This window comes from Neofelis nebulosa, chromosome 11 (assembly GCF_028018385.1).
Source record: "Neofelis nebulosa isolate mNeoNeb1 chromosome 11, mNeoNeb1.pri, whole genome shotgun sequence".
NCBI classification, from domain to species: Eukaryota; Metazoa; Chordata; class Mammalia; order Carnivora; family Felidae; genus Neofelis; species Neofelis nebulosa.
In genome coordinates, this window is record NC_080792.1 from 72,127,686 (window position 1) to 72,410,301 (window position 282,616).

Sequence of the window (282,616 nt, forward strand, 5' to 3'; positions counted from 1 at the left end):
TCTATCTCTACCTTCTGCAGCACCCATCATGAGTCCATTTAGGATTACTTTGCTCCCTCCCTTATTCTGGGCCATCTCCAGACACGCTACACCCCCTATCTGAAGGTCCTCTCTAACTTTCAGGAAAAATTTGTGCCCCCCCATTCAGGGGTCCCCTCATCCTACTGACTACAGAGTCATCCATCACTCCATCCCAAAGGCGACCTGCCCCTATTCCCACCAGGACTCCTTGTCATCTCCCCATTTCGGACCCCTTTTCTGTTTCCGAACACAGTAGCAGGGTCTTCGGACTCGCACCCAGGGGTCCCCGCCATTCCACTCCAGGAGTCCTCTACCCCCTAACTCGATCTCAGGGTGGTCCTCTGACGTCGCGTTGATTCCCCTTCAATCCAGAGTCCCCCTGCCCCGCCCCTCTCACTGCGGCGGAGCTGCCGGACCCGGGCCGCGGGGGAGGAGGGAGAGAGGGCGGGGCCCTTCTCCCCCGCCCCCCCCAACTGCCTAGGGGCTGGACCCGACCGGGCTGCTATAAAAAGGCCGGCATCCCAGTGCTGCCGCAGTGCCGCCCGCCCCGTCTCGGCCTCGGGCTTCCCCCTCCACCGGCGGCCGCACCTGCTCCGGCCATGATGAGCTTCAGCGGCGCGGACGCGCTGCTGGGCGCCCCGTTCGCGCCGCTACATGGAGGCGGCAGCCTGCACTACGCGCTGGCCCGCAAGGGCGGAGCGCGTTCTGCTGCCGGCTCATCCAGCGGCTTCCACTCCTGGGCGCGGACATCCGTGAGCTCCGTATCGGCCTCGCCGGGCCGCTTCCGCGGTGCAGGAGCCACCTCGAGCACCGACTCGCTAGATACGTTGAGCAACGGACCGGAGGGCTGCGTGGTGGCAGCAGCGGCAGCCCGCAGCGAGAAGGAGCAGCTGCAGGCGCTGAACGACCGCTTCGCAGGCTACATCGACAAGGTGCGGCAGCTCGAAGCACATAACCGCAGCCTGGAAGGCGAGGCGGCGGCGCTGCGGCAGCAGCAGGCGGGCCGCTCCGCCATGGGCGAGCTGTATGAGCGAGAGGTACGCGAGATGCGCGGTGCAGTGCTGCGCCTAGGCGCGGCGCGCGGCCAGCTGCGCCTGGAGCAGGAGCACCTGCTGGAAGACATCGCGCACGTGCGCCAGCGCCTAGACGACGAGGCCCGGCAGCGGGAGGAAGCTGAGGCGGCAGCGCGCGCACTCGCGCGCTTTGCGCAGGAGGCTGAGGCGGCACGCGTCGAGCTGCAGAAGAAAGCGCAAGCACTGCAGGAAGAGTGCGGCTACCTGCGGCGTCACCACCAGGAGGAGGTGGGCGAGCTGCTCGGCCAGATCCAGGGCTGCGGCGCCGCGCAGGCGCAGGCGCAGGCCGAGGCGCGCGACGCCCTTAAGTGCGACGTGACGTCGGCGCTGCGCGAAATCCGCGCGCAACTCGAAGGCCACGCGGTGCAGAGCACGCTTCAGTCGGAGGAGTGGTTCCGAGGTTTGTAGGGGCGCGGTGGTGTGGGGGGGGGCGCCCCCTGGTGGCCTGGCAGGGTGGACTCCCAGGGTGAAGGCGGTAGGGCTGGAGGGTGTACTGCTCAGCTTCCCCTGCAAAGTGCATTCCCCTTAGTTAAACGACAGTTTCACTCTGGGTCTCTGGAGATAACCCCCTTCCCTTCCCTGCAGCTCTGGGTTCTCTTTTGGCTGCCCTCCTCCAGGGGCCTTATAGCTGTCCTGAAGCTCTGGATCCCCTCTGTCCCCCCGCCTAAGATTGGATAACCCCACTCTGAGGCCCCTTTCCATCAGGTTCCTAACACATTTCCAAAGCAGTGACGGCTTCCAGTCACAGGCACTGAGGACTCTTTGCCCTTCAAAGTAACATGCCTTCCCTGCCCAACACTGCCCATCCCCCTTGCCTGCACCCTGCAGGGGACCCCATTCTCCAGACTCCTATTAGGCTGCTCCCCAGTGAGGGATCATCACCTCAGCGAATGGGTGTGTGAGGCTGAGGTGGCCCCTTAATGTCCTCTCTCCACTTGAGAAGCTGGGAGCCTCTTAAGTTCCCCCCTCCTCCCAACTCCATGATGCTCTGAGTCAGCTAGATTGCAGCAGCAGCAGCTCTGAAGCTGTGCCCAGCACCTGCAGGGTGACCTTGACTAACACTTGCCTTCTCTGGTTTTCATTTCTTTGGGGGTTAAAAGGGGAGGTGGTTGACCAGCTGAGCCTCTTACTCAGGGGAGCTATATGATCCTTCCTGAAACTCTGTATACAACTTTTGCATTTTTCTTGGGAGAGGGTGCAGAGGCTCCAGCGATTTTCAAACGGGTCTGTGATCCACAATGGGTAAGGGTCCTCACCCACTTTGATGGTTTCTAAGTCTTTGCCCAACACTAGCAGGGAAAGCCAGGAAAGCTAGAACTTAGATGCATGGTTTTTCCCATTACTTTTCCTCTCCTTTGTAGTGGCAGAACCTTCCCCTCCCCCATCTCTGCAGCAAGACACCTCCCAGAGCAAACCTCTCTGCTCTCTTGGGCTTTGCCCTTCACATAGACAAACCATCCCAGGACTTCTGGCCCATCCAACTGGCTTCCCTTCTCCCTGGTCCACCCTCCCGACTCAGGCCCTGGGTGTTACTATTTTGGGATGCAGGATATTCACTTTCAGGAGATGTAGATTAGTCTCCAGACCTCCACTGATCCTGAGAGATCTTCTGGGAACCAGCAGCCCATTGCTCACAGGGGCCAGGGTGTGGCTGTCCTTAGCACAGGGACTCCTGTGCTAGAGAATGCACAGCCAGGTGGGGGAAGGGACAGAGGAGATGGCGCATGGGCCCCAGGCTCTGCGGTGACCTTGGGTTCTACAGAGACAAAAACCTGCAAGAAAGGGGCTATGGCTATATAGTAGCTCATAGCACCTTTATACCTCCAAAGGTCACAGGCTTATTAACTTGTTCAGCCACATGCTCAGAGTTAAGCCCTGTATGCCAAGTTTCACATTTAAACACTAGCACCGCCAGCCCTTGCTGGGGAGCTGAACTGGGTATTAGGACCAGAACTGGGGGCTTCTTCTGCCTTATGAGTTTTCAGATCCTGAATTGGGGGAGACAATCTAATCTTTGGAACCAGATAAACACTAGATTTGAATCTTAGCTCTACTGCTTACTAGCTAGGTGGCCTTGGATAGTAGCAATTTGCCTATCACAAAGGATAGGGTGGATTAAGAACCCAAGATGGCACCAGGCACCCAGTAGGTCCTCAACCCACGTGTGTCACCTTTTGGATCAGTAGAATCCAAATCCAAGTGTGTCTAACTCTGTTCCTTGTCTCCTTCTTCCCCAGTGAGGCTGGACAGACTCTCAGAGGCAGCCAAGGTGAACACAGATGCCATGCGCTCAGCACAGGAGGAGATAACTGAGTATCGGCGCCAGCTACAGGCCAGGACCACAGAGCTGGAGGCGCTCAAAGGCACCAAGGACTCATTAGAGAGGCAACGCTCTGAGCTGGAGGACCGTCATCAGGCCGATATCGCATCCTACCAGGTGGGCAGGGGTGGAGCAGAGACCAGACTACCTTACCTGGTTGGGTTATCCTGAACAAGTCACTGCCCTTCTCTCGGCAGGGTTGTGGTGGTGAAGACCATGGGCCTTGGAGTCAGTCAGACATATGAGGGGTACCACTGTGTCTTTCTAGCTGAGTGGCTCCAGGAAAGTTACCTGCTTTATCTGAATCCGAATTCCTTTAATGCAATGAAGAAAAAAAAAAAAAAAGAATGCCCACTTTGCTCTGCAAAGGTTAAAGAGATGGGCAAACTTTTCATGAGCTGTGTGTGAGCCTGCTCAGCAGGGTCTTAGTCACAGTGCACATCTGGTAAATAATAACCAGTGTCTGGGAGTGAGCGTAGCCTGGGGAAGGCCTTGGCAGATTCCTTGCATTAAAGACAACTGGCAAAAGAAAATAACACTTTGAAAGAACGTATTATGCAAGTATGGTGATTGTGGTGATTGTGGATAAATTAGAGAACGGAGAAAGCAGAAAGGAGGCAATAAAAATCAGCCATAATGTTTCACTTTAAGCAGGGCTAAGTGAGCCTGGGGACGGGAGAAGCTTCCACTGGTATTTAACCTGCTTCTGTGTGTTGCTTCAGTCATCAGCTGCGGGTGCTTCCTCAGCCCTATCTGGCAGGCACTTGGGAGCATTGGGAGCCAAAGCAGACAAGGCTGTGTTCCTGCTGAGCATTTTCTAAGCTTAAAAGATCTGTAAAATGTCACCCATCATTCCTGGTGTGTTTCATTCGAGACCACTCCCCAGGTTGAGGTCATATACATACATGGCAGGATTTTTGCTTCAGCTGGTTTCCCTGTCCATGAATGAGGCTGCCACAGCTTTGACAGCATGGCCCCAGTGAGACTGGCTAGATTGAACTGCTTTGGGTTTGCACAGTCTGCCCCAGCTTCTCTGGTGCTGAAGGCCAGGCACTGGCTGGTGCATGACGTGTGTGTGACCTCTCCTCCCCAGGAAGCCATCCAGCAGCTGGACACCGAGCTGAGGAACACCAAGTGGGAAATGGCAGCCCAGCTCCGAGAGTACCAGGACCTGCTCAATGTCAAGATGGCTCTGGATATTGAGATCGCTGCTTACAGGTGAGGTGGGCCAGGGGCCTTTGAGATGGTGGGGAGCCCTTGCGTTCTTATGAGAAGCGAAGCACTGAGTCTCAAGTTCCCAGCAAGGTGGCCTGCCTGTCTTAGCAAAAAGAATTTTTTTTATTGTGGTAAAATGTGTATAACACAAAATTTGCTATTTAACCATTTTTAAGTGTACAGTTCAGTGGCATTAAGTACACTTACATTGTTGTGCAGCAGTCACCGCCATCTATCTCTAGAACTTTTTTCATCTTCCCAAACTGAAACCCTGTGCTTGATAATGAATAACTCCCCACTGCCCTTTCCTCCCTTCCTCTGGCCCTGGCAACCATCATCCTGATTTCTGAGAGAAATAAGTCTTGAGAGTGGCTTATTTTCATTCTGACAGTGATTTAGAGGATTAATGTTCCTCATCCCTCCCCAAATCCAACCGACTAGAGGTCTGCTTTGGAGGGAAGGGAGATACTTCAGTTGTCAGGGGCCTTTACAATTCTCTTAGTGTTTTTTAGCTCCCTGAGCTTTGGTTTTCCGGGGAAATAAAATGGGGATGATAATAACAGTACTCTTGTTGGGTTGTCAGGAGGAGGTGCTAATCCAGTTCCTGAGCGGATCTCAGTACCGCTGGGTTGTCACAGAGCAAGCTCTCAGGAAATGGTAGCCAGGAGAAGGTCATGAGACCTCCCAATTTAGCAATCTCTTGCTAAAGAGCAGGCTGACCCCCTGAAGACCTGTCCCAGTTGCTGGCTGGTGACCCTTTACTTCTCACCTCTTGGGTCTAGTTTGTAATCTTGGTGCTCAGAGTGTGGTCCATGAACCAGCACAATTGGCATCTTCCACAAGCATGTTAGAAAGTCAGACTCTCAGGTCCCACCCCAGATTTACTGAATCAGAATCTGCATTTTAACTAGATCGCTGGGGGATGTGTATGCTGTTAAATTTGCAAAGCACTGGTCTCTAGGGGTAACCCCTATACCTACTGTGAGGCAGGTACTGCCAGGTTCTTTTTATTCATTATCTCACTGAAACAATCCTCTGAGGTAGGGACTCTTAGTGACCCTCTTTTTGCCAATGAAAAAACTTGAGGCTTAAAGTGTTTGAGTGGCTTGGCTGAGGTCACATATCTACTGAGTAGGAAAGGGTAGAAACTGCTGCCCCCTCCCTATTCCTAAAACTCAAAGAATGAGAATATAAGGTGAAAAGAGACCCTTGACATTCCAATGGGTATATTCTGAGACCTGTTAATCACAAATTTATAAATGTGGAATTGTTTGCTCAGGCTCCCATCTTCCTCTTAAATGTTTTAGTTGAGGGACAATTAATGTAATTTTTGTTAATGCAGGTGCTCTCTCTTGAGGACCATGTTTTTGTGCATGTTAGGGGAGGTTGTTTTATAAGTTTCATACTTAGCTGCAATAAAACCCCAGTGCCATTGGGGTGCAGATTCTGGGTAGTTCCTGGGATGATTTGCCAAGTGACTTTTTCCAGGCTCAAAGTGCCCACTATTCACATTCCTTCCTCCACCAAAGTCCATACCGTTGGATTCTATGGGCCTTCAGAGTAACTCAAGAAGACCCCCAATCCATTGATCTGTTCTGAGTTAATAATAATAATGTGTTCCATTATCCATTCTGCAGAAAACTCCTGGAGGGCGAAGAGTGTCGGATTGGCTTTGGCCCCAGTCCTTTCTCCCTTCCAGAAGCACTCCCCAAAATTCCCTCTGCAGCCACTCACATAAAGGTCAAAAGTGAAGAGAAGATCAAGGTGGTAGAAAAGTCAGAGAAGGAAACGGTGATTTTGGAGGAACAGACAGAGGAGATCCAAGTGACTGAAGAAGTGACTGAAGAAGAAGAGAAAGAGGCCAAAGAGGAGAAAGGTGAGGAGGAGGAAGCAGAAGGAGGAGAAGAAGAAACAAAATCTCCCTCAGCAGAAGAGGCTGCATCTCCAGAGAAGGAGGAGGCCAAGTCACCAGTTGGAGCCAAGTCCCCGGTGAAGGAAGAAGCTAAGTCCCCAGCCGAGGCCAAGTCCCCAGTGAAGGAAGAGGCTAAGTCACCAGAAAAGGCTAAGTCACCCATGAAAGAAGAAGCAAAATCACCAGCTGAGGCCAAGTCCCCTGTGAAGGAAGAGGCCAAGTCTCCAGCTGAGGTGAAGTCCCCTGAGAAAGCTAAATCCCCTGTGAAAGAAGAAGCAAAATCACCAACTGAAGTGAAGTCTCCAGAGAAGACCAAGTCCCCTGCGAAGGAAGAAGCAAAGTCCCCAGTGGAGGCCAAGTCCCCAGAGAAGGCCAAGTCCCCTGTGAAGGAAGAGGCCAAGTCCCCAGAGAAGACCAAGTCTCCTGTGAAGGAAGAGGCCAAGTCCCCAGAGAAGGCCAAGTCCCCTGTGAAGGAAGAAGCCAAGTCCCCAGAGAAGGCCAAGTCTCCAGTGAAGGAAGAGGCCAAATCCCCTGAGAAGGCCAAGTCCCCTGTGAAGGAAGAAGCCAAGTCCCCAGAGAAGGCCAAGTCCCCTGTGAAGGAAGAGGCCAAATCCCCTGAGAAGGCCAAGTCCCCCGAGAAGGCCAAGTCCCCTGTGAAGGAAGAGGCCAAATCCCCTGAGAAGGCCAAGTCCCCAGAGAAGGCCAAGTCCCCTGTGAAGGAAGAGGCCAAATCCCCTGAGAAGGCCAAGTCCCCAGAGAAGGCCAAGTCCCCTGTGAAGGAAGAGGCCAAATCCCCTGAGAAGGCCAAGTCCCCTGTGAAGGAAGAGGCCAAGTCCCCTGAGAAGGCCAAGTCCCCAGAGAAGGCCAAGTCCCCTGTGAAGGAAGAGGCCAAATCCCCTGAGAAGGCCAAGTCCCCTGTGAAGGAAGAGGCCAAATCCCCAGAGAAGTCCAAGTCCCCTGTGAAGGAAGAGGCCAAGTCCCCTGAGAAGGCCAAGTCCCCTGTGAAGGAAGAGGCCAAATCCCCTGAGAAGGCCAAGTCCCCAGAAGCCAAGACCCCAGCAAAGGAGGAAGAAAGGTCCCCTGCAGACATCAAATCTTCTGAAAAGGCAAAAAGCCCTGTCAAGGAGGAGGTCAAGTCCCCAGAGAAGGTGAAATCTCCTGTGAAGGAGGAGACCAAGGCTTCTGAGAAAGAGGTCACAAAGAAGGAAGAGGCAAAGTCCCCCGTGAAGGAGGAAGAGAAACCCCAGGAAGTGAAAGTCAAAGAGCCCCCAAAGAAGGTCGAGGAAGAGAAAGCTCCAGCCACACCAAAACCTGAGGAGAAGAAGGACAGCAAGAAAGATGAGGTGCCCAAGAAGGAGACTCCAAAGTCTGAGGTCCAGGAAAAGAAGGAACCTGCTGTGGAGAAGCCCAAAGAATCCAAGGTTGAAGCCAAGAAAGAGGCTGAAGATAAGAAAAAAGCAGTGACCCCAGAGAAGGAGGCTCCTGCCAAGGTGAAGGAGGAGGCCAAGCCCAAAGAGAAGGCTGAGGTGGCCAAGAAGGAGCCAGATGATGCCAAGGCCAAAGAACCCAGCAAAGCAGCAGAGAAGGAGCCAGAAAAGCCAAAGAAGGAAGTGACACCAGCAGCACCTGAGAAAAAAGATGCCAAGGAGGAGAAGACCACAGAGGCCAAGAAGCCTGAAGAGAAACCCAAAGAGGAGCCTGGCAAGGAGGCCCCCACACCTGGCAAAGCCAAGACGGAAAAGGCTGAGAAATCCTCTAGCACAGACCAGAAAGACAGCAGGCCTCCAGAGAAGGCCACAGAAGACAAGGCCTCCAAGGGGGAGAAGTAAGGCAGGGAGAAAGGACTATCCAGAACAGCCAAAGAAACTCAGGAGGGTCTGGGAGCTCAAGAGTTGACATAACAAATTTTCATGTTTTTCTCCCTTTTCTTTATATAAGAAACTCTGCTTAGACGATGGGGCCCTCCTTCACCAAACAGAAATTTATATTAGCAATATGTTAGCAAGAGAGGGCATTCCCGACCCCCCAACTCCACACCCCAAACCCTCCCCAGGCGATGGACAATTATGTTATGATAGCTTATGTAGCCGAATGTGATATACGCCGAATGCCACATGTAAACACTTGAGTATACAAACTGACCCCCTCCTTTCCAAATAAGTGCATTTATTTCCTGTATGTGCAACTGACAGATGACCGCAATAATGAATGAGCAGTTAGAAACACATAATGCTTGAGATGTCTTAACTTATTCCTGAATGCCTTCTGTTTTCCAAAGGAGTGGCCGAGCCCTTGCCCAGAGCTCTCTATCCTGGAAGAGCTGGAGCAGGTGGGGCTGTGCACTGGCCACTGAATCATGCCAGGGCGCACTTTTCCACTGGAGTTCACTTTCAATTGCTTCTGTGCAATAAAACCAAGTGCTTATAAAATGAAAATGTTTCTGTTGTTATTTATTCTCTTTCCCCAGGCAGGTTGGGGGACAGGGCCAGGGGAAGTCTAGATGTCACACTCAAGACAGCAGAGGACTGAGTAAGCATCAGAGGTCTCATGCAGGTATGGGACCAGTTAATGTGGCCTTTCTTGGGCTATTTCCTGGCATAAATCATGTGCCAGGCAATGTGCTTTATTTTTAGGATCTTGTAGATAAGTGGTCTGGTGTATGGTTTCACAGGGTGGTTCATGGATCACCTATATCAGCATCATCTGGGAGCCATATAAAAATGAAGATTCTGGATGTCTTGGTTGAGCATCCGCCTTTTGATTTTGGCTCAGGTAATGATCCAGGGTCATGGGATGAAGCCCCATGTCAGGCTCTCCCTCTGAAGGAGAGAAGATTCTCTCTCCCTCTGACACTCTCACCCTACTCACAGGCACACTGTCTCTAAAATTAAAAAAAGAAAAAGTAGATTCCTTGTTTCCATTGTAGACCATTGAATCAAAATTTGAGGGGTAAGCCTGGGAAAGTACATGCTTTACCAACTCCCACTTGATTCTGATGCACCCTGACACCTGAGAATAGGTGAGGTCCTTTGAATATTAAAGTCCATTTATAGAGCTCTATGTCCTCTTTTGTAAGGAGGGATGAGTCTTCTGAATGAGGGGCCATATGTTGCCAATTCACCTGTAGTGAAGACTACAGTCACCACCATTGGGAACAATCTGTCAGTAGTCCCTTAATTGAACTCCAGCATACTTCTCCAGACACGATTTTGAAAGTTGTGTTGTTCTGGTGGACTGATGTGAGGTCTTTACTGTAAAATCCCTGTGTGGTTTCCAACTTTAGCACTGTCATGACTCCTTGTGTTTGTTTTTAGCACTTCTCCTGGGAATTGCTTCTTTCTCTGCCCCAACCAGGTGGTTCTCAGAGCCACCATGTTTTCTAATTGCTCTATGCCACTGGTCACTGGTGATTGGCCCAAGAATGACCACGTGACTCCAGGTGAGCCAATGAGATCCCTTTCCCGGGATTTCAAACTTGAGACCAGATTGGCTGGCAGTTTTCTCATTGTGGAAGGTGGGAAGATATGGGAATCAGTAGCTATGGGCTACCATTTTTCCAGCCTTGAGGAAAAGGTAGTCTGTGAGAAAGGGAGATAGATGGACAGGGATAGATGGATAGAGACAAAATACCTAGAGAGTCATTATAGATTTCAAGTTCTTGATTCTGATGTTCCTTTCCAAGGCTTGTTGGCCATTCTTTGAGCCAATAAAGTTTTGCCAAAATTCATTTAGGATACTTTAGGATTCTGTCCTATGCAACCAGAAGAGTTCTGAATAATGTAGTGACTGAAGGGGGCTGGTCACTGTGCTAGAACACAAATGATGATCTCTCAGGGAATGAGCAAGTAACTCCTCAAAGTTGTGCCCAAAGTCCACTCCTCAGCCCAAGGCCCACATCTCACTTTTGGCAACCACTTTCATCTGTTACAGGTCTCAATTTTTATTTTTATAATTTATGTATTTTTAAAAGATTTTATTTTTTATTATTAAAAATGTTTTTATACATTTATTTATTTTTGAGAAACAGAGTGAGACAAAGTGTGAGCGGGGGAGGGGCAGAGAGAGAAGGAGACACAGAATCTGAAGCAGGCTCCAGGCTCTGAGCAAGCGGTCAGCACAGAGCCTGATGCAGGGCTCGAACCCACAAACTGAGATCATGACCTGAGCCGAAGTCAAACGTTCAACTGACTGAGCCACCCAGGTGCCCCAAAGATTTTATTTTTAAGTGATCTCCACACCCAACATGGGGCTCGAACTCACAACCCTGAGATCAAAAGTTGCACCAACTGAGCAGCCAGGAGCCCCATAGGTCTGAAGTTTTAAAACAAAGAGTATCAAGACAGTATACGATGGTCACATTTAAACAAAGGGTCTTTAAATGTCATTTTAGAAACAGTTTTGATTGGCCCTTCAAGTTATCAAACACAACCAAGGACTCTGTGAAACCTGAGTATTAATTTTCTGAACAGTTCTTTCCTAGGGAAATCAGACCTCCACAGGCCCTGGCATATAGCTACACTACCTAAATATCAAGGGGGATCTAGGACCTAGGAAATCCCCATGTGTCTTTTCTGAAAAAAGTCACAATTAGTTGCGTTCCCCAAATTGCTTATAATGATAACTACCATTTGTTGAAGTAATCATATTTTGCATTTTCCCATCCACATGAGAGTTTTTCAAGGTAGCTGTTCTGTTGCCTATTGTATAATGCTGAGAAAACTGGTGAGGTGAGTTGCCCAGTCATACGTCTAGTAAGTGGTAAAGCCAGGATTCAAACCTAGAACTCCAGAGTCTGTATGTTTTCTGTAGTAACCTGCCACAGAATCCTGAACAAGTTTCTGTGGTGTATCATTGGCTTAATTTTGGTTATCAGAGGACTGCTATGTAGGGTGACAACTGTCCTAATTTGTCTGGCATGGAGAAGTTTCCCAGGATATAGGGCTTTCAGTGTTTCAAACTAGGAAAGTCCTGGACAAATGAGGATGAACTGAAGGACAATGGCTGTGCAGCCCGTATCCAGATTGGAATGAGTCGGGGGGGGGGGGGAGGGGGATTTCCAAGAAAAAAATTAAACTGATAAATTGCTTGACACGATCCATCATGTATAAAATTGGAAGTCTATTACTGAACTATTGGAGAGTGTGGGAAGATTTAGTCAATTCAAGGAAAATAAAACAAATAATAAAATAACTATAAGGCAAAAAATTATGTATAAGAGGAAGTGTAATATGCATAGTGAATCCAACAGGTAACAATATTCACATAAAGATAACAAAAGCAATGAATGTGGATTACACCCAAAGGTAAGATAAACATAAGGGAAAGATGGGGAAAGGGAAACTGGAGTGTGTAATTGATCAAAAACACTTATCTCTCATGCCAGTCTGGAGAAACTGCTTAAAACTGATAAATCAAAGGCCTGAGACGTCATCAGACTAGAGGAGACTGAGGAGACATGATGACTTAATGCTGTGTGGCAGCCTGCATTGGATCCTGGAACATTAGAGGAAAAAGCAGTGAATTCAAATGCAGTCTGTCATTTAGTTAAGAGTAACATACCAATATTAATCTCTTCATTTTGACAAACATAACATGATCACACAGAGGTGACTATTAAAAGACACCAATTCCTGAGGGTATTCAGGAACTCACTATGCTGTCTTTGCAACTTTTCAGTACATTTTAAATTACTTCAAAATAAAGCTTAAAAAAATGATATACCAAGAAGTTGCACAGGGCTAAAAACACAAGGTAAAATATCAGACATCAGAACCTAAGCCATGGAGTTGAAGATAAAGCAGATGAGGGTCAGGAGAGGAGGCAAAGACCCCTATGCATCACTATAAGCAGATCACAACCAGTCAATGCCAACAGGGTCCAAAACAGCTTCTAGCCTCATCTCCTTATTCTAAGAGGAGGCCAGAGGGGCAGGAGCCTGCCTGAGGCCAAGTTGGTAGCAGAGATTCGCTTTCCTATTTGTTCTAGAGAGAAAATATGAATTACCTGGCTGTCAATTTTTTACAGTTCTATTTTTAAAAAATTGCCCTCAGTGACCCTCATTTAGGAAATGTATACTTACTCAGTTTTGAAATTGCAGGGAAGACATGATTGGTGTTAGAGATACAAGGCCTCTTACAAATCACTGACTCAGCCGACGTCCACAGGAGACAACAGGCGGCTTGTCTAGATTAGAATCCAGGTCATCAGCTTTGATGCACCATCATGGTCACCACTTACTGAGCATTTTCCAAGGACTGGGGACTGGGCTACACATTTTATATTCACAGTCTAACAACAGCCTGATGAAATGAGCACTCTTGGGCCTGCGTTTTCTCAGTCAAGAAAACTGAGGCTCAGAGAAGTGACTTTGCCCCAAATCCCAGAGGCAGGAAGAGGTGAAGGCTGGATTTAAATTTGAGCCTGTCTGACCACACAGCCCAAGCTCTTCCTTTCTTTGCCATTCTGTCTTCTGACATATTACATGACCACCCCAAGCCAGATGCTGTAGGTATCTGGAATGCCAAAAGCTGTAGCCTTCTTTGGTGATATCATTTTCATGGTGGCCCCAAGTGGCACAGGCAGGGCAGAAGGATCTGACCCAGCTATTCCTCTTCTTTTGCCCTAAGTGGATATGCTCCCAATGCTGTAGGTAGGATTAGCAGGCCAGATACCAACTAGGACTAACTTTAACCATCTGCCAAACAAAATAATTCTCCTTCTGAGAGGATAACAAAGCTTGGGAAAAACCAAGGGAGTCAATTTGCTAAGAAATTGCTTGTCAGATGTCAAAGGCCTGGGGGACACAAATGATACATGGAAAGAAGCTGATTGCTTTAGGATGTGCCCTTCCTGCTGGCTAGCTGTCGGTTCAGCAAACATAGATGGGTTGATGAAAAACATCCTTCATTTTTTCTCAGGGGAATTGTTTCAGAAGGACTAGGTTAGGTTCTGTCTGTGATAATAAACAACTACATCTCGATGTAGCATCTTTCTCACTCATGCTACACATCCAGTGTGGGTCAGCAGGGGTCTGTGTTCATAGTGGTCACTCGAGAACCAAGTTCATAGGTGACCCATGTAGACCCGGGCTTTCCAAGTTCACTGAGGCAAGAGAAAGAGAATACAGCAAACTATGCACAGGCTCTTAAAAGTTCCACTTGAAAGTGATACAGGTCTCTTCTGGCAACATTTCACTGGCCAAAGTAATTCACACAGTTATATCTAATATCAGAGGAGATAGGCAGAGCAGTCCTACTCAGTGCTAGAGGGAGAAGAGAGGAAACTTTTTTAGGGGGCAGCACTGATAATTCCACAGCAATGTTCCAGAGAATTCTGACCAGCAGCTCCTGAGAGGATGCACTGGAGGTTTCCATATTCATCAGCATTATTTCTGTTGCAAGTGGTCAAAACAGAATCAAACTAGTTTAAGCAAAATACCATTGCTACCAATAAATTAATAAATATATTACCGTACAGAACCAAGGAGTTTAAGAAGGCTGACTTGCCTCAGATAAAGCTAGATCGGGGGAATTCTCAAAGGATGTTCCCCAAGATGCTGTCATTTCTTTCCCCATCTCTCAGTTGTTTTCTTTTGTGTAGGCTTCATTCTCAGGCAGGACCTCTCCATGTAGTCTCTTCCAGCTTCCAGCTTCCATGCCACCAGATGAGTAAACTCTTCAATATTTCAGGAAAAGTCCACGGGTTGGTTCTCATTGGGCTGGTAAGGTCACATGCTCCTCTCTGGTACACTGTAGGCTGTAGTCACTTGCTCATGCTTAGAGCTGGGGAAATATGTTAGGCCCTCAAATTGAAATTGAGAGTTTAGAAGGTGTGGTTCCTAAACGAAATTGGAGATACTGCTATTAAAAAGGAGTAGATGCTTGGTGGTAACAATGATAAATGTCCACAGTGCATGTAGTAGAAGATCCAAAGGAGCAATAATACTCAGTGTCAGTGGGCATGCTGGGAAACCTGAATTTTTTGGAACTAATGGTTGGAATGGAAACTGACAAAACCTTCTTGGAAGGCAATCTAATGAGATATATCAGAAGCGTAAAAGCTGAGATACTCTAACCAGAGTATGCCACTTTGGGGAATGTATCCTAAATCAATAATCAGGTCTGTACAGAAATATTCAAATCCAAAATATGTTCACTTCAGCTTTGTTTATATTTTGGAAAAATGGAAAATACCCTGAATATACAATAATAGGAGAATGACTAAATAAATTAAATTACATTTTTAAAAAAAAAATTTTTTTTTCAACGTTTTTTATTTATTTTTGGGACAGAGAGAGACAGAGCATGAATGGGGGAGGGGCAGAGAGAGAGGGAGACACAGAATCGGAAACAGGCTCCAGGCTCCAAGCCATCAGCCCAGAGCCTGACGCGGGGCTCGAACTCACGGACCGCGAGATCGTGACCTGGCTGAAGTCGGACGCTTAACCGACTGCGCCACCCAGGCGCCCCATAAATTACATTTATATTAGTAAACATTCTGAAGCAAAAAAGAAAACTATTTAAAAAAATTTTTTAATGTTTATTTTTGAGAGAGAGAGAGACAGAGTGAAAGTGGGGGAGGGGCAGAGAGAGGGGAAGACAAAGAATCCGAAGCAGGCTCCAGGCTCTGAGCTGTCAGCACACAAGCTGACATGGGGCTTGAACCTATGAACCATGAGATCATGACCTGAGCTGAAGTCAGACATTTAACCAACTGAGCCACCCGGGCACCCCAAAAGAAAACTAATTTTTATTATTATTTTTTTAATTTTTTTTTTTTTAACGTTTATTTATTTTTGAGACAGAGACAGAGCATGAACAGGGGAGGAGCAGAGAGAGAGGGAGACACAGAATCTGAAACAGGCTCCAGGCTCTGAGCTGTCAGCACAGAGCCCGACGCGGGGCTCGAACTCACAGATCGTGAGATCATGACCTGAGCCGAAGTCAGACGCTTAACCGACCAAGCCACCCAGGCGCCCCAAGAAAACTAATTTTTAATGTTACAAGTAATTTATATCAGTTTATAGCAAACATCTTTATTATTATTTTTTTAAATTTTTTTTTTCAAGGTTTTTTATTTATTTTTGGGACAGAGAGAGTCAGAGCATGAACGGGGAAGGGGCAGAGAGAGAGGGAGACACACAGAATTGGAAACAGGCTCCAGGCTCCGAGCCATCAGCCCAGAGCCTGACGCGGGGCTCGAACTCACAGACCGCGAGATCGTGACCTGGCTGAAGTCGGACGCTTAACCGACTGCGCCACCCAGGCGCCCCATAGCAAACATCTTTAAAACACTCCATGCAAGCATACAGAATGTTCTCCAGGACAGATCATATGTTAGATCATAAAACAAGCTTCAACAAATCTAAAAAGGATTGAAATAGGACAAAGTCTGTTCTCTGATCATAATAGAGTGAAATTAGAAATAACAAAGAAATTTGTAAAACTCACAAATATATGGAAATTAAACAACACACTTCTAAATAACAAAAAAAAAATCAAAGAAAAAACCATGGGGGATGCACCTGGGTGGCTCAGTCAGTTGTGTCCGACTCTTGATTTTGGCTCAGGTCATGATCTCACTGTTTATGGAATTGAGCCCCCGGTCAGGCTCTGTGCTGACAGCATGGAGCCTGCTTGGGATTCTCTCTCTCCCTCTCTCTGCCCCCCTCCATGTGTGTGTGTGCTCTCTCTCTCAAAATAAGTTAACTTTTTTTTTTAAAGAGAAAGAAACTATGGGGGAAATTAGAAAATACTTTGAGGTGAATGCAAATAAAGACATATGGAAACTTATGGGATGCAGCTAATGCAATGCTTAGAGGAAAATTTATAGTTGCAATTATCCACATTTAAAAGGAAGAAAGTTTTCAAATTGATAACCTAATTTTCTACCTTAAGATTAATGATAGAAAAAGAAAACTAAACTCAAAGCAGAATTAGAGTAGAAATTAATGGTATAGGAATAAAAACTAAGACAAAAGTCAGTGAAACTAACAATTGGTTCTTGGAAAGATCAACCAAACCGACAAACCTTTAGCTAGACTGAGAAGGAAAAGAAAGAGCACTCAATTGCTAAAGTCAGGAATGGAAGAGGGGACATTAATACCAAACTTACAGAAATAAAAAGGATTATAAGGGAATACTGTGAACAACTACATCCCTGAAAATTTAGGTTAAATGGAAAAATTCCTTAAAAGACACAAACTACTGAAACTTACTCAAGAAAAAATAGAAAATCGGAATATATCTACCACAAATAGAGATTAAATAGAGATTCCTGGGTGGTTCAGTTGGTTGAGCATATGACTCTTGATTTTGGATCATGATCCCAGGGTTGTGAGATCAAACCCTGTTGGGTAGAGTTTATTTAATAAAAAATATACATTTGTATATTTTAAAAGTTTCTAGATACAGGGGCACCTGAGTGATTCAGTTGATTAGACATCCAACTTTGGCTGAGGTCATGATCTCCTGGTTCCTGAGTTTGAGCCCCATATCGGGCTCTCGAGCAGAGCCCTCTTCATACCCTCTGACTCCCTCTCTCTCTGTCCTTCCCCTGCTCACAACCTCTCTCTCTCAAAAATAAACGTTAAAAAAATTAAAAACTAAAGTTTATTTATGTATTTTGGGAGAGAGAGAAAGGGAATCCCAAGCAGGCCCTGTGCTATCAGTATGGAGCCCCACATGGGGCTCGAACCCACAAACTGTGAGATCGTGACCTGAGCCCAAACCAAGAGTCAGATGCTCAACGGACTGAGACACCCAAGTGGCACAGCCAACTATCCATTAAAACTAATTAAATTATGGAACATCCATTGAATGGAATACTATGCAGCTGTAAAGAAGGATGAGGAAGCTCTTTATATCCCTGCACTGATATGGAAAGATGTCTAAAAAAAAAAAAAAGAAAAGAAAAGAAAAAAGCCAAGATGCAAAAACTGTATGCAGTATGGTATTTTGTGCAAAGATGGAAAAATAGTGATGCCTGGCTGGCTCGGTCGTTAGAGCATGCGACTCGTGATCTTGGAGTCATGAGTTTCAAGCTCTGCATTGGGTGTGGAGCCTACTTAAAAATAAAATTTCTTAAAAAATAGAAAAACAATTTGTGTTTGTTTAAAGAATTTGAAAGGATATAAGAGAAAGTAAGCAACTTGGTTGCTTATTTGTGGGAGAGGTGGGAACTTGGCAGGTGGGGGATAAGATTGATGGTAAAACTTTTCACTGTACTTTCACTTCTTATGCTTTCTGGTTTCTCCCTCTTGTGAATGAATTACTTATTCTAAAAATCAAATTAAGAATTTTGTATACTATGGCTTCATTTTAGTAAGAAAACAAATAAATGTGAAATTGGAAAATATGAAACACCCAGCCAGTAAGTGATTAGTCTACATACAGTGGGAAATAAATATGGTAACTGGTCCTGTGGAATTTGACCCAATGGAATAAGAAAAGGAATAGTGCAATTTCAGCGTTTCTGCCAGTTCCCTGCATTGCCAGGGCAGATACCCCACTGGGCACAGTTGCTCACCAAAACCACCACATATGTTCACTCAAGCTGTTGTATCCCAGCACATGGGTGAGCGATTGATTGGTTTTTATGCCCTTCATGTAGGATTTTACATTTCAACTTGTTAGACTGGGTCCACCTTTGAAATATTTTGGGATGCCATCGATTCACTCATTGCACAAATGTACTCTGAGGGTCCCCCGCCAGCCCCACTGGGTAGTGCTGGAGTTTCCTTTCCCAGTTTAGGTCATCTGTGGAAGTAGTGAGAAAGCCAAGTGAGAAGAGGGTGTGGCAAGAGCTCAGGCAGTTGAGATGACCCTCTGGTGGGAATCAGGACACAGGCCCACAGACAGCAGGGAGCAGATGTGAGGCTAATGGGCTGCGGTTGGCCTAGTGACAGGTAATGAGAGCTTGGCTCCTCCACCTGAGGGCAGAGCCCAGTTTAGCTGCGACAGGTGGAAGTGCCGGGGGCCAGGAGTGACAGGACCAGAGAGAGCTGGGCTTCCAGAACCTGGGAACCGTCTGCAGGGGAATGGCATATCAGGCAGGAGAGGCCTTCCTTACTCAAGAGGCCCCTTCTCGGGGCGCCTGGGTGGCTCAGTCTGTTAAGTATCTGACTTAACCTCCGGTTAAGCTCCAGTCATGATCTCACAGTTTGAGAGTTGGGGCCCCGCATCAGGCTCTCTGCTGTCAGAGCAGAGCCTGCTTCAGATCCTCTGTCTCCCTCTCTTTCTGCCCCTCCCCTGCTGTCTCCATCTCTCTCTCAAAAATAAATAAAAACATTTAAAAAAAAAAGAAAGAGGCCCCTTCTCTGGGGCTGAAATCGGGAAGGCAAGGACAGGAATCTCTCCCCTTTGCTGAGCAATGCTAGGTGTTGGGCACGGTGCTGAGAAAGTTGATACTTAATCCCTACAACCACTCCCAGTTACAGATGGGGACCCCAAAACTTAGAGTCAAGCAACCTGCCCAAGGTCAAACAGTTGCTCAAGGGTGGAACAAGGAGCTGATGGGTCAGCCGGACACTAAGCTGTAACTCTTGACCACCATAGTGCTCTTGGTGTACTTGTGTTGCTGAAATGAACAAATGGCCCAGCAAAAAGTGCCAGCATGAAACTATGCTGAGCCTGTAGGTATTCTGGGGCGCCTGGGTAGCTCAGTTGGCTAAGCGTCTGACTCTTAATTTCGGCTCAGGTCACAATCTCACGGTTTGTGAGTTTGAGCCCCGTGTGGGGGTCTATGCTGGCAGTGCAGAGCCTACTTGGGATTCTCTCTCTCCCCCCTTCTCCTGCTTGTGTGCTTTCACTCTCATGCTCTCTCCCTAAGTAAATAAATAAATACTTTAAAAAGACAAAAAAGAAAAGGAAAGCCTTCACGGTAGTTAGACCTGCTGAGATCTCACCCTGGGTGCAGCTCAAGAAGGCCTCCGGGTTGAACACCTCATTTTACGCTCTGAGCCTCACTTTCCTCAACTGTAAAAATGAAGAGAATGTGTATTCTTGGTGTCCTGTTGTAATTAAATGGGACAGTGAATGTAAAATTGTGACTAGCACAACTGTCTCAACAGACAGACTGCTGCACGCCAGGGAAAGAACAGAGTTGGGGCTAGAGACAGGGAGAAGTTCCTTTGGCAGTCTGGCAGCTATTGATAGGGTTTTTCGCCATTTCCCCACAGTGATCAGCAAGAACACCCTTAAAATAAAAAGGGTCTTTTGGATTTTATTTGTAGGGAAAACAGGAGAGATCAAGCTGAGAAGAAAATAATGGCGAGATTAAGATATACAAAGAAATCAAGAACGTGGATGGTAGCTTTAAAAGAGGCAAGAGGGGCGCCTGGGTGGCGCAGTCGGTTAAGCGTCCGACTTCAGCCAGGTCACAATCTCGCGGTCCGTGAGTTCGAGCCCCGCGTCGGGCTCTGGGCTGATGGCTCGGAGCCTGGAGCCAGTTTCCGATTCTGTGTCTCCCTCTCTCTCTGCCCCTCCCCCGTTCATGCTCTGTCTCTCTCTGTCCCAAAAATAAATAAAAAACGTTGAAAAAAAAAAAAAAAAGAGGCAAGGAGATGGGGCACCTAGGGGCTCAGTCTATTGAGCGTCCAACTTCAGCTCAGGTCATGATCTCATGGTTTGTGAGCTTGAGCCCCGCATTGGGCTTGCTGCTATCAGCACAGAGCCGGCTTTGGATCCTCTGTCTCCCTCTCTCAAAGATAAACCAACCTTTAAAAATAATTAAAAAATAAAAATAAAAAGACAAGGAGGGGCACCTGGCTGGCTGTCGGTAGAGCATGCAACTCTTGATCCCGGGGTCGTGAATTTGAGCCCCAGGTTGGGCACAGAGATTACTTTTTAAAAAACTAAAAATAAATAAAAAGGTAAGGAACCTAGGCTGAGTGCCAGGTATGGGAGGATGACAGAGAGGGACTGCTGTCTGGGAGGTGCTCCAGGAAAGGCCAAGGACAATTCTGGTTGAGGGGGAAGCTTTGAGGTCCTTCCAAGCCAGGCCCTTCCCCTAACTGCTGACTGGAAGCACATATGGCTGTCAAGTAGCTCAAAGGGGCTGGACTGTCCTGAGCTTGTCACTAGCTTTAAAATACTTCTCCTTACAGCCAAAGGATTCTTTTGTTCAGCCAGCTCCTTTAAAGAGGGAAAATCTCTTCTGGAGGGCGACAGGTTCTGACATCCACCACGGGGAAGTAGAGCCTTTCCCCTGTGCTCACATTCTTTGCAACCTTGTCCCAGCTACTGGAGACCAGCTTTTGTGCTGAGTCAGTTTGGCTGCCTTCCAGCCAAGAACAGTGGAGGCTGCAATGCAGGGGCCATTAAAGGAACTATTTTTAGGCCCCATTTCAATCTTATTCAGCACAGGCGGTGAGATGCAGGGCCTGAAGGTGTCCAGACCAAGGGGATGCCGGCAGGGACAGGGTCCAGGCAAGTAGGTCAGGGAAATGACAAGGAGATCTCACTATGTGGAGAGAAAGCAGCACACGGAGGGAGGTTCACTCTGCTGCCCACGGTACGGAAGACAGAAGAGGGGGAGCTGATTGCAGAAAATCGGGCCTTCCTACGTTATATGAGGAGTCACCAAGAAAAATGAGGGACGGGAAGGAAGTACAGCTACTTCCAAAAAGAGACTAGGGCAACGTGCACCTGGGGAGTTTGTTAAAAATACACTTCCTGGGCCCATCTTAGGTCAACAGAGTCCGAATATCAGCGGGAGACATGGGAATCTGTTTTTCTAACGCCCTCTTGGGATGGGGGACTCACACACACTTACATTTGAGGGCCTCTGGGCAGAAGAGTATCTACCTTTGAATTCAAAAGAATGATGCAGGCTGAGGGAAAGGAGAGGCACAGGTGGTGGTGGTCATTTAGCCACCAGAGAGGACATTCTCCTTTCTTCAAGGGCTCAGGCCTCCATCTGTAAAATGAAGGGCCCTGGGAAGGCCAGGAGTCTCCTGGTTCTTTCTCAGGAAATCCTTATTACTGGGATGCTCTGTTATCAGCCAAGACAGGAGGAAACAGCTTTTATACCAGAGACCCATGTTATCCAAGGATATTTAGTCCACCGAGTGAATAGATGCATGATAGGGAACGAAGTTCAAAATATGTTCTGGGAGAAAAAAGCCACTTTTTAAAAAATTTATTTTTTTAGAGAGAGAGAGAGAGACAGAGAGAGAGAAGGCACAAGCAGAGAAAGGAGCAGAGAGGGCGAGAGAGAGAGAGAAGCCCAATCAGGCCCCAAGCTCAGTGTGGAGCCCGACATAGGGCTTGATCCCACGACCCTGGGATCACGACCCAAGCAGAGATCAGGTTGGACCCTCAACCGACTGAGCCACCCAGGAGACCCAAGAAAAAAGCCACATGACTGGGACTGTCACAAAAATAAAATTGATGTATATTAAAAGTTGCTACAAGAGTAGATATTCATCTTGCAGTTGAAAAGCTTTATAGATTATACTTGCAAGTATGTTATATATGTATATATATATATATATATATATATATATATTTTTTTTTTTTTTTTAGTTTATTTCTTTAGTAATCTCTATGCCCAACGTGGGGCTTGAACTCATGACGAGATCAAGAGCTGTATGCTCTTCCGAAATGAGCCAGCCAGGTGCCCCAAGTATGTGATAATTCTTAGCTCCATCTTTCTATCTTATTTCTTAAATAATGAATTGAATATGGATTTTTGTGAGGGAATGGGGAATAATTTTCCTGACAAAACTATCCAAGAACACTTCATGCCATCCTTCACTTTGATTTTTACAGAATTATAAAAGAGATCGCTTTGCAAACATTTAAGAGGGTTTTACCTATTTCCCTAGGACTTCTCTTAATTCTTTGAGAGTCAAGCTGTTATTTCTTGAGGCACCTATCATGTCAGCATCATGAATATTCTCTTCAGATGTCGCCTGGTCTCACTCTGCCAGAGCCTCACTAGATGATAGCTCTGCATGCGGCTCTCCAACACCACCTTCATCAACTTCAGGAAATCTGGCAATAGGTACAATTATTCCTTGTATTGGTCTTCTATGTGTGCCATACTTTCACATGTTTATAACATCCAACAGAGAGAATGGCCACAGGAGGCACTGACAAAGTTAGTGGAGGGAGAAAAGAGCTTTTGCTTTTTGTGTTATGCTGACTTGGCCTTCCCCAGCCACCTCCTAAGAGCAGGGACCTGGGGTAACAAACAAGGTAATTGTCCAAAGCAGGAACAAGAAAGGTGAGTGGGGACAAGAGGGCAGCATGCTTTGATAGAACCAGAATCTTCTGCACTCTGCTTTTCTTGGCCACCTAGGGAAAGCATAGCTGTGAAAGCTCTTTCACACCATGCCATGGCCCCCAACTGCCCTTCCAGACTGCAAACCTGCCTCCCTCCATCCCAGGGAACCACAAGACAAAATCTACTTGGTCAAGTGACACTTTAATAGGCTAGAAATAAAAAAATCTGTCTTTGGAGAATATCAAGAGCCACCTGTGGGCCAGAACAGAAAGCAGAGGCACAGCACTTAGGGCCTAGGGAGAAACAGCAGGCTGAGTGGGAGGTCAGCGATGGCTGAAGAATCCTTGGGGGTGGTTATATTTAAATGGCTTCATCCTGCTGGGACCCCTAGAGAAACAGGAGATGGGAGATCAGTTAACACCATACCCCTGGGTTGAAAAAATAAATTACAATTCATCCACGCAAGGGAAAACTATGCAGCTGCTGGGGGGAAAAGGAACATTGTGAGAAAAGCAGACTGTAAAACATAAATGCCTGCAAATGCATGAACACAAACCTGGAAGGACCCACACTGACAACAGGCACAGGGCTTGGGTACCCTCGCTTTTTAGTATTTTTACAGAACTACTTGTTATTGTCTGCATGTTTAACAAGAAACGTATTTTATTTCTATAATAAGAAAAATAAAGGAGAAAACCTTAAAATCCTCCTTTGCAAGGAGAGTCCCATGTAGGCAGGAGTCTGGGAGTGAAAAGAATCTGCACTAAGTGCCTGCAAAGAGCTATGTGCTTTATACTCACTACTCTCCGGTGCTGTTGCCACCATTTTATAGGTTTTACAGATGAAGAAACAGGCTCGGGAAGGTAAAATGCCTGAGATTTTATGGTCAGAAAGTACACAGCCCAAATTCAAAACCAGGTCTGACACCAAAGCCTACTGGCCAGAGGCCGACTGACAACCACGGCCAAAGCCCCCAGTGCTACAAAGCTAAGGTGCTTTGGCTATAATCCTGGGCCCCCAGGCCAAACACACAGGGCCCCCAAGCTGCACAACTCCAGTGAGTGATGTCCAGCTACAGGGCCTCTTTTGTTTGTCTGCCTATGACTGACATTCACTGGTAACTAGAAAGGATCGCGGATCCTGCTCTGAAGGAGGGGTGTGTGTCTATGTGACCGTAGAGATGAGGAGAAAGAAGATTTTTATTCCAACACTAATGCAACCACTTATTTATGTGAGGGCTTACTCTGCATACATCATATTCGGCACTTTACAAGCTACATCTGGTTTAATTTCATCCTCCCAACAATACCTGAGGTTGGTATCTCAATCATCAATCAGGTATCGTCAATACCTGAGATGCTGTTTTACCAATGAGGAACCTGAAGCTCACGGGGCTACATGTAGACCTCCCCACACAGGAAGGAGCTGCTACTTGAACCTACATTTTTCTGGCCCTGAAGCCCTTGCTCATAACCACAATGACAGATACCTCCCAACACCAGAGGGGCACAGAGTCACCTGGATGAGTCTAGGCATGTGGCTAATGGAGAACCCACAGGCTGAAAGTAGCCAGCCACAGGCAGGACCAGACCTCGGGCCCCTGCTGCCAGGCCAGCGCTTTGCAGCCCAGCCCCTCAGCCTGATCCCAGTGGTCAGCTGGACTCCAGGCCAAGAAACTCACATCTCACCAATCATGGAGTTAACTGGATCTGAGTAGCCAAAGGAGTACCTTCCCAGCATGCCCTGACAGAGGAGCTCAGCCTGGGTGACACACAAAGCACTTCAGGAAACAGATCCTTTGGGAACCATTAGATAATAGAAAATAAACACCGACCGTGTGAGAGCTTCCACCCTGAAAATGTGTTACAGCAGACTGAGAAGGTGGGAAGAACTGAGTTCTCACACAGACCCACCAGGGAGAGCAAGTCCTAGAAGCCACCAACACCTAGTCACTGCTCCGCCTCCCAGCAGCCACTTGGGGGCTGGAACTGGTTATTACCAGGTAACATGAAGAACCAGGCCAGGTGGAAGTGCCAGATGGAGGCGGGAGGATGCTGGCACAGCTTCCAGGGGCTGGCACTGGCTATCTGAGAGAAGGTGACGGGCAGTTAAGGCACCTTTAGACCGACAGGGAATAGGGGGGATGTGCCCTTACCCTCTCCCAGACACCATTTCTCCCCAGCTGCTTGCTCAAAAGGGAAGGGATACCTGAATAGTATGGACTCTGGAGTTTTGAAACTGACTCTTTTAAGAACAAGAACATGAGTTAGGGGGATGGAAGGGAGAGAAAGGACCTGACAAAAGTAAAATGGAACATCGGCTAGAAGTGCCATGAGCACAGACAGGCTAAACACCAAGCTGTCAGGACCTAACAGCATTTTGTGAGCCCCTGTCTGTGCCAGGAATCATTCTCATAGCTGACATAATTTATCTCTAATTCCTCATGAGCCAGACTGTATACTTCTACTTCAGCCTTTAGGAAATAGGCCCAGAGCTAAAGTGACTCTGCCAAGGTCACATAGCTGGTGAGGAACAAAGCAGAGATTTGCACTTATGTTTATGGTATTTCAGAGCTGGTTCCTTCCACGATGCCCGACTGCCTAAAGCTGTGGTTGTGGCAGACTTGTGAGCACCCCAGGAAGAGTAGGGCATACCCTGGGACTGCTGGGGCTATATGTAGTGTAAAAAGCTTATTTGGACAGAGAAAAGCAAACCCTGTTGTTTTCCAGAAAAAGCATAGGAAGTTCAGCTACATCTTCTTGGTCTGTGGTCTGGTGCTGCTCACTTAGTGGGTGGCCCACCTTCAGGGGGTGCTCGTGAAGAACAACTGGGCCAGGATGGTAGAAGTGGGCGGCAGGGAAAGTTTCAGGAAGGAGGGAGCAAGCTCTCTCCAGAAAATCCAGCTATGGAATTTTAATTTCCACTGTGAACACAGACAAGCACACCTGGGAACACACATGCCCTCCATGCCAGGCTTTGATCTCTGCCCCAAATCCCTGAGAGAGGCAGGGCTGAAGGCACCCAGAGCCCCAGCGCTCCCACCCCTCCCCTCACCTGAAAAGCCGCAGACACATCTTCTCCTGGGGAAATTCCTTGGGCCCCTCCACGCTGTCGTCGTGGCTCTCCGTCTCCAGGTAGACGTCCAGCAGCACACACAGGCGCTGCAGCTGGTTGGTCAAGAGCTGATGGCTGGGTCGGGGGCCACAGAGCTCCTTGTAGCATACGTTGACCTCGCTCTCCATGGCCTAAGGAGTGGGAAAGCCAGGAACCTAGCACTACCTTCAGACTGAGTGGGTCTGGCAGCTCCACAAGAACCACAGCCGGGCCTCTGCAGGAGCTGGGTCACACCATCTCAGGCAAGACGGGCTTGTCCTCAGGACAACAGGGTCTTCCTGATTCTGACCCATAACTTTTCCTGCCCAATATTTGCACAGCCAAAAAGATGGAGGCATGTAAAGAAGAAATCTCAAGATAAGATCTAAGTCAGAAAGTATTAGGGTTAAAAGCATGATCCACAGCCAGAAGACCACTACAGCATCAAATCAACAGAATGATAAATTAATAATTAATAGCTGCAATGATCTTATACACCATCTCATCCCACCACGTCTGTGCTCCCGAGTTTATTCACAATTCTACAGAAGCCCAAGACAACAACTTTTCAAAGCAAGTATTTATATTATCTCCATTTTAAAATGGGGTGACCCCAAACTAGGTAAGTTGTTAAGATGGGTCTAGGCTTTTTCTTCTACTATACCACACAGACTCCAGCAAATTCTACAAATCCTGGCAGGTCCCTCTGTCCCTAGGATCATGCCAGTGGGCAAGCTTTCAGCTGCAGTAGGTTCTGCCACCTCCCATCTCACCAAGGAGGCTCTCCCCACTCCTCCCATTACCCTCATCAGAGCCTTACCCGAATGTTGTCATCGTTGCTATTGGTTTTCTCTCCTTTCCAGTTCAGACACAGCTGGAAAATGGGTGGGATGGAGGAGTAGCCAGGGTTCAGCACCACAGCAGCTTGGAGTTTGGCTGGGAAGGGAGGGGGAAGGAAGAAAAATCAGTTCTGAGACCCAGCTTGCCAGCCACGGACCCTCCCCATTGGATCTTTGTCTTACATTAATCCGAGTACTGCACAGAACATTCTGGTCTTTTGTTTTTGTTCTACAATCTCTGAAGTAGAATTGCCAGGCTGCAGAATGTGAAGTCCTGTGACTCTGGTCCCTCTAAGGATGCAGAGGTGTGTGGACTCTCCAGGGTCTGGTCCACACTGGGTCTGCCCAAGTGTTATATTTGCTCCTTTGACAGAAGTTTAACTGGCATTTCTTTCTTTGCCCACAAGTTAAGGATTTTCCCATGTGAAGGCTTACTGTTTTTTTCTAACAATATTGTGTATTAGCTGTTACATCCAACATATTTTCTCTATTGTTTCTTTTCTTTTTATGTATTTTGTTATGTGAAACTTTTTTTTTTTTTTTTAATTTTTTTTTTCAACGTTTTTTTTTTATTTATTTTTGGGACAGAGAGAGACAGAGCATGAACGGGGGAGGGGCAGAGAGAGAGGGAGACACAGAATCGGAAACAGGCTCCAGGCTCCGAGCCATCAGCCCAGAGCCTGACGCGGGGCTCGAACTCACGGACCGCGAGATCGTGACCTGGCTGAAGTCGGACGCTCAACCGACTGCGCCACCCAGGCGCCCCTATGTGAAACTTTTTAATACCCAACATTTACGGAGTACTTACTGTATTCCAAGTACTGTGCTAAGCCCTTTATATACATTTTACTTCAGGTTTATTTCAACCTACCAATGACTGCATGAGATGGGTACCGTTATTATCATCTCCATTTTACCTATAAAGAAACTGAGGCTCTCATAGATACTTCCTTAAGATCAAACAGTTGCAAAGCAGCAGTGCTGAGTTTACCTAGAACTGTCTGATATCAAAGCTGTGTTCATAGTCCTTACAGGAAACAGTTGTATTTTTTAACATATTCATTTTTTTTCTGGCGGCAGCCTTTGCTTTTCTCCATAGGATGACGTTCACTTTTACCACGAATGCGCTAGATATGCCATTCCTTTCTCATTATTTATGGGGGGAAAAAGAACTATGACACACCAGTAATTCAAATAACAGAGGACAAGAGAGTGGAGGTTAAGACAATTCTTCCCTGACAGCTGCGACCACATTTATTAAAAAGTGAGTCCTTTCTCTGCTGTATTGCTTCTGCCCTAACAGTTGGCATATATTTCTGGATTTATCTCTATTCAGTTAAGTTTTGTTTTTAATCCATGCTATGTAAAATTTTCAAACTGATCTGTTGTAAAATAAAGGATTATTCATGTGTCTCTGTGTGTATATGTGTATATGCATATATGTGAGTGTGTATATGTATATGTATACGTATACACACACACACACACACACACACACACACACATACACGGCGCATTGGTGGTAAAAGTGAACGTTATCCTATGGAGAAAATATTTTTCTGTAATTGCTGTGCACTTATTTAAATTTCACTCTTAAATTTTCAAATTCTGCAATGCATCTTATGAAAATTTTAATTATCACATTCACTGTTATGGACCTAGAACACTTACTACCTACATAAGCTTTCATCTGGTCAACCAGGAAGCAGAGTGATGTCTTCTAGTGACTTCCCCCTCTTGGGGCTTTATAAATTTCTTGGACTACATATTTGTGCCTTTTCAAAACAGTATTCTGTGTTATTTAGGGATGAGACAAAAGTGATTTTTGAAAGTGAAAAGGATGGGAAGCAAATGTACAAATTCCAAATAGGAGTCACCGATTGTTGAGGGAGAGAATGAAAGCATGAAGTGCCCTGGGGGCCTCAATAGTATCTAAAATATTTAATTTACTCAGGATATTTTTAAAACATACAAAAGGCAAGAAACCAAGGTAGAGAAACTCTAATATCACAGAGTGCAACCTTTCCTTGTATTTCTCGCACTTAGACCCGCAGACAACCAACCCCCTGAGCTCTGTAGCTACAGCACCGAGCCCCAGGGGTCAGATTCCATGGGCAGTGGTAGGTCTGCCGAGGCAGGAGCTAGAAAACAGCTCCACAGGCAGCACCCAGGTGGCTCCACAGAAAGCCGTGGCAAATTAGACTCCAGGACAGCCGTGAGGAACCACAGCTTTTGATGCCTCCAAAGTGAGTGCAGAACAGCAGACAGGGAGGAAGGTCCTACTACCCTGCACTTCACAAACTGAGAGTGGTTTGTTGGCCCTTCTGTGAAGAGGAGGAAGAACAGGTATCTGCTTTTAGAGAACAGTAAAGCAAAGGGCTAAGTGCTCAGGCTCAGATCGCATTTGTGACAAAGCCTCAATTTCCTCACCTATAAAATGGGAATACGGGTTTCCCCTGCTATCCAAAAGTACAGTGTTCCTATGAAACCTTCCATAAGTCAAAATGGCATAAGGAGAGGAGCATCGCCCACTTAACTTTTCGAGCATTAATGCCACTTTACTTTTACACAAGACCTACATTAGTACAGTAATGGTTTTTCTTGCAAAGGTGAACATCCTCCTTTCTTTCAGTTAGCGAAAACAGCACTAATGTAGGTTTTGTGCAAAAGCAAAGTGGTGGAATGCAAATTTTAGGAAAGCAGGGGGTACTTGCACTACCACTCCCAGTCATGAGGATTAAATGAGATAAAACATGTATGTGGCTGTGTTATAGAACAAGTCCTCACTGAATGGTGGCTCTTACAATCATTACTACTATTTGCTAAGTCACCCCAGCAAGATTCTAGGATCTTTTGCTTTCTTTGGGCAACCTTCAGGAATGTTTTATTCTTATTAGCTCCCCTGGCCTACCACTGTGATCAGAAGAGCAATTACCTGTGCCCCTTTCCACGAGTGCCATGTAGTAAAGATTGGTGTCCTCAGCCAGTCCTGCCTCCACAATGTCCTTGGTGAAATGCAGCTCCTAGAAGTCACCACAGAGGAGGGAATTCCTGGATCCTCCAGTCAAATCCCTTGCCCTTCTAGGGGAAGGGCAGGAGCTGAAAGATGATATGGATCTTTGGGACAGCAAGGGTGACGTGTCACTCCTCCACTTACCATGTAATCCTCATGGGCAATTGTCACCCACTTTACCAGGCGGGAGACAACCTTTGCAGGAAAGAGGTACTGGCAATCACTGGTAACTGGTACAATGCCATGTTCTAAAAGAGAGCAAGTCGGGTGGTATTACAGATAGAAATCAGATGCCACAGCTGGGTAACTAGGATCATCTGGAGGGCTCAGGTGGCCCTGCCAGCTCTCCAGATACATGAAGCATTCAGTAGGTGCCCTGGTCAACAACATGTGCTAGAAATCCAGGCACACCAACCTGACCTTCACCCCTGCTATGTGCTTGTGGCTGGACCTAGCACCAACATTCATGGTGCTTTATCTTTAATGCAAATGATGGCCAGCAAAACAAAAACCCCCTGGCAGCCAGAACCAGTGATGGTGCCTCTGCAGCAGTGACTGTTAATTAGATCAAATAGCCAAGAGGGCTGTTTTCTCACAGCTGACCTTGATGGAGGAAACGACTGAAGTGTTCTGTGTCAGTTTCTCTAAGGGAGAAGAGTTAGAGAACTGCTCCAGGGCAAATTCCTGCTGGTGTTTCAATCCACAAATATGCCAACACAGTAAATGCTGTCTAGGATGACAATCATCCAACCTTGGGACAAAACAACTTTAGCAATGGTGATGGGGAAGAAACCCACAAACAATGCTGCCCTGCAGGGATCGGGATCCATGTGGAATACAAGAACTGCCCCAGATGGGTAAGGACTCCAGATGGGTCCTGGAAACCTAATGCCTTTCCTGACAGTGATTCTTTTCAGTCAGAAAGATCTCAACCCTCACTTCCCCTCAAGTACCTTATACATGGTAAGTCCTCAACAAGTATTTACCGAATGAGTAAACGAAAAGGAACACCGATATGGCCACCACCTTGGTCAATGGCTCGTTAGCTCAATGGCTCAGAATCACCTGGGAGCTTATGAATAACACTGGGGTTCATCCTCACCCTGGAGGATGTTAGCTCAGTGGGTCTCAAGGGAGGTATGAGGGGGTGGATCCCTGGATAGCTGTATCAAATAAGCTAAATGTAAGCTCTACAAAGCATGAAGTGGATTTCTACTAAATATCTGTTAGAATGTACACCCAAATCCGACATGCTCTAACCTACAGTAAGTTGTTCCTGACCAGTCCACTAACCTGGACCACCCAGGAGGCTTTGGGTCTCTTTTGTGAGCTGGGACAGCCCTGATAGTCCTGAGGGGAGCTAAGATCCCTGCCTGGATGGACCTGTAGCTCTCCCCAGAGGTCCTGCCAACACCTCTGCTCAGCAAGAGCCAGGCAGTGTCATCAGGATTTAAGAAACCTGAGTGAAGGACTAAGTCATCTTTGTCCCTGTGTTGTCCAAATAGGCCTTAAGCCACAGCCACACATCAGCTTACCCAGGGATGCAAACTGTTTGTGGAGGGCCAGGCGGGATTGAACCCTGGTCTTCAGCAGTTTCATGGTGGTCTCCATGTGGCTGGCGCTCAGCGAATGGTCAGCAATCACCGTGTGCTGTAGACGACAGCAAGAAGCACCCTGAGTGCCCCCTGTCCTTGTCTCCAGGCATTGCCTCTCCTAGGCCCTCCTTGCCAATGGCAGCCAGGACCACACACATCCTGAGGTGGGCACCTTATGGGAATGGCAGGGTTCACCTGCTGTGACAGGCCAGATGCTGAGTTCCAGTAGGAATACAGGATGCTGGAATCTCAAGAGGCCTGGCCAGCTCCTGAGAAAGGAAGGCTTCTGCTGAGGTGCCAGATGCCAGATCCCTTGGGGTTCTGGTGATGCCTCATTTTTGGCACCTTTGTACACCATACTGAGGGGCGGTGGAGCCTGGAGTCATGTAGCACCCAGAGCAAGGACTCTAGTTACTTTCATCTCGAGGGCTACCAGGCTCAGGGAGAACCAAAGGTACCTACACATTTGTGGGCCTCAGACATTTTTAGTATCCTGAGTGGAGGGAGGACAGACCATAGCCCCAAGGAAAAGCATTCTGATACTTCAAAGCCCTCAAAGGCCATCCAAAGCCTTTCTGGAGGCTGTCTGGGGGGTGAGGAAGTAGAGATCCTTAGCCAAGGAGACTGGATCCACAGTGTACACACCTGGGGCTGCTCTTTGGGGAAGTGGAGGCCACCTAGCTTCTGTACCCACAAATAGGGGTGACCTAGGTCAAGTACGTAGTCTCTCAAAGTCAGGATGCTGCAGAAAAGAACACAGCATAAAATGATTTTATAAGTCCTTTCTGCAGTGGTCCCAGGATACAGCCTTCCTCCCATGCCCCTGAAATGGATGGTCTCACAGGCTAGGCCACACTCACAGCCGGGCTGCCAGCAAAGTCTCTAAACTTCATCACCTTCCTACTGTGAATTTCACCTCTCCCATGTTCCCTTTTCTCTTCCCCCCAACTCATAAGCAAGTCTCAAGTCTCAATATAAAGTCAATGCCTTTGATTTCTTCACCAGTCCACCAATTTATAAAATATTTTTCAGGTTTTTAATCCTCAGAGAATTGAATGTTAAACCATGTTATCCTCTCATGTGTTCTTATCATGTCCTCCAAGTTTGATCCTTCCACCCTTCCTCACTATTCCATGACCTTCATTTGCACCTTGTGTTCCCTTCTTTGACATAGCACTCCCTCAAGCTCCAGGGTCTCCCTTGCCCCCTGATAGGCCTCTGACCCTAACAGGTCTTTAATGCTGGGCTTGAGCTGCCAGAGAAACTCCAAAGCAAAGAGACTGGGAAAGGAGGAAACACTGCTGACTCACCCAACTTTATCAAACTGATATTGATTGGCTGGATTCGGAGTCTTCTTTCCATGATCCCCTGGATACAAACAGCTCAGGACTGAGTCAGGAGACAGCAAGTCACTGGAAAAGCGATAAGACCGCAGTGAAAACACTGGCCAATGCCTTGCCCTGAGGCAGACTTGGGCATCTGGGGATAGTAATGCCACCTATCACTAATGATCATGCTACCATTTACTGAATGCTTCCTGTGGGCCAGGACAGTGGAGGGAGGACAGACCATAACTCTTTATACTTGAGGTCACCAGATCTCACACTCTATGAGGTATGACCATTTCCATTTTACAGAGAAGAAATTCAGGCTTTGAAAGATATGGCTTGTCTAAGATCACACTACTAACAAGTGCTAGAGTAGGGATTTGCACTGTCTGATCAAAGACAGTAGTACTCCTACACACTAAATTTTTTGAAAACCCTATCCCTTTAAGAGAGGTATATGGTGACCAAGGCCTTACCTTCAGGGGAGCAAAGCTCTGTGACACTGGAGATAAAATAATCACAATTTTCATAACAGCAGAAGAGATTCCTTTCTACCCCCAAAGAGCAAGTAAACAGCTTTAATGATGTGCCTATCTCACTTTGACCAAATCTCATGCCACTCACAGAAAAAGGTCCCCTTTATGTTCCCAGAAAAAGACATTATCACATGCGCTGGACACAAGGTGACCCAGGGCTATAAGCAGAGAGACAGCATCACCGCCACCCATCTGGAATGGTTAGGGCACAGCCTGTAATTAAATGCTGACAAGTGGAAAAGGGATGGAGAGGGGAGAGGAAGAGGATAATGGAGTAATCTGATCACAAAGGACAAGGCTCAGTCTTTCTCTCAACCAGCAGGGGTTCTCCTTCATCTTTCCAGGTCTGGCATCAGGAGCAACTCAGGCAGAATGGGCTAATCTTACTGCTCAGAGCCCAGGCATGACTTTAAGAATTTAGCAGTGGGGCGGTGGCAGCTTTGACTCTTCCTGGTTTCCTGTCTCTCCCAGAGTCTCTCTGCTCCACCTCACTGCCTTTCATGGAGAACTGGCTAGAAATAAGAATTGTCAGTTGTTTGGCCAATATTATTTAGTGACTATTACTAATAAATAGAATGAATCAGGAGTCAACAAAAATAAACAGAACAGCTAAAACTCCACAATAACGGTTTCTAATTAACAAAACCTAATGAAAGAATCAAATCTCCTTGAAAAATTTGCATTGGTAATATGTGGTTCAGGACAACTGAATTTGGTGAAGATAATGGACATAAAAGGAGAGATTATATACAGTCATAAAAACACAACACCAAAGCAAAAAACTACTCAGTCAAATCTTTGTTGTAAAATAATAATAGGTAAAAAGGGATTAAGAATTTGGTAAGTAAAAGTGGAAAATCATTAAAAATAGTTTAATGACTTAATGAAAAACTGATTAGTAGTGAGTCAAAATGTCCTAACGGAGATCATTCTGTAAAATAATTTCTTGAAGAAAATTCAGCACGGCTGGTTAAATGTTAAAATGTTTGTATGAAGAACATCAATTTCCTAATGAATTAATAGATCCTGGCAACAGTCATCAGTGCTGCTAACGCCACAAAAATAGAGACAGCCTGTGCCTCCTGATGGAAGCACTCAACATTTATACCATCCTGCTCCCTCATCCCTCCTGCAAAAAAATCAAAGTGGAATCTCACCAAGCCTCTAAACCTAACTATAATTAACGTGAAATACCCAGGAAGGTAGTAACTCACTAAATTCTAATGCAAGGATGCAATCATCAAAATCCAGACTGGGGAAACCTACAAACAACCCATTCTCTTTGACAAACAGATGGCAGGGACATTCAGATGAAAAGATGCTTGAGAGAAGCTTCACCCAATTGCAACATGTGGACCTTATAAAGATCCAGATTCAAAACCCAAACTATAAAAACAACTAACAAAAAACACTAAGAGAAAATCAGTGAAATTTGAACTCTGAATGGATACTGAATGATATTAAGGAATTAGTGTGAGACTGTGATTATATCAGGGAGAAAAAAAAGTATCCTTGTGTTATAGTAGATGAATAAATAGAACCATACACCAGGGCTGGTATCTCCAGGGGCCAAAGCAGCCTGTACTTAAGCAAAGGCCTCTGAGCTGGCAGTTTGGAACTCTAGGCCCAGAGCTCCCACAACTGGTCAGATGCCTCCTGGACCTCAGTTTCTCCATCTGAAAAATAGGGGTATGAGCTAGACAACACCTGAAGGCCCATAAAGATACAATCCTGGTTTCAGGGTGGTGCTTCCTTTTGCATCCCCTCCCTCCCCTCCCGGGCCATCTATCGATGATAGTTGTAGTTTCCTCCCCTTGTAAAGTTATTGTGAAGAGTTAAGCAAATTCATGATGATAAACACATTACCAAGTGTGACATTACCAGCTGTCATTACCAAGTGCTTTACTTATGCTAAGCACTAGACCTGATCCTTCATAAACACCCTGGAAGTGTATATTACAATTCATGACCAGAGTGAGGAACCAGCCTCAGAAGCCAGGAAACTTGGCTAAAGGTGCACACACAGGTATAAGTGGCAGACCCGGGAAACACTGGAGCTCTGAGCCCAGCTGGTATCCACTCAGCAGTACTGTCGCCAGTACTTGCATGTGCAAAGCTTAGGGAGAAGCTGGAGTTAAGTATGCACTGAGGCCAGCTGGCAGCCCTCTTCTTAGTAGGTTTGGCATCTGAGAGGTGAGCAGGCAGAATGCTGGTGACAAGGAACTCCACCATGGCCAGGGCCCGCAAGCTGCTAGACTGAGAGCTCTGGCCAGGCAGTGTAACCGGGCACTCTGAAGAAGCAAGCCCTGGGCTCCCTCTGCTGGGGTCAGGTGAGAATAGGGTCAATTTCATCCGGAGTGCCCTAGCGTGATCAAATAACTCTTGAGTCCAGGGACCAAGGCTGCAGCCTGAAGGGGGCATGGACTGTAAGTGTAGGGTAGAGAACACAGGGACACCAGGCAGCCATGGGAAGAGCCCCACCCCACCAGGCACCAGACTTGTGTGTCTCCCTCAGTGGTCTCTGTATAGCCAACCCAAAGACTCAAGTGTGCAGGAGTACCAGGCCAAGGTAGTGCTCCTGTGAGGCTATTTCAGGACCTCTTGGCCCTTTTCTTTTCTTCCCACTCCTAGTGTGGAACAAGACTGCCACAGCCAGGCACTCCCTGGGGATGCCAAACCTGTGGCCATCATTACTGTGCCTCCACTCACCCTCCTCAAAACCTCTTCCTGCTGCCAGGTAAGGACAACCTGGGATTGAGCTGGGCTATGAAGCAAAAGTCCCAGCACCTTGGGAAAGAGTAAATGAAGGCCTAAATTTGTCAACCTCATCATGTCTGCCAAATTCCATTTCTACATTCACACCTTTCCACTTGTCAGAACAAGCTGCTGCTCTGCCCTGCCTACTCAATTTTCCATACATTGTAGTCATTTTATCATCTGCTGTGTAGTAAGAGGACCAACTTAAGTCAGCAAGTGCTTTCTAAATACCAGTGAGGTGCCAGGACTTCCAGACGTGGACATGACAACAGAAGTCAATGGAGCAGTGCACCTCCTCAGAGCCAGTGTACGCAAGGAACCAAAAGCAGCCCGCAGAGAGGCTCTCCTCACACCCACCCCCATGCCCCACTCTCCACAGCGCCTGCCCAGTACCCTGCACTGATGGGGGTGATCAGCTCCGTGGCGGTTGTCACTTTGGCCTTTACCGTCATGATGTTGAGGTTCATGAGGTAGTAGAAGGTCAGGTGAAGCACACTGTCATCTGGAGGGGGAGGATGAAAAGAAGACCATGTACAAGTTGAACATGAGAGCAGAGTCTACAGTATTATGGAACTGTAAAAGCGAGGCTTTTAAGAGCTTTTACTGTAAAAACAGAAACTCAATGGCAATTTTATATTGAATAAAAAATGTCTACAAATTCTTTGTAACTCCTCTCTCCAAGAGGGGGAGATTCATTTCCCTCCCCTTGAGTGTGGGCTGGACTTAACTGTTTCTAAAAAGTAAAATATCGAGGGGCGCCTGGGTGGCGCAGTCGGTTAAGCGTCCGACTTCAGCCAGGTCACGATCTCGCGGTCCGTGAGTTCGAGCCCCGCGTCGGGCTCTGGGCTGATGGCTCGGAGCCTGGAGCCTGTTTCCGATTCTGTGTCTCCCTCTCTCTCTGTCCCTCCCCTGGTCATGCTCTGTCTCTCTCTGTCCCAAAAATAAATAAAAAACGTTGAAAAAAAAATTTTTTAAAAGTAAAATATCGAAAGGGAGCAATCAAGTGATCATCAAGTGGATCCAGGTTAGTACCAGTGACACCATGTACCCCTGATATGATGGGATGATGAACCCATGTCTATGGTATTCCTCCCCCAAACCCATAAACTCAGTCTGATAAGGAGAAAACACAGACAAAGCCAAATTGAGTTTTTCTACATAGTAAATAAACCTGGTCTTCAAAGATGTCAAGGTCATGAAAGATAAGCGAAGACTGAGGAGGAGAAGACTGTCCTGCCTGCAGGAGACTAAGAGGCATGGTAACTAAATGTCATGTGAGATCCTAGACTGGATCCTAAAATGGACAAAGGACATTAGTGGAAAAAACAAGGAAATCTGCATAAATTCTGTGGTTTAGTTAATTGTACCAATAAAATTAACATTGGTTTTGATCACTGTACTATGCTTAAGTAAGACGCTGACATTATGGGAAGCTGAGCGAAGAGCATGAGAAGTCTATTATTATGGCAACTCTTCTGAGTCTAAAATTACCTCAAAATAACAAGTTTTAAAAAAAAGGTGAAGTGTGTAGAGTATGTTTCCATTTGTGTAAAAACTAAAAGGAGAAAGGGATAAATATACACTTGTATAAAAGCTTCTAAATATATAGAATAATTCTAGAAAATACGTAAGAAATCTGTCACCAAGAGGTAAGACCTTGGAGGTAAGACCGAGGACTGGAGTCTCAGGTGAGAGGGAAACTTACATGTGACAGTTAGCTCTTATACTGTGTCTATTGCTTTATCCATACAAAACCAGTTTCAAATCATTCTCTGCAGAACACAAACTTCTACTTATGTGTATGAGATTAAGCACACTGGTCATAGTACTCGAATCCTGCACACTCTTGTGACTTGTTCTGTGTATCTGACTTAGTCAATTCAGAAATTGGTATAATTTTATCAAGCATCCCTTATGTGTCTAGTTTCGTCTGTTGTTATGCTTAGGACTTAGAGAAAAAAAATCAAACTCCATGCAAAACAATGATGAAAAACAAAGAAATATGAAACCAGATCTTTTTCTTGGTCAAAAAGGACTTTGGCTTGCTGAACCTTGTGCACCTGCAGCTAGCAAAAGCCTCAAATGCTATGGATCCTCCAGAACAAAGGGAGCCAGACCTTTGCACTTCAGGTCCAGCATGACAGATAGCGGGTGCCTCTTCAGCATCTCCTTGCGCTTGTCATCCAACTGAACTCCCAGTGTGGGTCGCCGACGTTTCTGGACAAAGGAAAGATCAAATCAGATGAGCACTGGTCATACGAATTTGCCCCTTCCTTCTCCCTACTGGCCAGGGCCTCAGCCCCGCTGGCTGGAACCTGCTGCTTCAGCTATCCAGCTGCCAGACCCCAGCAGCTCTTTCTTTCCCACCTCTTTCTTCTGCTTCTAGGGAAGATGGCACCTGCCAACTAGCAGGCCCCAGTGCAGCTGCTTGACACACTCAGGAGGGCAAACGGCTCTCACCGTGGTCTGCTCCTCTTCAGCATCGGAGTCGCTCTCATCATCTGCAATCACAGAGAGAAAGCATCTGGAGGTAAGGAGGTTCCCAATGCTCCTAAAGTGCCTCAACCCATGGGGCTTAAAGGGGCTGAGACTCTGTCATTTGTAAATGGGTTTCTTTAGAATACATGATAAACTAATTTGCTGCTGCTGATTCAGTATAGAAAACATGGTGATGCGAGAAAAAAAGGAGGAATGCCTCATAATCCAACTGCCTCTATTTTTGAAGGTGCTTTTTAATGCAATCCTATGGACCACAAGCCCCACCCCCTTTGTTGGTAGTGGTGGTAGTAACAGAAATATAAATAGCAACAGCAGTAGCAGTTCATACAACTTGAGGGGTTGCTATGTGCCAAGAATGATGCTAAGAACTTTGCGTGTATGACCTCATTTAATCGACACAATAATTTTACATGAAGTATTACTATCCTGTTTTGACAAAGTAAGTAAACTGAGGCTCAGAAAGGCTAAAGAGGGGGCTCCTGGGTGGCTCAGTTGGTGAAGTGTCTGACTTTGGCTCAGGTCATGATCTCACAGTTCATGGGTTTGGGCCCCATGTCGGGCTCTGTGCTGATAGCTCAGAGCCTGGAGCCTGCTTCAGATTGTGTGTCTCCCTCTCTCCGCCCCTCCCCTGCCGTGCTCTGTCTCTGTCTCTCTCTCAAAAATAAATAAACATTAAAAAAAAAAAAAGAAAAATGTTAAAGAACTTTCCCAGGATCAGGATCAGTGAGCTAGTGAGTGGCAGGACCAAAATCCACAACCAATGCTTTACCCCGTCTGCCCTTGAGCATTAAGACATTAAAGTCAAGCTCCCTGCTACTCAGAACGAGTACAGATTATTTCCAAAGGACCAGCACTGTCCTGAGGTGTTGACATGGTGCCCCTGGACCCAGCTATGGAAGACGTGGGGAAGGATCCCGACCACATTACCTTGGGAGTCTTCAGGAGGCTTAAATAGAGCCTTGGCTTCGTCCACACTGCCTTCGATCGCCACAGACAACGTCTTATCTGTGAGCAAGAAAAAACTTTGTAGGACAGCTGCTGAGGGAAGGAGCTAAACTACACAACAGGCTAACTCTGGGGCTGCATTTCTTCTGCCTTTGTCACAACTCCTAACTGACTGGGGGTGGAAAGGCAAAAGCCCTTTCTCCACATGAGGAGGAACAAGGTGGGAAACTTAAAGCTTTTTTCCATCATTTACTGAAAACAAAGAATCCAAAGTGCAAATTTTAGACAAGCACCACCTGACACTATGGTGAACGTTTCCCTTTTCAGGCTTACACCAACATGTAATCCCACCCTAGCGCCTAAAGCCACGGGATACTCCTCTGCCAATTGTCTTAAAGGTTCTCATCCAGACGCCCTAACTGTTCACATCTCAGAAACAACGTTTCTCATCTCAGTGCTTGCTTACTCTCTATTCTGTACTACACCAAGCAGCTGGCTGGTACTGTCACATTTAACTGGGAGGTAGGACAGTGCACAGGAGCTTGGACCCTGCAGTTTAGTCCCAGATCTGAGTCCCTGCCCCACCAATTCCTAAACACCTAGAAAGTTATTTCACTGCTCTGAGCCCCACTTTCTGCATCTAAGAAAGAAATCCTGTCTTGACAAATGGTAACTGCCTGGTTGGGTGGCAAAGACCAAATGAGCTGATGCTTGTAATTGTACTTATAACATTATGTTTTTCAAATTAATGTTTAACCTTCACAACAACTCTATGAGAACCATACTATTACTATAGCCACGAGATGAGAAAATCAAGGCTCGGAGAAGTTAGACACATTAGCCAGGAAGTAGCTAAGCTAGGATTCAAGACTAGGTCTATTCAACTTGAGCTTGGTGTCTTAAACAGGAAGATAAGAGGGCTGTTCCATGCACTAGGACTGACACTTTCCCCAGGTGACACCTGGCCTGCCTTTGTGGAACTCTGTAGGTCTACTGGGAGGTCAGACAAGCCACCACCTCTCTTGCTCCATTCAAAACGGTATAAGGGGGACACCTGGGTGGCTCAGTTGGTTGAGTGTCCAACTTTGGCTCAGGTCATGATCTCACTGTCCATGAGTTCGAGCCCCGCATTGGACTCTGTGCTGACAGCTCAGAGCCTGGAGCCTGTTTCAGATTCTGTGTCTCCCTCTCTCTCTGTCCCTCCCCAACTCATGCGCATGGGCGCTCTGTCAAAAATAAACGTTAAAAAAAAAAAACCAAAATGGTATACGGGTCACAGACAGTCATAGGAGACTGAAATGGCTTGCCCAACTGCACTAAAGAGGAATGACAAACTTCCTCTACCTGGCAAGGCCGCTGAGATAATACTTCCAGGTGATCGGCCACTGCTCTCTGACAGCCCTGCATGAACCAACATACCTCACCCAAACAAGTTAGATGCCCCCACCAACCACTGGCAAATGCCAAACTGTTCTTTTGGGTAGCTTAATTCTGAAATTCTATAGTAAAATGGGAAAGGAAACAGGTTGGGTTTAAACACAAAAGAAAAAAAAATTACTCACCCTGTCTAGGGGGCTGGGAGGATTTCATATGAGCTGATGATGGAAACAAGAAGGAGAACAAAAGGGAAGGAGAGGACCAGGAGGACCAGGAAGACACAAGAAGAGAGACAGTAATGTGTCGGTGCCCATGGCTGGGAGGACAGGCATGCACTGATGCTGTACAGGTCTGTTTGATGCGGTGGGGTGAAGAAGAAAAGTTTAGGTGCTGGGTGAAAGCTGCAGTAGGGCAAAAGGTAAGGTCTCCAAAACCTTTTCAAAACTCTATGGAGTAAAGGGTCGCCCATAAGCTTAAAGCAGACACGTCTTCCCACTTGGTAATTCACTTTAATAACATGCAGCCTGTTTGGGCATCATGAAAGTCTGGGAAAGCTGCCTGGGACCTGTGTTCACCAAGTCCTCTCTCTGAAGCGGAAGAAGAAGTGCTGATCCACTTGCCAAGCATGCCTTGATGGGGTGAGTGTCTGGGAGCCCAGGCAGGCAGGCTGCCAGGGCACTACACCCACTAGCCGACCAGCCAGGCTCATTGAAGATTCAAAGCCATCCATTCTGAAATGCCCACCAGGTTAGTCTAGCCTCAGGCCAGCTGGTCAGAGCAGCCATGCTGGGCGGTGCAGAGGGGAGGCAGCGTCTGTCACCTGGGAACTTCTGAGCAGGACCAGGGAGCTTTCCTCAGCAGGCAGGGCTTCCAAATGACTCAATCGGCCACGGCAGTTGCTCCCACAGCCCCTCTTCCTCACCCAGCCCCCATACTCACCACAGGCCTGCCCATACGCAGTGGCCTGGACAAAGAGGACATAGAGAGGCGGTGGCAGATGTCTAGCTGTCTCATACTGCTTGTGAGCCTGGTCGAACGGCATGAATAGGTACTCTTGCACTGGGAGGGAAGCCTGCATGCAACAAAAGAAGGATTTTTATTTTCCCTTTGTAGGCAGTCCACATGTGAAGAGGTGGCTGCTGCATTACTATAATAGTTTTTTTTATCTATTAAAAATACATGATAAGTTAACAGAATAGGTAGATAAGAGATCAATACAAAAAAATCAATTTACACAAGCAACTAACAGTATGGAAATGAAAAAAAAAAAACAAAAAAAACCAAAAACATTTCCAAGAGCATCAAGAAGACTTAAACTACCTAAGAATAAGTAAGTGAAAGGTGTGTAAGCCTCTACACAAAGGCTTGAGAAATGAAAGGCCACGTTAACGGCCTGGAAGACTCAACACTGCCCTGAAATCAGTTCACTCCAAACTGATCTACAGATTCAATGCAACCCCAGTCTATATCCCAGCAGGTGAAAATAGACTAGCTGATTCTAAAATTTATATGTTAAATGCAAAGGGCCAAGAACAACCAAGTCAATCCTGAAAAATTAAGCTAGAGCACACACTACTGGGCATCAGACTTCTCTTAAACTATTTTTTTTCTTTTTTTTTTTTTTTTTAACGTTTATTTATTTTTGAGACAGAGAGAGACAGAGCATGAACAGGGGAGGGGCAGAGAGAGAGGGAGACACAGAATCGGAAGCAGGCTCCAGGCTCTGAGCCATCAGCCCAGAGCCCGACACGGGGCTCGAACTCATGGTCCGTGAGATCGTGACCTGAGCTGAAGTCGGACGCTCAACCGACTGAGCCACCCAGGCGCCCTCTATTTTTTTTCTTAATAAGTTCTTTTAATATTTATTTTTGAAGGACAGAGACAGAGCATGAGTGGGGGAGGGGCACAGAAAGAGAGGGAGACACAGAATGCAAAGCAGGCTCCAGGCTCTGAGCTGTCAGCACAAAGCCTGATGAGGGGCTTGAACCCACAAATTGTGAGATCATGACCTGAGCCAAAGTCGGTTGCTTAACTGACTGAGCCACCCAGGCGCCCCTGGGCATCAAGGCTTCTGACAAAGCTACCGTAAATAAGGCAGTGTGATACTGGTGCATGGAAAGACAAATAGAGGACACACAAACCTACATGGACATTTGATTTATGACAAAAGTGGCACTGGAGAACAGTGGGGAAAGCATGGCCTTTTCAATAAATGACCCAGCTGAATACCTACATGAAAAAAAAATGAAACTGACCCTATATCACACTATGTACAATGTTCCCTTCCAGGTATCCTAGATTCTAAGTGTGAAAGATAAACAATAGAGCTTCTATAAGAAAATGCGAGAATATCTCCATGACCCTGGGACAGAGAGAGAGATTTTTATTTTTTTAAATTTTTTTTTTCAACGTTTTTTATTTATTTTTGGGACAGAGAGAGACAGAGCATGAACGGGGGAGGGGCAGAGAGAGAGGGAGACACAGAATCGGAAACAGGCTCCAGGCTCCGAGCCATCGGCCCAGAGCCCGACGCGGGGCTCGAACTCACGGACTGCGAGATCGTGACCTGGCTGAAGTTGGACGCTTAACCGACTGCGCCACCCAGGCGCCCCTAGAGAGAGAGATTTTTAAACAGGACATCCTAACCACAGAGGAAAACACTGATTAGATCATATAAAATTTAAGAACATCTGCTCATTAAAAGATACCATTATGAGAGTGAAAAAGAAAGTCCTAAAATGGGAAAAATATCTGCAAAAGACTCATCTCCAGAATATATAAAGAAGTCCAAGCAATCCAATAGAAAAATGAACAGGAGACTAGAATAAGCCTTTTGCAAATGAGGTAATCCAAAAGCAAAGAAGTATAAAAAGGGGTTGTGCTCAACATCACTGGTCCCCAGAGAAAGGCAATACCCTTCAGAATGGCTAAAATCAAGGAGGCTGACAATACCAAGCACTTGTGAGGATGTGGAGCAGTTAGAACTTTCATATGGTGCTGGGGGGAATTTTGTACATCAGTGCAATCACATTAGAAAACTGTTTCAGTGTCTGTCAAGCTAAATATATGCCTAGCATACTCTACGACCCAGCAATGTCATTCCTGGGTATATATTCAACAGAAATATGTACATACGACACCAAATGACAAAGAATGCTTATAACATTATTATTCATAATAGCCCCAAACTGGAAGTACCCACAATCAAATACTAAGTATTAATGAAAATAAATGAACTCCTGGTGCTCACAACAGTACAGATGAATCTCACAAACATAATGTTAAGCAAAAGAAGTCAGACACAAGAGTATATATACAATTCTGTTTGTATAAACTCAAAAACAGGCCAAACTAACCTATGACATTAGGTATCAAGATAATAGTTACTGAAGGGTGAGAGGAGATAGTAACTGAGAGGGGGAATAAAATATCTTTTGGAAAATTGGTAATGTTCTTTTTCTTTTTAAAATTTTTTTTTTTTTAACGTTTATTTATTTTTGAGACAGAGAGAGACAGAGCATGAACGGGGGAGGGTCAGAGAGAGAGGGAGACTCAGAATCTGAAACAGGCTCAAGGCTCTGAGTGGTCAGCACAGAGCCCAATGCGGGGCTCGAATTCACAGACCGCGAGATCATGACCTGAGCCGAAGTCGGACGCTTAACCGACTAAGCCACCCAGGCGCCCCGGTAATGTTCTTTTTCTTGATTTGCGTGCAGGTTACATAGATGTGTTCACTAGAGAATATTCACTGAGCTATACACTTAGGAACTGTATGCTTTTCTTTTGTAAAAATTGTGTTAAAAAAAAATTTTTTTTTTTTTACATATATTTATTTTTGAGAGACAGAGACAGAGCATGAGCAGGGGAGGGGCAGAAAGAGAGGGAGACACAGAATCAGAAGCAGGCTCCGGGCTCTGAGCTCTCAGCACAGAGTCCGACGCGGGACTCAAACTCACAAACCGTGAGATCATGACCTGAGCCGAAGTCGGACGCTTAACCAACTGAGTCACCCAGGCGCCCCATAAAAATTATGTTTTTAAATGTAGTATATGTACGCTATTTTAAACAGTTGTGTTTTAGGGGCGCTGGGGTGGCTCAGTTGGTTAAGCATCTGACTTCAGCTGAGGTCACGATCTCACGGTTAGTGGGTCTGAGCCCAACACTGGACTCTGTGCTGACAGCTCAGAGCCTGGAGCCTGCTTTGGATTCTGTGTCTCCCTCTCTTTCTGCTCCTTCCCTACTTGTGCTCTCTCAAAAAATAAACATTAAAAAAAAAATTTTTTTTAAACAGTCGTGTTTTGGGGTGTCTGGGTGGCTCAGTCGGTTAAGCGTCTGACTTCGGCTCAGGTCATGATCTCGCGGTCCGTGAGTTCAAGCCCCACGTCGGGCTCTGTGCTGACAGCTCAAAGCTTGGAGCCTGTTTCGGATTCTGTGTCTCCTTCTCTCTCTGACCTTCCCCTGTTCATGCTCTATCCCTGTCTCAAAAATAAATTAAAAAAAAAAATAATAAAAAATAAACAGTCGTGTTTTAGTTTATAAAGCAAAAACTCCCAGGGGTACCTGACTGACTCAGTTGTAGAGCATGCAACTCTTAATCTTGGGGTTGTGAATTCAAGCCCCACGTTGGGCAGAGTTTACTTAAAAAAGAGTTAAGAAAAAAAAAGTTAAAAAAAACTATAAGGATTTAGAGCAATCTGCTTCACAGAGCAAACAATAATCAGGTCACCTATATAGAAAGACATTACAGGGGTGTCTGGGCAGCTCAGTCAGTTAAGCATCCAACTTCGGCTCAGGTCATGATCTCATGGCTCATGAGTTCGAGCCCCGCGTTGGGCTCTGTGCTGACAGCTCAGAGCCTGGAGCCTGCTTTTGATACTGTGTCTCCCTCTCTCTCTGCTCCTCTCCCACTGTGCTCTCTCTCAAAAATAAATAACATTTAAAAAAAAAAAAAGACATTACATTTTACATTACAATCTAAAGTGGGGACTTATCCTCCTAAGGTACCTGATGGCTTTCAAATAGGAGTAAAGTTCTTTTCAGAGAGAGTACCTCTGCTAAACATCTACCCCCAAGGTGCAGTCAGGGAGTCTAACAGACACCCACATCTAAGCATGCCTGGAAACTGTGAGGCTGATGGAAACTATTCTGGGGTAAATTAAACCTAGAGTTTGCAAAAGTATTTTACCTGGAAGAAGCTCTGGGTGAAAAGAAAACATCTCACATAAATGTGTGTACATGTTCCTGAGCTCACCTGGCAGCATCTCTTCCACCCAGGACACAACCTTACTGCACTGGCTGGGTAGAAACTAGAGACAAGACCATCCTTGCAATGGGCTCTGACATCCGTTAGGGTAACAGACCTGGCAAAACCCAAAGGAAGATGTGGCTGCTGGAGGCCTCAGGTCAGCAAGGTCTTGCTGGGTGCTGAAGGCAAAGCAAAAGGCCAAGGTAGGGGAGTATGTGGGGGAAAGCCTCACCTGCATAATGCTATTGAGACGAGGCTGGAGGCTGCTCAGGTATTCCTTCTTCACCTCAATCTCCTTGAGGATCTTCTCCTTGTTGGACAGGCACTCTCGGTACTTCTCTGCCAGCCTATGGGGAGAGGACAGACCACTGTCACTTGAAGCTGCTCAGAGATCTCCCGATACATCTACTCACTGTCACAAGCCACCTAATGACAGCAGTCGTGATTAACTAATGTTTACCTAGTACTTACTATGTGCCAGGCACTTGGAGAACTATAAGCATTACTGCATTTAATCTTATAAAAATCCTGGAAGATAGGGACTCTTCTTTTCCCCAAAGAAGGAAACAAAGGCTCAAGGAGGTAGGTAATTTACCCAAGGTCACTCAGCTAAGAGTAAGTACAAAGCTGGGCTTTGAATCCATGCCTGTCTGGCTCCAGAGGCTCTGCCCATTAACCACTAGGGGATATCCCTGTGTCATTTCCTGCTCCATTTCTTGCCTCTAGGGTCTAGACCCCAAACTTTCACAAACATGTGGATCTAGCAACTATAGGACCCAAATGAGGTCCACAGACTGGACTGAATGGGGCAGGGTAGGGATGCATATGGACCACAGCAATACAACACTCATGGTTTAACCTATGCCCAAGGCAAGCAGTGTACTGGAGAGAGGAGTGATGGGCCAGTCCGATCTGCTAAAATCTGGCACCAATTCCATAAGAGTCAAACTTAGTGCTTACTAAATTCATTAAAATAGACTGAATAGAATACATTCTATAACAGAAAAGAAAAAAAAAAAAGGAAATAAAACACCTACTTCTCCAATGGAAAACAGAGCTGTGTCAACCAAATGCCCTAGAATTCTTGTACAAATACAGAGGAAGAAAGTCACCATAATGAAAAGGATGCAGCCACGAAAAATCCAGTATGAAAAAAAAAAATGCTATATTCTTAAAAATACCTAGATTAAGTTACACAGTAGAAATGTTCTTTTTAATAAGTAAAAGACCTTTTTTTTTTTTTGAAAAGACCTTTATTAGTATGGGAAATTTTTATGTGTAAAGGGGTTCCTGAAAGCATAATTTATGATAGCAAAAAATGATAAAAGTCTAACCCAATAAAGAAAAAACTATATAAATTATAATTTGTCTACATACAAGATATTGTATAACCTTCTAAAATAATGTTTGCACAATTTTAAAGTACCATAGGGGTAGTCTTAGAGGCAGAAGGAACAAGCAAAAAACAAAATTGGACTTAACAGTACAAAAGATATTTAGGTCTCAGGTATTAAAATTTTAAAGAAAATGTTACTCCAATTTTCTATTAACAGCCTTAATTAATTCCAACCCCACCTATGATGCAGTTGGTCAAGTCTGAATTATCAGATGTGAATGAATCACAAAATGAGATTTGGTCTTAAGAAATCATTCTGCTGGTTCCACAGAACTGCACTGTCTGACTGTGGGTCATGACAAAGCGTTGTCCCCATGGGTAAAGGTCTGTGTTGCACAGGTTAACAAGGTCAGGAAGGGAGAAACACAACCTTTTTCGCTGCTCCAGCTCCCAGTCCAGACGTGCCAGGGTTTGCTGGTGAGGGTCTCCCATGGTGACTTCAGCCTTGCTAATATCTGGAGGAGCCTCCTTATAAAACTCCTCTAAACTGACCAGATCAATTTCTTCATGCTTCGACCTGCAGGCAAATACTAGATGTTAAGTTGCTGTTCTCAAGACTCCAAACCATGGAATAAGCAAGCCCACAGTTCCCTCCATAGATGCCCATTTAGCCCTGGTCTACAACTACCCAGGAACCTGGAATCCATCAAGTCTTCTCAGCAAATGCTCGTTAGTAAATATCTCACTTGGAAGAGAAGTAGATGATTACATACCACAGGATCCTTATCCATGGTGCTCAACCTTTTTATCCATGAATTAAAGACTTGGAAGGGATGCTTATCAAATTTACAGATTATCTCCAAGCTTAGCAAGAGAGCTAAGAGCTGAAAAAGTCAATAAAAACACTACAGTCTAGGCCTACATTGACAGGTTGAAACCAATAAATTACGTTTAACAGAAAAAAACCTAAGGGTCTGCACTTAAGTTTAAAACATTAATCACATAAACAAGGGATGGGGAAGATTCAGGATGGCATAACCAGGTGTGAAAACGATCTAGAGGCTTCAATTGTTATGTTTAGTGATTCCCATATACTAAAGAAATCCCATACTCTTTCCTGCATTAACATAGTGCACAGGTCATGGACAGATGATGGTAATAATGGCAGCTACCAGGTATTAAACACCCACTGTATGACAGCCTCACCTAATTCTCAGGACATCTCTATCAAATGGGGATTTCTATCTCCATGTTTCTTTTTTTTTTTTTTAACGTTTTATTTATTTTTGAGACAGAGAGAGACAGAGCATGAACGGGGGAGGGGCAGAGAGAGAGGGAGACACAGAATCGGAAGCAGGCTCCAGGTTCTGAGCCATCAGCCCAGAGCCTGACATGGGGCTCGAACTCACGGACGGTGAGATCGTGACCTGAGCTGAAGTCAGACGCTTAACCGACTGAGCCACCCAGGCGCCCCGACTATCTCCATGTTTCAAATGAGATGGAGACTCCTACAGATGAGCAGCTTGCCTAAAGTCACATAGCTAGTGAGTGGCAGAGCTGGTATTTGAACCCAGGCTTATCTGACCAGGGCCAATGGTGGTCACCTGCCTCTCCAGAGACTAGAGTTCTATTGTATTCTGAATTTGTCAGCTTTCATCTGAGTGACAGTTACAGCTTGGGGCATCCCATTCTTCTGTTTTTAGTATCTTTTATTTGTAAGCAGTTTAAGATACATAAGAAGTTTCAAAAACAGTACTGAGACTTTACCTTCCCCTGGTTCCCCCAATAATATCTGATCTATGCATAGTACATAGTCAAACTGACAATGACTCAATACTATTAACTCAGAAAAAAACCTGATGTGAATTTTGCCTCTATTAGTATTTAACTATCATTACATGATGAATGTATAAAGCAAATAAATATGTCTCTCAAAAATCAGCGTAATTATTGGGGTGCCTGGGTGGCTTAGCAGGTTAAGTGTCCAACTCTTGGTCTCAGCTCAGGTCATGATCTCATGGTTTGTGAGTTCGAGCTCCATGTTGGGCTCTGCACTGACAGCACAGAGCCTGCTTGGGATTCTGTCTCTCTCTCTCTCTGCCTCTCCCCTGCTCGCTTGTGAGCTCTCTCTCCTTAAAAATAACTTTAAAAAATTAGCATAACTATCAGAAATACACCAGACCCAATGACTGATGTGCCCCTCTATCACAAGTTTATTACAATAAAACCTGCCTCTTTCCAGTTTGCACAAATAGTTCTGACCAAATAAGAATACATTCTCTTCTCTTCCTCTGTCTACTCTTTCCTCCTTCTCATCTCTCAACTTGGATTTGCCAAGAGGCATTACATTTTAAAATGGACACTGACAAACTATAGTTTGTTTACCTGAGAGCAACTTAGTGGCAAGAAGTTCAGGTTCCAAAGAATAAAATCCAGTTGCAAAAATGAATGGCTGGAACTTTAAAGAGGAAAAGCGGGCCAAAAGGTTAAAAGGATTTGACTGGAAGGGAGTTGCTCCCATGCAAGGTGCCCAAGAATCAAACTGGTAACATAAAGGCCGCTGCTGGAGATAGACAACTGGTTTTGGCCAGGTACAGAGCTCAAAACTTGAAAAAGTCAGACAAGCTTCTAAGGTTCTTTGTGCAGCCTGAAAACACTGCTTTCCAATTCTCCCAAAGTGATCTATTCACTTTTGTCCCAGATCCTGCAGTCTCTAAGTTCATCTGATTTCTTTTTAAGGAGACTAGCTAACCCTGAGTTATGCAGGAGAAAGTAGTTACCAGTAGGCAATTTTGACAAAGTTTGTTCTCCAAAACTCACTTAAACTCCAGACATTTGGTGATCTCTTTCTGCAGGTGCATCACCTCATACAACAGGTTCTGGAGCTGCAGGTGATAGGCATCTACTTTCTGCTTGGCCTGAAAGGAGGACAAGGTCAGAGGTGAGTGGGGCAAGTCAGGTCAAACAGAGCAGCAGCAAACTCAGGGAAGAGGTAAAGGGGATTAAGAAGTGGGTGGGGAAGAGGGAGGAGGATTAAACCTCTCAATTCCTACCTCATGGGTCTGATCTCTTCCTTTCTTCAACCTGATATGGGCTAATCGATTAAGCTTCTTTAGAGTCATGAAATGCACACAGCTCTGGATCCTCCGATCTTCTATCTCAACTGCCTGCAGGCAAAGAAAACTGGTGAAGACCTTGACAACAGGTGATGGCTCAGCTTCCTTCAGCCCCTCACTGCTGACCCATCCCCACCCAGGGCCAAAAACAGACACTGGAAGGAGCTCAGAACGATGAGAACTGTCGATGGAAAATGGAGCAAGTATAGCCAATGCACAATTAATATCTGTCCCAGGGCACCTGGGTGGCTTAGTCGGTTAAGTGTCTGACTCTTGATCTTGGCTCAGATCATGATCTCACGCCCCATGTTGGGCTCTTTGCTGACAGAGTACAGCCTGCTTGGGATTCTCTCTCTCCCTGTCACTCTTTGCCCTCCCCCACTCTCTCTCTCAAAATAAACTTTAATAAACATTAAAAAATAAAACCAATTAATATCTGTTCCTACATATTGTCTACAGAGATCCTAACAATAGCAACATCCCACCATACAATTTGAGCTCTATGAATAACCTTACAGAATAACTTAAATGAACATACCAGAATTATAGCTATAAAGCTTGGCAACAGTAAAATATGATGTAATAATCATAACAATATTGGGCCAGGATAAGCACAAATAAGTGAGATTCTTGGCAATACATGGGTTTTGTTTTTAGTTACACTGTTTAGTTTCTTTGCCTCAAAGTCTGGTTCATTCATTTAATACTAACAATTTCATTTTTGGTCTCTATAACATACCTGTACCTATCCATCCTTACAACAGCAAAGGAATTTACACATATCATCATTTCCCAACACCTACAAAATGCCTGACATGTAATAAGTATTAATTGGATGAACTGTCAAATTACACTTAGGAGAAAAATTAATTATCCTGTACTTTTGTTACTCTAATTGATGATTGGGGAGCGATGAAATGTTTCAATAAATTAATAAGCACCATCTCTGGAGCCCGCAGACTCCAACTGCCTGATCATGGTTAGGCCAGAAGACCAAGATCAGGAAGGGCTCTGGTGGGTGCAAAACAAGTCCATCCATGCAAACCCACCAGTTTCATGTCTGCCCCAAACCACTGCTACTCCTTACCACATCCTTGCCTCCTCGGCTCTTCAGGTCCTGGATCTCAGCCATGAGCCTCTGCAACTCCTGGCACGTGTACTTGTACAGCTCATAGTCTCTGCCAGGGTCCCGCAGGTCCACCTCAGCCTCCTCGCTGTAGTATTTACCTTCCTGTGGAAGCACGGATACATGCCTTGGGTGGGGAATAAAAGTCTCCCTGTTGGGACCAGGGACACTTGGCTGAAATCAGTAACAATGAAACCCCAAATCATGTCTCTAAAAAAAATCTGGTCCTCAAGGTGCGCCTGGCTGGCTCAGTTGGTAGAGCATGCGACTCTTGATATCAGAGTTGTGAGTTCGAGCCCCCATGTTGGGTGTGGAGATTACTTAAAAATAAAATCTTAAGAAAAAAAATTTGGTCCTCAAGTCAAATGTTTTCCTTCTTCTCAAAATGGAAAAGAATCCCTCTTTTTTTCTTTCTAATTACAAAGTAACGCATGCTTGATGTCAGAGACTCAGAATATAGTGAGCAGTATCAAAAACAAAATGAAAAGTTGCCTGTAATCTCACCTCCAAACTGAAACAACTATTTTTAATACTGTGGATAAACACAAATTTTATTTTTAAACAAAATGGAATCACACTGTCCATGCTATTTAGTGCAGTTTCTCATCCCAATAAATTAAATATCCATCAAAATGGCTGTGTGAGAATCCACTGTATAGATGAACCAGAATGCATTTAACCAAATTCCTACTGATGGGTGTTTAGATGGTCAAATCAAGCTTTAGCAGAGACTAAAATATCGTAATTGGTCACCCAGCCTTTGGAGTAAATGGAACACATCTCTTGATGAGAGTTAGCTAATGATACTATATTGCATATTTGAAAGTTGCTAAGACAGTAGGTCTTAAAAGTTACCACAAGAAAAAAAAAACTGTAACTACATACAGTTAGACTTTTGTAGTGATCATTTTACAACATACACAGATTTCAAATCATTATACACTTTAAATTAATATGTTATATGTCAATTACATCTCAATAAAAAAGAATTAATGCCTACACAACGGATAAGGTTTTTTCTTACTCTAGATTTCCTAAATCTGAGAAAAAGATCATTTTCTACTTAAATTCAAGCTCCTATGGTTCTCTAATCCAGTTAAAAAAAAAAAAAAGTAACCAACGAATCAAAACAATTAGGTCACAAATTAGCTTGATAGGAGCACCCAGGTGGCTCAGTCAGTTAAGCGTCCGACTCTTGATTTCGGCTCAGGTCGTGATATCTTGGTTCATGGGATTGAACTGAGCTAACAGTGCAAAGCCTGCTTGGGATTTTCTCTCCTACCCCTCTCTCTCTGCCTCTCCCCCACTCGCACACGTGGGCATGTGCTCTCCCTCTCTCAAGATAAATAAATAATCTTTAAGAAAAATTAGCTTGAGAGACTTAAAGACAGGGAAATAATAAAAGGAAGAACCTGCTGACAGCATGAGCTCTTAGGCCACAGAAGAGATTCTGCGGAGATGTTGTTCTGGTACTTTCTCAGTAGCTGACCAGAAATGCCACGTCTCCAGTTTCTGGTGGTATGCTGCAGATACTGGCTTCTTCTGACTCTGGAAACTTGGGAGACACACACCAGACTAGAATGCATTGTCTGTTCAGGCACTATTCATGTCTGATATAGGCTGGTTGGTTCTTGGAATGCTGCCACTAAACCAAACGTGAATACTCAGGTTTTGTAGAACCAGGGGAATTCCAGGCACCTGGTCAAGCAGAGGCCCACCTGGGAGGCTATCACTGTGACCCTCAGCTGCTGCAAACCCACAGCCAAGTGATTCACCACAAGCTGTAATTTCTCAGCAGCATGGCAGCACTGGCTGATCTCACCTGTTCTGTGTCAGAACGGTTACGCTTGCCTTCAGATGGAGCTCCATCACTTCGGATCACTTTGGGCTTCCGTTTCTTGCTTGATTCTGATGACATGGTTGTTTGGTAATGTCAAGAGGAGATAGAGACCTGTTAAAAGGAGAAAACTTTTGCAATTTTCCAGAGTTGGAATTGGAGATTTTCCTGGAGTCAGAATACTTAAGTCTAACTAGTAGTGCTGGCCACTAACAACTTTGGTAACTCAAAAAAAGGGTCACTCAACCCTCCAAAGCTTCAGTTTAATCCTGTGTAAAAAGGGGAATTGGTCCTCAGCCTATCCAAAATGAATTCATCTTCACCTCCTTTAAAGGCGCCATAACTGGGGCGCCTGGGTGGCTCAGTCGGTTGAACGTCCGACTTCGGCTCAGGTCACGATCTCGCGGTCCGTGAGTTCGAGCCCCGAGTCAGGTTCTGTGCTGACTGCCCAGAGCCTGGAGCCTGTTTCACATTCTGTGTCTCCCTCTCTCTCTGACCCTCCCCCATTCATGCTCGGTCTCTCTCTGTCTCAAAAATAAATAAACGTTAAAAAAAAAAAAATTTAAAGGCACCATAACCACATCACTGACTAAACTCTGAAGCTTAGCATATATACCCGTTCCCAATACTATCGATTGATCACCGTGTGCTGGACCCGATCTAAGCACTTTACGGATATATACTCATTTGATCCTTATAGCAAACTTTTCAGGTAAGAACAAGTACCATTTTATAGATGAGAACACCGAGTCTCGGAAAGCCGAACGAGCTGCCCAAGGTTACACGGCTAGTTTGCTAAAGTTGGTTCCATATGACGCCACATCAGTGCTCTTAACTACATTCTTGTAACACCAATGTGTCTCGCTACCATCTCAGCTGGCAATGCCGTGAACTCTTTGGTTGACCCTAAAATTTAAAAGAATAGAACCTACATTTCGTGGGGCTCTAGGGTCACAAAGCATCCTCCCCCTCTGCTACCTTTCCTGGTTGTCACCACAGCCCCTTGAGGTGGGCAGCACCATCTCCCTTAGCCCAAAAAATCTGCCACCAGCATTTACTGAAGGAGCCAATGGCTGATGGTAGAGAGTCAGAGAAGCCCTGAGTTGGAGTCTCCACTCTATTTATTTATTTATTTTAATTTTTTTTTTTTAACGTTTATTTATTTTTGAGACAGAGAGAGACAGAGCATGAACGGGGGAGGGTCAGAGAGAGAAGGAGACACAGAATCCGAAACAGGCTCCAGGCTCTGAGCAGTCAGCACAGAGCCCGACGCGGGGCTTGAACTCACAGACCGCAAGATCATGACCTGAGCCGAAGTTGGACGCTTAACCGACTGGGCCACCCAGGCGCCCCTCTCCACTCTATTTAACGGCTATGAATCCTGAGACAAGTCACTTCACTGTTCTCTGGGCCTGTTTCCTCAGAGGAAATGAGAATAACAGTCCCTACCTCAGGGGTTGTCGTGGACATTGACACAGGAGGCATTCCTCTGGGGAAGGTGATGAAGATGACCTAGCAGTGGGACTGTAAATGGCACATGGATGATCTGAAATAATGCTGAACATCTAAGGAGGTCAATCCCTTTTCAATTCTTTTTAGAAACTTCCAATTGCTTCGAGGAGAACATCTCATTTTCCTAATTTGTCTTTAGCATCTGTGAACATCAATGTTCCTTTCTTAGCAAAAGGATTCTGTCTCAGAGCTTTGGACAATGCAATCTAGCCAGAGTTAATCTGTTTTCATGTTAATTATATTAACTTTTATCATTACTTTCTGCATACTGCCAAGTCTCCGTTTATGGGAGACCATCGAAATTTTCTCCTAAAACCAATTTACGTTTGCGAAGTAAAAAGTGACTCGATTAAAAACCTTAGCAAACAGTCTTAAAGGTAAATTGAGCAAAACCCAAAAAGGTGGGACGCGAAAGGCTGAAATGTGAGAAATCCTGACTTGGCTACACAGCAAAGAGACCCAGGCACACGTAAGCACACAATAAATGTGAGTTGTTATCACCACCACCATAGACATCGACAACGTCGTCGTCACCTAGAGCTGCATAGCGGGGCCCGAAGCTGCTGCTGCCAACATTTTCACCTGAAGAGACTGAGCGCGCGGCGCCGAGCGGCGGGGGACCCCGAAGAGTGAGCACGGAGAACTCGGGTCGGACTCCAGCCTGGGGACGCCCTCCGGGAAGTCCGCACCTCGGTCCCGGAGCGCCCTGCCCCGCCCCTCCGACCGGCCCCGCTGTCCCGCTCCAGTTCTCACCGCGTGCAGCCCCGAACCTGTCGCGGCCAGCGAACCACTTCCGGCGGCGGAGAGAGGGCTTCCCAGGCACCATAGAGAAACGGAAGGAAAGAGCGGTCTGCCGGAAGCGAGGCGCGGAGGCCGGAAGCGAAGCGCTGAGGCCCCGGCCGGCCGCCGGCTCCCGGCGAAAGTAGCTCCTGGGCGGCGCGGAAGCAAGCGGCTTTGAGAGCGGTGTTTGTCAGGAAGGGTCACCAACACCCTCACGCTGTCTTCCAAAACCGGGAAACTGATGCTGCAAGGGCAGATTCTTAGGTGCCCTGTTTACTCTTTGCCCAGAGCCTAAAGCAACGGCCTCCAACTAGTGCGCGCTCTGCTTCCGACTAGTTGAGTGAATGAGTTCGTCGTAGGTCCAAGATAACGCGAAAGCGTGGTAGTGGCAAGATTTGAAACTGCGGATATGCCTCCATGACCTGGATTCTTAACCACTGTCACATACACCCAAACATCCCACACTAGTGAGGGCTGCAAGCCAGGGAAGGCGTTCATTCTCTGACACTTTTTTCCCCAAGGGTGCATCAGTAGTTTCCTCATTTTAGGCCTGGTTTGTCTAGGGCAGTCACAACTCTCATGCAGCATTTGACAGTATCAAGTGTTTTCTGCCCCTGGTATGAATTCTAAGGACAGGGTTAAGGGCTTTTGGTGTAAATCCTACTCATCCAGAGGTAGAAACACTAATGTCCTGAGTGCCTGGTTATGAAGGGCTGTCCCTTCTGCCATGGGGGTTTGGGAGGGTGCAGAGGCCCTTCCTGAGTATAGCTCAGGTAACAGAGTTGGCGGGGGGGGGGGGGGGGGGGGGGGCGTAAATCAGCCAGATGGAACTAGGAAACTGGCCCTGCCCTTAGCACCTGCCAAAGTTCCTTGCAGATGAAACACACACACACACACACACACACACACACACACACACACACACACACACACCACGGTTTATAGTAAATTTTTAATTGGTTCCATCAGTGACTCCAGCATAAGTTTTCCTGAAAGGGAGACAGAATCAAGCTACCTAGAGGTTGATGAGGTGTGGGGATCACTGAAGTCCCTGACCCCACTCCACATACCCAGTGGCCCAGTAGAATGAGGGTTGGGCTAATAGAATATGAAGAGAGAAAAGGAATTGCAGGGTGAGGGAAATACAGGCCCTGGCCCTCTCCTTAGCCTGCAGGAGTGAAAAAGGGGAGGAGACTCTCCCTACACAGCAGTGCTGGAGCTACACAGTCAAGTTCTCCATCTCATTATGTAGGGAGAAAGAGATGAGCCTCTTTCTGTCTTGTACTGGGAACCCCTTCCCAGGTGTTCTGTAACCTCTGTTCTATCTTCCCGATTCTGTATTCCAAATTCTGCAGTTCAAATCCAAGGTCTGAATTCTATGTTCTACCTTCTAAGTTCATGTTCCATTCTGTGACCCAGATCTTTCCCAGCTCCACCCCTTTTCCCAGCCTTTCTCAATGGAATATGTAGGATCTCACGCTGATTTTGCTAACTTCAGGGTTTTCTTCCCCTTTACTTCTTGAGGCAGTTTTAGGCTTTTCCCTGACAAGAGGGACGTGGCTCAGACTATCCAGCAAGTGGGTGGCCCAGTGGAGACCAGGGAATTCCAGACAACCAGGCCTGGTCTGACTTCCTTCCTCCCCACCCCACCTCTAACCACTGGACACACTACCTTTTGTGTAAGTAAAGCTAAACTGAGGGCTTCCATGGTGATAACTAGGGACTGGTGGCCTTGAGATGAGGAATCTTAGGGGGCAATGTGAGAATACATAAAAGGTTGCTGTTTTTCATCAGAGAAACTAAAAACTGCTTCCAGCACAGGGGAAGGGGTGGGCAGGGAAGGTGGGAAGGGCCTGGGCAGAGCTGCAAGTCCTCAGAACCCTGTCATCCTTCAGCTTCCCCTTTGTCTGAGCTGAGCACGAACCCCCAGAGTCATCCCACATCCGAAAGAAAACCAAGACAGCAGGACTGTGATCTCCTCTGTCCATTGGCTGCCCTGAGGGAGAAGGGGAAGGAGGCAGAGGCAGCGGCAGCATCACTGGAGAGGCGAGATCTTCAAAGGGATCATGATCCGAGACTCCATGTGTCGCACCAGTGGGACTGCGGAGAGAGAAACAGAGGTCACAGAGGGGGCAGAGGCAAACCAACCCCCAAAATTGGACTTTGAAGGAGGAGGAGGGGGCGCCTGGGTGGTTCAGTCGGTTAGGCGTCCGACTTCAGCTCAGGTCACGATCTCACAGTCCGTGGGTTTGAGCCCCTTGTCGAGCTCTGTGCTGACAGCTCAGAGCCTGGAGCCTGCTTCGGATTCTGTGTCTCCCTCTCTCTCTGCCCCTCCCCTGCTCATGCTCTGTCTCTCTCTGTCTCAAAAATAAATAAAAACATAAAAAAATTAAAAAATAAATTAAATTAAAAAAAAAAAAAGAGGAGGCGGCCTAGGATGCTGAGACAGGGAAAGCCCCACTGCCTTCCTAGAACAGAGAGCGCCCAATGTGGGATAAGAGGGGACTTGGGTGGTGCTGAGATGCAACATTCTTAAAGTTTCATAATTATATTTTTATGTTCCTGTATAGGTGAGAGAATAAGCAAAAAGTGATTTCGCAGATATTGCTTAGAACAAAAGCTAGGTGTAGAAGTAGGGGGATTTAAAGAAAAATATCAGGGGCACCTGGGTGGCTCAGTCAGTTAAGTGTCTGACTTCGGCTCAGGTCTTGATCTCATGGTTTGTGGGTTCGAGTCCCACGTCAGGCTCTGTGCTGTGCTGACAGCTCAGACCTGGAGCCTGTATCTCCCTCTCTCTCTCTGCCCCTTCCCTGCTCATGCTCTGTGTTTCTCTCTCTCTCAGAAATAAATAAACATTAAAAAAATTTTGTTTTCATTATCAAGAAAATAATTATTGCCATAGTATACAAGGAGGATAAAAGCTATGAGGGTGTCCTCAAGTGGCTAATGTTTGCAAAACACTGATTTGGTTCAACAGATTCATTTTATAGATGGGGAGGCTGCAGTCCATAGGTCAGCACAAGGTCACCCAGGAGGTCAGACTCCTCTTGCTCAGAATTGTTCAAACTTTACCAATTACCTCCAGTTCTTGTTAAAGTGCAGATTCTGATTCAGCAGCTGGGGGTGGGGGTTGAGATTTGGCATTTTTAACAAGCTTCCAGGAGATACTGATACTGCCATTCAGCACCACACTTTCAAGACTGAGGCTCCTGCTAATTACTTCAGGAGATGCATTTTCCCCCACACCAGCTGGTAAGTGTGGATCCTTAAGTGTAAGCTCAAGGGGAGGGACAGGCTTCTTCTGTTCATTCTGTGTCCCCCAGCCAGCCACCCACTGCAGTTCCTGGCACACAATCAACACTTGCTGACTTCACGTGGTTCTCTGGGGTCCCCGCAAGGTAGCAAACATGGAGAATAAAAAATTTGCTCAAAAAATTTGCACTTCCTCTGTGCCAGTCTGGAAGCACTTTCCAGAAATTAGCTCCTAGAATCTTCCATCCAGCCCTCCAAGAGAGGCACCATCACCATCTTACAGATGAGCCCTCAGTGTGAAGAACCATGCCTGAGGCCACAGTGCATTGGGACCACCTGTGTTTTCATCCCCTGAGGCACTCACCTAGACCCACTGCCTAAATCACATGGAGTGTGCCACCAAGATCGAAACCTACTCACTGTCTTAAAAGCTTCCTAGCACTAGAGGTAATCAAGTGAGGCTTGATTTCCTTGCAGAGGGGATTCTATCCTCAGATTGGGCTCTTGGCAGATGACCTCCAAGGGCTAGGCTGATGCCCCAGCAGAAGCACTCACCTGTGTAGTAGACATTTTGGTCCCAGCCCCTCTTCCTCCAGGCAGCGTTTCGAGTCTCCTCCCGAGACTGTAGGTCTTTATAGGCTGTAGGAAAGGCATTGGCTCATTCCGTGGGCATAGAGGATCTGGTTCTATACCTAGCACGGAGCCCTCTTCCCATTGCCCCAAACCCTGTCCTGCTGTCTCTCCCCAGTGCCTCAGACTGTTACCACACACTGTCTGCTCTGACGATCTCATCCAATTGTACATTTGTTGACAACATCCACCTTTCTATTTCCAGCCCAGAACTCTCCCTCGGGCTCCAGAGCCATATATCTGGTGCCCACTTGTGTCTCCACTTGGATGTGATAGCACCTTAAAGGCAACATTTCCAAGGGCCAAGATTACACTCTTGACTCCCTTAACCTGCCCTTCCTAGGGTCTCAGTAAGAGACACACAGTTAGCTGCTGAAGCAGGAATCTGGAGTTCTCTCCCTGCCTCACCCCACACAGACAATTCATCCACAAAGCCCACTGGCCTCACCTCCAGACTAATGAATCTGTGGCCTTTTCAGCATCCTCGCTGCCACCACATTAGGCCAGGCCACCATCCTCCTGAGCCCATCTGCCTGAACTAGTATAACCATCTCCTGATGCCCCACTGCCTCTCTTGTTCCCCTACAAACTCTCTCCAGCAAAGCACATGGCAACCAGAGCAATCATAGTGGAATACAAATCAGGTCATGTGCTTAAAATGCTGCAGCAGCCTCCCACTGCATTTAGAATAAATCCCACTTGTCTCCACAACCTGCAAGGCCCAGCCTGATCTGGTCTGTCCCTATCTCCTCACACCCATCCCTATCTCCACACTGGCCTCCTCTGCACTCTTCAAAACCCTGAAGGGGTTTTCTCCACCACAGGGCCTTTGCACATGTTGTTCCCTCTACTTAGAATGCTTTTCCCTGGCAATTCACAAGCTGGCTCCTTCTCATCCTTTAGCAGAGCTAACATTTTACCTCCTCAGAGAGGCCTTCTTTGTCTATCCAAGTCATTCCCGTTTGTTTCATCATTTTTCCCTGCGTCTTCATTATTTGTAATAACCCAAAATGATGTTTTTGTGTTAGTTTATGTCTGAGGTGGTGTCCCCCTCTGTTGGAACATAAGCTCAAAAGGGCACTAATATATTTGCGTTGTCTATATAGAGTGACAATGGAGAAACGGGACAAGCAGAGGGCCCCTGGAGGGTTCCCAGCCTACCCCAGAGATGGTGCACAACGTAGAGCTCGCCTATCTGTGAGAAGAAGCCGCCCACTGCCTCCTGGTTCTCTTGCCGGTACTTGATGGCCCGCGCCCTAGGGACAGCAGAAGAGTGTGGAGCAGGGACCAGGGCGAGTGCAAAGGGCCCTATGAGGTGTCACCAGGCTGATTTCTTAGCCACACCTCAAGGGAGGAGCCTGAGGGTAGGACCCCCCAGTTCTCAGAGATGATCAGGGAAGGGGGTGACAGAGGTACAGCCGTGGGCTGGGTATTCTGCTAGAAGAGGGTTCACATCCTGGTTGGATCCTTCTCCTGGATCCACAAGGAGCAGAGGATGCCGGGTTCCCTGACATATGGCCCTGGGAAAGGTGGGATGCCAGGGAACTAAGCAGGATAGGTAGGCAAGGTCCCCCCAACCCGAGGCACTGCCACTCACCAGTTGTTCCCCCACTCAATCATGGTTCCTGGCTGAAAGAGAACCAGGGGAAAGAGTGGAAATGAGCCCCATCTCAGATTCCAAATGTCACGGCTGGGTAGAGGGGGGAAACTGTTATGTCTCCCCAACCCCAGGGGCCACTTGGCCTCATTCAAGGGTCCTGACTTGTACCTGGGTGTGCATGTGTGCACACGTGTGTACATACCTCTATTCTGAACCCATAGGGAGGGAGAGGCCAGAAGCCCCAGTCTGGGTGCTGGGGCACAGGACCCACCCACGTTGGTGTATCTGTAAAGCACCACCACAGCAGGGAAGGTGGGAGGCAGGCAGGGATCTGGTTGGGAGGAGGCACCTTGAGTTTGTATGTCCTCAGCTCATAGATGTTGGGGCCTGCTCTGGGCTGTGGCTCATTCCAGAAGCTGAATTCAAGGAGCATCTGGTTTCTCCTGGACAGCAGCATCTGGCTCCGCTCCTTTCGGAACTCCAGGTACTCCTGTGGGTGTGGCAGTCTGGGCATGGCAGCCACGAAGAGCCCCCCACCCTGGCGGTGTATCTCATGGGGTAGTGGCAGCAGCCCCCAGCACAGGGCTGAGCCAGAGCCAATATTCCAGAGAGGTTTGTGGAACAGATGCTGACATACCTTGTTGTTTTTGAGTTTGTTCATGCAGTCCATGAGGGCTGGGTAGCCACCTGAGAATCGCCACAGGTGTACTGTTGGGGGGTGAGGAAAATAGGAGGTACAGGTCAGGGGGCTGCTGGGACCCTGCCCTGCTTACCCTAAGGCTGGCTAAGTGTGTATGAGATGGGGCAGTCTCCAGCTGAGTTCCCTTTGCCCTGGTAAGGGACAGTGCTAGACAGGGGATTTCCCCAGACACAAGCCCAGTAGGCCTAGGTTTGAACTCCAGGTCTGCCAGGTGGCCTTTGACACCCTCCCCCACCCCCCAGCCCTTGACGTCCTCATCTTGAAAATGGGAATAATGTTTCCACCCAATCTTCCTTAAATAGCACAAAAGGATCAGGTGTGTCCTTATACCCAAGGTGCAACAGCACACCAGGCCTGTGAGGGACAGGATGGACAAACAGAGAGAGTAGGCCTGATGGGCTGAGATGGAAAATTCTTAGTGAATTAAAAAAAAAGAAAGAAAGAAACCAAGGAACAGAACAGCATGCACAGTATGCTAGCACATGTGTTTAGGGGTGGGGAGACATATCCAGAGATGCTGGTCTTTATACCATCTCTCACTGGAGACCCAAGAGATTGTGACAGAAGATGCCCCTGGGGCAGAGAATTGAGGCCCAGGTATTGTGGGCGGGAGGGAGGCTTGCTTTTTATTGAAAACTCTTGTGTACTGTTTGAATTTTCTATCATAGCCCCTCTGCTGGGTCAAATAGTATTCCCCTGCCCCTTATGTTCATGCCTACCCAGAACCTCAGAATAGGACCTTATTTGGAAATAGGGTCTTTGTAGATATAATCAAGCTAAGATGCTGTCATATTGGTGGGACCTAAATTCAAAGACTGGTGTCCTCATATGAAGAGGGAGACTTGGACACAGACACAAAAAGGACACCATGTGAAGACGGAGGTACACAGGGAGAATGCTATGTGGTAACGGAGGCAGAGACTGGGGTGATGCATCTACAAGCCAAGGAAAGCCAAGGATTTCCAGCAAAAACCAGAAGGTGGAAAAGGCAAGAAAAGCCTTTAGAGAGAGCGCAGCCCTGCCAACACCTAGATTTCAGACCTCTGAGCTCCAGAACTTGAGAGAATAAATTTGTTGTCTTAAGCCACCTAGTAGTTGGCACTTTGTTATGGCAGCCGTAGGAAACTACTACACCTTCCAATAATAAAGGTGGAAGAGAAAAAAGGAAACAGTCTTGTCACCCTTGGGAGCATGGCTGAGGTCGAGAGAGGAAGGTCTCCAAAGGGAGACTAGAGCTGAGGGCAGTTGGCTGACCAGTGGTTTGGAAACACAGACTTTTGTTCCTTCCCATCCCCAGCCTATCCCTTACCAGCCTTCTGACCCCATCTGTATACCTTGATTCTCCTATCTGCAAAATGGTCTGACCTGAGAGTTTAAAGACCTCTTTCCCAAGGGAAACAGCAAAAATACTATATGGATGGAAGTCTACCAAGCTCAGGAATGCTGACCAGTAGAAGAGGGATAAACATCATACTGGGGACCAATAGGGAAAAGTTACAGGAAAGGAATCTAGGTCCACGAAAAGACAGTTTTCTAACAATTGCAGTGCTTCCTCTGGGAGATAGATCAATGGTTCTTCTATGTTCATTAAAATGTAGATTCTTGGGGCGCCTGGGTAGCTCAGTCGGTTGAGCGGCCGGCTTCGGCTCAGGTCATGATCTCACAGTCCGTGAGTTCGAGCTCTGCGTCGGGCTCTGTGCTGACAGCTTAGAGCCTGGAGCCTGTTTCAGATTCTGTGTCTCCCTCTCTCTGACCCTCCCCCGTTCATGCTCTGTCTCTCTCTGTCTCAAAAATAAATAAACGTTAAAAAAAAATTAAAAAAAAAAATGTAGATTCTTGAGCCCTACTTCTAGGGGATGGCTTGGGGTGGGGTGGGGGTCTCTGCTCCCTAGCTGATTCTACACAAGGGACGACACCTCAAGATACACAAAATTTAGGACATGCTTTAAAAGTTCAGGATCCCATCCCTCAAAGTTCATTTCCCAACTAGCAAATAATTAAGAGAATCCAAGGACTATAGCTAGAGCTGATTAAGTTGTTCCTAATACGGGAAAATGGTAGGGGCTAAAGCTCAAGACAGTTTGCTCTTCTCTTACCCACCTAACAATGTGTCAATGTCTGTTACAGAAACAGAATACATGATCAGGGGAATCTGTCTGTAAGACACTGATTTTTTTTTTTTTTTTTTTTTTTTTTTTAAGACACATACAATTATCAGGGCTGTGGAAGGATGAGATAGGTTTGCTTATTATGGAGTGAGTTCCCCATTACTAGGAGTGTTCAAGGGACACTTAGAAGACCCTTTATCAGGACTGTTGCAGAAGAGCTCCCTGTGCTATACAGAGTCTAAATCAGCATGTCCAAAGGACTTTTTGCTACAATAGAAATGTCTTATGGGTGTGCTGTCTAACACAGTAGCCACGAGCCACACGGGTCTATCAGCGGACACTTGAAAGGTGGCTAGTGTGACTGAGGAACTGAATTTTTCCTTTTCTTTAATTTTAACTAATTAAAAAAAATTTAATGTTTATTCATTTTTGAGAGACAAAGAGACACAAAAAGGGCACCATGTGAAGATGGAGGTACACAGGGAGAATGCTATGTGGCAACGGAGGCAGAGACTGGGGTGATGCATCTCCAAGCCAAGGAAGGGGCACATGTGGGGGAGGGGCAGAGAGAGACAGAGACACAGACACAGAATCTGAAGCAGGCTCCAGGCTCTGAGCTGTCAGCACAGAGTCTGACATGGGGCTTGAACCCACGAACTGCGAGATCATGAGCCGAGCTGAAGTCAGATACTTAACCAACTGAGCTGCCCAGGTGCCCCTAATTTTAACTAATTTAAATTTAAATAGCTACATGTGGTTAGTGGCTACTGTCCTGACAGTGCAGTCTAAATACCAGGGACCCTTTGAGTGAATGAGATGCTGTGAGTCAAATTTATGTGTGCCAGCCTAGCAGCTGGTGCCAAGGGCAGAGTGGGTCTCTGGGGGAGGGATAGTGCATGCTATGGGGACCTCCGGGAGGCTATAAGGAACCAGCTCAGACAAGAGCCTCTGTGAATTCCATAAGTATGTGCTACATATAGGGGATTCGGTAGTAAAGACAGACAAGGGCCCCTCCATCCCAGAACTCACCACCTATATGGGGAAACAAGCAAGCACAATATGGGGTGCACGATTGGGGCTGTGAAGAGGGAAGTCAGGGGAGGTGCCTGACCCCGCTTAGGTGGAGAGGATCAGGGAAGGCTTCTAGGAGGAGGTGAGGTCTACACCAAAACAAAGGTTGAGCAGAGGGGTGAGCCAGGTAAAGCGGGCAAGGGAAAAAGGATGTTTCCAGCAGAAGAAACAGCAGGAACAAGAGTCTGGAAGTGGAGGGTGAAATGGTCAATCTGGAGAACTGCAAGAAGTCCTGAGTGGGAGAGCACAGGAAGCAAAGCAAAGAGGATGTGGCACAGAAGGGCTCACAGAGCCTTGTGGGCCACCCTGAGGGCAGACAGGAGCCACAACAGGTGTCTAAGCAGTAGAGTGAGCTGAGGAGGACTGCATTATGAAAGATCCCTCTGGGTGCCACTGTGGAGGGTGTGGAAGGTGGCTAGGCATGACAGGTGTCAGAGATCCGGGCTGGGCGGCAGTAGCACTGGGGAGGTGGGCACCTCACCTGCCTGGTCCTGCTCCCCGTACCATGTGTTCCAGTTGCCCACGAGTGAGCAGGGGTAGTCCTCATCCAGGTGCAGCTTGGGCAGCACAGCTTCCCTGGGGTGGAGGGGAGGGGGACAGAGAGAGGGAGGAGGGCTCACATCAGCCACCAGGGTCCCTGAGATAAGGGTTCCAACTCAGGCCCTCAGGGCTGAGCCTGAGTGTCCCCATCTCTAAGATGCAGAGTCTGGACAATACATCTTTAGGACTTCTGGCTCTGACATCTACATCTCCTAGATCTCTGCAGGGAGAATGGGGCTGGGATGGAGTCTCCAACCCAAGCAGGGAGGGATGAGCAGATGGAGGAGGATGCTCACGTCAGGCTGTTGTAGGCATCCAGACACTCAGGCTTCACATTGTGAACTGCAACAGAGGACAGAAAATGGAAGGTGAAGCAGGGTGTGTGTGTGTCTGTGGGGAACTGGGGTGGGGGACGTCCCACAGGGCCAGGGCTCCCAGGATAGCTCAGGATGTCCCAGCCCCTCTCCTGTCCCAGTTGAAGCCTTGCGGGCCCCCAGAGGCCCCAGGAGGGCTGGCAGGCTGGCTCAGCAGCCACTCACACTGGATCTTGTAGAGGTTGCTTGTTTCCTTCTTGGACAGCAGGGTGGAGTGGGCATCCTTCCGGGGATCCACCTTGTGCACAAAGAGGGAGCGGAACCAGCTACCTTCATTGTCCTTGGAATAGAAGCTGCAGGACAGAGGAGTTCAGGGGGGCAAGGGGGGGGGGGAGCCCTAGCTTTTCCATCGGCTCCAATATCCTGTTCCCCCATCCCTCAGATGTCCTGAGGAACCCATATTTCTAGGAATGGAGCCAAAGAATCCAGTGGCAGACCCAGAGTTTAAAATGTCACTGGAGTCAGCTGAGCAGACCTGGTCCCTTTTACAGAGGTCATGGCTACCCACTTTGCTTCTTAAAGTTTTGCAAGGCCTCAGGAGGCCAGGGGAAGAGCCCCACCTCCCACCTCTCTCCTCCCTCCCTCCACTTTTCCCTTTCCAAGAGGTTCCTTGGGGCACACATCTGCAGCCTCTTGCCAAGAAAATCAACCCTAAAACCACCTTGCCTGATGTCCAAAACCTGACAGTGCAATGTATCTTACCAGCCTTCCTTGCTGTCCCCTCCCTCCAACCTGTGTACTCCACTCTCCAGATGTGCTCCTCCCTGAACATACCAGGCTCTTTTACTCAGTGCTTTCTTTGCAATTTCTGTCCCCTCTGACAGAAGGTTACACTCATTGTGCTCCCCAGTGCCCACACTACACTTGGCCTGTGCCTCTTCCCAGTCCCCATAAATGGAGAGCCAAAGAAAATTAAGCTTTGTCCTTGAAGAAGTCACAGTCCCCTGGAAAAAACAGGCTTTGGAACATAATTATAGCCAGAGGTATCTGGGAGAGCCTAGGTGAGCAAGCCTCTGGCAGTCTGGGCAAACCCTCCAGAGGAGGTGATCTGACCAATCTCTGAATCTCCAGGGCTGATTTGGCAGATAACAGCAGATAGGGTAAAAAGGCATTGCAAGGCAAGACTCATTCATTCATCCAGGCAACATTTAATTGACATTATCCACCCTGTGTGCTTGGCTAAGGTGCCTTGAAAAATGAACAAAGGAACGAAGTACTCTGTTCAGAGCAGGGGACCTGCCACCTGGTCCTGCCATACCCTAACTATACTTCCCACACAAGGTCCCAGCAGGGGCGGGCTTTTTTTTTTTTTTTTAGGTGGCCAGAGGCTATAAATCTTTTTGCTTAATAGCAGTGGTACAACTTGTAGTCAGGCCTGAAAAGCAATTCTCATGTTGGATGATTTCTAGCCAGAGAGCCTGGCCCTTAAGTGCCAGCAAGTGTACTTTTTCGATCTTTTTCTGTGGCTAGAATAAATGTCTTGGCAAATCAAAGTATTATTTTTTTCCAAAATATGGAGCAGCCACTGAGACTGATGAAATTAAAAAAGCATCTTAAAGTAGTAAACCATTTATATGAACACAGAGAAAGATGAATGAGGATTTGTCCCAAACCAAATACTGCTTACCTGGGAGAGGGGAGAAGATGGTTAAATTTTTCTTTACTCACTAAAGCTTTTTGGAAAGCTAAAAAAATAAAATTGTTTAAAGTGTTTCTGAATTCACAGGCTTTCTGTCATTGTGCATGTATTTGTTTCATTAACAAAGAACAAAAAAGATGATTATCATCGGGGCGCCTGGGTAGCTCAGTCAGTTGAGTGCCCAACTCTTGATTTCAGCTCAGGTCATGATCTGATCTCATGGTTGTGAGATGGAGCCCCATGTTCAGTTCTGCGCTGAGAGTGGAGCCTGATTCAGATCTCTCTCCCTCTCTCTGCGCCCCACCCCCCCCGCTTGTGCGTGCACTCTCAAAATAAATAAACATTAAAAAAAAAAAGACAATTATCATCAGATGGGCAGTGTGGTTCTATGAAATTTGGGGACCAGAATATAGCTTCGCTATAGATACTTTAGCTGAGGACATCGTCTGTGTCAGGGATCTGTGATCAACTTGTCAGAAGCATGATCCTGCTGCATCTACGTAATGTTGACATAGGGTTGATACTATTAGGGTCCCCATTTTTGAGATGTGAAAATAGTCAGGGGGTTTAAGGAACTTGCCCAAGGTCATATGGTAAATCAGGGGCAGAGCTGAGACAAGAAGAAACCCAGAACTCTTTCCTCCAAAGTTGGCTCCCACCTCCAGTTTGAGCACTGACTTGGGGAGCATCAGGCAGATACTGTGAAGAACCAGGACTTTCAACAAAGCCACTGGCAGAGAGATCCGAACTTTGATTTGAATATAGAGGGGATGCTTCCCTTGGAAGGGGTGGTGGCAGGGAAAACAATGGCTCCTACTCACTGTCAACCAAGACCTTTGCTCCAGGACTGGGCTTTGAGTAATTTATTAACATCAGTACTGACCAAGATAAACAGCCAGGTCAGCCCTTGGAGACAGAGCCTGGGGGCTAGAATGCTCTTCACTCCAGGGGAATGGCAGGGGAATCCAGGAGCTCTGATGGGCTTCCATCTCTTCCCACAACTCTCTCATCTTTTATGCCTATGGGCCTCAGTTTCCCCGTGTGTCAAATGAGCAGGCTAAAGCAACCTATCTCTAAAGATCTTTTCTCAGGCAAAACCCAAGATGGGACCTGTCCAAGATCCCAGGACAGGGTCTGAACTCCAAGCCAGTGTCCATAGGTTCACATTTTCAAGAATTCAAATTTCATTTTCTCAGTGAAATCATAACATTCTCCTGCCCCTGAACGCCCCGACCCCTCTCACCCTGCTCTCTGTTTCTGTAGCTCCTTCTATCACATTATACTTTTTTTCCCCTTATTATATGCCTTGTTTGTTGTCTGCTCCAGTAGAAGCAGCCCCAGATGGACAGGAATCTTATCTGTCCCTTGTATCGCCACTGCCTGGAATGGTGCTGGGCACCTGGCACATGCTCAGTCTGTGTCTGGGAAACAAATGAAGGAGTGAGGGGACACTAAGACAGAGCTGCTTGAAGATGATGAAAGTTGGAAGGAAATAAATTAAAGGAAGGGTGGTTCAGAGTGTGGACGCAGGACTCAGGGTCCCTTTCCCTCCCCACCACCACCAGCAGAATTAGTGCTTAAGAGCACAGGTTCTGGATGAATCCAGGTTCTAATCTCAGCTCAGCTTCATCTCTTTGAGCTTTATATTCCTCATCTGTAAAATAGGGGCGTTAGGATGGATCTTTTAGAGAAAGGTCCTGACAAGGTAGTGCAACTAACATCACTGTTCCTACCAAACTTCCTAACTCATCTCCCAGCTCCCACTCTTTCCCCACTTTTCCTAATCTGCCCATCCATCTTTGTAAAGCACCATTTGGATGATGCTATTGTTCTGCTCTAAAGTCTTCTGTGGCTCCCCACTGTGTACAAAACAAAGGCTGGATGTCTCCACTTGGAATTCTAGCTCTCATGTACTTTGCCAAGCTTCCCACAGATCCAAGATTCCCTATCCCAGTGGTTCTGAAACCCACCACTAATAATGTCATCTGAGAAATTCTCAGGGCCCATCCTAGACATACAGCAGCAAAAACTCTGGGGGTGGGCCTAGCAATCTGGGTTTTAACAAGCCCACCAGGGGACTGCTCAACTTTAAGGATCAGTGCTCTAGAGCAGTCCTAATTTCTTTCCCTCCCCACAACCCCCCCTCCCCCCCCCCCATGTAATCTCAGAAATGCCAAAGATTTTGGTATCTAAACTATATTAAGAATGCCTCTTAGGCCTAGAAAAACACAACGCAGCTTTGTATACTCTGCAGGAAAGATCTGCCCGGATGGACCAGTTTTAGCCCCTTCCATAAAAACACCTCTCTTGGGGCGCCTGGGTGGTGCAGTCGGTTAAGCGTCCGACTTCAGCCAGGTCACGATCTCGCGGTCCGTGAGTTCAAGCCCCGCGTCGGGCTCTGGGCTGATGGCTCGGAGCCTGGAGCCCGTTTCCGATTCTGTGTCTCCCTCTCTCTCTGCCCCTCCCCCATTCATGCTCTGTCTCTCTCTCTGTCCCAAAAATAAATAAAAAACGTTGAAAAAAAAAAACAGGGGCTGTCCTAATGGATTCAAGCTATAAAAACAATTAAAAAAAAAAAAAAACACCTCTCTTATTTCTCCATGGGCCCTTTCATCCTTTTCATAGAAGTATGTCTTATCTCCCCAGCCACACTGGAAGCCACTAATGTCCTCCCATCCCCCCCCAGGGTACAAAGCACAGTGCTTTTGGCTTGGGAGTTGCTCAACAAATATTTGTCTCAGATGAGAACTTTTCGGTAGATGTCACATTTGCACTCTCAATAGTGATCAACAATCCGACACCCTGCAAAATGAAATTGCTCCAGAATGTTCTCAGCTCTATGCACACTCTGAAACACTCTTGTGTTTTGAGTTGGCTGATTTTATATATTTATTTATTTATTTAATTTATTAATGTTTATTTATTTTTGAGAGAGAGAGAGAGAGTGAGAGAGAGCGCACATGCAAGCAGGGGAGGGACAGAAAGACACACACAGAATCCGAGGCAGGCTCTAAGCTCTGAGCTGTCAGCACGAAGCCTGACGCATGGCTCGAACTCCAGAACCGCAAGATCATGACCTGAGCCGAAGTTGGACACTCAACCGCCTGAGCCACCCAGGCACCCCTGAGTTGGCTGACTTTAGAAAGGACCATGTATCTGCTTGATTATTCCAGAAGTGTATGTTTAGAAAACATACATAAGAGCTAAAAGAACTGAAGTTCTGGGGGTGCCTGGGTGACTCAGTCGGTTAAGCGGCCAACTTTAGCTTAGGTCATGATCTCACGGTCTGTGAGACCGAGCCTCATGTAAGGCTCTCTGCTGTCAGCGCAGAGCCTGATTCAGATCCTCTGTCTCCCACTCTCTCTGCCTCTCCCCCACTTGCGTGCACATGCTCTCTCTCTCAAAAATAAATAAACATTAGATAAATAAATAAATAAATAAATAAATAAAAGAACTGAAGTTCTGGAGCACCTGGCTGGCTCAGTCAGTAGAGCATGTGACTCTTGATCTTGGGATAGTGAGTTCAAGTGCCCCATATTGAGTGTAGAGCTTACTTAAATAAAGCATAATAATAACAGTAATAAAAATAAGAGAACTAAAGTTCTGTTAACAGGATTACTGGTACAGCAGTAGTAACAACCGCTGTTTATTAAGCAATTACTATGTGCTAATCTGCATGACACGTATTTGAGAAAAATGAAGCTCAAGGATGGTTAACGGCCGAGAGGATTCCAACCCACATCCATCTGACTTTAAAGCCCACACTCTTATCTCCATCCCAGCAGTCCCCAAACCTCGGAGGTCAGAAAGGCTGCTACCTGTCCCTCTAGTGACTCCAGAGAGATATGGGGTGGCCTAAAGGTCAACAGGAGGGGATGTTCCCAGGTATCTAAAAGGCATAAGTAACTGTAAAGCAGTCCCTGAGCGACGTGGGAAGCATTAGTCCAAGAGCCTTCACAGCAAGCCTGCAAAAACGCCCAGCAGATCATCATCACCACTTTACAGAGAAGGAAACCGAGGTTCACAGAGGTTCTAGTGCCCAAGTCAAGTGAGTAAGTGAGGAGCAGCAGGCTGCCTTATGTTCCACGCTCCTTTTGTGGTCTCTGGATATTTGCCACACAAATGGCTCTACCACCTACCGATTCTGGTACCCTGGGGAAGTGAGGTCCCAATCCCAGCCTCGATTTCCTCATCTGGAAAACAAGGAGCTCACAGAAGATGATCTCCCCAAGGCCATTTCAGCCCTGATATTATGAGGAGTTCGTGCAGAAACTGTTAGAACAAGGGCAATATCTGTCGCATATTTACCAGGGGCTAGAAGCCTCACATACATGGCCTTTTTCATCCTCAACAGCTCTATGAGATACAGACTATTTTATCACCCCTTTTGCAGATGAGGAATCTGAGACTTCAAGAGGCCAAACGACTCACCCCACTAAGAAAGGCTGAGTTAGATATGCTGGCGCTAAACTCCAGGCTCTTTCCATGATACCAGATTTCTCCCCAATTATTGGGCGGACAGGGTGGGGGGAACACACTCAGCTCCTCTTTCCCAACGACCCATGAGCCACAGTGCACAGTGCTCTAAGATCTCATGGCAAGGTCTCACAGAACTCTGAAGCTTCAAGCCTAGGCTGCTGGAGAGGAGGGCCCCCTGCTTCTTTTCCGCACACAGGTGGGGAGACAGGTGTCTTCACTTCTTGAGCACACACTGTCCTGAACCCTGTGCTAGGGGCTGGATTAACAGAAAAATGACATGACAGGCTAGTCGGGCAGACAAGCAAGTGTGTATAGAGGGTGATGAGGGGATGGGGAAAGTACAGGCCGCTGGAGACGCAGGAGGGAGGGGCCGCCCAGGGCTGTTCAAGGAGGCCAAGCCCTGCCTCAGTCCAGAGCAGGGCCCAAAGAAAAGCCCAGGCTGAGAGAACTGCCTCTCCCAGGAGGCCACCAGTTGTGGTGCAAAGAGCACTGTCAGGAGACCTGGGTCCGGACCCAATGCCACCTCCGGACACCAGCGGGAGTGACCTTGGGCAACTCCCATCCCTTCCCAGGCCTCCTTTGCCCCACCTGTACTGTTCAGGATTGGGGAGCAAAGGGTCTGTGTAGCCATGGCCCTTGGGGGTCCCCTATTGCTATCCGTATCTCTTCCCCCCAGAACTTCCGAGGGAGGAGCTGCCTCTCCTAGAAGGCCCCAGTAGGTGTTATTTCACAATCATCTCAAAGGCCTAGAAAAGAAGCCACTCCTGCCCTCTGCCCGGCTCCCACTCTCCAGGGCCCAAGGCATGTCCCTCTCATTCACCCCATCTTTCATCCTGTGCCCAGAGCCAGGTATCCATTAGGACAAAGACCCTGCGCCTACCTTTACCATTTCCCCCATTCTTTGCTGAGAGCTCTTCCCTAGGCCTAGATCTTGCTCCCGCCTCTAACCCATATAGATTCCAAGCCGGAGTCTGTCCATTCCTCTGACCAAGACCCTGGTCCCCTCCCCAGCACTCCCCGCGCGCGCGAAGCGCTCCCCCATCCCTGCCCCGGCTCTCACCGCGCGGCAGCCGCAAGGTCCCCTGCTCGGGGCTTCGGGCGCCCCATCAACCGTCGCGTCGCCGCAGAGATGCTGCACAGCCGCGGAGCCATGTTGGAGCGGCGCAGGTTGAAGGAAGCCCCCGCCCCGAAACCGGCGACGGGGCGGGGCATGAGTAAGCCCCGCCCCACCGCGTAGACCGCTTCCTTCTGCAAGCAGCCAGGTGGGCGTTTCCGCCGGGCGTCCCCCAACTCCACAGAGTTAGAGCTGAAGTCAGACTTTTGTTTTCAGAACTCCTGCAGCTCTGGTATTGACTTGCTCTGTGACCTTGACCAAGGCCTTTGCCCACTCTGGGCCTCAGTGTCCATCTCGGTAAAATGGGAGCATGGAACAATGGCACTAGGGATTCTTGTTTTTGTTTTTTTTTTAAATTTATATTCAAGTTATCACATAGTGCAACAATGATTTCAGTAGATTCCTTAATGCCCCTTACCCATTTAGCCCATCCCCCCATCTCACAACCCCTTTGGCAACCCTCTGTTTGTTCCCCATATTTAACAGTCTCTTGGGGTGCCTGGGTGGCTCAGTCGGTTGGGCGGCCGACTCCGGCTCAGGTTCTGATCTTGTAGTCTGTGAGTTCGAGCCCCGCATCGGGCTCTGTGCTGACAGCTTGGAGCCTGGAGCCTGCTTCGAATTCTGTGTCTCTCTCTCTCTTTCAAAAATGAATAAACGTTAAAAAAAAAAAAAAGTCTCTTATGTTTTGTCCCCCTCCCTGTTTTTATATTATTTTTGCTTCCCTTCCCTTATGTTCGTCTGTTTTGTATCTTAAAGTCCTCATATGAATGAAGTCATATGGTATTTTTCTTTCTCCTACTAATTTCGCTTAGCATAATACCCTCTAGTTCCATCCACATAGTAGCAAATGGCAAATTTCATTCTTTTTGATTGCTGAGTAATATTCCATTGTATATGTATACCACATCTTCTTTATCCACTCGTCTGTTGATGGACATTTGGGCTCTTTCCATACTTTGGCTATTGTTGATAGTGCTGCTATAAACATTGGGGTGCATGTGTCCCTTCAAAACAGCATACCTGTATCCCTTGGATAAATACCTAGTATGCAATTGCTGCATTGTAGGATAGTTCTATTTTTTTTTTTTTTTTTTTGAGGAACTTCCATACTGTTTTCCAGAGTGGCTGCACCAGCTTGCATTCCCACCAACAGTGCAAAAGAGATCCCCTTTCTCCACATCCTCGCCAACATCTGTTGTTGCCTGAGTTGTTAAGGTTAGCCATTCTGACAGGTGTGAGGTGGTATCTCATTGTGGTTTTGATTTGTATTTCCCTGATGCTGAGTGATGTTGAGCATTTTTTCATGTGTCAGTAGGCCATCTGGATGTCTTCTTTGGAGAAGTGTCTATTCATGTCTTTTGCCCATTTCTTCACTAGATTATTTGTTTTTTGGGTGTGGAGTTTGATAAGTTCTTTATAGATTTTGGATACTAACCCTTTATCTGATACGTTGTTTGCAAATATCTTCTCCCATTCTGTAGGTTGCCTTTTAGTTTTGCTGATTGTTTCCTTCACTGTGCAGAAGCTTTTTATTTTGACGAGGTCCCAATAGTTCATTTTTGCTTTTGTTTCCCTTGCTTCTGGAGACATATTGAGTAAGAAGAGGTTGAGTGAGACGATCAAAGAGGTTTTTGCTTGTTTTTCTCCTCGAGGATTTTGATGGTTTCCTGTCTTACGTTTAGGTCTTTCATCCATTTTGAGTTTATTTTTGTGTATGCTGTAAGAAAGTGGTCCAGGTTCATTTTTCTGCACGCTGCTGTCCAGTTTTCCTAGCACCACTTGCTGAAGAGACTGTCTTTATTCCATTGGATATTCTTTCCTGCTTTGTCAAGGATTAGTTAGTCATCCATTTGTGGGTCCATTTCTGGGTTTTCTATTCTGTTCCATTGATCTGAATGTCTGTTTTTGTGCCAGTTCTGCACTGTCTTGATGATTACAACTTTGTAATACAGCTTGAAGTCCTGGATTGTGATGCCTCCTGCTTTGATTTTCTTTTTCAAGATTGCTTTGGCTATTTGGGGTCTTTTCTGGTTCCATACAAATTTTAGGATTGTTTGTTCTAGCTCTGTGAAGAATGGTGGTGTTATTTTGATAGGTGTTGCATTGAATATGTAGATTGCTTTGGGTAGTATTGACATTTTAACAATATTTGTTCTTCCTATCCAGGAGCATGGAATCCTTTTCTGATACTAGGGATTCTTAATTGGGCACTCAAGGACTAGTGGCAGAGGGTCAGTAGGCCCCCTGAAATTGTGCGTCTTTTTTTTTTTTTTTTCTGAGGAGGAGGGATCCACAGGCTGTATTTAGCACATTTATCAAAGGAGCAAACCCCAACAACTGCAGACAGTTGGAAAAGGCTCTAGGCCATAGGTACATTTTCTCTCCATCTCCTTTTCTATTTTCATCCCATTTTACCATCTCTGCCTGGACATTCTGGGGCCCCATGCCCTCTTCTGGCCCTGCCCAGCTCTTTTGCCTGCTTTCCAAACTAATCCCTTCTCGGTCCACAATCCCCCAGGTCACAGACCTCAGCAGGAGGGGAGAGCCTGCAGACCCCACGAGGGGCCCAGGGGCCGAAAGGGACATGGATGTTTGCATGTACACCTCCTCAAAGAATATCCACCCACTGGCTGCAGACCAGTGTCTCCCTCCTGGTGTTCTTGGCAAGGGGGAGTGGAGGGCAGGCATTAATTTTGTTAATCATTCAGCAAATACTACGTCTACCTGGCTACTGGCTGTGCTAAGCTCTGAAACACTAAAGGTGGACAGGACAACAAGCCTCCAGCCCTTTTGGGACTTGAGGTCTGGTAGGAGAGACAAAATCAAATCAGCACTGACTTTGAGCCCCTTTATGGCAGATGCCTTAAGCTGCTCTCCTCTCATTTCTCTTGCATGATACATTAAATATTTACTGAATAAGTGAAAAATACACACAAAAGTATTTTTGTCAATTGCAATACAGACTATGAAGAAGTACAAGGAGCTGTAAGGACTTACAATGTGTGGGGAAGAGAAAAAGGGAGGTCCCATATAGACTTGAGGGTCAGTAATGACTTCTATAAGAAAATGAGTCTTGCACTATGATTTTTTTTTCCCTGTGTTTTCTAACAACATGTATTATATGTGTAGCTTATTTTAAAAAAGAAACGATAGGGGCACCTGGGTGGCTCAGTTGGTTGAACATCTGACTCTTGATTTTGGCTCAGGTCATGATCCCAGTATGATTGAGCCCTTCGGCAGGCTCTGCGCTGAGTGTGGAGCCTGCCTAAGATTCTCTCTCTCTCTTCCTCTGCTCCTCTCCCCCACTTGTACGTGCTCTCTCTCTCTAAAATATAGATAGATGATAGATAGATAGATAGATAGATAGATAGATAGATAGATAGATAAAAAGGAAGCCATATCCTCATGATAAATGGAAAACCTGGATCAATTGTTCATAAACAGGCAGAATCATCCAAATAAATACAGTGGAAATAACACTGCAGCCACTGCCTTGTAGCTAAGGCAGAACACTGTGAGCCTGAGGCCAGATCTTAGTGTTAACAAAGACGAACAGAGAGAGGTGTTGGAGACACATCCGGGCCCAGTGGCTCCTTGGGGTTATCAGAGGGACTAACAGGGAATAAGCTCCCCCTTCTGGAAGTTGGTGTGATCAGAGGCTCCCCAGTCACAGCCACTCAGGACAAGCCCAGATGGGTAGATGGAGATGTCACTGGTGTCATGCCATAGAGCTGCCCTTCCCTTAGACTCTGAGTGTGGCAGACCTGGAGAGGCGGAAGCAACTGGCTCCATCAGACCTCCCAGGAGTCCTGACTTTGGACCTAAGCTTGAAACAATACGCAGAGAGGGTTTGCCAGGAGAAGGGAGCAGGGCAAAGGGAACCTGAGGCAGAGAAAGCAATGTTGCACAGTATGTGAAAAGACTGCCATGAAGAAACAGGTTAGAAATTTTAGCACATGGGGTGCCTGGGTGGCTCACTCAGTTGAGCAATTGACTCTTGATTTCGGCTCAGGTCGTGATCTTGTGATCATGAAATCGAGCCTTGCATCAGGCTCCTCGCTAAGCATGGATCCTGCTTGAGATTCTCTCCCTCTCCCTCTGCCCCTCTCCCCTCTCTAAAATTAAAAATAAATAAATAAATAAATAAATAAATAAAAATAAAGCAAGCAGAATCAAATACAATCAAAGGGTGGAGGTTATTTGGTAGCAGCTCCTCAGTCAGTACAAGGAAATACCTCTCTAACAATGGAGCAGGCAGCCTTGGTGACCGGTCACTGATTTTTTTTTGGCTGTGTGGTAGAAGGCGTTTGGTAATGAAACCACAGGAAGCCAGGACCCATGGACAGAAAGGGGCTGGCCTTCCTGGTCTAGGGTGAGAATCTTCACCAAATTCTAGATGTTTCTGGCCCCCTCTGCTGAGGAGAAGAAGGGAGGGCTGACCTGCAGCCTCCTTACACTGGTCTGACACTTGTAAGAGGGTTTTCCCATCTCCCTCCACTTAAGTGGGGCAAGAGGATGAAACCAGGCAGCTCCAGGAGCAAGCTCCCACCCCTGACCATCTCTCCTGGTCAGACAGATCTCCCTTCCCATGTCATATGAACCACAGTGTGGCAGCTTACTGGAAGTGCAGCTTTGAAACCCTAACCCCATCCCAACTCCATCCCAACCCCAGCTAGGGTGACCAACTCATTTCAGCTTCCCCTAGACTTTCCCAGTTTTAGCACCGAAAGTCCTCCATTCAGAAAACCCCTCTGTCCCAGGGAAACCAGGAGATTTGATCATCCTAATTGTGGCCCTATCCCTCTCCTCATAATACATACCTACTCCATCCCAGAACCTTCTCCTTGCTTAACTAACTCCATTTACCCTGCTTGAATAAGTAAGGCACAGGGGTTCTCTTTGTGACACTCAGTAACATGCATTGCTGGTTAACTGAGCACCTGTCATGAATGGGTCCCTGTCCCATGACTGTGCATTCTGAGCGGCAAACCAGAGAGATGCCGAATGACAGTTCTACAAATAAGGAATTAGACCGTTTCCAATTACTGTGGAATAAATTACCCTCAAAATCTAGCAACTTGGAACAATAAACAATTATCATCTCACATGTCCAAACAGGTCAGAAATTCAGGAGTGAGTGGTCAGCTGGACTGGTTCTGGCTCAGGGTCTCCCACAATGCTGCAGTCAAAATGTCCGCTTTGGGGGGCTCCTGGCTGACTCAGTCACTAGAGCATGCAACTCTTGATCATGAGGTTATGAGTTCGAGCCCCATGTTGGCTGTAGAGATTAAATAAATAAACAAACAAATTAAAAATAAAAAAGATGTCAGCTTGGGCTGTGGTCATCTGAAGGCTTGACTGGGGCTGTTGGATCTACTTCCAAGGTAGATTGCTCACACGCCTGACAAGTGATTGCTCTGTGTTGGCTTGGGACCTCAGTTCCTCGCCCCATGGACTTTTCCAGGCACTTCTTGGGTGTCTTTACCACATAGCAGTGGGATTACCCCAGAGCAAGTGATCCAAGAGAGAGTAAAGTGGAATCTCCAAGGACTTTCATGACCTGGCCTTGGAAATCACACTTCATCATTTCTGCACGTCCCATTGGTTATACACATTGGTCCTGATCAGTGTGGGAGGGGGCTTCACAAGGGTGTGAATACCAACATGAGTCATGGGGGCCACCTGGGAGGATGGCTACAACAATTAGGTTTTACACTAGGCCCAACTTAATTATTGGGGTTGGACCCAGCATTCCAAGCCATCTTCTGTGAGCAGGCCTCCCCAGCATCATTGTCTTCTGCCCCAGGATCTTTCCCTCCCCTTCCTCTCTCAGGTCCCTTCCCACTCACTACTGAGTCTGTGACATCTCTTTCTCCTGAACCTGTCCATCCATCCCTTCTCTCCAGGGAGCTGACCCATCTCTTCTCCCTCCCTCCCTTCCCAAAGCTGCCCTCACAGAATCCACCTTCATAACTCATGGTCAAGGCCTGCTGCCCGATCTGTGAAATGAAATGAGAGGAGCCAGGGACAAAGACAGATGGGCAGAGCCAGGAGGAGAGGAAGAGGCAGGTTCATAAGTGTAAAATATGAACAAACCTGCCATCATCTATTCTCTGGGACAAATACATCATCACCAAATAGGCTGCAGAAGAGCAAAGAGACAAATTACCCAGCTGTGGCAGCGTCACCTGCTCCTTATTGATGGGCTTTTATGCTCAGGCCCAGCTGCTCTCTGAGAATTGCATCCCCTGGCTCCTACAGGACCCCAAACAGGAGTGACAGGGACAAGAAAGCTTTTATGTTTTGGCTAGGGCATGAGCCACACTGCCAAGTTCCAGTCTTTCTGCAGTATGCATTATATGCAGATATGACTTATGCGACTTTGATGTAGTGCCACAAAAATGTTAACAAAGTGACACTCTGTGTGTACACTGGAAATCACACAAACACCAGGAAAAGAAAACAATTCTACTCCTTAGGTATTGAACAACTTCAAAGCCACGGAGATGGAATGGATTAAAAAGTGTTTATGCTACTGCCACAAGGCGGCGCCACTGTAGCGGGGAAAACAAAAGACCACCGGTGTCATTGTTGAGCAAATCACACTGTCGTTTTTTTGTTTTTTGTTTTTAATTTTTTTAATGTTTATTTGTTTTTGAGAGAAGACAGAGTGTGAGTGGGGTAGGAGCAGAGGGAGAGGGAGACACACAATCAGAAACAGGCTCCAGGCTCTGAGCTGTCAGCACAGGGCCCGACGTGAGGCTCGAACTCAAGAACCATGATATCATGACCTGAGCCAAAGTTGGATGCTTACCGACTGAGCCACCCAGGCACCCCAACAAATCACACTGTTGTTAACGTCCTTTGGACTCTAGCAACAGCTTTCTGTGCCCATTAAGCTGTTATTTTGTCGTTCACTGACATTACAAACCACTTAAAAAAGCTGTAACAACATCATTCAAACATTTACAAAGTAGAGACGCTAGGGCTGAAAAACACACCCCCAAATCAATACCTTTGGAGTAAATACTGGATGTGATAAAACACCACGAAGAGGACTGAATCACCTCCTCAACAGGTAGTGCTGTCAATTTAGGAGAGTACCCGTGGGTAGAGATAATGCTGCAAAGATACAAAGCAGCACCAAAAGCAAAAATGGGGTAAGACAGTCATAGATTTATGAGCTGTGCGAGTGCATTTCATCACCTACTTTACATTCATTCCTAGGGGGGAAAAAACGAATCTTGGAATACAAAGTTTTGAATCATTCAAAGTTTACAGAAGGCATCCTTCCTGGAAAATGTGACTTTCCTGGACCTCCCCAGCTATACTGGCATAAATACAGCACCTGGAGTCTGCTCTTGGAAAGAGAATGTTATCAGCTGAATTGTGTCCTGTGAATTAATAGAAAATATATATTTCATCTATGCCCTCAGTTTCTGGCACAGCTCCTAGAACCCTTGTCATTTTTTAAGTGATAAGAGAGTGCTACCAGCACCTTTTGTTCAAATATTTGATCTTTGACCCTGGTTGCTGACACAGAGCTCCAAAAATCCCTTGGTATTTCCTGGGTGAAAGGAACATCTTTTGTTCTGAGGAGGTAATGCCTGGTGAGATCCTGGAAGGGAGTGGGTGGGGTCATCAGAAAGATGAAACCATCATTAGAAGCTTGGAACTTTGAGCCCAAACCCCCTTCTTCCTGGAAGGGGAGAGGGACTGGAGGTTGAGTTAATGACCGATCACGTCTACCAACAAGGTGAAGCCACCATAAAAGTCCCAAAAGTAGGGGGTTAGGAGAGGCTGTACGTTGGTGAACACATACATATGTTCGGAAAGTGGTGTATCCCCGACTCTATGAAGACAAAAACTCTTGCTCCCTGGACCCTTCCTGACCTCGCCCTATATACCTCTTCATTTTGCTATTTATTATAAAATCCAGTAAACCCAAGTGTTTCCCTGAATTCTGCAAGAGTTCTAGCAAATTATTAAGTCCAAGGAGGAGGTCACAGGAACCCCAATTTGTAGCCAGTAGGTCAGAAGTACAGAAGACAACCAGTACTTATAATTGGCATCTGAAGGAGAAGCAGTCTCATGGGACTGTGTCCTTAACCTGCAGGGTCTACACTAACTCTAGTTGGTGTCAGAATTGAATTGAATTGTAGGACATCCAGCTGGTGTCTCAGAGAATTGCTTGGTGTAAAAAAAAGCCACAGGCTTTGTGTCAGAAGTACAGGGAGTGTGACAGGAGAGGCTCATTCAGTCCCCTAAACAAGAGATATTGAAGTCCCAATCCCAGTCCCTCAGAATGTGACCTACTTGGAAACAGGGTCTTCTTTACAGAGGTAATCAGGTTAAAATGAGGTCATTGGGGTGGGTTCCAATCCAGCATGACTGGCGTCCTCGTGGAAAAAGGAAATCTAGAAACGGGACAGGCACGCACAGAGGGAAGACCGTGTGAAGACACAGGGAGACACAATGTGGAGGCTGCAATGATGCCACAAGCCAGCGAACATCTGGGGACACTGGGAGCTGGGAGAGGCAAAGAAGGAGCCTTCCCTCCAGGTTTCCGAGGGAGCACGGCACTGCTGACTTCTGGATCTTGGACTTTCAGCCTCCAAAGCTGTGAGACAATACATTTCTATTGTTCCCAGTCACCCAGTTTGTGTCACTTTGTTACGACAGCCTAAGGAAGCTAATACAGAATGTTGCTTGAGATTCGAAAGTACACACCACAGTAAAGGACACAGAAACAGTATCAAATTGCAAATTAGGCCAGAGTATACATTTTAGCCCAGAAAAGTTATTTTTCAGTTCCTGCTGTAGACAAAGGCGTGCCTGCTACTGTAGGCATGCTGTCTTTGGAAAACCATGGGCCCAGAGCTAGAAATGTGGGTTGAGGATCCAGCCTCGATCTCTGTTAGGCTTTGTGGTCTTTGGCCAGTAAGTTCACTTTGGGCGCTTTAGTTTTAACTGCCTAATGGGCATAATCTACTTAATCATGAGAATTCAATGAGAATGCATGTGTATGAAAATCATCGCTCAGTACAAGTGAAATAAATGTGTACTTTTAGGTGCTATTTGCAATTCCATTTCCTATCCCCCACCCCCAATTTAAGCGATGATAAGATGGGAGACCCAGAGGTAACAAAAACCTTTGTGAGGTCACACAGCACCTTAGACATAGAGGGTGTTCAATAAATATCAATTCTTATTTTAATAAGGGCTCCTAAACATGTCACGTAATTTATTATTAATGCCCATTTTTACAGATGAAGTAACTGAAGCTCAGAGAAGCTAAGCTGAGCAAGGTTACAGAAAAGTAGAAATTCCAACTCAGGTCTGCCTGCCTCTAACACCGTGAGGGACATCCTGGCCCAACGGGAACGGGGTGAGTACTAGTGATTTCCTAAGGTGTTCTAGGTTCCTTTACTACTGTTATTTCAGGTAATTTATTTCAGATAGCTGTTACCTGCAGGCTGCCTTCCTTCAGGGTCAGTGCCTCAGGAACTGCTTCCTTGGATCCTTGGAACACTGGTTCCTGGCCACGGCCTCAGAAGTCTTAGGTCCCAGGGGCACCTGGGTGGCTCAGTCAGTTGGGCGTCTGCTTCAGCTCGGGTCATGATCTCATGGTCTGTGGGTTCGAGCCCCGCGTCAGGCTCTGTGCTGACAGCTCAGAGCCTGGAGCCTGCTTCAGATTCTGTGTCTCCCTCTCTCTCTGCCACTCCCCTGCTCATGATCTGTCTCTCTCTGTCTCAAAAATAAATAAAAACATTAAAAAAAATTAAAAAAAAAAAAAGAAGTCTTAGGTCCCAGATCACCTGGGCCAGGTGATATTAATGAATCAAATCACCTCCCTAAGCCTCAGGCTGCAGACAGGCCAGAACCTCTTTGTTTGGCTTTTAATCCCCACCCTGCTCCCAAAATAATGTGGTGTAGCTTACAAAAATACATCCGGAACATCAGTCCGATCGTGAGAAAACTTGAGACAAACCCGAATTGGAAGACATTCAACAGATACTTGGCCAATACTCTTTAAAAGGTCAAGGTTCCTGGGTGGCTCAGTCAGTTAAGCGTTGGACTTCAGCTCAGGTCATGATCTCGTGGTTTGTGAGCTCAAGCCCCGTGGCAGGCTCTGTGCTGACAGCTCAGAGCCTGGATCCTGCTTTGGATTCTGTGTCTCCCACTCTCTCTCTCTTTCTCTCAAAAATAAATAAATGTTAAAAAAAAAAAAAAAAGGGGGTCAATGTAGTGAAGGACAAAGAAAAGCCGTTGAACTTAGTCCCGGCTGCAGGAAAATCAGAGAAATAACCAAATGTTATCTGGAATCCTGGATTTCTGAACAGAAAAGGGCAATAGTAGAAAAATTGTAACATTCGAATATGGTCTGTAGTTAATAGTAGTACATCAGTGTTAATTTCTTGATTCTGATCAATATACTATGACTAAATGATATGTTGACATTAGGAAAAGCTGAGTGAAGGATATGGAGAAACTATCTTTGCAAACTTTAAGTCTGATGCTAGTTTTTAAAAAGTTAAGGGGCACCTGGCAGAGCTTGCAACCCTTGATCTCAGGGTTGTAAATTCAAGCCCCACATTGGTTGTAGAGATTACTTAAAAACAAAATCTTTAAAAAATTGTTTAAAATAATAAACACTAAGGGGCCCCTGTGTGGTTCAGTCAGTTAAGCGTCCTAGTCTTGATTTCAGCTCAGGTCACGATCTCACTGGTTTGTGAGTTAGAACCCTGCATTGGGCTGGCTGCTGTCAGTGCAGAGCCTGCTTCAGATCTTCTGTCCCCCTCTCTCTCTGTCCCTCCCCAATGTCTCTCAAAAATAAGTAAGCATTTAAAAATAATAATAAAAGTTAAAAAATTAGATGCATGTTGGGGCACCTGGCCAACTTGGTGGGTGGAGCATGCAACTTAATCTCGAGGTCTTGAGTTCCAACCCCACGTTGGGCATGGAGCCTACTGTAAAAAATTAGATTCATGTGGAACGCCTGGGTGGCTCAGTTGGTTGGGCATCAGACTTCGGCTCAGGTCATGATCTCTAAGTTTGTGAGACCCGCATCGGGCTTTCTGCTGGCAATGCAGAGCCCCTTTCATATCCTCTGTCTCCCTCTCTCTGCCCCTCCCCCACTCATGCTCTCTTCCTCTCTCTCAAAAATAAATGAATATCAAAAAGAATTAGATACATGTAAACAATACTTTGGTCATATATATACTGACCTAAGAAGAATAACCAAAAGAGCCTTTAGGTAAAGGATCCATAACTGAATAAAAATACAATAAAGAGTGAGAAAAAAAAAAAGCTAGTGGGTGGGAAAAAAGTTACTGCGGAGTAAGGAATAAGAGCAGGAAAAATAAGATGAAGCCACAGACAAGCAAGCCCTGGTATAGTTGCCAGAAACAGACTGCAAATTTGGCTCTGGGCTTCCTAACAGCAAACTCCAAGAAGAAAACATGATTGGTTACATGATTCACAATGTGTGTAATAGAGAAAGGCAAAATTATATCAATACACAGGATCCTATGCAGCCCCTAGAAGATTTTATTATAGAATATGTGATGATATGGAAAAATATTCATATTAACAACAATCAGCAAATCACAAAACAATACAGGCTATATGAAAACAGTAAGTCAGTGGATTATTCAAGTTAAAATTTGTTTCTGCATCTGCCTGCTCTCAGCACCAGCCCAGGACCCCTGAGGGTGTCCTGTCAACCATGCAGGCAGGACTACAGTGACTACAGTGTCTCCCACCTGGTGGAGACTTAGCTGTGGTTTTCTTTCGAGTTTTTTTTTTTTTTTTTAGTTTAATTTTTTTTTTTTTTTGAGAGAGAGAGAGGTTAAGCAAGTCAGATGCTTAACCATGGAGCCACCCAGGCGCCCAACTTGGCTGTGTTTTCATAGCAGCCATGCAGTTTACCAAAACAGCAGCTTCCTGAGGTATTGACATGCACATTTTCTGAAATTTAGTTTTTTTAATCTTTATTTTTGAGAGAGAGGGAGAGAGAGCACGCAACACAGGGCTCAAACTCATGAACCACAATATCAGGACCTGAGCCGAAGTCGGATGCTTAACTGAGCTGCCCAGGAGCCCCTGAGATTATTTCAGTTTTAATCAAATACTGCAAACAAAATGAAAGGGGAAATTGTTCCATTCATGCAGTAGCAAAGGAGTAACTATCATTCACTTGTTAGTTTAGCCAAACATTTTTGGGGCAGTGAGAGGGAGTTTGGGGTAAATTTGCCTTTATAAGATTTAGCAGTTTGTACTAGCACATTTTATATCATTAACTGTAACTTAATTCTGCTGGGTGTTGCTATGGGTTTCTGAACATTGAAAAAGCCAATTTTTTTTTAAATTTTTTTTAACGTTTATTTATTTTTGAGACAGAGAGAGACAGAGCATGAACAGGGGAGGGGCAGAGAGAGAGGGAGACACAGAATCTGAAACAGGCTGCAGGCTCTGAGCGGTCAGCACAGAGCCCGACGCGGGGCTCGAACTCATGGGCCGTGAGATCATGACCTGAGCCAAAGTTGGATGCTTAACCAACCAAGCCACCCAGGCACCCCCCGTTTTTTTTTTTTTTTAAGTTTCTTTATTTATTTTGGGAGAGATCAAGAAAGTTCGAGTGGGGGAGGGGGAGAGAGAGAGGAAGAGAATCCTAAGCAGGCTCTGATTCAGGCTCAAGCCCTGAGCCCCAAGCCAAAATCAAGAGACTTGACTGACTGAACCACCAAGATGCCTCAAAAAAACCCTTTGATCCTGGTTGCAGCCTTGGCTCTATTTCTAATGTCCTTGGTTGCAGTGCCATCGAGGAAACTGGGTAGAAGGTGTGCGTGGGGGAGGGGGCTGATTATTTCAAAATAAAACATTTTATTAAAAAATTTTTTTGTCAGAGGCACCTGGGTGGCTCAGTCGGTTAAGCATCCAACTTCAGCTCAGGTCATGATCTCACAGTTCGTTGAGTTCGAGCCCTGCGTCGGGCTCTGTGCTGACAGCTCAGAGCCTGGAGCCTGCTTTGGATCTGTGTCTCCCTCTCTCTCTGCCCCTCCCCTGTTCACACTTAGTCTCTCTGTCTCAAAAATAAATAAAACATTAAAAAAAAAAGATAATATTTTTTTTGTTTCTCTCTGTTGGTATCAGTTTTCTATTGCTGTGTTTGCAAATTACCACAAATTTAGTGGCAATTACATTTATTATCTGACAGTGTTCATGGGTCTGGAATCCAGGCATGGCTTAGTATGATCTTCTGCTTAGGGTTTCACAAGCCTGCAATCAAATTGTCAGCCATTTGCATGGTTCTCCCCTGGAGGTCAGTATACTCATCTTAGCTCACTCAGGTTGTCGGCAGAACTTAGCTCCCTGTGGTCGTGGGACTGAAATCCCTGATTTCTTGCTAGCTTTCAGATGGGGACCACTCTCCACTCCAGAGGCCACTGAGAGTTCCTTGCTCTGAGGCTGTATAGGCAGCTCACCACATGGATGTTTGCTTTCTTCCAAGTCAGAAGGAGTTCATTTCCTGGACTTCCTTTATCTCTGAACCCTAAATCTCCTTTTAAGAGTTCACCTGGGGGGTGCCTCGGGGGCTCAGTCGGTTAAGCATCCAACTTTTGATCTTGGCTCATGTCATGATCTCACAGACTATGAGACTGAGCCACACCTTAGGTTCTGCGCTGACAGTGCCGATCCCTGTGTGGGATTCTCTCTCTCTTTCTCTCTAACCCTCCCCTGCTAGTGCTTTCTCTCTCTTTCTCTCTCTCTCAAAATAAATACATAAAAATAAAAACATTTTAAAAGCATTCATGTGGGTACACCTGGGTGGCTAAGTTGCTTCAGCTTCAATCTCTTGATTTTGGCTTGGGTCATGATCTCATGGGTTGAACCCCACATTGGAGTCTGCTTGGGATTCTCTCCCTCCCTCTTTGCTCCATCACTCGCTCTGTCTCAAAATAAATAAATAAAACTTAAAAAGAGTTCACCCGACACTACATTGTACATCTGAAATTAATATAACACTGTATGTTAACTATACTGGAATTAAAAAAAAAAGAGTACACCTCATTGGGTCAGTGTCTACCTGGCATAATCTCCATTTTGATGAACACAACTGATTAGGGCATTATATCTGCAAACAATCCCTTTTGCCATATAAAGCAACATAATCACAGGAATAATATCCCATCATATCTATTGATCTTGCCAATGCCCAAGAGGGAGGATTATACAAGGCTGTAGATGAATGAGGGGTATTTTAGAATTATGCCTACATACTGCTTATGCAGTTTCCATTTCTTTTCTTTTTTTAAAGTTTATTCTATGAGAGAGAGAGAGAGAGAGAGAGAGAGAGAGAGAGAAAGGGAGAGAGAGAATCACAAGCAGGCTCTGCCTTCTCAGAGCAAGGCCTGACACAGGGCTTGATCCCATAAGCTGTGAGATCATGACCTGAGCCGAAAGCAAGAGTCAGAAGCTTAACTGACTGAGCCACCTAGGTGTCCCTCCATTTTTTTTTTTAATTTTTTTTTTAACATTTATTTATTTTTGAGACAGAGAGAGACAGAGCATGAACGGGGGAGGGGCAGAGAGAGAAGGAGACACAGAATCGGAAGCAGGCTCCAGGCTCCGAGCCATCAGCCCAGAGCCTGACGCGGGGCTCGAACTCACGGACCGCGAGATCGTGACCTGAGCCGAAGTCAGACGCCTAACCGACTGAGCCACCCAGGCGCCCCCCTCCATTTCTTTTTTATAATGCATATGGATTACTTATAAGATAAGGAAAACACAATAAAACTTATTAAAAAAGAGAAAGCAAACCAGTCTCCCATGAGAAGTATAGGTGCTAGAGTTTAAGGGATATTTCTTTTGTGGGTCTTCATAGAAAGAGAGCTGTGTATCCCTTAGTCAGCTAAATCTCTACTGTAAAGACAGAGTTCCACATGGTTGTTTCTTATCACATTCATGGTGTGGGATATTGGCTTCATGCCAACGTATAGTAAAAGTAATTCCAAACCCAACAAAGTCCAGTTTTTGGCAGACAGGTTCCAATCTAGAATTCACATGCAGCATCTGGTACAGGTCGATTCAAATCTTGGCAATGACTTCATTTAATCTGGGGCCCATAGATATGCTTTGGAGGACTCTTTCCATGAACCTTCTAAAACCACGTGCAAAATTTTGTGCATGCGTGTGTGTGTTCCTTTTTTTTTTTAATCTTTATTTTTGAATGAGAGAGAAAGAGATAGTGTGAGTGGGGGAGGAGCAGAGAGAGAGGGAGACACAGAATCCGAAGCAGGCTCCAGGCTCTGAGCTGTCAGTACAGAGCCCGACACGGGGCTCGAACTCATGAACTGTGAGATCATGAACTGAGCCGAAGTCGGACACCCAACCGAGTCGGACACCCAACCGAGCCACCCAGGTGCCTGGGGTTGTGTGTATTCCTCTGTGGAGAAAATCCACTGGTTTCATCAGATTCTTGAAAGAGTATGAACAAAATGAAACAAAACAAAAACAATTAAAAGGATCATTATTCTAGAGCAGGATTTCTTTAGCGTGGCACTATTGATACTTTGGGCTGCATGTTTCTTTGTTGTGGGAGGTTGTCCTGTGCACTGTGAGATGTTTAACAGAATCCTTAGCCTCTGCTATAGTGTACAGGAACATCCCCTAGTTGCAATAACCAAAAATACAGGAACAACAACAAAAAATCTTTAGACCTTGCTAAATGTCTCCTGAAGGGAATGGACTTCACTTTGAGAGGAGCCACTGATCTTCTGGAAGAATGGAGGAACGAAATATAACTAAGGTGACATCTAGTTTAAAACAGTCCTAAATGCAAATTGAACCACTGCTGTTAGGATCTTGGGTAAATTAGCTCATTTCAGCCTTAGCCGGTTTCCTCATGTGTAAACTGGGGATATAGTACCTACCAAATAGGGTTTCAATAAAGATCAAAGGAAATAAAGCATGCAAAGCCCTTTGTGGGGCATCTTATATGGTAAGCACTTAATATGTTGTAGTAATTAATATTGTTCCCATAGTTGAGACCATTCAGTATTTCCCTGTGTCCCTATTACCCTGTCATTCAACAGGTATTTATAAACCAGTGTCAATGTGCCAGATCTTTCTTTCTTTCTTTTTTTTAATGTAATCTCTACCCCCAACATAGGGCTCAAAGTCACAACCCTGAGATCAAGAGTCACATGTTATACTGATTGAGCCATCCAGGCGCCCCTTATTTAAAAAAAAAAAACTATATATATATATATATATATATATATATATATATATATATATAGTTTATATATATATATAGTTTATATATATATATGTAGTTGTTATATATATATATGTAGTTGTTATATATATATATGTAGTTGTTGATGTTGTTAGTACAATCTACCTCCCAATGTGGGGCTTGAACTCATTACCCCAAGATCAAGAGTTGCATGCTGGGGTGCCTGGGTGGCTCAGCTGGTTAAATGTCTGACTTTGGCTCAGGTCATGATCTCACAGTTCATGAATTCAAGCCCTATTATCAGGTTCTCTGCTATCAGCACAGAGCCCACTTCGGATCCTCTGCCTCCCTCTCTCTCTACCCCTCCCCCATTCGTTTTCTCTCTCTTTCAAAATAATAAAGAAACTTAAAAAAAAAAAGTTGTGGGGCACCTAGGTGGCTCAGTCAGTTGAGCGTCCGACTTTGGCTCAGGTCATGATCTCACAGCGCTTGTGAGTTCGAGCCCCACATCGGGCTCTGTGCTGACAGCTCGAAGCCTAGAGCCTGCTTCAGATTCTGTGTCTCCCTCTCTCTCTGCCCCTCCTCCGCTCATGCTCTGTCTCTCTCTCTCAAAAATAAACAAACATTAAAAAAATTAAAAAAAAAAAGAGTTGCATGCTATACCAACTGAGTCAGCCAGGCACCCCCACATCTTTCTTTTTTTTTTTTTTAATTTTTTTTTTTAACGTTTATTCATTTTTGAGACAGAGAGAGACAGAGCATGAACAGGGGAGGGTCAGAGAGAGAGGGAGACACAGAATCTGAAGCAGGCTCCAGGCTCTGAGCTGTCAGCACAGAGCCCGACGCGGGGCTCGAACTCACGGACCACGAGATCATGACCTGAGCCGAAGTCGGACGCCCAACCGACTGAGCCACCCAGGCGCCCCCCCCACATTTTTCTTAATGAGCTCTGCTTGAATTATTCCTTCTCATACTCTTATCAGGTAGGTACTGTTATCATCTGTGTTTATTCTTTGTGAATGGCACTTTTAATGCCAGAATAATATTTCATTACATCTATTTTTATTCCAGGTCCTGGCCTCCCTTCTGAGATCCAGACCCATGTGTCTACCTGGGTGTCTCCCCAAGAATGTTTAAATTTGGCATCTTTGGCCAATTAGCCCAGTGCCTAGCACCTAGTAAGCCTTCCATAAAAACGAGCTATTACTGGCCATCAATGTCATTTTGACCCCTGCTGTCTGATCTACATCCTCTTTCTACTCCTCAGTAGGATCCCAGAATCACCTATTTTCTGCCAGCAGTCTTGGCTCTGGGTTAAAGCCCTGATTTGTTGCCCCTGTGGGGAGCTCTTAGGAGAATCCACCCTAGTTCTCCCACCTGCAGAGAACTGAAGCAATAAAAATGAAGACACTCTCACTCCAAGCCCACACTGCCCTGAACAATCATTTTGGTGGGGAGAATTTGCTTGCAGTAGACAGGACATAAAGTTCCCCCACAGCAGCTTTCCTGGGTGTGCTAGCAAATGCTGGTGATTCATGGCACCACAGGGGCCTGTGGGGAAGCTGGAGATTTATGCTATTGTATAGTTACAGCAACAGTGTCTGCTGAGTGCTAGGGAACTGTGGTTCATGGTACTTGGGGCTACAACAGGCAGCAACTTGGCAGCCACAATCAGGGAAGCAGGGCAGCACAATGGTAATGCCATCAGGCTCTGGGTGGGAGAAATCTGGATTTGATTCCCATCTTTGCTTCTTCTATCTAGGTAATAGCAGGTGTCTCTGTCATGCGGCACCTCTTTCCCATCTGTAGGGGAGGTGATGCTAATGATGGTTAATATTTGTGGACTGCTTCCTGTTCAGTCAAAAGAGAAAACTGTCTCTACTCAATTATTATTTAAAAGCATGGTTTATTTTTTAAATACAGAAAGCTATATTCCCCCGCCTCACAGTACACCCATTATAACTTGATGACATCTAAAAAATAAAAACATGTATGTGGCTCGAAAATGTAAATCAGAGTACAAAGTGAGAAATGCTTTCATGTTTCGACCATTTTGTATCTACAAAAATAGCAATTCCATAAGATTCAACCTAGTATGCGCCCTGTCTACTATGTCCTAGTATTTACCCTAGTTTATATGTATTAACTTCCTTAAATTCCTCAACAACCCCACGAGGCAGATACACTTATTACCCTTCCTTGGTAATAACGCTATTTCTCCTAAAGAGAAGCACAAGGGTCTGGGGGAATGCCGGCGATCTAAGCGGCCTCCACGTGATTTAAAAGTTTGAGAAACACAGAGGTCAGTATATGCAATTAAGTGCCAAGCTGGATTATCCGTCGGGTGTCCGAGAAACACAATTCCCTGGGGCGCCACACTGGGAGCGCATTTGGTTCAAAGTGCAGTCCCTTACCGACCAACCGCACCCTGCGACCAGCCTCTACGTGGTTCCCGGGGAAAGGCGCGCCGGACTCCGGTTCCTCAACCAGTCTTGCTAGAGTAGGCGTACTCCTTTCGAACAAAAGCGCTCGGAGTGACTGCCGCTATGGCCACTCAACGCCGAGCCCAAGCCCGCGCCTCCAATCACAGCGAAACTTCCAATTGGTGGAGTCGTTCTGAAGCCGGGCGAACGGAGGAGAAGTCCCGCCTCCCTAGGAGTGCTCAGCCAACTGCGGAGTCCGGGCGGTAGCCGCGGGGTTCGGTTGCGCTGTGTGTAATGATCTGGGGGCCTGAGGGCGGGGCGGGGAGCAGGCGGGGGTCTGCGGGGAGGGGACGCTTCCCGCAGGCGCGCGGAGCGAGGACGGTGACAGCCACGCGCGCACGTGCGCGCCCGGCCGCAGCGCGGCCCCGAGGCCTCTGTTGGCCGCTGAGAGGCGCGCGGAGGCTGGCCGGCTGCCGTCTAGGGGCCCCGTGCCGGGGCGTCCCCAGCGTCCCCGGCCCGAGTCCCTGAGCGCCGGGCCGTGTCCACCCCGTCGGTCCTGGCTAGTGTTTCGTCCCCGTGGCCGTAAGGGCCCGCCCCCCGACTCCCCTTTACGCTCCCGGGGCAGGGTCCTCACGGCCCATGCTGGCCGCTGGGGGCCCGCGCCGCCCAGACAGTTCCTCGGCCGGCCAGCCGGCCACCATGGTGGCCCTGAGGCCTGTGCGGCTCCTCCAGGGGGGCTAACCGGTCCAGAGCGCAGGTCTCGGGGCGCGAGGGTCCCAGGCCTGAGCCCCGCGCCATGGCTGGGGCCATCGCTTCCCGTATGAGCTTCAGCTCGCTCAAGAGGAAGCAGCCCAAGACGTTCACCGTGCGGATCGTCACCATGGACGCCGAGATGGAGTTCAATTGCGAGGTAACCGGCTGGCAGCCCCGACGGGCTGCGGTAAGGGGGAGCCGGGCGGAATCCGGTGGAATCCCCGCTCGCCGGGCCCTGCCACGGGTCTGGCACCGATCGGGGCGCCCCTGCGGCGGTGACAGTCCAGGTGGAAGCTTGAGGGATTCAGCTTGTATCATCTCTGAGCGTAGACAGTGTCGACCAGAACCGGAAGGAGCCATCTAGGCCCAAATCTTCATGTTAAGGATGATTGCTGCTTCCCCCCCCTCCGCCCCCCCCCCCCCCCCCCAGGGTTTTTGGGTTTGGAAGCACTTCCTGACGGTTCTCATTCATTGTTACTGCAAGAGGCTGGAACCATCCGTAGTGGAGAATTCTGGTTTTCATTGTCAGGCTTAAGCTCCAGCTTTATGGTCTTTTTTACTTCATTAGATATTATTATGTGCCCCAGGTATTAAAAGTTGCGTTTTGTAGAGTGGAAACTCTGTACCTATTTCTCTTTTCCAAAGCTACCATTTTCTGGGAAACAAACTCTTTAAGGAAAGAGTTGATGTCTAATACTTATTTTTCGTGCAGTTTATTTTACATCATGATGATAACAGTTAACCATTTGTTGAATACATTCTAAATGTCAGACGTTCATACATTTAATTCTCACAACAACCCAATGAGGTAGGTACTCCAAGCCATGTATCTAGTAAGTGGCAGAGTGGGATTTTAGGTCAAACTTTTAGCCAAAACAATACTGCCTTTCAAGAAATGCAAGTCCTTGCTAGTCCAAAGTGTGTTCTATGAACCAACAGCATTGGCAACAGCGACCTAAGTCAGGAGTTGGGAACTTTTTCTGTAAAGGGCCACATAGTAAATATTTTCAGCATTGCAAGCCATGGGATCTCTGTTACAACTACTAAGCCCTTCAGCTCTACTAGTGTAGTACAAAAGCAGCCTTAGGATCGACTTCCAGCCTGACAGCGTGAGGAGCTCCATTGAACTCCCCGATAAGACTGGTGAAAATCACTTAAAAAAACTCAACTATTTAAACCCTCTGGAAATGGTTTTAAGTGCAAACATTCATCAAATGAAGAAAAATCTATTCAAGGAAATCTATGAAAATTTGCTAAGAAAGGTGAGAGTCTATGGTGTTTGAACCAAGGCTACTACCTCCCTCCCACTTCCAACATACCAAGGGGAAGATCCACTCCAGACTGCTGCAACACAGAACACAGGGCTCCCTCTTCCCCTGGGTCCCTGTCAAACCACTTTCTTCCCAGGAGGAGCAGGACTGAAGTGCTTCTTATCCTGTGCAAGGCTTCTTGCTGCTGAGACTAAGTCCCAGGTGTGAATAGTTGAAAGATGGGGCTTCTGTCTTTTATCCAGCTCCTACTTACAGAATGGGAGCTGTGCCTTGGGCATGGCATACTGAGACTACTGGGACCCAGTTGCTCTTTTCCCAGCCCCAGCTTGTGCAGTGGTGGTTCTGTGCCAGGAGAGGCAAACTGAGAAAACCTCTGGCTGGTATCCCTGCCCCGCCGCCCCCCCTCCCCACCCCCTCCTTTAGAGATTTTACCTGTTGGGAGAAGTCTTTAAAACCTGTAGCTCCTGCTCTCTTCCCAAAGGTAGTTAGTTCATTTGCAACAAAAGTGGAGAAGTTTATGCCTAAGGGAACCCTTACAAGCAGTAGAGGTTTTGGTGAAGGGCAATTGGGAGGAGATTGTAGATTTAATGAAGATGCTACCTAAACTGTAGGCCAGCTAGTTTGCAGGAGAAAATCAGAATAAGACAGCTGGAAAGAACCCGCATGGGATTGAATAAACTGTTCCCTCAGAAGAGCAGCCTTTGATTGAATTACTTTGTAGAGCAAATTATGCCCCAGGGCATAATGAAATAATAGAATAGTAAAACACTATTAATGGAGTTTAACAGCTGGGTGCAATCAGGGGAAGGAGAAGGAGTCCTACTATACACTGTCACTGCAGGATGACTGTGGCCATAACCAAATTTGTGCCTTCCTGAGGAACAACATCATAGGTCTTAATACTATGTGAAGGAAATAGATTTCACTAAAATATTCCAGCCCATCACTAAAGAAACAAACAAATAACAATAATAAGCCTTAGGGCTGGGTTAGGGAGAAACAGTCCAGTATCTATGTTATTTAGATAATATATTATCTAAGATGTCTGATTTCTAACAAAAAATTATGAGGCATACAAAGAAACAGGGAAATATGACCCATACAGTGGAAGATTAGCAACAGAAATTGCCTGTAAGAGTGACCAGATGTCAGATTTAGCTGAAAAGATTTCAAATAGCCGTTACAAGTATGTTCACAGAACTAAAGGAAAACATGATTAAAGAAGGAAGATCTAATGACATTTTTTGCATCAAGTAGAGAATATCAGTAAAGTGACAGGAATTATAGAAAAGAAGCAAATGAAAATCATGGAGTTGAAAAGTACCATAACTGAACTAAAAAATTCATTAGAGGGGCTCAAAGTAGAGAAATTACCCTGTTTGAAGAGAAAATTGTAAAGATTATGCAAGCTGAAGAACAGAGAGAAAAAAATGAAGAAAATGTACAGAGCCTCAGAGAAATCATTAAGAGCATATGTGGAAGAGGAATACCACAAGAGGAAAGAGAAAAAAAAAATTTTTTAAAAATAATGGCAGAAACTTTCTGAATTTATGGAAAAACAATAGTCTTGACATCCAGGAAGCTCAATAAACTCCAAAGAGGATAAATGCAAAGAGATCCACAAACAGAAACATCATAGGAAAAATGCTGAAAGTCAAAGACAAAAAATCTTGAAAGCAGTAAGAGAAAAATGACTTGTCACGTACAAGGAAACCCCAATAAGATTAACAACTATCTTATCTGCAGAAACTGTGGAGTCCAGAATATTCAAAGTGCTCAAAGATAACATATTCAAAGTGCTCAAAGAAAAAAACCTGTCAACTTAGAATCCTATATCCAGCACAGCTGGATATTTCAAAATGGCTATTTCAAATATGAAGGTGAAATACTTTCTCAGATAAAGACAAACTGGAGATGTCGCTCAAAGACCTGTCTTACAAGAAATATGAAAGGAAGTTCTTCAGGCTGAAAACAAGTGCCTTTAGATAATAACTCAAGTTTACATGAAAAAAAAAAAAAAAAGAGCACCAGGAAAGGTAATTATATAATTACAAAAGACAGTAGAAATGCATATTTTTCTCTTCTGATTTATTTATTTTAATTTTAGAATGAGTGCATGTGCAAGTGGGGGAGAGGAGCAGAGGGAGAGAGAATCCCAAGCAGCGTCCACACTCAGGATGGAGCCCAATGCAAGGCTTGATCCTACGACCCTATGGTCATAACCTGACTCAAAATCAAGAGTTGGATGCTCAACCAACTGAGCCACCCAGGCACCCCTTCTTCTAACTGACTTAAAGAGCAATTGTATGAAATAATACCTATATAATGTGCTGTTGGGCCTATTACTACAAACGTAATTTATGGGTGGTATACTTGCCAATAACAGCACAAAGGAGGTGGATCGGAGCAAAGCTGTAATGGGCTAAGGAAATGGCCACAAATGGTAAAGTAATAACTATAGCAATGTATTGTTGGGTTTATAATTTTAATAGATGTCACGTGTGTGTGTGTGTGTGTGTGTGTGTGTGTGTGAACAATATGTATATTTATATATATGCAACAATGTGTATATATTTTATATATGTAACTATATATATAATTTTAGTAGATGTCATACACCCCCCCCACATATATATATATATATATATATATATATATATATGAACAATAGTTTACAAAAAAGAGGGAAAGGACCTATATAGGAATAATATTTCTATATATCACTGGAATTAAGATAGAATAGTCTGGGGGCTCCTGGTGGCTCAGTCAGTTGAGCGTCTGATTTCGGCTCAGGTCATGATCTCACGGTTTGTGAGTTTGAGCCCCGCGTCGGGCTCTGTGCTGACAGCTTGGAGCCTGGAACCTGCTTTGGATTCTGTGTCTCCCTCTCTTTCTGCCCCTCCCCCACTCACACTCTGTCTCTCTCTCCTTCAAAAATAAATAAACATTAAAAAAATTTTTAAAAAAGATAGTATAATCTGAAGCTGATTTTGGTTAAGTCAAGATTATCTGGTAAACCCTAGAACAACCACTAAAAACAAAGCAAACCCCAAACACTTAAAAAGTATAGTGAAGGAAACATTAAATAAATTTAAATGCTTCATTAAAAAATATTCACTTAATGAAAAAGCAAGTAGTAAAGGAGGAATAGAGAAACAAAAAAGACATGAAACACATAGAAAACTAAACTAAAATGGCAATTGTACACCAAATAATTAGATAACTTAATGAAATGGACAATTTCCTTAAAAGATGCTATCTACCAAAATTGACTCAAGAAGAAACAGACAATCTGAATAGACCTATAACAAGTGAAGAAATTAAATCAGTAATAAAAATACCCACAAAGGTCCAGGCTCTAGGTAGTAGAGGCGCAAATGGCTTCACTACTGAATTCCACCAAACATTTCAAGAACAATTAATACCAATAATTAACATACTCTTCCAAAAAAAAAAAAAAAAGAAGAGGAGGGAATACTTCCCAACTCATTTTATGAGGCTGGCATTACCCTAATACCAGAACCCAACAAAGCTATCACAGGAGAACTAGAGACAAGATCTCTTATGAATATGGAAGCAAAATGGGGCACCTGGCTAGCTCAGAAATTACTTTAAAAAATACATGGAATGGGGCACCTGGGTGACTCAGTTGTTTAAGTGTCCAACTCTTGATCTCGGCTCAGGTCATGATCTCACATTTCATGGGGGGCTCTGCACTGGAATTGTGGAGCCTGCTTGGGACTCCCTCTGTCTGTCTGTCTCTCTCTGTCTTTCTCTGTCTCTCTCTCCCCTTCCCCTTGCTGGCTCTCTCTCTGTCTTTCTCAAAAAAAAAAAAAAAAAATATATATATATATATATGGAAGCAAAAATTCTTAACAAAACTATTAACAAACTGAATCCAACAACAAATAAAAAGAATCCTACATCATAACAAGGGAGATTTACTCCAGGAATTCAAGGTTGGTTTAACATCTGAAAATGAATTAATGTGATACATCATATCAATAGAATAAAAAACAAAAATCATATGATCATCTCAATGGATGCAGAAAGAGCATTGACAAAATTCAGCAGCATTTCATGATAAAAAACACTCAACAAAATAGGATTAGAAGGGAGCTTCCTTAACCTGATAAAGAGTATCTGTAAAGAACCCACAGCTAACTTAGTGAAAGAAGGATGCTTACTTGCTAAGATCAGGAACAAGACAAGGATATCTTGCCACTTCAATATTGTTTTGGAGGTTCTAGCCAGGACTATTCGGCAAGAAAATGAAATAAAAGGTGTCCATATTGGAAAGGAAGAAATAAAAATATATTCACAGATAACATGAGCATGTATATAAACTCTAAGGAATCCCCTAAAAAAACTGTTTGACCTAATAAACAAGTTCAGCAAGATTGCAGGATATAAGAGCAATGTACAAAAATCACTTGTAATTCTATATACTTGCAATGAACAATATGAAAATTAAGAAAATTCTATTTATAATAGCACCAGAAAGTATAAAATACTTAGGAGCAAATTTAACAAAAGAAGTATAAAACTTATACTCTGAAAGTTGTAAAACATTGTTGATGGAAATTTAAGATGATCTAAATAAATGGAAAGACATCCTTTGTTCATAGATCACAAGATTTAACATTGTTAAAATGGCAGTATTCTCCAAACTAATCTACTCATTCAACACCATCCTCATCAGAATTTCCATTTACTACTTTGTAGAAATTGATAAATATTCTAAAGTTTATATGAAATTGCAAGGGATCCAGAATAGCTAAAAAAATCTTGAAACAGAATAGCAAAGTAGGAGGACTTATACTTCCTTATTTCAAAACTTACTACAAAACAACCATAACATAATAGTACATAACAGTGTAGTACTCACATAAAGATAGAGAGATATTGATCAATGGGGTAGAACTGCGGGTCCAGAAATAGACCCATACTCTATGGTTACCTGAGTTTTGACAAGGGTGCTAAGACTATTCAGTGGAGGAATGAATAGACTTACCAACAAACAGTGCTGAAAACTGGACAGCCACATGCAAAAGATTGAAGTTGAACCCTTATTCTGCACCACATACAAAAATTAACTCCAAAGACCTAAACGTAAGAACTAAAACTGTAATACTCGTAGAAGAAAATGGGGATAAATCTTCATGACTTTGGATTTGGCATATGATTCTTAGATATGACAACAAAAGCATGGGCAACAAAAGAAAAAGTAGATAAACTTCATTGAGATTAAAAACATTTGTGCTTTGAAAGACACCATCAAGAACATGAAAAGAAAAAATATTAGCAAATCATAGATCTCATAAGGGTCTTACATCTAACACATATAAAGAACTCTTATTGCTCAGTAATGAGAAGCAAATAATTCAAAAGTGGGCAAAGGAGGAGTGTCTGGTTGACTCATTCGGTAGAGCATGTGACTCTTGATCTTGGGATTGTGAGTTCAAGCCCCACGTTGGGCATAGAGTTTACTTAAAAAGATGGGCAAAGGATCTGAATAGACATTTCTCCAAGGAAGATACACAAATGGCTAATAAGCACATGAAAAAATACCCTCATTAGTCATCAGGGAAATGAAAATAAAAAACACAATGAGATACCATTTTACCACAATGAGAGCCAACCACTAGGATGACTAGAATCAAAAAAAGGCATATAATAACAAATGTTGGCGAGAATATGGAGAAATTGGAACCCTCATACACTGCTGGTGGGAATGTAAAATGGTGCAGCCACTTTGGGAAACAGTCTGGCAGTTCCTCAAACTGTTGAATATAGAGTACCATATGACTCAGCAATTCACTACTAGGTATCTACTCACGAGAAATGAAAACATATGCCTACAGAAAAACTTGGACACAAATGTCCGTAGTGACATTATTCATAATTGCTAAAAGGTGGAAACAACCCAAATGTCCCTCAACTGATGAAAAGGTAAACAAAAGGTGGTATATCAATATAATGGAATGTTATTTGGCACTAAGAAGGGATGAAATACCAATACATGCTACAATATGGATGAACCTTGAAAACATGCTAAGTAAAAGAAGCGGTCACAAAAGAACACATATTGTTTCATATATTTCACATAATTATTCCCTTGGAAGGATATCTAGGGAAATAGAAAGTAGTTTTGTGGTTGCCTAGGGCTGGGAAAAGTGCAGGAATACAGAAATGATAGCCAAGGGGTACAAGGTTTCTTTTTGAGGTGATGAAAATATTCTAAAATTTACAGTGGTGATGGTTGCCCAACTCTATGAATATGCTAGAAACCATTGACTTGTGCACTTTAAATAGGTGAATGTTAAGGTACATGAATTATATCTCAGGCTATGTTAAAGAAAATGCAGCCTTTGGCAAAATGGAAACAAAAGACATGACTTTATTCCAATAAAACTATTTGTGAACATTGAAATTTGAATTTCATATAACTTTCACAAGTGATGAAATGTTATTTAAAAACTTACATTTTGTTAAAAATGTAAAAATTACTCTTAGCTCTCAGATTGCACAATAATAGGTGGTGAATTAGGTTTGTGTTGTGGACCGCAGTTTGCTGATCCCTAATCTAAGTTTCTTTTTTTTTTTTCTTTAATTTTTTTTTAATTTAAAAACTTTTAAAGTAATTTCTACACCCAGTGTGGGGCTCAAACACACAACCCTGAGATCAAGTGTCACATGTTCTACTGACAGGGCCAGCCAGGCAACCCCTGATCTAAGTTGCTAGTTGACAAACGTTGTGAGAGGGGTGCCTGGGTGGCTTAGTTGGTTAAGCATCTGATTCTTGATTTTGGCTCAGGTCATGATCTCGCGGTTCGTGGGTTTGAGCCCCGCATCTGGCTCTGTGCTGTCAGTACAAAGATTCTCTCTTGGGGTTCTCTCTCTCCCTCTCTGCCCTTCCCTCACTCTAGTGTGAGTTATCTGTCTCAAAAATAAATAAACTTAAAAAAAAAGAGATAAATGTTGTAAGAGATTGTGAGAGACTGACCAGTAAGGAAAGGGATTTTGTATGAGATTTCTTCAGCCATAGTTTTACCATGAAAATCTCTTCTTTTTTTTTTAAACAGACCCAGACCCAAAGAGGATGTACAATATTATCAACTATAGCAGTGTTCTAAACACTGGCACTGTTGACATTTTGGCTGGATAATTCTTTATTGTGGTGGGGGCTGTCCTGTGCATTGTAAGATGTTTAGAAGCATCTCTGGACTCTATCCACTAGATGCCAGTAGCACCTCCCCGTGCTCCCCGTCATGTCAACCAAAAATGTCTTCAGACATTGTCAAGTGTCCCGGCGGGGGGGCGGAGGGGGAGGAGGACACCCTTCTTTTCTCCCTGCCACCATATTGAGAACCACTGGTCTATAGAAGAAGATAAGAGTAGTGATATTCAGAGAGGCATAATGGTATAGTATAGTCTGTCAAACTTATATATGCCAGCAAACGGCCTAGCATCTTGATGAAATGAGAATTCTCATTCTGTACTTATGCAGTAGGACTGAGAATTCTGCATTTCTAACACATTCTCAACTCCCAAACAGTGATGGTGCTGCTAGTCCAGAGAGTTGCAAAGCATTAGTGGAAAGTGCATAGTCTTTGAAATAAGTTAGACCTGGACTTGAATTCCAGCTGAACTTCTAGCTTGGGTAAGATACTGAAGCTCTTTGGACCTCAGTTTCCACATCAGTAAAATGGAACTAATACTATTGACCCTGCAAGGTTTTATAGGGATTCCTGGAATACATAGCGCCAGGCAGAAAGGAAGAACTTAGAAGGGAGTATAATTGGCCTACAGTAGGAGGTGCAGGTCACTGTGGTCACTGCCCTGTTGCAATTTGTCAAACAGTTGCATCTCATTGACTTGCCAGTGGAAATACCTGTTTGTAAACGAAGATGTTCAGATATTCTGTTGAAAGTTATGGTAGTTTGACTTATGATGATAGAGCTCTGAGAAACTATTAGACTTTCTCCTGCCCTATTTTTATGTTGTACATTAACTGAGCAAGGTGCCGATACCAGGAGATGGCAGATGCATTTTGAAAAAAAAAAAAAAAAGAAGCGGAGAGATGGTACTTGAGGAATTCTTCATTGAGGCATACAGGTAGGTGGTGGTCCAAGGAGGACTCAATTTCAGAACCAGTGTTAGTTAACATATGAATCATGTTACCTTATGCTAATAAGTTCAGACTTTTTTGCCGCAGAGGTAGGAAATAAATCTCTTGCGCTACTTGCTGCATTGCACAATTGGCTTGATGTTTTAGAGGATTTTTCCACTTGAAATATTTGATATTTGTCATTTTGAGAAAGTGGGTGCTGAACGTAATTTGCCAGGAGGCTAAACGGTTGTGTTATTTCTTATCTAGGCTGGAATTTTACTCTAATAATTCAATCTATCAGTAAGAAGAGCCAAATATGAAAAATTTCTCAAAATTGAGTTGTGAGAGATTCTTTTTTTTTTTTTTTTTTTTTTCAACGTTTTTTATTTATTTTTGGGACAGAGAGAGACATAGCATGAATGGGGGAGGGGCAGAGAGAGAGGGAGACACAGAATCGGAAACAGGCTCCAGGCTCTGAGCCATCAGCCCAGAGCCTGACGCGGGGCTCGAACTCACGGACCGCGAGATCGTGACCTGGCTGAAGTCGGACGCCCAACCGACTGCGCCACCCAGGCGCCCCGAGTTGTGAGAGATTCTAATACCATCTTACATTGGAAACAAAGCCGCCTTCTCCTGTTGGTTGTTGATATCCCAGATGTTTTCACATACCCCAGTGGGATTGTGATTGGATTAAACACCAACATTACAGATCATTCCAACATACAAATGGACATAAAGTAGAAACTTTGGAAAGAGGAAAACAGAAAGAACAAACTCTGGTGTTTTCAGTAAGATGTTACATCCCAGACACCCCAAGATATAGGTAAATGCTTCTCTTCTAGGATGCAAATCCCCAAAGGGCAGTGGTGGTCATTTCATTGCTTAGTTGTAGATAGTAATGGGACTCTATATGAGGGCACTGAGAAACTTCTTATTTCAGAAGAAAGGTTTCTGCCTTATCTGTGGGTTCTTCCATGGGGGTTAAGCAGTCCCCATGGATGGCATGGGTGCCGCACATCTAGGACGTGGGCAGTCCGAGGTGAATGATGGATGCAGTTGTGCTGGTGAAGGGTGAAAGAAGCAGGGTATATATACTGGCTGGTGCTGCCATCTACTGGAGCCCATATCTGCTCTTTTGTAGGAGGAAGGACTAGGGAACAGCAGCTACTGTGTGCCAGGTGCTGTGCTAAATGCTTTACAATGTACTATCTCACTTGATACTTGGAATAGATTCACTTACTCAACAGATATTTACTGAGTACCAGTGTGGACCTAGTGGTGATCAAGACCTGCTTAGGATGGAGATCCTGTCATTGGCTTCATTTTCAGAGTGGGAATTGGAGGCTCCAACAGAGCAAATAGCCTGCTTAAAGTCCCAGCAGAGCCACTGTTTGTTCTGAGAGAGAAAGAAGAGGACAGTGGGAGAATCTCAATAATGACCGATGAGGGGCACGTGGGTGGTTCAGTGGGTTAAGCATCGTCTTTTAATTTCAGCTCAGGTCATGATCTCACAGTTCATGAGTTTGAGCCCCATGTTGGGCTTAGGAGCCCACTTGGGATTTTCTCTCTCCCTCTCTCTCTACCCCTCCCCTGCTCATGCGTGGGCTGTCTCTCTCTCAAAATAAATGAACATTAAAAAAAATAATGACCAAGAGGCTAGCAGTCACTTATTTGAACCTCACAACTAGGTTTTCAAGTAGCTCAAGTTCCAGTTTCCTGTCAGGGCTCTGAAGCAGCACAGCCTAGAGGTTATGAGTGTTGTCTGGGGAGAGCATGGTCTTAGGATCCTGATCCCTGGTTCTGCCCTAACCAGTTCAGCACCCTTAGACAGGTTCCTTAATCCTTTCAGATGCCTGTTTCCTCATCTGTAAAATGGAGAGCATAATAATTCTTCCTGTATGGGGTATTGGTACTGGAATTAAAACCGAGTCATTATTGGTAAAGTGCTTAGACTAGCACCTGGCACAGGTAAGTTCCATATACAGGTTATTACATAAAAGGAAGTAAATCCAGGGCCTCTCAGCATTTGGCTCCCTTTCCCAGGCTCTCCCACACTTCCTCACTTACCCTTTTTGCTCTTGGCCTGTTGTCCTGGTTGCTGTTTCTGGAAAGTACCTCTTTTCATACTGCTGTGCCTTTGCATAGAATGTCCTTCTCACTTGTCTGCTGGCACAGATGTTCTCATTCTCCTTCTAGGCTCTGCTCAAGTGCCCCCCCCCCTTTTTAAATGTTTATTTTTGAGAGAGAGACAGACAGAGTACAAGTGGGGAAGGGGCAGAGAGAGAGGGGGACGCAAAATCTGAAGCAGGCTTCAGTCTCTGTGCTGGGGGCTCAAACTCACGGACCGTGAGATCATGACCTGAGTTGAAGTCGGAAGCTTAACCAACTGAGCCAGCCAGGCACCCGAGTGTTCCCCCCTCTTTGTGCCCAAGACCACCACATAGCTACCAGTGATGGGGCTGAGATTCAAACCCAGGTCATCTCTCTTCCAGGCTGGCTGGCTCTTTTTCTGTTAAGCTATGCTACCCACATAGGAAGCTCCAAGTAGAAAAAGGAAAGAAACCATTAGAAACCTGGAGAGAACTTTGATATTTGGGAAACAGGAAAAAGAAAGTGGAAATAAGAGATTTTACAAAGAACTTCCTAACTCAACTATTTGTCTATGGTATTATTTTATTTATTGCAATTGGTGTAAGATACCATTTCAAAACCATTTTGTAAACTTGCCAGTGGGCTTAAGTTTTTGGCTGGTAGATGATGTGACTGACAGCCTCTGCTAAATTGCCTCAGTGTCTGGTTTGTCTTTGAATCAAATGTACATTTTCCATTAGTGAATCCTTTTCACTTGCCATGATCTACTTGGAATTCCTTGCCTTTGGCTTAAGATGAAGCTTATTTTGCAACAGTTAAATATTTTCTAGTTGCATATTTAACAAGCTTTGTGGTCAGAATGTTTTTCCCTATATTCAGCCTGATGTCTTCTCTTAATATTTGGTGTGTCCACATGAATAACAATTGGTTAACCCTTCTATTCTGAGGCCTTTTCATGTACTTTGAAAAGTCAGTTATTTAACTTCTTTGAAGTCCACCTCCTTCTCCATCCCCTTTCCCCTGTGCAGCTCAGTTTTGGAGTACCTAATATTTAGGGCATTGGAGCACATAGAAAGATATTTAAGAGGGAAGGTCCCAGATTTCCAGGGTGCTCATAATCGAGTTAGAGAAACAGGATACACATGAAAAGATAATGCAAAGGAGTCTGTCTGTCTATCTATCTATCTATCTATCTATCTATCTATCTATCAATCAGATGAGGATGTGTTCCTGTTGAGAGAGAGAGAGAAGAAAAACCCTGCAGTGGGGTAAATAGGGGAACAACTGCCCCCAGGGATTGAAGGCAGGTTTGTGTCCACAGATAAAGGGGAAGAGTGTACGGATCAGTGGATGTGACCTGAGCAAAGGCAATAGTATTGTTTTGTTTATTGCAATTGTTATAAGATACAATCCTGTGGTTTGAGGTAGAAGAGAAGAGAGATGTGTTTAAATTCCTAGGTTCAGGACAGATACTAGAAACCTTTGAAGGCCAGATTAAGGAGCTTGTATTTATCAAATGCAGTGGGGGAGCTTTGAGGTTTTTACTAGGAGAGTGATTTAAAGTGGTCTTAGGGCACCTGGGTGGCTCAGTTGGTTAAGCATCCGACTTCGGCTCCGGTCACGATCTCACTGCTTGTGGGTTCGAGCCCCGTGTCAGGCTCTGTGCTGACAGCTCAGAGCCTGAAGCCTGTTTTGGATTTGTCTCCCTCTCTCTCTGCCCCTCCCCCACTCGCATGCTGTCTCTCTCTCTCAAAAGTAAACAAACATTTAAAAAAATAAAAAAATAAATAAAGTGGTCTCCACGCAGAATGATTTGAAGTATTTGGGGGTGGGGTTGGGAAGAGTTTGGAAACAAGGAGCCCGGTTAGAAGACAACCTCTCTGGGCTGGGTGTCCCATGGAAACCTGAACTAGCTGGAGCCTGGGACAAAACTAGGCTGAATCCAAAGGCGTGGGCACCAGGAGGATGAGGCCAGGGCTCAGGGTCTTCTGTGACAAAGAGTGAGCAGGAGACCTATTAGGCCCAAGATTCAGGAGGTACTGAGGTCTAGAGCCAGTCCTTAGTTGTCAAGGCCAGCCAAGCAGGAGGCAGTTCTTGGGTGAGACATGGCCAGCCTTGGGTTCAGGAGGTCAGCTCACTTTCCTCTGTCTGGTCCGGGGCTGTAGTCAGGGTGTTACTTGTATAACACCTGGGAGAGCCCTGAAACTGGTGCTTGAACCCCTGGCTTCTAGGCAGAGCTGCTCTGTGTGATCTTGGGCATGTCTCTTCTTTCCCCCAACCCAGGCCTCAGTTCTTAGGGTGAAAAATGAGAGGAAAGAATTTGATTTCAAAGGCCCTCTGCTTTAACATCCTATTTTAGGTGATCTGGGCAGAAGCAGCTCATTGCACACCTCCCCCTTTCATATTTCCTTCTTAGGTAGGAAGCCATCTCAGGATTTGAGCATGTAGGTGTGAGAAAAATCTGCTGGAGGACAGGAACAATATTGCTTAGGGAACAAGAGCTGACATCCCGATAGAAGGGGTAAGTTGGTGTGGGTGAAAGCCCTGCCACTGCCACCTGCTGCCTGAGTGATCTTGAACTCCCTTCTCTAAGCCTCAATTTCCACATCTGTAATATGAGGAGAATAATAGTATTTTACTTACAGGATTGTTTGAAGGCATGAGTGCAGTGGACCTTTATAGACACTTAGCCCAGGGCCTGACTGTAGTAAGCACTTGGTAGACATTAGCTTCTCATGTGATCATGAGTTGGGGGTGTGGGAGTAAAGAGGAAGGGTCCCATGCTGGAGGCACTACAGATTTTCTCCATTAATCATTTTTATTTTCTTTGAATCTTCTTCAGGTTATCCACACCTTTGTAAATGTAGGCTCTCTCGACTCCAGAATTAGTCTAAATATATTTAATGAGCTTTATCCTACACCATATTTCTGTTTAAGGATCTTTTTTTTTTGTAATGTGCTATATGATTGATCTCTTGATGTCCACTGTGATAACAGGATTCTTTTCTGATTTCTGCCATATTTGTTTTCTGTTCTTTTGTCCCCAGTGTGTCATTTTTCTCTGTTCTTTGTTTTTGACGACTTCTCCAATTATTCATGCTAGTTTTGCATTTTGTCCAAGAACATTTTTGGTGCTTGTTTATTTTTAATTTCAGAAGTTAAAGGCATTTGAGGTCTTAAAAACCCAGAGTTGAATTTTCTCAGAGCTGCTAATCTTTTTAGCCAGCTGGTGATGAGGCTTCTCTGGTTTGTTACAGGATGATGTGTGCCATCCTCCTGTCTTTGCTTTGTCTAATTTAGATTCTAAATCCACATGTTTTAGTACATTTTTAGCACATAAAAATTTATTACCAAACTGGTGCTGATCTCAGGGGAAAAAAAATCTTTAATCAAATCTTCAGTCACCAGTGCGGAGACTCAAGGTGGTTATCCCAGCCTAGAAATCACTCCGGCCACCACTAGGTGGGGTCAGAGAACATCATTTCTAAAGGCATCGGGTCCTTTTTCTGTTCCAGCCCTCAACACTATTTGACTTTTTGCTTCTTTGCAAAAAAAAAAAAAAAAAAAAAAAGAAAAGAAAAGTCACAAAAGCTCCCTGTGAGTTACATTACTTATGGTTCCCCCATCCACCTTCCCAGATTCAATCTTTAGGCGTTTTGATAATTTGACTTTCAGATAAAACTTAAAACTGAAGCCCAGAGTCATTACTGAACTTATCTGAACTGATCTGTAGTTTTAAATTCAGCAACAGTGTCTTTATCTAGTGTCCTACTCATATTGACTGGAGATTAAATCAGTCTCATAAATATGTTAAAGAAGTCTTCAACCCACAGTCGTCCTCATCCACCTGCAGACATTTTTACCAGCCCTGTATCCTCCTACCTATACCTTCCAGTGTTGTTAAATCAGTGTCCTAATCACTGACCACTGTGACAGGTCAAGCTAGAAACAGAACCCGAATGTTTACAATTTCTTTCTAGGCTAGAATTGGGGTTCTCCATGAGCTCATTTACACGGATGGATTATGCTCCAGCTGTTTTGCCAGGAGCTTTTTTGAAAGAGTGTGCTTTTAAATACAAACTGTAATTTTTGTGATATCCTGGGGCAGGAGGAGTTAATCGGCTGGATAATAGTCATGGGTTGTGTTTCGGTCTTCTGGTTTGTCTGTTTTTTGATATTTATTTATTTATTTTGAGAGACAGCACGCACATGAGCGAATGTGGGGGAGGGGCAGAGAGAGAAAGAGAAACCCAAGCAAGCTCCATGCGGTGAGTGCAGAGCCCGATGTGGGGCTTGAACCCACAAACTGTGAGATCATGACCTGAGCTGAATTCAAGAGTCGGATGCTTAACTGACTGAGCCACCCAGGCATCCCTCAGTCTACTAGTTTTACCTCACGTTTAGACATTTAAAATTTAGCTCTGTGTCTCCCTGCACCAAGTGTTTCCTGTTTGTAGCTCTCTGCAGAATTATTATTCTCAGTATTTCAACATTTTGTGATTATTGATAACTGCTGCGTATCAACAGGGTGCTAGGTGCTAAAAAAGTTATTTTTCAGTCACATTACAATGACCATTTTTGTTACATCAGAGAGTTTATTATTAATACAGCTCTTGATTATTAGGAGTAAGGAGCACAGTAGCAATGGCAAACCCTGAGTAAGGAGAAAGAATGTAGAAAGCACACATAAATTAAATGTTAAGTGTCATTTACATCCCTGAAAATGATTTTAAGATATAGAATGGAATGTTAAAGGATTAAAAGAAAATTATTATAACGGTGGAAAAAGTGCTACATGGTTTATCCAAAACCATCTCAAGCTCATAGACTCAGAGGGTGTTAATCCTCAAAGACCACTTGATGATTGTGGAAGCTGAGACCCAAAGAGGTTAAGTGACTTTCCCAACACAGCAGGTTTGGGTGTTTTATAGCTATTTGACAAGGCTATGATTGCTCTCATGTTGTGAGCTAAATTCCAAAGATAGAGATTGTCTCCTTTGCTTTTGGGGGACTGTATTGCTTTTATAGCACCATAACTGTATTGTTTCTTTTTGCTCTGTCAGCTGACTTTGAAATGCCTCATCTTTTTCCATAGCATCATAAAATCGGGACCTTGCACAGAGGTCATAGGAGATTGACAGAGGAAGAAACTGAGGCCCAGTGGAGTTGCATGGCTCACTCAAGGTTATATATAGGCTTGTGTATGGTAGAAGTAGAGTTTAGGATACGGATCCCTTCTCTGGGTTCACTGCTGCTCCCATACCTTCTTTCCACTGTAGCGGGAAACATGCCAGAAGCTACAAACATAAGGACTTTTTCCCCCCGGAAAACTATAATTCACTTAGTTTTGAAAGACTTAGAGTTTAAAACCTCCATTTTGTGGCTTCCCAAGGTGCTGTGATTTGTTTCTTAGTAGTTTCTTTTGTTCTATGGAAATTTTTCTTGGTTGGCTCTCCAAGATTTGGATTTCTTTGCCAAGGTATTTTTAGAGAAAAGAAATCAGTGTGTCACCAAAGGGGGAAAATGTATACCTTAAGGCCCAATTATGCAATTAGAATTTTAATAAGGAGTATCATAAATTCTTGCTTCATTGCAATCATTACTTAGAAGACTGTTCTACTCAGAAGCCTCATCTACTTATCATCATCATTATCATCAACATCATCAGCCAACCACAAGCACTTATGGAGTGGCCACAGGTTATGCAGTACTTGCTTGTGTTCTGGGAGACTTACAGCATGGTGTGTGTGTGTGTGTGTGTGTGTGTGTGTGTGTCTGTGTGTGTGTATGGTGTGCATAGTAAACCTTGCCTTCAAGGAGTTTGTGATCTGTAAGACTGGAGGAAAGACAGGGATCTTGGAGAAAGACAAACACCTCATTTTCCCCGTGTATATAAAGTACATACCGACTCATGTACCTGGCGTTGTATGGGGGAAGGGGACAATGGTGAGATAAAGGAATGGACCTTAGTAAGGTCTGGTTCTGGATAAATGGAAGCAATAGGTTTGCTGACTTGGGAGGGCACAGGCTGGGTTGTAACAGGGTAATTGGTTGGAGAGAGGAAGTAATTGGTGGAGGGCCTTTAAACCATTAATTTAAACTTTTTTTTAAAGGTTTATTTATTTTTGAGAGAGACAGAGATTGAGAGCACAAGTGGGGAAGGGGCAAAGAAAGAGAAGGAAAAAGAGAATCCCAGGCAGGCTCCATACTGCCAGTGCAGAGCCCGATGCAGAGCTCGAACCCATGAACCATGAGGTCATGGTCTGAGCCGAAGTCAGACGCTCAACCAACTGATCCACCCAGGCATCCCTTGAAACCATTAATTTAAATATATTTGGCATACTAACAGATGATTGGGGGATTAGGAGAGGAAAATTACTGGCTGCGTTTGATTATGGCAGAAACTGACAGGCAAGAGATTGGAGGTGGTCTTTTTTGCGAAGAGGTTTTTGCCCAGATTTAGATGAGAAATATAGGGGTTGTGTTTGGTAGAACAGAGAAGTTGATCTCTTTTTTGGAGTGTTCCCTTTTCCCTTGTGTTGGGAAATAATGGCTGATTAGGTGTGAGGTGTCCTTTAATCGTGACAGGAAACGGCTCAATAGTTTTGCAATTTCGGTTCATGAGACACAAGAGCCCACTTCTGTGGTGTGATGGATGATACCACACCTTGAGTCTGGGCATGTCAGTTTTACACCTTCATTACTATACTTGTTTATCCTCTTTGATTAACCAGAATAGATTAAAAAAAAATTTTTTTTTTGATGTTTGTTTATTTTTGAGAGAGAGAGAGACAGAGTGCAAGCGGGGGAGGGACAGAGATAGGGAGACGCGGACTCCAAAGCAGGCTGAGCTGTCAGCACAGAGCCCTATGCAGGGCTCAGACCCACAAACCATGAGATCACAACCTGAGCCGAAGTTGGACACTTAACCACCTGAGCCGCCCAGACACCCCAACCAGAATAGATTTTAATGGAGCCCATTATTCACTTACTGCACAGGAAAACCATTGTTACCACTTTTTCCATTGTGTTTATCTTGTAAATGGAAGTATTTGGTATCTATTTTTTTTCAAAATGGACAAATAGAAGTTATATTTAGATTAGCATCTTAAATTTTTTAGACTTTTTAAAAAATAAATGTTTATTTATTTTGAGAGAAAACGAGAGCGTGTGCCTGCACATGCATGACCGTGAGAGGGGCAGACAGTGAAGGGAGAGAGAATCCCAAGCAGGCACCATGCTGTCACTGCAGAGGCCAACGTGGGGCTCCGTCTCACCAACCCTGAGATCATGACCTAAGCCAAAATCAGGAGTTAGATGCTTTACCAACTGAGCCACCCAGGCGTCCCTCTAGACTTACAAACTGGTTCTTGTAGGCCAGCGATGACTGCAGAAGTCAGTTAGGGGTAAATGTTAAGAGAGGAAATCACAGTTATCCTTGGTTTTCCATTTCTGAAATAGTGGTAAACACATGGCCCATGTCCTGAGCCTGGGGAGGCACAGTTCCTTCATTGCTCTATCTGTAAGGGGGCTAACCTTTTGACAGTTTTTATGGCAAATACTAGGGCAGCTTGTGAGTTAAACCCTAATAAGCAAATGCTGGGTTTGTCACTTCTCTTTCATCTTCTGGAAGAGACAGCTAATCAAATAGCATGCCTTGTGCGGCTAGTCCCCCAGACCTCTATGAAATGGAATGTTGTTTTCCCTGGTTGCTTTTTCCAGATTTGAGTCTTCTTTATAAAGCCGAAGTTTCTCTGTTGTCTTAATTCTTCAACACTTCACAGATGGTGGCCAAATTCAGTTCTCTTTCTTTAAGAAAGTTGTCATCTTCTAACTGTGGCCGTTTCCCATCATGGAGCTGGTTTCCTACTGACCCTCCCCGGGTTTATCAGTGAGTAAGCGTGATTGTTGGTGGCTGCATGACCCAGAGAAAGCAGTGGGAGAAATGCAGTGTGAAGTGTCGAAAGTAAAAAACAAATGGTAGTTTTAGGGTTGTGAGTCTAAACCTGGCCAAGAGATGCTATTCATAACATTTCCCCGGTTAATAGACCCCAATCAGCGCTGTAGGTTATTGGTGCCAGTTGCTTCCTACAACAGAGAAGTGCTATGTTCCTGCTGTGGAGGGTGAGTGCTTAGTGCTATTTACTTAAAACATTCTAGGTTGATAAATTACAAGCACTTCACTTTGGGTAAAGCTCATAAATCCCGCCCCTACGAAAAATAACAAGCTGACAGCACTTAGTCCCGTTTATAAAGTTCATATGCATCTATCTTTGATGCAGGCACAAGTATATATCTATGAAATAGCACTGCAGCCTGTTAAAGTAATGGGAGAGCACAGCCACAGAGCCAGCAGCATTGTCCTTCCAGGCTCACTACCATCAGCCCCTCTGCTTGAAGGGCACCTCGAGGACAAGGCTTGCAGAGCAGGAGCTTGCTTGCACACCATGGAGTCCAGATTTGTGCTTCTTCCTGCCTTCTCCCTGCAGATCACCTCTCTCACTCCTGCCGCCTCCCTTTTCCTGTCTGCAAAATAATCGTCTGCCTGTTAGCGTCCCTGCTCTTCATTAGGCCGAGATGAGGCACAGAGCTGTGCCGATGTGTGGGGAGGAGTTTGAACACTTAGGCCAGGTGGAGAGACATGGGCCTCAGTGAACACTAAAGCATCTGTTCTGGAAAAAGAACAGACCCTAACAAAAAGACCTTTAAGTAGTGTAAGGGCAAAGCCTGGAAGGCTTATGTGCTATCAGGTATCAGAAAAGGAAATATTTTAATAAAAAAATAAATATGAGACTCATCCCACTGGCCGTGGGATCTTCTTAGAGATCTGGCAGGTGTCATTATGGGATGCGTGGCTGCTTGGAACCCATGACTGAGCAACCTGCTTCCTAATCAACTTGTGGAGAGTCCGAAGTGTCACATGCATCGGGCAGAAGCTGCCTATTCAGTACCGCATTGAACATTCAGTACTGCAGATAGTGTAATTATGCTGCTTGTCAGATAGATACTAGAAAAGTGCAAAGAACATTCCTTCACTTTGCAACAGCTTGGACCCAAGCGGCAGACATGCTGTTCCCTCTGGCTGGCATGACCTCCCTTTCTTCAGCCCCTTCACCAGAGTATCAACTACTGCCTGGCTTCCAAGACCCAGCTCAGACCGTGTCTCCTCAGGGAAGCCCCTCACCCCAGGCCCCCAGGCCCGAGCTGTGTTTCCACAGCACCGTGGTCTGTTAGCCTTTACCAGGTTGCATTTTTGTTATCTATTTACCTACCTGTCTTCCCTGTCAGACATGAACGGGGACAGTGTCTTGTCCTGAATTCATCATTTATCTCTTGTGCCGAACATAATGACTAGGATGTAATGGGTGCTCAATAAGTGTTTGTCAAATGAGTGATAGCATGGTTAGCTCGATGAGAATTGATGGTGCCCTTTCTGATCTGTCATCCATCATCCATGGAGTGAAACAGGACCAGGAGGCTTTACATGGCACCACTTGAGAATGTAAGGAGAGGAGGTGGGATTAGAATGAATAATGACCACCCTTTATTGAGTATTTACCATGAGCTGGGCACTATATTTACTAAGTATTTAGGCTTTTAACATATATTAATGTACTTAATCCTTAGATTAATCTGCTAAGACAGGGTCTGTTTATTATCCCCATCGCGAAGCACAAGGAAGTTCAATAACCTGCCCGAGGTCACACAGTGACAGCACGGAGATTCATACTGATGTTAGACAGCTATCTATCTGTGCCTCTTAGACTGGTTCCTGGAAAGAATTAAGCCCTAATGTACAGAGGCATCCATCTTAGGTAATGATTCGACTTCTGTATATCTGGAATGATATGGTTATGTTTTCTCCTTGGGGAAAAGGGAGAAGACAGTCACCCGGATAACTTTTTGGGTTCTGTGGTGAAAGTGAGAGAGGTGGAGTTAGTTGACAAAGAATTGGTGTTAGGTGGCAGTTTGGGTCCTTGCAGAAGCACAGCAGTAATTCTCCAGTCAAACTGAACTACGGTGCTTTCATTTCCTACACGGACCATCTAAGCTTTTTTGCCTCTAGACCTTTACATATGCTGTTCCCCGTGCTTGGATCACACTACCCTGTTCACTGTTTCTTCCTCAAGCCCAGTCTTCACTTGGCTCCCCTCTCCCACCATGAGAGTTAATTTAGATGCCATTCTTCCCTGCCCTCGAAGACAGTGTCCCTTCCTGGGGGTCCCTGTTGTGGCACTCACAAGTGTTGTAGTGCTAGAAACCACGCTTGGAGTTGATTATTGTGTGTAGGGTGAGGGAGGTGACTGGCTCATGTCCTAAGCTCATTTTGTAAGAGCAGAGACTGTCTCTTTTGTTCCTTATTATCTTCTGTACCTTGAGTGGTGCTTGGACACAAGGTGTGTTCATGAAATATTTGTTGGAGGAGTGGATGCATGGCAGCTAATTTTGCTTTACGTTTTTGAACCTTGTTTTTTGTTTTTTGTTTTTTTTTAATATTTATTCATTTTGAGAGAGAGGGAGAGAATGAGCTGGGGAGGAGCGGGGGTGGGGTGGGGAAGAATCCCAAGCAGGCTCTGTGCTTGTCAGTACAGAGTCCAGCGTGGGGCTTGATCTCATGAACCATGAGATCATGACCTGAGGTGAAGTCAAGAGCCAGATGTTTAACCGACTGAGACACCCACATGCCCCGAGCCTTGGGTTTTTGAAGTAGGCGAGTCTTCTGTTTGACACTATTGTTTACTGTATCTTTTTAAAATTTTTATTATTTTTTTTAATGTTTGTTTATTTTTGAGAGAGAGACAGAGACAGAGTGGGGGAGGGGCAGGGAGCGAGGGAGACACAGAATCCAAAAGCAGGCTCCAGGCTCCGAGCTTGTCAGTACAGAGCCCAACATGGGGCTTGAACTCACGAATCGTGAGATCAGGACCTGAGCCGAAGTCAGAAGCTTAACTAACTGAGCCACCCAGGTGCCCCGTTTGCTGTGTCTTTTTTTTTTTTTTTTTTTTTAATTTTTTTAACGTTTATTTACTTTTGAGAGAGAGAGACAGAGTGTGAGTGGGGAAGGGTCAGAGAGGGAGGGAGACACAGAATCCGAAGCAGGGAGACACAGAATCCGAAGCAGGTTCCAGGCTCCGATCTGTCAGCCCAGAGCCCGATGTGGGGCTTGAACTCACAAGCCGTCAGATCATGACCTGAGCCGAAGTCAGATGCCCCACTGACTGAGCCACCCAGGTGCCCCTGCTGTGTCTTTTATGTACAAAGTTGACTGGGCACTGTGGGCAACAGAGAGATGACTGATGTCACTATTGCTCTGAGGCACCTCCAATCTTAGGAGACACTCAGATGTTCAGATCACGTCACAGCATCAGCACAATGCAGTGGATCACTGATAAAACTGTAAAAAGGGACACGGTCACATTCTGGTGAGTCATCTGGCACCAAGGAAGCCCATTCACAACCCAAGACCTCCTTTTACAGAGTGCCATGGGAATCACCTGGAACAACTGTGACCAGTGGTTCTTGTTTGTAAAGCAGTAGAAACCCAGGGTTTCTGGGTGGCTTAGTTGGTTAAGCATCCAACTACTGATTTTAGCTCAGGTCATAATCTTACGTTTCACGGGTTCAATCAAGCTTTGCGTCAGGCTCTGTGCTGACCGTAGGGAGACTGCTTGGGATTCTCTCTCTCCTTCTCTTTCTGCTCCTCCCCTGCTTGCATGCTCACACACTCTTCTCTCTTTCTCAAAATAAGTAAAATAAAAGAAACCCAAATTAAGAGGACTAAACAAGTCTGCATACACTTAGGGAAGGGCTTGTTGAAAAGTGGAACCTCATGTAGGTACACAATGTGTTGGAGGTTAGATTGAACTCAAAAGAAAAACCTTTTCTTCTTTTTTTAACGTTTATTTATTTTTGAGACAGAGAGAGACAGAGCATGAACGGGGGAGGGTCAGAGAGAGGGAGACACAGAATCTGAAACAGGCTCCAGGCTCTGAGCTGTCAGCACAGAGCCTGACGCGGGGCTCGAACTCACGGACCGCGAGATCATGACCTGAGCTGAAGTCGGCCGCCCAACCGACTAAGCCACCCAGGCGCCCCTTCTTCTTCTTTTTTTAACGAAATGTTTATTTATTTTTGAGGTGGGGGGGTAGGGCAGAGAGAGAAGAGAGAGAATCCTGAGCAGGCTTCCACTGTCAGCACAGAGTCTGATGTAGGGCTCGAACTCCGGAACTGTGAGATCATGACCTGAGCCGAAATCAGGAGTCAGAGGTTTAACTGACTGAGCTACCCAGGCACCTCCAAAAGAAAAACTTCTTACTTTATGATAGAACATTTAATTTTATAAATAGAGCTAATAAATTGAGCTCAAAAATATTTATTAATTTTTGAGAGAGAAAGAGAGCATGCATATGCGTGAGCTGGGGAGGGACAGAGAGAGAGGGGGACAGAGGATCTGAAGAGGGCCCTGTGCTGACAGCAGTGAGGCTGATGCAGGGCTTAAACTCACGAACCATGAAATCATGACCTGAACCGAAGTCGGACGTTTAACCCTCTGAACCACCCAGGCGCCCCTGAGCTAAAAGACTTTAAATCAAATGTATTTAGGACATCTCTACCTGGTTTCCTCTGACATGGTAACTTATCCTAACAATTGTTCATCTATTCCCTCTGAAACATGCTGCTCCTCCTGTATGCCATCTCTCCTCTAGTGGAACCACCTACTGTTCAAGCCAGAAATGCAGGTGTCCCTCTTCATTCTTGATCCCTCAGTCCCTACCAGCACTCAGGTGCCAGCTCTGGGACTGCCTTCTTTCCAATTCTCAGGCTGTCTTCTCTCCCTCCCACTGCCTTAATCAAGGCGGGAGTTGGCCTCCTTTCTGCCCTTCTTGATTCTAGGCTCCTTTCCTCCAACTTATTGTCCGCCCTGTTAATGGAGTGCATTCTGGAATGCTGATCTGATCCCATTACTCCTCTGCCCAGGAGCCTTCAGTGACTCCCAAGACGAGCCACCTGGCCCCACATGGCGCCCCATTCTCACCACGCCCCCTCTTGAGTTCAGGCTGTCTCAGCTCTACCAGATGACTTGCATTTCACTGAGATTATCATGATTTTCTTTTTAAGAATTCTTTCTCTCTTTCGTCTAACCCTCATTTGTTCTCTAAAGCCTTTTCTGACTTAGGTCCTTGCTTGTGTCTCCCATAGGGCCCATGCATCCACCATTTTGCGTCCTCAGTGTCTGGCATTTCGGGGCATATAAGATGTGCTCTGTAGTGCTTGTTCAAAGAATGAGCTGTAGCAGAGGCTTTAATTCACACTGAGCTGTAAAGGAGCAATATCTGGCTCTTCCCAAGAATGGGTTTGGTTTCAGGATGGGAGAAGAGTGTTAAGACACGTTTCTTACTGGAAAAGGTGGTTGGGGAGTGCTGGTGGAAGGCAAGACAAATGGAAAGGCTCCTAGCAGAAAAAGAGGCCGTTGAGAAGCTGAGGGGGTTGCCTACCTTAGATCGCCAGGAAAAAGGCCAGTGTCTGCTTCAGAAGGCTGCCAAAGAATCTGTGACTCGGTTTCCTTATTTATACTTAAAGGGGAGGGGTCTACAGTAGCTAATGACTCCGGCTCACATCCAACACTGACATTCTATGATCCTTAGAGTCAAAGTTAAGAATCTAAATAAGACACTGTGAATTGGTGTGAGATTTTTCCCCCCCCTCTCCTCGCTTTTTTGCCAGCTTCCTGGAAACAAAGACGTCTATTTGCATTCAACAGGGGTCGTTTTGCATTTTAAAAACAAAGAAGTAGAAAGGAATGCAGGAAAACTGCTTTAATATGATACTATGTTTGAGAATTTAAACTCCACCCCCTCTCCCCCCAGTCAAGAAATTCACTATTCTCAGCTTTGGTTGAGATGTGCTGCACGTCCCAGTTGCGCCCGGGTCCTCCGTGGCAGAGCCCGGCCCCTCCGTGGCTGTGAGTTATGGCAGCCTGGGAATCCATACTGTGATCTTCCTGGCCCTTGGGTGTTCAACTTCTCCAAGTTAATGTCTGTTCTTTAGCCTTACATTATCTCCTAGAAAGGTAGTCATTTATAATTTATATACTATGTACCGGCTTAAAATAGAGGCAAGAGGATAATCAGCATCCCGAAGCTCCTAGTTTTCCAAAATAACATTTCTTCAGTGAAGTCTGCCTGTAGGAATTAAAACCTGCCTTGAATTAAAAAATCCTTTGTGCTGTTGTCAGACTGGGGAATGGGTGTGCCCGCAAGCGTTTAGCAAGCCTTGCAGAAGGGGAAGGCCATCATTTTTTTTTTTTTAATAAAACTTGTCATTTTATTTTATTCTACTCAAAATAATTTCTAAAGACCTCATCCTTTGTAGTGTTACAGGGGTCTCACTAAAGTCACAGAGAGGAGATGGGGCAGAGCTAGAAGGACATACAGGAGAAGTGGCCCCCGTGAAGGACAAAAGCCATTTCATACCTCAGCCACTTGTCTGCTGCGGTTTTGGTGCCCTTCCATCTGGGTCGCTACTTTGCTCTTTGACTGTAAACACGGAGAATGGATGGGCTTTCCTGCTGAGTACCTCCCAGAGAACACACTGTTCATTCATATATATTAAAAATAGAAGACCTACTTGAAAAATGCTCTGTACAATCAGGTTTTAGCAAGAGCCAATCAGATATTAGAGGTCTAACTTATTTTTTTCCTTCTTGCTTTTATAACCTGTCTCTAAACCCTAACTTCTTCTCCCATTCCTTTTCGTTATGCATCTTCCATGTACCAGGACATTGGGAGAAGATTTCTAATGAGGGCTGGAGAAGGACAGATGCTTCTGCAGTCCAGTGGTCTTGTCCTTCGGGTGTCTGGCGACTTTGCATTTGAATCCCAAGATTATTCTTACTGTGACCTCCATGTCTGTGATGTGTCTCGTGTGCTCACAACTGTCCCTGGTGTACAGTTGAATGTCCACCTGATACCTGGGGGCCAGCAGGGGTGGGGCTTGGGGGCAAGCAGCAGCTGAGGGGCTTGTAAGGGAACACCCTGGGTGATTTAACTTGGAAGCCACAAGGTGGCAACATTTACCAAGCGGCTGGGCATTTTTTCCCCTATTAAGATGTTGAACTTGCTTTTCCATTTTCTGAGATTGAAAAGCTGAGAAAAGGGTTTAGCAGCCATTGCTTTAGATCCTTTTGAAAGTGAAGCTGTAGGTTAAGCATGCTGCAGTTTATTGGTGTCTGTTCATTCCCTGGGTTTAGATACCGAGAATTTGAAATTGCTCCGTGTGACCATGGGTGAGTCACCTTTCCTTTGGCCTCAGTTATGCATCGGAATAGGAAGGATGTGTAGTTGGGCTGACTGTACGTGATTTATGGATTGGGTTTTAACTTCCTCCCCTGTATTGCTTTAAAAAAAAACTTTCAGCAAAACTAGTCTTTATAAAACAAAAACAAGAAAACACTAGCTTTTTATCAAAGGACACTGTCATGATTTAAAAAAAAAAAATCAACGACTGGGGTGCCTTGGTGGCTTCCGACTTCAGCTCAGGTCATGATCTCATCATTTGTGAGTTCAAGCCCTGCATCGGGCTCCGTGCGGACAGCTCAGAGCCTGGAGCCCCTTTAGGATTCTGGGTCTCCTCCCACCCCCACCCCACCCCTCAAAAAGAAATAAACATTAAAAAAATTTTCTTTAAATCAATGACAAAGTCTCAAAGAAATCAATGTCCCTAGAAGCTAGCCATCTCCCTGGGTTAACTCAAGAGGCTAGACTCTCCTAAATGAGGATGCTTATTTACCAGCTTTCCTAAATTAGCAGCTTTGGGGATATTAAGATCTGTAAGGAACTGTCCAAGGGAGGTATTGTGTATGCTTTGCAGTGATTAAGCCATTAAGCTCTAATTGGTATTTTCCCACTCATGGTTTTGTGTAGGAAGCTTTAAAATTATTTAGGAATTCGGTGCTCATCAGCCATCTTAGTGCCATCCCCACATTTTGGCACCTGAGAGTAGGGAGTACAGAGAAAAGGTTTTTGTTCAAGTGGATTATGACTTTTTGCTCACGCTGCCCTTCCCTATTGGTCTGTTATATTGCAGATGAAGTGGAAAGGGAAGGACCTCTTTGATTTGGTGTGCCGGACCCTGGGGCTTCGGGAAACTTGGTTCTTTGGACTGCAGTACACAATCAAGGACACCGTGGCCTGGCTCAAAATGGACAAGAAGGTTGGGCTGGAACTTGATGAAACCAGTGAGGCTGGTGTGTGCTCTGGTTTTTCCCTGAGCATGTGCCTAGCTTCTTTACTCATCATGGGGCATTATGGATGCACAGTAGAGAAAGGGGCAAGTCCTGAGTAAGTCATGTAGAAAACAGGTTCTGGAGATGCCACAGGCTTACTGCCCCTCACACGCTCTCCTAGGTGAGCAGAACCAACGAGCATAAAACTGTTGCCATCCCTGGCTTCTTTATTCATTGTCACCAGGCTGATTGCTTCTGGCTTTATGCTATTCAACTTACTGAACCACTAGTCAGGCTTTATGAATAAAAATTACTATTATATTATTATGCCCTTTTTTTTTTTTAAATACAGTTTATGTCTTTGAAAGATTTGCTTGGGACTCATGTTCTTTAGGGAATGTTTTTAAGTCTTTTCAAGAAACACTGTGGCCCAACTCAATTTAATCATTAACACGATCTAAAGAATAAAGAGTGCCCTGGTCCCTGTGGTGAAGACAGAATGACCGTTTTGTCTTAAGTCTTTATGGTTCTCTGGGGCTTCTGAGGCCTGGATGACGAGTTGGGGCTCCCGGCAGTTCTAATGTGGCTTAGAAATGGATATTGCCTAGGGAAACTGCCTTCTGCGTGGATTCACATGTGCACACAAAGCCACACTTACCTACTTACCTGCCTATCTAACCATGAAGACATTTGGGAACAGGGCCATCTGCTTTTGTTAGTAACTCCTAAAAGACCCCTAGATCTCAAAATAAGTCAATGTCTAATTCTTACTCCAAATGGTACCCCTTGCAATTGATTTTATCATCTGCTGCATGGCATGATAAACAATGAACGCCTCCTGTTTTTTACAAGTTTGACTCTAAGCTCAAGTGTTCAAATTGTGTTTCCATATGTACACAGTAATCTGAATCTTCGTTGTTGGGATCTCTGCTGGTTATAAATTTCATATGGTAATTCCCATGATCATGAGCATTGAAGGGCCCCCACATGCCAGTGTCAGTGAGTGTCCTAGATCTGGTTTATTTTGGATCTCCTGGGCACTGCCACCTGGAATTTGGACAGGAGCATGAAGAATTATCTATCAAAAACAGCAGAACTTTGTGTATCTTTTTGTGATTCTCAGCAAAATAAGTTTTAAATCATATCTGAGTGTTGGCCAAATGGATATTAGATTGGGGGCATCAGGAGCCATGGAACCTGCTGCTCAAAGGAAATAAATTATGACACATGTTAATGGAGCCTTGTAGCCTGTCACATGGCATGTTTATGTCCTGAAATGAAATTCATTCTGGAGAGCAGATGGTTCAAGCTTTTCAGTGGGTGGATGAAATTGTTAGAAGATTAAAGGCAGTGTGGTTTACTGGCTGCACTCAAGTATTTTGTAGGGCATCTCTAGAGGTTCCTTGAAACAAGGGTTGCCACAACGGACACATTTCACTTTTGTTGCTCAGTTAATGTTCAGAGGATTTCACAAAAATAGAGTTCATCATCTCTAAGGTCCATCCTGATCTGGACCTAAATGTTGGGGGTTAGCAGTAACAAAAAGAATATAGGAAGAATCCACCAGTTTAGAAAATTAAAAAGCCTTCAGCCTACTGTAAAAGATAGTGCCCAAGACCTTTGAGTTATAAATTTCTACTTTTTAACTATCTCTGTGGCCTTGAGAACATCTGTGCCTTAATAATCTCAGCTCCTCTCACCCATTGGGGATATTGATTAATTTGGTTCAGAAATGCCATGTGAGGTGAATATTACCTCTTGTTATAGATGGCTTCATGAATGCTTCAAACTGTAGGATCATAGCCTTTGGGAAATGTGATGAATTTAGAGAGGGAAAAATATTTATACGCTCCCTGCAAAAGGATGGTGGCAGGGGAGGAACAGGTGCCAACATACCTTGTTCTTCTTTTGCTCTGTAATTGTGCAGGTGCTGGATCATGATGTTTCAAAGGAAGAGCCAGTCACCTTTCACTTCCTGGCCAAATTTTATCCCGAGAATGCCGAGGAGGAGCTGGTTCAGGAGATCACGCAACATTTATTCTTCTTGCAGGTACACCAGTCTGTGCTAGCCCCGTTTTTTCTGAGAGAACTCACCCAGGGGTAGTTGCCGAGGCAGCCTGGATGGCCCCCACGGTGTTGACCACAGAGGCCTTGGCATCGTGAAAATGTCCTGCCTCTGGGAAGTCAGTCCCTTTGGTTCCATAATGGGGGGGAAAGTCTTCAGAATAGAACTTGTACTTGAGTAAGGAGAATTGGTGTCAGAGAAGATTGCAAAAATAGGGTAGTGAAAGAACGGGTACAAGTAGCTACCTGGCTTGAAGTCTCTTTGAAGATGGATCCTATTTTCTTCTAAGTGAAAAGTACTTAATAGTTACAAAGGAAGTCCAAAGAGAAAGTCTTGGAAAGAGTAATTTTTCCAAAAGTTCAAAATTTGCTGTCATTAAGACAGGACTTCAGAACTCCAGTGAGTTGGAGTTTGACTCCACGTGACTAATCCCACACATGTGGAACTTCAGGCATCATGCTTCATGCTGCCCATTGTATGTGAATGTCTTATCCCTACTCCTTCATTAGAGTATAAGCCCTTTAAAGGCAAAGCTCACTGAATATGCAGGAGGCGTTCCGTCATTGCTCAACCGAATTGAAGAGATGAGGAGCTCCATGATTATGGGTTCAAAGACTGCTAAGACTGACCATCTAGGGGCGCGATGAGTGGGGGTTTGTGTGAGGATGAAAACCCTGTCAGTTTTGCTTGTGTTCTTACCGCTTGATCAGAGTGCTGCCCCAGTTTCATGGTTAGTTGCAGTGATTGGTGGTGGAGCTGCTTGTGTGCCCAGAGATGCCCGCTGTCGGTAGATCACACAGGGGCGTTAATTACAGGATTTCCCAGAAGTAGACGTATGTATGGGCTGTCACATAGTCTTCCTGTAATTAGTTTGAGCCTCAGATTGTTATGTTCAGTTAATATTAAGTTAAATGTAATAAAACCCCCAAATAATTTATTTTCCAAAAAAGGTTTGCCAAAAAAAGTGTATATAGATGTACACACACACTCCCCCATCCCTAACACTTTCCTTCAAAGGGAAACCCTTTCAGTTTTTCTGTAGTATGGCTTTTTTTTTTCCTTTGAAAATAAATCAGGGATTAGAAAGTTACACCGCTTTGAATAAAACCACATAATGATCTCCTAGGCCCAGGAATGTCCTAGTGTTATAGAGATGACTTTCTTGTTAGCATTTAGAAGAAGTGCCCATCCCTCTTGTGACTTTAGCTTCATTTTTCCTCATATTGAAATGTTGGAGTGTTTTCGTGGCTGAGCAAGGCAAAATTTACTACTTTTATGAATCTGGTGACTGTTGACATCTGTGAAAAGAGAGTTGGCTTTCCTGTTGTGTTTATTTCAGTGAGGCTCTCTTGCCTCTATGTCCGGAACATCACACGCTGCACCATTCTAAGAAATTAAATGCAATGAGATCCGTTAATTCAACATTATGGCTTAAGAATTATATTTCCTGGACCTCACATGTGCTTAAAAGTTTAATCGATCAAACTTTATTGCTTCCTTTTTCCTTAGAGCAGGCATTTGGAAAGTGATGGGTTTTTTTCCTGCAGTCATAACTCAGTGGCCTTGCTGACTTTTGTCTTGTGTTAAGACTTTAAAGTAGACTCCCATTTCCTCTGGTGCTGCGTGTGCTCAGCAAGTGGCCGAGGCCACAATCACCACCAGAGCTGCCCCTGACACTTCTGGAATTCACAGCTCCCCTCCGTCACGGTCCAGATATCAGTCTCTGTTTTAACCATGGAAGTATTTTTCCTCTTCAGCATTTTTTTTTTTTTTTTGTAGTCATCTTACCAATAACTTCTCAGTGACTGAACTCCCAACCTGTCGGCAGCAATAAAAAAAATTGTACCCTTTGTCAGAAAATCATTAACAGGCTGGTTTGGCAGGCCTCATTAGAACACCCTGCAGCCATCTGCTGTGACCAGCCTGCACAGCTCACTTCCACGCACACAGCGTCATGTCTCCCTTGTTGCCCCTTTCAGGTAAAGAAGCAGATTTTAGATGAAAAGATCTACTGCCCTCCCGAGGCTTCTGTGCTCCTGGCTTCTTACGCCGTCCAGGCCAAGGTAGGCTCAAAGAAGAAAAGTGCCTTCCTCCTTGGCATTAATGTGTGTCACAGGATCACTCCAGTCTTTTGTTTCTTCAGGTTTTCTAGGCTTCAGAGAGACTTTCCCCAGAAAGGAAGTGTTTAGGACTTGGGCTGGGGAAACCACTGTCACTGTCCCAGGTTCTATATAATCTTGTGAGAATGTGTGTGTGTGTGTGTGTGTGTGTGTACAAGTGTTAAGTGTACGCTTATGATGAATTGTCTGTGTAATCTCATTACACACATGTGGTTTATTGCAATCACTGGACCAACCTTTCTTTTTATGAACCAAGGAAAATGAACTTACTGTCTCCAGTTTGGGCCAAACTACAGCATTTAGGTCAGAAAGGCCCAGGTCCTTATTCCAGACTCATCCTCTGAGGACCAGCAGCCCTGTGTGTGGGGACCCTGCTATAGCCTAGAGAATGCCCTACTTCCTTCACCCCTGATGGGCATGCTAGCTTTGCTCATGGCTGGTACTGCAGGCTGTTTGGCACCCCAAGCCCAGTTGAGCTGTGAGTGAATCATTCCTAGAGGAATCACTGCGGACTGGGAGGGGGGTGGAGGAGACCACCGCTCTTGTGTTTTGACCTCTCTGTTTTCATAAGACCAACTACAGGGTCAGTCAGGAGTGCTTCATGTCCCTCAGATACCCCACTTCAATCACATAGCTTCTTTTCTTGGTCCTACTGCTTCCTACCCCTCCCCTGCAGTGTAAGAAGAGGCCCCAGAATTGGGGCATCTTCATTACTTTTGTGATTTTGCATAATCTTTTCAGTTTTTATTTTCCTTTTTCGTTAGAGGTGTCCATAAAGCCATTTCCCTGTAGTGTTAAGAAAATTAATAAGATACTCTTAACTTCTTAGCCCACTTTTTTGGGGGGTAGTTTAATACAATTTCAGATCAAAGCTGGGAAATGACTGGCCTATCATTTGGGAGGAAAAAAAAGTCTGTTCATGCTGGTCAGACTAACAGAAGTACAAGAATCAATTCAATCATTTGATGCCTCGGCTAATATTTGCTGAGTGTTCACCAGGCCTGAGGAGTGGGTTGTTGACTCTGTCACAGATACAGACACTACAGCAAGTATCTGCCCTTTAGCGATTTGCCCAAGGGCATTCGGACAATCTTGGGTAAAGCTAAGGGCAGAATTCATGGCTTTGGGATTGTGTTTTGTGCCTCCCCTATTCCACTGCCCAGAAAAATGAGTAATTGAAAAAAGCAGAAAATGGGCCTTGATTCAACTAAAACATATGCTTCCTTTTATGCTTTGATTAAGAATATTAATAACAGGAAAAATGTGTCCTTTCAGTCAGTATTGCCCTGACAGTGATGAAGCAGTCATTGTCACTCTCATCAAATGTGAGCACTTCCTGGCCCAGAACCGAGTTCCTTTTTAGCACGCTTTCTCTCCAGCTGAGAGGAGACCCAAGCTCTCAAGGACACTACCTCTCTTTGAAGGGCTTCAGTCTCAAAGGCTACATTTCCTTTACATGGATTTTGGGCCACAAATTCAAAGGCCACCTGTGGAAAAAAATAACTTTTCAGGGAACCAGCAGATGTTTGCTTAAACAGATTTCACTGTAGGAAAGCCCTACTAATTTGGATCCTACTAATTTAGAGATGAAAGTGATTCACAGACAGCATATGTGGTTCATATGGAGGAGGATGTTCTAACTGTTTTTTCCGGTGTAAATTTTCAGGATCTTACAAATACAGGTAATCTGTGGCTTCAAGTCTGCATTCGAGAAACTAAGGATTATTATCACATGCTTCCAGTTTCTAGGACTGTTGGTTAATGTTAAAAAAGATATCTCTGATTACAGTATTAATAGGATCTTACATGCCTGTAATGTTTTACAGTTCTACAAAGTGTTACACACGAATATTTCGTGCAATACTCAGTGTAGTCTTTTCCATGAGCCACAGCTTGAGAGGATTATGCCTGGTTTGCAGATGAGGAATTTAAGGCTCAGAAAGGATTAATAATTTGTCTGAAGTCCTAATACTTTATGTTAATTCTTTTTCAATGGAATTTATAGCCCACTTCTTGATGGACAAGATTTGAAGCAGAGTGGAACTGGAGAGTAGAGCCGGGTTGAGAACCCTACCATCCGGGACACTTAGCTCAGCACTCCACTCTTGCCCTCCCCTTGTAGCGTGTGAGGGATGTCTCTGGGTAGCACGCACTGCCTTTCACCAAATTCCAGATTCATTTATAGGGTCTAATTTAGTCCAAACTTCTCAGTAAACCACACTGGTTCCCTCCATCATATTCAGTTTGTTTTCATCCTCAACCTTTCTGAAACAGAAAGGAACCTTAGAAGTATGGTGCGGAAAACGAATCAGGCTCATTAACACATGGAATGTAATTATGCACAAATGCATTCATTATGGTATTTCAGCTGTTGGAATGATATAGACAGAGCTAATTCCACAGCATCAAGAAACAATTACCCTCAAAGTATAAATACAAATATTAATCACATGGTTCAGTTAACAAGAACCATATTTCTTGGTTAGAGTTTGAGTTATGTTTGAATCGAAAGTCTGGGTTTTTTTGTTTTTTGGTTTTTTTTTGTCGTTGTTTTGTTTTGTTTTGTTCAGTCCAGTCATATGACATACCTTACCAAACCATCTTGCAATGTTTTAAGCCACCTGTTGGATTCTATACTGACAACTTGGTGTTTGAAATGTGTTCTTATTAAAAATGACTTTGGGAGATCGTGGTATGTAATTTACCAGTCTTGCAGTGCTGGCCTGCAGACTCCTACTGTTCAGAAAGAGAAATGGATGGTGGGAGAGGAGGCTTACCGTTTCTTGGTACTCTTTGATGTCAGTTAGGGAAAAAGAGTGCCAAAAGGCAATTGAGTTGGGTATATGTACAGTGTAGGTGGAAAGTAGCAAGAGTTGACGCTGGAGGGGTATGTCTGTAGGATGCCAGATCAGAAAGGGTCTTGACTTTATTGTGTGGGTGGTACAGAGCCAGTGAAGGGTTTATATTTTGGATAGATCCTTTGGTGGCTATGTGAAGGCCATATTGGAGTGAGGCAGGCTTGGAAGCAGGGAGACCTATTAGAAGGCTGTGGTGGTCATCCTGGGGAGAGGCTCTGAGGCTCACACCTGGGGCAGTAGTTAGTTAGATGGGAGGAGACCAACTTGAAAATGTCAAAGAGGCAAAAGTTGAATATAAATGATGTTGTCCTTCACACACTGCCCCCCTTTTGTGGCTTATACTTTTACCCATTGATGTTTTTTCCCACTCAACATTGATTTTGAGATGTATCATGTTGTATGTGTAGATGTAGCTTGTTGGTCCTAATTGCTGTATGGTGGCCATTGATGAGTAAACCTAATTCATTGATCCATCCCCCTTCTAAGGGAGAGGTAGGTTTAGTTTCTCTTTTCCCCCTTCCATTCGTTATCAATAGTGTTTTACTGAAGATCCTTTTATATGAATCTTCATGTACATGTGCAAAAGTTTCCACCTCTTTTTTTTTTAAAGTTTCCACCTCTTAAGGTAGATTTCTACAAGCAGAATTGTAGATATATCCCTGAACATAAAGAACTCTTGAGTGTATGAGAAAAAGATAGCAGAAAAATAGATACAAAGGGCATACATACTTTATGGAGGAGAACATGAGAATGGTCAGTAAATAGAAAAAGATGTTCAATCTCAGTAGTAATCAAGAAAAAAAAGCAACGCTAACATGCCATTTCAAACCCAGAAGGTTGACAACGATTAGTAAATAGGAGAGAAGTGTTGTCTGAGCTCACATACGGGCAGAAAGGGACTGTGAATTGGAATGACCTCTGTAGAGCAATGGGTGTGATAGGAGCCCATCAGGTGAGGGGGTACCCCTTCCCCGAAATTCCCCTTCTAGGTGGCTACCCCAGAGGACCTCCTGTACACCATGCCCTTTTTACTTAAAACTATCAGAACAGATCGTCCCACTTCATTTTTTTTTTAATTAAAAAAAATTTTTTTGAGAGACAGAGCATGAGCAGGGGAAGGGCAGAGAGAGAGGGAGACACAGAATCTGAAGCAGGCTTCAGGCTCTGAGCTGTCCACACAGAGTCTGATGTGAGGCTCGAATTCACAAGGTGTGAGATCATGACCTGAAGTCAGATGCTTAACCGACTGAGCCACCCAGGCACCCCTCGTCCCACCTGATTTTTAATGTTTATTCATTTTTGAGAGACACAGAAAGGCAGAGTGCCAGCAGGGGAGGGGCAGAAAGAGGGAGAAACAGAATCCAAAGCAGCCTTCAGACTCTGAGCTGTCAGCACAGAGTGTGACGTGGGGCTTGAACTCATGAACTGTGAGATCATGACCTGAGCCGAAGTCAGATGCTCAACCGACTGCCACCCACTCACCCCTTCCCGCTTCATTTTTAAACTACTGAACAGTATTTCCTGAAAAGGAGGGACTGTGGATTACTTCAATATGTCTTTATTGGTAGATATGTAGGTTTGTTTTTCTATTATTTAAACGAATGCAGTGAACATCTTTGAATATGCCTCTTTGGGCACATATGAACAATCTTTCACTAGGATAAATACCAAGAAATGGCATAACTGGGCTGAAGGATAAAAATCTTTAAAATTTAAATAATGTCAAGTGAAAGAAGCTGGACACAAAAACCTGCCTATTGTGTGATTCCACTTATATGAAATGTCCAGAATAGGCAAATCCATAGAGACAGAAAGTAGATTTAGTGGTTGCTAGGGGCTAGAAGGAAGAGGAAATTAGGACTTAACTGCTAATGGGTATGGATTTCTTTTTGGGATGATGGAAATATTCTGGAATTAGATTGTGGTGATGGGTGTACAACATTCTGAATATACTAAAAACCACTGAATTGTATGCTTAAGATGGTGAATTTTAGGTATATAAATCTATCAGAATAAAAAACATTAAATATGTATGGCCAAATTGTCCTCCAAAAGTCTTGTCCTAATTTAACTTTTAAGAACAGTGTGTGAGGGGCATCTGGATGACTCAGTAGGTCGAGCATCTGACTTCAGTTCAGGTCACAATCTCATGGTTCTGGAGTTTGAGCCCTGCCTTGGGCTCACTGCTGTCAGCACAGAGCCTGCTTTGGATCCTCTGTCCTCCTCTCTCTCTGCCCCTGCCCCGCTTACATGCACTCTCTCTCAAAAATAAACAAACATTACAAAATTTTTTAAGAAAAAGAACAGTGTGTGAGAATACCTGTTTTTCTACATCCTCATCAATAGTGGATGCTATCAGTCTTTTAAATTTTTGCTAATCTGACAGAAAAATAGGTGTTTTTTTTTTTAAGTTTTTGTTTCCTGATTACCATGGGGCTGAGAATCTTTTCATAGATTTATTGGCCATTTGTATTTCTTTCCTCTGTGAATCAAGTGTTTACAGCTTGCCCATTTTTCTACTGTATTGTTTATCTTTTTCTAATTGATTTATAGGAGCTCCATATATTATGGGTGTTGACCTTTTATCTTTTTTTTTTTTTTTTTTTTTAATCTATCAGACTTGTCAATCTTTTTATGTTTTGGGTGACTTTTAGAATGGCCTCACCACCTGTTGTTCTGCACATGTCCTACATTTTATTCTGGTATTTTTATGGATTTTCATTTATGGGTTTGAGCCTTTAATCCACCTTGAATATAGTGACCGGTGTTTTGGTAAGGAATCTATTCATTCTGTGTATGTATTGACCAAATCTGTTTTGTGAAATCCTGTTCAGAGCATTTGGTCGAATTTCCCATGTATATAGGCAGAGGCTAGTATTTCATATCCAGAAAGAGCCTCTGTTTAACCTAAGAATTGACTTCAAGAGTCCTCTAAATGGTGAATTCCCTTCTTGTATTTAAATTCAGTTGGTTCATATCAGGGGTGGATCCAGGTTTTGTGGAGCCTGAAGTTTATATAATTTAGGGGCTTCTTTTTAATGCTAGAATACCAAATTTTGAGTACAAAATTAGTTCAGGCCCACACAGGTGCAGAGAGACCTGAACCCAATATTCATTAGTTTCAAAGTAAATCCACTCCTGGTTTTGTTACCAGAATGCATCCGTACGAAAAAGGATGAGGAACAGCCATCTCCATCTATGGAGTGGTATGACTTTCCTTTATATTCACTAACTGCCACAACTTAAGGGTTTTCTTCTTCTTTTGTTTTTTGAAGAGAGATTTAAGAGCAGGCACACGTATCAAGGTGGCTTTAATGTTGTAGGTGGAGTTAGTCCAGCGGTGAAGTTCTTTAAGCAGGGTCTTTGCTGCCTCTGCATTGCTCAAATGTGTAACATATTTGATCACTGAAGTAGCTGGGAGCTCAGTATGGTAATGTGGGTCGTTAATCTTACAAGCCTTTGGAACCTGAATTTACAACTTTAACTTTGCATATCTGCTTACTTCGGCATTTAGAGTTTGGTCAGCACCATTAAGAGGTCTGCAAATGCGACTAACAGGGCTTGCTTTAGCATCCTACCCCTTCAAAAATCAGAGAGGTGGGGCGCCTGGGTGGCTCATTTGGTTAAGCATCCCACTTAGGCTGAGGTTCTGATCTCGTAGTTCGTGAGTTCAAGCCCCGAGTTGGGCTCTGACAGCACAGAGCCTGGAGCCTGCTTTGGATTCTGTGTCTCCCTCTCTCTCTCTGCCGCTCCCCTGCTCACACTCTTGTCTCTCTCTCCTTCAAAAATATATAAACATTAAAAAATTTTGTATGGGTATTATTTCATTTAATCCCCATAAAAGTCCTATAAGACAAATACTGCTATTATCCCTATTTAACAGATGAGAAAACCAAGACACAAAATTCCCAAGGTCACGGCTAATAAGTGGAAGAGCTGGGTTTGAATCTTTAGCTGCTTGCTTCCAGAGCCAGGCTCTTACCTGTGCTCTGCGGCTGCCTCCCGAGAGAGTGCCCTTAAAACTCAGTCCAGTTACTCACTCATCACATCCTCAGGCCTTTAGGAGATCGAGAGAAGCCAGGTTCCTTTAAGTTTTTTTTTAAATGAAGACAGGGGTACAAAAACTGGCATATTTTAAATGTTTAATTTGACAAATTAATTCCTTTAAAAACGCTCAAAAAACTCAGTACAATTCTACTATTTGCAAGATGATGAGATTCTTAAAAGACATTAATTTATGGTGTTTTTTAAAAATAAAGTTTATTTTATTTTGAGAGAGAGAGAGTCCCAAGCAGGCTCCACACTGTCAGTACGGAGCCCATCGTGGGGTTCCAACTCATGAACCACGAGATCATGACCTGAGCTGAAATCAAGAGTCAGATGTTTAACTGAGTGAGCCCCAATTCATGGTGCTTTTTTAGCAGGCATGGGATGAGACACAACTTAAAGTTGCTGATGAACATTGGAAAGAAAGGGATATTCATTCTTAAATCAGAACATAAATTTCCAAGTTATTGTCCCTAAATAAATACATTAAAATGCATTTCTGGCCCCATTAATGACTTGCTCTGCAGCTTTAAGAAAATCAGTTAACCTATTACTCATTTCTTTGTCTGTACAATGGGAATGACAGCCTTGGCATCAGATTTCTCCAAAGCACTTTTCAGAGCCTTGAATGAAAGGTATTGGAACTATTGCCTGCGTTATTCCCAGCTCCCAACCTAGCAATTGTCTCCAATTACCAGCCACTTAGAAGGATTTGTAGGTAAGACTCTTATCACACGTTGTTAATTACAACTTTCACAGTTGTGTTTTGTTGTTTCCTTTCAAAAGCTAATGTTTGGTAGTGACTGCTTTCTTTGGGTTAGAAAACACGGCTACATTTCCATACAAATGTCACATTCTTATTAGCACATTACCCATCCATCCCTCACGGGATTATACAACTCTGTTCATAGATATAATCAGCTTTGTATTTTCATTCAAGGGTAACAAACTAGCAAGGTAGAAATCTTGACTTGGCATCAGAACTGAATTGAAACTGAATTGCTCCCGGAGCTGGGAGGGGATAAGACAGAGTCAGGCTCCATTCAGAAATGGCAGTTGTCTCTAGAATCTCAATCGCTTGCTCTCCTTTCTTCTTCTTCCAGTATGGTGACTATGACCCCTCTGTTCACAAGCGGGGATTTTTGGCCCAAGAAGAATTGCTTCCAAAAAGGGTAAGAAGAAATCAATCCCCTATTTGGGAAGACACAGCAGAGATGTGCTCTGTGATAAAGCCAACTGGGAGGCTTGAAGGAATATTGGAAGTACATGACAAAAACATTTAAATAAATATTTTGTGATCAATCTTGATGAGTAAAGAATGTTGAATCTCTGTTAAGAATATTAAAAAGCCAAGGTTCGTGGAATTCATTTGCGGTTGCCAGGGCTGTAAATGTTTGTTTCCTTCAAGGTGGGTGAGCACCAGCGATTCCCAGGGAGGTGTGTGGAGCAGTGTGTGTTCAGCTCAGGGAGCTGAGCTATTTGCAGCTGGGCAGGGTGGATAGAGATGAATTGGGGTGGACATTGTAGTTTTTAATCCTCAGTGTTGTTCATCTTGTTCATTAGCCACGGAAGCAGGCCCCCCCTCCCTTTTGCTGCTCCCGGTTTTATAGCTCCACTCATTTGTCATGTGTAATAAAGGCCCGATTCTCACCTTTACCTGACTTTCCCTGCTCCTTTGATGGCTTTTGTGCAGGCGGAGGCAGCAGCACACACAGCTTAGCCCTGGCCGACCCAACTGAGCTCCTCCCTCTGGGACGTGCAGCCCAGGAAAGAGGGACGGCAGCTGGGTGAGGGGTGCACCTACGCCTGAGTAATGGTGCACCCTTCTGAGTTGTGACTCAAACTGAATGGTGCTTGTCTGTGCGCACCACCTCTGTGCCGTGTGACTGGCTCCCTGTATGTGGCTTTTTAAAAATAGCTTTGCTATTTTGTAAAAATGATGCACAATTATGAAAATGGCATACAATACCAAAACTTTCTTTGTATGTGGGTTTTTTATTTTGCTCTACTTTTTGGTAGGTAATAAATCTGTATCAAATGACTCCAGAAATGTGGGAGGAGAGAATTACAGCCTGGTACGCGGAGCACCGAGGCCGAGCCAGGTGAGGCTGCTTCATTATCGGTTTACATTTCCGTATGGACTTTTTTTTTTTTAAGAACTATGAAATTAGGACACGCTCGTTGAACAAAATCCAGTACTGAGGTATATAGAAAAAGGGAGCGCTGGGAGTAGCTGGTCTTCAGTGTTGTGTGTGCTTCTTCTAGTGCATGAATACAGCCTGTCCAGATGTACAGGCCCACTGCACTCATTGGCAATTTAGGTTTCATGTTAAGGATTATAATGTATGGATATTCTGTAGCTTTTGTGTCCATTTCCCTACTGATGACATTTGGAGTGGCTATAGATTTTCACTTTCTGCAATGTACAGCCTAATGTTGTTATATAATTATATGAGCAGTTCTGAGGGTACATTCTTTGCAAGAGTTGCTGAGTCCAAGGATATGAGCATTTTGTGTTCTGACAGGTGCCGCTAAATCGCCCTCTGCAAAGGCCGGACCTGTTTACCTGCCTACCAGCAGTGTGTGCACGTCTCTCCCCGCCTCGTTTCTCTCCCCACCACTCATTTTTATCCATCTAATTTTTGTAATCTAAAAGAGGAGACATGTATCTTAAGTACTCATTAGCATTTCCCTGATCACTGTAGGAATTGATCATCTTTTCATTAGTCTTTAAAATACTGTCCTCTTCAAATCAACTTCCTAGCGTGCTCTTTTTTTAATACCATGTATACTGAAAAATGGGCAAGTCTTAAACGTACCACTCAATGAATTACCACAAAGTGAAAACACCGTGTAATACCAGGTGATGAGATAGCACATGACCACCACCCCCCCCATCACTCCCCATCCTTCCTCCCCACAGCTAACCACTCTCCTGACGATGGAGTAGCAGTGCATGTTTTAAATTTTACTTGCTTGCAATCAGAGAGTCCCTATTTTTTGTGTCTCACTTCTTTTACCCAGAATCATATGGTGAGAATTGGTTTGTGGTGTGTAATAGCAGTAACAGTTTCATTTTCATTGCTGTGCAGAACTCCACTATGTTATTAAAGCATGAATTCCCCATTGCACTATTGGTGGATGTTGGGTATGTTGGGGTGTCTCTTGGTTTTTCGCTATTACAAATGACATCAAACGATTTTCCAAGGTAATTGTTTGTACCAATTTACATCAGCAGTGTGTGTGTTTCTAGTTGTTCCACGTGCTTGCCAACACTGTGTGTTGTCTCAGGTTGAATTTTTAAAATTCCATTTGAGAGCATTTTGAGATTGGAGAGAGGGAAGAGGCAAGGTCATAGGGAGACCTAGTTAAAATATTTCAATATCGTACCTATTTGGGAGTTTCCCACAAGTCATTGCTTTAAGATCTTAATCTGACTCCTAGCTTAGAAGTAGGTGACCTTGGTTGGGTTTTACAGCCCCGATAGCTCTTGACCTAATCTCTGAGAACACCCACAGAAATAAAATCAGGAAGGTAGCCCTCCGGTAGGTTGCTGAGAGAATTGTTTCAATACCAAAACCTTGTAGGTGAAAAAAGTTCACAACCAGATAAAGCAACAACTTAAATCAAATTTGCATATCCAAATCCATTTGAGGGAAGAAGATAACATACCACATGCTTTTCTTGAATTCCTTGAGACGGGTATCATTATTTATCAAGGGCAAAGCGTGAAATTGAAGCCAAGAGACACTGTAATGAATCTGTTCTCTGGCTTTTATGAGGCCGGGAAATTCTGCTTGACCTCGGTACGTTTAATAGACTCAGGGCTGGGAAGAGCCTTGCTGGTATCTGCTCTGGCTGACATCTTCTGGCAGGTTCCAATGCTCAGGGTGGCGTGTGCCCGCCCTCTGTTTTCTCACTTAGTTCCGGTGACAGTGTCTTTCATTCTCTTCACAGGGATGAAGCTGAAATGGAATATTTGAAGATAGCTCAGGACCTGGAGATGTACGGTGTGAACTACTTTGCAATCCGGGTGTGTTGAATCCTCTTTGACTTCCCTGTGTATAAACAGGCTGAATCAGGGGCAGACTGCTTTCGAAAATGTGTTATTTCCTTATTCCAGGATAGCAGACTCTTTAATGGTTCACTGGAGGAGAAGGGAAGAGGAAGAGGAAGAGGAGAGGGTCTTATAGCCTCATTTTCTATTTCTGGACTTCAATTAGATCCTCCGTAGTTAAGTGTCAGTTGAGCCCCCGGGGGACTTGGGCCTGGTCCTGGGCTCTGCTCAGCAGAAACCTGTTTGAATGCTCTGAGTGTAATGTTTGATTATTTCTGGCTCTGTGAGATCTGGCCCACAGGGAGCACCTGTAAATACTTTCTTCCCCCAAGGCACAAGGAGAGTAAAGCTGCTTTTATAGATTACTGATTTGTTTGGGTGGGACTCTTGTTCTCTCTAGCAGGCTAATTGGTTTTCTCTTCAGACCATTAATAGTCCCACTGCTGTCCCCTGGGAACCCACTGCTTCTGCACCAGAGGCTTTTGTTTTCAGTCCTGGCTGGGTGGGCCTCTTGAGCATCTTTCTCCCAAGGTTCTGCTGCTGGTGCAGCATCTAGGAGCTCCTTCCAAAGGAATTCATGCGATTGGCTCTAGTATTCATTGCTGGTTCCAAACTACAGATAAGTAGATGTTAAAATAACCATCCATAGTGGTCCACCTTTATTATTATAGTTATGGTGTTTTTTAAATCTGTATTTATTCCTTTTGAGAGAGAGAGTGAGAGAGAGAGCAAGAGCGTGAGCGAACGCAAGCAGGGGAGGGGCAGGCAGACTGGGACAGAGAATCCCAAGACTCGACTCAACAACTCAACGAGGGGCTTGAGGGGCTTGAACTCATGAACCGCAAGATCGTGACCTGAGCTGAAATCAAGAGCCCTTAACTGACTGAGCCACTTAGGCGTCCCTTATTGGAGTTATGGTTTGCTTTCCTTTTCAGGGTTCTTATAAATTTTATATGAAATTTGGGTAAACTGTATTATATTTTAAGTAATTTAGGATATGGGGTGGCCTGGCTGGCTCAGTCAGCAGAGCATGTGGCTCTTGATCTTGGGGTTGTGAGTTTGAGCCCCACATTGGGCATAGAGAGTACTTAAAAATAAAATCTTTAAGTAATTTAGGATAGCTTTCTACCTGATTTGTTTTCTAAATACCGATTTTTAATGGATTTCATTACATAAAATTACACTGGCAAGTTATGTTATTTCGTATAGCAAACAAGTACCTAAAAGATTTTCTATAATCATGCAAAAGGTTATTTTCTTTTCCTTTTTTAAGTTTATTTATTTTGAGAGAGAGAGAGAAACAGAGCACATGAGAGAGAGGGAGAGAGAGAGAATCCCAAACAGGCTCTGTGCTGTCGGTGCAGAGCTCGATGTGGGAATTGAACTCATGAACTGTGAGATCATGACCTGAGCCAAAGTCAAGAGCCTGACACTTAACCAACTGAGCCATGTAGGCACCCTATATATATATATGTTTTTTAAGTAAGCTCTATACCCAACATGAGACTTGAACTCACTATCCTGGGCTCAGGAGTCACATGCTCTCCTGACTGAACTAGCCAGGTGCCCCGAGGTTATTTTCTAAAGTTTTATTAATTTGTATTTGCTAACTGTCTGGTTTCTTTCTTTTTTTAATTTTTAATTTTATTTATTGAGAGAGAGAGAGAGAGAGATTGTGTGTGTGTGCAAGCAACGGGGAGGCGGGGCACGGGGAGGAGAGACAGAACTCCAAGCAGGCTCTGTACCATCAGTACAGAGCCCACTGTGGGGCTTGAACTCATGAGCCGTGAGATCATGACCTGAGCCAAGGTCAAGAGTCAGATGCCTAACCCACTGCACTACCCAAGTGCCCCAATTGTCTGGTTTCTTTAAGGTCAGACTAATTTAACACATTTCTGTGGTTTTGGCAACATCTTTCCTCTTGCCCCATATGCCCACCATCTAGATTCTAAAAAAGTAGTGTTTTACAATCCTTAAAAACTAGTTTCTCATTAGGGAATATTTCTTTTTTCTTTCTCTCTTTTCTCTCTCTCTTTTTTTTTTTTTTTTTTTTTTGAGAGAGAGAGAGTGTAAGTGAGTGAGGGGCGGAGAGAGAGAGGGGAGAGAGAGAATCCCACCAGCAGCATTGAGAGAAAGGTGAGAGAGAAGCAGGGCTCACCCAGAGTGGGGCTTGAGCTCACCCATTGCAGGACTCAAAGTCATGAACTGTGAGATCATGACCTGAGCCAAAGTCAGATGCTTAACCCACTGAGCCACCCAGGTGCCCGGGAATATTTCTGTAGCAATCAGACCAAAATACACTATTTTGTATGTGTATATGTTTTGTATAATGCAGTAGACAAAGCTAATGGATATTTTAGTATCATTTGTGTCCAAGTTTTTGTAATCTCACCATCACCTAAGGAAGATATGTGCTTAAAACAATTTAAAAGGGACTGCTTGAGTCGCACCTCTCTGTTTTTTCCCTAGGAATGTTGGCATCATGATAGGAAGCAGAGGGTAGAATCCTTTTTTTTTTTTTTTTTAATTTAATTTAATTTAAAGGAAATAGTCACAGGGGCACCTGTGTGGTTCAGTTGGTTGAGCATCTGGCTTCAGTTCAGGTCATGAGCTCATGGTTCATGAGTTCGAGCCCTGCATCTCTGCTGTCAGCACGGAGCTCGCTTTGGATCCTCTGTCCGCCACCCCCCGCCGCCCCTCTCCTGCTCATGTGTGTGCGCTATCTCTATCTCAAAAATAAACTTAAAAAAAAAGTCACAAATATAATGAAGTATCTCATTTTCCAGAATGTACTACAGCTCTTAAAAGTACAAAGCCTCACTGTGTTAATGTAGTAGTTTTAATAGCTTTGCAGACGAGGGATCTCTCTCCTGGTTTAGTGACAGCTCCTGACTTTGGGGTGTTAGAAGGGGTAAAAAGATTTATCTTGGAGAGCTCACTTGTCCATCTGACACCTGCTGTTAGATTGGTCCTTCTCATCACAGTCCGAGCACCTTCTCACTTTGCAGATCTGTTTTCCTGCCTTTGAGTCTGGTTCAATTTCCTTCTTGTCAGCAAGGGGTCAGGTGCTTTAGGTCCTTGTGCAGGGAGCTTCCTTCCACCACCACACAAGGGCCAGACCACACAGCACAGGTGGATGGATCTGCAGCCTGAAGATGTAACCCCAGGCCCACTGCTGGGTCAGTGACATGGAGGCCCAGGACACTTGCCTTCTGTCTGCTCTGCCTGCCAACCAACACATTTTCAAACAGCTTTATTGAGGTATAATTTATATATAGTTCACTTCGGAGTATTTTTTTCCAGTGTTCTATTATAAAAATTTTCAGACATATAAGAAAATTGAAAAAATTTTATAACAAATACCTATAGATACCCACTGTCTAGATTCTATAACATTTGACTATATTTGCTTTATCATGTTGAGACTACATTTTAACATAAAATAAAACCATTTGATCTTAGCACTTAGAATTTTCTTTCTGGGAGTACAACTACCTTTTCTTTCTTTAAATTTTTTTTTTAAATGTTTATTTATTTTTGACAGAGAGAGAGCATGAGCAGAGGAGGGGCAGAGAGAGAGGAAGACACAGAATCCCAAGCAGGCTGCAGGCTCTGAGCTGTCAGCACAGAGCCCGACGCGGGGCTCGAACTCACAGACCGTGAGATCATGACCTGAGCCAAAGTCAGATGCTCAACCGACTGAGCCACCCAGGCGCCCCCTACCTTTTCTTTTAATGTTTAATCCTATGGGTTTTTATTCTACCTCTGTGATAACCTGGTTATAGTAGTTCCCCATTATCCATAGGAGTACTTTTCCAAAAGCCCCCGTGGATGCCTAAAACCATGGATAGTACCAAACCCTATCTATACTATATTTTTTTCTTGTATAGACATACCTATGATAATTTTAACTTATAAATTAGGCTCAAGGTGTAAGAGATTAACAACACTAACAATAAAAAAGAACAGTTATAACAATATACTATAATAAAAGTTATTTGAATGTGTTCTCTCTCAGAACATCTTATTGGACTGTGCTCACCCTTCTGGTGATGATGCGAGAGGCTTAAATGTCTGCATGATGAGATGAAGTGAGGTGGATCACGTAGGTGTTATGATGTAGCGTTAGGCTCCTGTTGACCTGACAGTAGTTCAGAAGGAGGATCATCTGCTTCTAGACTGGGGTAACTGAAACTGTGGAAAGCAAAACCACAGATAAGGGGTGGGTGTGGGGCTACTACTGCATTTAATTGGAGGTAACAGTGCTTAGATTGCTGCTACTTTAGCCATCAAGCCAGTGACAGAAGCCCCCAGTGATCCCTCTGGGGGACACTGAGTCATGAGGATGGTATTTTGCCTCTGCCTGCCCCAATTCAGGAAGCTGGAGCCCCCTGGGTTACACAGCAGCTGTGACTTCTGTTGGGACCTGTTGGAACTCGTCAGATGTAACAGCATGTGCCAGGTTCTTTGGGAAGTTGAATAAAATCTCACACGTCTGCTGGAGCTGACGGTGGCTGATCTTTGTTGACTCCACAGAATAAAAAGGGCACAGAGTTGCTGCTTGGAGTGGATGCTCTGGGGCTTCACATCTATGACCCTGAGAACAGGCTGACCCCCAAGATCTCCTTCCCGTGGAATGAAATCAGAAACATCTCGTACAGCGACAAGGAGGTAGGACAGGCCCCGCATGCAGACATGCCAGCAGCCCAGCTGCCAGCCTGTCCCCATCTCTCCTCCTCCCTGGACTTCTCCTTGTTATCAGTAAAATCCTTTACTCCCCAGGCTTTGTGTTTTTGGTTGTTGTTTCCTGTTTACAGAGCAGTATTGGCATCCTATTTTCAAGTAGCATCACTAAACCCCCCCCTGCTGACCAACAAGAGGCTGGGAAGCTCAACTTGTCAAGACTAAACCCCAAAGAACAGTAAACCAACCAGAAAGTAACCTTGTCTTATTACTTGCCTTTCCATTTCTGGTGAGAAATTCTGTTTGTGTTTTTCAGTGTGGTATACATTAAACCCTCTCTCGGTGTCTAGTGCTTGATACGTAGGGTGGGGATATCTATCTAAGTATTTATCCCCGCATGTATATATACGTATGTGTACCTCTTTCTGTCTCTCTGTGAGGATATAAATAAGAATATCAGGCTAACTGCTTATGAGAATTCAAAAGTAATTAAGTTTGAATAACTTGGCTGAGCACTCTAAGTTAGAAGTCAGATGTTCCTATACCGGATGGTGATCTTTCCCAAACACTGTAATCTTAGGTTTGTTCATTCACTCGTTTGTTCTCTGTTAATTTTAAAGGAATTATCAAGCATCTGCTTTGTGTTAGTTTTCGTAGGGGAAACAAAGATGTAGAAAAGCCAGTCTCGACCTTCAGGGAAGTTACAGTCCAGCAAGGACCGGACTGCTGTGAGACAGGCCTGTAGCGCAAGGGACTGATGACACACGTGATAATGATCCGGTGCTTTTCTGCTTTCATAAGCGCTCTCAGCCCGACTCTGATTTCTCCTCCTAAGAACATGCTGCAAGAGTAGGGGCCGGGTTTGGGGTATCTGTGTCACATCAGGAAGTGAAGATGTGGAGGGATCAGGCGACTTGGTGATTGGTGAAGGGAATAGCAGGGGCTGAGCTCCATGTTCACCAAAGCCATGGCCCTGGGGGCACTTTTCCGATGCAGGGCGCTGAGTAGGAGTCCTGAGAGCACAGGGTACTGGGCAGAGGGCAGTAGGCCTGGATGGTGCTCAGTGACACACAGCTGGGACGCTGAGTGTGGAATGAGGAACAGTGACGGCTCGTGTTGCTGCCTGCAGAGCCCCCACCCTGAGCAGATTTCCTGTTTTCCCTTCCCTCGTAGCAACTTGAGAAAGGGAACACCAGGCTCCTGGTTTCCAATACGTGGTTGAGATCTACTCGGCCATGCTTGATGAGACAGATTGAGCTTCTTAATTCAAAACATTCTGGCTCTGAAATTTTTTGTTAAGTAGCTCAGAAAAGGAGCATTTAACTATTGCTTTTTTAAAATACTTAAATTGAAAGCCCCACATGACTTAAAGTAGTAGGTATGCTACGGCACGGTAGTTTTTCATCTCTAATTTCATAAAGTCTGTTTACTGCATATCCACACATTTGTGTGCTAAAGGCTCCCAAAACACTCGTTCTTCACAGAACCCAAGGATTAAAGTCTCCCCTAGTATAGCCTGACACAATAAACTCTAATATACCCTCTCCGGGGGCAGGGCACCATCATGTTCCATCATGTCAATAACTTCGTGCAGTAAGAGGACCTCAAGCTGACTTGACATAATAGGAAGTAGTCTTAGTAGTTATGCATGACAGCCGTGCTGTCAAAACAGAAATGTTGGTTTATTTTAAGTGATCCATTGATTCTTTGCGCGCGTCCCGGCAAAGCCTGTGGTTTCCCCACTGTTTGTGGTTTCCCACTGACGGCTCCGGGGTTTGACTTCAAAGCCAAAAATAAGCTCAAGAAATTCACGAATAGCAGCCTACACAAGAGCAATAGTGCTTCTAAGCTAGCTTGACCAAAAGCTAACCAAAGGATCGTTTTCTGTCCTCAGTATGCTAACCCCTCCTTCCTTGGACAGTATAATATGCAAAAGAAATACCCAAAAATACATCTTCCCAGATGTATTTATCTGCTTAGCACGGCTTTCTCGGGAATAGATATCCATTTTTTAAGTGCTTCTTTGAAATGGAGGATCTGTCCGGTCTAATCAGGAGTGGTTGAGAACAGCAATTGCCATTTGTCCTTTATATGCTTCCCTGCCTGTGGTCTGGCCCTGGGATCTCCTACTTAGCTACCACCCTGTCCTTATCACTCCCCTTTGATTTCGAGAGCAGTTTCCCTCTGCTACCGCGGTCTCTTCTTCGCACTTTATTCCTTTTATTAACAGCTTTCATCTGATAATCCCCACGTTCAGAAACCTGTGGTGACGACCTGTATGCTGTCACATCAAACCCAAACCCCTCCAACTGTCCACCCCCAGCCCACCCCTGCCTTCCTCCCAGTATGAGCCCGTGATATCATCTTAGTCATCAGAGAGCTAATAACGTCAAGCGCGCGCACACACACACACACACACACACACACACACACACACACAGTCTGCTCATTTCTCTATCTCTGCCTCATTTCTGTCGCTTGCCCTGTCCTGAATAGCCCTCCACCCAATCTTTTAGATCCTCTATCATATTCTCTTTGTCTATGACCAGCTGAAGTTCCCGCCTACTTATGGTAGATCTACTCTGAATCCCCACGACATTTGTGATTTTTGCCACCCGATGAGGCGCTAAGAGATGATGTAATTTCTTAAGTAGCAGTTGAGTCATGAGTCTAGTTCCAGCTAGGTTGTGAGCTTCCTGAAGGCAGAACTGGGCCTGGGATGCTGCAGTGGGCTTCCCAGCGTTGGCCTCATGGTCGGGCCCATCAGGGGTCCGTAGTTCAGGTTTCCAAGCCTGAGATGGTGCCGACAGCACCCCTTCCAGGATCCTGACCTTCCACAGCCCCAGACTCCATGCCCTCAGCTGCTTCTAAATCACAGTGGGTTAGTGCCCGGGCGCCAGAAGCCAGGACAAGGCGCAGCCTTGTGCTGGATCTTTGACAGTGTGGTTGCTGCTTTTGTGGAATTTCCTGGTTGGTGCTAACACTTTAGGTTGTCAGACTGAAACTTTTTCTGCTTCTTTCTTTCAGTTTACTATTAAACCACTGGATAAGAAAATCGATGTCTTTAAATTTAACTCCTCAAAGCTTCGTGTTAATAAGCTGGTAAGTTGAGATCCTAGTTTTTGTTACTAATAACTGTAGTTTTTCTAAGAAACTGAGCACCTTTTTTTGAGAGAGTGACCTCTTGTGAGGTATAGAATGATAGGTAGCTCACTTGCTACACACTTTGCCGATAGACTTGAAAGACTCTTCTCTTTAGCTTAACCTAACAAGTCAAACCTAAATTTTGTGATGTGGAATTTTTAAAAAGTATTTTTATGGAGATAACTAATATATATAAAAGGATAAGTATAATGTGTATAGAAGGTATAAAGAGTGACAAAAAGGGGCACCTGGGTGGCTCAGTCAGTTAAGCGTCCGACTTTGGCTCAGGTTGTGATCTCGCAGTTCGTGAGTTCGAGCCCCATGTCGGGCTCTGTGCTGACAGCTTGGAGCCTGGAGCCTGGAGCCTGGAGCCTGCTTTGGATTCTGTGTCTCCCTGTCTCTCTGCCCCTCTCTGGCTCACACTCTGTCTCTTTCTTTCTCTCAAAAATAAACATTAAAAAAAATAAAATATAAAGAGTGACAAAAATAAATAGCTATGTGGGGTGTCTGGGTGGCTCAGTTGGTGTCTGGGTGGCTCAGTGGCTTAGATCATGATCTCACAGTTCATGAGTTCAAAACATCGGGCTCACTGCTGTCAGTGCAGAGCCTGCTTTGGATCTTCTGTCCCCCTCTCTCTATACCCTTCCCCTGCTGTGCTCTCTCTCAAAAATAAATAAACATTAAAAAAAAAAAAAACTACACACCCACTACCCAGCTTTAAGAAACCACACACTCCGATACTATTAACCCCCCCCATGTTAGCACCCTGCTGGTTTCCCCCATCCTCCTCCCTGAGGGAAATCACCATTCTGAGCTGGGTGCTCATTATTCTCTCGCTTTTCCTCAGAACTTTATTTCCTATACAGAAAAATGAATGTACTATTAAGTTTTGTGTACTTTTGACATAAGTGCTGTCAACTGTCTATGCTCTTTTGTCACTTTTTTTGTACATTATTTTCTGAGATGTGTCTATGTTTGATGCTTAAAGAGATGATCCCTTTATTTTCACTGCTGTATAGTATTCCATTGTGTGCAGATAAATGTACACATATATACATATATCCACACAATGATACATATATATGTCTCCCTCCCCCTCTCTTCCCCCCCTCCATATACCCCATATATATGTCATTTTCCTATTAGTGAATAATGAAGTGCTTTCTACTTCTCTGCCATTTTAACAAAGCTGTTAGGAACATTCTCGTACCTGCCTCCTGCTGCACATGGGCAATAGTTTCTCTAGAGAGTATCTACTTAAGAGTACAAGTGCAGGGCTGTAGTGTATGTCCAAATTCAAGATTAAGCCATGTTGTTTTCCAAAGGAGATGAATTAATTTACAGATGCAGTGCAGTGGGTGTGACTTCCTTTTGCTTTTTATGTCTTCTGCACTTATAATATCAGCCTTTAAAATTTGTTTGACATATGTTGTGCATATGAAATGGTTTCTCAGTATTATATAAATGAGCATCTTTATATTTACTAATGAAGTTGAACATCTTTTTGTATATTTTTTGGCCAGGCTTTTTGTCTCTTTTGTCAAATACTTATTTCATGTCCTTTGGCCATTTTTCTCTGGGTTGTTTGTATTCTTTATTGATTATATCATCTCTCAGCTTGTGGCTTATTTTTCCTCCTTTTTAATGTCTTAACAAACAAAGAATGCTGGATTTTAACATAGACAAATGTATACATCTTTTCCTTAATCATTTGTGCTCTTTGTGTTTTATTTGACATCTTTCCTTATCCTCTGATCATAAAGATATTCTTCTAGGCTTGATTTCGGCTCAGGTCATGATCTCATGGTTCCTGAGTTCGAGCCCTGTGTCGGGCTCTGTGCTGACAGCATGGGGCCTGCTTGCGGTTCTCTCTCTCTCAAAATAAATAAACTTAAAAAAAGATATTCTTCTATATTCTTTTCTAGAGATTTCAAGGGTTCAATCTTCGTATTTAAGTCTTTAACCCTTCTGGTGTTGATTTTGTGTGCGGTGTAAAGGAGGGATCCAGCTTCTTCAGCTTCTTGTGTTTTTTGTTGTTTTTTTTGTTTGTTTGTTTTTTAAAGTAATCTCTACACCTAACATGGGGCTCAAATTCATGACCCCAAGATCAAGAGTAGCATGCTCCACCTACTGAGCCAGCCAGCTGCCCTCAGCTTATAGTTTTTTCACGTGAATAACCTGTTATCCCTATTGAATGAACTTTCCTATCCTCCCTCATCTGTAGTGCCACATCTTAAATTCTTATTTATTTATTTATCTATTTATTTACTTATTTAGAGAGAGGGGCAGAGAGAATCCCAAGCAGACTCAGCACTGTCAGCGCAGAGCCTGATGCAGGGCTTGATCACTTGATTCATGAGATCATGACCTGAGCTGAAACCAAGAGTTGGACACTTAACCAACTGAGCCACCCAGGTGCCCCTATAGTGCCACATCCTAGGAGAATAAGATGCATCCAGAAGATGCACCTCCCTTCACCTGTGACTTTTGCCCCCTGGCATACTGGAGGCCATTAGCAGGGAAGGCCTTGCTGTTTCACTTTGTGCTTTGCTCTTTAGGTTTCCTGCTGCCCCCAAGAGCCCTTAGACAAAGATGCTGTAGCCCTGGTGAGCTGGTAGGCAGTGAAGTACATTTGGGGGTTTAACATTTCTCCTGCTTCCATGGCCACAGATTCTCCAGCTCTGTATTGGGAACCATGACCTTTTTATGAGGAGAAGGAAGGCTGATTCTTTGGAAGTTCAGCAGATGAAAGCCCAGGCCAGGGAGGAGAAGGCTAGAAAACAGGTGAGAAAGACCATGTCTGAACCACTGTTGTCACTGCTTCTTGGTCTTGGCTTGGGAGGTAAGGAGCAGTCGTAGGCTGACAGGTGTCATTTGGCAATGGACATACCTTCTCTTATTTTATCCCTGTTGGATCTTTACTGGCCAATGCCCAGCTGGTGTGGTGTCTGCTCCGGAAATGAGGAATAAATTCTAAAAGCATATACAAAAGAAACATCTCTAGTTATTTCCCCACTTAAGTGAAGTGGGAGTAATGCAGGTTTGGGAAGAGATAGTCAAGCCTGGGTCTGTCTGTCTGTCCATCCATCCATCCATCCATCCACCTAGCTAACTCGCTTTTTTTTTTTTTTTTTTGCCTGCCGGTCTCCTTTGCCCAGCCTTGTCCTTTTCTAATTAGAAGGTGATAGAATGCATGACAGCATCTCATGCTTACCGTGGGAATGCTAATTAGACTTCGGCCACACTTCCCCACCATGGGTCAGCCCAGGCCGCATATTGCCTGTGGTGGGAGGTGCCAGGAGAGCTTATCAGCAGACTGGACAGTCCGCATCATTGTTTTCTACTCATAAACTATCTCGGCTCACCGAAATCCACACAACTAATCTGAGCCTCGCTGCTGAGAATATCCACTGTGGCTTTGGACTAACTCCTAGACAGAGTAGCAGCAGCTGCAGTCAGCTGCCCGCAGGACTCACAGGCTCAGAGCAGTAATCATTAGTCTGTGCGCAGCTCTCTGATGTGGGTACTCTGGCGAGGCTGGCTCCCTGCCCTGAGATTTACAATGAAATGCCCAGTTTGATCCAGCATGCTTTTAGGGCTCCCATCTCTTTGCTGAGATGGCATACTATAGATGTGCTATTTGGGATGCTTTGGCGGCCAGGCTGGTGGAATGGGTTTTGTTGGACAAAGAAATGCTCCTGAGCCAGCACGGTCTAAGTGGCAACTTCAAGAAGAGCCTTCTTTGACCTCTTTTCAGCTGAGCAAAGCTTAGAAGTGAGAGATCTGAAGACGGCAATGAGTGTGTAGGCCTCGAGATTGTGGCAGAGAAGAGTGTGCATACACCCCACACCTGCACTGCCTGTGGAACAGCAGAGGCAGGGGCCTGGCACCTGCAGGCTGGGCTCCATGGCCCAGTAGTATAGACACTGACCTTGGAACCAGATGTGAAAGTTAGTATGTGACATTAGTAGCTGACTTATCTTCCAGATCTCAGTTTTCTCATCTGTTAAGTGGAGTTAATGGTATGCCTTCTCTGTCTCAGATCAAAGGACACATTGCACCTGAAAGCCTTTGTGAACTTAAACCACCTTGCAAACAAGAGGTCCCTTATTATCGGGTGGAGGTCTAGGGGGAAGTGCAGTGCTGGGAATGGAAGGTGGTTGCCTGGGCTTTTGTCAAGGGGAGAATAATAGAGATACAGTAATCCACCTAATGGAAATTTGTAATGCAGTGGAATTAGAGAACAAACTGGCCAAGCTTTTCACTGACCTGCAAGGGAAAAATTAGAGAAGAATTTACAGTATTTTATTGCTTGTCTTTGCGTTATTCCTTCGAGGCCCAATGCCTTTTTTTTTTTTTTTTTTTTTTTTTTGGCTCAGTATTTACAAAAGGCAGCAATCTTAAAAATCTTGGGTTTGGGAGAAAATTGAAGCAAGAAGTAATTAAATGTGCTCTATTTAAGGAAGAAAATAGTGCAGTGGTCACTTCTGGCTTCTGCTTTCTGAACTCAGTTAATACCCTAGGATCACAGAGAATAGCACTTGTCCTGTGCTTGTTCCCCTTATTAAGCTCTGCATGTGGCCCAATTAACACAGTGATCCAGAAGGCATGGGAGGTGGCGGCAGCTTTGTACCAGTGCCTTAAGGACAGGGGGCCGTGTTCCCCGCTCGGCTCCCTCCTGTTGCAGGCCTGGCCGGGAGCTGCCTCTGCGTGAGGCTGGGAGCCTGTGCCGTGGGGCTGTGGCTTCCCCCTGTGAAACACAATGTGTGAACTACACGATTCCATCTTCTCTGTGGGTCAGAGGCAGGAGTGATTGTGGATGAAATTAGAGATGTGGGAGGGGTCGTGTGGGTGAGAAATGGTGAGGTGGCTCGTCCAACCAGAAGAAAGCTGTCTGTTTCTGGGGCTCCATCTCAGGGAGAAGGAATCTGCATTGCATCCTGTCCGCTGCTGGGCGGAGCCACGTGAGGTCTTCCAACAAAAAGGGATATCGGCAGGGTAGCCATTTCAGCACACAGTGTGTAAGAATGCCTCCTTCGATCCAGGTAGACTTGGCAGGGCTGGCTTTTTTGTTGTTTTGTTTGTTCCCTCACCCCTAGATGGTTTTTCAAGGGACACAGCTTTTGATTCTCCAGCTGGTTTTGAAGGACAGAGGGTGGTAGGTGACAAGAATGACACTGCCAACCTCTAAAGTAAAGGGACGAAGAGGGTCTCCCTGGGCATCTCCGGACACTGGGCCTTCTAGGACCCTTGTGGCAGTGTAGGTCGTGAGCCCCATGACTCTTGTCCCCCCCCCCCCCCCACCCCCCAGATGGAGCGGCAGCGCCTTGCTCGAGAGAAGCAGATGAGGGAGGAGGCTGAGCGCACAAGGGATGAGTTGGAGAGGAGGCTGCTGCAGATGAAAGAAGAAGCAACAATGGCCAACGAAGCACTGGTGATTTCTGGGGGAGTCTGGGTCCCAGGAGGCTACACGGGGATTCCCTTGGGTTTTGGGAATTAGGTAGGCCTCCTGAGGACCACAGATAAGTAACATTTGCTTTGACATTTCAGCTAAAAAAAAAAACCAAAAAAACCAAAAAAAAACTGGTGCCTTTTCTTTCCACCCATGTTGGCAGGAGATCATGTGTGGCCAAGCCCCACTTTCCCCGGGGCGCCTTTAAAGCAGGGCCTCTCTGCCTGCCCGGGGGTCAGATCACCCTCTGTGATGAAAGTTGCCCTGTGCCTCGTAGGATGGTTAGCAGTGTCCCTGACCCCTACCCACTAGATGCCACTAGCACCACCTTACCCTTGATTTGTGACAATCAAAAACATTGTTACCTGTCTCCCACTGGTTTGAACCACGCATTTAAAGGGAAAAGCCTTGGTTCAAGTGGTACTCAAAAAGGTGCTTTTTTGTTGTTCCCCATGGGTGGGACTTTCTGAAAAGTTGAGGGTGTGGCCGTCTGGCCCTTGCCAAAGTGTCATCTGATGGGGCATTCAGTGGCAGGGCCCCAGGGAGTCTGACGCTCTGGTTCCTGCTGACCTGAATTTCTGAGGCCACATCTGGGAGGGATGACAGGCATGTGATCGATCCCCATCCCAGCTGATAGCACCCTTCTCTCCAGATGCGGTCCGAGGAAACGGCTGACCTGTTGGCGGAAAAGGCCCAAATCACTGAGGAGGAGGCAAAACTTCTGGCGCAGAAGGCCGCAGAGGCCGAACAGGAAATGCAGCGCATCAAGGCCACAGCCATTCGGACGGAGGAAGAGAAGCGCCTGATGGAGCAGAAGGTGCTGGAGGCTGAGGTGCTGGCGCTGAAGATGGCTGAGGAATCGGAGAGGAGGTTAGAGGTGGGGAGTCCAGGGCACTGGGGCCCAGGCGAGGGGCTGTTCAGTCGTAACCTGGCCCTGAGGCAGAGCTTGACCGCACTTGTCCACAAGCTGCTTCAACTTCTAGGATGGTGGGGTGGGGGGAGGCTCCTCCCTTGACAGGTTGGTGAGGACTGGTACTTAAGCCGGTGTGGGCTTTGGGGGCTGGGATTAGTGGAAGGGCTCAGGAACACGGTTCTCTAGTCGAGTGGACCTCTGGTCATGCTTGTGTCTGTGATAAACCGCTGTCCCTCTGATAGCCATGTTTGCAGGAATGCCATCAAGCACGTCTGCAGACCGCTTTTAGCTGAGGAGCTGTAAGGAGGCTCTTCTTAAGTTTAAAAAATGTGGTTCTTTTCCCTTTTCATTTAGGGGACATGTGGGGAGAGAGCAGCTATTTACCTTTAACGTGGTAATGAGGAACCCGCTTCCCTTCAGCCATTCTTTTTTAAAATTTTTTTTTTTTTCAACGTTTTTTATTTATTTTTGGGACAGAGAGAGACAGAGCATGAACGGGGGAGGGGCAGAGAGAGAGGGAGACACAGAATCGGAAACAGGCTCCAGGCTCCGAGCCATCAGCCCAGAGCCTGACGCGGGGCTCGAACTCACGGACCGCGAGATCGTGACCTGGCTGAAGTCGGACGCTTAACCGACTGCGCCACCCAGGCGCCCCGTCCCTTCAGCCATTCTTGGTGCTAAGGCTCCCGAGGCAGATAGGAGGGGAGGGCCAGGATCCTGTCTGTGGCCAGGATGCGCCAGCTCACGACCAGGTTGAAGGATGGAACTGTAGTCTCCACTTTTCCAAGAGTATTCTAGCCTCTGGATTGTTCTGGTCCTGCAGCCTTCAGATAAACACTGGCACATTCCCCACAGCATTTGGCTCTATTGACTTAGAACACTTGAATTTGGCTTTTTGCTACCAAGGTGCGTTCACTACAGTTTCCTCTCCGCTTTCTGCATGTCGTTCTGGGAATATGGATCTTTGTTTCCTGCCCTGTCTCGGGCCCCTTTCTTTCTGTGTGTGGGTCACTTCCCCCAAGACCGATGTTGGGCCTGGTCCCTGGGTCCTGTGTCTTGCAGGGTGAGGCACGAAGACCTCAGCGTTGCTGCTCATCTTGCCTGAGGTTGGCCCTGGGCCTGCAGTCGTTTTCCTTGGGGGCTGTGAAGAATCGATTCTCTCTCATCCTGTCCTTCGTGATCCGATATAAGATCTTTGATTCATGCACTGTACCTTTGCCTAGCTCACTCTCACCCACAAGTTAAGCAGAGGAAGCTGTTGGCCCCTCCCCCTCTCCTCTCCCTCTACCAATTGCAAAGGTTTGAACTTGACTCCTTCCCAGCAGCTTCCCTGCCCTTCCCATTTAGATTTACCATTGCAGTGAACAGTACTCAGGAATGTTATCCTTGCTTTGGAAGTTCTGATGTTCATGTCAGTGTCCCCCCCACCCCACCCCACCCCCCACTGGCCTTGTTTGCCTGATCTGGTGCCATCATCAGGGTTAACTCAGGTCGCTCCTCTCCAGGGGGACTGTGGGGAAGAGGGCTGTCTTTCTTCTACCTATCACCTTCATGGACCTGACATCTCCTCCTTTCCTTGCAGGGCCAAGGAGGCAGATCAGCTGAAGCAGGACCTGCAGGAAGCCCGCGAGGCAGAGCGAAGAGCCAAGCAAAAGCTCCTGGAAATCACCACCAAGCCCACATACCCGGTGAGCCGGGCTGGGAGCTGCCAGCCTGCAGCTGCTTCAGACCTTGTAGCTTTCTCTTCCCTCCAGCCCTTCAGTTCCGCTGGTGGTGCCACAGCAGAATGAATGATGCAGAGGGCCTGCAGCTGGGGAAGGGGCAGAATGCCTGGTCTGCCATTGGCCTTGGACTGGTCACCTCTCTTGTTGCCTGGATAGCAGGCAATGGGGCCTTTCCTAGCTCTGAAATGTTTTTCTTTGTCTTTTTTTTTTTTAAGTTTATTCATTTATTATTTCTGAGAGAGAATGAACAAAAGCAGGGGAGGGGCAGAGAGAGAGAGGGAGATAGAATCTGAGGCAGGCTCCAGGCTCTAAGCTGTCAGCACAGAGCCCAACCTGGGGCTTGAACTCATGAACCGTGAGATCATGACCTGAACCGAAGTTGGATGCTTAACCGACTGAGCCACCCAGGCACCCATGTTTTTATTATTCTAAGTAATATAGTCCCAAATTATTTTTAAGAGGTGATGGCTTCTTCTTCTTCTTCTTCTTTTTTTTTTTCTTTTTTGAGAGAGCAAGGTTGCAAGTGAGCAGGGGGCAGAGAGAGAGAGAGAAGTGGGGCTCACTTGGCACTCATGTTTTACCTAAAGTGAGGCTCATGTTCACGCGAAGTGGGGCACGAGCTCACCTGAAGCGGGGCTCGAGCTCACCCGATGTGGGACTCGAACTCACAACCTGTGAGATCATGACCTAGGCTGTAGACAGATGCCACCCAGGCACCTGAGACGGTAGCTTCTTGATGCCAAGCTGAATGTAATCTTCAACTACCTTTGTGTAACGTATACCATCATTGCAGTTCTGGGCAGGGGTACCATATACCTCAGGGTAAACTATAGCCATGTAAGAACCATTTTCCAAACTCAATTTTGGGACAAGGAGGCAGACTTCAATTAAACAGGGTCACACCATGAGTAGACAAGCCTCTTCCCTTCCCTTCCTCTGTGCATTCAGTTCAGCAAACTGTTCTGTTCCATATAATACCAGGCACCTGGATAGTTCAGTTGATTAAATGTCCAACTCTTGGTTTCAGCTCAGGTCACGATCTCACAGTTTTGTGGGTTCATGCCCCGCACTGGGCTCTGCACTGGCAGCATGGAGCTTGCTTGGGGTTCTTTCTCTCCCTTTCTCTATCTCTCTGCCCTTCCCCTACTCACACTGCCTCTGTCTCTCCCAAGTAAATAAATAAACTTAAAAAAAATAATAATGCCAGGCAGATGCAGAGTCTATATACAGATAGGGTGCACAGAGGCCTGGAGGGGAACATAGCCCAGCTTGTAGGGGCAGGAGAGGCATAGGATCGTGCCTGAGCTGGCTCTCAAAGGGTAAGGAGGAGCTAGCCAGGCGAGAAAGAGACTGTAGGGTATTCGCAGCCAGTGCACAGATGTGCACATGGCACAGTGTGTGCACTGCACACTCACAAGGCATGCAGCCAGGAGGCACACAGGACACAGCGGCGTAAGCTGCCCAGGGTTTGAGGTGGAGGGAAATGTGAGCGGTTTCCTATTGTCATCTGTTCTGGTTATCTATTACTATGTGACAGGCCACCCCCCAAGCCAGCCGTATAGCTCAAAACAGCCATTTGTTATTCTCTCTCATGGCTTGGTGCATTGATTGGGCTGATGGTCCTTCCTCAGAATCTCTGAGGCAGTCGCAGACAGCAGCCAGGACTGGAGTCGTCTGAGGGCTCATCTGGGCTGGGCACCTGAGATACGAGTGATTTTAAAATATATACTGGAATGGGGTAGCCTGGCTAGCTCAGTAGGTAGAGCATGCAACTCTTGGTCTAAAAATAGATGGGTAGGTAGTTATGTAGGTAGGTAGAAACAAAGGGAGGGAGGGAGGGAGGGAAGGAAGGAAGGAAAGGAAGGAAGGAAGGAAGGAAGGAAGGAAGGAAGGAAGGAAGGAAGGAAGGAAGGAAGGATAGGAGGGAGGGAGAAAGGAAGGAAGAAAATGAAGGAAGGAAAGGAGGGAGGGAGGAAGGAAGGAAAGGAGGGAGGAAGGAAGGAAGGAAAGGAGGGAGGGAGGGAGGAAGGAAAGGAGGGAGGAAGGAAGGAAAGGAAAGGAGGAAGGGAGGGAGGAAGGAAGGTAGGAAAGGAGGAAGGAAGCAAGGGAGGGAGGGAGGGAGGAAGGAAGGAAGGAAGGAAGGAAGGAAGGAAGGAAGGAAAGACACTGGAGCAAACTTCATGTGCTCTTCAAACAGTAAATAAATAAGTCCTGGAGGAGCTCATTCATATCAGCCTTTTACTCATATTTCATGGTATGGATGGATTGTAATTCATCTAAGCAATCCCCTATGGATGGGTATTTAGTTTGTTTTCATCTGCAGTTGTGAACAAAACTGCAGAAAATATCCCTGAGCATAAATCTTCGCACATACGGTGAATGTACTGGTAGAATAAATTGTCATAAATAGAACCGTGGGGTCAGGTTTTCCATTGAGATGCTTTCCACAGAGGTTGTCCCAGTGTCTGTTCTCACCCACAGTGCAGCACTCAGCGCCTGTCTTTTTGGAGATTTTGATGAGGTATAACATCCATACAGGGAAGTGCCCCAAATTATAACTGTACAGCTTGATGCATTCTCGCGAACTCAACACACCAATGCACCCAGCACCCAAATCAGAAAACAGAATGTTCTAGTACCCCAGAAGCCCCCTCTCAGCACCACCTTCAACACCCACGCAGACAGTCTGCCTCAAGCCTGTCATCGTCTCAGATGAGCGCTCTGGGCCTCTGCTCTTTCCCAGACGCTGTCCCAGACTCAGCCAAGGATCCAAGGGTGAAAGAGAGGCAGATCCTGCCCTTAGGAAACTTGCCAACAGTAAAAGAAGAAGACACAGCCAAAAGGGATTTTTTACAGGGTGGAGTTAGGGAAGTGCCACCACAGAACCAGAAGCACCATGTATAGCAAAGAAAAGAGTTGCCATCTGGCCGAGAGGGATCTAGAAAAGCTTTGGTGAGAAATCCTAGTATTTGACAAGGGCCTTGAAAGTGAGGTGGCGTGTAGCAAAAGGAATAGTTTAAGCAAAGGAGCAGAAACAGTGATGTTCACGATCCAATAGGGCAAACAGTAGGAAACACAGGAGAAGTAGATCGGGGCCATATTTGAGATGACCCTTTGTTCTGGGATGAGAAAGTCCTCAAATCTAATTGCTTTGCCGTCTGCTTCAAGCCCTGCTCTGGCTCTGTCTTCCAAATCCAAACCCCTCAGCATGCAGGGCAGCCCTCTATGGTCTAGTCCCGGCCCCCCACCCACCTCACCACACCGGTGCCGCAGACCCTCGGCTTTCTCGCCAAGCATGCTCTGCCCTGCCCAGTGCCGTGCCTCTTGCCTGGCATGTCTTTTCCTCTGTCATATCCTCTGCTGCCAACAGAAGCAGGATCTCTTCTGGCACACCTTCTCCAGCTCCCCAGCCTCTGTTCACTCCCTGGCTGTAGTGTCTACCATACTTAACCGGGATGATCTGTAAGCACCTTTGTTTACTGAACAATACTGTCAGCTGCTCAGAGCCGGGGACCCTGTCTTGTTCTCTGCATCTCCAGCTTGTAGCCTGGGGCTTGAGGGCTTCCTCAACAAAGAAGTGAGTGGGAGTAGTGTTTAATTTGGCTGAGCGTGAAAAGCTGGCAAAGGTTCGAGGGAAGAGGAATGATTTGTCTGGATTTGTAGTCTTTGGGGCCAGTCACCTGGGAGCAGCCAGTGTGGGTAGATGGGGAACAGGAGAGACTGGGGTAACATGAGGCCATGGTGGTGCTGGGAGGCCGGGCCTGAGCTGTGTGCCCATTTCTGTGGCTGCTGGAGGATCAGTGGTTAACACAGCAGTGCCCCCTGTTCCCATAGAACCTGAACCTCCTAACCAGACATTTCTCATTCATAGCCCATGAACCCAATTCCAGCGCCATTGCCTCCTGACATGCCAAGCTTCAACCTCATTGGTGACAGCCTGTCTTTCGACTTCAAGGATACTGACATGAAGCGGCTTTCCATGGAGATAGAGAAAGAAAAGTACGTAGTTTCCTGACTTCCGTGACCCCAGCCAGTGAGCTAGAGTGGGGCCATCTGGGCTTGGAAAAAGTGGAGGGTTATCACAAGCATCTGTCACTAGCCCCTGCAGGATTTGCTCTGTTCCCATCCTCTGGAGGAAGAATTTCCTCATCAGAACTGAAGGACGTCACACCAGCGTCCAGTCTTCCAGGATAACAATGATACTTGATTGGTGACCTGGAGTTTACAGGGCTCAAAACCTCACCTACAGTCTCAGACTGGTTTTCTGGGAACTCTGAGTCAGTCAGACTGCTGTTCACGTGGCGATAGAGCACGTGATAGTGTTCTAACACGGTAACAGAACATGCTTCCTAGTTGTGTCCTCTGGCAGCTGAGATCTGCGGCACTTCCCATGTCTAGAACAAGGGTCAGAGAAGAAACTCAGGCTCGAGGCCGAGGAAGGCAAACATCCAGGTCAGGCCGGCCCTGCTGTCCGGGGCAGCCCTGAGCTGAACCCCCACATGCCCTGTTCACAACAGCTTCTGCTGTGCTCTCTCCTCCTTCCTTTCATGGTTGGTGGAAGTGGAGCTGAGGTGGAAAGAAGAAATCTAACTGAGGTTCCCCCGGATTCCCAACCACAGATCAATTGGCCACTCGTGCCACAGCTTACTGGAGAACCATCACAAAAGCTGCTGGGTGCTGGGTGCATCGGTGTCCAGTCTTTTTTTTTTTTTTTTTTAAATGTTTATTTATTTTTGAGAGAGAGAGAGAGAGGGAGAGAGAGAGAGAGACAGAGTGCAAGTGGGGAAAGGGCAGAGACAAGGGGAGACACAGAATCTGAAGCAGCCTCCAGGCTCTGAGCTGTCAGCACAGAGCCCAATGCAGAGCTTGAACTCAGAAACTGTGAGATCATGACCTGAGTTGAAATCCCACACTTAACCAACTGAGCCACCAGGTGCCCCCCTGGGCCTTTTTAATGTTTATTTATTTTTGAGAGAGAGACAGAGCATGAGCCAGGGAGGGGCAGAGAGAGAAGGAGGCAAAGAACCTGAAGCAGGCTCCAGGCTCTGAGCTGTCAGCACAGAGCCCGATGGAGGGCTCGAACTCCTGAACCGCAAGATCATGACCTGAGCCGAAGTCGTATGCTTAACCAACTGAGCCCCTCAGGTGCCCCATGTCTGGGCTTTTTAGCTTTGGCTCATTTCATTCCCACTAACCAGCCTCAAACTGACATCAGAGGTAGGTTTTAGTGTGCCATTTATAAATGAGAACACAGATCTGGAGTGTTTAACGAACTCACCCAGCATCACACAGCTGATGAGGGACAGAACCGGGATTCAGCTCCAAGCCCATCTGAGGGTATGTGCTTTCACCTTGTACAGTATCCTTGGAAGAGCTCTCTCGGGACAGTGCCTCTTTGGAGCTTGGGGTGAGCAACCACGAGCCTCTCCGTGGTATCTGCTGTCCAAGTTCATCTTCAAGTCTTTCTCCATTGACCAGGCATAGTAAGCATTTCGTGGTTGTGATCAGGGAGAGACTACATCCTGTTCCGTGTTCTGCTTTTTTATAGTTTGTATTTTCTTATCACCCATGCATGTGACATTACCATCACACGACAGACTCCATATACTAGCCATGGGAATCACTACAGAATTAGCATTTATATTGCATGATTTGCCTGGCCATGACATTATAGTTGGACACTTTGAGAATGATTTCCAGATTTTCACCATTGTAGATACAGTGTATCTACCTGCAGGTGGTGGTGGGAATCTTTTTCTCCCTGATATTGGCTGAGCAAGCTTCCATTCTGTTTAGGAGATGATGTCCCAAAACAAGTAGGGATGTGGCCACGGCCTAGCAGAAGAGGTCACTTGAATAGAATCACTTAACCAAGAAGGGCCAAGACGAGGAGATGTTTTGGATGTCAGGAGTCTTGATTCATGTGTTGTTGCTTGTGCGGAATTAAAAACTATCTACTGTAACTGGTATTTGTAGAGCGCTTTCAGACAGTTTACCAGAGGGCTTTCCTACCCTTTATTTTGCTTAATTCTGACCACAGCCCTGTGATCATTAGCCCAATCTCATGGCCAAGGAAACAGATTCAGACCTGTTTAGTGATTGGCCCAGGCTCCCACGGCCTGGGAGTGTCTGAGCAGAGATGTGATGAACTCCATCCAGGCTGCAGACCCTAGATCCCATGTCTCACTGTTGCCAAAGCCATGATATACCGTGTCCTCTTGCTGGCAGAGTGGAGTACATGGAGAAGAGCAAGCATTTACAGGAGCAGCTCAATGAACTCAAGACTGAGATTGAGGCCTTGAAACTCAAAGAGAGGGAGACAGCCTTGGATATTCTGCACAACGAGAACTCTGACCGGGGTGGCACCAGCAGCAAGCACAACACCATCAAAAAGGTACCGAGTCTCCCGTCTTTCACTGATCAGGACAGTCATTAATGAAATGGAGGTTGGCATCTGGTTTCCTGAGTAGCCAAGTCATTAGACTGTTATCATTTTTTATACATACTTAGTTGAGGAAATTTTTTAACTCACGCCAGAAAGGGAATTTAATCCGCCAGTGACTGTGAACCCATTGGCTTGATGGAAGGGGAGCCTGTGTTAAAAGCTCTGATGAAATGAATCACTGTTACGAGACAGGTTTTGATCCATCATTTAGCATTAAAGCGATTCTGTCTTTTAAGCCAAGGGGAGTTCTGCCCAGGGAGCTGCCTTACTTCATGAGAAAGCAAAATGAAACAGAGGCTTTTGAGAATGGACTCTCCCTCTAGTCTTTTTGGGTTATTAAGTGGCAAGGACTATTTAAAAAATCCTGTTCTTACTTTAAAGAAACCAAATTCTGAATTTTTAACGTTTTTCATACTTAAAAGGAAGTGTCTAGAAGAACCTTAATGTTTTAAAAGATGAAACTTCATTTATGTTGCTATCAGTTTCAAATTGTTCTCTACTGATATTTTGAGCGTTCAGGTTTTAGAGAAGGTTAAATTCCATAAATATCAGCCCAAGAGTGTGCTTCTCTCTCAGACAAAGCACAAACGGCCCCTCCTGCTGGTTTGTTCCTGACTGATAGCCCAGGATCAGGCTAATACCTGTAAAAGAGGTGTCATTAAGATGAGACTGTTCATTGAGTTTAGATCATGATGGTTTACCTAAGTTTAATTTTTTACTCTTTACCTTATTCTTTAGAGTGGTCTCCCAGGTTAAGGAATATCTGTTTTCAGTAGTTAAGCTGCATCTGAAAACTCCAAGGGTTCTATAGCTACTTGCCAGTGCTAATGGGTACAGTCGGGAGCCTCAAATTCCTTCTCTGTACTCCAGTTAGTATTGGCACCGGGTAGAGAATTCCTCTTAATAGCATAGCTGAAAAGGAAAGGCCTTTCCCCATTCCACATTCTTCTTCCCTCTGGCTTCCGTTATTTACTGGGTTTCACTTCCAAAACTAAATTATTGAACAGTTAGTGAAAGGGGAGCTAAAGTGAGGCCTCAGCCAGTGAGCCGAGAGGCAAAATGATGACTGGGCCAGGGAGCCAGTCAGCCCTCGAAGGAGCTTCCTCAGGCACCCCACCCCCAACCCCTGCTCCTGTCCCCAGGCTCCTCATCTGGGCACACTGAAAGGTCTCGTCTTTGCTGTTGCTGCCGTGAGCCAGGCCCTCAGGAAAGCCGGAGGGACCTGTTTCCAGGCCATAAAAACAAATAAATGAAGTCACTTGTCACCATTTCAGGCCTGTCTGAGCATTTTGCAAATGGCACATGTGGCATTTGTTGATATCACAGGGTATGTTTTTGTTTTTCTTCATTTTATTTTGCTGGTTTAGCCTCAAGCCCAAGGCAGAAGACCTATCTGCATTTGAGCCCTCAAAGTAGGTTATCCCAGGTACTCTGTATGTGGTGATGGTACTACCCTCTGTGATACTAACCCATGCATGAGCTTGCCTGTCTCTGTCCCTGGGCCATGCTGAGCCCTCCCGAGGGCAGGTGGCACTGGGTACTGGCCGCAGCATGCTTTGAGTCTGAGAGCAGGCGTCCGCCCTGTGGGGCCAGACCAACCTCCGGGGGTTCAGAAGGCTGCCTCGTTCTGAAGAGCATGTCATGGGGCTGTAGGACCAGCTGTCCATCACATTTTGTGTCATCGTTGGGCTGGGGATGGTCATGGCTTCTCGTCCAGTGAGGTCTGTCTAAAATCTTTTGTCTCAGTGGCATAGTCCTTAGATAAATAGCTCTAGCATGGAAATGGGATAGATCTGGGTGTCTTTAACTCAAGATCAAGACCTTTCATGTGGTGACAGCTTCTGAAGACCCATGGTCATACCTGGTCGCAGAATGAAGGGGCTGTCCTCACTCACTCATTTGCCTTTAGAGCCTCCCCTTTCTGTACACATCCACTTTCTTTCCAAGTCAAGCAGACCAACAGTACAGCAGTCTGATCTGTAGCCCATCTAAGTGGACCATCTATCTGTCTGTCGGTGCTCTGAAGACTGTCTCTGCTCAGCTCCTCCACAGCCTGGGGCAGAGTTGTGGTCAGCATGAACTCACATTGGGACAGTCGCTGGCACCCAATAGATGAGCAGTCAGTGGTTGTTGAGTGAATTAATGGAATGATTGCTGCTTTCCTTCTGCGATAGTTCATCATCCTCCCAACATGCCTCGGCAGCAGGGAGAATTTATTATGCCCAGTAATAACATAACATCCTGCCTCTGCTCCTTACCTAATCCCCAGCGGTATGCCAGCCAGTGGGCCCACCGACACCTGACAGTCGCGTAGGATGTGTCCTTTGGTGTCCTCGCCACAGTTTCTGCTGTTAGAATAAAATAAGCTCACTGGAAGCTTTCTACCAAAAAGTGAGATCTGGCATAAGATAGACCTTATTTGTGGTTGTTATCCAAGCAAGAGAGGTTAGCTATTAAAATCCCAGATGGATCTCATTATAAGATGGATTCTGTCAGTGGTTCCAAGAGCCCATAGCATGAACCCCAATTTGTGTGTGACACTTTTATTTAGCGGGCTCCTATTTCTTCAGCTTTCATACCACACATTGGCATCAAACGCCCTGACACCAAGCAGCGCGTGCTCTGAGCAGTGCAGTATGACCAACGCTGGAGTTGGGCAGGCCAGGGGGATCATCTGTCCAAGTGGTGACCCCACGGTGCCCAGAGGACCCTGGGGTGGATCCACTTTGGTTTCCTGGACTTTGTGACTAGCACAGGGTCCAGCAGAAAAATCCCTTTTTGTGTCAGCCTGTGCTGTCAGGCATTCCTGCATATGACCATACCATTCCACCTTGATACGATTTCATCTGTCTTTTTTCTGTAATGATTCAGAATGTTTCGATTCTTCAGGGACCTGATTTTGACCGCCAGTTCTCACTGAGCTCTTATTATAGACAAATGAGGTTTGATTTGCAGTCAGATTTGTACTGCTCCGAGGACATTTACAGAAGTCTTTTTTTTGTTTTGTTTTGTTTTGTTTTTAATGTCTTGATGTGAACTTGTTTTCAAAGCAGGCTGCCAGATTCCAGTTAATCAAGAATTCTGATTACTCAAGGGTTAACAGAAGAATGGGCTTGGCTTTTAATAATAGCTGGACTTATCTCAGCATTACTAGATTAAATAGTGGCAGTTTTTGCTACACTTCACGTTTGATTCTCTTTCCATTTTCTGGACTTTGCTGGTCCCTGGGGCTAGTGACTAAGCATGACGAGTAGCCACCTGCCTGTGCTGGGGTAGCCCTGGGGCTGTGCCTACTGTAGTCTGGGCCAAAGTAAGCCTAGTAAAGAGAAACACCACTGTGGGCTTTGGAAGTTTGGGCACCTAGAGTGTGAAGGTCAGAGCTCCATCTACAAAGTCTAGGACGAGAAATGCAGAGACTGGTGGTGACCTGGAGAGCTTCCAGTGTCCTGAGAGCCCATTAATCTTGGTTCAAACCAGGCTGCATTGATTTTTGTTTTGTTTTTAATGTTTTCTGATCATAGATTTCTTCAAGAAAAGAATGGTTCTACCTACCTCCCACAACGCAGGCATGTTCCTTCTCCTCACCTTCAGTACTTTCCTGCCTCACTGTGAGGTCCCAGTGTCCTCTCCACAGTACTCTCACTTAAGCTAATTCCAGGGATTACCCTTGGGTTCAGGGCTTAGTTATCATGTTCCCTTGGGAATGCCAAGAGGCTGTCCCGTCTGGCTAACCGAGGTTACCACTACTCTGCTGCTCGTTTTCTCTGTAACTCTTACTTTCTCTTAATGCCCAGTGTCCTCACCTGTAAAAAAGTGAACAAAACAGTTCTTAACCCCCAGGATTGTTAGGAGGATTAAAAGAGGTAACACACCTCTTTTACACAGGAAGAGCTCAGCAAAGAGTTTCCGTGAGTTTGGAGGTAAAAACTTTGAAAAAGCCAGAATTAACATCACTGGTTCCTTTGCTATCCGATTTGAGTTTGCAAGGGTATATTTTGTTCCTCCTGCCAATCTTAACTGCCCACATTTCCACTGCGCTCCCCCCTCCCCGCCCCCCCGCTGCCATTGATAATCAGTGCAGCTGGTTTGGCATTTGCATGTGACTCAGAGTGGCACCTAGTTGTCAAGAGTCGCTCTTAAGAACCTAGATTCATTTCATTCTCAGGGGGAGCGAGAGCAACACATACTTCTGGCCTCCGAGTCTTTTGAGTGAGGGAGTGAGGTCCGGCAGTGAGGCTGGAGTGAAGGGGACACAGGTGCCGTGGGCTTCAGAGCCACAGTGCCGGGGAGGTGAGCTGTGGCCGGCTGTGCCGCACACTTTGGAGGTGAAGATGCAGTGCCAGAGCTTGTACATTTCGGGGTCTTGCTCTCATCCCCTCTCAGGGGACAGCTTTCACTCCCCGATCCTGAGCTGGTCTGAGTGCCAGCAAACTTGTCATCATTTTTGTGCCCATGATCTCCAGGGGAGCACAGGGTTTCAAGGGAAATTGACAGAGGACAAATCATGAGGATCGTGGAGCTTAGAAAGTTTATTTTATTAGTAAGTGGTTTGAGCCATCAAGGTCCAGCTGTGGTTTCCGCTGGTGGAGGAACAGGAATGAGTAGCCTTGACAGTTCTCTGAAGCTCTAGCTGCCGCTTGGATCCAGAAGACATAAAAGTCCAATGTCATCTTCAATTTGCACTGACTCCCCTTGGAGATGCAGGGCTGGCGAAGTGAAGTAGAACACTTAGAACACCAGGGAAGTGATAAATCACAGGGCAGGATTGAGTATGCGTGAAAGGCTTCTCCCACAATTAAAACCAACGGCCAGAGCCTCCCTGGTGACCTCTGGTCGCCCGCCTCAAAGAGGGCTCTGGTTAGTTTCTGATGCTTGTGTGTGGTTAATGTGTTCAGCCCTTCCGTGACCCCGGTCACTGGACCTGAGCTGGCAGTTGGCTCTGCCTGCTTTGGAAACTGGGCATCGTCTGGTGCGGCATTCTCTGCCCTGACTTAAAGGCAGCGTGCACTGGCTCCCAGCTCCAGAACATTTCTTTTGTTGCTGTTGAAGGGTGGCAGAGGCAGGAGGGGGGAGGAGAAGAACGGGGGAATGGGAGTGGGGTGGGAGCAAGGATTAGCAAGGAGCAGCAGCACTCAGGTGTGGATAGAAAACCCGTGGAAGAGATTGCAATGGCGAACTCTTCCCTGCTCTGTGGGAAGCACAGCGAAAGCATTGGGAAGCACAGCCTGGTCTCCGGGAGCCTGCTCTTCCTGGATGCGATGCCTGGGCTCATCCCCGAAGGCCACTCTTACCTTAACACGTGCACCAGCTAGATGTCCAGGTGCCTCTCAACTGGGGAGGGCTTACCATTCTCTTGCTTGTTTCTGGTAGCTCTCTAGATAGAAGATTCTGCCAGCCTCTTTTCCGAAAGACCACGACCTAGTTCCTCTTCTTGGTTGGGAGACTTTACCCAGTCAAGCAGTTGCCCTTTGGGGAGGCGTTGAAGATCGTACAAAACCTGCTTTGCCCTCTTAGGATGTTTTACAACCATTTGGAAGTGCCTGGGGACATTATTGGGCCTTATTTGATGCAGTAAAACATCCCATTTGGTCCCTCAGCACTGAAGATGTGTTTCAGTGCAGCCTTCCTCCGGCACCTGATTTGTTACTGCAACAGTGGGAGGGAAGAGATGGGATGCAAACTCATTCTGCGGGCTCGAGGTTCTGTTCTTATGATCCTTGCTGTGATTTCCCTTCTGATATTGGCAATTTGAAAATGACATCAGCGTGTCTGCACCTTTTTGCTAAGGTACTCAGTGCTCAGAGAACTCTGTAGCTATGAGTTCGTCTCTACCTGCCCAGTGAAGTGAATCAGACTGATTAGTCCATTTTCCAGGTAGAAGGACGGAGTAGCAAAGGCCCCTGCCAGCATCTCACGGGCAGCTCAAGACACAGGCACACACCAGTTGCCAGGCATCTTCCTACTTTAGGTCCCTAAAAGATTAATATACAAAAGAGACCCTCTGGGCTTTCCCTGAATTGAATGCATTAATTGGGATGGACTTGGCCCTTTCCTCCCACCCCTGCTTAGGGATAAGTGTGCGCACAGCTCTCTCCCCGTACACATCACCAGATGGCATTTGGGTGCAAGCCGTCACTAGCAAGATGGCAGAAGGGCTTAATCTGGCCAGTGTACAGCAACTATCCCCCTTCACTGGCCTGCCCCCTCCTTGGCTCTGATTTGGAAGGGGGGATGTTGATCACACCCTAAACCAAAGATTATGTTGGAATTTGCTGCTGCTGATTTGGCTGTCACCTTTCTGCTCCAGAGTTGGCTTTCTCCTGGTGGATCCCAGCGCCAGAGAATCCGCGTGTCCTTTTGAATCCGTGCCCTCCCCCGCTCCTTCATTTTTGATATGTAGTGGCGGAAAGGAGGTGTAACATGATTTTAGGGCTTGCATTTCAATTCCGCTGCATTTTTATGGGACAAGCAGTCTCAGCGCCTGGAGTTATTAGGTTAGTATCTAAAATGGGTTCAGCACTGTGGGTCTTATTGTTTAAAATGAATTAGACGGCCCCCCTCCCACCTTCCTTTCTCCTCCCTTGGGATGAGTGGATTGAGGCAAGGCCCCCAGAGACTAGTTGGAGGAATCCTGGCGCTCTGATTAGTTTTGTTCTCCCAGCTTAATTGTAGAGCTTCCTTTCTCTTGTCATTGATAGCCCAAGTGGCTCTGTGTCCTGCCCACCCCCACGCCACCCCTTTTTGCTTTAGGAACAAGATTATCACAATGCGGCCTTGTGAATCAATTTTCTCTATGTGCTGATGAAAGTGTAATTCATTCTTAATCAAGCAGCCTTGCTGCTGCAGGCTCTGTGCCGGAATACATTTAGTTACCCTCCCATCACTTTGGGAAATGATTCCCCCAAAAGGACTTTTAGAGGAGAGCTGGAAGGAGAGTTGGCAGCCAGCCTGGTGCTGTCTTTTTCCAGCAGGGGGCACTCTTGAGAATGATGCTGGAGGATCCTTTGTAGCTGGCCACATTCCCCACTGGCCCCCAGCCGGGAGGGATTGGGGAGCCTGGTGCTTGTCACAGGTGCCTTCCAGGCTTGCTGTCTCTAGACCCTGGAGCCATTTCTTAGGACTGGGCAGGTGCCAGATCGTTGTGTCTTGATGGGCTGCCTGAAACGCTTGCCCAGTGAGCAGGAGCCGGTTGAACCTGCGTATGGCGTGCAGGCCTGGGTTAGGTCCTGTGTAGGCTTGAGAGGAGCCAGCCTCCTGCCTTTTTAAGGAGACAGATATGTCTCCCGGATCTGAACTGGTTGAGATTGGATGGATGTGCCCATGTGGTCACACCACACACAGTTGTGATAGCTCGAAGAGGTGTAGCTCTGCCAAGTAGCTCCCTCTCCTGCCCTTTCACAGCCTGGTGGCTGTCACAGACAACTGGCAGTTTGATGGACAAATGCGCAGGAGGAGAGGTGACTGCCAGGCTTGTGGCTGTTGATGCTGGGCAGGATGAAGGGGCCAGGCCCAACAGGTGGATCGGAGCCCCTCGTAAGATAAAGACCAAGCTGTATAGATCTGCAGCAGAGAAAGCAAAGGAAGTTTTTCTCCTCAGAAAGGAATTGGATTAGTGACAGACTTGAACAGCCGGTTCAGTCAAGAGAGAACTTAATTCCTCCTGTATTATTCACACGGCTGATTTTAATCAGATGTGAAGAGACAGCTGGAAGAGAGAAGCGGGTCAGCCCAGTGCCTGGTGAGGAAACTTCATGTTCTTTTAGTCATCTTTAGGGAACTGGCAAGAGCACTGCAGGATGGAGGCTTTGTGCAGGGCCTCTGTGGTTTATGGCTTCCCGAAGGAGCTGGCAGGACTGCCGAGAGCCCCAGGGTTGGCCCTTGTCTGGATTCAGTGTGGGTTTTGAGCGGTGCGTGGCAGACACAGTCACTAGTCGTGTCCAGGCAGAGCTCTAGCTGTTTGTCCTTAGAAGGAATCACAAAGGTGGACCAGATTCAGCAGGTCCCAGAATGATGTAGCCATTGTCTGCAAGGCCCTGCTTGTCTCTCCACGTCCCAGGCTTTTCCGCTTCACCACCTACTTAAATTCAGAGGAGACCTTTTCTCCGACAAGCTTGGAGATAGGCCATGGCAGTGTAGTCCCCCCCCATGGCAGTGTAGGACCCCACACCATGTGCCCTCGGGGAATTCCCCTTTGTTCCCAGAGGTGCTGCCTCCCCCACCCGGCAAGTCGGGCCAGAGGGCGCAGAGGGTTATTGTCGATCATCAAACAGAGTGCAGGGTTGGGGGGGGGGGGGAACTGGGGAGACTGGCTTCAGTTCTCACAGTGTGACCTGCAGGAGGTGAGGGCCTTCGTCAGACCATCTCCATGGCACCTTTGCTGTGCTGTGAGCAGAGAGCCGGGCCTGTCGCTGAGCAAGAAGGCAGACCAAACACTGACACGGGTTCATACACCTTAAAGCATGGGAGGGCAGCAGGGAAACCAGGACACTTGTTAGCTGATTTTCATGAGCACACAAAGACCCACAGAGCCAGTTCGTTTTATGAAGGGCTCGCTTTGTGCCATTTCCTCTGAGCCTTCCCCTTCTCTCTTAGGAATACCCCTGCCTGTAGCTGTACTGTAACTGTGACAGTTAGTGAGCTTTCTAGAAACAGCAGGTGGTGACAGATCCCACAGGTGAGAGGAGCCAGGCTGAAGGCAGCTTGACAGATGCTATTGGCAGTGCCCTGGGGGTCCTCCTGACCTCTGCCCCTGGGTTTCTGAGTTCTCGCCCAGTGCAGACCCTACTCTCACCGCCTGCTTCCCCCACCCGCTTTCCTGCACGAGCACAGGGAGAGCTGGCTGGCTCCAGAGGAGGACATCTTGATATCTAAGATAAAGGATGCTGCTGAGGGGGGGAGCAGGCAGAGGCCATGGTGGGAACTGGAAGGGTTCCAGCCGCAGACAGTGCACTTGTGCAATAATTTCCCCTGACAGCAGGGTCCCTAATGGAATTAGGACCGCCAGGAATTACACAGTAAAGGTAAAAGGCAGGGGCAGTGGTAGCCAGATCCACCTGTGGGCCACAGCGGGAGGCTCCCAGTGTCCTCAGCGTCCACGGTCACGTCAGCCACCTCTGTCTGGTGGGTCTGCCTGTTCCTGTAGCAGCCTGGTGCCTTATGGAGGATTGTGGTACTCTTTCCTCTTGCCGAGGCCACATGTCTGCGGTGCTTTCCTACTTCTACATGGCCAGAGTATTTGACTTTGCTCCAAACCTTTCCTCGGGCTGGGGTACCACTTGTGCTCTTGTGAGATAAGAGGTCAGGCTGAGCCCCTGTCGTGCAGCGTGGGGTGGGGTGGGGATCCAGGGAAGCATCTTGCCCACCCGAAGAGGGATTTGCATCCCAACAAACACATGCTTGAATAACTGGAATCTGGCACTGCCAGAGCTGCCAAAACCTTCCCCTGGCACCTTGAGGGGACAGCCAGCACGCAGCTTGGGTACAGGATCCAGGAATTCTTGGAGCCAACACTGTACAAATGGGCAGAAGGCTCTCGGAGGCCCCCACAGCCTGGGCTTCCTGCCTGGGGAAGTGGCCAGGCCTCTCGGGGCCATCCTCTCGCCCTGCCTTGGAGGCCACGAAGGCCAGCACAGTGCATGCCCCTGCCTTCTGTACCCCCTCTAGCCTACACTCTGCCCTGTGCCCCCACTGGAAGGTGAGGAGCCAAAGCTGGGGTTAGGGGAAGAAATGTGATGCTGCGATTGGTGCTAACAGCTGTTGGGTTCTCCGTGAGCATCAGGCATGGTGCTGACTGCTTCACAGTGCTTCCCAGTTACCCTGCGTGTCCCCCTGTGAGGAAGGGGTGCCATTGGCCCGCTTCACCGTAGGGAGCTGAGGCCACAGTGAGTGAGTGACTTGCCCAGGACCATCCAACTGGTCAGCGGCTTTAGGTCAGGCAGCCTGGCTGGAGCTGTCTGTGACTCAGTGTGTGGAAGGGCTGTGGGCATCTCCCTGTCCCCTGTTGGTGCCTCGTCCCCCCGAGGAGCCAGCCAGAGGTCTTCTCCGGGAGCGTGGAAGAAATCTAAGTGGAGACATTGGGTTTCACACCTTTTGATTTAAACTCTCCAGCAAGAGGATTTTGTCTCAGTGATTCTTAGGTTCTCTTTCTTTCCCGGTTAACATCATGAGTCCCATTATCACAGAGCACATAACCCGCAGCCGTTCTCCTCTGACTGCATTTAGGGAGAAACCCATCCAGACTTGGCTCCCTTCTAGAGGGAGTTCCATTTAAGCAAAGAAATGAAAGCTCTCTCCATTCCCATTAGAGCTGGGCTTTCCAAAGGGCTTCTGAAATTGGTTCCACTGACAGCCCAGACGCGTCCCTGCACTCAGCTTGTTAGTCAGGAACTTCAAGGCCACAAGATTTGGCAGGGTTTAAAGAGCCAGCTCTCAAGCTGTATCATTTGAGCACACTGACGCCGCCTGTGTTTGATGGAGAAGGGATTGGTTTTGAGCTTCCCTCCCCCACCCTTTAGAGAGGCAAGATGGTACCAAGGACTTTTCAGATTTAGAGACTGCCAGAGGTCCAGGGAATGGGCCAGACCATCCAACCCACTTCCATGGTTTAACTCCAGAGGAAAGAGGCTCAGAGAAGTCAAGGGTGTCCACTGAGGCCACACAGCGAGCTGGTGACAGAAAAGAATTAGTGTCCGGGCCTTCTTAGCCTCGTGTGGAGCTCTTGCCTTTCCCATGCATCACACCATTTCCTTAAGAGCCTACATCTTACTCATTCAACAAACATTGTTTGAGCTGCTACTAGGTGTGAAGCAGTAAGCTAAGTGGGTTTGGGGGATATGAAGATGAACACTATGTGCTCTGTGTCCACCTTCCCTGAAAACCCTCCTTTACGAAGTCCAGGAGCTGGATGTGGAATACACAGTCTCACCCAAACTGGTGATTTCTGGAGGGGGAGCAGGTGCTGGAAAGTGTCCGTGCCAGATGCTTCTGTTTGGGGAGATCCTGGGAAGTGGCCTACAGAGTCTCAGGGGCTGAGGGTTCAGCAATTCCGGAGGGTCACAGATTCTAGTGCCTTTTCTACCATGCCAAGAGCTCAACCCCTGATCCTGCCTGTCTGCATCTTCCCAGCCCTGTGCTTCTTAGGGCAGCATCCTTCCTGGGAAGGCCTTAAGTTTCCAGACAGAGGACTGCCCCTTGGGGACTGCCCCCCTTGCCCAAACCAGCCCCGACCAGAAAGCTCATTGCCTCCCAGCTTGTAGATGCAAACCCCCTGTGAGCTGCCAGGTCATGGGCAAGTCTGCTATAGGGCCACCTGGGGAGCCAGGAGTGGGAGGGACACTCCCCTCCTTGTCTGACACAGGCCTGCCTTGCCTGAGACTTATGTTGCCAAGCCGGTCCTCTGAGCCCTGGAGAGGACGAGCATCCCAGGCTGGTGCCACTGCAGACGGAGCCCCACAGAAGCATCTTAGACACTCTCGTAGACGAGAATGTGAGAATCTCTTATAGTGTCCAGGGAGCTCCTGCCCTCTGTGAAAAGATGATGTTGATGACATTTTCCTGCTGACATGCTTCTGTCCACCAGCCATCCCTCCTGGCATGTCCTCATTTGTCACTTCCTAATTTGAGTTCTTGGGCAAATCTGGAAACTTATTTGGGATTGGCCGCCAGCTCCTTGAACATCTATCTGAGCAGCCTTCCCTTCCACTCCAAACCAGCCCTGAGGTTAGTCCCCAAGGCAGGATGGCACCTGTCATAAAAGCAGAAATCCAGCGCCCTTCAACTTCTTCTCTGCTTCCTTGCAGCTCACCTTGCAGAGCGCCAAGTCCCGAGTGGCCTTCTTTGAAGAGCTCTAGCAGGTGCCCAGCCAGCCCAGGATCTGCCACACCTGCTGCTCCCGGCACCAGAGGGATGGGTCAGACACCGTGGGAGTCATCATAGGTGGGCTGGCTGGGGGCTTCCATGGGAGCTCTGGAACTTTTCCCAGCTGAGTGGAGAGCCCAGCCCCCTTCATGTGCAATTGCCTTGAAATGTGACCTGCAGAGAGCTCTCTCGTGGGGTTCTAGTTCATTTTAAACATTTTAAAGAAGTATTTGTCTTTCCTCATCTAATGTGGGGTTCCAAACTTCCTTTGTCAAAGGCACCCTGGGGTCTGTGTCTCACTGTCCAGTGCTGACCTCCCGAGCCCCGGGGAGTGAAGTGTGCAGGAGCCCTGGAGACAGGGAGCCTGGTGCCACCGCCCCCACCCCACCCTGGCTCCAGAACGTTCATCTCCTCCACTGGTGAGGAACTGGCATGCAAAGAAGTGTGGCCCACCCGAGCGCAGGCCCAGAGCGGCCTGCCTGCCAGCCTGCCTGCTACATATCGTCGGTGAGCTGGCCTGTGGCTCCTGACAAGCCACGCGATGTGTCCTCAGCCCGCACCCCCCCCCCCACCCCACCCCCCCAGCCTGAGGCTGCGCTCTGGCTGCCAGCTGGTGGAGAATGGGAAAGGCAGCTGTGACTAGGGGAAGACTTTAGGCAGGAGCTGTGATGAGGGGTCAGCTGCCAGCAGAGGGGCCGGGGGCCCAGCAGAACTGAGTAGGAATCTGCTCCATACAGAACACTCGCTGCCTTCCTCTTGCCACCACAGACCAGGGTTCGAGAGGCAGGCGGGAGCTGCGTGTCTTTCTCCCCGCCCTTCAGCCTTAGTCTCTCCTGCCTGTGGCAGGCCACGGGGGGACTCCCCGGTCACGCTGTAGTCAGCACCTGGTAGCCTGGCTGGGACTCTGTGGCCCCATAGGTACTTCTCACTGTGGCCTCAGTCTGTGTTGCTGCCTGAATCACCTTTCCTCCTGGGCCATATGCCAGCAAGCCCTTCCTTAGCCTTGACTGTACCGGGCCTCCTTTGGGTGTTGCCCTTTAGGGGCAGACAGCCCTTTATTTTTTTTCCCCCTTGGGCCATGTGGGGTCCCGTGTGCCCCTCCCAGCACAAGCCAGATGCATAAGCCAGGTGTCCACTCACCATTGGTGCTCTGCACCTGCTGGTGCACAGCCCCCTTCCACTCGGGCGGCAGCGGGTCACGGAGCCACTCCCATAGCACCACGCTCCTTCGTTTGGGGCCACTTTCTTGCCCTTCCTTTTCTCCATGGTTTGGTGGTGCTGCTGTGACCTGCCAGCCATTCAGATCCTTCCAGTGGGGCTGTTATGCAGAGCAGGAGATAAAGTCGGAACCAGTGAGAAGAGGCTTATTAAGTGAGGACACGTGAGGGCCTGGAGATGTCCTGAGAGCAGAGGTGTCTCTGGCAATCCTATGTGGTTTTGAGAAACTTAGAAGCTCACGGAGATCCTGCCTTTTTTCCACGGTCAGGCTGACCTAACAGTGTCCCGGGCTGGCCAACCCCCTTTTGGGCCCCCTTGCCCTGAGGAAGCCAGCCCTGTGTGTCACTCAAACCCCTTAGGATATACAGGGTGGGACTCCACATCTGGATGCTCAGTGTAGATGGCTGTGGCTGAGAGAGTTTCCTTATGTCTCCCTGTCCCTCAAAAGCCTCTTCCCCTGAGATGCAGTCACAGTGAGGGGAGTCCTAAGGCATCTGTAATGTAGGGCTTGGCTCTTGTGTTGAGGCTTTGTCTCCCCAGGCACACCACCCATCCCTGAATTTCCATGACGAGTTACTTTCCTCCTGACCTGTAAATTTAATCTGTAACAGTGGCTGTGGGCACAGGAGCATGGTGGTGGTTTATATAAATGTTGTCGGGCTTTGTTTTTTTTTTATTATTTAACTGCTGTGTGTGTGTTCCAAGTCCGGGAAATGCCGAGCCATGTGGCCACGAGGGAGCCAGCTGGCATCTGAGCTGTGGCAGGAGCACCGTCGGGCCCGAGAGCCGACTCAGGAGGGCCAGCAGAGCCTCGCTCCTCCAGGAACACTTCAGCTCTCCTTGGAGGCGGGAGCTGGCGCGTACCTCCCAAAGACGGGTAGGCGGAGAGGATGGTGGCCTTTAGAAAAGTCCTGCGCCACAGTGGAAGGAAACAGAATAAAAGAGGAGCTTGGTTTTCAGGGACTTGTGCCGAGGCTCAGGTGACTGTGTTCTTTTCAAGCGAACATTTTTAGGGCATGGGAGCTTATCAAGTCAGGAAGCCTCCACTGAGGGCATGGCCTGGCCACAATTATTTCATTACAAGCGCTTCTGATGGTTCTTGGGCTGCCCAGCTGGTGACGCTCCGTAAGGCTGGGGTGTTGGCCCTTAGCGGTTCTGTCTACACAGACAGACCTGACCGTTCGCCCTGACCGAGGCCCCACCTCAGCCCCAGCAGCGCTCTGACCTGTGACATCAGCTCAGTTATTCATGTACCCACCAGGCCCCGCTAGACAATACCCCATGGCATTACATAACACTTCTTAAGTGACTGTTTTGTAAGCTTGGGGACAAGCTTCTCTCTCCCTCTTTTCTCTTTCAAATCAAAACAGCAAATCCAGAGTCTGACAACCAGGACTAAGTGTTGCTCGCTGACAGGGCTAGGGTCTTGCAGCCCCCGGAGGGTCCGCCTCAGTGGGGAGACAGCCTCTTCCAGCTGCCCTGAGGCCAGGCAAGCCCCTCGTGGGCTTCCAGAGAAGCTCCATCCGTTTTCAAAGATGTCAAACCTCACTTGTTCCAGTGGGGCCTGGGTCTTGCCTCCTGTCAGGGCCAGACCATGGAAGGCTATTTTCTATTCCGGGGATTGTTGTAATTTAAATGATTGTTTTAATAAAAATTCTAAGCTGTCAAAAGTGTCTTGGGCTTCCTTGGTTTGCTTGATGCCCTAGTCACTGAGGCGGCAAGCTGGGCTGGGTGGTAGGGCCGACTCTTGGGGGCTCTGAGGAGACGGGACCTCTGCCCTCCCTGACTGCCCAGCACCCCAACTCCGGCCCCATGTCACTGGTGATAGAAGGATCACCTTTTCCAGGCCGATGACAGTACCCCTTACTCTACCTTCACCTGGGAACGCTCTTCCTTTGTCCTGTGGGCACTCAGGGTCATGGAGCAGTCCCTGGACAGGGTCCCAGTGCCAGTTTACTGTCCACACCCCCTGCCTGTCCTCAATTCCAGACCAGAAAACTAGGGTGCTGGACCAGGCAACCCTTCAAGGTGCCTCTGCTTCCAGGTGTCCCTGTTCTGGGCTCTGGAAGGGGGGGGGGGGCTTGCAGAGCCAACAGGGTGCTGGGCACTGGCTGTGGGACAGATGAGGCCAGCTATTGCCACAGGGCCACACGACTCACACTTGGGGTTGGGAAGCATTGCTGTGGAGCTTACGTTTTTTTGTTCTGTTTCTATTTTTTCAATCAATAAAAATCCTTTAAGACCACAACTACTGTAGGATAATTCTATCTCAAATCATGCAGCCTAAAATGAAAGATTCCAGTGGCACAATGTGTTATCAGGACTTCTCAGGGACCACAGTGCTGCCTGCCACGAGTCAGAATACATTTCAGGTCTACATTGTACAGGCCAATCACGAAAATAACCTATCAGAATACACAAAAATTTCCAGGAGTCGGAGGTAAATACAGTTTTTTTTTAATATATTTTTATATATTTTGGAAAGATATGTTTGAAATTGTAAAGTTAGAAAATTGCAAAATTTGAGGCACCTGGGTGGCTCAGTTAAGCATCTGACTTCAGCTCAGGTCATAATCTCACAGTTTATGGGTTCGAGTCCCGCATCAGGCTGTGTGCTGACAGCTCAGAGCCTGGATGGAGCCTACTCTGAATTCTGGGTCTCCCTCTCTCTCTCCCCCTACCCTGCTTGCAAAACTCACTCTCAAAAAAATAACCATTAGCAAAAAAAATTTTTTTAAATTGCAACATTTTATAGGCAATATTTTGTTAGTTTTCAATTTATAGAATTGGTAACTAATTAGACTATTAGATAAATAATATGAAGCTGCTTCATTTCTTAAAAATGTAGATTATGGGGGTGCCTGGGTGGCTCAGTTGGTTAAGCATCCTGACTCCTGGTTTCAGCTCAGGTCATGATCTCACGGTCTGTGAGTTTGAGCTCCATCGGGCTCTGCGCTGTCAGTGCGGGGCCTGCTTGGGATTCTCTCTCTCTCCTCCCTCTCTGCCCCTCCCCTGCTCGTGCTTGTGCTCTCTCTCAAAATAAATAAACTTTTTAAAAAAATGTAGATTATCTTATCTTCAGTGATTGGAAATTCCTATGTAGTGTGAGCCAGAGAAAGTAATTCATAAATACTGATCACTTGAAGATGCCCAGACAATATTTTTACCTGACTTTTTAAAACCAACCACTGACTGCCAAAAGATACGAATACGTTCATACAGATCCCAAGGTCTCCATCAAGTGAGGTTAGAACCAATAATGTTGCCTGGTATTTTGGTATCGAGGAGACCAGTTGAGTTCTCTGCTTTTTTGAAATTTGTTTTGATGGTGCTGTAAACCCAAAGCTGCTGGCCAGACCTGCATGCTTAATGTTAGCATTTGCAGCCTGGTCCCATGGGGTCCCTGAGCAGCTCCTTCTGACCTCCCTGCCAGCACTTGGTCCTTTGCGTTTGGTCGTTGCCTGAGAGCTGAGTGCCTGGCAGCTGTTCCCAGGGCTGCCCACCTCAGAAGCCTTTGCTTTGGAGGAATGGATAGGGAGCCACCCACGGAGAAGGATGAATCCTAGCAGCAGGACTCTGGGTGGAAAGGTATTGGTGCAACTGTGTCGAATCCAATTTCTTGCACGTCTGAGGAAGAGAAAGTTGAGCCATCTGCATATCCGGTGTCTTCCCCTCAGACAGCCCAGGCCAGAGATACCAAGGGCTCCGCTCCCCTCTTGGCCGCGACGGGGCTCCCTGGCAGCCTGTCATTACTGCATTATGGCGGGTTGCTGCGGCCACAGTCCCGGCTCTGGTGGGGAGTCCGGAGCTCGCTTACGGGGAGCCGGCTCAGGGCTCTTCATCAGCACTGCGAGCACCTGAATTGACTCACTCAGAGAGGAACCCTCGCCGTGTTCTCTCCCGGTTCCCACTTGATGCCCGTCTCACTGGGGCCATAGCCCCAGAATAGCACCTGGCATGTTGCCTGTGAGCCGAAGAAATCAAGACATCTCTTGAAGAGTGCCGCAGTCAGAGCAGCAAGAGCCTGCCTCGCCCTCCACTAAGCCGCACACTCGCTCCTGGCTCCCCCTTTCCTGCAGGGCCAGACGCTTTGCTCCCCTCTCTGAAAAGAGGGTGGACAAGAATGTCTCTGGGTACCTCTGGGGTGTTGTCAGAATAACGCGAGGAACAGATCAAAAAGTACTCTGATTTCTAAGAAAAAAGGGGTGAGGAGACGTGGCAGTATCGCCATTATTCACGAGCAATAGGAACGGCACGCGTGAAGAAACCAATTTTTTTCCTTCCACCCAGCCGTGGAGAAGGCTAAGGAGACCACACAGCTGAAGGCTTCAGTCCTTTCTGACTTGGAACTCAGACCTGGGTTCAAATCCCTCCTCAGCGACTTGCCAGCCCTGTGACCTGAGGCAAGGGTTTTGTGGGGATTGATAAGAGAGCTCTAAGCACAGTGCCACTTGGTGACGGTGGCTCTTTATCTGGCTGCTTCTTTGTGGGGGTAGGGGTGGGCGGCGCGGGAGGAGGCAGAGAAAAGAGCAGTGGTGACCCAGAGGAAGCCCCGGCTCAGAAGGGTCAAGCCCACTGGCGGCCCCCACGTGGGCCCCATCCCTCCACCTGCACCGGGAGCTTAATGAACCTGCATGTGGCCTGTTTGTCCTCGCTGTGTTTGTCCAGTGCCAGCTGCAAAGCCCCAGAGATGATAGATAACCCAGGCTGGGGCTGCATGGAAAGGATGTTCTGGATTTGTCACATTAATACCCGCTGCTCCGGTCAATAATTTACTGGAGGCTCAGGGTGGGAGAGGGGCTGGGTGGGCAGTGCTAGCTCTGCACCTGGAGCTCTTCCCGAGCCTGTGGGTGCCTGGGCTGTAAAAACCCAACCTCAGACACCAGGGAGGCATGACAGTGACCTAATTTTCTCTTATCAGGCATAAGGAAGAAGTCCCCATGGAGTCTTGCCCATTTCCAATATAAATAATGTAATTCCCCCGCCTGCCTGCTAGGGGAGGAAGGGGCAGTCTTTGATCTGAAGGAATTAAGTCAGTAAACAAAAGGGAAGAAGGCTGCGGAGGTGTCTCCTTACGAGCACCTACTATGCCATTTGCCCTGAGAGACTGGAGTGAAATTCAGACAAGTAGAAGTGGATCCGTGGGGGTAGCCTCGCTCCCACCCACTGTCCCCCTGGATCTCCCTGAAGACTCCCTCTGTCCCCAGCTGAGCCCAGAGACACCTTCCCAGGGCCCCTGCTGCAGGCAGCCCCGTGCAGTGCGTGATGTCCCCCACCCCACCCTCCCTGGACTGGCCCAGCTGCGGCCCTGGGCAGTTTTCAAAGGAGGATAATTCTGGGGGAAATAGGTGAGCCAATTGGGCTTGATCTGGGTTAGGCAGCTTAACCCAGGGACCCCGGGCTGGAGAAGGGCACTACCTCTCCTCCCATGGGATAAAGGGGCCTGTGGCTGGCAGAGCCACCCAGACTGTGTCCCACAGAGGACCACTCAGGCTCCCAGCCTGCACTGCAGGAGAGCAGGCCTTGGAGTCTGGTCCCTCAGAGGTTGTCTGCTTGCAGCTGGGCAGCCTTGAGTAAGTCTCTCCACTTTCTGGGCTTCCAAGTTCTTGGCTATAAAAGGTCAGGTTTGGACAAGAGGAACTCTGAGGCCCTTTCTTGTTCCAATCGTCTCCGAATATCATGTTTCTATTTTTTTTTTTAAGATTATTTATTTATTTAGAGACAGAGAGAGAGGGAGGGAGAACGAGTTGGGGAGAGGCAGAGAGAAAGGGAGAGAGAGAATCTCTAGCAGGCTCCACAGTGTCAGCGTGGAGCCCAATGCAGGGCTTCAACTCATGAACCCTGAGATCATGACCTGATCAGAGATTAAGAGTCAGATGCTTCGCTGACTGAGCCACCCAGGCGCCCCTTGAATATCATGTTTCTAAAGGAATTCCTCAGGCTGGTCTCCACAACGCCCTGTCAAACCAGTTTCACCCCGCAGGGAGCCAGGCAGCCATGGGCCCCTGGCCAAGACCTGGGTGAACCAGGTGCCCAGCACAGACAGCCAGGTCTGCCCTGTCCCTTCTCTTAGCACCCACGCTCCTCTGGCACAAATGATGGAGCGGCCAGTGGTGGTGCCAACACATGAGTTAACGTGAAGGGCAGGCCGTGGGCACCAGGACGGGGCTGGCATCGCCACCCTGGGCTTTCCCGCTGCATCCTCTCGAGCAGTGCCCCGGGGAGAGGATGAGGTGGCAGGAGCCTCACCATTGCACCGTGGCGGCTGCTCTGCCCCGAAGCCCTGTGGGGACCTCCCTTCTTTGCCCACGCCTACATCCCTCCCCCAGCCTCCTGCTCCCAGCCTGAAGTTCCTGAAGCTGAATCTATTAAGTCCTTCATATTAGCCAGCAACGGGGGAAACAACCCTCTTTCATCTTAACTGGAGTGAATTTGCATTAACACCTGGGGAGTTCTGTTTGCCTTGAGAAAGCACATTGCTATTCTGAGCTGCACACGCTGCGGAGTTAGGAGTTAGTCGCAGTATCCTATTCTTTTATTAATACGGCTTTTCTCTCCTCCCTCCTCTTTCCCGTGGAAGGGGGAGAGTGGCTGGGGATGCCAGGGCTCCCCGCCCCACGTAGGAACATCCCAGCAAACGCGAGAAGGGGGGAGCATCTTTTCCCAACAAGGCAGGCCTGTGAGCTGCCCGCTGTTCCTAGAGGCCATCCGGCTCCAGAGACAGCCCCCTCCCCAGCCCAAACCCAGGACCCCCATTTGCCAATCTCTGCTGCGGCCTGTCCCGGCTGTGGAGAGGCCCGGTAAGGCAGTGGTTGCATAGATGCGGCCCGCCTCAGGGAGCTCCTTGGGCAGCCGTGGGGGCCAGGAGATGCAGAGACTTCGGGGATGGCTCCCACAGGGCTGAGGGGCCCCAGCAGTCACTCTGTGAGAGTCACAGCATTATAGGCAGGCCTGGCTCAGGGGCTGCTGTGTGTCTGCTCCAGGGGCACTGCTCCAGACCCTCCAGCAGCAGGACTGGCATCAACCACCGCACGTCCTGTCAGCCAGTAGCTCATCCATGCCACTTAGGGTGGTCACACCTAGGAGATGTTGAGTCTAGGTTGGGTGTGGGTTGGGCAGATCTTGGTCTTCAGAAGGAGGTTGCAGGAGAGAAAGAGGGCACAGGGGAGGGAACAGTGAGCGGTGACACACCTGCCCTCGGCCCTTCTTGCTTCCTAGTCTTTCAGGAGGCCCAGCGCCTACCCAAGTCCAGACCTAGAAGGGACATGCGCCCCCCCGTCTACCTCCCCACAGCACTCATGGGCCCAGATTCGAAGGCTGAGGGCTGCTGAGAGTCCAAGATGAACAGAGGAATGGCCACACCCCCAGACTACCCCCCACCCCACCTCCTGCTTCCTGGCAATCCCAGGAGTTGGGGAAGGGGAGGCAGATGCAGGGCAGACAGGTGGGCCAGGCCCCATCTCCTCTGGGGTGGGGAGCTGAACAGAGACAGGGTCCCTTGAGGACTGTAGGTGGCACAGCAGAGCTGGAGTAGGGGTGGGGGCGTCCTGCTTCCAGTACTGCCTGGAGGAGAGGGCTTGGTCTCTCCACCCTCACGCTCCTCCCCTGCATGATGGAATCAGCTCCCACTGACCACAGGGTGATCATGGGGGAATGAACGGGGTCACAAGATACCAGGTTCTGAGCCAGTGCCTGCCGCAGTGAGAGTTTATTAAACAAGGCCGGCCGCTGTGCCGTTATAGCTATTAGCTTGTTCCTGACTCAGTTATCAAAGGAGACAGCTCAGGGCAGCAGGGGCTGTCCTGGGCCAGGAGGGGATCTCCCAGAGCTCAGCCTCCCACTTGTGTGCCCTGGGAAGCTGTGCCTCCCTCCAGACCATCCTGAACTTACTCCAATGAAAAGAGGGGTGGGATGTAGCCCATGGTGTGCAGAGACCTCCCAGCACTGGGGCTCAAGCCTTTGTGGATTGACAGCCGGAGAGGGGCTGGTGGTTGCAAATGTCCCTGAGTGGGTGACAGCTGCAGCTGGCTGGCACAACCCCTTGGGACTTGGGGGGGGGGAGTGTCTGGAGGGTCTGGGAACCCTGAGCCAGTGTCAGCATTCCATGGGCATCCCCAGCCCCTCTGGCAGCCTGCCCGCCCCTACCCTCGACTGGGCCCATGCCAGGTGCCACGGCTACTCTCTCCAGTGACATTTACCAGCTGGGAAGTGGCCACTGAAACATGAAATCAGTACCAGCCTGGGGCTAACCCACTTCATTACAGCCGGCTCTGCTCCACTGGGTAGGTCAGCATAGGCCAAGCACTGCCCCTCCCTGAGCCCCCCAGCTTGCTCTGGCCAGTCCAGTACCAGGCCTGGCTCAGGAGAGCAGGCTCTAGCACACCACCCCAGCACCAACCCTGTCTGCCTGGGGTCGGGGCCACAAAGTCCCCTGAACTTCCTGCTCTGACCAGGCACTAAGGAGTGTGAAAATAATAGCAGTGATGTTTGCCTTGGCACACTTGGTCTCTCTCTTTGATCCTCAGCGGCCCCAGGAGGGCCGCATTCACCACAATACACACCAGGGCCCCATTCGTGGCGGCACCTCCCAGGTAGATCCTTATCTGGTGGCATCTCGAGGCCCCACGAGAGCCCCCCGTGCCATCCCACTGCCCTCATGTGAGCTGGTGGGAGACTGAGGCTCAGGAGTGCCCATCCTACCTCTCTGCCTGGGATCGTTCTGCTTCTCAGCTTCAGAGGAGAGTCTCTCCCTCTGGCCCAGCTCAGAGTGGATGAAACAGAGCCCCCCCCCCCCCTTACATTACCTGCGGGTAGCCACAGACCTTCTGAGGGGGCTCCGCAGTGGGACCAAGCCCAGGGCAGGACAGGTGTGGGAGGGGCTGTCTGAGGAAGGGATCAGATTCTGGGAGGAGAGGCTCTAGCCCTGGCCCTCGCCCCTGAAGCACAGGAGGAATTGGGGATTCTGGGTTGGGCTTAGCTCTGCTGGGGTACATGTGCCCATTCATTCCTGAGCCCCCAGCTTGGCAGCTCCTCATTGAACCACACCCAGCCAGGATATGTGGCCCTGTGAAGGTGGAAAGAGCACAAGTCCTGGACGTACATGTGGGCTCGGCCTGTTCCCAGCTGGGGGTCTCCAAGCCAGCCACCTTAGCGCTTAGCGTTTCTTGAAGCTAGAAAATGGAGTCACTGATGTCTGCCTTGGATGAGTAAATGAGACAATGCACCTTCAGTGCCCAGCACTGGGCCTGGCACCGAGTGTGCCCCGTGACTGCCAGGGAGCATGCACTCCCCGAAGGGATGCTATGGTGACATATCCTTGTTTATGCAGCACGTTGGGTGCAAAACTCAGTCCTGATCCACCCGCAACTTCCAGAGTATCTGAAGAAAGCAGGCGGCCCAAACCTTCTTGTCTGATTTCCCCATGCCCGGCACAGAGTCTGGCACTGAGTAGGTAGGTGCTCAGTACGTATTTGCTGAATGCAGGAAAGGGTCTCTGTTTCCCCCTCCGTGGCGTGAGGATCTTAATGCCCCCAGGATCTTACTCCACTCCCTAGGCTATTGTGCTAGCATTTGGGTGAAATGCTAGCTCAGAAAGTGTTTGCTTTTATAATTAAAATGCTAAGGGGGGACGCCTTGACTTCCTGCTGGGAGAGAGTCTGGGGTGTGATGTCCCCCCCCCCCCGCCCCAACCACCCCCCCAACTCCCCCCTACCCCCCCCCACCCCCCACCCCCCCGTCAGCTGGTTGGGTCAGCTGAGCTGTAATCACCAGGGGCCTGGTCATCACTCAGCCACACCCTCCCCCAGCCCCTCTGGCCCAGAGGAGCATCCATCAACGTCTCCTTCCCCCTAATGCCCAGACAATGAGCCAGTACCCCCTGAATCCGCTGGCCCTACCACTGGCAGCCCCTGCTGCCTCCTCCTCCCCTGCCAGCTGGAGGAGCAGGGGCCACGGAAGGAGCGCACGGAGCCTCGTCTCCATGAATCCTCTTCTGGGCGAGAGGGCACGGCTGTGTCCCCGTTTTATGGATGAAGACACTGGCTCCCAGAAGCCAGAGACTTACCCAGGGTCACAGAAGTGAGTCCCAGAGCTGTCACTCAAACACTGGTTGGTCTGGCCCCAGAGTCCCCACTTTTTTTTTTTTAATTTTTTAAAAAATGTTTTATTTATTTTTGAGACAGGGAGAGACAGAGCATGAACAGGGGAGGGTCAGAGAGAGGGAGACACAGAATCTGAAACAGGCTCCAGGCTCTGAGCTGTCAGCACAGAGCCCGACGCGGGGCTCGAACCCACGGACCGCGAGATCATGACCTGAGCCGAAGTCAGACGCTTAACCGACTGAGCCACCCAGGTGCCCCCAGAGTCTCCACTTTTAATTCCTGCCACCATCCTCCAGACTTCAATTCCTCCCCCCCCCCCCCCCCCCCGCTACCGAGCATGAGAGAGCTGCAGACTTCCTGAAGTTTCAGGCCCCACAGGGGCTGCCAGAGGGGTTGCCGCCTGCTCTTCCCATCCCAGCATCCCAGGGACAGCATGATGAATGAGGATCTCGTTGGGGGCAGGTGCGACACACCCACACACCCGCAGACCAACCGGTTGGGTGATGGATCTTTCCTTCCTCTCCCTTCCCCAGGGGCTTAGCTCCATCTGGTCAGGCGCAGCGCCAGGCTGATGGATAGGCCACCCACTGGGCCACCCTAACTGCAGCCGCCACCCACATCCCTGCTGCTGCACGCCAGGGTCAGGAGGGCAGCTCTGCAGCCCCTCGTTCGGTCATTCAACAATCACACACTTACTGAGGGCCTACAATGTGCTGGAACACAGAGCAAGTGAGACAAACCGGGAAACCAGCTGTCACCCTCCAATGTAACAAAATGTGGTCGGGGGGCAAATAAAGGGTGGCTATGAGGGCCAGAGGAGGCCTCTGGCCAGACCTGAGGGACCAGGGTGATGGCAGAGGCAGCAGCTTCTACAAAGTCCTGGAAGCGAGGAAGGGCAAGACATGCTCAAGCAGCTGGGACAAGTTCAGGACACTTACGGCCTGGAGCTGGGATGGGGGCAGGGGGCCAGGGGAGGCGGAGTTATAAGGAGCCAGAGTCAGGTCAGCACTTCCAAAAGACCCTGTTGCCTGGAAGGAGGGGGCCTGCTGAGGGTCTGCAGAAATTCAGGAGCAGAAGAGAGGGTCCCGGTGGTGGGACTGGAAGAGACAGCAAAGGGGAGGATGTGAAAGATGCCAGAGCCAACAGCCAGGGTGATGGTATTAGCCCCACTTCACAGATGATACTGAGCCTCAGTTTGGGGAAGGACTCGTCCAAGGTCACGCAAGGAGGGAGAGGCAGAGCTGGACTAGAGATGCAGTTGCATGATGGCCAGTGGTCCCCAAAACCCCGGCCTCCAGGCCTTGTCCCCAGACTCAGCCTGGCCGGGTGCTGAGGACACCCTCCACCAGCACAGGCACCACCTCATTCAGGGAGGCAGCTGTCCCCTTCATGCTGCCACAGACCGGAGCCAGGCAAGAAATATCACATCATTAAAATGACAAATCCCTTCACTAACTGAACTGGAAGGCCCGTCTCCCTGCCTCAGATCCCTTCAGCCTCCCTCTCCCCACAACCCCCGGCTCATCTCCCCTCCCAGACTGGCAGGAGAGCACGCTGGGACCACCGCCTCGTCCCTGAGCTGACCTTGGGTCTTAGCCCTCCAGCAGCCCTTCCTCCTCCCCTTACCTGTCCCCTGGCCCCAGAGGAGCTGGGGAGGCTGCTCTATTCTATAGGTGAGGAAGCAGGCCCCAAGGAGGGGGCAGTGAGGCCCTCCAGCTGGGGCTCCCTCTTCACAAGGGTACTGGCCATCAGTCCCCCAGTTAGCAGCAGGGGGCTGCCCCAAGTGACCCCAAAGGCCCATCCAACCCTGGGATTCCATGATCCCACCCTGTCACTACGCAGAAGAACAAGTCCAGAGCAAGCCTAACATTCCAGAATAGGGCCTGTGATCTGGGCAGAGCCTTTCTTCAGGGCCAAACTCGTGTCCCACCTTGTGAGGTGGACAGGGCAGGGGGTGTTCTCTTGGATTTACAGGCAGGAATCCCGGTAGCCTTAGGCAGGCAGCCGCCCTCAGTTTCCCCACTGACAATGGGGGGCCAACACTGTCCCTTTTTTATATATATAATTTTTTTGTTTATTTATTTATTATTGAGAGAGAGACACAGAGAGGGAGCACAAGCACAAGCTGGGGAAGGACAAAGAGAGGGAGACACAGAATCCGAAGCAGGCTCTAGTCTCCGAGTTGTCAGCACAGACAGAACCCAACGGAGCTCGAACTCACCAACCGTGAGATCATGACCTGAGCCGAAGTCAGACTCTTAACTGACTGAGCCACCCAGGCGCCCCGACATGATTCCTTTTGATTAAAGCTGAGACCGAGCTTGTATAGGACCTGGTGGGTGTTGACTGAGCACATGTCTTTCCTCATACCCACTGACATATGTCAACATCTCATCTATGCCCGAGTGTACAGAGAGGCCCACATGTGCAAAGTGCACTGCCCACATAGATGCGTGCAGTGCCCACACTGCTCTGCCCTGGCCCTGGGTTCTTGGGGCCCAGGCGTTAAGACCTCTACATGTGCATATCAGCCTCCACACATGTGCACACACCAGGTCTGACATGCCCACATGCACCCGTGCACGCCCACACCCCCTCACACATCCACCAGGCCTGTCTGTGTACATCTGCGTCACATGCCCATAGCCGTTGGGAGACCCACGTGAAGTCCGTGCTCCTCTGGGGAGCAGGGCAGGTGAACAGATGCCAGGAGACGCCGCCTGGCCCTGCAGGCAGCCCCGGTTCCCAGAATGACCCTCCCCCCTACTCCCCATCCCTCCTCCAGGACCAGCCAGCAAGGACATGCCGTCCGCCCGCCTGGTGTCCTGGTCTCCTTGGACGCAGACAGAGCCCATGGCGGTGTCTGGCGCATCCTGACTTGGCCGAAGCAACCGCATTGCACCCCTGTCCCCCAGTCCCCTTCCCCGTGCCCAGCACTGTCCCCCTGCTAGGCAGCTGCATGGGTCCCCCACTCCCCACCCTCCCGGGTCCACAGTGGGGAAGGCACTTCTTTCAGCAATCACCACGAGGGGTCTTACAAGTCCTCCTAACTAACCTTGAGCAGGTTCTTCTCTCAAGACCTCAGTTTTCCCCTCTGGAAAATGGGAGTGAGGTCGAACAGAACTTTGCCGGTCCATCTCTGGATGTGCGATTCTCCCAAAGGCCAGGAGAGGGAAGATGGGGGAGGGGTTCAGGTGGGGAGATACAGGAAGAAGGAAGCAGAATTTTAGGGACCACCCCTCCCTGGCCAGCACCAAGCCTAACAAGGCTGAAGGTTGGTGATTCGAGCACCCCTGAGTCTGGGGACTCTGCTTGCTGTGCATTCTCTCAGTTGACCCTTCCTGCCACCTCCCAGTGGGTGCATCATTGCCATTTTACAGATGAGGAAGTTGAGGCCTGGAGAGATGCCCTGAGGAGCCAAGAGCCCCCCAGCTCCCTCCACTTCCTCACACTCAGGGCCATTGTGTGGGAGCCATGTCTGAGACTACTCTGGTACTCCCCGTCCTGCCCTCGGTCAGGGAGGGTGGCATTCCGGGAATGGCTTTCTCTGGAGCCAGGCACCTCCCCCCTCTCTGCTCTCTGCTCCTGGCTCTGAGCCCACCCTTCGGCACTGCCCATCCATCTGCTGTCACTTCCTGGCAGGCCCAGTGGGCCATACATCACCTGACGAAGCCTAAGGCAGTGGGCCCAGGCGGGTGGGCAGGGCATTATCGAGAACTCTGGACCCCAGTGCTGGGCCCAGGTGCAAGCCACCTCAGTGCTGGTAGTGGCATTTCAGGCACTGTCTCCTGCTTGGGAACAGGGAGATGGGGCCAGCAGAGGAGGGGTCTCCTTAGAGTCCCTGAGAGTAGCCCAGAGGTAGCCAGCCACTTCTTGTGGGGGGACCAGGAAGGAGGCAGAGGCCACGGGATGACCTGGCAGAAGGGGAGAGGAGGTTGGGTTGATGGCCATCAGGTGGAGGGCACTGAGGTGGACATTTGGCAGGAAGACACTTTCATTTCCCCCCGGCCCCCGTCTGTCTAATTTGCTGATATAGGTCGCCAGGCACTGTCTCCTAACTGCGCTGCTGCAGGAGGTGGGAGCCAGGTCAGCCAGAAGGAAGGGCTCACAGGTAGGGGTGCCTCAGCCACAGTCCCCGCCCAGCATCTGCCTCCTGCCCCCTCAACCTGCACCCTTCCCACAACCCGCCCTCACCTCCCAGGGCTGCCTCTGTAGGGACACTCCCATTCATTCATTCACTCAACAGCTATATATGAGTACCTACTATATGTCACAACACTAGGGATGCAACAGTGAACAAAACCCAGTACCGGCAAGAAAGGAGAATCCAGGGATGCCTGGGTAGCTTAGTTGAGCATCTGACTCTTGATTTCGGCTCAGTTCACGATCTCATAGTCTGTGAGTTCAAGCCCCGCATCAGGCTCTGCACTGACAATGTGGAGCCGGCTTAGGATTCTCTCTCTCTTTTTTCCTCTCTCTCTCTGCCCCTCCCCCATTTGCATGTTTTCTCTCTCTCTCTCTCAAAATAAATAAACTTGAAAGAAAGAAAGAAAGAAAGAAAGAGAGAGAGGAAGAAGGAAGAATCCATGTGTGTTACATTGTGGTATGTTCAAGCCAGGACAAGCAGGGCAGTGGGAGAACAGGCACCATTTGTCTTTTGATGTGTGTTTTTAAACATAATTTTTAAAGCTAGGGTGGTCAGGGAAGACCCACTGGGAGGGTGATTTTTGAGTAAAGAGCTTAAGGAGTGAGCGATGAAGATGTCTAGCGGGAGCGCGTGACAAACACAGCCAGCGCCAAGAGGTCTGAGGTAGGAGTGTGCCCGACACTCCGCCAGGAACCGCCAGGTGAGCAGGGGGCAGGTGGGGGCGGAGAGGTGAGGAGGGAAGTATTGGGGCCCCTCGTGACTTTGGCCCTCCCTTGGAATAAGGTGGATGCCATTGCAGGGCTGTGAGGGGACTGTGGCCTGTGTTTAAGAGAACAACCAGTGATAGGCTAGGGGACCAATGAGAGGGGCATGTGACAGAAGCCCTTGGTCCATGATCTCTCTGTCCTCCCTCCAGACCTCCCTCTCTTTTCTTTTTCTTTTTTTGCTTTATTAATTAATACAGCAAAGATTTGTTGAGTGCCAGGCATAGTGAATCCAATCCAAAGGACCCTCCACCCTGCCTCCCCTCCACGCTTGACAACACATGCCCCATGTGCCAGGGGTGGGGGCTGGGCCCGATTTCCGGCCCACATGCCTCCCTCACACAGGTGCAGAGTGGCAGTCTCACGCGTGACGAAAACCCACCAAATATTGGTGTTCAGGGATGTAAGGCTCACATAAACATATGAGACTAGCATGGAACACACACAGGATGTCTGCTCCCCTCTCTGGGCCTCAGTTTCCCCATATGAGAAGTGAGCAGGGTGGGAGAACCTAAGACCCTTTCTTATTCTAAAATGGGGACACTTTGTGGTCACCCAGAGTCCTGGGGGCCATCCTGCAAGGCCACGGTGTTGTGGCTCCATAGTAAGCCCATGGGCAAGGCTGCACAGAATGGTGTGAGCCCACATGAGCACAGGGGCACGCATATATGAGGGTGCAGGGAAGGGCTGGGCTTGTGGGAACCCCTGTGCCCTGTTCTCTAGGGAGCTGGGCTATGAGATTTGGGGTCTTTTTGTGTAATGGACCCCAAGGCCTGCTCCTCCCAACATGATAGTTCTGGGAGGGGCACAAACAGACCCCTAACTGTGACCTCCCTCACTCCACTGCCCTGGGGGCCCTGCTTGGAAAGAGCAGTAGATGAGCAGGAGGTCCCGGTGGTGACCCAGCCCCAGCCTGGGAAGGGCCCTGCCTGCTGCTCCCTGCCCCTGGCCCCACATGGCCCCCCAGTTCACCCCGGCCCCCCACAGCTCCTCTAATTACACAGCCATAAAGCACAAATCTCTAACGATCCAATTAGTAACGCCATTACTGCTCTGTCCAGGATTAAAATTACCAATTAAACTGCTGTCGATTTTATCATCACTTAGGCTCGACACGACCAGGGCACTGTGGGCCTCAGAGGCCCATTAGTGGGCCTTAGGGTGGGGGACCAGCTGGAGGCGGGGCTGCAGACTTAGTTCAGCCTTGGAGGACAGAGACTCAGCAGGAATTCTTTCGTCCACCGCCCTGGGGCATCCTGGTACCCTGCCCCAGCCCTGTCTCTCAACATCAGGGACTCCAAAGGATCATAGCCTGGCTCCCCGATTGGCGGTGGCCAGGGCAGGAGGGGCCACTCCCTGGGCAGCGCCTCCAGTCTGGGCCTCTCCCAAAGTCCCCTCGTCAAAACTCACCCATTTCATGTCCTGGACACTCAGTGACGGGCTAATCTGTGCAGCCCTGGGACACGGAGCCAGAGGTGTTCATCTGAGAACCTGGCTCCCACTTCGCTTGCCCCCTCTCTGCCACCACAGAGCCTGCTCCTCTGCCCACAGGCTTGCAGTGCCATTCTTACCCATGTCCCTACTGTAGGGGCAGGGGCGCCACTCTGATGAGCTGCTCACAGGTCAGTATATCTCCCTGACATGCAGGGGCCCCTTTGGGGGGCCTTCAGTGCCTTGTCTCAGAACAGGAGAGATCTTGGAGGACAAAGTCAGAGCCCAGGGAATATAGGCAAGTGTTGACTCTGCCTCAGGGGTGGGGGTGAGATTCCCATCCCCAGGGGTGTGCAAATAGGAGCTGCTCTCAGGCCATGTCACAGCAGGTGGAGGCAGCAGCTCACATGTGGGAAAGGATAAGTGTTGGGCTAGATCACCGAAACCAGGTAAATAACTTGAGGGTCTGAGAAACCCCTCGGGGAGCCAGAAGGTTCTGTTCTCTGTTCTCCACTTCTTGCCCTGGAGGTGCCTCTGCAGAATGAGAGGGTCAGGAGTCAGGGGAGGGGACAGTGGCAGGGGTCCAGGCAACCAGAGACAGAAAGGCAGCTGTGAATCTGAAAATTCAGCCCAAGGGGCTGTGCTAAAGGCTGCCAGTCTGCAGCATCTTGAGGACCCCTCTGAAACACTGAGGGAACAGTGATGGTGAACCCTGACCCTGGGCTTCCTCTGTCCATATTCACCTTCAGAAACAGCTGCACCAAGTGTCCAAGTTCCAGCGACTAGGCTGAGGTCACACAGTTATTCTCTTGGGTCTGACCCTAGCGAACATGCCCGAGTCCCCCCTGGAGGGGACAGGGTGTGCCAGGTGAGGCCACAGAGCCCAGCCACGGGGTCTGCGTATCTCAGCACCTGTGCAGCTGCTTGTTCAAATGGAAAATTACACACAGCTCTTTATGTTACACACAGAGATGCAGAGAAGAGGAGGCAGGCCCAAGGGGGATTGCAGGGTCCCAGCCTCACCCTGCTCCAGATGTGGTAAGACCTTGCAAGGAGAGGCAGCTTCCCCCCCACCCGCATAATGCCCGGACCAGCCAGAGACGGGGCCTCTTCTGGGGGAAGCAGCCGCCCTGGGCAGGTCAGTCGAATGTCTCATCAGAGGCAACAGACTGAGGCAGGGATCTGGGAGCCCAGAGCAATTAGGAGCTGGCTCGCGCCTTGTCTCCTGCCAGCTGCCACAGCTGTCACTCAGGAAGTAGGACTGGAGCAGGGGCTGGGCCAGAGGTACCCATGATCCCACTCCCAGACAGCAGCCTGGTCATATGCTGGGCATAGGCTCCCACTTCTCAGAAGGGGAGACCAAGGCCCAAAGGGGACAAGGGACAGAGATCTCTGTCATTTCCTGGGTGGGATATCCCCATGTTCCTCTTACCCCTGCCCAGACTGTTTCCCCCACCAGCCTTCTGCCCCTGGAATAGGGATTCTAATCCTGGCTACACCTTGGAAGCTCTTGGGAGCATTTTAAAAATACCCTTGCCCAGGCTCATGCCCAGCCCAGTGGGAGCAGACTCTTTGGGGTAGGAGGGCCTGGGTGAGTGCCCGTGTCTGTCTCTCCTTGGCTGGGTTTTTGCACTTATTGACATCAAACCTTGCCCTGAGGACTAGAAGCTTCTCTACTTCTGTGGCCATGCCTCTCTCTGCCTTCTAGACCCCTCCTGGGCTCTGGGGAGTCTGGGGTCCAGAGAGAGAGGCTCTAAAGGTCCAGCCTTTCAGCAACATGTTTCAGCACAGGGCCACCTGTGTGTTCCAGGGACAGAGGCACCAAGCACTGTCACTTTCTTCATCTCATCACATCTCAGCAACTTTGGTCGTGTGATGGCTGCATCAACCCCCATTTCACAGGGGAGAAAACTGAGGCATAACTGACATACTCAGGACATAGAACTAGCAACAGTAGTAGGATTCATCCCAGCCACACTGGATTCTGAGTCCAGTGCTCTTTTTCCATCACCAAATCACTTCTCAAGGAGCAATAAATTCAAGGACCTGTCCCCTTTGCCCTGTGTCCCCCTGCTGGACTCTGTCTCCTGCTCTGTCCTGTCTGCCCCTGTCACTTGGAGGAGCTAGGCATCTGAAGGTTTAGAGGGGGTGCCCGTGGCAGGGCGGGATTAGAGCAGACAGGAGCCTCTAGATGCCGGCCCAGCTGGGTCAGCCTCTGCAAGTCTATAAATTCCATTATTCATCAAGTGACTGTGTGAGTTTGCCTAGACGATGAATATTTTATTCACCTCCAGACACTGTCCCCAGCGGATTCTTGGAACAATATTGTTCCCTAGCCAAGGAGCAGAGGCCAGAGCCTCTGCCCTCCCTGGACACTCCCTTCCCCTCAGCACCTCCTTGCCTCCCCCCCCCCACGCCCCCCAATTTGTACAGGGCTGTGGTTAGCGGTCCTGAGTTGACCTTGAGTTTGACACTTGCTCTCCCTCCACTTTGATATCCTCTTCTGGACTACGGGTTCATTTACTGTCTTGCCGGGCTCTCCATCCCCCCACAACTGCACCCTACGTGGCTGGACCCTGGGCTCTGCCAGGAGCTCTCCCTGGTGCTGAATGTGGGTGGCAAGAGAATGCTGGCCTCCAAGGAGTGGTTTCCAGCCAGGGAGGGTGGCAAGCCTGCTGGTTTTGAGATGAGAGGGTTCCAGTCTCCAGGAGGGAGGCACCCAGCCTCTGGACAGAGTGGTCTCCACTTCTCTCCCCTTCCTCCCTGCCACCTGGTGGGTTCTCCCAGAGTCACAGGTGGTTAACCTCTCCCAGTGTCTCCAGCACCCTGAGCTAAGGACTAGTGGGCAAAGTCTGTGGATGTGGAGACCCCTCTCCGGAGGGGCCCACGAGTTGAGTCTCCCAAAGGCACCCCAGGGAGTGTACTGTGATGGCGGCATTACCTTCCCCAGATGGGGGAGCGACAGACATAATTCACACCCTGCAATCACGCCATCTGCTCCCCTGTGATGTGCAGAGGAGAGGACGGGGCTGCAACGCCGAAGGGCGGGTGGGTTGGTGGGCGATCATTCATTCATTCATTCATTCATCCTGTCATTCATTCATCCAGCAGACATTCATCCAGCCCCTGCCAATTTCCCAAGCCCAGCCCAGCCCTGCACCAGGCACTAGATCCAGGAGATACAGACTCAGAGCTTGCCCTCCAGAGCTGAAGATGGTCCTCTCACACTTCTGAGTTTTGCTTACCCTGGCTTTTCCTCCTGGAGTTCCCTTCACTCATAGTAAGAGATACCATGTTCTGTGCACCAAACACTTCACATGCAGGATCTAAGTGTTCATTCTGGGGGCTAGACCTGCTCCTATTTAACAGGTGAGTAAGCCAAGGCTCAGAGAGTGTAGCCACCCAAAGGCACATGCCCGGCTCTGGGTTATCCATGCAGAGCTCATGGCACTGCCTCACCCACCCCACGTCTGAGACTTTCCAAGTTGCTTTCATGCCCTTCCTCTGCAAAAAAGGCACCACCCCCACCCCTCCACTGCCCTTCGCCAGACAGTGAGCTGCCACCTCAACCATGCTGCTCAGTTCTCTGGTGCTTGCTCTGTGAGCTCCAGGTATAAGCAGCACCCTCTCGTGTTCCAACTTCTGGCCTCACTTGCTTACAGGACCCAGCTAGCACCCAGGGGCTGCCCAGTGGCTGAGATGCCCAGTGGTCCAAGGTAGAGGGCTGCAGAGGTCTACGATGGTTCCCAGAGGAAGCAACATTCCTCTGAGCCTAGAAGGCTGAGACCAGAATGACCCAGAGCTTGGCTCCTGAAGCCCTTACCCTTATCCCAACCCTAGTGCTGCCTCACAATGATACATGACCCAACCTGGTCCCTTTAGTTCCCTAAGCAGGGGTGCCCTCAGCCATGAATGAGGGCAAGGCCAAACTGCTTTCAGAGGTTTGGGGGATGCCATGCAGGTTATATGCACAGCCCAGGTACCCATGGGCAGATAGAGAAGGGAGAGCAGGTGTAGCTGGTGGCACGTGGAAGTCCCCTAAGCCCACAGTCATCCCTGTGGGCTATGGCTTTGCATCAGGAGATAGACAGGGACTGGCCTGAATCACCAGGGACAGGGGTGCCAGGGATGGCCTAAGCAGTGGGGTGTACTGTGACCTTGAGGCTGTCAACCCCCATTGGGCCCTGTCCCTTTGACCTGGTGGGAGCCTGCTCCAGGGAACAGCCCAGTCACAGGATGTATAACCTGATCCCTTGGCCACAGACTGGAGGGAGGCCTGTGTCTCCGTGGACACCCGTGCCCTCCCTCAGCACGGACCTACAGGGCCTGGCTGTATTAGGTAGGCCCATTCACTTGATTTTTGCTTAATTTACTCGCAGATTGTTTCTGCCTTGTCCTTTGAAAATTCTCTGCCTGGGCAACAAGGCTGGGAGCTACAGGGGATGCAGCAGGAGCTACCCCTCTGTCAAGCGAGCGCAAACATGCTCTGTAGCAGCCTCTCCAGACGCCAGTGGGAGCTGGGCTTCCCATCAGCCCCTTAGCAAGCACCGGCCCAGTCTCCCTTGGCACAGGGGTCCTGATTTAGAACTGGTTGGCCTGGGCTGGTGCAGCCTGGCCACTCAGTAAACACGGAAAGAGAGAGCTGCTATAGCTCATGCTCTCAATCAATACATAGCAGCTATAATTATTATTAATTCATATTCCTTGGGGGAATTTTCATGCTAATAGGAAACTCCCAAGAGGTACAGGGATGCACTGGCAGACTCATATGTTACTTCACTTCATCCTCGCCACTGCCTGGGAGGTGGCATCGCCACTCTCACTTCCCAAAGGGAAAGCCAAGGCCCTAAGAGGTTACAAGAGGGGACTAAGGTCCTATGACAGTGAGGAGGTGGTAGATGCAGGAGCCGCAGGTCTGCCTGGCTCTGAGTTCTGGGTGCTTTCTTCCCCACTCCTCTGCTGCATTGGAAGACCCAAGGGAGCTCAAAACACTCAGCTCGATGGTGGACCGTCCGGCCAGGAGACAGGTGGATGAGGAGGGTTTTGGAGTGGTGCTTTTCTGGGGCCTCTCACACCCCCGGCCTACAGTTCTAATGGGCACCCAGCTGATCCATAGAGGCTGGGGAGACAAATAGCTGGGGTCTTTCCTGGTTCCTCTGTAGGTTGTGGACGCTGTTGGGATCCCCCTCCAGAGCCGTGCCTGAGAAGTGCTGGGGCCCAGGCCTGGCCCAGCCCAGCTCGGCCAGGGCTGGCATCTCTCCCTGAGCCCCCTTTCCTCAGGCCCCAAGATAGGGCTGTGATTAATCAACTACAAAAGCAGAAACAAACAGAAAAATGTAATCAGCTTGGGAAGGGCAGGGCAGGGCAGGGCTATGGCAATCAGCTTTCCCACTGGGGCTGTTGGCTGATTGAAGGTGGTTCCAATGGGGCCTCCAGGGGCTGGTCCTGCAGCTGGGGCCATGGAGAGTCCAGAAGGTCAACCCCTATATATATATATATATATATATATATATATATATATACACACACACACACACACACACACATCTGTGCACACATGCCCATGCCACTCCTAGCCCTTGGGCCTGTACACCACCCCAACCAGCCCATGGGCTCCTGCTCAGAAGCTCCTGCCCTCCCCTCCCCCACCAGCTCACAACCTTGGCACACACAGATTTCCATACACACTCCCAACATGTATCCATCTGCATGTGGACTCAAAAACACATGAACACACCTCCTGGATAACAGATATAAGCACACACATACTGCTCCCACAAACACCTGACGCCTCACCCTGCTGCGCACACATGCCTTGGGGCCTGGGTGAGCCTTGCACACACCTTAAGTCTAACCAGCCACGTGAACTCACACCAGTCCCTACAGGCACCCAGCCACCTCTCTGTCCCTCAGTGCCCTGGGTTGGGGGTGGGGAGAGGCATAAGACAGACAAACCCTTGGCAGCTCCCCAGGCAGAGTAGTGGGGACTTGGAAAGGAGCCAGGACTGGGGCTCTATTGTGGAGGGCAAGGTCAGCTGCCAAGTCTCAGCCACAGGGCAAGGTAGCTTGTCCCAGATCCGTCCCAAGCTTCTGCCTGCTGCCTGCGCCCTTATGACCTTGGTCAACGCCCTTCTTTCTCAGCCTCAGTTTCCCCATCTTGGAGCCCCTCCTGACACCAATACTGTATGATTCTCCTCCAGGACCCAGGCATCTGGGGCCCATCTCACCTCTCTGTCAGGTCTCTTCTGGTCCTCAGTTCCCTGTTCTGTTCGTGGGGGGTGGGGGCGGGCCAAGGGGCAGGAAGGAAGGGCCCCACCCCCACCTTGGTCTTGGTAGCTGCGGACTCTGGGCGAGGGACAGTGATCCTCCGCAGGGGGAAAGGGGAACCTGGGGCTAAGGAGAGAAGAAGCAGCGGCGGGCTAGGGGCGACCGCGCAGGGGCCGGCGGCGGGAAGGGGCGGGAGGGGGGGTGGAGAGCGCAGAGGGGGCGGGCGGCGGGCGGGCGGGGGAGGCGGGGAGCGCAGCCAGCGCGGCACAGAGCGAGCGAGCAAGCGAGCACGGGAGGCGGCGAGAGCCGGAGCGGCGGGCCGGGCGGCCGCGCCGGCGAGCGGACTAGCGGGCGGCGAGCAGCGCGGAGTGCGCGGGGCACCGAGGAGCGGGCGCGGCGGGAGCAGCGCTCGGCGACCAGAGCGGAGAGGCCCGAACGGCGCCGCCCCCGCCGCCCCTGCGGGGCCCCGGCCGGGAGCCGGACGAGGGAGGGGGCGGCATGGACCGGTGGCCGGGGGCGCGGGGGCGCTAGGCCCCCGGAGGGGCGCCCCCCGCCTCGCCACCGCTGCTGCCGCCGGGCCGCCCTCCGCAACCGCGCGCCGCGCCCGCTCCAGCCGCCCCCGGGGCCGCCGCCGGCCCATGAGCCCCGACCTCAAAGTTTGCGGCGGGCGGGCGGGCGCGGAGCCTCCAAGATGCCGTTCCACCCGGTGACGGCGGCGTTGATGTACCGGGGCATCTACACCGTGCCCAACCTGCTGTCGGAGCAGCGCCCCGTGGACATCCCTGAGGACGAACTGGAGGGTGAGTGCCCCGCCGGGACCCCCGCCCGCTCGCCCTCCTACCTGTGCGCCCAGGTGAAGCGCGGACTCGGGGCGCAGGGGGTGGGGGGGCCGTCCTCAGGTGCCGGCTGCCAGGTGGGCGCTCCAGCGAGCAGCTGCGTGGGGAGTCAGGACCAACTCACACCTCTGGGTGCCGCGGTGGGGGTTGCCAAGGCTGAGGGGTGGCCCAGCCCCTGTCCGCATGGTCCCCCGCGCTGCGGAAACTTGCTGAGCCCCGCAGCGGGGTCACGGGGCCGCGCAGTCCGCGGTGACGGTGCGGCAACGCGGCGGTTTGGGTGGGGGTCCGAGCTGTGTCCCCCGCGCGGGCCCGGCCGGAGCACCCGCATCCTGATCCCCTCCGCGGCGCCCGCCCGCGGCTCTGCGCTCGAATTGACATTCCGCTCGTGTCGCTTTTAAAATCCAATCTGCTCGGGCAGCCGGAGAAGGGGAGAGGGCGACTGCCCTGCTCTTAACGCCTGCGGGGCTGTCCCCAGTTCCTCCTGCGGCCTTAGCCCCTTCCCCACAGCCCTGCAGGGACCCCCAGCCCAGAGCGCCGGGAGGGCGGCCCAGGAGGTGGTGGCGACAACAAGTGGCCAGATTGGGCGGCTTGGTCTTGATAACCAAGCCTGGAAGGGAAAGGCAGAGGCTGGGACCCAAATCTAGCCCCCCAGAGTCTCTCTGTCTCTCAACATGAATGGGGGACCTTAAAAGCAGGGTCTAGGCCAGATCTGAGCAGAGTTCAGGGGCTGGAATCCCTGGACCAAAGATTCTGGGGGAGCAGTGAGCCCCCTGGGGCCTGTAAGCTCTTTCCCTCCTGGGCTGGGGGCAGGTGTTCAGTCTTCCCTTCTCCCAGGCCTCCTAGGGTCCTATTTGGTGTGGAGTGGGGGTTCTGGGCTGATGGGAGTCCTGGACCCCTGGGATCTACTTGTCTGCTGTTGGGTAAAGGGCTGAGATCACCCAGAGGCCGGGCCTCCCTTTGGTTATCTTGGGTCCAGGGATCTCTGAGATCTGGTGCTCATCAGGGCTTAAGGGGGTGTATCTGAGACACCAGTGCAGTCAGGGATGATGATGGGAGCACAGGGGAAGGCATGGAGAGAGGTCCTCCCTCATTCCTAAGCCCTAGAGAGGGTAGATCTCAAGGGAGTCAGACTGGGTGAGGGGAAGATCAAGAGAAAAAGGTAGCTACCCCCACCCCCCCAAAACCACACTGCACCATAGGCTATGAGCCACCTGCTCCTCTCAAGTCCCCTGAAAGCCACCAGAGGCTGTCAGAGCCACGGAGATGGGGTCTGGTGTCTGATGTGAGAACAGATAGATGAGTGATACTGCTGGGTCTCTAGCCTTGAACCCCAAAGCCCAGGTGTCTTCCCTGTCTGCCCAGGGCCTGGGAAAAGGAAGAGGTATGATGAGGACCAAGAGGGCAGGGGATGGGGCAGAGGCCGTCACTTCCCCACCATTGTCTCCTCCTGCCCTGAGCCACCCCGACCCTCTGCCAGTGTCTGCCTCCATGGGTCTTCCTCCATACCCTCCTGCTGGCCACTTGGGCAGGGGTCAACATTGTCCCCCCCAAATCCTGGCAGCTTCCACCTCATTCCCTACCCTTGTTTCCAGCACCCCACCATGTCTCACGGGGTCTCTCCTCTCTTGATCTCCCAGCCCTGGGGTGCAGACCCTCTCAGAAGCCAAGCAGAGGCTGGGTTGCAGGGGTGAGCGGGCATAGGGAGGGCAGTGCAGGGGCAAGGAGGCCGCAGGCTCCCCTTGGGCCGCCTGGCAGACACACTGGCAGGAACCCAGCAGCGTTAGTCACCAGCAACACCAAACGCACTCCTTGCTTCTCTCCTGTCCCCTTCTCCTGGGCCCTGAGGAGCAGAGGGACCCTGGCAGGGGGCATCTGAAGGGCAGGGCCCCCCTTGGGGTGGTCAAGTGGGGGTCGTGGAACAAGCAGATGCCTGGGTGGCCCCAGCCTACTTCCGAGCCTGTGAGCAGCTGTAGATGAGGGCAAAAAGTCCTCCGTGACTGACCTCTGTCTTGGCTGTAGGCACCCAAAAGCCCTCTTGAGGGACCAAGTCTCTGTAGGCCCCAGTGGTCCTTGAATGCCAGGGCTAGATGGAAAAGGTGACACCCCCCCCCCCCCCGCCAGTGTCCTGCATTAGTGCTCCTGCCCCAAGGCCGTCTGGATAAGACCCAGGCCCTTTGCTGGGAGGACACCCACCGGTGGAGGATCCACATGTGCAGAGAAGAGGGAGCCCAGCAGCTTGGGATGAAATGCTGCAGACATTATGTGCCTGCCGCAGAAATCCAGGGGGCGGTTAATCTGAGGGGGAGAGGGACCAGTAAGGGAGGTGGAGAGCACAGGGTGTAGATGAGGGCTTCCCAGCCGGGCAGCACTGGGTTCAGATCTCTACACCATCAACTCATGGAGTGACCTTGGACAATCACTTGCCTTTCTTGCCTCATTTTCTCCATCTGTAAAAGGGGCTTGGCATTGCCACTCCCTTGGGCTGCCGGTGACAGAGGATGCAATGGAGGTGCTCATCAAGGGACCTGGCACGCAGCGGCGGGCTCACGGGTTCAGATGCAGCAGCAGGGGAGGCCAAGGAGGGGGCGGGGGGTGGGGTGGGGAGAATCCTGCATGGGTCAGAGACTGGAGTGTAGAGAGATGGGTGAAAGGTCTGGAGTCAGGGATCCATGGTGTGCAGTAGGACAGGTCCGGAAGGCAGGATCTGGGGAAAGTCTGGGTAGAAGAGTCCTTGAAGGTCTGACAAAGGCGTCTGGGGGCCTGTGACCCTGGGGAGCCATGGGTGGAAGTTGGCAGAGTAGATGTGGCTGGGCCAAACTGGCCTGCAGCCTGTCTGACCCTGAGAAGAGGCACAGGCTTTCCAGATTTTCCCTTCATCCCGCTCCACCACCATCCCGGCCATGACATACACACCCAGCAAAGCCCTCCAGGGTCTGCAGGAGCACAGAGGCTGGCCCCAGTGGCATCAACGGACTTGAGCACCTGAGGGTAGGAGTGAGGTGGCTGCAGGCCGTGGCCCAGCCCTTTCTGGCCAGAGAGAGGAGAAAGGAGACAGACAGACAGACAGGCAGGCAGCCACCAGGGCAGAGTTCTGAGGTTGGCACTTGGCCTGCTCATTCAGACAGTGGAGCCTGCATCGACAGTGGCCAAATAGGGCATTCAGAGTATGGAGGGTGGGGGAGTCCCCTCTCCTGCCCCTCTTCCCTGCAAGTCCAGCAGCCGCCTCTGCGCATACTGGAAACTCAGGGACGCCAGAGTGGTGGGGCGTGGGGCCAATGCCGCGGAGAATGGCAGCTGCTGCAGAGGACAGACACTGCCCCTGCTCTGCGAGTGACCTCCAGCGTGTGCGCCCCCTCTCTGGACTCCAGCTTCCCGACAGAGTGCTGGTGCCTCTTGGGACCTGTGGGGATGCCTCAGGGTCTGTCACCTGCCCACATAACCCAAGATTCACCTGTCCTTCACTGTCTCCTGTCCAGCTCAGTGAGTTTCCTCAGAGCTCTCAGAGGAAGGTCAGGGGCTCCAACTGAAGCAGCCATGGGCTCTGGGGGCCATGCCCGGCCCCTGCCAGGGTAGGAGGAACAGCCTGGACCCCAGCTCATGGCAGGGGAGGGGGCCAGCACCCACTGCAGCCCCACCGTGGGTTGAGGGTTTTGCCATCCCACCTTGTGATCTCCCAAATGGGCGTCTACAGAGAAGGAAACTGAGGACCCAGAAAAATGGGGTGCTTGACCCTGGGCTCCTCCTTCTAAAACCAGCTGACCCAGAAATCTTGGGGGTGGCACCCTCGACCCTGTCCTCAGCTTGATTCCACTCTTCAGTGGTGGCCCATAGGGTGGGTAGGGGTGGGGTCCTTGGCGGTTGGACAAGGTGACAAGCAACATTCTCAGTCTTCCCTCATGTTTCTTGCCTGCTTGGGGAGCAGAAAGCAAATGCTTACTCCTACCAGGATTGTTTGTAAACTAGGAGTAAATGGGCTCTGAACGATGGCTTCACACCAAGTGGTGCATGAACTTCTGCTCAGCTCTTTTCTCTGTGTGCTCCAGATGGGTAGGTTCTCCAAATCAGTCATTCATTCATTAAATCACTAGGTCAGCAGATGTTTATGCTCGACAGACAGGGACTGTTGCAGGAAATGGGGACCCAGCTGCGAACAAGACCGACCTGGCCCCTGCCCTCATGGCATTCGTAATTCACAATCCAGTGTGGTCAGTGCAAGGGAAGAACAGGGTCTGTGGGAGCCCAGAAGAAAGCCAGAGTCAGCTGGTGGTGGAGGAGGACACCAAGGAGGTGATGCAGTCCATGCTGGGGACCTGAGATGCATCTGAGTTTACCATGGTGAAGAGAAGAAGTTCCGGGCAAAAGGAGCCACATGTTCGAAGGCCTGGATGTGGAGCAGTGCTGGTGTTTAGTAAGGCTGAACAGGTTCCTAGTGCTGGAGTTCAGGACACCTGGGGTGGACAGAGCCTGTGGCTTGGTCAGGAGGGCAACAGTGCTGGCCAGAAACCCAAGTGTGTGTGGCGGTGAAAGTGGCAGACGGTGTAACTGGTTGCATGGCCAGTGCCTGAATCTCTACCTAGAGACTCCCAAGCAATATGAGTTCCTCAGCAGCCTCCATGACTCTGGGTGTCCGCTCATATATACCTCTGGTGATAAGGAGCTTACCACCTCATCAGTGGCCCAGGAAAACCCTAGGTGGGAATTGGCCTGGAGTTCCAATCCGAGGTTTATAGAAATCCCTGGGCTGGGCCCACATTTCCCATCCCAGCTCCTTTCTGGCTTAGGGGCCCCTGGTTCAACCAGATTCTCAGGCCCAGCCTAGGATGGGTGGTCTGGGGGCCCAGACATCTCAACTGTAGCCTGCTGTCTCTGTCTTGGCCTGCATGCCATCTGGTCTAACCTCCAGGCCTTGGGTGCAGACACCAGGTAGGAAGAACCTGATAAAGTTTGGTCATGGCCACCTTGCCATGGCCCCTAGTCTTCAATGGGGCCAGTGGGATCTGGGAATAACTGCGTGGCACAGGATTCCACAGTTTTAGGGGCTCATAGACCTTTAAGGCCAGGCCTAGGCCAACCTAACTTCTGCTCTCACCAGAAACAGCCTTAACTCCAAACTGACCCTGGGCTGGCTGTTTTGCCTCTCCATGCCTCAGTTTACAGGTCTGCAGTGTGGAGCATTTTCATCTGTCTCTGCTTCTAAGTACACCCACACCTACACCCAGGGACAGGATTGTGCCTGTTGAAGTCTTGGGGGAAGGCTCAGGCAAAGGCCAAGAGGCTGGCAGGTGAACTGAACAAGGGAGCTGGAGCGGAGAGGGTGTGGGAGGAGTGAGATTACCACTCCCACCAAAGGAAAATGCTCTTTAGGGCCCTTCCTGGGCCGAGTAACAATGAAGGTGAGCAGAGAGAGGTTAGGACCCCTCAGCAGTTCCTAGACATCTTTGGTAAAACTCTTGTCATACCCACATCACTACTGGGCATTTTACTGTGGGTGAGACGGAGTTTGACCCGAGGTCACTTGGGTGGGGCATTGCTCTCCACCCCTGAGTCACCCAGGTCCTCCAGCCTCAGTCTCCCTTTCTGTACAATGCAAGGGACAATCCCCACATCTGAGCAGGCCTGGGCTTGCTGTGGCCCCTCTATCCAGTGTCTGCCTTTCCCCAAACCTTGGGCTGGGGAGACAGTCTGCACGGAGTTGACAGGCCTGTCAGCCCTGAGCCGGAGATGGTGGCTGCCCCACGTGGCACCATTAAGGAGTGTTGGCTGGAGTTTCTAAGCTGAGCCCAAGGGAGGAAGCCATGTGATGGGAATGAGGGGGTGTGGAGGACGGAAGGAGTGAGGGGTGGGCAGGGAAGCCTTTGGCAGCTCACAGAGGCCACCACTACCAGGCCCCAGGAGCCCGCCCTGTGGGACTCATGCTACCCGCCACACGGGGTCGTCGTGAGCACGCCCTGAGAGGCTGTGGGAGCCTGACAAGCGAAGGCTGAGACCCTGAGGGCGCTCTCCTCTCTCGTCAGTGCCACGGGCCTGGGCACAGCTTTGCTGCCCAGCTTGGCTTGCCCTGAGCTTCCAGAAGGGAGTGCTATGGTGGACTCCTGGACCACCTGCCACTTGTCTCTGATCAGACCTGCAGGCTCCATAGTGGATTCTCAATGCCGTGGTCAGGCTGCGGGTTTGGGGATCCTGGGGGCCTGGGAGGGGGGGGTGTGGGGACAGAGACGAGGTCCCAACCTGCTCTGCTCCCCCAACAGAGATCCGTGAGGCCTTCAAAGTCTTTGACCGCGATGGCAATGGCTTCATCTCCAAGCAGGAGCTGGGCACAGCCATGCGCTCCCTGGGCTACATGCCCAATGAGGTGGAGCTGGAAGTTATCATCCAGCGGCTGGACATGGACGGTGAGCATCACCCCCTGCCTCAGTTTCCTCACCCCTCACCTGGGCTTCTGAGGCCTTGAGCCTCTCCCTCCCAGGCACCCCCTAAGCCCATAGCAGTATGCAGCCAGGTCTGGACCCATTTATCAGCCTAGAGAATAGAGGCCAGAGTGTGACGGCCCCAATCATATCCACGCACGGAGGTCAGAAGCTCTGCCTCTCTTGCTCTGTATTCGGAACAATTTTTTTAAGATTTTTTTTTTTTAAGTTTTATTTGAGTGATCTCTGAACCCAATGTGGGGCTCGAACTCATGACCCTAAGACAAGAGTCTCATGCTGTACCAACTGAGCCGGCCAGGTGCCCCCTGAGCAATTTTTGAAATACAGGAAAGTAGAAAGGGTATACTAAATACCCCAGGTCCCCTCACCCCAAATAAAAAATCATTTAGTTGCATTTGCCACCTGGCATTTTATTAAAGAAAAATGAGTAAAAAAGACCAGTAATGTCCAGTCCTCTCTTTTCATCCCCCCTGTCCTCACTGTGGGCCTCCAGCCCTGCCTCCTATCCACCTAGAGAGCAGGTGGTGGTCTGGGTAGATTGTGCCCTGAGCTGTGTGGGGAGAATGTCAGGCCCCACACCTGCCGGGGGAAGGAAGCAGGGCGCTGGGAAGCCATGGTTTCTGAGTAAACTCTGAGGGTCTCCTATGTACTTGGGCCCACCTGCTGCACTCCATCTCCATTTTACCAGGTGGGGCCTCATCATATTTGGTGAGTTTAGCATCAGCCCAGAGCTTGGCAGATGTTATGTGTCCCTGAAAATAACTCAAGGCTCAGAGAAGGTGGGACCTGCCTGAGGTGGCCCAGGACCCAGCCCAGTTGTAAGCTGGCCCACTGATTGAACCTATGCTTGCCCTAGGCGACGGCCAAGTGGACTTTGAGGAGTTTGTGACTCTCCTGGGACCCAAGCTTTCTACCTCGGGGATCCCAGAGAAGTTTCATGGCACTGACTTTGACACCGTCTTCTGGAAGGTATGCACTGGCTGCTTGGGACCTAGGGTGTGCACACTGTGGAGGGCTGTACTGGGGCTAGTGAATAGCCAGGGCCACGCTGTAAAGGGGAATGACTATCCCAGGCTTCTATCCACTGGATGTCTTGTCTCCCAGAGAGCCATGGGCTCCCTGGGGGGGAGCGGCGGGGGGGCTGGTGTGGTTGAGGACTCAAGGAATAGAGTGAGTGGTTTCCAGTCCTCCAGAGTCTGGAGGTCTGTTGTTGGGCTTGTGTGGCTGCAAGGTTCTGGGTGGCAGCTGTGGTGGTGGCAATGGCCAGAGCACTGCGTCTCCTTCCCTCTGCAAGTGCGACATGCAGAAGCTGACCGTGGATGAGCTGAAGCGGCTGCTGTACGACACCTTCTGTGAGCACCTGTCCATGAAGGACATCGAGAACATCATCATGACGGAGGAGGAAAGCCACCTGGGCACAGCTGAGGAGTGCCCCGTGGACGTGGAGAGTGAGTGACCGACCCCTGGCACCCCATGGGCAGGCCAACTGCTTGGGCGGGGGGAGGAGGAACCAGGGGTTGACAGGGGGTGGCTGGGGGCCTCCTTGCCAGCCCCAAGCCTTGTGTCCCTGCGCGTCCCATGGGACAAGCCCGTGTGCGGAAGTGCAGGCGGCTCCTGATTCCATGCTTCGCTGTCCCCGTCTGTCTCTCTCTGGTGCTCCCTGGCGGGCGGCCACAGCCTGCTCCAACCAGCAGATCCGCCAGACGTGCGTGCGCAAGAGTCTGATCTGCGCCTTCGCCATCGCCTTCATCATTAGCGTCATGCTCATCGCAGCCAACCAGGTGCTGCGCAGCGGCATGAAGTAGGCGCACGCGGTGCATGGGGCCCCCTCTGCGCCCGCCACCGCCTGCATTCCCCTCCCTCACTCGGCTCCCTGGGCCACCGCCGCGTGTACTTCAGGTCCTGGACATTTGGCAACCCCACCCCACCCACCCTGTGGGCCCTGCATGGAGCTGTGGCCTGGCTGTGGAGGGCCTGGTGGTGGCTCTTGAGGGCAGCCCCCAGCCCCGCCTCCACCTTGCCCATCCTGGCCCGAATGTAGCACTCACTCTTCCCACCATCCAGGGGCTCCTGGGAAGTTTAGGAGGAATTTGTACAGGGTCCTGTAGCTGCTGTGGGCACTTAGGCAGGAAGGAGCACCCTGTGCCCAGGGTCACACAGCCAGCCCGACCGTGGTCCCTGACATTTGCCCAGGGCTGTGGGCAGGGTGGAGATGGGGGCAGAATGCTTCCTCTTGGAGAGGGGGTGAGGCTGGGGTCTCCTGGGCCCTATTCCCTGGCCAAGCCTGGGAAGGCCTCTGGCCTTCTGTGGGGTCCCTTTCTCTGACCCTCCTTAGACTCAAACTCAGCCTTCCTCCATGTACCCACTGGGGCCAAAGAATTTGCCCATTTCAGAGAGGAGGACCCTGAGACTCAGAGGCCCCCAGATTTGGCTTCAGGACCCCCTTTAACAGGGATTTTCAGGAAGGGCAGAAGCGCATGGAAGATGGGGCATCTGAGGTGGCCCTGCAGTCTCTCTACCCTCTGAGCCCCCTCATCAGAGGCCTACTGGCCTGAGGCCCACATTGCCCATCACCACCCAGCACAGAATCTAGAACTGGAGTGCAGTGAGGAGGGAAGCAGACCAGGGGCCGGGAGTTTCCAAATCTCCTAAGCAGCCTGTGCAACCTTCCCGTTGCAGGGGGCTCTTCTGGGGCAGAAGCCCTGGGAGGGGCCCTGTGTCATGCTGGGCTAAGGGGCTGGTGTAGCCCAGCACTGTCGGTGCCAGGAAGCTCAGCCAGGCCACTCCAAGTCCGGGGCCTGTCCACCTGGGGCCCCCAACTTCTCTACACCATCTAGGCCAGAGACACAGCTCCCACCACGCCCCACGTTCGGGCACCAGCTCAGCATGGGCACACATGGGGACAGGGACAGCAGACTGGGTCCTCGAGCTCCTCTCCCACACCCGGAGCCACTTATCACAGCCACACTGGCGCACCATCTGCGCAGCTGTGCTGAGCCTCTGCCGGCCCTCCAGGGAGACGGGCAGCAAGCACTCATCGCCCTGCAGAGGACGTCACCTACTCCAGTCCTGCCCGTCCTCCAACCAGGGGCCAGGGCACAGAGCTGAGGGCGCCGGGCAAGGAGGAAGCCACACCACCATGGTGACAGACTTTCTTTATAAACATCCAGAAGGAAGTTTTCTCACCCATCTTCTCAAGATGTCCCATGAGGGAGGGAGGGAGGGTGGAGCTGCCTGGAGCAGAGCTAGGACCAGGGCTGTACCTGGTAGGGAGACTCTGGGGCCTCAGTCAAGCCAGGCCAAGCCAATGGTTTCAGAGGCTCCACAGCGTGCAGCGGGAGCGGGCCTCGGTGTCCCCAGTATGAGCCCTTATCTTTCTTGTGACTGACACAAACACTGACCAGGTGGGGGTCAGATGAGGATGAGGGGCTCAGCCCCACTGGACGCTGGGCTGCAGGGGCCACCCCCCGGGTGGGGGTGCCCGCAGGGATGGAGGCAGCTCCTGGACTGGTGGCCAGCCTATGGGGTACTGGAAGATGGTGTTTCTCATGGGCTCGGCCCTAGACAGAAGGAGAAAGGCAGAGAATTAGAATGGGGCACAGCCCAGGCCCAGGCTGGGGCGCCTTCCCTCAGCTCCCCCTCCTTAAGACCCCAGCTATGGAAAAGGTCAGCTGCTTGCATGACCTTTCTGGAAGGCAGAGCCTCAAAAACATGCAGACCCTCTGAGCCAGCAACCTCACCTCTAGGAAAGAGCCCAAGGAAATAGCAGAGCTGTGGGCAGAGACCGAGCTACAAGAAATGGAAATAACCTGTGTCCACCTGTGGGGGATTGATTAAATACACATGCACGTCCACAGCAGAGAATGCTATGCAGCCTGCATAAACTTTAAGGCAGACTTATATGCACTGATAAGGAAAGGTATCATGATGTACTGTGTGAGTAGAGAGAAAAAGCAGCTTATAAAATAATGTATATAGCATGATACTATTTTTGTTTAAAGATATATAACATATATAAATGCATAAAAAAAAAAAACCCTGGAAGACACAGCAAAATGTTAACAGTGGTTCTATCTGCGTGGTGTAGTTATGGGTGATTTTTTTACTTCTTTATACTTTTCAAGAAAAGTTTTACAAGCACGCAAGCCTTTGAAATCAGAAAAAAAATACTTGTCTAAAATTTTTTTTTAAAAGCCTCATTTCTCATGCTACTCACTCTCTTTCCCCTGAAGGCCCACCACCCTGGAGGCCACCTGGGAACCCAGGGCCTATCTGAAGCATCCACCCTGGGTGCTCAGCTGGGGGCCACTCTGTCCCAAGGGAGGCAGCTTCCCTCCACCAACTGTCCCACATTCCAGTGCTTCTGGACTTAATTCCCACTCCGTCTGCTACTCCAGGGCTGTACTGCCCCTCTCGGGCTATGGAGCACTTTGAACTCACCTGGGAGCTCAAGTCTCCCCTGTGGGACTGGAGCTCTCAGATGGAAAAGACCAAGGGGTGGGGCTGGGCTCCATCTGCCTCCCCCCGCCCCCTGTGCCCAGAGCCAGGCCTGGCCCCAGAAGGCCACTCAGTGAATGTCTGCTGATGACAAAGAGCAATGCTGGGTGCTCTTACTGACTAGGCACTACTCTGGGCCAGACACCAACATCTAGAGAAACTTCAAGCATCCTCATGTGAACCCCATTTTATGGATGAGGTAACTAAAGTACACAGAGTCACACGCCCAAGTGACAGAGTCTGGGATCAGGGGATTAGGGGCTAATGGGCAACATATTCGTGGGCTCCAGACACTGCCCCCCAATCTGCAGACCCAGCTTTCAGTGGAGGTGATGCCCTGGCATCTCCAGCAGGCTCAGAGCCAGTGGCCGGCCCTCTGCAGAAAGGGAAAGTCCTGGGCCCTCTGAAAGGTTTGGAGAGGGCTCAGGCCTCCAAGGCAGAGTGGGGGCTGGGGTCAGGAGCCCCGGGAGTTTACCTCACTGCAGCCACCCAGCCTGCCCCTCTCGGGGCCTGACCCGCCTTACAGAGCTGACTTGAAGACTTCAGGCCAGGGAAATCCCCTGCTTAGCTGCCTGCTGGAGAGCGCAGAAAGCAGCTCCCGGCATGATTTATGACATTGGGGAGACTTCATAAACTCCACCAGCCGCAGAGAAGGGTGGGAGTGGGGGAGGCCCCGCAGTTGTCAGAAGGGAGAGCCCAGCTGCCAGCCAACCCCAGACTTCCCACAGGGTTAAGGTGACTGCAATTCTCCACGGGGAGGGTATGATCCTGGAGAGCCCCTTCCCATGAACCTCAGACCCTTCTCTAGAAGATGGAGCAGATTCCTGGGCAGCTGAGGCCTCCCACCAGGATAAGAGTACCCCTTTTGTGTGCTCAGACACAGACACATTCCTTGGGCCACTGAGCCCTTGGGGCACACCCCTTCAGCCCTGCAACACAGCGACACTGAGGTGCACAAGACTGCTCGTGGCCTCTCTAGTGGCCTGTTTGCCCCCAGCACAAGGACAGGAGCAACTGTCTTTTGCTTTTCCCCAGCCATGGTTCTGATCAGAAGAAAAGAGTCTTAGGGAGGCACCTGGGCCGAACAGTAGCGTCAGCCCAGAGAGGGGTGCAAAAAGGGAGATTAAGAGGGATAAAATCACGATCTGAAGAGCCAACAATGGAAAACAGGGACAAGCACTGGCCTTGCCAGGGGATTAGTCTGTGTGTCTGAGGCCTGCCTCTCCCTCCTGCCGCTGTCTGCTCTTGGCAGATCCCTCAGGGTCAGTCTGCTGAGGGGGATGGCACAGTGTGCCAGGCTGGGGCCTCACAGAGCCTCCACCCCCCTTACGAGGAGGGTTGGCCTGGTTTACCTCAAAGGCTTTGCTCAGCCTGTGGGGTTGGGGCCCTCGAGTCTGGGTGGCCCCACGTACGTGGACCAGGCAGCCATCTTCACCCTGTGCCTCAGGGGAGAAAACAGACACCCAGAGAAGCGGAGCCATCAGACTGGTCTCCACAAGGGGCCCACAACACATCTAGGGAATAGTCCTTGGGGCCAGGGACCCTGCTCCCCCAAATGCTCACATGCAGTCAACATGTCCTGAGCCTGCGCCAAGCCCAAATGACAACAATGTGAGCTCAGCGCCGTGTCAGGGGGGATGTCTTAGCTAAAGCTTGAAGAATGAGTCTGACTTTGCCAGGCAGAAGTGGGGAGGCAGTTCCAGGCATATGAAATAGCATTTACAAGGTGCACGAAAATCCCACCACATCCAAGAAGCCGCCGAGCATCCAGTGAGACTGACAGAGGCCAGATGGGAGAGGTGAGAAGGTGACCCCAAGGGCTGGGGAGGTGGCAGGGAAGTTCCCCGGGGTCTGTTGAGCCGGGCTGCAGAGTCCAGAATCTCTGAGGTGCAGGGGTGGGGGTCGGGGCCGGGTCAGGGAGTGTTTTAGAAACTGGCTGGGGCTGTTGTGTGGAGGATGGAGCGGATGAGCAGAGGAGAGGTGGGAAGGCAGGATGGGCTGCTGTGGCCGTCAAGAAAGCTGGGTTGGATGAAAGGCACAGAGGGAACTTTCTGCAGGGCTGCCTCCAGGGTAAGAGACTCAGAGAACAGAATAAGGCAGCCCCGGGGGCTTGAATCCATCCCCCCTGACCCTGTAGGGTGAGGGCTGTGAGTGGAGGAACAGACCCCAAAGCCAGGGGCTGTGGGATAAGGGCATTATTTTTCATGAGACACTACAGAAGAGGGCTTACAAAGACCGAAGCAGTGATAGCAGAAGTAATAATAAATGGTCACTTCCCTTCCAACAACCTTTTTCTCAAGGCCGGACAGGCCTGCTCTGCCCAGAACAATTCATTTTGGCTCTGAACCCTCAGGAGGCAGGTGGAAAGGTACACGGGCACAGAGAACAAGTGGTGGCTGGGAAAAGCAGGTCCTCTGGATGGGGCCAGGTTGCGTGGCCAGAGGGTGAGGGGCACAAGGGACAAGGTTGAGACTCCATAGAGTCTTGGGTGGTCCCTAGTTGGAGGCTCTGTTCCAGAAATCACTACTGCCATCCCAGCAGCTGGCTACTGCCACTACCACTCCAAACCTCCAGCTGACAGGGCCCCTCGGCCAGCCATAAACATGGTGACAGAGGTAGCCCAGGTACTAGATCAAGAGAGGACTAAGTTCTCTCTCAAGTGTCAGTTGAGAGAGATAGCAGGTATGTGACCAGGACAGTCACAAGCTCCTGGAGAGATTGAGATTCCTCAGCCATAAACTAGAGGCACCAATCCCCTTAAATGCCCAGGGCCAAAGGCCAGGTGCACCACAGCACCAACACACCCAATTATCATGTGGTCACCACCTCTACCTGAGACTCTAGGCCCGTTATTCAGCCTCAGTTTCTCCGTCTCAACCCCCAGTCCTCTGAGTCTCATGGTCACAGGCTCCTGCACTGGATAGCACTGGGACACATTTGTCCCCAGGGAGGGACTTCTGGGCACCCACCTCTATCCCATGCCTGTGCTCAAGCCAGCCCAGGCACTGGGTCTCCTTGGGCCCTTGGAAATGGTCAGGAGGTGCCCAGGCCTCTGGTGCTCACTCCCAACAGAGGACCACCAAGTCAGAGCAGATTGCTGAGACCCACGGGTGGCCAGGTCCAAGCAGTAGAAGAGCGGAGAAGGCCTTGGAGCTCTCTGGGTGCCTCCAACCAGCCCCAGCACTCTGACACATCGGCTGGTGGAGCCTGGGGCTCAGGACATGGATTCCCGGACCAGTCCCAAACAGGGTGCTCCCCTGACCAAAATCACAACCACCTCAGACAGGACCAGAAGGGAGGGACATCACACTCCATCCAACAAATTAGTCACGTCTGTACTATGTTGTTTTAAGGTGGGGGACAAAACCAACACAGATTTAAAACAAAGTTAAAAAACAACTAAAAGTTAATTTTAAAATAGTTTAACAAAAAGTTCTTTTCATCGGGGCACAGAGAAGACAAGAAGCTTAGCCCCCACCTCCTGGAGGAGCCTGGAGAGAAGGCCTCACTTCCTACTGTCCAGCCAGGCTCCCTCAGCCCAGGCCAGGCCACTGTCGCAGGAGACCACACCACAGAGACAATTGGGTCTGAAGCCCCATTGTAAGATAGGCAAAATGAGGCAGCCCAGTGCAGGAAACTACAAAGTCACAGGCAACTCACAAGCACATCTGTTAGCCCCCTTCCTCCCCTCTGTCTCCTTCAACACCTGGTAGGAGAGCCCAGGAGCCCTGGGACAGCATACAGCATACACCTGAGGGCCCCCGACTCAGGGTGCTCCACCCACTTCTGAACATATTGAGTGCCAGACCCAGGCAGCAGCTGGGCCGACCCACCCCAGCCTCCTCCTCAAGGAGGCAGTGAGGCAATGGCAGTGAGCCAGTCACATCTCTATGCATTCCCAGCTCTGCCTCTCAGCTGTGTGCCTTTAGGCAAGTCACACCCTCCTGTGAGCCGCACTTCCCCATCTGCAGGGTCGGGGTCCTGGAGAAGAGATCGCAGTGACTGGCATACTGGGGCCTCAGTAACCACAATCAGGCCCCTCCCTCTGGCAATGGACTTGGTGATGTTGAGTCAAGTCGGCTTAGCCACCTGCCTCCCCACCAGCCAGCATAGACACCAATTAAGGGAGGAGCCACTAAGGCAGGAGGATGAGGTCGAGGGACAAGAACCTTTAAACAAGTCCCCAAAAGCCCCAGTGTGGCCCCTCCCTTGGGGAGTTCTTTGGGGGCGTCCATGTCTGGTCCCTGGACTGGGACAGTTCATGGAGACTGCTCAGCTGCTGGTCAGGGCAGGCTGGCTAGGGTACTCTCCCAGAGGGGATAGGAGGAGGGGACCCCACAGGTCCTGTACCTGCTGCTTGGGGCTGAGCTCAACCGCTTTGCTCTCTTTTCCAACCAGTCTTCCAGATGGCCCTCAGGGAGCTCGACGACATCTAGTGGCCACTCCCTGGCCCGCCTCTCTTCTGTGGGGATAGGGAGAGAGAGGCAAGTGAGGGGCACTCCACCCCCTCCTGAACCCCACCCTCCCACAAAGCAGTCAGAACCTCCTGAGGAGTGCAGCACAGGCTGCGCTGTCCCCACCATGCTGCCACCTTCCTAGGCTTGCTTCTCTGGGCCTCACTCTGCTTCCTCATCAAGTGGAGATAAAACACGGGCTGCCTCCCAAGCTTTTTGCAGCTGGACACAGGATAAAGTAGGTAGAGAGCCTGTCCTCAGAAGGGGCCCAAACCCGGGATCAGGGAGGCAACATGGGCTGCAGAACAGGGCAAAGCTGGGTTTGAATCTTGGCTCTGCCCCTTGCGGGTCTCTCTGACCCTGGGCAGGGGAAGGCGCCTCAGTTTTCCTGGTTTTTCTTTTCATAAAATGTCCTGTAAGAACCTTTGCTCACTGAATTAAAATTGAGCCAGTGGTTCAAACAAGCTGGGTGTGAGAAGGGTCAGGGTCTCTGGGAGGACTTGGGATGAGGCCTGGCGCTGGAGGAAAACAATCCTACTCATGGACCAACGAGGGGGCCCAAGGCCTGGGCTAGCACCGCACACGCTTCATCTCACTTCGCCTCTACACCTAGACACATTTAAAAGGTCAGGACACTGCCTCCAAGAGGGTTAGCCATGTGCCAAGGTCACAGGGCACTCGTCTGTTCCCAGCCCCCTGGGGCTTCTCCCATCCGGGTCTCTACCAGGCATCGTCTCCAGCTCCAGGCCCACTGGCCTATGCTCTCCTTGCCACGGGCCAACTGTTCCCCGAGAGCCTAGGCCAGTGAAGAGCTGGAGATACCACCACTGCCAGGACTCACTGGTGAGGCCGATGGGGCCTCACTTCTGCCCTGGGAAAGCTCTTGGAAACCCTGTGTTTGTGCCAGGGCTGTGGCCACGGTGCCATCAGCTCCCCAGGGCAGGGCCCGCAGAGTATGACTGGTCAGAGGGGAGTGGAGTCCCACTGGGGACGAGGGCAAAGGCCAGGCTGCCTCGGACACTCACTGGCTGCCCTGAAGCTTCCTGGACAGAGGGAAGAGTGAGCAGCAGCACCCAAGGAGACTAGAGTTGGCCTCTAACCTGCTGGGGGCTCACGTGAGGGCCTTCTGCCCTACGCTAGCTTCAGTTTCTCTGTTCAGTGGGGGCTTCATCAGAAGATCGAAATAGACCATCTCAGTGGAAATGTCCTTGTTCTCTAACTGGAGAAGTGACAAGTGAATTTCCCAAAGACAGATGTGGCAATTTCCACGGGAAGCTACACTTGTTCTTCCCTGGAGCCATCGGGCCTGAGAATTCTTAGGGTGGGGAAGGTGTCATCTTTATCCCTTTGTCCCCAGGATGAGGTAGGGGATCTGCCTGGTGCAGAGTAAGGGCTGGAGACAGGTGCTGCCTGATGGAAGGAAGGGGGGATGATACACCCAAATGAGCACCCAGCAGGGTCCAGATGAGGCTGAGGCACCCCCATCAGGGCTCCAGGACAGGAAGCCCCATACGTCACTTTAGACCCAGCAGGAACACAAATGGGAGTTCCCCTGTTCTTTTTCCACTCATGCCTGGGGCGGTTTGGAGGCAGTTTCTGACCTCCACCCCATCACCTAGGCAGCTCTCAGCTTATCCCACAAGGTGTCCACAAAAGAGGAGGAGGTGGGGAGACACTGGGCAGCTTCCTGGGCCTAGATCTGGCATCCCCCCAGCAGACTGCCCCCCCCCACCCCCCAAACCCAGGGACCCCGCCAAAACACACCCTCCACCTGGATACTCAGCTCTTGCAGATCTCTCTCTGACATGTGGGAAAATCTGCAGTTGGAGCCAAAGTCACACTGGCCTGCAACAGAAGACAGGGAAGACAGAGTTACTCATGGCTTGGAAGAGCTCCCTCCAAGGGCTGAGGGGCCATCAGAGTTTTAGGTGTGAGGCTTTAGAGTCTATAGAGTAGCAACTCCACCTCCAGAGAAAAACTTGGAATCTCTTTGGCCCCGCCCACACAAGCAGCCAGAACAAGCCCGTTGGGAATCAAATCCTGAAGCCTTCTGTGATTGGGCTGCACACGCCTCTGCAGGCTTTCTACTGTCACCACTGCCCTGGCCCCGAGCCTCTGTTCCCCAGCCTCAACAAACCATGGGTGGGCCTCTGAAAGAGTCATGCTTTCTTTCCCCAATCCAGGCCACTGTACACGCTGTGCCCTCTGCTTGGTGCCCACCTGCCCATCTGGCTTGCAGGAGCGGCTGGACTGCTCGCCAGAAAGGCTTTAATGGTAGCTTTGCCAAGGAGGTACCAAAGCCCAGTGTGGCTTTCCAAATCTTAACCGGCAGACCAAAATATGTCTCAAAATAACAGGAGACTGGAGGTCTCTTAAGCCAGCATAACCTACCAGTGGCATTTTCACGTCAAGGTTAAGTCTGTGGGGGAAGGCCTTGATCTGCAGGCCTAGTGACCATCCTAGGGGTCGCACTGTCTCCTGAGGGGAGTGTGGCCATACACCTGGCTTCCTTAGGCTGACAGCAGTACCTCTCCCCAGTGCTACATACCATGTTAATCACCATGGTTCCCCTCCTTGCCTTGGCTGCTAGGAAGCTCAGGGCCAAATCCTCAGAAAATATACAGAAACTCAAAGCAAGCATGGAGGAAACTAATCATTCTCTGGGCTCTGTCTTATTTTTCCTACCTTTATTTTCATTTGCACTTGGTTCCTTTGTTTACTGAGGGCTTTTTTTGTTTGTTTGATCTCTTTGAACTATATGTATCTTTATTAGCAGTCAAATCAACATTTAGCACCCTTGGTTCTAATTCTGAACCTTCTCCTCAGACCTGTTACCATCTGTCTCCAGGCCTGCCTGCTGGGAGGGAGGGAGCAGGAGGTTGGACTCCCAGACTAACTTAATCAGCCAATCAATCACACCCATCAGTGTCTCCTAGATTTACTCGCAATCTCCGAGCACTTGCTTTTTCCGAGTGGGCCGATAAAATCACATTCTATGTCTGAAGTGCTGAAGACTAGGCCCTGGAAGTCCTAAGGCACAACCCCTGGGAAGGTCTCAACTGACCAGCTGGCTGATGCACTGAGACCACAAAATGGGTTTAGGATAGTGGCTGGGGAAGGGGAGAGGCTCCGCAGAGGTCCAAGCAGGCCAGACAGGAAATGCTGGTCCCTGGAGGGACCTGAACTGAGTAGAACACTTTACCTGTCAGCAGAAACTTCCTACACGGCCGCTTGTTCTGTTCATCTAGCAAGATGGCAGCTGCATCTGCGAGGAGAGAGGAGCCGGGTTCAGACTTCAGTTGCACAGAGGCACCGAGATCAGAAAAGGAAACAGTTCCCATCCACAGAGAAGTGTAGAAAGAGACAACCACAGTTGGGGATGACCACAGGTGAGGATGCTGGGCAGAAGCATCTGAGCTTCAGGTGACCTCAACCCCTCCCAGACCCAGCCAAAGGCAAGAACCAAGTTTTAGGTCTGAGGTTCTGGCTTTGACCAAACAATGGAATCACCTGGGCAGTTTAGTTTAGTTTATTAAAATCCTGGTACCCTACACTGTCCATACTGTCTTTGTAACTTCCTGTGAATCTACAATAATAGTATTAAAACTAAAAAAACTCCTGGTGTCCAGGTAGCCCACCAGTAAGCCCCGGGGCTCAGGCATCCCTCCACAGCCACGCTGCAGCAGGTCACTCTCTGCTCCCTTGTTATACCTGAGACCTGCGGACTCTCAGAGCCAGACCAGGTGCCGGCCTCAAAGGGACTTCACAGCAATCTTTCTGGATATGAACCTTAACCCTGGTTTCCTCCAACTTTTCCCCCTTTATTTTTATCATATATTTATGGTTTAAGTTTCGTGTGCTTCTTTGTAGGTAAGGAACCAATCGGTCAAAATCTGTGAGTAAGACAGGAAGATGCCCTGACTCAGAGGCCCTGATGTTGCCCTGGAGGCCTGGGCTGGGCACTTTCCCTGTTGGTCCCTTTTCTAGAGGCTGCTGGAGTAAAGGAAAGACCAATGGGTTTCAGAGTCCAAAGGCAAGCTGCTTAATCTCCCCAAGTCTCTGTTTCCTCATATGCAAAATGGGAGGAAAATTCTCCCCTGTAGGGCTGCTGTGAAAATTGAATAAAGTAATGGATGCAGAGCACTTGGCAGGGGTGGCCGATGATTCCCAACCCTCATGGCACATTAGAATTGCCAGGAATGTGGGGCTGGAAGTGGCTTCGGCATCACACTCCCCAGGTGACACTAACATGCAGCCAGGGCTCAGAACCTCTGTCATGGACGCTCAACAAACGGTGGCAGTTCTTCTTTCATGTCCGCCTCACAAACTCACTGCATACTGCTACCATCCCCATTTTGCAGAGGGAAAAACTGAAGTTCAAACAGGGGAAAGGGCACACAGTCAGGAAGTGGCAGTGCCCGGTTTAACCCTGGCATGTGACTCTAAGGCCCCTGCCCTTTCCCATGTGATCTCCTGGTGGCTGGGTAAGGGCCAACTCTGATAGGAGCTTCTCCCTTCCTCTTCCTGAGGGCAAGGCAGCTGGTAGGGGTGGGCCTCTGGGGTCAGGAGTTGGTTATCAAAGGACTCACTCCAGGGGTAGCCTGGCAGAATGGTCTGGGTGGGGCCAGCAGGATAGAGGGTATCTATCTGTCAGCACTGGGCCTGTCAGACTCAGCTCACCCAGCTGATGTGAACATTGCCTGGTCCTGCCCCCATGTCCCAGAGGTAGGACAGCTGAGCCTGAGTGGGGGGTCTGAGCCTGCATCTTAGCCAAGGCGCCGTGGCTGGGAGACTCACTGTGGGAGAAAAGTTCCAGGCTGCCCAGCCTCTGGCTGGTGGTTCTTGACCCCAGCCACATGGGAGAATCATCAGGCAGCTTTTAAAATACGTGGATCCTGGGGTGCCTGGGTGGCTCAGTCGGTTAAGTGTCCAACTTCAGCTCAGGTCATGATCTCGCCATTCGTGGGTTTAAGCCCGGCATTGGGCTCTGTGCTGACAGCTCAGAGCCTGAAGCCTGCTTCGGGTTCTGCGTCTCCCCCTCTCTCTGCCCCTCCCCTACTCGCAGTCTGTCTGTCTGTCTCTCTCTCTCAAAAATAAATAAACATTAAAAATACATGGATCCCAGGGCACATGGGTGGCTCAGTTGGTAAAGAGTCCAACTCCTGACTTCAGCGTAGGTCATGATCTTACAGTCTGTGAGATCGAGCCCAACAGGGCTCTGCACTGTCAGAGCCTGGTATTCTCTCTTTCCCTCTCTCTCTGCCTCTCCCCTGAGTACACGGTCTCTTTTCCTCTCTCTCAAAATAAATAAATAAACATCTTTAAAAAGTTTCTTCCGAGGCGCCTGGGTGGTTCAGTTGGTTGAGTGTCCAACTTTGCCTCAGGTCATGATCTCATGGTTCGTGAGTTCGAGCCCCACATCAGGCTCACTGCTGTCAGCATGGAGTCTGCTTCAGATTCTCTTCCCCCTTTCTCTCTGCCCCTCCCCTGCTCGTGTTCTCAATCTCTCTCTTTCTTTCTTTCTCTTTCTCAAAAATAAACATTAAAAAAAAAAGTTTCTTCTCTGGGGCACCTGCATGGCCCAGGCAGTGGAGTGTCTAACTTCTACTCAAGTCATGATCTCGCAGTTCTTGAATTCAAGCCCCACGCTGGGTGTGCTGCTGTCAGCACAGAACCTGCTTAGGATCCTCTGTCCCCCTCTCTCGGTCTCTCCCCTGCTTGTACTCTCTCAAAAATAAATAAAACATTGAAAAAATAAAAATAAAGTTCTTCTTAAAATAAATAATCCTGAGGCCCATCCTTGTCAGGTTCTGCTTTAACTCATCTGAGGGGGAGAGCATGAAAATTGTTAAAAGCTCCTTGGTGACTCTGAAGGGCACCCAGGGCTGAGAACCCCAGCCCAGGGCCCGCATAAAGAAGGCATGCTCCTCCACCCAGCGTTCAAGGCTCCTTGTGATGTGACCCCCTTGGTCCTTCTTGCTTCATCTCCCAAAATTAACAGCTACCTTGGTGCCTGGTGTTTGTTTGCTCGTTCACTAAGATATTCATCTAACAAACATTTACCGAGCTGGTCCTGTGCGCCAGGCGCCATGCCAGGATGGGGATTTAGTGGACAGTAAGTCAGACCTGCTCCTCCCTTCCAGTTCAACAGTCACACTAAGCCGTGGGGGACATAAACGGGAGCAGCCAGCATTCAGCCAAATGACCTCACCTTGCCTGGGGGGTGGGGAGGGCATCCCTGAGGACGCTCTGCCTGAGTTGAGTTCTGGGATGGAAGGGCTAGGCTGAGGGCAGGACAACAGCAGGAAAGACATGCCCACAGACAGGACAGTACCTGCAATGGCCAGGGTGGCTGGAGCTTGGAGGGAGAGGCGGGCAGGGCATGGAGGCCTGCACAAGACAGGGGTTCTGCCCAGAACACACTGCTGTAACTGGGAGTGAGGCTGCTTAGGAGAGGGCTCCTATCTTATTAACCTGGAAGTCTTCAGAGCCTGCCTCGGAGAGAACATGCTAAGTGTTCACTGAGCACTGTCTGAATAGATGAGTCCAGGAGATAAAGGGCCTGAGGCCAATCCTTTTGTGGTCCCATAAACATTGTTCCTACTGAGCGAACCCTTCCAGGCCACACAGTCATGTATGAAATATACTGAGTCCCTGTCACATCCCTGGGAGGTGGGTACTGTTGTTAGGGCCGTTTTACACATGGCAGCTTTAGGGCCACACTGGGAGTGACACCTTGGGACTGACAGCCAGTCAGCTTAGCTCCAGGACTCATATTTGTCCTGGCATGGCAGAAGGATGGTTAGCCCCTCTGGGGGATTAGGGGACTTGTCTAAGGCCATGGAGCTGGGAGCTAAGTGGATGTTGAGTCCTAGCCCAGGCTGGGGTGTCACGTGCCTCCCTGAAGTCTGTGCTGTGCAGTTTGCTCAGGTAAGTGGGAGCCCCGGGGAAGCCCCTTCAAGTGGAAAGAGCTCATGGGCCAACTTGTGGACCCCCGGGTGAGTAATCCACCACTCTGGATCTTGAAGTCAACACCTTTAAGTGGGGACGACTCCCCCCCGCAGCCTCCCTTGCAGAGCTGTTCAAGGGACTGAATGTGCCTGGGGATGAGAGAGGACACTAGGAATACAGGACTCCTGCGAAGGGGCTTATGATACCCACTCTTTCATCTTTCCTTTATGTAATACAATAGCCTCTGCCAATCAGCCCTAGACCCGAAGTCCCACCTGTTCCCAGCTAAGAATCTGGGGCTAAGAGGAAACATCAAGGTAATCTTGAAGCCTGGCTCCATGCCAGATAGCAGTCCCCACTGGATTTGGAGCACAGGGAGCCTTTGCCTGACACCAGAGTCAGAGGCCTCCCAGGCACCCAGGAGACACCTCTGGCACTGATTTCCCCTCCGCCCCCACTCCCAGCCCCTTGCGACCTCAGCCATGCCTGGCCTGCTGAGCAGCCTGGCCACCCTCTCTCACCCAAGCCTCTGAGCCTCAGCTTCCTCATCTGAAATGAGAGTCTGAGAGATCTGAAAATAATGTGCCAAGGACCCACCTCAAACCTGCCTCTGAGGATGGGGTCAGGTGACCAGCGTTTTTTTATTCAAGGTCTCCTGGTGATCCTAACTTGAAGGGTGGAGATCTGCCTTAGAGGATTACTGATAAAGCAAATGACAAACCACAAATGGCACCTGGCATGCAGCAGGCACTCCATAAATGCTCACTCCCTTCTTGTAAATTCTGAGTCTCAGACCAGGAAACCTTGTCTCCACTTCTCCCTTCTCAACTGCTGAGACTCATCTCCTTCCTTCTGCTCTGGGAATCCTGCTCCCCAAATAATGAAGCATCAGTCCTGCCCCAGCTCATTCTAGAAGCTCCTGGCCCACCTCCACCCCACTGCCAAGCTCCCTGTCTGTTCTGATGACAGTAGAGCAGCAGCAGCAGCAGCTTCCCTGAAGTGAGCACCTCGCAGGTGCCAGGCCCTGTGCTAGGTGCTTATGGCCTGAGCTCATTTGCTTTGGTAGCACCTGCTCTAAGAAGCCTTTCCCGGAAAAGCCCTGGCTCTGGCAGCCGATTATTCATCCAGTCAGCCAGTCATTCAACAGCTATTTACTGCACCCCACGCAGGAGACAGTCATCATTGTCAACTGTAGGTCTGGTCATGTTGGCCACTGCCCGGTGCCCTTCAAAGGCTGCCCTCCACCTTTGCCCTAGGGACAAACCACCCTTCCTACTGTGGCCTCCACAGGCTGGCACAATCTGGTCCCTGCCCTGTCACCAGCCTCAGTCCCTACCACCCTCCTCTCCCCCTGTGTTTAGCCATATCCCCTCTCCTCTGCACCAAGAGCACCTGGTGCTTTGCTCTTGGCCACCTGCTTCTGCATGCCCTCTGCCCAAAATGGTGTGGCTTTGTGGCTGCTTTTCCCTATCTTTCCAGCCGTTGGCTCAAACATCACCTCCTTGAAACAGCCTCCTTCCTGGCCACAGTATCCCCAGAGGCTGGCAGACTGGAGCCCTCAGTCAAGATTACTGGGGGAAGGAGCTCACATTCCAGACTGCCCCTTGGAGGGCCCATCTGCCCCTAAGGGCCCAACCTCCTCTCTTTTGCCATTCAAAGAGCCAACCTAGGCTGTGGAGACTGTCACTGGCACATGGTACTTCCTTGTCTGACAACAGGAAAGATCTGAGAGCTGGCCTCCATTGGCCCAGCTGCCCGGTCAGTTGCCACTCACCTCGAAACATGTCATACCAGACCTTCTTGGCCTTGAGGTGCTGTAGCCCATTCAGGTGCTTCTTGCGGTTGTGGAGGTTGTCCTGGAAGGAGCGGTTGCAGTAGTCACAGAAGTAATGCTTCCCCATGGCCACCTCCGCCAGATACTGCCTGGGAAGCCACAAAGCACTCAGTCAGGAGTATGGAGGAAATGCCACACACCAAAGCCCAAAGTGCACCACACCAAACCAGCACTCCCTGAGGGCCAGTGTGAGGAAGGCTCTATATACACAAACCCTCATTTTCAACCCCAGGACAGTCCATGAGGAACCACACAGGCCAATCATTACTGTAATGATTACTGATTACGGGTTGAGAAGGCCTCATTTCAGAGGGATCTTTTAAGAAATCTGATGGCCAGGGACAGTGGAACCTCAGTGCGGGGAGAGGGGGAGACCCAGGCATCAGGCACGTTTGTAAAACTCCCCAGGGAGTTCTCATATGCAGCTGCGTGGGAGAACAACACCTTATACTCTCTGGCCACTGCCCCTGCCCCTACTCCACTCTGACTTCCTCTCTTCCCTCTCCTCCAATCTGGCCACATCAGCCTCATCTCTGCTCCTCCCCTCCCACACTCCAGGCACTCCGCCACCTCTCGCATTTGCACCTGCTGGTCCCTCTGCCTGGATGCTCTTCCTCAGATTCCTTCCTTGCTCACTTGATTTCTTCAACCTTCACTCTAATACTGTCTTCTCAGTAATCTCCTGTGACAGCTTTATTTAAAATTGCAGAATACTCTACTTAGCTTTCCCCATTCCCTGCTTCATTTTTATCACCTTTGAAGTAATAAGTTACTTGGTATGTTTATTATCTTTTTCTCCCAACAGAAATATAAATCCAGGCGGGCAGGGATATCTTTGTTTTGTTCACTGCTGAGCCCCAGTACCCAAAGTGGTGCACAGTACACAGTAGGCAACCAATAGTTGAGGAATAAGTGGATTAATTCCCATATTCCTTATGGGACAACTGAGGTTCAGAGAAAGTAAGTGATCTGTCCAAGGTCACACAGCTGGTGAGCAGAAGGTGAAGCCAAGTGCCCTAAAATCCCACTGCTGGGTATCCTCACTTCCACAGCCAGCTCAAAGCTTACAGAAGCCAGAGAGCTCAGGCAGAAATGCAAACAGCTTCCCAAGAGATTAGCTAAACTCTTGGAGGGCAGGTCAATCATGAGAATGTTTCAGCCTTAAGACTGAAGACCCCTCAGCCATAGTGACCACAGCTGCCACACCTGACCTGGGAGACCCACAGCCATAGGCAGGAGGCAAATCTATGAGTGTCAGGGCCAGCCCTTGGGTCCCCCAGTTTGCTGCCGAAAGACCAGAGGATGAATGGGTCCACTCTGGGCTGTCAAGTGGGATCACAAAGGCTGAGCCCAGACCAGCCCCTTGCCCTTCAGGCCCTATAGTCAGATTTCTCATTTCCCAGAGCAGGTTCCTGAGTGCCAGAGGAAGAAGGAGAGTGACTTCCCCAAGCAGCCCACAGCCAACTCCCAGGACTTGGCAAATTAAAGATACAGCTGGGACCTGACCACAGGGCAGATGGATTGGGGGCATGTATCTTGGGAAGAAGAGAAGAGGGAGAGAGACAGAGACAAACAAGACCCTGGACTGTCCAGGCAGCCAGGTGGGTCGATGGAGAAGGCTGTTCCTGCGGCTGACAGGGACAGCAGCCATTAAGTCAAGGGCTGTAATGGGATCAGGAACAGACAGTCATTCAAAATGAAAACGTATAAAACCTCTCTTCTCCTATTACGGCTGAGAAACTGCATCCCAGACACACGGACTTGATATATTAAATTTGGCAGCTCTAATACACCCCGTCTTGCCAATAAACTTATAGGAATTGGATTGAAATTGTAAGAGATGAACGTTTAACGGCCGAGTGCTTAACCAAGCCATTCACGAAGCTTGAAGCTCTGAGGAGCTGTTGGCTCTGGAGAGTAATGGGGTGGGGAGGGTGTCCCTCCGGGAAACTGAGATGGAACGGTGGCTCTGCGGCAGACTTAGCTGGACAAAATCACGCAGGGCACTGAGAAGCCAGTCGTGTGACCTTGGACCTCTCTAGGCCTCTACTTTCACTGCAGGAATGTGAGGTAGGGGTCTGACAGTTTTAGCTGATTGCTGGGAGCAGGACACAGATATTTGCTAATACAAATGAATTGTTAATAAAAGAGTAATAGAAATACAAATGACACTAATAATGTCCAGCATTGAGCAAGTGCTCAATAAAAGTTACCTACTATCTGATTTATTGAGCACCTACCACGGGCTGGCACTAGGCTGAAAGCTTTATAATGCATCATCTCATTTAGTGCACAGGACAAACTGTGAGGTAGGACCCATTACACTTTTTCAGATGATGGCACTGAAGCTCCAAGAAGTGAAGTGACCTAGCCAAGGTCACAATACTGGAAAGCAGCCAAGCTGGGTTTATTTATGTTTTAAAGTTTATTTATTTATTTTGACAGACAGGCACACAAGTGAGGGAGGGGCAGAGAGAGAATCCCAAACAGGCTCTACACTGTCAGCGGAGCCCGACACGGGGCTCGAACTCACGAAACCATGAGATCATGACCTGAGCTAAAACCAAGAGTCAGACGCTTAATCAGCTGAGCCACCCAGTAACCCCAAGCTGGGTTTAGAATCCAGGTGGGATGGATCTAGAGCCCACACTCCTAATCACTTAGAAAAGTCTCCTCCCCATAAAATCATACTACTGACAGCTCTCCTTTATTAATCATTCACTGTATCCCTGGGACCATATGGCCCCTTCAAAGTCTAAATGGTATGTATTATAATCGCATTTGTGAAAGAGACAATTGAGGCTCAGAGAGGTGCTGTGGGGTGCCCCAGGTCACACTTCCGGGAAAGGCAGAACAGGTCTCACAGTGCCCGTACTTGCACCTGCTAGGAAAGCCTCCCTGAAGTCTAATAATGAGCCCCTCAGGAGTGGACTCTTTCTGTGGGTATGTGTGTGTGTGTTCCCATTTCCCCTTCTCTCCCACATGCACAAATCATGGAGGAGAGCCACAGAGGCAGTGCTGTCTACCCATGCCTTCCTTCCCCTGCCCACCCTGCATCTGGCACAGAGGAAGTGCTTGGCTGTCCAGCACGGGTCAGTGGATCCTGCACTCTAGTCCCAGCTCTGCTAGGTGACAGAATTCACAGAATTAGAAAGCAGTGGCACCTGGATTTAAACCTGGATGTCTGGAGACATCTAGACACCTAGAGGCAGACCACCAGCTCCAGGGGAGCCAGTGCTTCCCACCTACCTAACAAGCCTGTCCCCATGGAGGCAGAGGCCCTGTTCCTGGGCAGGAGCTGGGCTTCATTCAGCAAGATGACCTTGCCCAGGCATCAGCCAGGTGTGAACTTCTGGAGCTCCTGACCCAACTGCGTCCCTCTTTAGTGCCTTGGAACACCTCGAAAAGGTGCAGGTACAGAATCCTCTAAACAGATACAGTGCCCTGCCAGAGTGTGTTTGGCAACTTGGCAAACAGAGCGTATTTCACTCCGACTCACCGCTCAGCCAGGTGTCCTTGCACAAGGCACAGCCTGCACCACCACACTTGGCAGCCCCGAGTGGGAGGTCAGGGAAGGGGGGTAGAGACAGCTGGACACTTCTGATGGCGCCCAGACACCAGCATGGGGTGCTGACTAAGCTGGCCCTCTCCGCCGTGATTCATCCTCATCCTCTGAGGCTGGCGCACTCGGCAGCATGAGAGCAGGGCCCTGCCTGCAGTACAAAACCGTCCAGCTCTACCCCACAGGCTGTGCCACCGGCCCACTCTCAGGGACCAGGTCCATGTTTGCAACAGCATCTGCTGGCTCCCGGGGGCTTCACCAGGTGACAAGATGGCTCCTCATGGCCAAGGGGCAGCAGGCAAGGCTAGTGGGACAGCCCACAGGTGTGGGTTTGAATCCCAGCTCTGCCACTGATCAGCTGGGTGACCTCTAGAAAGTTACTTCATCTTCCTGCATATATCGTCAGCTATAAAATAGGGACCCCACTGCTACACTGGATTGACCAAGGCAGGAGTATATAAGGATGCCTACCATATAGTTAGTGCTCAAAGAATGGAGGCTGTGACTGCTGGTACTATGACCACCCAGGTGGCTCACTCCCTTGCTCTCCTGGTGAGCCTACCTTGACCACCAGATCGAAAACTGCAGCCAAAGTGGCAGCCGCAGGTACTTCCGCCCCCCTTACAACTTGCTGTTTTCCGCAGCTCGTCTCCCCTCACATGCTGACTTACTGTCACGTGTGCCTGCCTCCCCACTAGAATACAGGCTCCCTGAGGGCAGAGAGTTTGGTCTGTCCTGCTGCACCCCAGCACCCGGAACAGGGCCTCGCACACACAATTGCTTGCAGAATGAGCCAAGGAGCAGCCTGCAGAATCCGAGGCCTATCACCCTCTGTTCACCTACAGTTCCCAGACCCTCTTCTCCTCGAGTTTGGATCTAGGGACCAGGACGAGGAGGGATACAGAAAAAGGACACATTAGGTCCCCAAAACAGATCTCTCGCTGCCACCACTGCCCTCCCCGCAGGACTTCTGTCTCCAACAGAGAGCCCTGCTCTGCTGACTTAAAGCACACCTGGCCATCCTGTGGTGCCTGACTTCAGTCTTCTGGGCTCAAGGAAAAGATTACCTACTAGTGGAGACACTGTGGGCAGAGCGAAGAAAAGAGAATGGGGGTGGGATGGGGTGAGGGAAGACAGCATCACATTCCTGCATGCTAGGCACTTGGCTTTCATTCTCTTATTTCATGCTCAACAGATGACATCAAGGTGTCCATTTCACAGATGAGGACACACATTCAGAAATACTCCCAATTTGCTCTGAGCCAAGACTGGGAGAGACACCAATAACAATTTCTCATCAACCTGAGTGCTACGGGAGGGCCAGCGGCGCTGAGGACCCCCACACACCCTCTTGGGGAGACCTCACCATGACGCCGTGAAGCCATGTGCTGACACCCCACAGCCAAGGCGTGGAGAGACAGAGCCAGCAATCCCCCTGGGGTCTGGTGGAGCCCCGAACCCTTTCTCTTCCCAGCCCACTGCTCTGCTGTGAGGCTGTCATGGGGCAGACATTTGTGCTTCATTGATATTCTTGGTTTCTTTCGTTGTGTGCGTCTCAGGTACAGAGCTGTCTTTGGCACAAGGCTAAAATAAGCCAACAGCTCGGCCGTAGCCAAGGGCTGGGATGCGCACTGTAATAATTATCTAGGACTTGTGCTCACCACATGCTGCCCTCAAGCTCACCTGTCATTTCTTCTAATTATGGCACCGCCAGACCCCAGGTAAACAATAAACAGCAGCCAGAGGACAGCTTTATCGCACGCCCACTAGGAGCACAGCAATGTCCCAGTGCCACATATGCCTGCCGTCTGGAGCCGATGGCATCAGAGCTGCCTGTGGGGGTGGCCCACAGACTACCCACTCAGAACCCAACTCCAACAGAAGTGCCAGGAAGATCCAGATAGAAGCCCCATTATGTTAGGGGTCTCTCTCAGACCCCTCAGTGCTTAGTAGCAACCATACACCTCTCTTATCCTGACCTCATTTATGTGTTCCACCCCCTGGGGTAAGGTGCATAAATCATCATACCTCCGGCACTATACGGCAGTGGTGGCCCCACCCACAACAACTTCTAACTTGGCAGGTCTGGGCCAGGACCAGGATCTAAGGCAGCTCTGATGTGTAGTCCACAGACCATGCTCAGAGAAATGCTGGTCTAAGGTAGATGATGGACTGAAGAACAGAGAGGGCAAGAGCTTGCCCAAAGTCACACAGACTATCCGTGCCAATCCTTACTCTAATCATTCAACCTAGATCTGAATCTCATCCCTGCCACTTCTAGGTTGTGAAACTTTCAGCAAACTACTCACTCTGGGCCTCATCCGGTTGACGGGAATAATAATATGATTCTATAAGATTACTATGAGGATTAAATCATGGTTACTAGGCGCTTAGCATAGTGCCTGGCATGTCAATGGTGCTCAATACACATTTGTAGATGTGGCAGCCAGCCTCGGTTGTTGTTCACTTTGTGTTGTTCACTCCCAATCTTATCAGGATTGGTCTGTGTCACTAAGAGAATAGACAAGATGGTATTTACTTCCAAAATCAGGTGTAAGACAGTATGCCTTCCATCCTGGTGCCTCTTTCTCTGATCACTTACTCTGGGGGAAGCCAGCTGCCATATTGTGAACAACCCCCCCCCCCCCCCCCCCGCGGAGGCCCATGTGGTAAGGAACTAAGACCTTCTGCTGACAGCCATGTGAGTAAGCTTAGAAGTGGATCCTCCAGTCCAGTCAAGCCTTCAGATGAGTGCAGATAGCTTGACTGCCACTTAGTGGGAGCTCTGAGCCAGAACTACCCAGCTAAACCAGTCCCAAATTCTTTCTTTTTAAAATATGATTCCTTTTTTTTTTTTAAGTAAGCTATATACCCCCAGTGTGGGCTTGAACTCACAACCCTGAGATCAAGAGTCACTTGCTCCTCCGAATGAGTCAGCCAGCTGCACCTGCACTCCCAAATTCTTTTATTTAATAACTTTTTTTAAAGTTTATTCATTTATTCATTCTGAAGGAGAGACAGCAAGTGCAGGGGGAGGAGCAGAGAAAGAGAGAAGAGAGAGAGAATCCCAATAAGTTGTGCTGTTAGTGCAGAGCTCGATGTGGGGCTCAAACCCACGAACTGCGAGACCATGACCTGAGCTGAAATCAAGAGTCAGATGCTTAACTGACTGAGCCACCCAGGCGCCCCCCAAATTCTTGACCCTGAGAAACTAACTGTATGAGATATTTATTGTGTTAGGTTGCTAAGTTTTGGGGTAATCTGTTATGCAGCAATAGCTAACTAATACAGTGAAATAAACAAATGAAAAAACTAAATTACTTTAAAATATGTGAAGACCACAGGCATAAAGTGCCCCATGTCCCAAAATATCCTGAGTGGAGTCAAAGGAGCCAATCTCCTGACACAGGCATAACCCTCGAGTTCTCTGATTCCCTTTTCTGCCATTTATTCACTAACCAAACATTTCTTCTCTGCCAGACTGAGGTTCACATCTCACAACACAGAGTCCCTGCTCTCACAAGACAGTGTACTGAGTACATGCTGGGATGGCCAACAGATGTGCCCCTAGTAACAGCTGTAGGTAAGAAGCTGTGTGCCAGAGGGCACCAAGGAGGGCACCTACATCCAACAGGTAATTCCTCCAACCAAATGATCAGAGATGATCTCAAAGATCTAGGTACCAAAATGGCCACTGCAGTGTAGTTTGCCCTAAAAGTGAAATCTAAATGTCCAACAGTAAGAACAGCTGACAGTTCATTGCTTACTACGCGCATGCATGCTGCTCAGTTTCCCCGATAGGGAAACTGGGGGTTCAATGACATGATGCACAAAGCGTGTTATCCTCATCTTACCCTAAAAACAAAACAAAAAGAAACAAAACAAAACAAAAAATGGACAGAGGGATCCCATAGCTGGCAACCATCAAGAGTAGGGTATGAGCCACATCTGTTCAATGCACTACCACACAGCCATTAAAAATCAAGTCAGAGGAAAAAAACCAAGTCAAAGGAGACTATTCCCTCGCATGGACAAATGTTCACTCCATATAGCTAAATAAAAAATCGCTCATTATAACAACAGTTTGTCCAATATGATACCATTTTTTTTACCTCTTACCCCAACACACACACACAAACACACACACACACACACACACACGAGCAGACACAAAATATTTATTGTGGTTATATCTGGATAAAAGGATTATGTGCAGAATTTTTTTTTCCTGCTTTGTGTTTTTCTATTTTTCTAAGTTTCTACATTTAGTGTGTATTGTTAAATTTTCTCAAAAAATTCCGTTTGAGTGTCCAACTCTTGATTTAGGCTAAGGTCATGCATGATCTCACAGTTCGTGAGATGGAGTCCTGCATCAGGCAGGCTCTGTGCTAAGAGCAGGGGGTCTGCTTGGGATTCCTGGCCTCCCTCTCTCTCTCTCTCTCTCTCTCTCTCTCTCAAAAATAAATAAATAAACATTTAAAAAAAAAAAAAAAAAAAAAAGATCTACAGTAGATCTTACCCTCAGTCCCTGGCTGAAGGCATTCTGATTCCAAGCAGACCTGGCCCAGCACAGTCTGGTTAAACCAGAATCTGGGCTCCAGGGAGCTGTAGGCTGGAGACACAGTTTCTCATCAGATAGTTACAGGTCCCAGGAGGCCAGAGCTTCCAAATAGGAAAGGTAAAAATAGTATGAATGAGGCTTCTGAACCAGAAACGCAGACTCAGAACTGTCTCTGCCTCCCTCTTCTTCTGCCCCCAGGCTGGTCCTGTCACCACCATCACTGCTGCCCAAGTCAGTTCTCACCTCCTAGTACCTGATCCAGCCTCTTCAGTTCACCCCACCCTGGGCAGCATCAGATCAACCCTCTTAAAAGGACTCCTGCTCAAGATTTTCCATGGCTCCTGGTGCGGAGCTTAATACAAATGAAGTCTCCTCTGTCAGATCTCCAGGATTTCAGACTCAGCAGATCTGGAGAGGGGCCCAGAAATCTGATTTTATTTTTTTAATTAAAAAAAATTTTTTTTACATTTATTTATTTTTTGAGAGACATAGAGAGACAGAGCACAAGTTGGGGAGGGGCAGAGAGAGAGGAGACACAAAATCCAAAGCAGGCTCCAGTCTCTGAGCTGTCAGCACGGAGCCCAATGCGGGGCTTGAACTCACAAACCGTGAGATCATGGCCTGGGCCAAAGTCGGACGCTTAACTGACTGAGCCACCCAGGCACCCCCAGAAATCTGCATTTTAATCAGTGAGTCTAGTACCCCCTAAGAAACAAAGCCTGGAAGGGGAGCACCTGGGTGGCTCAGTCGGTTGAGCATTTGATGACTCCTGATGTCAGCTCAGGTGTCAAAGTTCCTAAGATTGAGCCCCGCATTGGGATCCATGCTGACAGTGCGGAGCCTGCTTCGGATTTCTCTCTCTGCCCCCACCTCCCCCACCCCCTTCCCCCCTTATGTGCATATGTGCTCTCTCTCTCTCACTCTCTCTTTCTCTCTCTCAAAACAAACAAACAAAACTTAAAGAAAAAAAAGAAACAAAGCCTGGGGGAACAAGCTTCTCCAGCTCATTGACCTCTCTATTCCCTGCATTCCAAAGGCAGCCTCTGCTGGGGACAGTCACTCTGAGTAGACACAATCCCTGGATTCTTGTCCCAGTCAGAAATCGGTCTGATTATAAAAATAACCTCAGCTCACTAAAATGGTAAATCCAACATGATTGGAATGCTAAACACAATTCATTAGGATAGATAAAGCTGTTTTCTTACTAGCTAAGTATCCTGTCATGCTCCAGGTAAGTTTAGAATTTAAAATAGAGGTAGTAAAATAAACCAAACTCACTGTATAAAATAAATAAATAAATAAATTTATAAATAAATAAATATAAAATAATAAATAAATAATAAATAAATAAAATAAATCAAACTCACTGTTCCTGACCTAGGTTTAGTAATAATCAGTGTATACTTGGCATTTAAAAGTATCTATAACATTGGGGCGCCTGGGTGGCTTAGACCATTAAGCATTTGGATTCTTGATTTCAGCTTGGGTCATGATCTCACAGCTCATGGGTTCAAGCCCTGCATCAGGCTCTGCACTGACAGTCCAGAGCCTGCTTGGGATCCTCTCTTTCCTTCTCTCTCTGCCTGTCCCCTGCTCGCTTGTTCTCTCTCTCTCAAAATAAATAAAATAAACACTAAAAAAATTTTTTTAATAAAAAAAGTAAAAATATCTATAACATTGAAAAGAGCTAGACATGTTGAGTATATGACAAAAAAACATTGCAATTCCAACTTAACATACAGAAGTCAAGAATTGAGAAATATACTGGGGCACCTGGCCAGCTCAGTCAGTGGCAGTGTGGAGTCTGCTTGGGATTCTCTCTCACTCCTCTCTCTCTCTCTCTCTCTCTCTCTCTCTCTCTCTCTCTCTGTGCCTCCCTGACTTGTGTGTGTGTGTGTGTGTGTGTGTGTGTGTGTGTGTGTGTGTCTGTCTGTCTCTCTCCCTCAAAAATAAATAAATAAAACTTAAAAAAATAAAGAAGTTAAAATATATAGTTAGGTAACTGATATTAGATTTCTGATTTCAAATTGAGAGGTTAGCAATGGTTGGAAACACTGGGTGTATATTAGAATCAGCTGGAGTGCTGTGAAAGCTACTAAGGGCGCCCCCCATATGTTAATTTCTTGTCAGACATGGCACCTGAATTTTTTTTTTTAGCTTCCCAGACTGAGAACCAGTGACATAAAAGAATCTAAGTCTGTTAAAAGTATTGAACTGTTTATAAGAACTTGAAATTCATTATGTTTGTAAGCTTAATTTATTAGATTTTCTGGTAATGTTTTGGAAATTCTTGGGAAATTATACTTGTTAGGCTATATATCTGAAGTACTTAAAGAGGAAATCAAACATATTAAATTTACAAGTGAAATAAATGTGTAAGGGAATGTAATTAAGCTGTTAAAAGGGCTGTTTGAAGGAATTTAAGGAATTCAGTTCAACGAGTTCAAACATCAAAGGAAAAGTGAAGGTCATTTTTCTTATTTTTCTAGTTATGTATAAAATAATTTCTAAGTTGAAGTAAATGGCTTAAAGAAAATTACGTATTTCAAAACTGTTGCTCCAAAATGAGAATTAACTAAAAAGACAATAAAATAAAATTAAAGTAAATTAAATTAAAACAAGCCACACCTTAACTCCCTGTTGTCTTTCCTACCCATTCCACTTAAAATAATCCTTCCATCCCCTGAACTTCCCGCCAGCCAGATTTGTTGTTAGCAAGACATAAGTACTCTTTCCTAGAAGCTTCACAACTTTCCACCCCAAGGAGCAACCAGGATGCTTTTCAAATAGAAAATAACCCTAATTAAGGTTAATTCATCATGCTGTGGAGCTTTTCATGTTTTTCTTCCCAATACCCAGTGAGGCATTCCTGTTACTTTTCCAAGTCAGAGGCAGACCCAGGCCTCTAATCCTTGGTTTTCAGTACCTCTGCTGATGCCGATGCTTAGGCCTCTCCTTTGAACTCAGATCCAAATCCCCTTTGGCCTCCTGGCATCTCCACTAAGGGGCAGCTCAAACCAAACGTGGCCAAAGAGAATTTAAGGTCATCCTTGTGGATTTTAAGTTGTTGAGATCAAAATTTAAGAGATGTCATTCTCCATTCCTCTTTCCTGCAGCCCCTACATGCATCTGAAAGCTTGTTCTGTCTGTCCTACCTCCGAAAATACATCCCAGATCTGATCATTACTCTAATCCATATCCCAAATTACCATCCTGTCCCAACTGACCCAACCCGGTAACTTCCCCTCTTCTATGTGCTCTCCAAAGAGCAGCCAGAATGATGACATTAAAATGTAAATTGGATCAAGTCACATCCCAGCTTAAAACCCTTCAGTGGCTTCCTAGAGCAATTAGAAAGACAAATAAGACTCCTTACTATGGGTTAGAAGGACACATATGAGCTGACCCAAGCCCACCTCTTCACAGTCCGCCCTACTGCTTTCCCTCAAGTACTCCAGGACTGCCGCAGCCTCAAGTCCTTCGCACCAACCTTTTCCTGTTTGATGGGACTTCTATTCATTCAGGTCCCTGGTTAAGTGTCACCCTAGGCACCCTGGTTAAAATAGTACCACCAGACTCTCCTCAATCAACCTGTCTTTTGCTTTTTAAAGTATTACTTGTTTGTGGTTACCGCACCTCCCCATCTGTCCACACACAAGCCCTCCACGAGAGCAGGGACTTACTCACCCGTTAAGTCCCCGGCACATGGCCTAGGGCAGTGCTCACAAAACATCAGTCGAAGGGCACTCCAAAGCCCTGCTATTTCTATTCCCAAGAAGTAATGAGTGGTCTCCAGACCTCCCCTTTCCAGGCTAGGGTTCTACCGGGCTTGAGGGGAACAGGAAGTATATGCAGAACTGCCCCTTCCCCGGAGGCCGGGTAAAGGAATCCAAACCTCAGGACCCAACTTTTGCCAAGGACTCCAACTCTAGGCCTAGACACAGGGCTAACAAAGGTGACAGGCTGAGATGAGCCAGGTACCTGGGCAGCGAAGCCCTCTGGCCCTTTTATTCACTCCCCATTCCGTTAAGTGGTGCGGCCCACTGCGGAGGGCAGGGACTTAGAAAGAAGAGCCCACGTCCTCCCGTGGGGTAAAGAAGCTTAAGACTCGCCCCTCGACGTACTGCCAAAGAGGGTACCTGGCTCCGCAGGGCCCGACGGCTCCGAGCTCCTCCTCCTTCTGTGACTTCGAGTCTCGAACTGCTTGCTGGGATTCGTAGTCCTTCCTTGAGTACCAGCCTGCCCTTCCCAGAAACCTTTGGGAATCATAGCTGAGACACCACAGGTGGTGGGAGAGGTAACGGAAGCGCGAAAGCTTCTGGGTGTTGTAGTTCGAGGTATTCAATCAGCAAGAGATTATTGAAGAGAAAAAAATGGGTAAAAAAATCTTACCGCACTATCTGGGCTGCCCTAATCTGAATCCTATGAGACTTGTCTCCCCCGCAAGCCATCACTTACCTCTGTTGTTAAAACGACAAGCACTGAGATTCAGAAAAACTACATATCCCATAAAGTGTTGCACGCCGAGGGCTTGTGGAGACCATGGTCGGCCGCGGCGCAGGCGCGGGCTCCACAGTGGAGAAAGATGGCGGCCCCGACGTTTACTGCGAGGTTATACTCCCTGTTGTTCCGCAGGACCTCCACTTTCGCCCTCACCATCGCTGTGGGCGCTTTGTTCTTCGAGCGCGCCTTCGACCAAGGCGCGGACGCGATCTACGAACACATCAACGAGGGGGTGAGGGACTGGGCCATTCCTGACCTTGGGCCCACCTGAGGGGTGACTGGGAGTGGAGATGGGTTGGGACTCAGTCTTCCTTACTAAGAGGGGGGAAAGCCATGGGCGCCTTATGTCGGTCGACTGCCGTATGTTCTCTCCACCAGATGTGAATCCCAAAACATTAAATGAGGTCAGTAGATCCTTTGGCGGGGGGGGGGGGGGGGGGTTGTAAGTTTTGATATCACATCCCCATTTGTCCATTTGCAGAAGTAGAAACTAAAGCCTAGTGAGAGCAGAGGTCTTACTAGGGCTACCCCAATCAGAAGTCAGTGGTGAGTCAGGGCTGGAACCCGGACCCATTGTCTCCTCTGAGGGTTTCAAGGGCAGATTTGAGCGGGCAAGTGCCCTGAAAAGGACATGGCCTTAGATACTGTGGTTGGCCTTGAAAAGGCCTATCTGAAAGATAGCACTCTTCACTTCCCAAAGGCTTCCCACGCAGGCATTATGGTAGCCATAATGGTTAGGAGATGGGAATATGAAATCAGAGCCCTGGATGGGAATACTGGGCCTTGTCACTTGATAACTGTGGCATTCATTTGGGGGAGTTTCTTAGCCTCTATGAACTTCACTTTTATCTGTAATATAGAGATGTTAATAACAGTAACTACAGTAGAGAATTACTGTGAAGATTACGTGAGATACTTGCAAGGTGTCACAGTACCTGGTAGGTGGTGCATCAAAAAAATAACGTTTGTGACGTTCCTCAGGAGCATGTAGGTAGGGAATGACCACACCTTTTAGACTCATTGTGTGCCAACAGTGTGCTAGATGCTGTACACGCTTTATATCATTAAATTGTGGCTTATACTAGGGAAGGTCTCCTACAGATAGCCCTGTTTCACCATTCACTTGTGGTTTTAATTCAGAGCTGTCTGACCTTACGTCCCAGGAAGACTCTGCCCACTAATGCTGTCCGCCTGTGGCCTGGACAACTTTCCCTATGAAAGTGTTGCCACTGTTCCATCTCCTGAAAGCAGTTCTGCTGGCCATTTTCAATGTTTGGGAACAGCATTTAAGTATGCTATCAAAACATCAATCTGTGCTTTTAGGAATGAGAATCCAACTAGCTCCTGACCCAAGAATAATATGTTTAAGGAACTAAAAAATGATGCAGTGTGAATTATTTGGGCCTATGCATTTAGATCTCTTGAATAATACCTGGGAGTTAAGGAAATAAGGCATCTTCTGGGCTCTGTTCCTTAATTGTGTACTTTTGAGCAGTTACCTCAATTTCCTGTAAAAGAAGGATCATCCTCTCCCACTTAATTTTACATGGCAATTGATAACATCAACACATTTTGCAAGTGTTGGGAATGTGCGTCAAGCCTAGTGTTGCTTCCGTTTTGCCCACCCCAACTGTCCAGACGTGGTATATGTTTTTCTCAAGCTTGTTTTAGAGACCAGGACAGTGGGAGTAGCTGCAAAATGAGAGAAACAAAACTAAAAGTTTGTGACTTTTGTCTTTAAAATGCAGAAGCTGTGGAAACACATCAAGCACAAGTATGAGAATAAGTAGTTCCCCGGAGACCCCTACCCAAGCCAAAAGGACCAGGTCCATCCACCAGCTGTTTGCCCAGAACCAGGGCCTCAGCTTGAAGATGATGCTCAGATTACTCTTCACCGACCACCTTTAGCTGTTGGCAAGAAGTGGCTTCACCTGACAGACTCTTTAACTTCTGCTGTGTTTGAAGTATGTTTAATCAGTCATCAGCAAATAAATGTAAATTGTCCTTGAGACATGCTTCTGTATCTAGTGCTTTGTTAAGTCTACCCGATCTTCACTTATTGATTGAGGCCAGAGTCCTCTGCAGACATCTGAAGGGCAAGTTCCATTATTTTGGATTCCCCGTTAACTTCCAAAGAACTCTGGTTTGCAAAACATGAACTATAATTGGAGGTGTTACTTTCCACTTTTGCTTCTAAATCAGTAATTCCACTCTTTTTTTTTTTTTTTTTTTTTAATGTAAGCTCTACATCCAGTGTGGGGCTCAAATTCACAACCCTGATGTCAAGAGTGGCATGCTTGGGGCACCTGGCTGTCTCAGTTGGTGGAGCATGCAACTCTTGATCTAGGAGTTGAGTTTGAGTCCTGTGTTGGTTGTAGAGATTACTTAAATAAATAAAACTTGAAAAAAAGTGTTGCATGCTCTACCAACTAAGTCAGCCAGGTGCCCCAGTAATTCCATTTTAGTTTGGGGGCACCTAGGTGGCTCAGTCGGTTGAGCATCTGAGGTCATGATCTCAAGTCATGATCTTGTGGTTCATGAGTTTGAGCCCTATGTCAGGCTCTTATGGTGACTGCTCAGAGTCTGGAGCCTGCTTCAGATTCTGTGTCTCCCTCTCTGCCCCTTCCCCACTCACATTCTGTCTCTGTCTCTCAAAAATGAATAAACATTTAAAAAATAATAAAAAATGTTTATTTTTTAAATGTTTATTCATTTCTCAGAGAGCACATGAGCGGGGAAGGTGCAGAAAAAGAGGGATACAGGGGATCCAAAGTGGTCTCTGTGCTGACAGCAGCAAGCCCCTTGCAGGGCTTGAACTCATGAACCGTGAGGTCATGACCTGAGCCGAAACCAAGAGTCAGACACTTAACCAACTGAGCCACCCAGGCACCCCCAAAATTAAAATTTTAAGTTCCATTTAAGATTTAAAATTCCATTCTAAAATCACATGGGGGTGAACTGACTGGCTTAACCATAGGGAAGCAGTGGATTCAGCTGTAGGAAAAAACCCTGCCCTGAGGGTTTGGGGCCATTCCCTGCCCCTGGATCTCTCCATTCTGCTTTTAATTTGCTGAGTGTCTTTGGACAAGTTGGCATACCTCTCTGGGCCACAGCCCATCTTCTGATGCTGAAGTTGGACCAGAACTCTGACCTTCCTGCCAGAGTTCCCCTCTCTAATGAGTTTGGTTTATCATGGTGCTTCCTTGATAGGTTTGAATCCTCACTCTACCAGTTCTAGCTGTGTGAACCAAGGGCAAGGCACCTGACCTCTTTGAGCTTCAGTTTCCTGGTCTGTAATATGGGATTCATGGAGGTACCTTCTGTGTGGGTTCTTTGTGAGTATTAAATGAGTTGTTAAATGCAGGTTAAGGGGCACCTGGGTGGCTCAATCGGTTAAGCGTCCAACTCTTGAATTTGGCTTAGGTCATGATCTCACGGTTCATGAGATTGAGCCCCGTGTTGGGCTCTGTGCTGAGAGCCTGCTTAGGATTCTCTCCCTCTCTCTGCCCTCCCCCTCTCTCTCTCTTCTCTCGCTCTCTCAAAGAAACATTTAAATGTAGTTAACAGTCACAGATCCTGGCTCGTGGACACAACTGCTGGCAGAGAGACATGGGGGGATGCTTAAGGACCTGGAGAACCAGAAGATTCTGCTGGCAGGCTATGGAGCAGTAGGGATGGGAGGAAGAGGTTCAAGGAACATAGTACAGTCATTCATTCAACAAATATTTGGGTGGCCACTGTGTGTGAGGCACTGTGGTAGGTGCAACCAGGCATGTGGTGGCTAACAGGCTTGAACTACAAGAGACATTGTAAATGCCACTTTTTAAGCATATTTATTTTGAGAGAGAGGGAAGGGCAAAGAGGGGGGAGACAGAATCCCAACAGACTCCGCACTGTCGTCGAGGAGCTTGACGTGGAGCTCAAATTCACGAAATGCAAGATTGTGACCTGAGCTGAAATCAAGAGACACTTACCTGACTGAGCCACCCAGGTGCCCCTTGTAAATGCCATTTTGTATCAAATACATATGCAACTTGTACTATAAGAAAGTGCATGTGCAGTGGCACCGTTTTCCTGAAGGCTATTTTGTACCTATGTATTAAAATCTTTAATGTGCATATCTTTGACCCAAGAAACCCCACTTCTGGCAAATTTTCCTAAAAAAATATGGGTACCCATAAGGGATGTTCATCATGGTGTTTTTTGTAATGGGAAAAGTGAAGACAAAATATCCTAAATAAGAATTACTGTTGAGGTGAAATATGCAGTTGTTGAAAACCTTGTTTTAACTGAAATACCCAACACATACGGCAAAGTACCAACCTCACTAATACATGAAGCAGTGTTCCAAGTTACTAAGAAAAAGGTAAATAACTCAGAAGTTAGTACAAGAAATAAAAGTGGCTACAAACATGAAAAAATGCCCAGTTTCACTAATAAACAAAATGGAATGCTATTTTTTGACTACCAAATCGACAAAGATGAAAAAGATTAGCAACACCAGAGAATTTCCGTATCTGATTACCTATGTACATATGCACGCTTTTAAATGGTTTCTAGGGCACTTGGCTGGCTCTATCAGAAGAGCCTGTGACTTTTGATCTTGGGGTTGTGAGTTTGAGCCCCATGATGGTATAGAGATGACCTGAATAAATAAAACTTTAAAATAAAATAAGGGCGCCTGGGTGGCTCAGTCGGTCAAGTGTCTGACTCTTGATTTCCACTCAGGTCATGATCTCACAGTTTGTGAGTTCGAGCCCGGCGTCGGGCTCTGTGCTGACGGTGTGGAGCCTGCTTGGGATTCTCTCTCTCTGCCTCTCCCCTGCTCGCACTCTCGCTCTCAAACTAAATAAGCATTAAAAAAATAAAATAAATTTGGTTTTCTCGTGTTTAAAAAAAGGGTGTTGCCTGTGTGGCTCAGTTGGATGAGCATCTGACTCTTGATTTCAGCTTAAGTCGTGATCCCAGGGTTGCGGGATTGAGTCCTGAGTTTGGCTCCATGCAGAGTGTAGAGCCTGCCTGAGATTCTCTCTCTGCTCCTCTCCTCTGCTCATGCTCTGTCAAAAAAAATAAAAATAAAATACACATGACAAAATTTACCATCTTAACCATTTTTAGGTATACAGGATATTAAATATACTCACATGTCCATCCCCAGAACTGTCCTCATCTTGTAAAACTGAAACTGTACCTATTAAATAGCTCCCCATTCTCCCTTTCCCCAGCCTCTGACAACCACCATTATAATTTCTGTCCCTATGATTTTGACTAAGTACCTCATATAAGTAGAATTATATAGTATTTGTTTTTTTGTGGCTGGCTTATTTCACTTAACATAATGTTCTCAAAGTTTATCCATGTTGTAGCATTTTGCTGAATTTCCTTTTTCACGCTGAATAATATTTCATCATATATATACATATACCATATTTTGCTTATCCATTCATCCATCAGTAGACACTTGGGTTTCAATGTTTTTACTATTTTGAATAATGCTGCTATGACTGTGGATGTACAAAAATGTCTTCAAGACCTTGCTTTTAATTCTTTTTAAAAATTTTTTAATTTATTTTTGAGAGAGAGACAGATTGCGAGCGGGGAATGAACAGAGAGAGGGAGACACAGAATCCAAAGTAGGCTCCAGGTTCTGAGCTGTCAGCACAGAGCCCGACGTGGGGCTGGAACTCATGACCCACGAGATCATGACCTGAGTGGAAGTCAGACGCTTAACCAACTGAGCCACCCACGTGCCCCAGTTCTTTTAGGTATATACCAGAAATAGAATTACTGGGTAACAGTAATTCTGTTGTTATGATTAATTAATTAATGCACTTTTTTTTAAAGTCTGTTTTTGAGAGAGCGCACACGCACATGAGCAGGAGAGGGACAGAGAGAGAGAAAATCCCAAGCAGGCTCTGTGCAGTCAGTGCAGAGCCTGATGCAGGGCTCGATCCCATGAACCATGAGATCATGACCTGAGCCGAAATCAAGAGTCGGGTGCTTAACCGACTGAGCCACCCAGGCTCCCCTAAATAATGTACTTTTAAGTAATCCCTACACCCAACATGGGGCTCGAGCACACAACCCCGAGATTAAAAGTTGCATGCTTTTCTGACTGAGCCAGCCAGGCACCCCAAGCGTGTATTATTTTTATAATGGGCGGGGGTCTTAAAAGGGGGCTGCCCAGAGAAGGTGTGAACACAGACAAATGCAAAATGTGTGCCCCCCAGCCCTGGCTTCAGGCCTAGAACCCACTATTTGGAGGCCCCAGGATTCCCCTTCCTGAGAAGGGATGAGAATTTACCCTTGAGTGGCACTGCCAACTGAGAGGTGGGCCTCTGCAGAGCTCCCTGGGTGGATGTGCCTCGCAGGTGGGGGAAATGAGGATTAGCACCCTCCTCAGACTGGCACCAAGAAGCTGTTTATTACTGGAAAAAGTTTCCTTCCCCAGTTCAGCCTGAGATATTTCCTGGAGTCAAGAGCTGAAAAGGGACTTTTTGGTTAGAAAGCCCCAAGAACTTCCCACCTGCTCCCCTTGCACAGGTGTTAGGAAAAGCTAAATGCCTGGATACCTCATAAAAGTAGGTTACTGAAGGCCTCTGAAATCCTTTTCTGAGAAGTTGGCATCCAGTGTAGCTCTGAGCAAGCAGGACCACTCTCTTGGCTAAGCGTATTGGAGCTGATATCCAATTTCAAAAATCTCTAGAAAACTGGTAGAAACCACTTATTCATTCATTCAGTCAACCAATACGTATGTATTGAGTGCCTACTCTGCCTGGCTCTGTTCTAGACCCTGGCTATAGAGTGCGGAACAAGAAAGATCCCTACCCTTTTACAGCTTACATTCGAGTTGGGGAGACAGATGGTAAACAAATTAAATAAGAACTTCAGCTCATGTTAAGGGCTATGAATAAAATAAAACTGGGTAAAATATAGGGGGTAACTCAGGTTTAAAGAGCAGTGTGAAATGCTCAGGTAACTAGTGAGGGAACATTTCTCCTTGGAAATGGCATTTGAGCTGAGATTTGAATCTCGGGTAAAGAGCCAAAGAGCATTCAGGAAACAAGGACAGCAAGTGCAAAGGCCCTGGGGTGAGTATGGGTTTGGCTTATTCACTGAACTAAAGGAAGGGAGGAAGTAATAGACAGGGTCAGATATTGTATGGTCTTGTAGGTCATGTGGATTACATTCTAAGAAGAAAGGTCAGCCCCTGGAGGAGTTCTGATTAGTAGCTTACATTTATCAACTAGTAGCCATGAGCCAGGCATTGTACTAAGTGTTTTGCAGTTTATGTGTCACTTTATTTGACCAATAATCCAAGAGGTCATTTTATTATTCCCACTGAATAGCTCTAGTGAGGTGTAAACAGCACTGATTTCAGAATGGACAGTCCTGGGTTAGAATTCAAGCCCCACCACCCACGGGCTGGGTGAATTTAGGCAAGTTACTTACTCTCCCTGAGCCAGTTTTCTCATCTGTAAGATACCCACCATGATATTGCAGAATGGCAGCTATGATTCTTGTTATTTCTGGAGATGCTGTCATCTTGGAGGGGTGTCAAAGGGAGTAAGGATTACTGTGCATTAAATCCTCACCAAGCTGACTGCTTAATTAACCCAGCCAGGAGCTATCCGGGCTGGCACTCTAGGGCTGCCTGCCAATGTTCAAAACTTTTCAGCTCTGGGTGGAGTCCAACTTGTCCTGGCAGCTCAAAGAAAGGCCCAGCCCTTGGAACATTCTAGACTTTTCCCCAGTAGACACAAGGATGCTGCCTATCATAGGCTGAGTTCCTCGGGAAACCGACTCCAGGCTGTCATTAGTGTGCAAGAGGTTTGCTTCTCAGGTCCATTGGATTATTTTTTTTAATGTTGTCTTTATTTTTATTATTATTATTTTTAATTTGAGACAGAGAGAGTAGGAAAGAGGGGCAAAGCGGGGGAGAGAGAGAGAGAAAGAAAGAAAGAGAGAGAGAGAGTCTCAAGCAGGCTCCACGCTCAGTGCAGAGCCCAAAGCATTGATCCCACAATTCTGGGATCATGACCCGAGCCGAAATCAAGAGTCGGACGCTCAACCGACAGAGCGACCCAGGCGCCCCCATTTAATTTTTTTAAATTAATTTTTATTTGAGTGTAGCTGACACACAGTGTTACATTAGGTTGAGGTGTCCGACATGGTGATTTGACAAGTTTATACATTATACTATGCTGACCACAAGTATAGCTACCATCTGTCATCAGCTATTACAGTATCATTGACTATATTTCCTATGCTGTGCCTTTTATTCCCATGACTCATTCAATAACTGGAAGCCTTTATCTCCCACTCCCTTTCACCCATTTTGCCCACCCCCCACCCTCTTGGGCCCATTTTATACCTGCATCTATTCCTTGAGGTTCTGCAAGAAAAGATTTGCGAAGTAAAAATAGCTAGATATGCAAACTTGTGAAGATTTTGGGTGGTGGCTCAGTCGTTAAGCATTTGACTTTGGCTCAGGTCATGGTCTCACAGTTCGTGAGTTCAAGTCCCACGTTGGGTGAGCTTGTGCCCCGCATTGGGTGAACACGAGCCCCGCTTTGGGTGAAAACATGAGCCCTGAGTGAGCCCTACTTCTCTCTCTCTCTATCTCTCTCTCTCTCTCTCTCTCTCTCTCTCTCTGCAGCTTGCTCACTTGTGCCCTCTCAAAAAAATAAAACACAAATTAAAAAATAAACTTGGGAAAAATTTTAAAAATTGTAATACCCAGCCTGAGCAAAGACATAGGAAATGATTGTTCTCAAATCCTGTTGGGAAGGTCAATTCGACAGTCAAAAAATTTGACTTAGCAATTCTAAGAACTTACCCTGAGAAAATAATCATGGATGTGGACAGATATTTAGCCAGGAGGTTGTTCACTGTAGTTTAATAGCAAATAATGAGAAAACCAAAATGCACAGCTACCGGGTTGACTAAAGTGTAATCTGATAGAACAGCGTTAACCCATTAAAAGGACAAAGATGAGAAATGGAACATGTTCACAATGTCTAACTAACTGAAAAAACGGTGACAGTAACACATGTAGTATGATCCCATTTTCAGAGAAAACCCGTATGCATATTCCTTTTTCTAAAATAATGTCGGAAGGATAAGAGCTAAAATCCCAACAGCAATTATTTCCGGATGGTGGAAATGTTCTTTCTCTTTGCTGACTTGTGTGAATCACACCGAGAAGCATGTTACTGTTTTTGTAATGTGGCCCGGGGGGGGGGGGGTGGGGGAGCAATATAAGTTATTAAAAAGAAATAGATTCCATCCCGTAACTCAGCCAGCCCTTCCAATAACAAGGAACAAGGACTGTCCTACAAATGAATTTGAAGCCTTGCAAGGAAAGGACAGAAATCAATGAATTTCAAATGTCTGAGCAATGTGCATAGTTGGAGGGAATACAAATTCCTCAGGCAGAGTGAAGGTGATGGCAGTTGCTTTCGTACGAGCAAAGAACGAACGCTCTGTACAGGGGCAGGCACTAGCATACGCAGAGCATCACACACCCACACGCAAAAATAGCTGCCTTCTCTAGGCACTCACCCAGGGCCAGGCCCGGGCCTGGTGCCATGAACATACTCCATGTCACTGGATCCTCAATCGCAGGTGGGCACTGCTCTCCATCCCATTTTATAGGTGGAAAATGAGGCTCAGAGAGGTTAAGTCTTTTGTCTAGGGTAACACAGCTAGTAAGAGTAGAGGTTCAAACACAGGACAGTTGGCTCCAGGGGCTACGCTCATAGCCACAGCTCTGCACCATGTGAAAATCATTTATCTCTCTTCACTGGGGCCTTGGCCTGATATGCTTGGATTTATCCACAGACTGAATGCCAAGGGCAGACTCCAGCGGGCATCAAGGACAAGGCAATGATGGAATGCAGAGAAAGTGTCAGCTGGGAGTCACTTAGCCGACAGTCTGTGAATACAGGGGTGCTGTCTTTCTGCTTCTCCTGGCCTATCCTCCCTTCAAAACTCCTGCACAGAACCTTCCGCAGCTGCTCTGGACACTTCTCCTCCACTGCATCCTCATAAGACTGCCAGATCAACTCCCCTGCTGAAACACCTTCAATGGCTCCCCACTATGGTTGAGATCAAGTTCAAATCCCTTGGCCTGACATTTAAGAGCCAAGCTACCTCAAATCTCACTTTACAAACCTTCCAAATACGGTCCTGCTATGGGTCCCTATGCTCTCCCGTCTTCTGCCTAGGCATGGATTACCGAAATAGCACATGCCTGTGTTTGAATTCTAGCTCTGCTACTCTCCACAGCCAAGTGACCTTGGGCAGGTTGCTTCCCCTGGTGTGAGCCTTGATTTCCTCACGTGGAAAATGGGATGATGATAGCAAAACCTCACAGGGTGTTCGGGAAGATATGTGAGATAATGCTTGTAATGTCCTTAGCACATGCCTACTAGGGGTGGTTTTGTTATGTTGCTACAGTGAGTAAATAAAAGGGGGCTCCCTGCACAGTTTTCAGGGACCAGTGCCTAATTAGCATATTCAATCCACGAAATGCAGGCTGAGAACTTTGGCCATGACTGTACAGCTGAATCATCCAAGTGCCCCACCCCTTGTCCCAGTTGTTTTGAAATTGTGATCCTGACATCCTTTCTATCCCCCTAACGCCTGATCACTTTCTTGTGCTTCCCTGTGTGTGGCTGTGATAATCTCGTTTTCAGCGTCTCTAACACTGTTTTAGACTCCAGCAAGCTTGTACATTCCTCCAGTAATCCTTATCTTTTCTCCACACCTTTAACCATGTAACAGACTCCTTTCTGCCTCTATCTATCTTCCTCCCTTCCAGATGTCTGAGCACATTTCTGTCTCCCTCCTGTAAGGACTGTCAACAGAGAGGCCACTTCCTGCCGTGGGGCTGCAGTTCTGATGCCTTGTGTCCGCAGCTCACTAGTATTTCCTAATGAAACACCTCCTTCAAACTGGACCCTCTCAGGGGCACCCCTTCCTTCCACTAGCAGACAGGGGAAACTATTGCAAAGTGGAGATTTGGAAAATATGTCCTGCCCAACTTCCCACTCTCATCTCCTTTCCCTTCTGTCAATGGAATGGCTCTGTCATGGAGTGACTTGATTATAGATTGTATTAATAGAAGTATGGTATTTAGAACAAAGGAGGTGATAGGTTCTCTTTTCCATGCTGAGCCAACCATACATGGAGTCAGTGTCAGCTCTGAGGAAGCAGGAAAGCCAAGAGGCTGAAAATATGGACTTTGGAGGCTGGCAAGCCTCGGTTTGAATCTTGACTCAGCCATTGCTCAGCCATGAGTAAGGGGCCAAACCTCTAAATGAGACTTATAATTACACCTATCACCTGGTTTTGGTTCAAAGATTCAGTGAGATAATTTCCTGTTCCACAAAGCTAAGCAGGGTACCTCCTCTGTGCTCCCAGGGAGCCTATCACATGCTTATCAGGCTGGATGGTGCCGTTCTTCTTTTCTTGCCAGCTCCTGTGTGTCCAGTTTATCCTGAGACCAGAGATTTCTGGGAGGACCGCCCTAGAGGAATCAGGGCAGCCGTGCTGAGAAGGTGAGAAGCGGGGTGCACAGAAAGCCAGCCGGGACGTTGGTGGGAAGCACCCGCCACCCTTCTCATGGGTTGAAGTGAGCAAGGCCCTGTCAGTTCACTAGCCTGCCTCACGGCGGGCCGGCACTTATCCCAGCCATCCTGCCAACATCTCAATTTAGAAACCACTGTGGCTCAGAGAAATGAAGGCACCTTGCTCAGAGTCACAGAGCCAGGGAGTGGCTGAGGCCAGCTTGGTTCTGGTCCCGGAGCCAAGGCCTTGCTCGAAATGACAAAAGCCAAATAGGCCACTGACCATTCAGAGGACCCTCATACCCAAGGAAAAGTTCTGGCACGGACATTGCATGTTACTCAGAGTTAATACTCTGGGGGAGGAACCAATGCCCTTCTGTGTAGACCCCTCCTAAACTGGGGAGTCTGATTTTCCAGCTGTGACAGGCTGTACACATCCCTGTACCAGGTCCTCATCTATTGCCCCTCTCCTGTGACAGAGGTCAGCTGGACCTAGAGCCTGCACTCTGCCCATTGGACCTGTCATGTGGCACCTGGTAGGTCTGTCAGAGGAAAGGAGAAACAATCTCACTTTCTAAACAGACTCCCATCCAGAGGGGTCCCAGTGTGACAGTGCCAGGCTTCCCTAGAGGCATGAGCCTTGTGGGGAGGCTGTTTCATGACAGAACTTGCTTGTGGAGCCAAAAGCTTTGGAGTTCAAGCTACTCCCTGATTCTGTCCTTCTGGTAGAACGGTCAGCAAAAATCCAGACAGAGGCAGCTCTAAATCTCTTCCTGGCCCTGGGACCCCAGCATTCCACTCTTGGAAATGTGTCCACTGGAAATGGGTGATTTGTGCAAAGAAGTTTCTGGCAGGGTGATTAAAAGAGAGAAGTGGAAACTGCCCCAAATGCAGAGTAGACAGCTGGTTTTCTTCTCTCTGATTTGAATAAGATTCATAAGATTCACCAAGTTGAGAGTGCACCTTGCCTCCACCCACCATCATGATGTCATCTGACCATCACAATAATCCATGCCCATCAGGCAAAAGAAGGTAAATGATCATCCCCATTTTTTTTTTTAATTTTTTTTTCAACGTTTTTTATTTATTTTTGGGACAGAGAGAGACAGAGCATGAACGGGGGAGGGGCAGAGAGAGAGGGAGACACAGAATCGGAAACAGGCTCCAGGCTCCGAGCCATCAGCCCAGAGCCTGACACGGGGCTCGAACTCACGGACCGCGAGATCGTGACCTGGCCGAAGTCGGACGCTTAACCGACTGCGCCACCCAGGCGCCCCTGATCATCCCCATTTCTTATCAGAAGAAATTGAGGCCCAGAGAGGCCAAGTAACTGACCTAAGGTCACACAGCTTGCTGAAATCTAGGGCCTAGACCCCAGCCTCCTGACCTTTAGTCCAGTGCTCTCTTCATCACCCCAGGTCACCTTTATGAACAAAATAACAATAAAAAGGGTGGGCTCGTGAAGCTTGCAGATGTACATGTGAAAGAACGCAGAGTAAGTAGATCAGACCACAACATGGGAGACAGGGTGTGAGCCTGCATGTAAGCTCTGCAAATTAAAACTCCGAAATGGATGGGAATGGTTGGCCTCCATCCCATTGGGGGCCCCCTTTCGGCCAGGCTCTTCTGTGAAAACCACTTTAAGGAGGAGAAAACCGTAATTACCCCTTGGGATTTAAGGGACCAGTCAGAGTGCTGAGGGTGGGCTCAGGCAGCCAGAAAAACCATATTCAATGTCATAATTTCATAGTTGGGAAACTAGAATTAAGTGCCTGTTATTTTTGTAATTCAGACCACAGAGAGTAAAGCTTGATATAACCTCCATGGCTGGGAGAGCACCATGGAAGCCCAGCGAATTCTTAAGCAGGGCAAACCTCCCCACCCCCAGGGGACGTGGGGTGGTGGTGGGGGTAACCTGAAATCCCAGGGTCTGACATTCAGGGAGGGTTGGGAGTTTAAATAGGTTGAGAAATTCTGGACAAAATGCCCTTTAAGGCCCTCCCGGGTCTGCCAGCTGTGTAAAATTCTCTTGATGATTATTGATTGTTGGGAGAGAATTTCCAGTGTGATGTGAATTTGATTCTAAGACCACCTCCACCCCCATACACACGCATAGGTGGAGAAAGTAACCTTTAGACTGCATTACCTTGCTTCAGGCTACAGATTGGCAAAAGCAGCCTCTGGCCATAAGGCCCCTTCCTCCTGCCCCAGCATCCAGGGATCTAGCTAGCAAGGGACACCACTCTGATCTGGGGACTAGCCTTCCCCCAAGTGGGTCCCCTAGAGCTCTGGCACCTCCCATCAACACGGTCGGGGTTCCAACATTCCCTCCTCACCTCTGAGCTTCCTCTTCCTCCTCTCTGATGCCAAGTTCCTTAGAAGAGGGGCCCACTCTCCTGCCTTCTCTTCCTCGCCTTCCATTCTTCCCACTGGCTGCCTCCCCATCACTTCCTGGCCAAGCTGGGGCAGTGGCCCAGTGAGCCCCACTAGTCTGCTTGACCTCCCAGTTGCTGCCCGACACTGTGACCACTATCCTTTGCTTCTGGAAAGTCTTGTTGCTCTTGGCTTCTTTCTGTTCTCCTTGCCTGTTCATTTCTTCATTTATTTGTTTTGTTTTCCATTCATGTTTCACTTTAGTGATCTCCAAACTGAAACTCTTGTCTATGATGCTGGGAAAACTTAGAGAAAAGCTACAGTTAAAAAAAAAAAAGGTAAACAGAAAAAATGATTGGGAGATATCTGTGTGGTATATTCTTTTTTTGTTTGTTTATTTTGAGGCAGACAGAGACAGACAGAGTGGGGGAGGGGCAGAGAGAGAGAGGGAGACACAGAATCCAAAGCAGGCTCCAGGCTCTGAGCTGTCCGCACAGAGCGCATCATGGTGTTCGAACTCACGAGCTATATGACCTGAGCCCGAACTCAGACGCTCAACCAACTGAGCCACCCAGGCGCCCCTCTGTGTGGTATATTCTTCATTTATTTTCTAGGGCTTAGCACAGCTGTGACTAAATCATTTTCCCAAAACATCTTAATACCCAGATCCTGCCTTGGACTGTGAACTCCATGGGGGCGGGGGCCCGGTCTTTCTCACGCATACCTGACACCTAGTACATCTTGGTCCACATGTGCTGGGTGGATGCATTTATCCTCTCCTCCTGTGGTCCTCCCAACCTGGCTGACCCAAGCCCTGAGGGCAGGCAGTAAATACTGGGAGCTCTGGACAAATGTCCAGGCCATGTCCTGGCCTATGGTCCTAATTTTGGGGCTCCCTCGGTCTCTCCCATCCTTCTTCCTTATCCACCCTGGAGCGTTTGGCCCTGGCCTCTTGGCCCCCTCCCTGGCCTCAGTGCCCCTCGGGCTCTGCTGCTCTCCTCTTAGCTGAGAGAGCTCCACTCCCAGCCTTTTCTCTGCTTCCCCTGGAGAGGGACTGGACATAAAAATGAAGAATCATTCAGCGGGCTCAATGGCAGACTGGACACACAGAGGAAAGGATGCACGGATCTGAAAACAAAAAGTGGAAAAAAATGCAACAGGACATCTGAGATCTGACAGTGTCCAATGGTGGAGCGTGCATACTAGTGGAGTCCCATCAACCTGGCCTGACAAAACGGGACTTCCCATCCTCCTGTTCTGCAGCTATTTGATTTGTTATTTTCCCCTTTGTAGCAACAGCAGTAACAAGGATAAGGATGTGGGGGCAAGAAAGGAATGGCATGTGGTTTAGGGGTTAAGAGCATGGGCTTTAGGAGACAATCCTGGGACTGAATCCCTCCTTGGTCACCTACCCTCTCTGACCTTGATTTTCTCCTCTGTACCTACCTTGTGAGAATCAAACAAGGTAACATAAGGAAAGCGCCCAGCAGATACTCTAGTCATGGTAAGTACTCAGTAAGTGCTTTTATTCTCATTACAAATATCATGGTCTTACCATCATTTTCATTTATGCACATTCCTTTCCAGACTTGGTCTGTATTCAAATTTTTAAAAAATATTTTCACAATCATGATGCATTACCATTCAATTTATTCTCTTCAAAAAAAACTCAAACAACTTATTTGTCAATATTTAGTTTTTTACATTGCTATTAAGAGTTCATTGACATCATTTTAAAGAAGGGGGCTCTATAACCACCCCCTGCATTTTTGGTGGGTTTACTTTTGTGTTTTGTTTGTTTCCTTCCCTGTGTTATTTAGCCCAAGCTCCCAGTGTGGCAGGGACAGGCAGGTTCTTGCCAATCACTTCCTTTTCCAGACTGTACCTAGAACTCAAAAAGGATCTGCATCCAGGCTCTGCTGCTAACTTGCCATGGGCTTTGGACAAGTTCATTGCCCTCCCTGGGCTCCCGGGTCCCTTCTTATCAACGACAGGCTCTGCCCTACCTATCTCACAGAGGCACAGAAGCACTGTTCAAACAAACATGTCTGCCATCATTGCCACTCATGAGCTGGAAACAAAGACACTCAAAGTCCTAAGTCCTCTTGGAGGCACTAGGTCGTACAAGCTTCCTAGGAAATGCCTGTGATAGTCATGTTCTCTAACAGGGTGTAGAGAAGGCACTTAGAAATTCCTGCTTAGGAGTAGTGGGGTGATGGGGCCCAGTGATCAAGTGAGCAGGGTTCAGACTCCCATCCCACCTCACTTGTAACACTTGTGCCATTGCTCATCTTAAACCTTGGGGCCTCCTCAGAGGATTTAATTGGCACCAGGTGGAAACCATTCACCTGGACCAATATACCCACTTTGCAGATGGGAAAACTGAGGCCCTGAGAGGTGAAGGGGTGTGCCGACCAGCACTGTTCTGGATGATCCTGAGTGAGGTGTTTGCAAAGCATCCCTGAAAGGGTGCCCTCAAGATCTGAAATGAGAAAGAACATAATTCTTCAAGGGAGATCCAGTTTGACCTAGCAGTACATTCTGGGAAATTTGAAAAATGTCTTCTCAAATCCTTTAAACCAGGATGCCAGTAGGAGGCTTGAACACTGCTCCGAGCGGTCAGGAGCTACGTATGACAAAATGAAGGTGAGAGGGGCTGTGTGAACCGTAACAAGTAAGGTAGGTAAAGCCCAGAGCTCCCCCGACTCACCTCACCTTCCTCCAGGAACAAGAGCTAGGTCTGAGGAGCTCAGGGAGAGAGAAAACAAATGACTCTTGCCTCTATGGTCCCTGGCAAATGCCTCTGGGAGGAAACAGAGTCTTCCTGCTGCCTGTCAGAATGGCTGACCCCCAGCCTGATCTCACCTAATTCAGCAGCTCGAGGGGAAGACACCACTCCCATCTCCTCTCTGCATCTCAAATGCACCAGGAGAACTGGTGCGGCTCAGAGGAATTGCTATTGATTTTCACTTGTGCAGCTGACCTAACAAAACCAATTCGTCAAGTGCTTGTCTGCCTGGCTGCTCCAGACACTCATCCTACCCACGTGCAAATAAATTGCACAAGCATCTACGGTGATTTGTCAGGGTCCAGCTGGGCAGGGGCCTGGATCCATGGATGGACTTCAGGCTAGGCTGGGTAGGATCAGGCCAGCAAATACCCCACTGCTGATCCTCTGTTGATTGGCAGTGTTCTGGGGGGGTGGGGGGAGGCGGGAATCAGGATGCCTGCCAGCTGCTGCCACACTGTGAACCAACTGCCTGCCCACCCCCACCCCCCCACCCCCCCCCCCACCCCCACCGGGAGGAGGTTTTGAGGAACTAGGTCCAAGTCCTTCAACAGGCCTTGGCAGTGATATCCTCATTTGTGTCTTCTGGTCTCTGACCCCCTGATTTTGGAGGATTTGATGGAGTGTACACACAACCAGGAAGTACCAAGCTCAGGTTTTGGCTGTTACTGGAAAGGCGTCCTCGAGTCAGCTAAGAGACGGTGATGATACCACCTATGGGGGTCTAGAACCCTATAAAGACCAGGGGTCAGACTGAGGGTCTAATCCCTTGTTCTCCTACTTCCTAGCTGTTGCCTGGGCAGGCAGCTTCAGCTCTCAGTGCCTCACCTTCCTCACCTATACCTCACCTACACTAGGAAATAGTACCTACCTCCCTGGGTGGAGGTCGCAGGGACTGAACGAGAGGGTACAGAAGGACCACAGGACCTCACACCTTTATCTCTTCCTTCCACGAGCAGGGACTGGATACTCAGAGAAGGGAGTGATGTGCTCAGGACCACACGGCAAAGCAGGGCAACATCAGGAGGGGTTACAATGAGACGCAAGCGCCAAAGGCTGAGAAGAGCGGGTGATCATCCGGCTTTCTTGCCCTCCTGATGGTGGCCGTCACTGAAGAATGGGATACAGGGGGAGCGGGCCATGGGCACATCATGGATCATTGCTTGAAAGGGTCAAAAATTTTATTTGCAGGCCTTTTTTTGTTTTTGTTTTTTAAATTTACAGGTTTCCTGCCGTCCGGGGTAAAAGAGAAGTGGTGTCTTGCTGCACGAGGTTTGTGGGGCTTGCCTTGGGGCTCTGTCCCCATCCCTTTTGCCTGCTGGGGTTCTTCCTGCCCCAGGGGTTCTTCTGCTGTGGGATAAGGCACTGTGTGTTCTGCAAGAAGGCGCTCACGGCTGGCTGGTGGACGACGAGGCGGCCTTCTCAGGGGCTGCAAAGCTGAGGCTGTTGAGGGGTGGAGTTGAACTTGGGGCCCTGGCAGGAGGCCAACTGGTGAGGAGACCCAAGGCTATGGTAACTCAGCCCAGCAGGTCTGGTGCCACTGCCTCCCGGCTGGCCCTGCCATGGCGGCCTCAGGATGGAATCATGCCTTTGCTTCTTTTGCGGTCAGCCATGGTTCTCCGGTTGTGGTTGGCTCGCGTCGCCTTGTTGGCTTCCTTCTTCCTGCGTTCCTGGGTTGTCTCACGGTTCTGCCCGTGGCCCCGGGGGCTGCCGGCCACTGCTGTGGAGCTGTCGTGCCGGTACCTGAGGGAAGAACAACCCACCCCAGGAGATGGGAAGAGCTCACTGCCTTTCTCAGAGGTCTCTGGGAGAGGACACACGGCTTGGGCCAGGAAACCCATGTCCCAGCTTCCAGTGGGAGAAGAAATGGAGCCCAGCAAGGGCAGGGCTGTGGGGATTTTGGCCGGTCCTGTGTCTACTGAATTCTCTTCTCTGAGCCTTGCCTCTGGATGGGTCCCTGGCTGAGGGAAGGACCCGCTGTGGGTTGACCACAGCCCACAATAAGGAGAGGAGGGCTTAGGGATGGGGATGGGCCTGTTTCTTCCTTTGTAAAGTAAGGATAATGATAACAGTGGCTACTTCATAGGGCTGTTGTGAGGGTTAAATTAATACATGTAAAGCACTCAGGGTTTACGTGTGGGCTTCCAAGGTGGTTGGCTGAGCCCTTCCCGGATGGGTCCCCTCCCACCAGAAACAGCGCTTGAAAATGCTCACCCCTTCCTGGCAAAGAAGGCCATGCGCCTGGCTTCTGCTTTCTCCCGCAGCACCGCTGGGTCCTGGACAAAATGGTCGGGCTGTGGAGGGGAGGGGAGAAAAAAAATCTAGAGTCATGAGCCTCTCTATTTCCCAAAGCTGTGGTGAGGCTGTGCCTGACTGGATCTTGTTGATGCCTCCATGCTAGGAGTGGGGGAAAGCCAGGCTATGGCAGGGTGATGTCCTAGAAGGAGACGCCCTTGCTTGGTCCAAGGTTTCCATTTGAAGCCTCTCTCCTCCGTCCCTCCCACCTCTTTTGTGATGGGGAGGCAGCTAAAGGGACTGAGGCTTCCTGCACAGGCATGATGGGGCGAGTGGACCATAGCTGGAGCATGGATGACAAATGGGGGTCAGGCCAAGATGGCCACCATGAGAGGCCACATAGGGTCTTGAAAGCCAAGAAAGCTGCCCCTGGGAGCTGACTTGTTCTCATTCTAGCACCACCACCAATGTGCTATGGGAGTACCCACTCTTTTTTTTTAAGTTTTTATTTATGTATTGGGGGAAGAGCAAGAGACAGAAGGTGGGGGGGAAGAGAAAGAATCCCAAGCAGACTCTCTGCCATCAGCACAGAGCCTGATGTGGTGCTTGAACTCTCAAACTGTGAGATCATGACCTAAGCTGAGATCAAGGGTCGGATGCTTAACCGACTGAGCCACCCAGGTGCCCCAAGGGAGTACCTTCTCTCAAAGACTATTTTTTTTTTGGGCGGGGGGGGGAGGGATCAACAAACAAAGGAGTCTAGACTAGCAGCAGGAAAAGCTGTGGCCTAAGAACCACAGATAGCTTTTGGTGGCCTGTACTGTTAACACACACACACACACACACACACACACACACACACACACACGTACAACTGATAACATTTGAAAACTGGGAGATTTTACATAAAAATCCAGGCTGACCTCTTGCCTGGGAAGAAGGGAAAGCCCTGGAAGCCCTAGGCCTACATTTATGCTGAGGAGCCCCTTGGGCAGAGGGTATGTGTACTTCTGTTCCACTAGTCACAGTCTCCATCAGGACCCGCTACTCGTTTATCCTGGTAGCCTGGCCTGGACACATCTGAATTTGTCACCCTGGTGGGAGGGCATGAGGGGATACAGGGGGTCCCAGGGTGCCACTCGGGTTCAAGCTGAGCAATCCCGTCCTTATCTGTTTCATATGTTGAGGTTCTAGTTAAGATTTCATTTGAAGAAAAAGTTCAGCTGCTAAAAAATAGAATTTGCAAACCCACCAGCCCAGATGACCTCCGAGGGCTCTTGGGCTCTAACACCTCTGTGAGTCTAAGAACTGGCATCCTGAGCATGGTGGCCAAGAACTGCCTGCCCCTCTCTCAGCCCCCAGGCTCCTGGGCCTCATGAACCCAGCAGCTCAAAGGCTTGGCCCCTGAGCCTCCACTGAGTAGTGGAGGGGAGTTCTAAGCCAGCAACTCTCCAAGTGGGCATCTCAGGCTTGAAGGAGCCCCTCTTCTCCTGGGCAGGGATGCTGGGGCTGCCTGAAAGCCAGCTGCAGGCAAGCAGGGGTACAGTGCTCCCAATCTGCCCTTCAGAACCACACCCTCCCCTTCATCTGCCACCTGCCAATGAGGTACCTTGGGAGCCTCGTCCTCAGCCTCCTCCTCCTCCTCGTCTTCGTCCTCTTCCTGCCCTTCTCCAGGCACTTTGGTTCTCAGCACCAGAGGGATGGTGAAGGGCCTGAGGGTTTAGAGAGAAAGTGAGATCAAAGACTAGATTAAACCTGGAGAGGGAGCCTCAGGGAGGAGGGAATCAGGCTGGGTGAGAGGGGGCTGTCAGGATGGGGATGGGCTCAGGCAGCTGGAAAAAAAACAAAGTGCTTTTCAAGCCAGCTTTGTTCCAGTCCCCGGACCCTCTGAGGGTACCAGAGTCTGATATGGGGGCTTAGCCAGAGCTGGGGCAGCTCTGCTTTTATCTGCATTGGGAAATCTCTGTAAGGTTCTATTGGGGAGAGTTTTCTGTAGTTAAAAAGAACAATGTAAAATGACTGCCTGAAACCAAATTAATGCTGCCCCACTCAGGATGGGTTGGGCCAAATGGCCAAGGGAGTGACTGGGGGTGGAGGGAGCACTGGACCAGGAGTCAAGAGGCCTCGGTTTGGGCCCTGGCTCTACCACTGACTTGCTCACGTAATCAGGGCCTTGGTCTCCCCAGCTGTGTACACAAGAGGCTTTGGGAGAATCGCTGTGCCCTGGGATTCCGCCCTCTAGCTGCCCTGCGGCCTCACCTGCGGCTGATGAGCTCATCATCCGAGTCAGCATCGTTGGCGCCCACCTGGTTGCCATCATACGTGTCATCGTACTCGTCCTCATAGTCATCCCCACGATAGGGCAGGCCCTCACCTGGCTGCAGAGGCACCTGCAACAGCAGAAGCGTGGGGCCGAGGGGCCCAGGGCTGGCTGATTCTCCCCCACCCGGCGAAGGCCCAACGGCCTGGGGCCACCTACCTCCTCCACCACCACGCTGTACTGCTCGTAGCGCTGCCGCTGTGCCACCACCTCCCGCTTGTCGTTCAGCAGGCTCCGTGTGTTCTCCTCCTTCCTGGAGTTTCGAGGGGACAGCGCAGAAAACCATGAGGCTTTGAAGGCTGCAAGTGCCAGGGTCCAAAGCACCACGGGCTCAGGCTGGCACAAACTGTGACAAGTGGTATCAAACACTGGCAGGGGTGTGGGAAGGTGGGACTCACCGCTGGGAGTGCCCACGTGACCAGGTCCAGACACTTTGGGAGGCATTCCAAAACAGTTGTTGCAATGTAAAATGTGCCCGCCCTTTGGCCAGGAAATTCCTCTTTGAGGCACCCACCTGAGGGAAACGCTGGCCCTGAGCATTAAGAGGTCTGATCCGGAATTTTCTTTTCAGTGTTGTTTGTAACAGCGAAAAATAGAAAACAACTAGTGTCCATCACAAGTGAAATGGCCAAATGTTGTGTCACATCTTTATTACAGAACGCCAGGCGGCAGTTATCAAGAATGACATTCAGGGGCGCCTGGGTGGCGCAGTCGGTTAAGCGTCCGACTTCAGCCAGGTCACGATCTCGCAGTCCGTGAGTTCGAGCCCCGCGTCGGGCTCTGGGCTGATGGCTCAGAGCCTGGAGCCTGTTTCCGATTCTGTGTCTCCCTCTCTCTCTGCCCCTCCCCCGTTCATGCTCTGTCTCTCTCTGTCCCAAAAATTTAAAAAAAAAAAAAAAAAAAAAAAAAGAATGGCATTCAACTGTTTGTGCTGATGCAGAGAGAATTCTAAGACTTGTTCCCAAGGAAAAAAGCAAGCTGCAGAAAAATGTATATGGTATGATCCCATTTGTATAAAAGACAGAAAGCCAGCCAAACAAGCTGTTCCTATGAGTGCATATAATTTACATAAGTCAATGTACAGAGAGGGCTAGTTAAGTCCCCCACCAAATGACAATGGTTACTCCTGGCATTATTTGAACCTTTTAGAAAACAAAAATTTAAGAAAGACAAAGGCCAGGGGCACCTGGATGGCTGTCGGTTAAGCATCCAACTTCAACTCAGGTCATGATCTCATGGTTTGTGAGTTTGAGCCCCACATCAGGGTCTCTGATGTCAGCACAGAGCCTGCTTGGGATCCTCAGTCCCTCTTTCTCACTGCCCCTCCCCCGCTTATTCTCTCTCTTTCTCTCTCAAAAAATAATTAAAACAAAACAAAACAAAAAAAGAAAGAGAAAGGCCATATGTGACCTTCTAACTGAGCTCAGGGGAGCCACAGGGGACCTCTGGGGTGTGAGGGGCAAGCAGGGGTCCTGCCCTTTTCCTCCTACCCCTGCTTCCTCACGGTGACCTTTTATCTGTTCCACAGTTCAATCATCTATGTCAGTTTGCATTGGAAGAAAAAGCCCAAAAGTTAAACTCCTGTTATATCACAGGTGAGGTGTGGTGGGTGGGTGTGGTGGAGGGAAGGAGAGGGACGTGTTTGGGATCAATGAACTGTGGCGGAGCCTCAGCGGGGACTGAGGCCTCTCGACTGTGGCTTTGCAAATCTGTGGAAAAACCTGGCTTGTCTCACACATAGGCCTGTGGAATGTAGTTTCTAGCCCTGCAGGGGAAAATCAATATGAGATGCCAGGCAAGAAAATCCAGCTTAGCTGTGAAATCAGTTTTCTGGAATGTATCAAAGGTAGGGGGAAAAAAAGAAGAAGAAGAAGAAGAAAAAGAAGAAGAGATACAAAGTCATAGACAGCTTCCATTAAAATCTTCTATTAACTGGCTTTTGGTGCAGGGAGGGACAGGGGTCTGAGTCTCTCAGGCTATCTGCCTGGGAGCTTGGGGCAGGTCAGGATTTGGCTTCCTTCAGTAGTTTTTACTAAGGGCCTACTACATGCCAGGGAGGGTACTAAGGCTGAGCTGGGGAGAGATTCAAAAAAGAGGAAGATCTGGATCTGTCCTCATGGAACTCACAGTCCAGTGAGGGTCGCAGGCAAATGGCAGCTAACATGAAATGTGCTGAATGGACGCAAGCATGCCCTGGAAACAAGACCCCCTGGCTTAGAGGGTCTAGCTGGTGGGGGTGGGGGGAGAAGGGGTGGGAAATGGAGGCCCTGTGAGGTGGTGGTCGGCAGGGGGGGTGGCGGCATTTGATCTAGACCAGGGAAAATTCTTGGTCCACAGGGAAATTCTGTATGACGCCAGGAAAGGGGCCTGTGCCTGTGGCCCTGGCTCCTACCTGGCTCTCTTCACCAGGCTGGGTGGGGCTGGAGAAGAGAGAGCAAGTGAAGGGGGCCCAGGTGTTTAGTGCCACTGGAAGGAACACATCTACTCATTCCACATACATTTCCTGAGGGCCTACCAGGTGCCAGGGCCTGTGCTGAGCCAGGCGTCCAAGGATGAATGAGAAGTATCACTGTCCTTTCTGCCACATCCCACAGCTCCTGGTCCATCCAGTCCCTAGTTCTTGTGCGGAAGGCCCCACTGTGGGCCTCTAGTTATGTGGCTCCCTGGCAGGGCCAGAGAAGCCTTGCAAACTCCACCCACCCAGGGTCCTGGGACAGGACACAGGCAGGGACAGAGGAGCCTGGTGCCCTGGGCATCCCCGTCCAGGGAGGTGCAGCTTTGGTCCCATGACCCCCTTTGGAGCCAGGAAGGAAAAGAAAAGTGAGGGTCAAAACCAGCCAGGAAAAGATTCATCTGAGGCCTAAACTCCAGTCAAGTCTGGAAACACAGGCAACAGTGGCTTCAGAGATTTCTTCGGAGCAGGTGCTTCCTCAGGGAACCCAGGGAATGTGTGGGCTTCCCTGAAGCTGAGTCACTCTTCCCCTCCTCACTTCTTCCGGCCTATCCTTCAAGGCCCAACTCAAACTGGCCCTTAGGGGTGTGACTGCCACCTCTGAACTTCTAAGGGACCTGTAGAGGCAACAAACCCCTCCTTTTATAGGTAAGGAAACCCAAGAGGCAGAGCAACTTTCCCAAGGTGACACAGCTTCTACCAGCAGAGCCACAGTGCTAGAACACAGGTCTACTGACTCAAGTCTGCTGGGGTACTTCTTGAGCTGTGCGATCACAAGCAAGCTTCTTATCCTTGCCAAGTCTTTTTTTAAGTTTATTTATTCATTTCGAGAGAGAGAGAGTGAGCAGGGGAGGGGCAGAGAGAGTAGGAGAGAGAGAGTCCCAAGCAGGCTCTGCACTGTCAGCGCAGAGGCTGATGCAGGGCTCGAACTCATGAAACACGAGACCATGACCTGAGCCGAAACCAGAATCAGACGCTTAACCGACTGAGCCACCCAGGTGCCTCTCCTTGCCAAATCTTAATTCTGCATTCCAGGGATGAAATAAGATGATGACTAGAAATGAACCTGGCACATACTGGGCTCAACAAAATGAATCCTATTTCTTTTTACTGCAGGACTTATCAGAGCCTTTAATGTGCTAATGTGCTCTGTGACTCACCAAGAAGAAAGTGCACAGACTTTTTTGGCCATAGAGCCTGTTTTGAGGGAGAACACTCATAATCTTCCAGGGTACCACTGTTCAGTCCAAAGAATTTATGGGACCCCACCTTATACACACCGCCTCCTTCATGTAGCTATGGTATACCTGCAGCACATGTGCTTGGCCTCTACCCAACAGCCACCCTCTACCTCACCCCCACTCCTAACACACCCTCATTTGATTCGGGTCTTTCCACCTTTCCCCCTTCTCCTGGAGCCCTGGACCTTGGCCCTGTGACCCAGTTCCCCGCTGAGACGTGAGTGGTCTGGAGACTTTTGGGAAAGGCTTCCTGGTCTATAAGAGAAACACAGGAAGACCTGGTCCAGACTTCCTCTTGGCACTGTCATTTCTGGAGGTCATGGCTGAAACAGCTGTGGCCACCCAGTGGCTTCGAAGGAACTAGCTCGCAGAGATGGAAAAGATGTATCCTTGATGATGAGGCTGTACCACAGGTTAACCAAACCTAGACAGACCTACCGTGCAACTCCCTTTCGTACAAGGGACAGGTTTCCCTATTACTTGAGCCACTGAGTGCATCCTATCTGATTTAACCCATACACACATTGTAACTCAAGCGTGACCTTGTGCTACTTTTCTCATGTGCCCCTTGCCTGCCCTGCCCAGATTAGGACAAGAGTCCCTATGGAGGCCCTTGTATGCCCCACCCCGGCATCTCTCCCACTCTGTCACTACTTGTTTAATGGTTTAAATCTTTCCCACAGTCTCTGCGTCATTTGAGAGCGAGGCCCGGGTGCCCTGCTCACCTTGTCTCCCTGGTATCTAGCACAGGATCTGGCACTAGTAGATCACTTAATAAATATTTGCTGAATGAATAAGTAAATAATGAACACATGAATGGAGGCTTTGCCTCTTTGCAATCCCCAGCCCCTGGGCTACCCAGCACAAGGAGTTCAGTAAACATTTGCCTCCTAGACTTTCCACCTGGCAGCTTGTAGTGCCCTAGGAGCAGGGCTCAGCCCTCCTCATCTGCCTCTTTCTCCACAACAGAACCTGCAGAGGGTCATTCAGACCTGGAACAGTGGCCACGGATGTAGGATAACATCTCTTGCCTGGGATCTGGGGATGTCGCAATGTGTGTGACTAAGCAGTTTACAAATGCTTCCTGTCCAGCCAGCCAGATGGCTTTATAGCTGCCCTGTGCCCGCTCCCCAAAGCCCTCAGCCAGCCAAGCTTCCAGCACGGGGCCCTCACCGAAGAAGCAGCTTGTAATTCTGCCACTGGGGCTCCTATCACAAGAACGGGGCAGGTCCCCCATTGCCCTTCTCTGAACCTTGCTGTCTCCATATATACGATGGGGGGAGGGCAGGCTGTACTCATCCAGCAGTTCCCAGATTTCTGGATTTCATGAACCAATACAATTTAGTAGAATTCTAGGGGCTAGCATAGTGTTGTCAAGGGTTTGTCATTTCTCTTGAACTCTCTATCATCACTACTGACTCTTGGTCCCTCCAGTGGGCCTCCATTCCAAAGCCAGGTGATCTTTCCAAAACATGTCAGCTCATGGGACCCTCATCATGTTCCCCATGACCTCGTGGCCATTGCCTCTGTTTTTCACTCTGCCTAGAAAGTTTCTCTGAGAGGCCTGAGAAAATTAAAACTTAAAAGCTTAAGTTACGGGAAACTGAAACCTAACCAAGCTTAACCAGCTTGTTCCGCTTCTGTACAATTGCTTGGCGCGCCCATGTATTCCTGATCAATCATTGTTGCCTGGCACATCCGTATATTCCTGATCAACCATTGTTACTTGGCACATCCGTGTACTCCTGATCAATCATTGTTGCCTGGCACATCCGTGTATTCCTGATCAATCATTGTGATACCCGTACCCCCGGTTGTGGTCTGACCTAAAGGCAGGAACCAATCGAATACTGTTAAGTGTCCAACTTTAAACACCAACCAATCACAGCTCTGTAACTGTGGAAAATTCCTGATTTCCCCATGACTTGTTTGTACCTGTCTATAAAAGGGGTGTAAAAACCTCTCTCAGGGCCTCTTGGCGTCACCGGCAACGGGGGCGCAGAGGTCCGGGTTCGAACCTGCAATAAATGACCCTTGCTGCTTAGCTTTGACTCTAGACTCTGGTGGTTCGTTTTTGGGGGTCTCTTAGACTCTGGGCATTTCATCTCCTTCCCCGCTCTTTACAGAATTGGCCCTCTGGCCCTTCCTCACACTTCCACTCTTGGTCCCATGTCATTTCCTCAAGCTTTCCCCTCTGGATTGAATCCTCTACCAGAGGTTCAGAAGTCTGCACACCTGCACCTTACAGTGCCTGTTATATTTGCAATTTTACTTTGCTTGTTTGACAAAGTGATTAGTGAAAACTCCACAGGGGCAGGGGCCATGTCTGTCTCACTGCCCACTACACCTCCAGCACCTGATAAATCCAGGGCCTAGTATGCCATGAGCACCAGGCAAATATTTGTCGAATGAATGAATAAATCACAAATGGACTTTTCAATGCCAAAAAAGTGGGAAGGACATAAACTAAAAATAAGTAGAAAGACCTTAAAATTGAGTATGTTCACCTTCTGAAAAGCTGACTTAGTACAGGTCCTTAGTTTTCTCATTTTGCCACAGAATGGAGAAAATCAGGTCGAGGAGCAGCTTCTAGGAAGTACTGCTCAGCTCTATCACCCAGAGATTTGATGGTTGACACATCCCAAGATGTAGGAAGGGAAGAGGGGAACAGTTTAGGTCCCTTTGGCCTTTTGCTATCAACAAGGGGATTCATTATAAAAAAAAAAACAAAAAACAAAAAAACACCCTGTCAGAGTCAGAGCCTACCATATAAGTATCAGAGAACCTGCTCCTGCCTGCTGGGAGCACACAGGTCCTGGACTGCTTGGGGGGACACTGAGCCAAAACTCAAGCCAGTTCTGTAAACACAGAGTCCTTAGTTTCTCTCAATTTTCTCACTGCACTTACAGAGTTGGGGTGCCTGGCACCCTGCAGCCCACTGCACTCACCTCCTGCCTTTGTGCACCCGGCTCAGGTCCACTGTATCTCTGCTGAACACATCAAACTCATCGTTCTGGAAGACGTTGTGACGAGATGTGAGCAGGGGTGTCGGGTCTGGTTTCACCTGTCTGGGGGGGGGCGGGTGGTGACAGAGAAATCAATTCGAGGGAGAAAGGTCAGCTGATGTCTACCTGTGCTTTCTTGACCCGAACCATGTTACATGCATCAGATTCTATACTCCCCTTCAACAGCCACATGAGACACGATCTAAAAAACCTGCCCTGTCTGGCCCCTACCTGGGTATGCAGCCATGCCTGACACAAAGTTCCCCCTCAGTCCCATGTGCCATTCAGAGATTTTCTCAAAAGTTCCCTCCCTCACTGAACACTCACAACAGTCTTATAACATAGGTAGCTAAGATCACTCGACCTCTCTGGGCCTCAGTGCCCTCCTCTGTAAAATGGGCACAAAGTGGCCAAGGTACTTGTACGAAGGCAGAGCTAACTTCATTCATTCAATAAACATCGTCTGTCTGCAGAAGAAACACCCATTTGTGCACTCATTCCCGCTGCTCCACAGGCCTTCAGAGGAGCAATGGGTCAAACTCAGAAAGGGTAGGAATGAAGAAAGTGAGAAGCTCTGGCCATCCTCCTTCAGGAATCTACTAGAAAGGTGCCAATGACAGGGGCAAGCCAGAGACTTTGGAGCTCCAAAAGGCTCAGCAACCCCTTTGTCACATCCCACATTTCTGATGGGTCCTCCAGCAAGGAGCAGCTGCAATGTCCAGCTGTGCACACTCTCTCCCCTGCAGGGGGCATGTGAGAACCTCCAGGAGGGCCTAAAGTTCTGATGTGTTCCCAAGGAGGCCATTCATTTAAATGGCTGGGGAACACTGTCGTAGGGAAGAGAGAGAAGGCAGAGTTCTGGCACAGGTGTGGGAAGCAGAGAAGCTAAGAAGGAGCCCTGACAAGGCCCCCAGAGCACCTTCGGCCAGGGCCCTGAGACAGCCTGGGCGCCATGAACCCCCTCCTACCTATCTCTCCCACCTGTCTAGGCTGCGGTCCAGCTGGCTGAGGGCAGGGGCCAGCCGCTCCTCCAGGATGTTGTTGATCACCTGCTCCGGGTTGTAGCTGTAATGCTCCAGGCAGGCCAGGATGAAGCCCTCACCAAGATCTGGCAGCAGGTCCTTCACTTGGGAGATGAGGGAGTCCAGCTCCACGCCACACACAGGGGGGCCCAAGGGAGCAGCTGCCCCCATACACTGTGGAGAGAGCTACTGTGAAGGAGGGAAAGGCCAGGCCAAGTGGGTGATAGGAAACAGACCTCAAATACCCCAGGACTAGGAATCAGGGGACCTGGTTGAGTCCTGGCCCTGCCATTCCTGGGCCAAGATCTCAGCCAAGTGACCCAGGTCTCTTGAGTCTCCAATTCCTGAAACCACATGAAGAGGGAGTGGCTCTATGACTTAGTGATTGAGCTACTTCTGGCTGTGTGATTTGGGGCAGGGCACTTCCCCTCTCTGAACTCCAGCTTCTTCCATGTAAAATGGGAGTACTGCCTTCTACCTCACAGAGTTGTTTCAGATGGTTCAAAGAGAATAAGGCTGAGCATGGTGCCTGGAGAAGACTAGGCACCCCACAAATGGCTGTGGCTTCGACTAATCCTTTTCTAACTCTAACAAGTTAACGGCTGATGTTGGAGAGAAACAGCAACCACCAGCCCTGGACTGTACGGAGATGCTCCCCTTTGACGTTTATCTATTTTTGGGACAGAGAGAGACAGAACATGAACGGGGGAGGGGCAGAGAGAGAGGGAGACACAGAATCGGAAGCAGGCTCCAGGCTCTGAGCCATCAGCCCAGAGCCTGACGCGGGGCTCGAACTCACGGACCGCGAGATTGTGACCTGAGCCGAAGTCGGACGCTTAACCGACTGAGCCACCCAGGCGCCCTTCTCCCCTTTGATTATATTCTTTTTAATGAGGGGGATTCAGTTCATATCCTGCTTGATGCGGCTTAATTGTGTTAGGATTTTCATTTAAGGAAATTCCAAAATCAAAACAACAACAATAAAAATCATCCGTGTCTCAGAGAAGCCAAATGGGGAAGAAGGTGGGAAGAGTGGAGGGGACTGTCATTTTCCAAGGCCCTGTGACAGCCACAGGGCCTGAGTCTAACACAGGAAGGAGAGCAGCATCTGTTAATAGTGCATAGGGCCAGCCAGGCTTGGGGCACTGCACCCAATAGCTCTGGGAATCCCAACAACCTTGTGGAGGCAGGGATGGCAATTATCCCCATCTTAGACATGGGGAACAGAGGCTAGATGTGAGTGATGTGCCTCCAGCCACAGAGCTGGTGAGTGGCAGAACGAGGGTATACCCCTGAACTGTCTGACCCCAGAGACCCACAGAGACTGTGGTCTTAATCCCTATGTCACACTGCCTCCCAGCTTGCAGGGAAGAGTCCTGGGCTCAGTGGGCAATCTGTATGGCCATAGATTTGGCGAGTTCTGGAAGAGCCTGGAGCACCAGAGGCTTCCACACTTGCTTAGTGGAGCCCTGCAGTCCCACGGTGGGGCGTCCAGGCTGGCTGAGCAGTGAGACCAGACGCTGCTCTCCACTGCATCCAAAGCAGCTACATGGTGATCTGTTTAGAGGAGAGCTCTGGTAAGGATTTCACGTGGAAAAAGCTCCATCACTTCATTTTACAGAGGAGAAATGGGGGTTTGGCAGCTGAAGGGACTTGCAGACTCTCTAAAGGCAGCACGGAGCTGACCCGCAGGCTCAGGGCTGTCAATTCCAAAAGAAACCTTTTTCTCTGAGAGCTGAAACAAAGAAGGGACACGTTTCCTGGAAGGGGCAGGGGAAGCAGGGGAAAATGTTGCTCCAGACACATACCTCCTCTTCCTCTGAGTTTTCCAGATGTGAGAACGGTCCACTGACTGGTTCCACCATCGCAATGACCCCATTAGGGTCTTCAGCCACCGGTGGGTCTTTAGCATCTGTGGGTTTCCGTCGGTCCACCCCTTCCCACGCACTTTCGACTGCCTGGAGGATGTAGGCAGTCCGAGTCTCGTCCCTGTGACACACGTTAAGGTGTCTCTCTCTCCGGTGCCAGAGCCTTTTCTGCCTCTCTAGCTCTAAGGCAACATAATTTCTCAATACTGCCTCCTCATCTGACCCTATGACTTGTGTTAGGGGCTATCTGGGCTGTACCCAGTGGGCATTGCAGGTACCAGGGCTGCCTGGGGAAAGAGGCCAGACCACGGCCACGCTAGCCTTGAAACCTAGTACCTGTCACTCAGCAGAAAGCAGCTCTGGATGAAGACAGGGCCAGGGGCATCCTAGGACTTGATAATTGGAGGAGCCAGCAGCACCTCCTCTGCACTGACTCCCAGGAGGAGGGCCTGCCTGATGGGGTCACTGCCAAAGGGGCTTCCTGTCTGACTACTGAGGGCTTCTTGCAAAGGGGGCCCATAGGGTATCCCTAAGGCAAGACTGCGCAATCTAGCCCAGCCTTCAAAATGGCCCACAGGCCCTCCTCCCTGTCCTTCCTCCCTACCACCCTGGGCACTGCCAAGCCAGACATCTGGGAGTTGCCCTAGACTCCCTCCCTCCACTTCTAACCTAGCGCCCCCCGGCCATCCCTGGATGCCAGCAACAGTATCCTCACCAGCCCCTGGGCCTCACAGAAGTCTCAGGTCAGTCTTTTCTCCTCCCTGTGCCAGACAGAGCTTTTCCAAAGTATAAAACTGACCCTGTTACTCTCTGTTTCACACTCTCCCATGACACCCCAGTGCTTGTAGGATAGAGTCCAAACTTCTTAGTGAGAGTCATCCCAGAGCCGTGCAGGTCTGCTCATCCCCAGCTCATCTGCCATGCCATAGCCTCCTCCCACTAGACCCCAGGCCCCCTGCCCCACCCTGAGATCTACACAAAATGTCTGTGGGCTCCTCAGATGGGCCTCTCTGTCCTCCATCCACTGGAACACTTAGCTCTGGGATTGGCCACCTCCAATTTCTTCTGCTGGTCTCAGCTTGGACAGCCCCTCCATCTCACAGCCTTTCCCTGAGCTTGCAGGGTTAGGTGCCTTCCTTGGCTTTCCTGTCCTCTGGATTTCTCCCATATGACACTTCAACTGCTTGTTTACTTGTCTGTCTCCTCTCCTGCAATGAGGTCTGTGACAGTGGGGCTGAGTCCATGTTGGTCACATGGGCCTAGACACTCAGTAAACGCCTAAAGAATGCAGGACACTACCCCACCCAGCTCCGAGGATCCGAGTAGTCATCTCCTCCAGAAACAGGGGCTGGGGCTTTGGTGGGCACTCTGGGGAAAACTGGCTGACCTGAGTATTCTGGGGATAAACCTCCCTCTGCTCCTCTGGGTCCTAGCAGCCCAACTCCAACCTGGCCAGGCCAGGTCCTGTCAAGTGGCTGTGGTAGGATACAAGACTGCTGAGGCCTGTTGTAGCAAGCTGACATCATCGGCCACAGGGAAGAGTGTGTCGTAGTCCCGGAGGAACCTGCCAGGCAGAGAGCAGATGGAAGGGACAGGGCTGGGGCAAACTGGTCTGCTGCCCAACCACAAATCCCAGAACCTTAGACCATGATGAGCATAGGGTAGAGGCTCTGGGATGTAAGGCCTTGTGTGGACTGGTCCCGCTCAGCCACACTCACCTCTTCTCCTGCAGCAAGGAGCTGAAGATCTGCAGGAACTCTTCGATGAAGCCCTGAATGTTGTCACAGCTGGAACAGGACACCAGGGAAGAGGAGTTCATTTGATGCAAAGGATCTATAACTCCCCTCCCTGCTGTCTGCCCTGCCCCTCTGCAAGGCCCCAGGCCAGTTGGAGGAAAGAGGCATTTGTCTCTTTCCCCATCTCTGCTCAGCAACCCCAGAGCAGGGAAGGGGGCAGATGACATGAGGGAAATACCTCTGCTGGGCTTGGGGAGGGGTTCTTCTACCCAGGAAGCTGCTCCTGAGGGCTCACCTGCTTTCCAAGACAGGGAGGAGGCAAATCTGGTTCATGAGGATGTGAAAAATCTCCAGTAGCTTCTTCCTGGAATGGGACAGCCTCTGCCACAGGTCACCTAGCAGCCTTTGAATGCCCCCGAGAGAAAAAAAAACAAAAACTGAGATTTGGGAGATTAAAAGGCCTGAAGGGAGCTTATTCTCAACAGCTGCAGGTGTCCCTCTCCAGAGCTGAGAAAGCCTCACGAGTCACTGTCAGCAAAGGGTTACAGGCCCTGAGAGGCCAGCTGATTCCAGGGCCGCTTCTCAGTTTAAACAGTGGGTGGGGAACCAGTATGCCAGTTACCAAGAGCTTAGAGCAACAGCGGAGAGAAAAGGTTAGGATGCAGGGGCCAGGAGGCTGCTAGGTAGGGACAATGAAGCTAGAGCTGCACAGTCCATGGTGCCACCTCCTTGTCTTAGAGATAGGGATGTTAAAGCCCGGGGAAGGCAGGGCCTCTCTCTCCCACGACAACGTGCTTAGTTTTAGCCCCAGCTCACTTGCTATCTTCAAGCCTCCTCTTCTTAATTGCAGACTCCAGTTCGGGAATTGCAATTTCATAAAAGGAAGCTAGTCTGTGGAGGTACACATGGGGAAAAGGCAAGATTAGTTCATAAACACCACACTTCATCAGAAAATCAAAGCAAACCACGGGAAGCGGGAAGGCCCATTTCTTGCTCCCCAGTTGTCACCACAACAATTTTCTCCCAGAAACTCCCTGGCTCTTCCCTAAGCTTACCCTAGATTGGCCTGCTGTGGATGGTCCAGGAAAAGCCTCAAGAAGTGACCTGCAGCTATGGGGCGCCTGGATGGCTCATTTGGTTAAGCGTCCGACTTCGGCTCAGGTCACGATCTCATGGTTTGTGGGTTCAAGCCCCACATCGGGCTCGGTGCAGACAGCTCAGAGCCTGGAGCCTGCTTCGGATTCTGTGTCTCCCTCTCTCTGCCCCTCCCCCACTCTCACTTTGTCTCACTCTCTCAAAAATAAATAAATGTAAAAAAAAAAAAAAAAAAGAAGTGACCTGCAGCTACATTCCCCTTTCACTGGGAAACCAAAACCCAGGTAGGCTCATCCTAGCAATGAGCTAGAGTAGCAATGAGCTACTCAGAACTCAGTGAGGTTTGAGAAAAAACAAAAACCCACTCTTTTTGTTGGTTCAAACCTGCCAGTAGCTCCCTACCTCCTATGACATCACACTGTAGCTCCTCTCTCTGGTACATCCATAGCTAGCACGGAGTAGCTGACCTTGCTTCTCACCTCAACAACCTCACACTCACCCCCTATCACAACTCAAATTCAAACTCTCCATCCCAGCGACAGGCTCCCAGATCATGCTTACCCACGTGACTTCTCCTTCCTGGAATTAGGTGCACGGCACTCAGAACATGTTACTCTTACAACTTAAAACACAGCCACCTCTCTTCAGCAGTCTAATTCTTCCTCTGAACATCTTAAGCTTCCCAAAGCCAGAACAGTAGCCTTAGTGCCTAAGACGATGCTGAATTTGTAGCAGGTACTCTATAAACATTTAACTACCGACTGGCTGAATTCTGGCAACTTCTAGGTTAGTATAGTCCTGTACACAGCAGAGGGTAACTAGGCCCAAAGAGACAGGCTTTACTAGGACCACAGCATGGCACCCAGAAAAAGAGAGGGCAATTTGGCTCAAACAGATTCAGGTGTTGCCAGGATACATTGCTGGTGGGAAGGTAAATTGGAACAACCCCTATGGAGGGCGATTTGGCGAGATCTGTGAAAGTTAAAAATGCACAAACCATCTGTTCTTGTGATTCTACTTCCAGGAAAATATTCCTCAGATATACTTGCAAAGGTGCAAAATGATGTATGTGCAGTTATTCTTTGTAACATTTTTCTGTAATAGCAAACAACTGAAGAAAAATCTAAAGGTCGATCTATGGGGTCTGGCATTCCATACAGTACAATGGAATTCTATTTAGCCATACCAAAGATTGAGGATGCTTTGTGTACTGATACACATTAAATTTAAAAATAAAATGCAGAGTGTCTGGGTGGCTCAGGTGGTTAAGCATCCGACATCAGCTCAGGTCATGATCTCACGGTTTGTGGGTTCGAGCCCTGCGTTGGGCTCTGTGCTGACAGCTCAGAACCTAGAGCCTGCTTCGGATTCTCTGTCTCTGTCTCTGTCTCTCTCTACCCCTATCCCACTCATGCTCTGTCTCTCTCTCAAAAATAAATAAACATAAAAAATTTTTTTAAAATGTAAAAAATACATACAGTACTCATATGTCAGCAGTTAATTTAAAAGGCAGAGGGGGTGATATATAATGCGCATATTTACTTGTATATGTGCATTTATATACATATCTACGGAAAACCCCACATAAAAAACTTAACAACAATGGTTATACGTGAGGAACAGAACTAAAGAAGGGGAAAAGGAAGACTTCATTACATACATATATGTATACACATTCTATATGTACTATGTGCATGTGAGTCTATGTATACATATACGTATATATATAACGAAAAGTCTTCCTCTCCCCCTTCCCTACTATATATGTTCATACATACATACTTTTGTTGTTGTTTTAATGCATTTTTTTAAAGTAAGCTCTGCACCCAATGTGGGGCTTGAACTCATGACCCTCAAGATCAAGAGTCATACGCTCTATTGACTGGGCCAGCCAGGTGCCCCTCGTTATATATTTTATACCTTTTTAGTTTTGAACCATGTGACTGTATTATTCATTCATAAAATTAAGCCACAGAGAGAGATACTCCAATATACTTGAGGATATCTGAGAGGACGGAGGTTGTTGTGAGAGAATTAGCCATAGAGCTGTGTGGTGGCCGTAGCCCCTTCCAGAGAGTTGCGGGGACCGAGCTTGCTGCATTTGCTCAGCCAGCGTTCTTGGCCTCCAGCACAGCGTGAACAGGGTGGGCCAGCCCCAGGCGGTTTCTGTTTGTGGGTCAAAGGCAGTGCCACTTGCAGGCAACAGTGTTTTCCTTTCTTCCTCCTCACCCCAAGATGGGTGGAGCCACTCCCCTGCCTTCACTGACCCTTGCAGGAAAGTCAGTTCTTCCAAAAATTACCCTCCATTTCCAAAGACCCTTTCAAAAGCAATCTGTGCCACATTTGAGAAGATGCTTTAACAAAATGGAAAATGCCTGTGGGGGAGGCTGACTGGCTCAGTTGGTAGAGCATGTGACTCTTTTTTTTTTCAATGTTTATTTATTTTTGAGACAGAGAGAGACGGAGCATGAGCAGGGAAGGGGCAGAGAGAGAGGGAGACACAGAATCTGAAGCAGGCTCCAGGCTCTGAGCTGTCAGCACAGAGCCCGATGCAGGGCTCAAACTTGTCAACTGCAAAATCATGACCTGAGCCAAAGTCAGACGCTCAACCGACTGAGCCACCCAGGCGCCCCATGTGACTCTTGATGATGGGGTCATGATTTCGAGCCTCACATTGGGAGTAGAGAGAAAGAAAGAAAGAAAGAAAGAAAGAAAGAAAGAAAGAAAGAAAGAAAGAAGGAAGGAAGGAAGGAAGGAAGGAAGGAAGGAAGGAAGGAAGGAAAGGAAGGAAGGAAGGAAGGAAGGAAGGAAGGAAGGAAGGAAGGAAGGAAGGAAGGAAGAAAGAAAGAAAGAAAGAAAGAAAGAAAGAAAGAAAAAAGAAAGAAGAAAAAAAAATTCCTATGATAAGTGAAGATAAGCAGGGTACAAAATCCTAAGAACAGCCTGATCTCTCATGGTGATTTTAATTTTCTACCTTCCAGAATTTTCCAAATTTCTTATGAGCATTTGCCAGTTTATGCCACTTTAACCACGAGGAAAGATACGTTTCTCAAAAAGTGGACAGTTACAGGCCCATCCTAATCCCTTTCTTCCGGAGAAAGTGCTGATTGGTGCTTTATTCTAACATCTTCTGGGAGGCTGATCAGTTCTTACATCTGATTTTCACGAGCTGAAGAGACCCAGGAGGGGTCAGAGCACCAGCTGCCATCTCTGGCACATGTCAGCACTAGATAAATGTTTTGTTGAATGGGCAAGTAAATGACTGAATGGACCGACGGCTGAGTGGACAGAGTTGGGTAGCTCCCAGAGGCTCCTGCGAGTGGTGGGGATAGATGATGCCTGGCAAGAGCAACAGCCAGAGGCCACTGAGAACAAGCCAATCCCCACTGTTGCCAGGCAACATGCAGGTTACCAGCCCAAGCCATGCACCCCTTTCTCACTGCACAAGGAGCAGACAGATGCTTGTGGTGCCAGCGGGCAAGGAGGGTCTCTCTCCCTATATTTTTCTTTACTCATATCCTCCTCTATATCTTTCCTCATCCTGGCAGGATCTTTCTAGAACTCCTTTCGAATAAATCTTCCAGGGGCTCCCTACTGCCTACAGAATAAAGGCCCCACTCCCTGTGAGCAAGTTCAAGACTCCTCACAATCTGACTTCTACCAACGTCTCTGGAGACTCTCCTTACCTGCTCCTTTTCCTACTGCCCCAGGCCCTGCTTCATCCCACTCCACTTCCTGGCACTCCCTGGATACTCTCTGGGCCTTCCCACCTGCACTCTGCCTGCCTGGAATGCCTTTCCTACCACTGTAATCTTACTCTTTCTGGAAGGTTCCTGTTCATTCTTCCAGATGTCACTTAAAGACCATCTTAAAACCTCTTATTTCACCAGACGGAACTTTGCCTCCTTCCTCTGTGTTCCCTGAGCACTTCATAATATGGCCACAACAGCTGGCCCCACAAGTGAGCAAATCTGAATGTCTCTCTGTGTGTGCTCTAGACTAGATGCTGAAGTCCTCAGACCAATTCTTATTGTCTGTTACTCCCTTGTGCCTGCCCATGATAGGGGCTTTGAAAGAACAGAACTGAACTAACACTGCCCTATTCTTGGTTGGTGTTTTTTTTATTCCCTCCCCTACTGAGTTCTTGGCTAAAAATGGGAATGCTTCTAAAATGCAGGCTTGGATGGGGCGCCTGGGTGGCTCAGTCGGTTAAGCGTCCGACTTCAGCTCAGGTCACGATCTCACGGTCCGTGAGTTCGAGCCCCGCGTCGGGCTCTGGGCTGATGGCTCAGAGCCTGGAGCCTGCTTCCGATTCTGTGTCTCCCTCTCTCTCTGCCCCTCCCCCGTTCATGCTCTGTCTCTCTCTGTCTCAAAAATAAATAAAACGTTTAAAAAAAAATTAAAAAAAAAAATTAAATAAAATGCAGGCTTGGAAAGCCTGGGGGCTCAGTTGGTTGAGCGTCCAACTCTTGATTTCAATTCAGGTCACTGATCTCACAGTTCATGGGTTTGAGCCCCGCGTCGGGCTCTGTGCTGACAGCTCAGAGCCTGGAGCCTGCTTCAGATTCTGTGCCTCCCTCTCTCTCTGCTCCTACCCCACTCGTGCTCTCTCTCTCAAAAATAAATAAACATTAAAAAAAAATAACAAAAGTTAAAAAACAATAAACAAACAAACAAACAAATAAATAAAATGCAGGCTCCACACAAGCAGGAGCCTCATCTGTCGTCTTCACTGCTGTATGCCCAGGCTGGAAGAGGGCCTGGCACATTCTAAGTACCCAGTAAATATCTGCTGAATGAGGATGCCAACAAGAACCTCTACTTCAGCAGTCAGAACTACTACTGTACCTGTAACAGAAGTCATGTTTCTGGAAGGTTTGGCAAGCCAAAGGGAAGATATCCAGAAAGGCCCAGAGTGTAGTGCAGGTATCGCAAAGGTAGAGAACAATGTCTTTTAATTCCTGTTGCCAAAAGAAAACACTGCATTATTCTCCTCTGCCCCCATACACAGCTCTGTAGTGGGTCTGAGACAAAGTTGACAAAAGCCAGTGGGAGCCATCAGGCAGATACCTTGTCGGGGGAAGAGAATACCAGATGTCTGTGCAAAGCCTGGTTGTTCCATCTCTAGGAGCGTGATCTGTACAAGTTACTCAATCTCCCTGCTTCAGGTCTTGCTACCTTAGCTCCAATGGGCATTGACCCAGTGAGCTCTGGGGTTACTTCTAGGTCTAGGATAATATAGTTCTCTCTTTTAAGCTGAAGGAGAACCACCCCTGAACCTGAAGACAACGCCTGTGGTCCCACACAGAAGGCACATTCCACTGAGGACAATAACAAGCCCATACCTTTCGTACATTTTGAAGAGGATGGAACATGGAATACCTTCTCATACACATCCCTGAGTCTCTTGACAACTCTAAAAACGAGGCTGAGCGGTTGTTAGGATCTCTGTTTTACAGAGAAGGAAACTGAGGTTCAGAGGGGTAAAATGACTTGTTCCCACAGTACTCAGTGTGTGTCTGTCTGAAACACTTGTTTAATGCCTATTTTCCCACAAGACTGGAAGCTCCAGGAGGGCAGCTCATGGCTGCCTCTTTCCTGCTCTATCTACTGTACTTTTAGCACAAGGCCTGATGTATGTCTAGGCTCCTTAAGTATTTACCTCTCTCTCAGACTGTAAGCTCCATGAGAGCAGGCACATGTCTGCTTTTGCCTACTGTTTTATCCTGAAGGCTCAGCACATGCTGGGGGCTCCTCAGTATAAATTCGCTGAACGAACACAGGGCTCAATGAATAACACGAATGAGCTCATTGTGCTGAACTAAGTGAAGATTAAACTCCCATCCTCTGAACTCTAGTTCCCTGTTCTTTCCACTACTCCATAAATGAAGCTCCCAGAGGAAAAAAAAAAAAGCCTGCTGATATGGTCTAAACCTGTGTGATGGGAGTAACTGTTTATGGAGTTGGGTAAAAAGGGCCACAAGCATGGGAAGCAGCTGCCAGATCCCCTGCTAGCCAAAAAGGCTGGGCTGAAGGGTAACCTCACCAGGAGAGGCATGTCGCTGGGGGTCAACCGGCCCCTCTCCTCAAGCTTCTGGGGTGTGGCGCTGGCCCCATCCCCTTGCAAACCACAGTGCTGGAGGATATTGCTAAAAACCTGTGAAACACAAGAAAAGGCTCTCTCACATCCTGTCAAACCAACAGCTGGAACTCATGACCTGCAGTCTGGGATGAGTGATCTGAAAGCTGTCTTGGAATCTCTGGAATATATGCTAGTGTTCCTATGAAACCAGAGACAATGATGGGATGCAGGGCAGAGTGGAAACTGTAAAATGGGAAAATGTAAAAATGGGGGTTATTCTTCTTACAGGACTGTGGTGAGGATTAAAAAGACAAAATGTACGGAAAGCCCCCAGAATCCTGCAGATATTACTTGAATGGATATGTTGGGCAAATGTATCATAATAAATAATTTAAGATACATACAGAAAAAAAAAAAGAAAAAAATATATATATTTAGCAATATATTATATGTTTTGGATTCTCTGAAGATGGCAATATATGGAAACTATATTGAAATCAAAGGCAAATCAATGGTGAGGAGAAAACGGTCCATCGTAAAATCGTGTAAGTCTTTAACCCATTGCACCGTCTTAAGTATGCTAGCACGTAACTACCCTAAAAGTTATCGTGAATAGTGGAATCTCTTGGTGGTAGGATTATGGGTTAATCTTCCTCTTTTTGTTTTTTCTTTTCTTTTTCCATCATTTCCAAATTTTCTACAATGAACATTATTTTACAAAACAATTTTATAGAACTTTAAAGCTCTTATTTGAGAAACACAGGTATCTTAAACGGGTAACCTTAGAGACTTATGGCTGTTGGCGAACAGCACACAACTGAAGCCAAGCTCTTTTTGTATGAGTGCTAGACAGCCCTTAGATTTCAGTTCTGTTCAAGAGGGAAAAAGGGTGAATTTGAAAGTGTGTGCTAAGGGGCAGGACACAGTGACTGTCTGGAGATGGGGTTGGAGAGAGGTAGGGAGTAAGCATTTCTCCTGGGCTCTTCCAGGAAAGTCCAGGGTTGGAGAAGGGATCTGGGCAGGGCTGAGAGCTGGTACCTGAAGGATGGTGGGCATGGTTTCATCCAGGTCATTATAGTAACTTGGCTGCTGGATAAAGATGTTCCCTGAAAAGAGAAGAGAAAGGTAGGAATTGGGAAAAGATGGTGGGGGAGGAGAGGACACATTACAAATGGTTGCCAGCATATTCTGTGACCTTCCTCCCTTTTCCTAAGCCTGTCTGCACTAGAGCAGTCCTGGCCCCAGGCCCTGCTGGCACAGAGCTTTGGCCCAGCCTAGAAACTTCCCCAGCAAGAGGGAGCGACTTTACTCAGTACAATTTAACCTTTTAAGCACCTCTGCCTAGCAAATTACATAAAAGGCCTGCCCTGGTCAAACCAGCTCGCCCTGATGTCCCCAGGGAGTGATCACATTTGGGCACCGTGCCTTGTATGACAGCATTGGCTTTGGAAGTGGGAGTTAGTCATCCAGGAAAATTAGAAGATATGATCTCTTTGCTTAAGAAACCTGGAGGCTACAATCCAGGATTCTTGCCAGGCCACACCTCTAATAATGTGAGGAGACTCTAAGGAGAAATTTGTCTGGAAATTCTCTTACCCTCTGCTTTTGAATATGCTAGCCATATTAATCCATCCTCTTCCAAGGTGAGAGGCCTGAAAGACATCTCGAGCTAAGGTTACCACACATTTGCAGTTGTTCTTAAAAAACAAAACTCCTTTCCGAATGTTTACTACCTCCAAGTGCGGCTGCTGTGAGTGCGTAGGTTAGAGCATATGGTAACTGGAACAGTAACCAAGTGTTCCGGCTGCCCAAATGGCAAGGGAAGGAGAAAAAATCACAGCAAACTAGGAGGCATGACAATGCAAAATGCCAACACCCTTAAGAAGAGGCCAGGGTTCATCATCCCACCGTGATCCTAAAGTCTGAGGCTGAGCGACTGTCAGGATGTGCTGAATTCTACGAGTCCTTTGTCCTTGGGCAGGTGTGTCCTCGGTTTCCTTAATGAAAACCCTGCAGCCCTTGCCCCATCTCAGAGGATTTGAAAAATCAATGAGATCAAAGGCCAGATGGGACTGGGTGAGTAAGCAAGTCACTATGTAGCCGGACTTTCTGTAAACACTTTCTTGGATGCCACTTCATTGCTTCATTCCAGAAAACTGAGTTTTAGCAGCTTGAGCTTGCTCAGTGCATCCCACCTCCAGATGGGTGCTGACCCCTCAACCCATAAAGGTACTCCCTGACCATCTGTGCCTGCATCCTAAACTTGATAGCAGGGAGAGACTGAACTGTCTTGTCTCCCCACCAAACTGTTCTTTCTCACAAAACCCTCCTATCCAAAGGTATCCTCAAGGTCAAGTCAAAACTCCTGACCACAGCACAAAGGGCCATGTGAGATCTGGCCCCATTGGCATCTCCAGCCACCTTCTCCCCATTTCCTGCCTTGCATTCCTCTCTCATACCTCTTCAACCACAGAGAACAAGCCCCATCCCCTCCCTCCACCTGGAGTGACCTCTCAGAGCTAAGTCCACCCTAAGGCAGGTGTCACCTTCTCCAGGCAGTGCCTCCTGACCCAGGCGTTAGGAGCAGGTCTCCCTCCTCACCCCATACCACATGGTGGACCCCACCACATCCTGACTACCTGGCATGGGGTAAGGCCCTCTCTTATAATCCTTCTAGTGCTTAAGCCTGAGTAACAGGGATGTTTTACAAGCATCAAAACATCACATTTCACAACTGACTCTTTCCTCTCCTTTATCTGATCCAGTGACAGGGAAGTTCTGACTTTCAGTTTCACAAAGAAACTGTTAAGAAGTAAGGGACAACCTTCTCAGGCTAAAGCAGTATGGAAACCCAGAGAGGAAAAAAAAGTGGGGGGCGCCTGGGTGGCTCAGTTGGTTAAAGATCTGACTCTTGATTCTGGCTCAGGTCATGATCTCATGGTTCATGACTTCGAGCCCCACATTAGACTATACACCGAGCGTGGAGCCTGCTTGGGATTCTCCCTCTCCCTCTCCCTCTCTCTCGGCCCCTCCCCTCCCTATGCTCACGCACGCACACAATTTCTCTCTCCCTCCTTCTCTCTCACAATAAACAAACTTAAAAAGAAAGAATGTGCCTGGATTGCTAGGTTGGTTAAGCGTCTGACTTCGGCTCACTCAGGTCATGATCTCACAGTTCATGAGTTTGAGCCCTGTGTTGGGCTCTGTGCTGACACCCCAGAGCCTGGAGCCTACTGCAGATTCTGTGTCTTGCTCTCTCTGCCCCTCTCCTCCTCTCAAAAATAAATAAACATTAAAAAAAATTAAAAGAAAGAAAGAAAGAAAGAAAAGAAACCCAGGGTGAATGGAAGATATTGCCAAAGAGATCAGTGCAGTCCTTGGTGGGGCCAAGGCCTGATGAACTCCTGCTTTCGCAAAGAGGCTCCAAGAGTCTACTTGAAAGGCCCTGCTTTCAAAATTACACTTACTAATTCAGAATTATCAACCTTGAAATTAAAAAAAAAATCCGGGTGTGTGTACAGGGGGATGGGGGTGCCAGATAAGGACTGGGCTTCTGCCCAAAGGAAAATCAGCCAGTTCCCTTGTTCCTTCCTTTTCTCCCTTGTCAACCCTCTTCCTACAGCTGACCTGCTTTCCTCAAGAGCGTCTGTGGTAGAGAAACTGGAGGCCACCCCTTTATGTGCCTCCTGCTCAAGGGTTGGAAAGAGAGCTGCTGTGTGTGTGTGTGCATGCATGCATGCATACGTGTGTGTGTGTGTGAGTGTCTGCAGGCCCCTCCTCCATACCCCCCTCAATGCACACACCCCAGCACACACACAATGAAGGGGCTCTGTATGCCTTTCTTGTCCTCTTTTCCATTAACCACCCTCTAAGAACCGAAGAAAGGGCTCTCTTAAATAAGTCAATTAAGGGTTCTCAATCTGGGGCTAAAAACATCCTAAAACACCTCAACATCTGTAAGGCGGTATGTTTTTCTGGGGACAAGATTTCATCTGATTCTCAAAGAAGTCAGTGACTCAAAAGATTAGGGGCTTTCTCACGCCACCCTTGCCCACCTGGAACTGTGGCCAGAAGTCTTCTCCCCCAGCATCTCACACCTCACAGATCTCTATGCCTCCACTCATAACCCTCTCCACCCCCCACCCCTCCCGAAGGCCCTTTCTCTGCACCCGACACCAGTTTTCTCCAGAATTGTTCAAACTTTTCCCTCCAGCTGAACTCCCTAAGCACTGCTTTATTCTGCCTCCAGGATGTCTTCTTCTCCCCCAGTAGCCAAACCAGGCTCTCACCTTGAAACCCACACTGAAGCACTGGCCCCCTCCTCAGCCTCCTGTCACCACCCTCCCCACTGGCATGCTGCCAAATTAACCTTGATACCAGACAGCTCCTCCTTGCAGTTCCCATGGCCTCATGACAGTAAGAGCTCACAGTCATCAGGCACTTGTAATGAGCCAGGCACCATGTTAATCCTCACAACCATCCTATGAGGTAGGTGTATCACTAGTCTTCCCATCCTTCAGATGAGAAAACTGAGGCCGAGAGAGGCTAACTGACTTGGACAAAGTGACACAGCCAGGAACAGAGCTGGGGTGTGAATTGGGCAGAGCCTGCTTTCTGAGACACCAAGCGACACTGCTCCCCAAGTGCTAAAGACTGACATGGAGCCCTCCCTGAAGTGGCCCCAGCTTTCCCTTCCCCATTTCCTGCTGCTGTCCTCCCGGAATGCTCCGCTCTAACCAGACTGGCCTAATAACTGTTTCTCTAACTAATCATGCCTGTTTTTGCTCACTCACCCCATGCCCTCAGTCCACAGTAACATTATGAAGAGTCTTTCTCTGGGAAAGTCAAAGAAATGAACTGATGATCAGGGAACAATTAGATTTGAACGGGAAATCAGAGGCTGTTCCAATGAAAAGGCTGGATGTGAAATTTCATATATATTATGCTCTGATATGGTTCTGAAAAATATAGAGAGACAAGACTGGAAGGAAATAATCACCAAATGATTGTCTCTGGGAGCAGGAATTTGGTAATTGCTTTCTTGCTTTTTTACATTTTATATTCTCCCCAAATTTTCTAAATTAATATATATTATCTTTATTATTACCTTTATTATTAGGAGGAAGGAAGGAGGCAAGCCATTTCAAGGGATAACTTAGCTTTGTAATTGGGCATTTAGAGGACTATGTCCTATAATCTCAGAGGAGAGGCTGACAGTGGTGTCCTGGGTGAGCACCTCTTTGTGTCCAGCCCAATGCCATCAGCTGTGGTTCAAAGAGGAATCCACTGGCTGGAGCACTTGGGTGGCTCAGTTGGTTAAGCGTCCGTCTCTTGGTTTCAGCTCAGGTCATGATCTCACGGTTCATGAGATCCAGCCCCACATTGGGCTCTGTGCTGACAGCATTAAAACAAATCAGAGAAGAATCCACTGGGGCATTGTTCCCTCTGTCACATCCTAACCAAAGCTTCAGTCTCTGATGGAACCTTCCAGCCCACTGCTTTTTTTTTTTTTAATGTTTACTTATATTTGACAGAGAGAAAGCACACATGTGTACACAAGCAGAGGAGGGGTAGAGAGAGGAGGACAGAAGATCCAAAGGGGGCTCTGTGCTGTCAGCAACAAGCCCAATGTGGGGCTTGAACACACAAACCACGAGTCCATGACTTCAGTTGAAGTCGGACACTCAACCGACTAAGCCTCCCAGGCGCCTCTGGCCCACTGCCTCTTGATGGGATCCAACTGCTGAAGTCATTCCTTTCTCAACCCAAAAGAGTCCTCTCTGAACTCTGTCTCCATCTATTCTCAGCAACAATACAAATCATGACATTTTGGGGGCAGCCCCATTATCATTGAAGCAGGGAGGGATGAAGAGCAAGAGCTCGAGAGTCAGGCCTATGTGACATAAATCCCAGCTTGGCCACTTATTAGTCATGGCCTCTCAGGCAAGTCCCTTATTTTAACCTCCATTTCCTTGTCTGTAAATAATGGTGATTACAGTGTCACATCACAGGGCTGCCGTGAGGATCCATTAAGATCACTTAGGAGGAGCACTCAGCAGAGTGCTGGGCCCCCAGTGAGCACTCACATAGAGGTTAGCAATCACTGCTGTTCTACTCTCACCACCAAAGCAAACTTCCTCACTACTTCAGCTGTTTGGCATGTGGCCTAATACTAAGATCCTTAAGGGACCGTGCGATACAGTGTTGTCTCCACTCCCCCATGGCCACCTAGTCGCATCTTTCAGAGTTGACACACATATACCTGCAAGGTCATACCCAAGCCCCATCCACCGCTACAGCTCTGAATCCCCCGGCGCTCATCTAGGTGCCACCTTTGGGATGTCTAGTTTGGCATGTGGGGGCCATCTCTGTGCAGCCCTCTAGGCCCTGTGCCTTACGTACCTATCATCTTCTGGAGCAATGGCGAGTTGCCTTTTCCAAAGAGCACGCAGAGATCCAGGATCTTTGGGATGTCAAACAGGAAGTTATTGTAGAGGATTTCTCCAAATGCAGAGGGAGAAATGAAGTGATCCTAAGGAACAGTACAGAGAGGGAGGATGAGAGACTGTCTGAAAGCATATCTTTGTGAAGTAACAGCAAACTCACAAGAAACAACAGGGGACTGGCTCATAAATGAAAGCCCATACACTCTGTGGACATATCTGGGCCTTATATATTGGCCTAGAGGTACAGCTATTCCTCATTTTAATGTAAAAAGAAGCAAAAATACACTATAAAAAGTTGGTTGGCATTCATTCTAAAATATTTAGGGGTTGCAGCACCTGGTTGGCTCAGTAGAGCATGTGACTCTTGATCTTGGGGTCATTAGTTTAAGCCCCACATTGGGCATAGGGCTTACTTTAAACTAAAAATAAAATATTTACAGGTAAATTACCATGATGTTTAGAATTGCTTTAATATACTCAAGGAAAAGAAAATACTCCAATAAAAAAAAAAAAAGAAAATTAAGGGGAAGAAAGAAAATAAGATTGGCAAAATATTGATAATTATTAAAGCTGGTGATGGGTATGTAGGGTTCCTTACGCTTTTGTATATATTTGAAAATTTCTATACTACAAAGTTAAAAAAAAAAAGCAAGCTCCTATTGTAAAAATAAATGTACACACACACACACACACACACACCTAAAGGAAAAAAAATTCCCTGAAGGAATATGCACCTTAACGGTGGTTATTTTCAGGGAAAGGGATTTTTCTTTCTGTAATGTTTGAGTTGTTTAGAGACAGCATGATTTTTCAAATTGGAGGAATAAAAGTAAATGTTTTTAAAAAGCACATACGAGTGGGGGGCCTAGGTGGCTCAGCTGGTTAGGCGTCTGACTTTGGCTCAAGTCATGATCTCACGGTTTGTGAATTGAAGCCCCACACTGGGCTCTGTGCTGACAGCCCAGAGCTGACAGCCCACAGCTGTCTGTGCTGACAGCCCAGAGCTTACAGAGCAATCTGAGCTTGCTTCAGATTCTGTGTCTCCCTCTCTCTCTGTCCCTCCCGTGCTCGTACTCTGTCTCTCTCTGTCTCTCAACAATAAATGAATGTTAAAAAAAAAAAAAAAAAGCAAAAAAAAAAAAAAAGCACATACAAGTTCCTTTAACAAATCAGGATCAATGTTTTCAACCCTCTGAAGCATAAAAAAAGGCAGTTACATTCAACTGGCAAAGGGGCCTCGGCTCCCATTGATGAAAATACTTGATGTAATACAGACCCAGTGAATTTGCGGATAAGACGGGTAGCACAGATTTCTTCCCCAATGGTAGGAATAAAGGCGAGGGGAGACAAAGAGGAAACATGATACTTCCAGAGCCTTCCTTCCCAGGGGCGGGAGAGTCTGGCACAGAGGTGTCGGGTGGCAGGTAGCACCCCATCACGGGATCAGGGGCTTACTTTGGATTCCTTATGAGTGGACATGCGGAGGAAGGTGAGGAAAACACTTCGATGGAGCCGTTTCTGCATGTCAACAACCTCAGGGGCCGGGGCCACCCACTCGTCGAACTTTCGGGGGACATAGCGCAGATAGGAGTCCAGGCACTTCTGCAGGGTTTCATCGAAGATAACCTATGCCAGACGACAGATCAGAGCAAGGATTTGTCACTAAGGCCCAAGGGCTTGTGGGTGGACTGTGCAGGGGCTCGTGGCCTACCAGCCCTGGCCTAAGGCAAACACTCCAACCCCAAGGGACTAAGGAGGTATGAATGAGCCGAGGGCTAAACACAAGTTTCTAAAAATGACACGTTGGAAGGCGTTGTGTAAACATCATTAAGATCGTGATACAAGACAGAACAATCCAAACCACACTTTGCTGTTAAGGATCCAGTGTAAGAAGTAGAGAGAAAAGCATCTCCTAGGGGGAGAAAAACAACAACAGCAACCAACCAACGGCATGTCATGTGCTTTGTCTTAGTGTTAATTTTGATAGAATGTTACCTGGCACCAGAATTTATCGTGAGGCAAGGCCAGGAGCCAGTCGAGGTCATTGGCTACGAAGGTGGCGCGTTCCAGGTACTCCTCCACTAGGGCGGGAATGTTGTCTTTAGGGGGCGGTTTGTATAACACAAAATACCGGTCTGCCTTCTGCTCGGGGTGCTACGGATCCAAAAACCACGTGTTAACGTGGCAGAGGTTAGTCAGCGAGGGCCCATTTGCCAACCCACAGCAATGACAACACTTGGCTGTTCCAACCGGTGACCCTCCAAGGAGTTTTTAAGCATAAAGAACCAAGTGTCTCTAACAAAGGGGGCTTGGTTGCATCCAGGGAACACTAGGCAGGCATTCAAAACCATGTGTTTTGGAGGATATTTAATGACACGGGGAAAGGTCAAGGGAAGAGAAAGCAGGATATGAACCTATTTAATATAACCAGTTTGGGGATTTTTAAAGAAATATATATATTGACACAGGTTAAAAAAAGTGGCGGTGGAGTGGGGGAGTAACAACCCAAAACTAATAGTGATTACCTTTGCTGGGGGGTAATTAGGACTTGAATATATTTTCCAATTTAAAAAACATACACGTGTATTACTTTTTAAGTTATTTTGTAATTACATGAGGGAGACACATATTTTCTTTCAGAAGTTACAACCCTGCCGAGAAGGAGAGTCTCCTGGGACGATACTCCCCGTGTCCCCATGTCCTCCCAGGGGTGACCACTCACCATCCAGTAAGTGTCCCTGCAGACCTTTTCTAGGCTTTTAGGGGAAAATATACTCATAGAAGGTATTTCAGATCTGTTTTCATCTTTCTTACATAAACAGAATCATACTGTATGTATCATGCTGTATCCTTCTTAGAATCAGAGACAAAAAAAAAAAAAAAAACCTCGGGAATTTTTTTCTTTTAAAGATGCTAATCCAGGAACACGGCAGGTCTCAGCTTAGAATTCATAAGTTCTTTCTTCCAACCCTTACCTTGCCATGAACAAACCTTACTTTGTTCACCTTAAAGAGATGAGCTCAGTTTTCTCCCCTGACTACATAAGGGCTGCTTTCTCCAGGGGAAGTGGTAATAGGAGGAAGGCCGGGCAACATCTCAGTGGTTATCAACCACAATCCACCCATTTCCAGGTCTGTCAGTCCAGGGGGACAGGAAAATCATGACTGATTGGTCAGTTTTCTCAAGAACCCCCTATGTCTCCCTACTGCCTGATGCAAGTCTTCAAACTGTGGTGTCTTTGAATCACACAAGGATTCCTTGGGGGCCAGCTATGAGAGGAGCCTTCAGAATCCCTCCCACTGAAATCAGAATTTAAGGGACGCCTGAGTGACTTGGTTAAGCGTCCAACTTCGGCTCAGGTCACGATCTCATAGTTCATGGGTCTGTGAGTTTGAGCCCTGCTTTGGGCTCTCTGCTGTCAGCACAGAGCCTGCTTTGGATCTTCTGTCCTCCTCTCTCTCTGCCCTCTCCTGCTTGTTCTCTATCTCTCTCTCATGATAAATAAAAACTTAAAAAAAAAAAAAAAGAAATCAGGATTTATACAGTGGGCTTCCAGGTGCAAAGTTTTTGAAAAAGGAAATCCTGCTGACTGAAACAAGTTCAAAACAACTCTCTAGGATCTAAATTCATCTCCTTGATTTCCAAGCTCTTCCCCTCCTCTATCTGTTGTCATTTCTCCTCTTAGGTCACTTTTTAGGCAGGGCTACTCATCACCCCTTACTCCTCTGACAGATGTGTACGTGCACACACACCCTGAAATTCTACCTTCCTTGCGATCCTACAAACATTTACTGGCACACTGTTGTGTGTCATGTGCATGTTCACGTACATGAAGAAAACATCCACGTGCTCACAGAGCCTATGCTCCAGAGGGGCAGATGCACATCTAAGCCATCAAGGGAGCACAAAACAGAGGAAGTGACAACTCAAACCTGGCATAGATACCGTGGGAGTGCAAAAGGTACCTAGAGATACCTACAGGACAGGGGACAACTGTACCTAGAGGACAAGGGACAACTTCCCAGAGCAGGCAGCATCTAAGCTGGGCCTCTGAAATTGAGAAAGATTTTTAGATGAGAAAAATGGTATTTTATGGAAGGATAAAAATGGGCCATGAAATAAAAGGGAACTAGAATGCACTGGGTGGTGGGAAATAGATTTGGAGGAAGAGAACACTGGAATGGTGCTAATAAAAGACAACACCTGGGGCACCTGGGTGGCATCTGACTTCGACTCAGGTCATGATCTCAGGGTTTGTGAGTCTGAGCCCCACATTGGGCTCTATGTTGACAATGTGGAGCCTGCCTGGTATTCTCTCTCCCTCTCTCTGCCCTTCCCCAACTTGCACACATGCATAATCCCTCTCTCTCTCAAAATAAATTTAAAAAAACATAAAAAAAAAAAAAAGCCACCACTTAACAAGGACCTGCCCAATGCCAGGCTACTGAGTAGGTATGTCCCACAGCCTATTTCTTTTTTATCTACAACTACTTAAAAGGGAAATAGTATTCTCCCCATTTTACAGAGGAGGAAACAAAGAATCAGTAAGGTTCAGGAATTCTGCTAAGGTCACAGGGCTAAGGAGGCAACTGAGACAGGATCTGAAGCAAAGCTTATGCTGCTGATGGACTGAATGACCTACAGTACCCATGTGCCATCCTGGTCTCCCTCTTTATCCTTCTGAGCCCAGCTCTGACCTCATCTCCCCAACTCCCACCCCTAACTAGGTTAGGGATTTACCTGGGATCCCCTAACACTTGCCTTGTATGCTTCCCCAACCATAGCACCTGCTGAACTATATCAAAAGTACTTCCAGATCAGTGGTTACTACAGATGGGGAGAGAAGAAAGAATGGATCACAGAAGGGCACAAAGAAACTTTTGCGAGTGGTAGAAATGTTCATTATCTTGATTACAATGATAGCTTTGTGGGTATATACTAGTGTCAACACCAACCAAATTTATACTTTAAAGTATGTGCAGCTTAGGGATGCCTGGGTTGCTCAGTCGGTTAAGTTTCCGACTTCAGCTCAGGTCCTGCTGTCACAGCTTGTGGGTTTGAGCTCCGTGTCGGGCTCTGTGCTAACAGCTCAGAGCCTGGAACCTGCTTTGGATTCTGTGTTTCCCTCTTTCTCT

General features: G+C 48.1%; 8 protein-coding genes across 32 annotated transcripts in view; 4 read left to right on the top strand and 4 right to left on the bottom strand.

The window, feature by feature from the left end:
* The first annotated feature begins 548 nt into the window (after positions 1–548).
* NEFH (neurofilament heavy chain) lies at positions 549–8,976 on the top strand. 4 transcript variants are annotated; one of them, XM_058693193.1, is made up of 5 exons: positions 549–1,494; positions 3,332–3,531; positions 4,508–4,632; positions 6,267–7,446; positions 7,513–8,976. In XM_058693193.1, the coding sequence occupies exons 1-5, from the start codon at positions 621–623 to the stop codon at positions 8,368–8,370; spliced, it is 3,237 nt and encodes a 1,078-aa protein (XP_058549176.1). In that variant the 5' UTR covers positions 549–620; the 3' UTR covers positions 8,371–8,976. The 4 variants fall into 4 exon arrangements, with proteins under 4 accessions (XP_058549176.1, XP_058549177.1, XP_058549175.1 ...); XM_058693194.1 differs by having other exon boundaries at positions 6,267–7,314; positions 7,570–8,976; XM_058693192.1 differs by having other exon boundaries at positions 6,267–6,888; positions 6,931–8,976.
* Positions 8,977–22,950: 13,974 nt separating this feature from the next.
* On the bottom strand, positions 22,951–55,795 carry THOC5 (THO complex subunit 5). Of its 5 annotated transcripts, none has more exons than XM_058693203.1 (21): positions 55,676–55,795; positions 53,396–53,524; positions 51,535–51,678; positions 50,385–50,498; positions 50,152–50,249; positions 47,762–47,908; positions 46,228–46,342; positions 41,690–41,822; positions 40,936–40,968; positions 39,356–39,433; positions 38,390–38,430; positions 38,047–38,146; positions 36,323–36,431; positions 32,619–32,720; positions 31,954–32,050; positions 31,249–31,363; positions 29,858–29,961; positions 29,636–29,723; positions 26,682–26,797; positions 25,823–26,013; positions 22,951–23,155 (listed from the first exon to the last, which is right to left on the bottom strand). In XM_058693203.1, the coding sequence occupies exons 2-21, from the start codon at positions 53,489–53,491 to the stop codon at positions 23,092–23,094; spliced, it is 2,085 nt and encodes a 694-aa protein (XP_058549186.1). In that variant the 5' UTR covers positions 53,492–53,524; positions 55,676–55,795; the 3' UTR covers positions 22,951–23,091. The 5 variants fall into 5 exon arrangements, with proteins under 5 accessions (XP_058549186.1, XP_058549185.1, XP_058549187.1 ...); XM_058693202.1 differs by lacking the exon at positions 55,676–55,795 and adding an exon at positions 55,505–55,669; XM_058693204.1 differs by lacking the exon at positions 55,676–55,795 and adding an exon at positions 55,457–55,669.
* An 845-nt stretch (positions 55,796–56,640) lies between these two features.
* Positions 56,641–73,289, bottom strand: NIPSNAP1 (nipsnap homolog 1). Of its 2 annotated transcripts, XM_058693209.1 has the most exons (10): positions 73,156–73,289; positions 66,143–66,270; positions 65,900–65,945; positions 65,545–65,639; positions 61,822–61,892; positions 61,534–61,674; positions 61,182–61,213; positions 60,746–60,840; positions 59,510–59,593; positions 56,641–57,802 (listed from the first exon to the last, which is right to left on the bottom strand). In XM_058693209.1, exons 1-10 carry the CDS (start codon positions 73,245–73,247, stop codon positions 57,738–57,740), a joined length of 849 nt encoding a protein of 282 aa, XP_058549192.1. In that variant the 5' UTR covers positions 73,248–73,289; the 3' UTR covers positions 56,641–57,737. The 2 variants fall into 2 exon arrangements, with proteins under 2 accessions (XP_058549192.1, XP_058549190.1); XM_058693207.1 differs by lacking the exon at positions 56,641–57,802 and having other exon boundaries at positions 59,391–59,593.
* An 18,962-nt stretch (positions 73,290–92,251) lies between these two features.
* Positions 92,252–172,583, top strand: NF2 (NF2, moesin-ezrin-radixin like (MERLIN) tumor suppressor). Of its 12 annotated transcripts, none has more exons than XM_058693212.1 (17): positions 92,258–92,785; positions 120,190–120,315; positions 122,256–122,378; positions 124,373–124,456; positions 132,522–132,590; positions 133,438–133,520; positions 135,376–135,451; positions 140,012–140,146; positions 143,186–143,260; positions 145,973–146,086; positions 148,614–148,736; positions 149,407–149,624; positions 151,250–151,355; positions 155,263–155,390; positions 157,620–157,785; positions 159,204–159,262; positions 169,635–172,583. In XM_058693212.1, exons 1-16 carry the CDS (start codon positions 92,672–92,674, stop codon positions 159,237–159,239), a joined length of 1,776 nt encoding a protein of 591 aa, XP_058549195.1. In that variant the 5' UTR covers positions 92,258–92,671; the 3' UTR covers positions 159,240–159,262; positions 169,635–172,583. The 12 variants fall into 12 exon arrangements, with proteins under 12 accessions (XP_058549204.1, XP_058549201.1, XP_058549200.1 ...); XM_058693211.1 differs by having other exon boundaries at positions 159,204–159,248; XM_058693218.1 differs by lacking the exon at positions 140,012–140,146 and having other exon boundaries at positions 92,257–92,785; positions 159,204–159,248.
* A 21,714-nt stretch (positions 172,584–194,297) lies between these two features.
* CABP7 (calcium binding protein 7) lies at positions 194,298–203,883 on the top strand. The gene is made up of 5 exons (XM_058690784.1): positions 194,298–194,419; positions 200,704–200,847; positions 201,740–201,852; positions 202,178–202,331; positions 202,561–203,883. The coding sequence occupies exons 1-5, from the start codon at positions 194,311–194,313 to the stop codon at positions 202,686–202,688; spliced, it is 648 nt and encodes a 215-aa protein (XP_058546767.1). The 5' UTR covers positions 194,298–194,310; the 3' UTR covers positions 202,689–203,883.
* Positions 203,884–204,021: 138 nt separating this feature from the next.
* ZMAT5 (zinc finger matrin-type 5) lies at positions 204,022–230,994 on the bottom strand. 3 transcript variants are annotated; one of them, XM_058690785.1, is made up of 6 exons: positions 230,882–230,994; positions 218,560–218,708; positions 213,037–213,099; positions 211,599–211,679; positions 209,731–209,842; positions 204,022–204,443 (listed from the first exon to the last, which is right to left on the bottom strand). In XM_058690785.1, the coding sequence occupies exons 2-6, from the start codon at positions 218,684–218,686 to the stop codon at positions 204,314–204,316; spliced, it is 513 nt and encodes a 170-aa protein (XP_058546768.1). In that variant the 5' UTR covers positions 218,687–218,708; positions 230,882–230,994; the 3' UTR covers positions 204,022–204,313. The 3 variants fall into 3 exon arrangements, with proteins under 3 accessions (XP_058546768.1, XP_058546770.1, XP_058546769.1); XM_058690787.1 differs by having other exon boundaries at positions 230,867–230,945; XM_058690786.1 differs by lacking the exon at positions 230,882–230,994 and adding an exon at positions 230,724–230,838.
* A 222-nt stretch (positions 230,995–231,216) lies between these two features.
* LOC131489059 (cytochrome b-c1 complex subunit 9) lies at positions 231,217–233,254 on the top strand. Of its 2 annotated transcripts, XM_058690789.1 has the most exons (3): positions 231,217–231,477; positions 231,624–231,649; positions 232,994–233,254. In XM_058690789.1, exons 1-2 carry the CDS (start codon positions 231,328–231,330, stop codon positions 231,627–231,629), a joined length of 156 nt encoding a protein of 51 aa, XP_058546772.1. In that variant the 5' UTR covers positions 231,217–231,327; the 3' UTR covers positions 231,630–231,649; positions 232,994–233,254. The 2 variants fall into 2 exon arrangements, with proteins under 2 accessions (XP_058546772.1, XP_058546771.1); XM_058690788.1 differs by lacking the exon at positions 231,624–231,649 and having other exon boundaries at positions 231,292–231,477.
* Positions 233,255–246,690: 13,436 nt separating this feature from the next.
* The window catches only part of ASCC2 (activating signal cointegrator 1 complex subunit 2), a 44,490-nt gene continuing 8,564 nt past the window's right edge, over positions 246,691–282,616 (bottom strand). Inside the window, exons 3-20 of one of the 3 annotated variants that reach the window (XM_058690775.1) lie at positions 279,477–279,635; positions 278,937–279,107; positions 277,438–277,567; positions 272,074–272,141; positions 271,000–271,110; positions 269,802–269,914; positions 264,675–264,749; positions 264,154–264,261; positions 263,841–263,909; positions 263,612–263,686; positions 262,063–262,243; positions 260,214–260,428; positions 259,176–259,295; positions 252,694–252,787; positions 252,474–252,604; positions 251,824–251,926; positions 250,194–250,273; positions 246,691–249,722 (exon numbers count right to left, since the gene is read on the bottom strand). In XM_058690775.1, the coding sequence (XP_058546758.1) occupies positions 249,551–249,722; positions 250,194–250,273; positions 251,824–251,926; positions 252,474–252,604; positions 252,694–252,787; positions 259,176–259,295; positions 260,214–260,428; positions 262,063–262,243; positions 263,612–263,686; positions 263,841–263,909; positions 264,154–264,261; positions 264,675–264,749; positions 269,802–269,914; positions 271,000–271,110; positions 272,074–272,141; positions 277,438–277,567; positions 278,937–279,107; positions 279,477–279,635 (2,175 nt within the window). In that variant the 3' untranslated portion in view covers positions 246,691–249,550. The remainder of the gene's footprint in view (positions 249,723–250,193; positions 250,274–251,823; positions 251,927–252,473; positions 252,605–252,693; positions 252,788–259,175; positions 259,296–260,213; positions 260,429–262,062; positions 262,244–263,611; positions 263,687–263,840; positions 263,910–264,153; positions 264,262–264,674; positions 264,750–269,801; positions 269,915–270,999; positions 271,111–272,073; positions 272,142–277,437; positions 277,568–278,936; positions 279,108–279,476; positions 279,636–282,616) is intronic. The other 2 variants (XM_058690777.1, XM_058690776.1) reach the window with 2 other exon arrangements.

Coding starts and splice junctions, on each gene's coding strand:
- NEFH (XM_058693191.1), top strand. CDS start 621: ATGATGAGCTTCAGCGGCGCGGACGCGCTGCTGGGCGCCCCGTTCGCG. Junction 1,495..3,331: donor GTCGGAGGAGTGGTTCCGAG/GTTTGTAGGGGC, acceptor CTTCTTCCCCAG/TGAGGCTGGACAGACTCTCA. Junction 3,532..4,507: donor CCGATATCGCATCCTACCAG/GTGGGCAGGGGT, acceptor TCTCCTCCCCAG/GAAGCCATCCAGCAGCTGGA.
- THOC5 (XM_058693203.1), bottom strand. CDS start 53,491: ATGTCATCAGAATCAAGCAAGAAACGGAAGCCCAAAGTGATCCGAAGT. Junction 41,823..46,227: donor GTCTCAATAGCATTATGCAG/GTGAGGCTTTCC, acceptor TGTTGCATGCAG/GCTTCCCTCCCAGTGCAAGA. Junction 36,432..38,046: donor GCTGGACCTGAAGTGCAAAG/GTCTGGCTCCCT, acceptor CTCCCCCTCCAG/ATGACAGTGTGCTTCACCTG.
- NIPSNAP1 (XM_058693207.1), bottom strand. CDS start 73,247: ATGGCTCCGCGGCTGTGCAGCATCTCTGCGGCGACGCGACGGTTGATG. Junction 65,946..66,142: donor CAACCTCTACAAGATCCAGT/GTGAGTGGCTGC, acceptor CCTCTGTTGCAG/TTCACAATGTGAAGCCTGAG. Junction 61,675..61,821: donor ACAAACTCAAAAACAACAAG/GTATGTCAGCAT, acceptor CCACACCCACAG/GAGTACCTGGAGTTCCGAAA.
- NF2 (XM_058693210.1), top strand. CDS start 92,672: ATGGCTGGGGCCATCGCTTCCCGTATGAGCTTCAGCTCGCTCAAGAGG. Junction 148,737..149,406: donor CAATGGCCAACGAAGCACTG/GTGATTTCTGGG, acceptor CCTTCTCTCCAG/ATGCGGTCCGAGGAAACGGC. Junction 157,786..169,634: donor AGCACAACACCATCAAAAAG/GTACCGAGTCTC, acceptor GCTTCCTTGCAG/CTCACCTTGCAGAGCGCCAA.
- CABP7 (XM_058690784.1), top strand. CDS start 194,311: ATGCCGTTCCACCCGGTGACGGCGGCGTTGATGTACCGGGGCATCTAC. Junction 200,848..201,739: donor CCAGCGGCTGGACATGGACG/GTGAGCATCACC, acceptor TGCTTGCCCTAG/GCGACGGCCAAGTGGACTTT. Junction 201,853..202,177: donor TTGACACCGTCTTCTGGAAG/GTATGCACTGGC, acceptor TCCCTCTGCAAG/TGCGACATGCAGAAGCTGAC.
- ZMAT5 (XM_058690785.1), bottom strand. CDS start 218,686: ATGGGGAAGCATTACTTCTGTGACTACTGCAACCGCTCCTTCCAGGAC. Junction 213,100..218,559: donor CTGGTATGACATGTTTCGAG/GTGAGTGGCAAC, acceptor CTCTCCTCGCAG/ATGCAGCTGCCATCTTGCTA. Junction 211,680..213,036: donor TAGGAAGTTTCTGCTGACAG/GTAAAGTGTTCT, acceptor CTTCTGTTGCAG/GCCAGTGTGACTTTGGCTCC.
- LOC131489059 (XM_058690788.1), top strand. CDS start 231,328: ATGGCGGCCCCGACGTTTACTGCGAGGTTATACTCCCTGTTGTTCCGC. Junction 231,478..232,993: donor ACGAACACATCAACGAGGGG/GTGAGGGACTGG, acceptor TTTAAAATGCAG/AAGCTGTGGAAACACATCAA.